We start from the raw sequence: 241,512 nt of genomic DNA on the forward strand, positions 1-241,512 counted from the left end.
GCCACAGTAAATGTTCTGCTGCGGAAACGCCGCTATTATGCCCGTGGCCTAAAAAGACTGATAACCAACAGAGCATGAGTGAACACACAACACAAGCTAATGCACACAGAACACGACCTAATGTCGTTCTGCCCATAAATCTACTTTAAGAGTTGTTGGGTGAACTTAACGACAGCCGTAATTATTTGGATAGGAATTTGGAAAAGTATAAATATCTTATGACAGTCATAACTCCTCATATAATAAGACAAACATTTGTACAAGGTAAGCAGTTTCTCGACATGAGCTGCTGATAGTTACGTTAATACTTCTGGCAACAGGAAGGAGTTGCAATTACCTAAAATTTTCTGCTGCAATTTCGAAACAAGCGCTGAGTGAAATCATACCCCAACACACGCAAAGCTATTTATGCTGCCCTGAAAGATGATTTAGAAAGTAACGTAATGTACCTCAATTCTGTAAGTTACAGATGTTATTTTTATACTTTTAGACGTTTCTGAAAAACAGTACATTTTTAGAAATTGTATATGTGGCGTATGAGCTCCAGTTTAGTGTCTTTTTGAGTTGGGATTTTTCAGTTCCTACCTGGAGTCTATGAGCACCATGTTGAAGAGTTTCGCGCCAGAAACTCTACATAGGGATTCATAATCTATCTGGAATATTTAATTCCTAGTGTTGTGGTAGTGAATTCTGCAGTTAATCTCTAAATCAATCTTGTTATGAACCGTATGTTATATTAAGAAACGCAGTAAAACACGAGTAATAATCTCTGTGTCCCTCTAGGCGTTGCTGCAAGGTATTCCATTATCAGCTTAACATAATATTCTGACTGCACTCTTCTGTGGAACAAGTAGGACATTTTTTTCCACATTGTCACATAAGGTTGTGGCATAGTACTACGTGGAAGTACTCTAGCCAGCGCCAGATCGAACAGGCTGTTACTTTCCTTAGCTCCTTGCAGTAAACAGCGACGAATTTATTTATTTCTGTTATAATTTTCCTGTTTTCCACTGTGTCAACCACTCGTAGTTTCTCTATTAAAGAATTATAAGTTGCTGACTTTTCTTCACCTCTATCGCTGTATCCCTCCTTTTAATTTCCCACAAACATGTGTGACTCCTATACATTCCGATAAATCGGCACTGGACTCTCTAGCGAACTGAGTGTTTCTGCCGTTTTAAAATTCATTGTGTACACAGAGATGAGAAACATTAGACTGAACCATCAGCTTAAAAAACGCTTTGCATGGCAGCGATCTCCTATCTACGTTCTCCAACTTGTCCGCGCAGATGTGACAGGAACTCGTAAAATTGTGCAGTTTCGCAACTTTGCGCACATCTTGTATCTGCGCAAATCTTTTTGTGCACTTTACATTTGCAAGAAAAATATGTTGCATGTGGACATATTTGCGCAGGTATAAAATGTACGCAGACTTGGAAGTTTGAGAGAAACGGTTCAAATCTATGAGTTCATATCACATCTACGTAGACAAGTTGAAGAGTGTTGGAAGGTGTTAGGTGCAAATGCGTTTTTCTCAAACCTTCAACATTAATGTTTGCGCAAATGTCATATTCACGTGCAGATTTGTCTGCGCAGATATAATGTGCGCAGACTTATCGTTAAGTGTGTACGCGTCGTACTAACTGTGGTATCACAATACCGGCAATTTTGATGAGTGGTATATCTGTGTCTTTCATAATATATGATGTCAAAACACATGATATTTGTTTGTAAATAAATATTGCGTTGTCATATTTGTACTAGCGTGATTAGGACCGAAGTTCATATGTAATAGAACAGTCTGGTAGAATGCATCTCCGCAGAAAACTGACTTTAATACTTTCATGTTATGTGCTTTCCGCAACAGTTTCGGCTTATAAGCCGTTAGTTATCATGCATGGAATATTAACCGGAAGGAAAAGTATGGTTTCAATGGCTGAGCACATACAAGAGGTAAGTGAAATTGCGATTTTTTTTGTCTCTGTCTTCTGAACAAGTTATTTGCCCGCTTTTGGTGCATTATGACGTAACATCTCCCGTAATTTGCCGGTGACTTCATTATTTCACTTCTATAGATATACCTCAGATTTATAAAAGTTGGGAAATTCTTGAATATTCCACATTTAAACCTAGAGTACGACAAGTGACAGTGTTTTTTCAAAGGTTGTAGTGATACCAGAAACCCTTTTGTGTAAGCAATAGTGAAGAGAAAAAATTGTCGGCTTTGAAAAGGCCAGTTATACCACTCTGTGATATAGTATGACCTAACAGTTGTAGAGCCGAGGCTTCCGAGTTTCTGTGACTGTTGTAGTCCAGGCCGTTATTGAACTGTGTTTTAGGCTTAGAACTGCCTGTTTACTCCGACAGACATACTCAGTACCATGTTATGCACCAAGGAGGTGTTTTAAGTTCAATTTTTTATGCAGTAATCAGTGACAGTATACAATCAGTATTCTATACCATTTTATCGTGGTGAAACATATGCATGAGAATTCAGATATATGTATGTTTTGACAATTTTAGTTACGTATTTCATGTTGGCTAAAGTTACATATCAAACCTCCCTGAAATATTGGTTGTGGTGACAGACTGATTCACACAATCAAAAGCCTTTGAGACATCACAAAATGTCCCAATTGGGGAAGTTCGGTTATTCAATGCATTTAATATTTGATATTCTTCCACAATAACCATACATCACCCATTGGGATATTTTGTGATCTCTCACAGGCTTTTGATTGTGTGAATCATGAAATTATTCTAGATAAGCTTAAGTATTGTGGTATGAGTGGGACAATGCACAAATGGTTTAGTTCATACTTAAGTGGAAGAATGCAGAAGGTTGAAATTAAAAGTGCAGGTAGTCTGCTAAAACCAGCAGAGTCCTCCAACTGAGGAGGTATCAAGAATTGTGTCCCACAGGGTTCAGTCGGGGGTCCCCTATTGTTCTTAATATATATTAACGACTTGCCACTCTATAGTCATGAAGATGCGAAGCTAGTTCTTTTTGCTGATGCTACAAGTATAGTAATCACACCCAACAAGCAAGAATCTGCAGAGGAAATTGCAAATTATGTCTTTCAGAAAATTATTAAGTGTTTCTCTGCAAAATTTCGAGAAAATACAGTTTATACAGTACTGTATAGTAAATGGCATAACACCATTGATAAATATAGACAATGAACAGAAGTCTGCTGCTAAGGCAGAATACTCAAAATTTCTGGGTGTGTGCATAGATGAGAAATTGAATTGGAAGAAACACATCGATGATCTACTGAAACGGTTAGGTTCAGCTACTTATGCTATTAGGATTATTTGCAAATTTTTGTGATTAACATATCAGCAAATTAGCCTATTATGCATATTTTCCTTCACTGCTTTCATATGGCATCATATTTTGGGGCAATTCGTCATTAAGAGAGAAAGTATTCATTGAACAAAAGTGTGTAATCAGAATAATAGCTGGAGCCTACCCAAGATCACCTTGCAGACATTTATTTAAGGAACTCAGGATATTCACAGTACCTTGGCAATACATACATTTGCTTATGAAATTTGTCATTAGTAACCGATCCCAATTCAAAAATGTGAAATGCCTAGCTACAGCACTAGAAGGAAGGATGATCTCACTATTCTGGATTAAATCTCACTTTGGCACAGAAATGGGTGAATTATGCTGCCACAAAAATCTTTGGTCATTTGCTAAATAGTATTAAAATTGACAGATAGCCAACCAAAATTTAAAATCAAATTAAAAGAATTTCTGAATGATAACTCCTTCTACTCAATAGATGAATTCTTAGATATGAAGTTGTAACTGTAAAAAAAATTATTTTGTGTAAAGAAAACTTATGTTAAAGTGACACGTTCCACATCATTACGAAATGTTGTACTCATGATCTATGGAACAAGGACTAATGTGTGTATATGTAGTGCAGCCAGATGTCTAGGTTAGGTTGGAAGATAACAGTTTAGTTCCAAGTGGGCAAAGCCAATGAATCTGAATGCAGAAAATCTGGTGTAGTAAAAGGTTGGTCGGTAGTACAGCACAACTTTATTTTCTGTTTTAAAGTAACACAAAATACCCATGTTTCTTCTCAGTGAGAAACTCTGCTAGTTGTTGAATTTGAAAGAACCCAAAGAAAAGAGCTCTAAATATGTTGAACTCATTATTATTATTATTATTATTATTATTATTATTAACTTTTTTGTAAACCCTGTGTGTGGTCCCAACTTGGTTACAAATGTACTGTGTAATTCTGCACAATTGTACATAACATTTGGGACTCTATCCACTATGATGGTATTAGACTAGTAACTGAAACCTTGAAAAACAAGTCCATACTTACCCTTTGTGCTGAGGCTAGAGAACTTTGTTTAACCACATAGCAGAATTTCCACATTGTACAACAAGCATATAATATCTAATTGACCCCACGGTCTGCATCTGTGGCTCTGCTGTTTAACTATCAACCGAACAAGTTTCTAAACTGCAGGGGAGCATCAAGATCATTTGGAATCACATCACAGTTTGAGTGTGATACAAACCTGAATAATTTAATAAAGGTGTCAGTCCTCCCTGCTTATAGCGTGACAAAAGCTGTTTTTGAATTGGACAAAGACAAAAGAATTATTCTGCCCCAAGCATGATTCTTAATCATGAATTTTAGGTGTGCTTGGATTTGCATTAGCTCTTACATAATTTTACAGTTATTTACACTGATGGGTCTGAGAAAGTTATAGCAGTTTTTAGTGGACTCACTTGAGTTATGGAAGCAACTTTGGTGACACCACTCAATTTAGTTGCATGTCAGAATCAAGCTATACTGGGAAACTCTGATGAGCGGAACATTGAGCCCTTCATAATGAATGCTGGCCCCAAGTTGTTGGCTTTTAAATAAACTGCAATAGTTGGCTGCTCAGAAGATTTTTTTTTGATAATGTGTTTAGTATTTGGCATTCACAATAGTTTACAATATTTGACAAAGAGCTATAAGAACTCTCAACACACTACAGCATATAATATTTAAGGGGGAGTAAAATGAAAACCGAACACCTGCCACAGTGAGATCATGAAATGGTTCCTTTCAAAAGTAATCACCACAGATGTTGAGATATTTATCCCATTGGGAGACAAGGTCTTCAATTTCCGTTTCATGGAACACAGTTGCCCGCTGATGGATCCATAACCCAACCCACCCAACCCACTCTTGCACTACTTCATCTGACTGAAATCAATGTCGACGAATGTCTATCTTCAGGTTACCAACAATGTGAAAATGCATGGTGAATGATCTATGTTGTACGGGGGATGTTGCAGTGTTTCCCAACCAAATCTCTGAAGTGTCTGATTGCAAGTGTGGGGACTGGCATTATCATGCAACAACCTGATTCCATCTGACAGCATTCCTGGGTGTTTTGACTTTATGGCCCATCGGATTTCTGCAAAGTCTCTTCATAGCGATGCGCATTGATTGTGGTCCCACACTCAAGGAACTCCATGAGCAGAGGGCCCCCTGTAGTCAAACTTACACGATAACTTGCCGCCTCCTCTCCCCCCTTGCTGCTAACTGGCTAAAAGGATGCACTTCAGTGATTTGGTCTGGAAACACTGCAACATCCTCTGTACAGCCCATATCATTCACTTTGTGATTTTAATATCGTTGGTGACCTCTAGAAAGACATGCATGGGCTTTGGTTTCAGTCAGATTAGGAAGTGCAAGGGTGGGTGCAGTTGTGGATCCGTCAGTGGCTGATGGCATTCTTGAAACAGGAATTTGACTGTCTCACCTCCCAGTGGGAAAAATGTCTTAATGCATGTGGTGATTATTTTCAGTGGAAGCATTCCATGGTGGTGTTGTGGCGGGTGTTTGGTTTTCATTTGACTGCCCCTTATAGATGTGCTGGATGCAAGGATTCCTTATATGTGCTTTAACCGTTTTGGAAAAAGCTCGGTCATTCTATACGGGATGCAGTATGGAGGGGCATGGGGTGTGCACACTGCACTCCCAGCCTTTGTTAACATTCCGACCTTGGAGCTGCTACCTCTCAGTCAGGTTGCTTCTCAGTTGGCATCACGAGGTGTATTGCATCCTGGTCCAACCAGCCCTCCCACTAAAGAAAAATTCCTGGCAGTTCTGGGAACTGAACAACTTGGGTCCCTGCATGAGTGTCTGTCTCATTGAGCACTCTCTCTCTCTCTCTCTCTCTCTCTCTCTCTCTCTCTCTCCCCTCTTTACTCAACTCTGGATGCCAGGAACCTCATGTCAGTCACATAGGAATTGAATGGAATAATCAAATTCACATGGCAGGCAAGGATACTGGCAACAACAATACAATATTTTCTACCCTTACTATGGACAAGAAGGATAATGTGTTAGTGGAAGAATGAGAGATTGTAGTTAAAAATAAATGACAACAAATTAAGCTACTTGTTCTATTGTGTGTGTATGTTCCTCTCAGCAGCAGCTTTAATACAGTTAAGGATAGAATAAGGCACTGTCGTATGAGGCAGAACCACCACCTGTGGTGCTCAGAGTGTGTCATCTTTTAACTCAACATATTTTCTGTTCTACCAAGAGAGCACACTCTGGCACTGAGAGTTGACCTCCAGTTTGGATAATGAAGAGATGAGTGTCGGAAATTTTTAATTATGGAAACTACTATTTCTCAAATATTGAGTGTTTACTGTAACCTGATAGAAGCGCACTGCTTCCAGGATTCTAGGAGGCTCGCTGGCCCCAAATTTAATTTTTACGGCAGATTAACAACAAGGGCAGGCATGTCGGCCAGCCTGAATGTGGTTTTTATCAAACAGTGGGAACTTGAGGTTGTAATATCAATGATATTAGGGAAAAAAATAGATTGCAACTCACTGTAAAGATAACATGTTGAATTGCAGACAGGCACAATGAGAACACTGTTCACATTTAGCTTTTGGCCAAAGCCTTCTTCAGAAAAGGGAACACACACACATTCACACAGCAAGCACACCTTATGCACACATGACTGCTATCTGTGGCAGCTCTGGCCAGAATGCAGCTGTCGTGTTGAGAGAAAACAACAATCTGGAGTGGGCTTGGAGGGGAGAGCAATAGCAGAGTACAGGTGGGGGGAAAGAGGAGAGCTGTCTGGTGGAGCATACAGGGACTAGGTGGCAACATAGCAAGGCTGGCAGGTGCAGTGTCGGGAGGCTGTGGGGCAGGGAAAGGGGGGGGGGGTGGAAAAGAAGAGGAGTAGGGAAAGGGCAAAGATGAGTGGGTGCATTTGCAGAGGGCGGTACGCAATGAGGATTGGGGGATGTGGACAGGACAGAGGGGATGGAAACTATTGGTTGAAGGGTGTAGGGACAGTAAGTTACTGTAGGCAGAGCGGAACATGTATTGTAAGGATCCCATCTGCACAGTTCAGGAAAGCTGGTGGTGGAGGGGAGGATCCAGATGGCCCAGATCATGAAGCAGCCATTGAAATCAAGTGTGTTGCGTTCAGGTGCATGTTGGGCTCTGTTTGAACACGACTCGAACTGTTCGAACAGTTTATATCACAGTTCGGGAAATCTTGGGTTCTGTTTGATCTTTTGACTGGCCTGTGGTCTAGTGACTTTTCTTGGTACTGTCACAATGACAGTGAAATATGGACTGAAACATCACCTAAGGTACAGGTGATGCTTAACAATGGCAACTAATAAATATATAAAAGATTACAGTCATGATTCTGTCCAATTCTCGAGCTTAAGTTATTCTCGCAATAAAAATTACAGTCAGTTTTTACTGTGTACTTAGTTTGATCAGCATTTAATTCTTAATTAATCTTTGCAACTGTTTCGTCTGAATGTTGCAGTCTTGTTTTCAAACCAATTAAAATCTTGTAACATTTTTATCTGTTGTTCTAATATGTGAACAAAGAGTGAATTCCTTACTTGCAACTTTCTCTCATAAACAAGTAAAATACATGGTGTCCCAAAAAGAATGACCCTATTTAACTCGTAATAATATTGAGACAAATGTCACTAGGTACCTGAAGCAGGGCTAGATGTAATCAGCATGATCTCGAATTTCAGAAAAAATCTGCTAGATGTTGCTACGAGTGCTGACCTGGAGCATGCAGCCAGTCTCGTGCAATATGGCATCCGCGCAACAGAAGGCGTATTGTGTTATTGAATTTAGTTGTACTCAATCGGTGATCGTAGTTCAGCAGGCGTTTCATATTCAATTTTGTGCTAAACCACCGTCAACAAAGAACATTCGACGGTGGTATAAACAGTTTGAAGAAACAGGGTGCCTCTGTAAAGGCAAAAGTCCTGGCCGGCCACGCGTTCCTTAACATTGTGTTATTGAATTTAGTTGTACTCAATCGGTGATCGTAGTTCAGCAGGCGTTTCATATTCAATTTTGTGCTAAACCACCGTCAACAAAGAACATTCGACGGTGGTATAAACAGTTTGAAGAAACAGGGTGCCTCTGTAAAGGCAAAAGTCCTGGCCGGCCACGCGTTCCTTAACAAACAGAAGAACAAATCTGACAAGCATTTGAGGAGAGCCCCTGCAAGTGTAAGCGTCATGCTAGCCCATAACTTGAGTTACTGCAAATGACAGTGTGGCATGTGTTACTGCGTCATTTAGCCATCAAACCATACTGATTACAACTGGTACAAGCTCTTCGAGATACTGACAAAGTGAAGCGAGTGGACTTTAGCAATGCTATTCTAGAGGACATGGAAGATGACACTTTTATGTCACGGTTAATATTCAGCGATGAGGCAACTTTCCATATTAGCGGTAAGGTTCGCTGTCATAATGTGCTTATACGGGGGCTCGAAAATCCTCATGAAACAATTGAACATGAACGTGATTCACCAAAAGTGAATGTTTTTTTGTGCTGTTTTGCAAAGCAAGGTTTATGGACCCTACTTTCTTGAGGAAGAAACCGTAACAGGACAATCATATCTTGCAATGCTACGGAACTGGTTATTCCCACAACTTGACTCTGAAAATTTCATCTATCAGCAAGATGGAGCACCACTGCACTGGCACAACAATGTGTGCAGTTTCCTCAATGCCAATGTGCCTCAACGTTGTATAGGGTATACAGGACCGCGAGACCAGGGTTTACACACTTGGCCTCATAGGTCCCCTGACTTAACACCCTGTGATTTCTTCCTGTGAGGATATGTGTTAAACAATGTGTTTACGTTCCTCCCTTACCTCGTGACATTGATGAACTAAAAACCAGAATATCAGCTGCTGTAGCTTCAGTGACAGAAGACACCTTACGCTCAGTTTGGGATGAATTTAGCTATTGGCTAGATGTTATCCATGCAGCCAGTGGGGGACATATTGAACATTTATGGTGGATTTCTTTTCTGAGTAATTTAGTATGCAGTTTGTTGGTGTTAAGCACCCTTCTTCTTAATAAATAATTCTATTTAAAATTGAGTAATTCTTTTTGGGACACCCTGTATTATATTGCGTTCAGTCACATAAAATTTTTTGGACGACATTATTTTCATCTCTGCCTGTTACTTTTATTTAAACTTCAGCATAAATGTTTATACACTGAAGTGCCAAAGAAACTGGTAAAGGCATGCGTATTCAAATACAGAGATATGTAAACAGGCAGAATACGGCACTGTGGTTGGCAATGCCTTTATAAGACAAGTGTCTGGTGCGATTGTTAGAATGGTTACTACTGCTACAATGGCAGGTTATCAAGATTTAAGTGAGTTTGAACATGGTGTTATAGTTAGTGCTTGAGCATTGGGACACAGCATCTGCGAAGTAGCGATGAAGTGGGGATTTTTTTGTACGATCATTTCACGAGTGTACTGTGAATATCAGGAATACAGTAAAACATAAATCTCTGACATTGCTACAACCGGAAAACAATCCTCCAAGAAGAGGGCCAACTACGACTGAAGAGAAACATTCATCATGATGGAAATGCAACCCTTTTGCAAATTGGTGCAGTCAATGCTGAGCCATCAGAAAGTGGCATTATGTGAACCATTCAACAAAACATCATCGATATGGGCTTTCAGAGCTGAAGGCCCACTCGTGTTCTCTTGCTGACAGTACGACTCAAAGCTTTATGCCTTGCCTGGGCCCGTCAACATTGATATTGGACTGTTGACAACCAGAAACATGTTGCCTGGCTGGATGAGTCTCGATTCAAATTGTATCGAGCCAATGGATGTGTACAGGTATGAAGACAACCTGAAGAATCCATGGGCCCTCCAGTCAGCAGGGGACTGTTCAAGCTGGTGGAGGCTATGTAATGGTGTGGGGCGTGTGCAGTTCGAGTGGGACCCCTGATATGTCTAGGTACGACTCCGACAGGTGACACATAAGTGAGCAACCTGTCTGATCACCAGCATCCATTCATGTCCATCATGCATTCTGATGGACTTAGGTAATTCCAGCAGGACAACCCGACTCCCCATACATCCAGAATTGCTACAGAATGGCTCCAGGGACACTTCTGAATTTAAACACTTCTGCTGGCCACCAAACTCCCCATACATGAACACTATTGAGCATATCTGGGAAGTCTTGCAGCGTGCTGTTCAGAAGAGACCTTCACCACCTCGTACTCTTATGGATTTATGGACAGCCCTGCAGGATCCATGGTGTCAGTTCCCTCCCAGCACTACTTCAGACATTAGTCGAGTCCATGCCACATCATATTGCGGCACTTTTGCATGCTAGCGAGGGCCCTACACAAAGTTGGGCAGGTGTATCAGTTTCTTTGGCTCTTCAGTTTATATCCATATATACCAAAACTGTATGAAAACTTGTATTATAAATTTATTCAAACACAATAGGATTTTGTGTGGATTTAATGCTCTTACCTCCAGTGTTTCATGAAATTGCCAGATTTTAAGCAGAGCCATAGCTTATTGTTGTGGGTAGTCTGTAGTTTATTGTGTATCCCTTGCACTTGCACTGTGCAAGTCAAATGTCACGTGACTGTCCAAACAAGCTTGATACTGTATCAAACGCTGCAGTGTATCGGGAAATCTTGAGCTTGCTCGAACACAAATATCATTTCCCCTGTCCTATGTGGCACAGGATGGTCCATCTTGCTCTTGGCCACAGTTTGGCAGTGGCCTTTCATCCTGGTGGACAGCTGGTTGGAAGTCTCACTAATATAAAAACTGGGCAGTGATTGCAGCAGAGTTTGTATATTACATGGCTGCTTTCGCAGGTGGTCCGGCCTCTGATGGGGAATGATAAGCCAGTGACAGGACTGGAATATGAAGTGCTAGGTGGGTAGATTAGGCAGGTCTTGCACCTGGTTATTCCACAGGGATATGATCCCTGTGGCAAGGGATTGGGAGTGGCATAGGGATGGACTAGAATGTTGTGGAAGTTGGGTGGGTGACAGAACACCACTTTAGGAGGGGTTGGAAGGATGTCGGGTAGTATGTCCCTTACTTCGGAGTATGGTGATAGATAATCAAACCTCTGATGAAGGATATGGTTCAGTTGTTCTAGTCTGTGGTGGAACTGGGTGATGAAGGGGGCACTCCATTGTAGCTGGTTCTCGGGGGTTGTGAGATGATTGGAGGTGTGAGGGGAAATGGCACAGGGAATCTGTTTGTGGACTAGGTCTGGGGGATAGTGCCTGTCTGTGAAGGCTTTGGCGAGACCTTCTGCATATTAGGCAGAGGAGTTCTTGTCACTAGAGATACACCGTCCCTTGATGGCCAGGCAGTATGGGAGAGATTTTTTGGTTTGGAAGGGATGGCAGCTACCAAAATGCAGGTACTAATGGTGGCTGGTGGGTTTAATGTGGACAGAGGTGTGGATGGAGCCATTAGAGAGGAGGAAGTCAGAGTCTAGGAAGGGATCATGGTGGATTGAGGACGATCAGTTGAAGCAGGTGGGAGAGAAGGTATTGAGATTCTGAAGGAATGAGGATAAGGTCCAGAGTCCAGATCATGAAGGTATCATCAGTGAACCTGAATCAGACCAGGGGTTTATGGTTTTGGAAGGCTGCAAAAGTTTCCTCAAGATGGCCCCTCAACAATTTGGCATAAGAGGATGCCATGGCTGTGCCATAGGTTGGCTTGTATACCTTTCCTTCAAAGGAAAAGTACTTATATATTAGGATAACATTAGTAAGGTGTATGAGGAATGAGGTAATGGGTTTGGAGATTGAAGGACATTAGGAGAGGTAATGTTCGGTAGTGGCAAGACCGTGGATATGAGGGATGCTGGTGTACAGGAAAGTGGCATCAATGGTGATGAGCAGGATATAGGAGGTAAAGGGGTAGGGATGGTGGAGTGTCAGTGAAGGAAGGGGTTGCTAGCTTTGAAGTGGGAGGCTAGATTTCGAGCTGTTGGTTGGAGCTGTTGGTCAGTGAGGGCTGAAATTCTTCCATCATTGGGAGCACATTTTTTGTAATGTTCTCATGTTTATTAAATGTTTCCATGATAAAACATGCCACTCTTCATTGAATCTTTAAATTTTCTTCTTATTCCCCCCCCCCCCCCCCCCCCCACACACACACACCATCTCCTGTTAATGCAACCTGATAATGGTCCCAGACTGGGATGAATTACATTTGCTTGAGATTCTTCCAATAAATCTCAGTGCAGCATCTGCTTTTCCTACAGCTATTTTATGTAATCACACCACCTTAGGTGGCTCTGGGAAGTTACTCCTAGGTATTTTGTGGCTGTTACTGTTTTAATGATTTATTGCCAGTAGTGTATCCAGTCAGTTGGTGGATACCTTTGTCTACTTATTTGCATTGTGTTACTTTTATATACATCTATGGTTGACTGTTTGGTATTGTCCCCAAACATCCTCCTGGTGTTTCTGACAATATTCACTACATTCATTATTATTATTATTATTATTATTATTATTATTATTTACTGTAAACAGTGATGGCCTGAGAACACTCTCTTCCTGTCCCCGCAAAAATTACCTATACATCTATGTTTTATCCTGTTACAGATGACAATACTCAGTAATCTAGTATTTGGTCACTAAATAAATGTGCGAAACTGTATCAAATGCCTTCCAAAAATTAAGGAACTCGGCATCAATGTGGGCACTGTTGTCTATGGTACTCCGGATTTCATGGATAAACAATCACATGGGCTTTTGCAACATTTCTGTTTATCAAATCCATGTTGATTTTTAAAGAGGGGTTTTTTGTTCTCCAAGGAAGGCACAATTCTTGGCATAAAACATGTTCCATAATTCTACAACAGATCATCAGCAATGTATCCTACAATTAAGTGCATGTATCACATTTTCTCTAAAGAATTCTGCTGCTAAAGTTCCCAAGGCAGGTAATCTATAAAGGTACCAGTTCCATGTTTGACATACCTTTGGTGCTCACTCAGATCATTACACATTCAGAATCTGTAATAACCTGACTAGGTTCTACAGAGTTCCTTACATCAATAAACTGGACCAGATCTGTCTTTGGTAAGAAATCGTTGCTGACAGATGTCAACACATCATTCTTGAAGCAGAGAATGTCCTGTGACTTTTGTCAATCTCTTTGTACCTCCAGGGACCTATACTAAACTGCTGCCAGAAGATATCTATTAATGAACAAATCCAAAAACTCAACAAAATCCAACTAAAAGAAAAATAATCAATCACATAATCTCTGCAGAATCTCAGAGTTATCTCATCAAATTCTGATGCTGTTTCACTGTTGTGCAACTTAGGTGATTTTCTGTTCTGTGGTAACTCATGAATGCTAGTTTACCATTCATGCAGTGACTGAAAGAAGAAATCGTATTATGATCTTTCAAAGGGAAACAGTTTTGGAAAACTAAATTAAGTATTTTTGCCATCTCCCTTTATTTTTCTGTTTTGGTGCCAGTATGTTAGTGATCTACTGAATTCATGATTTCAATCTGTCTATTGATTTTACATCAAGATCAAATGTTTTTAGGATTTTTTATCAGGTCAGCTGCCAAGTTTTACTTTCAAATTCATTGAATGCTTCTCGCATTGCTCTCCTCACCCCTGTATTTATGTTGTTCAGCTTTTGTTTGTCAACAAGGATTTTTATTTTGCTAGAATGTGTAACAAATCTATCTTTGCTTTTGTAGCAACTTTTTAACAGGCCATAACATGACGGCAGGTCTTTCCTGCCCCTCACAGCCTTGCTTGTCCCATAAACCTACAAGTTTAAGTTGTATTGTACAGTGCGTTTGTATGTTCTCTGTTTGTGCTCCATGTCTTCATCCCAAGAGCTGAATGTTTGATGTTAACATCTCAGATACGCTTGTCACTGTCGCTAAGCAAAAAAACTTTTTCCTACACTTCTTACCATCCCATGTAACAATCTGTAATCATGTACGCTTCAATTACTTTATGGTTGCAGATTCCCTCCAGTATTTAACTGTTTTGAAAATTTGGGTCTGTTAGTTACTAGGTCAGTTCTCTAACTGCTCAAATTATTTTTAAGGGGAAGAATGTTCAAGGACAGTCTTCCACAAATTCCTGTCACTAGAACTAGTTTTATTTGCATGACACTCCAAATCTATAGCTGAAAAATAGGAGGAGACTTCATTATAATAGAATGATAAGGAAACTTATTCACAACATACTGCAAGTTTTTCTCTGCTGCTACAAATCTTGAGATAGCGGGTCTGTAAAGGCATTCAGTTACCATGTTTGTCTCGCCTTTAATGTTCACCCAGATATAATGTATTGATAATTTGTAATAACTTCTTTATATATTTTTCAGTTCTTTGCGGCAATAAATCTGGTGCTTTTATTAGAATCTAGTGTATCCTTGTGATATATATCCCAATCTGGTTTTAGAATTTCACTACTTTCTGTTGTTAATACTGTGTAGACATTTTTACACTTAATAAACAAGATTAATTCTAGGGCCTTACTGTGGATGCATAACTGTTATTATTAGTTACAGGAAGGATAGATCATATTTGTGGCAAATGTTCCGAGTTGAATAAGGAAATTTTTACAGGTTCAGATCACTGTCATTTGCATGCATACCATTGCAAGTTCTTATGCAATATTGGAAGAACTGTCATAAAAATGCAACTTTACTTTCAAACAAATTTCTAGTGCATCTCAGAAATTTTATGTATTTGGTTTGGTTATCAAATAGTTTTATAAGCATGCACACCACTAATTACTAAATGAAGTATTGATTATCGAGATTATCCTTGTGGTACTGTATTTGTCAACAGCACTGTAATTCTCAATTTACTCAGATTGTTGATAGCAAATATCAATAGAGAATAGATGTACAGAACAATAGTAGCTAATATATTTAGCAGTTTTCACTAATTGCAATCAAACATTCGCTTCTTAGTGGGTGCTTACACAATAACGTATATAGCTTTAATGAAGTAACTGTGTGATTAAGAGTATACGTAATGACTCACTGAACAGTGCAACCATTAAGTCATCAATAGGCACATGAACAAGACTGGAACTTTCAGAGCTATGGAGTGTGCACAGGTGCTCTCTCTCTCTCTCTCTCTCTCTCTCTCTCTCTCTCTCTCTCTCTCTCTCCCCCGCCCTCCCCCCCATATGACTCCAGCTGATAATGTGAGGGAGAGACAACAGGTGCACCGGTGGGATCACTTACTTCATCAACTGCAGGCAGGAGGGAAGGGGGATGAGTAATGCATGATGGTGTTGATGAGTTGATTGGGAAGGAGAGCTAGAACAGAGGAAGAGGGAGACAGTGGAGAAGAGCGTGTGAGTGCAGTATGAATAGAGTTAGGGTCTTGGGGTAGAGAGTAGAGCTGCAGGTGGGTGTAGAGTAGAGGTTAGTGGTGATTGAATCCAGAACTGTTACAACACCTCCCATCTACATAATTCCAAGAACCTGGTGTTTAGGGGAATGATCCAGATCATGTGGGTTGTGAAGCAGCCATTGAAATTGAACATGCGTGCTCAACAATGTGTTCTGTTGCTTAGTGGTCAACTCTGCTGTTGGCCAGTTTGGCGACGATCATTCATTCAAGTGGACAGTTGGTTGGTTGTTATGCCCACATAAAATTGAAATCGAACGTGCGTGCTCAACAATGTGTTCTGTTGCTTAGTGGTCAACTCTGCTGTTGGCCAGTTTGGCGATGATCATTCATTCAAGTGGACAGTTGGTTGGTTGTTATGCCCACATAAAATGATTTGCAGAAATTAAAGCAGAGCTGTTATATGACATGACAGTTTTCACAGTTGGTTCTCTGATAGAATAGGGTAAGTCCTTGATGGTACTGGAATAAGATGTGCTTTGTGAGTGTCTTGAATAGATCTGGCACCAGGGTTTTCCACTGGGCTATGATCAATGTTCCAGATGGATGGGAATAGGTGTGGTGTAATGATGGACATGAATATTGAATAGATGCAAGTTTTTGTCATCATATCTGGAAATCAGGAACATTCTACTCACAATCCTTTGCACACGTCCCAAAATAGCATTCAGCCACTCACTCAATCCATGCAGTATCTTAGTTCGTCCTCATGCCATACCTGCTCTCATCCCTTTGCCATTCTCCTATGGAAGACCAAGATGCAAGAACTGTCTGGTACACCCGTACAGCACATGCTACACCAGTCCTACCAAGAGTTCATCCTACCCCATCCTACCAGACACAGGACCACATGTGAAAGCAGTCATGTCTTGTACCAACTCTGCCATAATTTCTGTACGACACTTTATGTGTATGGCATGACTGCCAACTGCTGTCCATCCAAATGATGACCACATCCAAATGGTGGCCAGCAGCTGATTTGACCACCCAACAGCAGAACACACCACTGAACACAACAGCATCAATTTCAATGGCTGCTTTGTATCCCTTTTCATCTGGATCCTTTCCCTCAAAACATGTTTCAATTCCATAGTAGTCCTGGCATCAGTCTCCACTAACCCTGCCTCACACACACCTCTGACCCTTCTCCTAACTTCACTTATCCTGCTCTCACAACCTATTCTCCACACTCCCCCTCTTCTCCTGATTATCTCCCCTTCCATTCCACTCCTCTGTGCCATTGTGTTTTATGCACAATTCCACCTCCTTGCTTCTAAAATGAGCTCACTGGTGCCAAATTCCTGTGCATTTCCTGCCTCTCCTTCCCAGCTGTCAGAATCCCGTTCCCAGCACCACTCCCACTCCCCATCAACTTTCTTCCCTCACTTACTTCACCCAACAAAATCCGTCACTCTGTCAAGCTACAGTTCCAGCACAGTGTAGTTAGCTGTCCAACAGTTAAAAAAGTTCCAATCTTGTTTAAGTGTTTGTCGATGACCCAACACCTCCAGTATTCAGTGAGTTGTTACCTCTACTCCTTAAATTAATGTTCCACCAAATACTTTCTTTACCATGTTCCATGTTACCATAACTTTGTGATTGGCAGACTGCAGTGGGAGTGAGAGATGGAGGGAGCAACATTACTGGCAATCATCTAGCAACACTTAACAAGGCTTTGCATGTACAAAATAGGGAACACCTCACGTGTGTGACACTTGAAAAAAAAAAAAAATCAAGACTGGCTAGCTGCTGGAATGTTTTGCTTAACACTCTGAAAATTTTCTCTCTCTCTCTCTCTCTCTCTCTCTCTCTCTCTCTCTCTCTCTCTCTCACACACACACACACACACACACACACACACAGACACAGACACACACACACACGTGCACGAGATAGCGCACATGCAAAATTGTTTGTATACAGACTTGTGTGGGAAGTGGGCCCTATCAAAGAGAGGTGATATGTAACTAGAAACAGTTCATTTTAGTTCTTAGCAGCAAGTTAGTTTACGTACATAATTTGTTGCTCTTTTAGGTTTGTGGTGATTTTCATTAATGTGACAGCTAAAGAAACTAATGGCTCTGTTGACTGTTCTGTTTGAAAGTGCAATCTGATGTGGTATATTCTGTTATGTAAATGACAGTTGATGTATAGTTAGGATGTACAAAAGTATAGTAGGACTGCTTTTTACATATTGCTTTTTCTCCCTTTAAGGCTCACCCTGGAACAGAGATAACAATTATTAACAAATATGCTGCCTGGGAAAGTTTGGCTCCAATGTGGCACCAAGTTGTTGATGTAGGAAGAGAAATAATGAAGATATCAGCAGCTCACCCAGATGGCATTAATCTTATCGGTAGTTGACCACTGTTGTACGTTGAGTTGTCGGAGAATTATAATTGCCATATGGTGATTCAGTGATAATTGTTATGCTGTGGCTAAGTGTGTGTTTTTGTATTTTCAGGTTACTCCCAGGGTGGATTAATAGCTAGAGCAATTTTGCAGCAGTTTCCAAATCATAATGTGAAAACATTTATATCTCTCAGTTCCCCACAGGCAGGGCAGTATGGCAGTAAGTAAGGACATTATTTTATGCTTGGCACACTCAGAAGTAGTACATGTTTAAAAAATGAGATGATATGGGCAGCAATTGCAGTAACTTATTTGTTAGGATCATGCAACTCTGCAGTCATCTATTCTTTACAGATAAAGCTTTCAGACATACTTAAATGCAGTAACTTATTTGTTAGGGTCATACAACTTGGCATTCATCCATTTTTATAGGTATAGCTCTGAGAAATACTTGCATAGAAAGGATATGTTACAGGTATTTACTGTATGTGTTACTATTCTCGATTATGCCACAAAATCTTTTCTACACATTGAAACAGAATGTAAGATGATGATTGGTTTGTATATATACAAATACAGAAAATTCCCTTTGATATTTTAGTCCAGATTTATTTATTTCATTATCAGAATGACAATGCAGAACATTAAAACCATGATAACCATTTTATAATTGAACAGATAAAAAACTACGCACCACACAGTGGTAGGAGAAAACATACATAAAAGTTAGGGAAATGTGAAAGCTTTCAGATATAGTGGCTCCTTCTTCTGGCAGTGGTGTTGATGGGGAAAGAAGAGTGGGGTAGAAAAAGGACTGGCAAAGTTTAGGAAATGGGCAGAGTTATGGGAAAGTCACCCAGCACCCCGGGTCAGGTGCGACTTACTAGAAGTGATAAGAAGGAAATACTGGTTTCCGGGGACTGTGCCATGAGATTTGAAAACCTGAGAGATACGGTAATATGCAAGACAGAGATTACTGAAAAACATTGTCCAAGAGTTAATAAGAGCAGAAAGTTAAGTGCATTATACATAGTAGACAGATGAAGTGAGGGAGGGGAAAAGAGAATAGGTCAGAAAATATAATATGTAGGAAAGTAAAAGGGAGCAAATAAAAGGAACAGACACTTAAAAGAAATACTGGGTCATGAAAACAAAGGACATGTTGTAATGCTAGTTCCCACCTGCGGAGTTCTGAGGTACTGGGGGAAGAACACATACAGCACGTGTGGTGAAACAGGTTCGGAGGTCACGACCGTCATGTTATAGAGCATGCTTTATGACTGGATAATGTGTGTTGTGGGTATACAGCCTCTGACTATCCCTAGTCATCATTACTGATAACTTTATGGTGTCATACCAATGTAGAAGGCCAAACAGTATTTACATAACAGCTGGTATATGTGTGTCATTTCACAGGTGGCTCTCCCTTGGATAGTATATGTTTTGCCAGTTACAGCACTAGTATAGGTGGTGGTAGGAAGGTGCATAGGGAAAGACTTAGAATAAGGACAGACACAGTGTTAGTAGCTACATGGTATGGAAGTTGGTGCAGAAGGAGCATAGGGTCTGACCAGGATATTTCGGAAATTTGGGGGGAGGAGGGGGGGGGGGGGCCAAAAAGCTTTTCTCTGGGCAAAATGTCGGATGGAATGGGTGTCAAGGTAAAGACCTTAAGAAGTCATAGATGTGTCAAAGTACCTGATTAATACATTTAAAGACCTGGACAGGTGTACTCCTAAGTTGTGTTTTGGAGGGATCAGCAGAACTAGGATTGGCTGTGAAGGCTGATGGCCCATGAAATCTGCTTTTGAAGTAGGCAGTTGGTAATTAACGTTCACTGAAGAAGGCTGAGATGAGAATGGTGGTGCATTACTGTAAATATTCTGAATTTGAACAGTAAGCTTGCCTGGAATTCCAGAGGAAAGATTTGACTTTGGAAGAACTGGAACTGTCAAAATGTAAGTACAATTGTTTGTTAGTAGATTTAATGTGAACAGAAGTGTGTAGCAGACCCTTAGTGAGGGTGAGGTCAACATAAAAAAAAAAAAAAAAAAAAAAAAAAAAAAAAATAAAAAAAAAAAAAAAAAAAATAAATAAATAAATAAATAAAAAAAGTAGCATGGGATTCAGAATAGGATCATGTGAAATTTAAATGTGAGACTGTACATAGAAATTCCAAAAACATTTTAACAGGTTAGCCCCACCATGAGCCCATATGGCAAAAATGTCATCAGTGTACTTAAACCAAACCAGGGCTGAAGACTTATGGATCCCATGAAAGCCCCCTCCAAGCGACCCATGAAAATGTTGGCATAGGAAGGAGCCATCCTGGTTCCTGTGTCCATATCCCTGATCTGTTTGTTTGTCTGGTCCCCAAAGGTAAAGTTGATTAAAATGAGCAGGAAGGACATCGTAGGTTTGGGCCCAGGTGGGTGATGGTTGAGATAATATTCAGCAGCAGACAGACCATGTATGTTGGGAATGTTGGTATCGAGAGAGGTGGCATCAATGGTGACAAGCATGATGGGTACAGATTCAGATGATCTAAGAAATCATAGATGAAAGAAGGTTATATAGTGGAAGATATCTGGTGACATTGGAAGATTTCAGATAGATTATTTAATGATAAGAGAGAGATTTAGAAACCAGATATTAAATCGTAAGAAATTTCCAGGGGCAGATGTGGACTCTGACCACAATTTTGTGGTTACGAACTGTAGATTAAAACTGAAGAAACTGCAAAAAGGTAATAATTTAAGGAGATCGGGCCTGGATAAACTGAAAGAACCAAAGGTTAGAGTGTTTCAGAGAGAGCATTAGGGAACAATTGACAAGAACAGGGGAAAGAAATAAGGTAGAAGAAGAATAGACAGCTTTGAGAGATGAAATAGTGAAGGCAGCATAGGAACAAGTTGTTAAAAAGGCGAAGGCTGGTAGAAATCCTTGGGTAACAGAAGAGAGATTGAATTTAATTGATGAAAGGAGAAATATAAAAATGCAGTAAATGAAGCTGGTGAAAAGGAATACAAAAGTATCAAAAATGAGATCAACAGGAAGTGCAAAATGGCTAAGCAGGGATGGCTAGAGGCCAAATGCAAGGATGTAGAGGCATATATCACAAGGGGTTAGATAGATACTGCCTACAGGAAAATTAAAGATACCTTTGGATAAAAAAGAACCACCTGTAGGAATATCAAGAGCTCTGCAAAGAAGGGAAAGCAGAAAGGTGGAAGGTGTATATAGAGGGTCTATACACAGGCGATGTACTGAAGGGCAATATTATGGAAATGGAAGAGGACATAGATGAAATGGGAGATGTGATACTCCATGAAGAATTTGACAGAGCACTGAAAGACCCAAGTCAAAACAATGCCCTGGGACTAAACAACATTCCTTTAGAACTACTGATAGCCTTGGGAGTGATGGCAAAACTCTTCGATCTGGTAAGCAAGATGTATGAGACAGGTGAAATACACTCAGACTTCAAGAAGAATGTAAATATAACTCCAATTCCAAAGAAAGCAGGTGCTGACAAGTGTGAAAATTACCAACCTATCAGATTAATAAGTCACGGTTGCAAAATACTAACATGATTCCTGTACAGAAGAATGGAAAAACTGGTAGATGCTGACCTCAGGGAAGATCAGTTTGGATTGAGGAGAAATGTAGGAACACATGAGGCAATACTGACCCCACACCTTCTCATAGAAGATAAGAAGTCTTTTGTAGACTTAGAGAAAGCTTTTGACAATGTTGACTGGAATATTCCCTTTCAAATTATGAAGGTGGCAGGGGTAAAATACAGGGAGTGGAAGGCTGTTTACAATTTGTGCAGAAACCGGATGGCAGTTATAAGAGTCGAGGGGCATGATAGGGAAGCAGTGGTTGGAAAGGGAGTGAGACAGGGTTGTAGCCTCTCCCCAACATTATTCAATCTGTATATTGAGCAAACAGTAAAGGAAACAAAAGAAAAATTCAGGTTAGGAATTAAAGTCCATGGAGAAGAAATGAAAACTTGGAGGTTTGCCGACAGCCAACTGAACTGAATGGGTAGTGTCTTGAAAGGAGGATATAAGATGAACATCAACAAAAGCAAAATGAGGATAATGGAATGTAGTCAAATTAAATTGTGTGGTGCTGAGGGAATTAGATTAGGAAATGAAACACTTAAAGTAGTAGATGAGTTTTGCTATTTGGGGAGCAAAGTAACTGATTATGGTCGAAGGAGAGAGGATATAATATGTAAACTGGCTAAGGCAAGGAAAGCGTTTCTGCAGAAGAGAAATTTGTTAACATCAAGTATAGATTTAAGTGTCAGGAAGTCTTTTTGTAAAGTATTTGTGTGGAGTGCAGCCATATATGGAAGTGAAACATGGACGATAAATAGTTTAGACAAGGACACAATAGAAGCTTTCGAAATGTGGTGTTACAGAAGAATACTGAAGATTAGATGGGTAGATCACATAACTAATGAGGAGGTGTTAAATAGGATTGAGGAGAAGAGAAGTTTGTGACACAACTCGACTAGAAGGAGGGATCGGTTGGTAGGACATGTTCTGAGACATCAAGGAATCACGAATTTAGTATTGGAGAGCAGTGTGGAGGGTAAAAATCATAGAGGGAGACCAAGAGATGACTACACTAAGCAGATTCAGAAGGATGTAGGTTGCAGTAGTGGCTTGACTTTGTGCCAGTCAACAGAAATTCTTTGTATGGAATCTAGAATTGTCAAGTACTTCCAGAACACCACCAAATCATCCTCATCAACAAGCATTCTCGGTAGACCAGGCTGGTAGTGCCATTTTATCGTCACAATTATGCCTTGGCCCATTGACTATATAATGGCAGTCATGTTATGAGATAAAAACTTAGTTATGATGAGACCATTATCAGATATGAGAATCCTTTCATCATGATCTGAAGGGGCATTATTGAGCAATAGAAAAGCCTTCTGTGGCAATTCTCTCTCTTCTCGAACTTGCCAAACTTGTGGCGCAAAGTGTGTGTGGAACCATTCAGTTTTTCAAAATTTCACTATTCATCCACACCTCTTTCTGGCTGTATAACGCACAGGGAGATTCTTAGTTGTGATATCCTTGAATGCTTGAGGTGTTTTTGAGATTTTCTGATCACTAGTAGTTTCACTTTGTGGTTCCCACAAGTATTAGCGGTGCACAGAATTGTAGTGCATTCTTTAGATGGCATATATCCAGGAGCATGAACTTCACTCTTAAATGCAAAGGTTCTGGTCGGTAGACATTTCCAATACAGACCACTTTCGTCTGCGTTATAAATTTTCTTCTTCCACAAATTTCTGGAACTTGTCACAGGAGGAATCGGCTGCTGCAACATTCGAACTAAGCTGCTCCCTTTGTTCAGTAGGTTCATGAATCCTGTGCATTGTCTGAATCTTGTTAGCCATCCAGATGAGGAATTAAATTCTTCCTCTAACCCTAGAGCTTCACCAAAAACTTTAGGTTTATGGCACACAATGCGTCTGAAACAACTACACTTTTTTTTTTTGGCTAAATCATTGCAAAAGAGCAACATCTAGCTCATAAAATGTAGAGCTCTTCGAGCTTTTTCATGCAAATGGTCCAGAACTAGAAACGCATTTCCTGACGAAACGTTTTATTTTCTACATATTCTTTTTAATGGCCCAAACAGTCTGCATTCCAATACCGTAATTAGCACTTAGTTTTGCATCAGTTTCCCACTTATTGATTCTTTAAATTTATTTCAATTTTTGTTTTAAAGTCAACACGTCTTTCTTTCAATTCTGTGTCATCTCTTTTACAAATTTCTTTTAACTTGCTTTGTTGATGCTTACACACAGATTAACACAAGAGAACTGAGCCATTTTTTATGTACATTGCAGAGACTGGATTATAACAATGGAAATGGTACTCTGCTGTCACATGAAAGTCATTTAAACAATGGAAATGGCATTTATTGTCCTGTGGTGGGTTGTTTATTGCTGTTTTCTAGAAAAATATTGTGCTCACAAATAATCTGCAAACTGGATAATCTGCACACAAATAATTGGGAGTACACTGTACTGTTGTTGGCCTAGTACCACAGCAGTAGAACCCTTGTCCACTGGGAGGATAATGATATAGCCATAAGTTCTTATGATATGAAAATCATAGAGGTCTGCAGAGGACAGATTAGGGTCATGTTGTAGGGACCTACCCCAGTTTCTCAGAACTACGCAGGTGGAAAATGTCATTACAACATGTCTTGGGTTCTCAGCACCCACATGGCTGAAACTTACACTAATTTCTTCAGTCTCAACAAATCTTTTCAGTCACTATTCCCTTTACTTGCTCCCTTTTAATTTTCCGTAGCTCTTATTTTCTGACCAGTCTTTCCCCATTTCCTAAACCTTGCCAATCCTTTTCCTTCATCCCCCGTCCTTCTCCTTCATCCCTTCTGCCAGAAGAAGGAACTACTGGCTCTGAAAGGTTGCACATTTCCATAATTTTTATATGCATTTTCTCCTGCCTCTGACTGCTGAGTAGATTTTTATCCATACAGTTCTATTACATTTTCAAAAATTAATTATTTCAGTGGTGAATAATCATTTTGTCACACATCAAACAATGAAAAATCTTGTTATGGAATGGAATCTTGTATGGAATAATAATAATATGAATCAAGGTAGACTGCTACTCACCGCAGAGAAGAAGGGTTGAGGAACACACAGGTACACTTACGAGTTCATCATTTGATGTTATTAAGCTAGTGGAAAAATCCTTCATCAGAGTTAGAAACACACAAACACACACAGATCCACTGTTGTCTCTGGACATTGAGGCTACAATTATTTGTCCTCGAATTATTAAGTTACTCTTGTGCATATTAGTTTCCATTTGAATCTCACTAGACCTAATGTTCCTGTTTATTATGGTAAACACACCTTGTCAGCTATCTTTCTTGCATATGTTCCATGAGTTGTTGATAATTTCCCTACCCGGATCTCAAAAACAGATACTTAAAATATAGCAATTAACTGCCAAAGCAGAATTTGCTGCAGAATCTCAGACCATGCCTATCTCCTAGAAAGCAGTCAACCATACGTTATAACTGGCACTGAAAGATGGTTGAAATAAGAAGTATACAGTCTGTTCTAGTAATTGTTTCACCTGATGTTGATTTGCGTACTGAGCATGTAATAGCTTTGCCTGTCGTAAAAAAAGCCCATGTTAAGTCCCCACTTACTCTGCCAAATTAATAGCCGATTCTGATGTGTAGTGCACACCTTATCTATTCATACTGACTTTGCCAATCTCCATCTTACACTGCAGATTCAGGAATCTACATCGAACCTCGTAACAGAACCAACAAAGTCTGATATACACCCTCCATTTGTCTGCCCAGTCCTGCAACAATGCAGCAAATCGACAGCTGTGCTGAGACCCCACAAGTCATGCTAGCCATCTTTACCACTTCTACCAATCTCCAGAAACAACCAAGAACACTCTCATATTATCTACCTGATGTGACATTTCCTCCTAGGATACATATCAAGTGCACATTTGAATCATTCCCTTCGCATGATGCTAATACCCCACGAGGTGCAATTATGTGCCTAATATTGGAAATTGCCTACAACTAACAACCCCTTATTACCCTTATGCAGCTGTCCAGACTTCAGAAGAGAGATCACTGTTCAAGGAGGAGAGGGAAGGCTTGCTCATTCTGGTTCATTATCAGTGGATGCAATACCTTAGACCTATTCTGAAGTATTGGACCACTCTTTCACTCATTTATCACATACAGCTTTCCACATGAGACAGATCTTAATTTTGAGATGACCTACTAGTCACCTGAATCCGACTGACAATTGTCAATGCAGCTGCTAGCTGTTTGTGAATAGCAGCCAGAAGACAAAAAATAAGAAGAGCTTACAACCAAACAGAAGCACATAAAAAACTAAATTAAGCACTATGCACAAACTTTAAGTTGCAGCTGCTGCAAGTGCCACTGATATTTCAGGATCAGGAGCACTAGAGGGTGGCAGCAGGAAATAAGTTATTTTTCTTCTAATAGTCAGAGACAGTTTTATGCAAACTTAGCTGGAGAGTTCTTACTTGCGGAGAGTATCAGTTGAGGACACACAAAATTGTTGATGAGTTTTGGATTGAAAATAGATGCAAATATTTCCATTAAAAAGATGTTCCTATGACTTTAAAGGATTAGGAGATTGTTCTCAAGTTTCAGCTGCATCAAATGGTTAGATTTCCATGAGCTTTTGACTAAGGACTTCTTGGCCATAGCCAAGTGGTTATGACTGTTGTGTCTTAATTTAGGTATACCACCAGCTGTGATGTCATTTGTGCTTAGTCAGTTGCCAGATAAGACACTTTTTTTGTCACACATACATCTGCCTTAACTGATTCAGCTCCTCAGTGGGATACGAGTGATTAAACATCACCATGGCTTGATCCAAAACTCATATCACTGAATTAAACACACACACACACACACACACACACACACACAGCAGTCACATGTAGTTGGTCCTCTGTAAAAAAACTACCCAACATTTTAGGTTAGATATTAGACAGCTATAAGTAATTTGTTGTCCAATTACAAAGGTAAAGCACTTTTGCAAAATTGATTTTTGAATGTTTATAGACTTCTCTTGTGAAATGACCCCCTCATCCGCATCTTCATTACCTCCTAAGCTAACTGGTGGGAGCTAACTGCAAATGACTGCCCCCGTCCCCCTCCAACTAGCTTCTGATCTGCTCATCTTCTGTGATTGTACTGGCTATAACTGGAAGGAGCACACTAGTCAAAGTCCAATGTACTTACCAGTAAATTAGATGCCGCCTTGCACTAGTATTAGCATTCTTCTTCTGCTCTATAATGTGTCATCTGGCAGGCAATAATGTAATGGCACTTTAGGAGGGTCACCAGATGCCAAAATTGCAAATGTGCAAGGTTATTTCTCTGTTCATCATCAGTGTCTGTCTGCTTGTTCACAGCAGTTTAATGACAGTTATTACTGCAATTTTAACACCTATTTCACTTGGTTAATGTATCCCTCAAGGTTCTTGTCCATAATAGGATCTTCTGAATGTATGAACCAATTAGAGCTCTGACAAGAATCCAAGTTACTGTACAAGGAAAGTTTATGCCACTTTAAGGAAATATAAGGGCACTCAACTTTAAAAAGGCTGGCATTTTATCTTGGGATCAGTGTGTTCTCATCTTTAAAAATTTGTGATTAGAAAATGTCAGATGGACAGCATGAGAAACCACTTGCTACAAAATGAAAATATGCTTTTGGTGTAAGTATTTTTCATTTCATGTAACGATTAAATCAACAATGGGTGGTCTGTAAAAATTAAAACACCTCTGTATTGAATAGCTATATTCTCTTCTTATAAGCATTTTGTCCCAGTGGTGCCTTTGAAACATTTCTGTGTATCTTGCTTTATTTAATTTTAAATGATAATTTTGCTTACAGCGCAGTTTCTTCATCTGTTCTTCCCGAACCTTGTGCGTGAGACAGCCTATGAACTCTTCTATTCATCATTGGGGCAGCACACCTCTGTTGGCAATTATTGGAATGATCCCTACCACAAGGAGCTATACTACAACTACAGCAAATTCTTGCCGTATGTTAATAATGAGTTGGAATCACCATATAGCTCACAGTATAAGTATGGTCTCACAAAGTTAGACAATCTTGTACTTATTGGTGGTCCTGATGATGGTGTCATTACACCTTGGGAGTCTAGGTTAGTAAATTAAACTGTCTCATCTTTTTACACAAAGAATGGAGGCTGTGGTATGTATACTAAATACATTTTTTCTGTTTCAGTCACTTTGGGTATTATGGTGAAAATGGAAGTGTGATAGATATGAGGAAACAACCTGCATATGTTAATGATACACTTGGTTTACAAACACTTGACTTAAAAGGAAAACTATTACTGATTAAAATTCATGGTGTTAGTCACCTTCAATGGCACAGGAATGCAACTGTTATTGATAAATTTTTGCTGCCATTTTTAGACTGAAATGAGTTTTAGAATAATTGTTTTTCTTGAAATGAACATTTAATTCTAAATAAATAGTGATTTATTATACAAGGAATTCAAAAATTTGTTTTGTATTTTTTAATTTCAACCATAATGTGATGGATGTTAGTCAACTGAGAACGAGCGTTAGGTGTAAGAAGTTTGTGGAAACGATGGTAGTATTGTACTAGCTGTGTAAGTGCCAGCTGCAGCAATGAGGATCCTGTGACGAAGCTTGGGAAGGATGTCAACACTTCCTGGCTTAATTCCTCCAGAGACCGTTTCCAGTTGTTGGAAAATGATTGAACCAGGACGAGAGATTTACCTGAAAGAAATTGAAACATGTGAAACTTGAGTTTCTCCTGGCCTATAAAATGTCAAACAATTTCCAGGAAAGCAGCCAGGCCACATCTTCAACAGGTGCACACCCCCATCATTTTCAAGGCACATATGCAATGAGAGAGCACAGTGCAAATTCTCATTTAAAATTAAACCTTGGGACAGATGAAGAGAGAAAAACACACACACACACACACACACACACACACACACACACACACAGTAAACCAGTAGCCCATCACACGACTGAACGTGACTGTCAGACATTGACAGTGAATATTAATACCAACAGGTCACCTGGTAGCATGAACACTGCCCTCCTGTTGCTTAACCTGGGAGAGAGAAAAATTCCAAACAGAATCCTTTTGTGTCAGTAGCTAATTTAGTCCCAACTATTTCCTTAATAACACTGTCGCAATAGCCCTGATTCAGCCCATGGACCATGTAATTTTAGAGTCAATTAAGCATCATTATCAACATTCCCTTCTTGTCTTCTTGCTGAATGAATGTGAAAACGACTCTACTGAGACCATGTTGAAGGTGTAAAAGCAATAAACTTACATCATGTTGTTTTCCAAACAGCAGAAGCATGAAGAGTCGGAGAAAAGTGTGGCCAGTGGCCATCCATTAATGCAGATTTGCAGTCACTAATGAGTGACAGTGCTGAGCCAGACAATTCAGAATAATTAATAGCTGACACCTTATACACTGACATGCTCCATAAGCTTCCAGGAGGAGGAGAAAGTGATGAAGATGATTTTGCTAAGTGGCAGAATCAGGAGAATGGTGAGATAAACCAAACTTTAAGAGAAGAAGACATAATCAAAAGCATGCAGGAAAGTAGTGATGAAGAAGACATAGAAGGAGAGAGCATGAAGATTTCCCACACTGCTGGTGCTGAAGCTGCAGACATCTTCCTGGAGTACTTTATGCAATGACTAGACATGTGCAGTACTGATGTAATGCTTGTAAAGCTGTTGTGTGATAAAGCATGCTGCTGTTGCATATTATCATTGAGACAACAACAAAATTGGGGCATCTTTCATAGTGAGTGATATCACTCTGTATATGCACTCTCAAGGACTAAGTTTTCTATGAAAATGAACATATTTTTGGATTCGATAAAGTATGGTCGCTATGTGTTTAAAGTAAATTTCAGCCATTCTCAGTAATCTGCTGGATTAGTGAGAGTCTAATGTACCTTCTGAGACATTGATAATTAATATTCACTATAATTAACTTCTGACATTGGTCACCTTTGGTTGTGTTGTGGTGCTAGTTGTTTATGGTATGTGTTTTGTCACTTTGCACATGTCCACATATCAAGGTTTTAAATATTCTAGCACAGCACTCTCTTATTGCATTTGTGCCTTGAAAATGGTGGGGGTGTGCGTCTGCCAAAATATCATTGGTTATTGAAGACGGCACATGGCTGCATTCCCATAACTTATTTTAGAACTGGAACATAATTGTGAACATTAATGAACAAATTCTTATGTGCTAGGAATGTAAAAATAATGTTACTGTGTAGCGCATGAACATTCTTTGAATAGTGGATGAGAGAATCTAAAGAATACTGGAAACATTTTGTTCAAAATTCAGTCAATCCAACCTATGATACTTAATCACACTAACATCTGCAATTTCTGATTGCAATCAACCAAAACACAAGATACAATTTTTCCCAAGAAAATATCATTTGGTTATACTGATAGGCATTTTGTTACACAGTGCACGAGTTAGTATTTGCCCATCATGAAAAGGCATAACAGGTGTATGCAACACACCAAACATACAGCTTTGCATTTTATGTAGAAAGGTGGAAGGGGCAGAAAGAAAAGTGAAGGGACTATTGATATCAGCTGCTTCTGGACTTAATGCAGAATCAGTGGCAGTGAGAGAAAATGCATGCTGGACCGTGATTCAAACCTGGGATCTCCTGCTTACTAGGCAGTTGTGTAAACCACTGCACCACTTGGACACAGTGTTTATCACAATTGCGCAGACTATCTTGGCACGGCCTCTCAATTGATCCATATTCCCACCTAGTGCCACTTATCCACAGTCCCTGTCCGTATCCTCCACAGTTACTACTTTGAGATTCCCGCAGGAGGTTGGACAGAATTGTGCATCGGCACTGAAGGTAGTGGATTCCTTGCCCATTGAGGCAAACAGTTATCTGAATGTATGGTGTCTGTTCTTTTTGACATGTCAGAAGGAATAGATGCCAAGTATTCAAGTAACATAGATATGCATCTCAACATAAAGAGATCAAACAATGGAAAATCCAGGATGGAATGTGACACCCCCCCCCCCCCCCCCCCCCAGTCTCTCCTCTGCCCTCTGTCTAACTTCCCGACTGCCCTACCCTCTCTCCACTTCGTCCTTGGGTGCTCTCCAGCAGCACTTCACTGTCCCCAACCCTGCTATCCCCCCCTGCCCCACTCCAGCCTCCTCCTTACCCCCACCCAGTTGCCACTCCCATTATCCACTGCTGCTGTTCCTCACAGTGTTTCAGCTGCCAGACACTGCAGGTGTGTGTGTGTGTGTGTGTGTGTGTGTGTGTGTGTGTGTGTGCGCGCACGTGCGTGCGCACGCGGTCGGTTTTCAACAAAGGCCTTGTTGGCCGAAAGCTTATATTATGACAGTCTTTTCGTTGTTGATTTGGGTACCTGAGACTTGATTCATACAGAATGTATACATTGAAAGTATCTGATTTTTGGGTTCATATGGGGGAAGCTTAACAAAGAACAATGTGACAATAACATTTTACTTACTTAAGTAACTTTGAAAATAGGCATTAATAGTGTGACTTCCAACATTCTAAGAGATAAACCCAAAAAAATTAATGCAGCAATTTAAAAAAAAAAAAAAAAAAAAAAAAAAAAAAAAACTGGACTCAGATGAGGCCAAGTTACAGCTAATATCAGGATTCATACACTGATAATACAGTCAAACCAAGTTTTGTTTTGAATGTCATCTTGTTCCTACTGTACTGGTTGGTTGATATGGGGGAAGGGACCAAACAGCGAGGTCATCAGTCACATCGGATTAGGGAAGGATGGGGAAATACGTCAATGGTGCCCTTTCAAAGGAACCATCCCGGCATTTGCTTGAAGTGATTTAGGGAAATCATGGAAAACCTAAATCAGGAGGCTGGCTGTGGGTTTGAACTGCCATCCTCTTGAATGCGAGCCCATTGTGCTAACTGCTGCGCAACCTTGCTTAGTACTGCACTGCTGTGATTATAATACACATGTTGGAAGTGTTATTTACAAAACAGATATTTCAGATGAACAGAATGAGTGATTATTTATAAGTTTTATTATATTAATAAAGACCACCAGACAAAGTAAATGCTCTTTAATCTTGTATTTCTCTGCAGGCAGGCCACAGCAATGTTAAGACAGAAACTACTTTAAAATATATATATATATATGGATATATGTTAAATATTTTCCTACTGCTACTTTTGGCCTGATCTTGAAGTTATAACTTTAAACTGGTTGCAGTTATTAAGTAACTTAAGCAAATTAACAAGAATTTGTGAACCTAGCAGTCTCTGAAAATGGTTTCATTGTACAGGAGAGAGAATAAAGGGGTACAGGAAACTTATGCCTCTATCTGAAGATAGGCTTGGATCTCCTACTAGTTATGAATATATAAACATAAACTGTTCATTCAATGTGCTTGTGTCCAGTTGCCATATTATTATATTTCTACACTATTGTACAGTATATTATCACACAGATACACAAAGAGTCACTGTAATGTTTTATCCTCTCCCCATTTTTGCTACACTTTATCATCACAAAATAATTTTCTGTTAGTTTGTATGCATGTGTAGAATGTGGTATTGCTGAAACAGAAATCACAAACAAAATAATAGTAGTTGGTAAGAGTGAGAAAGTGTGAGGTCTTGGTTAGAGTCATAACCATTAGATAAATTTATGTCAGAAACTTTCATATTATGCTGCTTCACATTTTGGCTTGAACTATGTCATCCATTTTTTCATGAAAAGTTATGTGTAATAACAGCAGATCGAAACAAATATTGTATGCCCTGTTATACACAGACATATTTTGAAGTCTGTATATACCTGTGTGTGTGTTTTGGTGGACCAGTTTATATTTTATATTTACATAAAATGGTTCAAATGGCTCTGAGCACTATGGGACTTACTGAGGTCATCAGTCCCCTAGACTGAGAACTACTTAAAGCTAACTAACGTAAGTACATAACACACATCCATGCCCGAGGCAGGACTCAAACCTGCGACCATAGCAGGATCGTGGTTCTGGACTGAAGCATCTAGAACCGCTTGGCCACAACTGCTGGCTTTACATAAAAATTGTGTGAAACTACATCATCCTATGCAAAATAAGCCAGTACAACATGCAGAAAATTCCAGCTAGAAATTATCTACTGTAATGTACCATACAACAATGAAAACAATCAATCTACTCTCCAAGCAGTGGCAGAACACACACATAGAAGGAGGTTGTAATTAGGCAATCTTTCGGAGCACATGGCTCCTTCTTCAGGCAGAAGGGTTGAAGCGGAAGGAAGAGGGATCAAGGGAAAGGACTGGAGAGGTCTAGGAAAAAGGGCAGATTTCAGGAAAGACACCCAGAACCACGAGTCAGGGGAGAATTACCACATGGGATGAAAAGGAAAGTCTTTCCAGGAGGTTAGTTACACTAACTAAGATAAAGACAAACCATTAGAGCACTGCTGTGTCATTGCAGTGTTGTGAATAATACAATAAAATGAATACAAATGGTCTCTTTAACTAATACTGCTAAAAAAAAATATAAAGACACAGAACATCAACACAAGTGATAAAACATATGCTAAGCTCAGAGAGTATAATACTGTGTTAAGACAGGAGAATTTTAATAGAACAGGTTTTGCCACCCTCACAGCTTATGCAGTCTCAGATATTATGCTGCAATAAAGTTGTTTTCACAACTGAAAGAGTATTGTAAATCACACTGCTATATACACAGTGACAACACTGCATGTTTTCATATTATGAAAGTATAAATTCGAATTCCACCAAACACAGGATGTTAGTCTCCAAAGCATTGAAACTGAAATTGTGATGTGCCATTGTAGGCCAATCATAGATCATGTCACATGATCTCGCCAGCTAATGACAGCAGATATTCAGAGCCTAGGCCACATAATGTAGTCAGTCAATAGCAACATCACTGTTAAGTAGTGCAAACACAAACAGTAAATGTTTATGGTTTAAATTAATATTCATGATCTACATATAATATACAGATAATATTGGTCTTTTTTTTGCATGTGTTACACTTTACGATACATCACACAAATGTGCCAGTAAAATTTTATAAGGAATAAATGTCTGGTCTTCTGGGCTTGAAATTCTTTTAAGTGGCTGGTTCTCAAAGTGTTAGGTATTAAATGAGAGTAGAGCTCTCTATGACTTAAGAAGTTCATCCAACATTTTCACAGTAACATAATTCATCTTGTGTAAAAGTAAATTTATGTTGAAACTAATGCTACTCAAACCACCATTCATAATGTTTTTCCGCGACCTTTAGAAACAGGTTCATTTCAGCAGCTGCAAGAGAGCATCAGAAAGTAGGCGTTATTGCACATGTGCAGCTACAATGACCTAGAAAGCCTGTGTGTTCGTACGAATTTACATCACATCATAAAAGAAACAGGCCATCAGAGGCTATTCCAAGAGCATCTGAATTTGGTAAACCATACTAAAATGCATAATTCGGCTTAAAGTGCACATTCGTATGTCCAGATTCACAATGAAGCAGGTCCCACCCTGATATTAAGTTTTTCAGTGTGGTTTTCAGGATGTAAATTTTCTTGGAATACCTCTATTGTATTATCTCATGTTAGGTTCTTTATTATGGTATAATGCCATACGTGTCAGAAGATGAAAATGTGCACTGGAAATTCAGTGAACAGTTGAAACTATAACAGTTTGGCCTGAAACAGTTAGTTTTAAATAAATTGACTGCCTCTGTGGAAAAGATTAATAAAACTCCAATTTCTTTAGCAAACTGACAAAAATAACTTCATTATTCTGCAAGGTGCTTAATGCTTGACAGCCAAAAACTTGGAAATAAAGTAATATCAGAAAACAAACTAATAACAATTTTAGCCTTCCATAATTATGTGAAGGTATTTTAATCTGCTTGATAGCTCCCAGCCACAGAAATCTGTTTTATTTTCATTTGATGTGAGAGCTTGAAATGAAGAGGAAACAGCAAAATCGCTAGGAGTGACACTTCAAGTACCCAGAAGTGGGAGAAAGTACTGGTCATACCCGACTCAACTACGCATGCGTGTGAGCTCACTGGAACATAATGCAAACAGTTGTGACGTCACCCTCATCGCAAGCAGTTTGTTGTTATGAAGTACTGCACAGTCTTCGTCCTAAAGCCTTTGACACATTTTGCTGTTGACAGCCATTAGAGTATCATTTCTTACCAGCCAAAATTACAAAAAGTTAACTAAAAACTAGAACACTGAAAAATTACCGGCTTTTTGCTGGTTTCCTCCCAGACGAAAAAATTCCCAGATTTTTCCCGGGTGTCCTGGGGTGTATACAACCTTTGTGATGAAGGTAATTGGAGAAACAAAGATAAGGCAAAACTCTGACAGAAGTGACAATATGGCTTAATGTTTGTCCACTTTTTCTTTGCAGACTATGACAAAACATGTTATCTTTAATCTTCGTTGATCCATTATGGATCGTGGGACGACGGCTGGCATGAACTTCTTGATGCAATAATTTACCAACAGCCATATGTATTGTAGAAATTTATTTTATTTTATGAACTTCTATGTGCTACTAGTTTCGGCATTACATTGATGCCATCTTCAGGCCCCACTCGTGACACAGACTCAGTCTTTGTCGCCTGGCCACCAAGAGCTGTTGCAGGACGATTTGATTCACAGATCCAGTTATATGGCTCCTTCCGTGTATAGCGATTTTACGAGTATGATGAGTGGGGCCTGAAGATGGCATCAACGTAATGCCGGAACTAGTAGCACATAGAAGTTCACAAAATAAAATAAATTTCTACAATACATTCGGCTTTTGGTAAATTATTGCATCAAGATGTTATTTTTAAGTTCAAAATCAGATTATTAAATGGCAAAATACTGATGACTGGTATTTTCTGTGACTTTTCAAAAGCATTTGATTAGCAACAATGTTTTCTTAGATAAGCAAAATTTTACCTACATCTACATATATACTCTGCAAACCACCATGTGGTGCATGGTGGAGGGTACTTTGTACCACTACTAGTAATTTCCTTTCCTGTTCCACGTGCACATAAAGCAGAGAAAAAAGAAATTATAAACAGCCAACCAGTTGCAATGGATAAAGAAACTGGTCGGCTGTTTATTATTTTATTACGTGGAACCATTGCTGTTGTGCAGCTATGTTTAAAATATCAGAGAAAAATGGTTGTCTAAATGCCTCTACATGATCCCTAATTTATCTTATTTTGTCAGTGCTGTGCTTACACAAAATGTATGTTGGTAGCAGTAGAATCATTCTGCAGACAGCTGCAATCCTGGTTCTCTAAATTTTCACAACTGTGTTTTGTGAAAAGAATGTTGTCTTCCCTCCAGAGGTTCCCATTTGAGATCACGAAGCATCTCTGTAATACTAATGTGTTGACTGAACCTACCAATAACAAATCAAGCAGCACACCTCTGCATTTTTCCTTTTATCTGACCTGACCTCGTAATATTTGAAATCAAATACTCGAGCTGTACTCAAGAATGGGTTGCACTACTGTTCTATGTGGTGTCTCCTTTATAGATGAGCTACACTTACTTAAAATTCTCCCAATAAACTGAACTTGACCATTTGACTTTGCAGTGTTATGTCTAGATATTTAATCCTTTGCACTCTGTAATACAGACACAGGGTGTCTCTGAGCTCTCTTATTTAAATTGCCAATGCCTGGGTGGCAAGTGCACCACAGAGAATTGCACGAATCTCTCTGTGGAAACAATGAGGCCACCAACCAACAATTATCGTACACACTAAAACAAAAAGTGCACTTTCATTAAAATATATTTACATTACAATACAAAGCTTTTCACTTTGTGATGTCTTTGAAACTCTTCAGGATGGACTGTTTCCATCAACATTTCACTCAAATTGTTTAGCAATGAATCATCAAAATCATCATCACTAAAATTGTTGTCACCCTCACTTTTACTTACACATTCCTCTAAAAGCTCTACAGTCTCCTCCTCAGAAAGAACTGTGCATGAAGAACTAGCCGTTTCTCACCTAACAACTTGAATGTTCTAATTACAACCTCTCTCTCTCGACACAACTACTATAGTTCGACACTGAGTTAATACAGGTTTCCCTCGACCATAGTACTATGCAGCATTGATGGCAAGTACAGTCAGATTCAAGAACGGAGAAAGTGAGAGCTACTAAAAATCATGTCAAAAGACGCTCAACAATGGAGTGGAAAACAAAATTTGCAATGTCGATCATCACTCACCACTGGATGGGAAAAGATTAATCAACATGACTGTGTCAAGCAGCACACCACCAATACTGTATTTGAACATTATAGGATTATTTTTCCTACTAATCTGCATTAAATTGCATTTTCTACATTTAGAGCTAGCTGCCATTCATGACACCAAACAGAGATTCTGACTAAGTCAAGCTGAAGCTTTTCTGTTTCAAGAAAATTTGTTATTGTAGAGTATGTTTAACAATTGTGCAACATACCCATGTTGAGGCTAAGCGTCTGTAATTTTCCAAGTCCATTCTTTCACTCTTCTTACGTAAAGGAGTCACCTGCAGTTTTTCCAGCGAACTAGGACTTTGCACTGGGCGAGAGATTCACGACAAATGCAAGCTAATTAAGGGGCCAATGCTGTACAGCACTCTCTGTAAAACAAAATTGGGATATCATCCAGACCCATCTACTTCAATTCTTTGACTAGCACTTCTATGCCCAGGAAGCCTATTACTATGTCCTCCATATGGGAGTCTGTGTAATGGTCAAACAACAGTATGTCTGCTATACTCCTCTGTGAATGATTCTTAAACGCTTTCCTTTTGCTATCTTCCATTGCCAAATCAAACACGTCGACAAGTGACTGGATAGAAACCTTCAATCTGCTTAGTTTCTTCTGGTTTGAACAGAAAGTGTAATAATCTTTGCTCCCTCAGCATTTTCTGAATTTTGCTATCAAGCCACTGTGGGTCTTTTCTATCCTTAATCCACATATTTGGCAAATACTTCTTCAGAGTGCAATTTTGAATCAGTTTAAAATTTTTCCCGTAATTCCTTATGTCGAATACTACCAAAGAGCTTGCTGGTCACTGATTTTCATCCTGTCAAAGTAAAATGCTGTGAACTGTTGCATTACTTTGCTCAGGGAGTGTACACAATGAAACATCACTTTCAGAATGGAGAATAATTACTACAAATGTACCATAGAGGCCAATATCGGGTCTTGTCTTGTTCTGATATGTAAATGATCTCCCACCATATATGTCAAAAAAAAAGTTTTGCATCACCTCGGTTCCTAGAGTTCCGGAACCTGTACAGAAAATTGGAATAGAGATCAACATAACATCATTTCCGTCTCTTTATTGCTCATGAAAACCACACATTGCATGTTGTACCACCATACAGCGAGACCTTCAGAGGTGGTGGTCCAGATTGCTGTACACACTGGTACCTCTAATACCCAGTAGCACATCCTCTTGCATTGATGCATACCTGTATTTGTCGTGGCATATTATCCACAAGTTCATCAAGGCACTGTTGGTCCAGATTGTCCCACTCCTCAACTGCAATTAGGCATAGATCCCTCATAATGGTTGGTGGGTCGTCGTCCATAAACAGCCCTTTTCAATGTATCCCAGGCACGTTCGATAGGGCTCATGTCTAGAGAACATACTGGCCACTCTAGTCAAGTGATATCGTTATCCTGAAGAAAGTCTTTTGGTTGCACAATCAGTTGGAGAATGGCATTCACATATCGTACAGCCGTTACGGTGCCTTCCATGACTGGCAGTGGCATATGGCGGCCCCAGATAATGCCACCCCAAAACAGCAGGGAACCTCCACCTTGCTGGAAATTGTCTGGTTGAAGGCATATGCGACACTCATCGGTGAAGAGAACACGATGCCAATCGTGAGTGGTCCATTCGGCATGTTGTTGGGCCCATCTGTACCGCGCTGCATGGTGTCGTGGTAGCAAAAATTGACCTCACCATAGACGTCGGGAGTGGTGTAGCGCATCATGCAGCCTATTGTGCACAGTTTGAGTTGTAACATGACGTCCTGTGGCTGCACGAAAAACATTATTCAACACGGTGGTGTTGCTGTCAGGATTCTCCCAAGCCCTAATCTGTAGGTGGCAGTCATCCTCTGCAGTAGTAGCCCTTGGGCAGCCTGAGCGAAGCATATAATCAACAGTTCCTGTCTCTTTGTATCTCCTCCATGTCTGAACAACATTGCTTTGGTTCATTCTGAGACACCTGGACACTTTCCTTGTTGAGAGCCCTTCCTGGTACAAAGTAACAATGTGGATGCGATCCAACTGTGGTATTGACCGTCTAGGTATGGTTGAATTACAGACAACGCAAGCCGTGTACTTCCTTCCTGGTGGAATGACTGGAACTATCGGCTATTGGACCCCCTCTGTCTAATAGGCGCTGCTCACGCGTGGTTGTTTACGTCTTTGGGCCAGTTTAGTGACATCTCTGAACAGACAAATGGACTGTGTCTGTGATCCAATATCCAAAGTCAACGTCTACCTTCAGGAGTTTTGGGAACCAGGGTGATGCAAAACGATTTTTGATGTGTGTATGTATGAAGCAGAAATAGTTTTCCTTGCTTACAGTCTAAGTATTATAATCAAAAGGAATACTTTCAGCATTCAAAAATGTAAATAATGTTTTCTCAAAAATATCTAACTGGTGCTGTGCAAATGGACTGTCACTGACTTCAGACAAAGCACAGAACATGCAATTCAGTACTGCATAAGGCCCACATATGTCATTATAAAAAATACTTGGAAGGGTAACTCAACAAAGGAAACAGAATGTTCTAAATCTTTAGCTGTTAACAGTGATAAGAACTTTTTACTGGAAGTCATATCAAATGCCTAAACTCTGCTACTTTTGTGTTACAGGTAATGACAAATTTTGGATAAAAATACCAGAAAGTTTGCTCACTTTTCCTATTTCCATTCACTAATATCATTTCTTCCTACTCTTGGATAATTTGTCATTGAGAAATGAAGTGTCTGTTGTTCAGAAGTGTGTAGTATGGATATACTTGGTGTCCACTCTAGAACCTCTTGTAAACAGACCTTTGCTCAGTTAGGCCTTACAGCACATTTACTCCCTTATGGATTTTGTTTTCAGCAATCAATCACTGTTCGAAAACAACAGCAATATTCCTCAATGTAATACTAGGAGGAGAAAAGATTAAGACTACCCACCACTCACAGAAAGGAATGAAGGATTCCGCCATAAAATACCTTTAACGAGCTACCCAGTGACAGAGAGAATTTAATGGATATTAAAAGTAACTCTAAACACAAGCTAAAATCATATGGGCTTTATAATACCACCTGCTCTATAGAAGAATTTATGGGGTGTGTAATAGTATTTTGTGTGTGTGTGTGTGTGTGTTTTAAAGGGAGGGAAGGGATTGGGGGGGGGGGGAGAGGGGAGGAGGGAGGGAGAGAAAGAGGGTGGGAGGGGAAAGGGAGAGGGAAGTAGGGGGGGGAGAGAGAGAGAGAGAGAGAGAGAGAGAGAGAGAGAGAGAGAGAGAGAGAGAGAGAATATAATTTAAATCACTGCATGCTTGAGAAATCATTTACATGTCAACATGTTGTCACAGTTTCCATTAGGAAAGTGGACTGTAATTATAAAACTGTCTTGTGCCATGTCATAACTAGAGGATACAATTATGATATACATAATATGTAAATAACTAACTGCTAACATACTTTCTTGTTTCTTCAAATCCTCTGCTTGTCCCTTTTCTAGAAGCACTTCTCCTTCTTTCACAAATTGAATTATTCCTCCAAAATGTGGTGACAGTATTTCTTCCACGTATTCAGCACTTCTGGTATTTAGCTGTTCTCGAAAGGTTTCTGCTTCCTTAGAATTATCCTTTGTTCTCTCCTAAAATAACACATCACATTAATCTTTCAAAGTAACAAGTTCATTATTTAGCGATAGTCATGATAATTTACAGATTCTGATAAAACTCTTAAAAACACACACAAGTCTGTTAAAAAAAACTTAAATGAAGAAATTAACAGTTGTGACACTATCATATAGGACCAAAAATAATGCACATATAACAATGCTGGTGGATTCCTTCCAGCTATTATGCTTCCCTTCCCTTCAATTATTTGCTGGAGTAATTGCTGGAATATAGAATATTTTATAATGAAATTGGTCTTTCATATACTAAATGAATTTTATTTCACCTCTGTCATGTATTTTTTATATCACAATTAGTATTAATGCAACCAAAATTTGAGATTAAGTAAAAACTGTCATGGAAGCTTTTCAATTATAAAACTCGGAAGTGGTTCAGATCTGAAGACTTTATTTGCAGTTCAATTAAATGAAAATTATATTCTTTAATAAAATGCAAATATTATACAAATATTTTGAGGTGTTCGCAGTTATGAATAAGTTCATTCAGTCATTATTTCCACACTCTTGGAATATGGACTACAATGTTATTCGCAACTGGCAGGTGTTGTCTATTAGGACCAGCTGTGCTGTAAACTTGACCATTCTTATTGTGGACAACTTATTTTTTTCACTGTTGTTCAGAGATTCTGCAGACTCATCAGTTTCACCACCGTCCATAACTGCTGCAGGGGCATCGCCTCAGAATCACTTTCATCACAAAAGTCACTTACATCACTTTCATGATTTGAGTTCTTCTAGGAATGCTCCCCATATAGCCTCTTCCTTTAGTGAAATGTACCACTTTTACACAAATGTACTTCACACTCAGTGACAGAACAGTTACACAGGTCAAGACCATTCAAAAAATATTTCTGTCAAATAAATTAAACAACAATGCCTCACAACTTCGAATGTCCATCCTCTACGGAGTCTCACTCAATGCTCAATTTATAAAGATGGCAATGGACTGGGAATGTGCATTGGAACATGCACAGTAACAAAGAAAAAACTCTAGGGTCAGAGTGACCTGGGTGTACACTTCCAGGGTTAACACTTAGCGATATCACAAAGGAAACTGTTAATTATTATGGATATTAAATGAGTTGCAAATCTGAGCAAATTAGTGACTGTGAACAATCGTGTCGGAGAAACTACCAACGGAAACTGAAATTCACTTTACAAATTACGATCATGTTGTGCCATATTATCCGTTTACCAATGTGCTGTCAACCAAGGTTCTGTGTTGGCCGTGTTCCACATATGCTGTCTCTTATGTAGCAGAAAGAGTACATCTACTGCAGCTGATCATGTGTTGCTTCCTAGTTCAGGTGGATTATACAATGTGAAGTGCAGTGTTAATGACAACTTTTATTTTTCTACTGTCATGAACTGTAATTTTATAATCCCATCTATGACTGTTTTCCTTAATTAAAACTATTATTTTGTATTTGTCTTATGAATTGATTACTTTTGTCACTGTTTCAAATAATAGTCTTTTATTATTGTGCTTATTTGACATTTTATTGTTATAAGTTTTTTTACAATCTTTCTACTTAGTTTAACTGAACTTAACTCTCCTGCTGTTGTGATTATATAAATCTGAACCAAAGAAAGCAGTCTTCAGATGATTCTAAATGGGTTATTATTTGTTTATAAGATGCATTAATGCAATAAGAAGTGTCAATTTTGCAGTTGTGTCATTTTATTCTTTTGTTAGTTAAATCTATTAAATCTCACATGTCATGTCATTCTGGTTATGCTCAGCAACATTTAATCAAGTAGTTGACTTGGTGCCTTCCACACATTAATATATTTTTAGTTTTGTAACTTTTCCTTGGCCAGTTAAATAGTTGCAAAGTACTTGGAGGATGTAATTGGTGGCGCTCAAAATCTTTAAATAAATTTTATTTACAATGCTTCATTGCTCCCTGACTACAATTAAGACAAATTGTTTTGTTTCAAAATTCTGATCTATTATCATCAGGCTGGCAACCAAATGGCACCACCCTAGTGGTTATCCAGTCACTTAAGGGCATTGGACACTGCATGCTCATGTCATCTTAAAAAGACCAACTGCAATATGACAAGGAGGCCTTTCCAACATCACGCAGTCCCTACTCTTTTACAAATCACACCAGGTCTGTTATCTCTTCTAATAGTTCTAAAAGTCAATCATTCTTTTTTCTCTTAATCTTAAAAAAGCTGACCTGTAGACATATATTGATTACTTTCCAGTTATGATCTAATCCTTGTTGTCCAAGTATTTCGGATGCTTGTGCTCCTTGACGTTGTCTCCGAAATCAGCTTCATTCAGTTACCTTCAAAATGCCACTGTGGTTACAGTCCTATGTTGCCAACTATTGTCACTTAAGAGTGAAGTAACAACTGTACTCACATACCAAGATTTCAATTGTTAAATGAAATTAAAATATTGTTACTCTTAGATTAATGCTTCCTGAGGGTGCCAAATTAATCTATGGTGAATCCTTGCAGGGAGAGGGGAGGAGATGTACAAGGTGCCCCTAGCCCGCGAACATGAGAAATTTTAATTATTAAATTTTACAAAGAGGCTGCCTCTCCATTCATCAACTTTCTGTTGATGCAACAACAAATAACCTGTTCACACTGGAATAGGCTGAAACGTCATCGTCCCACCTACCCTGCAATCAAATCATGCCACAGGATCACCTGATTTGTGACACTGAGGGCTTTTAGAGCTGCAGGCAAAAAATCTCTCTCTCTTCTGTTCCAAGCTGCTGACAGAGCAGACACTAAGTGGTTTATTAATCTTCTTTACCTCTGCATTTTCCTTCTCCTTGAAGGAGGGTCTGGGGCTACTGGAGCTACTTTCTCTTGTTCTCTGGCAATCCTCACTTTGTAATCCCCACAAGCAAACACACCAATATGGTTTCTTTTCCTGAACATGAGTACCTTAAATGCAAGCTCAAAGAACTTTGAAATTATGACTAAACCCCCAAGTGGGTGTACAGGGCTCGGGGCTCGTAAGAGGGGGGGAGGAGTGAGGGATGCAGAAGCATCAGTGGCAGGTGGCCATACAGCAATGAGCTAAGAGTGAATGGTGAACAAGAGGCTGCTGCATCAAGCCAAGCAGAAGGTAAGCAAATGCCTCTGTCCAAATCCAAATGAAGTACCATGTCTTTTACAGGGTTTTTAAACAAAAGGTAAAAAAAAATTCCTTGCATTAACAAATAAATTCTCTCAATTTTCCTTGAATGTATTGGCAATTTTACAAAGAAAACAGTTGGACTTCCATAACAGCAGAGGCTCATTTACAATGCACTGCTATTAACCAGGTAGGTCTATGATGAAGAGTGCTACTTGCCACGAAGGAAACAGGAATTTTCAATCCTTTTATCAGATAATCATTAGAAGGAACTGTAATCCCAACATAAAATACAACAATGATGACTCACAAAATGAATAAAAAATTGATAATTTACTATTACAAAAATTTATTCTTATGTAAGACTGTTTGTATACCAGAAAAAAAGTAAAAAATCTATGAAAAAGGGACTGTTTTATTTATATTAAACAAAAGTTGTTCAAGCAATCAAAAAATTCTTTAAACATTAGTGCAGTTTAGAGAGGAATCAAATAAACAGGTAGCTAACAATGCAAAATGAATTTCCAGAGGTAATTCCAGGTAACAAATATAAAACCATTTTAGGAATGACTAAAGGGAAAGCACCTAGTGATGTAGGTATTGTGGCAGAAATGGTTAAACTGGAAGGAAAGTCATACAAAAGGACTTGCAAACTTATTAATGGAACGTTTGCAGAGAAAGATAATTTCCAAAGTTATTCTATTTCAAAAGGAAGACAGACAAGGCATACGTAATCTACAGACCTTTAGCACTCTTCTTGCGTTAATCTCTATCATAGTTCTAACTCTTGGTAAAAATTATCGTATCCTTTGTTTTTACATGGCTATGGCATTATACATTTTGTACATTTGTAATCACCAATTATCCACACTAAACCATACACTTTCTCCATGTTTTCATCTGCAGTTTGTTTTGGGACATCCTTCACATGGAGCATCTACATGAGGAGTCTATACCTGAAATTAACTGCAAATTTCTTATCTGATGAAAATGAAATGGTGGACCATTTATACCTTCACCAAATTTGAGTGAATTTCTGTTTGTTACGATGTGGTCAAAATAAAGAATTTTATGTGGGGTATAGTGTTTTACTTTATCAATTTGAGCAACATGCACACCTAGTTTAAAATGATGTACAAAGAAAAGTATTCCACAGATCAAACTGACAGATAACTTGTACCAATTTCATATAATCGAAAGTTCACTGTTATCAATATTATGTCTGTGTTAAACAGAGAACTTTGCACTGTTTTTCATAATTATAACCATTGCAGTAATCTGCTGAGATTTAAAGGAAAACTGTTACACCTGACAAGAGGGTGAAGTAGCAGTACCTAGGAAATTTTTCAGTCTTTTACGGACTTAATTCTATGTGAGGAATATGGCCATGAGGAGTTTGTTGAGTCAGTAAGTTCAATTTCTGCAAGGAAAAAATAAGTACATTACAAAAGAAATAAAAAGACTGAGTGTGGTGGTGAAATGACAGCTGTGTAGTGCTGGAATGGAAACGTGGAGGGGGCTGGATGGGTGAGGACAGTGACTAACGAAGATTGAGGCCAGGAGGGTTACGGGAACGTATGCTGTATTGCAGGTGAAGTTCCCACCTGCAAAATTCAGAAAAGCTGGTGTTGGTGGGAAGGATACATATGGCACAGGCTATGTAGCAGTCATTGAAATGAAGGACAGTTTGTCGGTGGTCATTCATGTGGACAGACAGATTGTTGGTTGTCATGCCTACACAGAATGCAGCACAGTGGTTGCAGCTTAGCTTGTAAATCACATGTTTGGTTTCACAGGTAGCCCTGCCTTTGATGGGATAAGTGATGTTAGTGGCCGGACTGGAGTAGGTGGTGGTATGAGGATGTATGGGACAGGTCTTGCATCTAGGTCTATTACAGGGGTAAGAGCCATGAGGTAAGGGATTGGGAGCAGGGGTTGTGTAAGGCTGGACGATTTGAGTAGGTTTGGTGGACAGAGGAATACCACAGTAGGAGGGGTGGGAAGGATAGTGGGCAGGACATTTCTCATTTCAGGACTACGACAAGAGGCAATCGAAATCCTGGCGGAGAGTGCAATTCAGTTGCTCCAGTCCTGGGTGATGATATACTGAGTTGTGAGGGAAATGCTCCTCTGTGGCCAGACGGTGGCGGGAGACTGGAAAGATAAGGCACAGGAGATTTGTTTTTGTATAAGGTTGGGAGGATGATTACGGTCAGGAAAAGCTTCAGTGAGACCCTCAGTATATTCCAAGAGACATTGCTTGTCACTGCAGATGCGATGACCATGGGCGGCTAGGATGTACAGAAGAGACTTCTTGGTATGGAAAGGGTGGCAGCTGTTGAAGTGGAGGTATTGCTGGTGGTTAATAGGTTTGATACAGACGGAGGTAGTGATGTAGTCATCTTTGAGGTGGAGGTCAACATATAGGAAGATGGCTTGTTGGGTTGAGTAGGACCAGGTGAAGCAAATGGGAGAGAAGTTGTTGAGGTTGTGGAGCAATGTGGATAGGGTGTCCTCACCTTCGATCCAGATAGCAAAGGTGTCATCAATGAATGTGAACCAGGTGAGGGGTTTAGAATTCTGGGTTTTTAGGTAGGATTCCTCTAAATGGCCCATGAATAGGTTGGTATAGGATGGTGCCATGCAGGTGCCCGTAGCCAGACCCCAGATTAGTTTGTAGGTAATGCCTTCAAAGGAGAAGTAATTGTGGGTGAGGATATAGTTTGTCATGGTGACTAGGAAGGAGATGGTTGGTTTGGAATCCATAGGGCACTGGGAAAGGTAGTGTTCAATAGCAGTAAGGCCATGGGCATTAGGAATGTTAGTGTACAGGGAGGTGGCATCAACAGTGACGACCAGGGCACCGTGTGGTAAAGGGACAGGAACAGCGGAGAGTCGGTGGAGGAAATGGTTGGTATCTTTTATGTAGGATGGTAGGCTCCGGGTAATAGGTTGAAGGTGTTGGTCTATGAGAGCAGAGATTCTCTCAGTGGGGGCATGCAGAAGGTAGGAGTGCAGGGAGTGGTAGGGGTGAGCAGAGAAATGGACTCTGGGGAGAGGTTCTGGGATGGGCCTAAGGATTTGAGTAGTGACAGCAGATCCTGCTGGATTATTGGAATGGGGTCACTGTTGCAAGGTTTGTAGGTGGAAGTATCAGATACTTCCTAAAAACCTGTAATCCTAAACCCCTAACCTGGTTCAGATTCATTGATGACATCTTTGCTATCTAGATCAAAGGTGAGGGCATCCTATCCACATTCCTCCACAACCTCAACAACTTCTCCCCATTTGCTTCACCTGGTCCTACTCAACCCAACAAGCCACCTTCTTATATGTTGACCTCCACTTCAAAGATGGCTACATCACTACCTCCATCCATATCAAACCTACTAACCTCCAGAAATACCTCCACTTCGACAGCCGACACCCATTCTATACCAAGAAGTCCCTTCCATACAGGCTAGCCACCTGTGGTCATCGCATCTGCAGTGACGAGCAGTCCCTCTCAGAATATACTGAGGGTCTCACTGATTGTAACAATCTTCCCAATCTTGTACATAAACAAATCTCCCGTGCCTTATCTTTCCAGTCTCCCACCACCTCCCAAAGTCCCACCGTCCGGCCACAGAGGAGCATTCCCCTAGCAACTAAGTATCGCTCAGGACTGGAGCAACTGAATTACACTCTCTGCCAGGGTTTCAATTACCTCTTGTCGTTGCCCTGAAATAAGAAATGTCCTGCTCACTGTCCTTCCCACCCCTCCTACAGTGGTATTCTGCAGTCCACCAAACCTACACAATATATTCGTCCAGCCTTACACAACCCCTACTCCCAATCCTTTACCTCATGGCTCATACCTCTGTAATACACCTAGATGCAAGACCTGTCCGATACATCCTCATACCACCACCTACTTCAGTCCGGTCACTAACATCGCTTATCCCATCAAAGGCAGGGCTACCTGTGAAACCAGTCGTGTGATTTACAAGCTAACCTGCAACCACTGTGCTGCATTCTATGTAGGCACGACAACCAACAAGCTGTCTGTCCACATGAATGGCCAACGAGAAACTGTGGCCAAGAAACAAGTGGACCACCCTGCTGCTGAACGGGCTGCCAAACATGATATCCTTCATTTCAATGACCGTTTCACAGCCTGTGCCATATGGATCCTTCCCACCAACACCAGCTTTTCTGAATTTCGCAGGTGGGAACTTTACCTGCAATACATCCTACGTTCCCATAACCCTCCTGGCGTCAACCTTCGTTATTCACTGTCCTCACCCATCCGGCACCCTCCCTGTATCCATTCCAGCACTACACAGCCATCATTTCACCACCGCATCCAGTCTTTTTATTTCTCTCCTTTCCCACTACCCCCCCCCCCCACCCCCTTTCTCTCCCCAGTCCTCTGTCCAAACTGCAGCACTTCACTGTCTGCCAACCCCACACCATACTATCCCTGCCCCTCCTCCCCCCCAGTTTCTCCTACCCCCACCCAGCCGCCACTCCCATCATGCACTGGTGCTGCTGCTCGCAGTGTGGTTTCAGTTGCCTGTAACTGCATAACTGCAGTCGTGTGTGTGAGTTTCGTGTGTGTGTGTGTTTATTATTAACAAAGACCTTAACATCCAAAAGCTATAATTGTGAGAATCTTTTTGTTGTGCCTATCTGCAACTCAGCATCTCTGCTGTATGGCGAGTAGCAACTTTCCTTCTCTAATACTGTTACATTCCTTCCTGGATTTTCCATAGTTTGATTTTTGTACATTACAAAAATTATATCTCTTTGCACAGTAACCAAATTACTACATTTTTTAAGTCAAGAACTTCAACACCACACAAGTGTAAACAGGAGAAAACTATGTAAGGTTGTAACCACAAATCTGTTGGTCCACCTCTACATATTCACCAACAACAATGCATGACTTGGCAGAGACCTTGATTGCAGTGGTCTGACTTTTTGATAGTTGAGGAAATATTCCACATTTAATCTCCTTGCTACCGTTCTGTAAATGCCTGCCATGCTATGGTTTCTTCATCTAATGAAAGATGAACAAGTAATTGGGTGTGATGTTGTGATAATAAGGCGGCGAGGCAAAATTTCATAATCCAAAGAAGCAGCATGTGAAACCATGTGTTGTGCACAATGATCCGGGTCACTGTCATGCAACACAAACATCCCCTCGGATAGCTTCCTATGATACTTCTGGTTGACAGCCTCTGTAGCCTCATCAGGAGATTCCGGTAGTATGTTTCTGTGACAGTTTGTCCCCTTACAAGCACAATATGTTAGCACCACACCATGGCATTCCAGAAAACATTCAGTGTTGCCTTGCCCAATGATGTTTGGATCTTTGCCTATGCTGGCCATGGTGAATCCAATCTTCAAATAGCTCTAACTAACCTAAGGATATCACACACATCGATGCCCGAGGCAGGATTTGAACCTGCGACCGTAGCGGTCACGTGGTTCCAGACTGAAGTGCCTAGAACCACTCGGCTACAACGGCCGATTCCGTATCTTCACTGCTTGCTTTGCTCCTTTGTCTTGAGGTCACAGTGATTACATAGCACTCATCCATGGTGGTTATCCTTGCTTTGCTCCTTTGTCTTGAGGTCACAGTGATTACATAGCACTCATCCATGGTGGTTATGCACCGACTGGCACAAGACAGCTGCAACACTTCTGCTGCTGCCTAAGTTCAGCAAGCTTTTTGAATGAGCATGAGCTGCAGTGGAACCCAGAGAGTGGCAGTCTTTGTCTCATTCAAAATGCCTTGTATGATGTTCAAAACTCACCTGTATCTGACTTTTACTTTTTCCACTATTGCCTCAATTATGATATGCTGGTTTTTGAGCACCTTGGCCTCAATTCTATTGCAATACCCGGTTCTTGACAGAGATGTGATCTATACTACTACATTCTTCGCCCTTCAGACTTGTTTGTCCACAACGAAAGCATCTGTGCCATTTAACCAGTGTGTCAGATGAGAAGCTGCATTATACCCATACATTTCTATCAACTTGGCATGGAGTGTCACAGTGTTGTTCCCCCTCTAATGCAGAAAACAAATGATCACACAATATTACACTTTATCAATAAAAATTATAACAATCTCTCTTAATGTATGAAATCTGAGAAAGACACAGAAATCAGAAAACACACTTCTGCATACTGCCTGGACTATAGTGTACACACACTGCCCCTTTTAAACTGCAAACTAGCGGTGACTTTTGTCCTTTTATATGCTGATACAGCTTTCTATCTGAGCTTTTCCTTAATCTGAGCCTACATAGATCATGAGATCACTCTAGGCTGTTGTTGTTGTTGTTGTTGTTGTCTTCAGTAAAGACTGGTTTGATGTAGTTCTCAACATTAGTCTCTCCTGTGTAAATCTCTTCATCTCTATATAACTACTGCAGCCTACAGCCACCTGTACCTGTTTACTATAGTCAAACACTGGTCTCAATTTTTACAACTCCCCCCCACCTACCTCTCTCACCAAATTAAAATACCTTGATGCCTCAGGGCATGTGCCATCAACCTAACCCTTTCTTTTCCCCATGACCTGATTCATATCCTCTAAATTATCTACCCATCCGATCTTCAGAATTCTTCTGTGATTCCACATTTCAGAAACTTCTATCCTCTTCTTGTTTGTAGTGTTTATCACCCACATTTCACTTCCATGTAAGGCTGCACTCTACACAAAAAAATTTAGAAAAGCCAGTAGCATATTTGTCTTTCTCTAGGAAAAAACTTTTTTTGTTGTTGCCAGTCTGCATTTTACACCCCCTCTACTTCTGCCACCATCTTATAGAAAAACTCTAGTATTAACATTAAGAGTCTAATTTCCTATTCTAACTACCTTAACACCATCTGATTTAATTCAACTGCATTCCATTACCATTGTATTACTTTGGGTGATAATCTTATAAGATGTTTTCAAGATATTATCCATTCCATTCAGCTGATCTTCCAAGTCCTTTCTCGTCTCTGACAGAATTACAACCTCAATGGAAAACCTCAAAGTTTTTATTTCTTCTCCCTGAACTTAAATTTCAAATTTCTCCTTGTGTTCCTTTACTGTTTGCTCAATGCACAGACTGAGTAACATGCAGGATAGGCTACAAATGTGTCTCACTTCCTTCCTAGCTACTACCTTTCTTTCATGTCCTTTGACTTTTAGAACTGCAGTCTAGTTTCTGTAAAAGTTGTACGTAACCTTCCACGCACTCATCAGATCAAGGTTAAATAGGGTGATTTTTTCCACCGTCTATAAGCTCTAGGGACTGATCAATGAGAGGATAAGGAACAAAAAAGGTCTAATGAAGTTATGGTCAGTAATGCATGGTTTTCATGCTAGAGACCATTTATTCAACATACATTGTTACAGAGACTTTGGTCTAATACACGAGCGCGCGTGCGTGCGCGCGCGCGCACACACACACACACACACACACACACACACACACACACACACACACACACACACACACACACACACACCTGCCAGTCATGTGTACACGAGTTTTGTGTGTGTCATACTATTGTTACATTCCACACTGGATTTTCCATTGATTGTAGCATGTTCTGCCTCACACGTTCACATTGGCCAGGCTGCACTTTTACAGTGTCAAAGGCAGCACGAATGCACTGCTCCAATGTCTCCACATCTGGAATGGGCTCTGTATACACAATACTTTCGAGATGGCCCCATAACCAGATATCACACGGGTTGAGATTTGGTGAACGAGCAGACCTTGGAACTGGGCCTCTCGTCCAATCCATTGACCAGGCAAGACACAACTGACATGTTTCTTGATGTTAACAGCGAAGTGGGCTGGAGCACCATTGTGTAGCAGCCACATAAACCTTCAAATTATCAATGGCACTTCTAGCAGGGTAGGTAAAGTCACCTGCAAGAAATGTCGACAGTTCCTTCCTGTCGTTGAAGGAAGACTGGTCCCAAAATATGGTCACCAATCATCCCGGCCCACATGTTTTAACTGCACCGATGCTGATGATTCACTGTCACTATACCATGGGGGTTCTGCACACTATCACACAGATGACTGTTATGAAAGTTGAAGATACCACTCCATGTAAAGGTGACCTCATCTGTGAATAGGGGGGATGACACAAATCCCAGAATCATGATTGCCTAGTGAAGAAACTGCTCCTGATGTGGAAAGTCTATCACTAGTAAGCCCTGCACATGCTGTAAGTGATAAGGGTAGTAACAGTTGTCATGGAGAACATTCCACACAGTAGTCTGGCTCAGCCTGTACTGGCATGCCAAATGCCTGGTACTGACACAGTGGTCGGCTTCCACAGTGTTGGTCACATTTTCCTCCAAGTCTGGTGTCCGAACATTTTGGATATGTCCTTCATGATTTCCTGCTTCCTGAAACAACCCTGTCTCAGACGAATGGTGAAACACTTGCAAACAATGAATGGCGTGCAGAATGAGATGTTCACTCTGCAGCAGAGTGTGCGCTGATACGAAACTTCCTGGCAGATTAAAACTGTGTGCTGGACCGAGACTCGAACTCAGGACCTTTGCCTTTCATGGGCAAGTGCTCTACCATCTGAGCAACCCAAGCACGACTCACGTCCCACCCTCACAGCTTTACTTCCATCAGTACCTCGTCTCCTACCTTCCAAACTTTACAGAAGCTCTCCTGCGAAGTTTGGAAGGTAGGAGATGAGGTACTGGCAGAAGTAAAGCTGTGGGGACGGGGCGTGAGACGTGCTTGGGTAGCTCAGATGGTAGAACACTTGCCCGCAAAAGGCAAAGGTCCCGAGTTCGAGTCTCGGTCTGGCATACAATTTTAATGTGCCAGGAAGTTTCACTGAATGGTGCGGTTGTTATTGGTGGGGATAAGTGTCCTGGCACAGCCTTGCTGCCCATTACCATCTGCCTTTTACCATGTCGGCAAGCTCTCGATTCGAATATGAAATCACCGTGTAGAATACTGTATCACATCCACTACAATATCAGTCAGCAAGAGAAGTGTATCGGACACAAAATGACCAATTACTATGGCAAAATTAGGCTAGGGCATGATGTATGAGGAACAGAAGCACCCTCTCGGCAGAAACCACGCATATTATAACTGTGGCTGCACGTTACAGTGTATATTAGATTGTAGTCTCTATAATGAAGTGTGATTGAATTAATGGTCTCTAGCATGGAAACCACGCTTTTCCGGACATATGTTCATTAGACCTTTCCTGTTCCGTATCCTCTCATAGGTCAATCCCTACGGTTTGTACATGGTGAAAAAAAAAATCATTCTGTATACTTCCATTGGCCTCTCACTTTCTCATTTCCAGCTAAAAATGATTTTCTGATTTTATATTTAGAAATTAACAAGTAATAAAATGAAGCAGATTTTAAATTATGACAGTATAACATGGAGAATTCAATTTAGGAAATTGTTAAAATCACAAATAGACAAAAGGCTGACCAGTCATTACCTTCAAAAGGCACAACTTGTAGAATAATTGATACGAACACTTTTGTCTTCAGTCTTTCTCCTGACAGACAAAACCCTCTTCGCCAAGTGGCTGAATGACTTGCATCCTTTTCTCAGACTTCACCAACAAATTAGTCTTTCCTTAATGAGGAAGGATCCTTATATTCCAAAAGTTAAGGGTGTTGTGTTCTAGTTTAAGATTTTTGTCATAAGTATTGGGAATTCTAACTCTTGATAGTGATTACTGACCAGCATTCCTCTCCTTTTAAGTTGTATAAAGCTATTCTTTCATCATAAATCATCATAGCATTCTACTAAAGATTTATTGCAGTACATTACAGTTCATGTATTTATACTATAATAAATTAAAATTATAATTACCATCAGAACTTGAAGCACCATGTCATAGTTGTTTATAAGAAAAATTAACTGTTCTTTCCGTTGAGGAAAAATTGCTGCCATGCGTAAAATAAAACATTCTACTTGCTCCTGCAATTCTGCTAGCAGCCGGTTTACAAGTTCACTTGGATAGGTCTCACTCAAGCCAACAATTGCTGCACTGAATTCAGCATATCGCCTTGTTATCTGCAAGGAGAAAATGCGATTTACAAGTTGGAAATTTCCATTGACAACATATCAAAAGCCATTACACTATCATACCATTGCACTGTCGCACCAGCTCCATGAAAATGAAATATTGCTTCTGGCATTCTAAACTGAATAGTGGCAATTCAATAAGTATATCAAGAAATATACAACCAAAAATTTGAAACTTTGTATCATAAAAGTATGGGGGTGCGTGTAGGTTACAGAAGTTCCAGTGTTGTTTCCAGTGCATTATCACCTGTTGGAAAACTTTGTAGCTGTTTTATACCGTTAACACACTGTGGAATATTAATGTCCATTCCTGTATATTTAATATGGAATTCTACACTAAACAACTGTTATATGTGTTTATATAATTTAAGAACAAGGGCACGAGTTTGTACTGGGTACCTATATTTGGAAAAAAAGAATACATGGAAAATAAAAAGTTTTCTTTTCATAACTGCTTATTTGTTTCAGCCACTGGTGTAAGAACACAAGTGATCATGAATGACCTGGCTGATTAGAGGCCGTCTTCAGATTTAGAGGACGTAAAAAAATGAACCATAAGTAGAAAGAGCCTTCTACTTAATGATTAGATACACAATTGTTTATGTGTGTGTGTGTGTGTGTGTGTGTGTGTGTGTGTGTGTGTGTGTGTGTGTGTGTGTTTTTCTCTCCATATCCTGACCCTTGTTTCTCAAGGTATCATAACAGAATTTGTTGAAACTGAGACAGAAACTTTTTCAAAATCTGTTAATCCAACATAAACAGTAACACTGATTTAAATTTACCCAAGTTAAAGAATAGTAAAATCAATTACTTAAATCATCATGAATTCATTTTGTGGGATGACAATGCTATATGTTGGTTTGATTCCACATGTAGCTGAACATGACTGTCCATTAACCATCAAATGGGTGCACATATGCATAACGTGCGCCAAACACAAATAATAATGTATTGTACTGTTCCAGTGTTGCTTCACAGCTGCATGCCCATAGCTATTTCTACACGACTGCTTCAGTTAACTCACTGCTGAGTTGTGCTGTCATACAGCCATGTAAGCAGCAGTAATATAAAATAAACAGCAAGCTGGATGACAAAAAAAATTATGATTTGTGCAAGAAAATGTCCAAGATTCAAGCTAGCTGCACAATCCCACAATGAAGCAGTTATCTACAAGATAATTAGTAATCACATAAGCATTTGGCTGGCATCTGATGCAATTGCACTGGTTAATTCTTTGAGAGGGTCATACTGTGGAGTAACACTTGCACACAGCAAGAGAGTGATTTAGCTCATATAATGTAAGTTTATTTTATTGTTGTTTAGTTAAACTAAGATTAAACTGTGTTTTTGCTCATAATGATTTCCATGGTAGCTTAGAGAAAGCTCTTTTTTCACCTGTGTACGAAGTACACTGCATACCTACTTGTGTTATGAAAATCAGCACACCTGCTCAAGGGTTAAGAAACGGTAAGCAAATTGAGAGATAAAATCTGGTTATAAGTAGGTCAACATAAAAATAAATAACAAGAGTACCGTAAAAGTTAGAAACAGCGTACATGCTATGTAATTCACAACTATTAATTTCTCCTATTTGAATCATGTACAGTTCTCTATAATTGCTCTTTGCTCCATTCCATCTGCACATGGCCTTTGTGTCCATTGGTCTCCTACTATACCCAATCTACCTCCACCTGTTGTGCTACACCACTAAGCTGTTCTGTGTTTTATTCCTGTCCTCTTCCTCTATTTTCTACTTTCCACTGTAGCTGAAAAAGCATTTAAGTTGCTAAACTCACTTGATCAATGTTCAGATATTCTGTCAAGCACTGCCCATTTTTATCTCTGTTCTTCTTCAGAGTGCATAAGATTTTGATCTTTATTTATAAAATATGATCAAATGGGACATTGTAGAATACTTACATAATGTGGACCCATTTCTTTGGCACTGAATTTCATTGGGTCACAGTCCTGAACACTGTTGATATTCAACCGGAATATGTACTCAAACCTGCAAATATTAATTTACATATGTGTTAACTGCAATATATTCAAATAAAATACCTTGTTGTGATGTAACTACTTTCTACAATGTAATCTCTAAGTAGGCTCTGTGCTGATGCAAGTTCACAAATGAAAATATCAAACAAAACTTCTGTATCTGAATCATAATATCATAATTTCGATCATAATATATAACAGTTTATAAAGCAACTGGAAATGTTAAAGAAATATCATTAACGTCAGCCATTACTTCAGTATCCAAGCCATTTGGTTCCATTGTAGAACTGCGTTCTTGATTATGCCTTACAGTCTGGAATATTTGCCTAGCCTGTGCCATCAGAATAGGTGTTACAACAATTTACGCTTCAAATACCTCAGCTTTTGCAAATACAAATCGTCTGATTAATGATTTTTTTCTGTCTAGGCCTATTCTTATTTTTAGTATTCACACATTAGTCTACCCTCTTCAATACGAAGAATCTCTTTTACAGCTCAGAAAATTCTGACCATTATTTTGGCAGATGATTCTTGATATTCTGGAGAATAGATATAATATATCTGAGTTGATACCACACATTCTATCAAAACAAAACTGGGAGAGTCTACTGGCTATAGGAATACTTTAAATGCTTGCAGCATTTGTGGATTAGTTCTATGTCGTTGAAACACTGTACAATGGTACTGGCCAAAGAGAGAGCAAAAATGACAGACATCTGCAAGATATCCACATGCTGCAGTGTACACCACATTAATAACAGTTGGTGTGGGGTATATGCGGGAATGAGCCCCTGCTGCTCTTGTTCTTGCCCGACATTTATGCTCTGCGGTAAAAAATTCACCTGTTCTGTTACATCCTGCACTATCTCTCCCTTCTGAGGCTTCTTCTCCATCCTGTCTGGCCTCCTGGCTCAATTCTTCCCTAGTCCTTCCCATCTGGACCCATTACCTTTTCAGTTGCCTCTGACAGCTTTGTTGCCAGTCCCAGCACTGGCCCAGGCATCCCCTACTCCTGTGAATGGATGTGGCCGTTCTGGGTTCTGACACCTGCCACTGGCTCTTGTGTCCCAGCTCTAGTGTCCCCCACCCGTCCGCCACCAGCTTGCCCTGTGCCAGCGGTCATGACACTGTTGCATCACTCTCTCTAGTAACACCACCTCAGCTGGCTCTGGCACCACGAGTATGCCCAACATCAGTGTTGGCACCACCTCCTCCAGTGGCGCCTGCCACCAAGCGCCAGCCCACTGGACATCGCTCTCTCTGGCCACGAGCCTGATACAGCTCCTGTCCTCCAACGCCCTTGCCTCGCGGATGCACTCATGGCTGGCCTCCCTCACAGGGATGGTACTCAATGTCATTCTGCATCCAGTTTGTCTTTTGTTCAGCCCTTACTTTCTTCTTCCTGATTCCCTTCTACTCAATCAATTTCATTGATAATTACTTGTTGCAAATAGCAAAATTGTGCCTTTAAAGAGACGTTAAGTCCTCTGTAGGATGCATGGATGCACTAAACAAGTGGAGACTTTTGAGCAGCTAAAACAAGGATTACTGTAAAGGTATAAGAAGCAGAATAGTATGTGGTTTTTCTGTGAGTAGCCAAAAGGTCTAATGAAGCCATAGAGGATTTTTCAGGCAGGATTAGGAAAACTGATATGCATACGTATGAATTAATGCAGAATGATGAGCCGCACAAGGTGTCACAACAGGAAGTGGAGCAAAGGGCACTCAATGATTTCCTGAGGGGTTTAGCACTGGAAATGCCTAGGAGGGTGTGCACTGGTGTATCTAGGGATCTCCATGCAGCAGTGAGGATAGGAATGTAATTTGAAGAAAATGACATTGCAATAGGGTTAAGAGAAAGACGAGTGTGTTTACAATGAATGTAATACATTTTAATTATCAATGTATAGGGCATGTGCAGCAGAGGCAGATTGTGGTACAGTAGGTGGAAAAATATATAGGTACCTGTTGGTGTCAAGGGTCTCCAGAGATTTATTGGGTATAAGGCGATGGGACCCATCAAGTTATAATTTGCAGAGTGGAAGATAACAATATGCGGCCTTTGATGATGTGTGGTGGAACTAGTGTGAATACTTTCCAGCTAGGGGAAGGTGTTGTCAATTTTGATCTGTCACAAGAAGCATCTGTCATAGTAGGCAACCCAGTTAAACAATGTGAATGAAATTACGGCTTAATTCACATGATTTTGTGTTGAGTGACACCAAAATCATTGTGGGTGAATGTGGAGCTTGACTTACCAGTTGGTATCTTGTGTATAATAGAATCGCTGGAAGGTAGCAATTTATTGGATAAAGCATGTTGTTTAGTGAGATTAAGTGTTATACGTGGACAGGAAAAGGATGGAGGCAAGGACAATTTTTGGGCTGTGGAGGTTAAATTCTTGAAAGTATTGCTTGTGGCAACATTAGAAATTCTGGAAGGGGAAGAATGCTGCACAGAAAATGTAAGCTATGAACAGGCACAGGATGCTGCTAAGATTGCACTGCACGAGGAGGTAAAGCATTTCAGAGGAGCAGAGAGAGTGCATATGGAGAACTGTTGCTAGAGTTTCAAGATTTGTTCTTACCATGGGGGCCATTGCCTGCAGTGTACTTGACACAACACGGGATTCCTATGGGAAACAAAGTGCCACTGTACCAGAAGCCATATAGTACACCACAATCCCTGCTGCTGATTTAGAATAATTTATGAATCACCAGCTAGCCGATGGCATAATAGAAGAGAGTAGGGGCCCATGAGGAGCAGGAATTTTAATTGCACCCAAAAAGAGTCAATTTCACTGTGACTACCACTGTTTTAATAACAGGACGACAACAGATGCTTACCCTATACCACACATCATGGAAAAAAATGATTATCTCTGGCAGTGCCAATATTTCTCAAAAATGGATCTGAGAAGTGGGTAGCATCAATTGGAGGTGATTCCGAAGACAGACCAAAGACCGCAATTTCATGACCTTGGAGACATTATCAGCACAGAAGAAAGCCACTTGGTTTGAAAATGCACCAGCAGCATTTCAGCATTTGTCAGATAGTGTTTTGAAGGGATTAAAGTCTCATCAATGTTTAGTATCTTTAGACTGCATAACTTTTTCTTTTTTTTCCCCCAAGAACATAGGCAATGACAGAAGTATTCAGGAGGTTACAGGCTGCACATATAATGCTGAGTACCAAAATGCATCATTTTGCATCAGAAAATGTGCATATCTTGGGACATGTAGATAGTAAAGATGGTGTGAGGACTGATCTGAGATTGATACAGGTGGTACAATATCTTCCAGTACCAGGGACAAGCAAATAATTACAGTCTTTTCTGGGCCTCATGAATTATTATTGAAAATTCATGTGAGGGTTCGTAGATAAAGTGTGATCACTTACACAATTGTTGCGAAAGGGTACTGCATTTGTGTGGTCTGTGGAGTGTCATAAAGCATTTGATGTGTTAAACGAAGTCTTAACGCCGAGTCCAGAGTTTGTGTTCCCAGATTTTCAGAAGGAATTTATATTGTCAAACAATGCATCAAACCATACTGTTGGGTGTGTTTTGAGCCAGGAGATCAGTGGAGAACACCCTACTGCTTTTGTGTTGAGACAACCAAAAGTACACAGTATCATACTTCTGGTGTTATGTCTACGAGTGAAAGTTTAAAGTAGTAGTGACCGATCATGCTGCTTTGAAGTGGTTACAAAGTCTGAAGGACCTATCCAGTAGGCTGACAAGAACAAGATAGGCATTAAAACTCGGTGAATTTAAATACAAAGTAATCCACAAACTGGGGTTGAATCAAGGAAATGCAGACTCACTAAGGAGGAAAGTGAGACAAGCACTAGATCAAAATCTAGCTATGTAGCAACAAGTGCACAGTGCTGATGAAGAATGTAAGCAGTAAAGTAAGCAGCAGCAATGCAGCATGTACGAGGTATTGTTATGTAAAGAGACAAGATTGGGACCAAGAGTGGTAGTACCAGTGAAGCAAAGGGAAGAGGTGCTTAGAGAGATACACAACCACATTTTGTCTGCCATGGAAGGTGCAGATCAATGAATCGGAGGGTGGCAGAGAAGTACTGGTGGAAAGGAAGAAAAGGTGATGTTGATCAGTACATCAAAAATTGTATGCACTGTGTGCAACATGCAACTCTGAGTCGAAATGAGTACTGTTGCTGAGACTGCCAGAAGCAACAGGGGCGTTTCAGTTTACTGGAGTAGATGTGTTAGGAGCATTTACCTGAACCCCAGCAGGGAATTGTTTTGTGTTGACTATAATAGACCATTTTTCTCGCTATACTGAGATGGTGCTGATGCTGAACCACCAGGCAGTCGCAATTGTGCAGTATTGGTAAATAGATGGGTGGTGAAGCTTGGGGTGCCACAGACAATAATAATGGATCAAGGGTCAAGCTTCATTTCGGACCTGATGAAGAAGTTGTGTCAATTGTTTAAAGAGAAAAAGTGAAGAATTTGTCCACTTCATCCCCAGGAAGAAGGACGGAGCAGGTTGATCAAATAATCAGGAGGATATTTAGGTATTATGACGACTCCCACCATACCGACTGGGATATGAATATATCTTTTGTGGTGAATGTGTATCATTCAAAAGTACACAAAGTACACACCATCACAAGGCTGTCGCCATTCGAGGTGGTATGCTGTAAGAAGATGCTGCCACCACTTGACATGATTAATCAGGATTGGAGTCAGTGTGAGAGTTTGCAAGAATTGTGACACAAGTTTAAAAGAGGGTCCAAAAAGCAAACACCAAGGTACTGTGAAGACAAGAAGAGGCAGTGAAGCGCAAGGGAACTTTATCTCAATAGAAGATGGACTAGTGGGTGATGCTGTCAAGTCCATATACTCTGAAAGGAAAAACAAAGAAGTTCATGACAGGATAGCAGGGACCTTATCATGCGATTGAAACCATGGCAGCTGTAAATGTGAAGCTACAATTGCCAATGAGGTCAACAATTGTACAAAGCCATAAAAGATCCCAGGAGGAACGTTGTTGGACCCAAAGACGAGAGCAAAAAATGGGGGGGGGGGGGGGTGATAATGTTCCCTATCCTCAGGTTGCTGCTATTAAGGGCAAGGAAGAAAGGATACGCAAAACAACATTTGACAGCAGATGCAAATTATGTGCGTGAGCTAAATAGGACTGCAAAAGCTGTGAGAGAATTGGCAGAAGAGAAGAGAGTGACTGTAGAGTGGCATTCCACAAAAATTCAGAGTTTGGAGAGTAGAGTACTGAACAACTAACATGTGCTTCAACAACTAGTTTTGGAAGTAATGGGTTATGCCAGAGCAGCAGCTAGCACTCTAAACTGGGGGGCAGTTCAAGTGCAAGTGGAAGTATTGGGTATGAGAATAATGCTAACAAGACTTTTACAATCACTAGGAATAGTGTCTGGCATGTAAGAATGGACTTAACAAGCTTGCAGGAAGCCATTCATCAGCAATTGAATCCAGTCCTATTTTCACCCACGCAATATCTGAAGATATTGACAAAGGTGTGGAAAGAACTACTGCCAGAACTACAGTTAACAGCAGAGCCTAACAGTCAAAATCTGCCTTTCTACTATCATGGAGTAACTGTGGAAATGAGAATAGATAACAAACACATGCTTGTACGTGTCAGTGAAGGTACCAGTGGGTTACTGATAGTGGAAGATGGGGATTGGCTTGTGGTAATGACCTGGGGGAGAACTACAGCAATGCCAAAGCAATATGGTCAGCAGATGTCATACCGCGTGAGATCTCCCGCAGGAGAGCTTCTGTAAAGTTTGGAAGGTAGGAGATGAGGTACTGGCAGAAGTAAAGCTTTGAGGATGGGGCATGAGTAGTGATGGGTAGCTCAGTTGGTAGAGCACTTGCCCGCGATAGGCAAAGGTCCCGAGTTCGAGTCTCGGTCCGGTACACAGTTTTAATCTGCCAGGAAGTTTCAAATCAGTGCACACTCCGCTGCAGAGTGAAAATCTCATTCTGGAATCTGATTTTAGTTTGCATAGCTTTTATGTATGTGAGATGGTGAGCCATTCAGTAACTCAATTCTTGGGTAGTCCAAGTTCCAATAGACTGGTTCACCCAAGCATGAGATGGAGAGTATTTTCATAACAGATTAATTTGTTGCACTTAAGGAACATTAAAAGCATGGAGGAAGCCATAATATAAAATGTATAGTGTTTAAGATTGCTGCCCTAATATAATCTTGGTATTTTGGTACTTATTTTGTAAATCAATGGTAAAAGTAGCCACTCGGTGGGAAATCAGTCACAAACAAGACCAGAGGAGCTGGGTCACCTGCGTGTAGGGGGGCAATGTACAGTCAGGACCTAGTCTTGGGCAAATCTTGTAAAACTTTGTAAGAAACCTCCACAGAGCAATGTATTAGGTACTGATGGCCAGTAAACACAGTGTGGCAACATGCAGGTTATAGTGACATGCAAGCAGAAGGATTACCTGCCAGGCTAGTCATGTTCTGCTTATCCTGCACTGCACAACGGCAATAGCCAGAGCAGGCAGGATGGTGCCACCACACCAGGGCAAGAACCATTTTACAAGTTACGTGATTGTGTCATGAGTAACAATGCAAGAGATTCATCCCACAGCAACAAAAATAACTAACACAAAGCTAGGGTTAGCTAGAGGACAAGATGAGTGGTTACTGCGAGCTGCTGGCATGGGTGCAATACTAGACTGGGGCAGCTGCCTCTCACACTAAGCTCACCCAGTGAGACTTGGTGCCACAGTGCCGTAGACCTGCCTCCTGCACCTGTCACTGCCAGACCCCTGCCCGGAGGTAGTGGGTCCTGTCCTGTGTGCAGCAGTCTTCTCTCATCATTGTGGAAAATGGAAGCCATGCCTAGGTCACTGGGGCTCGGGTGTTCAACAGCAGAAGGAAGATGCAACAAGAAGAAGAAGTAAGCCACAGACATCAGTGCCTTGGCCTACCAATGGATCACCAACTTGCTGCCTGGCCTGATGTCAGCATCGCAGGGCACCAATTTGAGTAGCATCCCACTGGGGCTGAGGACAGCCATCCACAGACCATCACCTGCCTGCCACATCGGAGTGGGGCATGTTTGTCTCCCACTGATGGTGCAGAAATGTGTAAGTGATGAGTAATGAAGTGTTTTTCTCGACCACCAGTCTATCACTGTGTAATGGATCTGGGAGATGTGTTATTTTCTACCGGATTTGTAGATACCAAATTGTAAATGTTTTCTTATATTTTTGTCAGAATTTTTTTATTGTAATTTGCCTTATTATATGCTAATTTACTTATATTTTTGAGAGTGACAGCATATTGATTACTATTAGTAAATGTGAGGAAGAATATCAAAGAGACTGATAACAAGTGGAAGCTTGTGTGTTGTGTAAAATGTCTTTGACGCTGGAGTCGTCTTTGACTGTAGTCAGTCGGCAGTGAACTCGTGGTGTGTGTTGACGGTAAAACAATGTGCAGGTCGCCGTCATAAATAATTTGGAAGTGAACAGAAAAAAATGAATTATGTTACTACTTTTTTTATATAAACTTTAAGAAGAAACCACATTCGAAGAAATGGTATTTGAAGCACCAAAAAATGAGGCAAACGCATTGAATCAGGTCATTTCTGCAGCCGACGAAACTGCATTGTGGAATGATACTTTCACTAGACAACTGAAGCCAAGACAAATATCGCCTTGTAAACATTTCACGGAAAAGGTACTGTCATAAAATATGCCAAATTTAAGTAAATAAAAAATAGTGAACATATTTCAACTGGTCGACCGACCTGCCACTCAAACCCACCCTCAGCCATATGGGCCACTTCAAAGTGATCCTGCTCCTTCCGAGGGCTACCAGAGGGTGCCACACTATAGCATAAGGTACTTATAAAGCTCTTATAGGTCTCTATTTAATGAGCTAGGGCTTCTTAGGATGTTGTATTCTGAAATAAATACTTTTAACAGATTCTGAAATCTAAGAGGACAGCCTTTTTTCCATGTTAGTTAGTTCGTTTCATGTTCTATAGATCCATTGCATTGATAATTCATAATGGTGTGGAACAAGTAATTTTATATTCCGATCATAAATTATTTTGTAAATATGGATACATGCAATTTTTTTCAGTATTCTTAACTGTGTTAGAGCAATGCACTTTTAATTCTTTGAAATAAAGCAGTAGACAATAAGGTGGAAATGAATGGGCTGTTATAACAAAGTCGACAAAATAAATTGGCTAACTCAAAAAATTGCCCATGTAAAGAGGATGAAGACTTGTGTATCCGGCCCCATTGCCCTGAGTTGAGTAATCCAGTTTCTCCAAATTATTTCTAGCAATGGCAAGGACAGTTCATACTAAAAAACCTTGGCAGAGACCTTAGCCTTCCTCTGCTCAGTATTAAAATTTGTTACATGAAATAAATTCTCATTTTGTATGATTATTTTCGTTCTTCAATTCCATAAATAAATGTTTTATTATTCTGTTTTTACTCATTTTAGTAAGTTTTAGTAATATAACAACATATTTATGGTCCAGTGTCATTAACACAGAGATCAAACAGAACAAAAAGAAAATAACATGTCCTTGATTAAGAATCCAACTACAGACTAGTACAACGTGATTTAGCACTAGTACAATGTGATTTCTGGAAATAGTAACACAAAACAAGAGTATACAGCAAAATCATTTTGTGATGGTTCTGTTCTATATGCTGTGAAGTTAAGACAACAATACAAATTTTCACACAACTAAAGAAGTAAAGACTATTACAGTTCCCCAGATTAAAATGTTAAGTTACGCATGTTTAAAATTATAATATGGAATTCATTTGTAAAAAATATTCTTGGATTTCTTGCTGTATTAAATCTGGGTAAAACCTGAAGCTTTCAATAATTACCACAACTATCTTCATCAACAGCAACTAACTGTCATAGCTGCTGCTGTGGTGGCCTTATGTAGCCCATGGACGGCTCCTGACTGATGGACGACCAACAACAACATTACACATCATGCTGCCACAGATGGCATCAGTGCCTGCACTGTTAATGTCGCCACCTATGTAAGAGCATAAACAATTTGATGAATTTCTGTGCTTTTTCTCGCCTCCATACGCCACTAACGTCATATCTGAGTCCCAGTTGAAGCTGTTTTCACATATTCTAAATTCTACTGTCGTTTTAATAACATAATCCCAGTGTGGTAGAAGCCTGGGACAATCCATTTTTGTTTTATTAAACAGCATTTGGGGTCTACTTGTAAGGCTGTGCCCAGAAACTGCTGATTTATCAAGTTGCCACCTTTTAAGTACCATTAATGTTCTGCACAGCAATCAGAAATGGTACAGATGGACTGTATGGTGTCTTTCACTACAAACACCATGCCAGGCATGTCAACTGATAGTCCCGATGTTGGCGCAAGACACTTCTAATACTGCTCCTACAGGCAGCCAGATGGCAATCGGTGGCCGCAAACCAATGTCTGCGACACCAACACACCCTCCATGGCCAGTGCAGGCAGGCACTCTCACAGTGTACAAAAACCACGATAAGCTACCATGAGCCCCCTTGTGTATAACAGCGACTTCAGTGTAATGGAATAGATACGAACTGGGACTCTGGGATTGTACTTTGGATCTGACTGCATTGCATTTGGAAATACACTAAACTGAATAAATACCTTTTATTTAAGTGTTGTCATCTCTCTCACTTCTGCTTTCTACCTTTAGAAACCATTCATCACTACAGGATATAACAACATTGGCACCGAGGCTGGTCCTTCATGTGCCTATTTTTGGAGGATTCCTGTCTTGATGAGAAAGCAACACTATGGTAATGAAGATAGTGTTTCTTGCAGATTCTCAGGCAAACACTGTGCTTGCCCACTGCACTGCCTGTGTACTGACTTCTGCTCTGTTTCGGAACACTCCAATCTGCAGCCCACTATTTTCATTGTTTCCTGTTACAGTGGCTACCCCTCCCCCATTATTATCTGTAATTTCTAATTGGGATATTCTTTATGGCTCCAGTGCTTACCCATTGTTTCTATCGATGTCTACTGTGTTTTGAATAATGGCCAATGTGCTGCAGGCACCACCACTAAGTCAAGCTGTTCAGTTTCAGGTACAGCAAATCCAACTACTCATCGCAGGAATGACACAACTGATGTAATTTCAAACAACCTATCGGCATCACCTGGAGGATCCCAAGCAGTGCCCTATGAGGACTTGATCACAGCATTAGACAAATACTTTGACAAAAAAGTGAAAGTGGCTGCTGCTCGTTACAACTTGTTCAGATTATGTAGGCAACACCATCAAACTAACAGTGGGTAGTTGATTTACAGAGCCTGAAAAACCATTTCAAGTTTCCGTGTGATTGTGTTAGATACTACAGTGATGCTGTGATTCAAGAAGCTATCACCAAAATGTGTCTGACCAAAATCAAAGAACAAGTACTTAAGTATCCATATCCAAGTTTGAAGCAACTGTTAGAACTGCTCGAGTCACAGGACTCATGACAGTGCTGCAGTAGACTTTTGACTTTACATCTACACGATTACTCTGCAATTCACATTTAAGTGCTTGGCAGAGGGTTCATCGAACCACAATCATACTATCTCCCTACCATTCTACTCCTGAACAGCGCACAGGAAAAACGAACACCTAAACCTTTCTGTTCGAGCTCTGATTTCTCTTATTTTATTTTGATGATCATCCCTACCTATGTAGGTTGGGCTCAACAAAATATTTTCGCATTCGGAAGAGAAAGTTGGTGACTGAAATTTCGTAAATAGATCTCGCCGCGATGAAAAATGTCTTTGCTTTAATGACTTCCATCCCAACTCGCGTATCATATCTGCCACACTCTCCCCCCTACTACGTGATAATACAAAACGAGCTGGCCTTTTTTGCACCCTTTCGATGTCCTCCGTCAATCCCACCTGGTAAGGATCCCACACCGCGCAGCAATATTCTAACAGAGGACGAACGAGTGTAATGTAAGCTGTCTCTTTAGTGGACTTGTTGCATCTTCTAAGTGTCCTGCCAATGAAACGCAACCTTTGGCTCGCCTCCCCCACAATATTATCTATGTGGTCTTTCCAACTGAAGTTGTTCATAATTTTTACACCCAGGTACTTAGTTGAATTGACAGCCTTGAGTATTGTACTATTTATCGAGTAATCGATATTTCTGTAGCACAAAGTAAGGTTGATAGAAAACAAGTCATGTGCCGAGTTCACGCGTCACGTCATTCCAAATCGCAGCCCGGGCAGTGCTGTAGACAACAATAGCAGCATGCTTGGCCAATGCCGTGGGTTGTTAAATCGTGCCCTCAGTGCTTCACATCACACAAACGGCAGGTATGCCCCCACCATCATGCAATGTGTTTCCATTGCGGCAAGCATAAACATGTACAATCAGAGCGTTTGCAATAGTGAAAGTCACACAAGCAGTTCCTTCCTTATCCCAAATGACAATCTATAAATGTCAATATTGTCACGTAGAAGAAGATGTAATTAGATGAATGACTAACACGAACTACACTTAATGAAGGTTTATTCAGCACTTGCACATACAAGAGTGCGGAGCAAACTGCCTCCGGCCAGAACCATATGGTATATATACAGTTACAGAACATTTGTGGCACAACTTGACTAGAAGAAGGGATCGGTTGGTAGGACATGTTCTGAGGCATCAAGGGATCACCAATTTAGTACTAGAGGGCAGCGTGGAGGGTAAAAATCGTAGAGGGAGACCAAGAGATGAATACACTAACCAGATTCAGAAGGATGTAGGCTGGAGTAGGTACTGGGAGATGAAGAAGCTTGCACAGGATAGAGTAGCATGGAGAGCTGCATCAAACCAGTCTCAGGACTGAAGACCACAACAACAACAACAAAAACAACAACAACAGAACATTCCAGTACAATGATTCCTGACATTTGTGGATACTTCTAGAATGTACTTGAACCACATATAGAAATTAAAATTTTAAAGTTCAGGTGAGTTTTGGACTCACAAGCCTCCGTGCAACAGTCTAGTATCATAACCACTACACTATGGTGAATGTGCTGCTCAGCTTCTTCTGCAACATTGTTACCTCCTTAAGAGAACAGCGTCTCGGTGTTACATCCTCCTAGTTCGGGAACGAATCATCGGTCCTGCATACTCCCACTCCCGATGAATGATGTTCGCCCTGGGCATGATCTTCTTAGAACTTCCCTTGATGATATGTTCTTTGTCACCTTTCTGCTCATTGCCCGTCGCTGGAGCTTCAAAATTACCCTGGGCTGCAGGATCCTTACAGGGCTTCATTCAAAGGATGTGGCCTCTACCTCTGATCTTCCATTGTCTTGTATCAGGGTCGAAATCTCCAACTTCATAAGTAACATCACACAACTGCTTTACAACCTTATAAGGTCCAAAGTAGTGCCTGAGGAGCTTCTCAGAGACACCAACCTTCCGAACAGGAATGGAGATCCAGATGAGGTCACCAGACTGGTACAAAACAGGAAGGGTTGCTCGCATCATACCCTCAGCGATCGTTTTCTTGAGACGGCAGCATGTGGAGTCGAGCTAACTGCCAAACTTCCTCAGCCCTGGTTAACACCTGGCCAATGTAGTCATCGTCCACGTCATCAGGATGTAATGGATACACAGTGTCCATCATCATTGTCACCTCACGCCCACGCACCATGACAAATGGTGTAAATCCTGTGGTGTCTTGTTTGGCGGTGTTGTAGGCAAACGTCATGAAAGGTAGCACCTCATCCCAACTGCTCTACTCAACATTGACGAACACAGATAACATGTTGGCCAAGGTCTTATTAAGTTGTTCAGTAAGCCCATTAGTCTGCGAATGGTAGGCAGTCATGTAATGAGTAATGTTGCACCGACAGTTTATCTCTGTCACAACATTTGATTGAAAAACTTTTCCTCAATCTGTAATTAATGACCCTGGGGCATCGTATTTTAATACAATGTCTTCTACGATGAATTTGGCTACCTCAAATGCTTCAGCTGTTTTCACGGCTTTTGCAATGGTACAGCGGGTCAGATAATCAGTGCAAACAATAATCCATCTACTGCCACTAGCAACTGGAAATTGTCCAAGGAGGTCAATCCCAACACGTTGGAAAGGCGTTTTGGCTGGTGTAATTGGTACAATTTGGCCAGGTGGTTTCTGAGGAACTGCCTTTCTCCCCTGGCACTCTTGACAGTGCAACACATAGTGACTGACACTCCCAAAAAAACCTGGCCTGAAAAATCTCTTGCAGATCCTATCATATGTCTTAATAAATCCTAAATGTCTGGCCTCAGCTGTATCATGGAATTTCTGTAGAATATCTAAATGCATGTGTTTAGGAATCACTGGTAGCCACCTCTTTCCAAATTGATCAACGTTTTTCTCGCAAAGTAATCCATTAACTACCTTAAACTGTCCTTTCACATACTCTGACCGATTTAAGGCAAGCACAATTTGAGATATCTTGGCGTCCTCCTCCTGCTCAGCAGAGAGATCCTGGAGTACAGAGAGACAGTCACTATCTCCATCAAAGTCTTGATGGTCTTGCACAGGGTGTCTTGAGAGACAGTCGGCATCTTGGTGTTTTCTTCCACTTTTGTACACTATGGTAATATCATACTCTTGAAGACGTAGTGTCGTAGTGCCCACCTGGTGAGTTGTTCTGTTGGATCCCTTAAGACCTGTCAGCCAACAAAGTGAATGATGATCTGTAACAACTGTGAATGGCCTTCCATAGAGATACTGTCAAAATTTGCACATGGCCCAGATCATAGCAAGACATTCTCTTTCTGTAGCTGAGTAGTTTCTGCCGGCTTTTGTAAGTGTCCTAGAAGCATAGGCTATAACCTTCTCTTTTCCATCCAAAATTTGTACCAGAACAGCACCGATTCCATACCCACTGGCATCTGTGTTTAGTTCTGTAGGTGCTCTCTCATCATACAGACCAAGTACAGGGTCAGTCATCAGAGCTTTTCGCAACACATCTAAAGAATCTTGTTGAGCACCATCTCAGATAAATTTAGCATCGGCTTTTAACACCACTTGGAGTGGCCTGGCCTTGATACAAAAGTCTTTGATAAAACGACAGTAATAAGAACATAATGTGAGGAAGCTTCTCACATCTCTAATACTTTCAGGTATAGGAAATTCCATTACAGATATCACCTTTTCTGGGTCTGGCCGCACACCTTCGACTGACACGAGCTGTCCAAGTATTTTTATTTCTTTTGCTCCAAAGAGACACTTCCTTGATTAAGTTTCAGTCTGTCTTGTTGCAGGCACTTAAGAACAGTCCTCAGTCTTTTTACGTGTTCATCAAATGTATCTGAGAACACTATAACATCATCTAAATAACAAAGACACATTGTCCACTTCAAGTGACATACAAGATTATCCATCATCCGTTCAAAAGTTGCTGGTGCATTACACAAACCAAATGGCATTACCTTAAACTCATTCAGGCCCTCAGGAGTGATGAAGGCAGTCTTCTCATGATCAGCCTTGCACTTCTGTCATTGTGTATCACCGAAATACTTGCGCAGTTCCACCTGGAATACTTCCCAGCTTGTGAACTTCTCCTCGTTGTTCTCATACCATTTCTTGGCAGTGCCCTCCAAGTAGAAAAATACGTTAGCCAAACACATGGTGCCATCCCATTTTGTTAAATTTGGCTATACACTCATCCACCTTCAGCCACTAGTGTGGATCTTGGCCATCGTCACCAGAGAACCCGGAAGGACGACTCGTGTGGTGGCACACAGGTGCTGTCATCGTAACATCCTCCTCCTCCTCTTCTTCTTCTTCTTCTTCTTCTTCTTCTTCTTCTTCTGTCTCCGATAGGTTGCAATCTCTTGAATATGGCTCAAATTTGGGTCTCTCGCCATGTAAATGGCGGCCCTGTCGCGGCTGGATGGGAGCCACTGTGTCGTTGATAATGTGCACTATCACAAGTTCCAATACCCAGTGTCTCCACCAGAATAATGTCACGTAGAAGAAGGTGTAATTTGATGAATGACGAACACTAACTTCACTTAACGAAGGTTTATTCAGCACTTGCACATACAAGAATGCGGAGCGAACTGCCTCCGGCCAGAACACATACAGTATATACGCAGTTACAGAACATTCCAGTACAATGATTCTTGACATTTGTGGATCCTTCTAGAATGTACTTGAACCGCATATAGAAATTAAAATTTTACAGTTCAGGTGAGTTTTGAATTCATGACCCTCCATGCAACAGTCTAGTATCATAACCACTACACTGTGGTGACTGTGCTACTCGACTTTTTCTGCGACAATATCAAAAACTGTGACAAACTAGTCACAGAACACTTCTCCTATTCAGTGTCAAGCAAAAAAACTTGTCACTGTGCACGTTGTTAATCGTAATGTGCACATTCAGTTACACACGACAGCTTTAGTGACAATTTTGAACAGATGCACGTATGAAAGTTAGAAAAGCCCAAATTGTACAAATCGCAGAAAACTCTCTCGGCTTGTAAGAGCCGCATCTCGGTTCCTGGCATTTTTAACCTGCCTGCCATTTTCTGTAATGTTACAGACAGGGTTACTCAAGATTTTTCGCTTGCCCTTTAACAGTGCTTCAGTGTCTGTAATTTTTCTGTGCTATCTTGAACAGCTGACTGCAATGAGCCTTCAAGCATGAACTATTTGGATGATATTATGGTTTTAAGTTGTACTGTGGGACATATTTCTAGTCTCAGAAGTTTATTTCAAGTTCTCTCTGCTATTGGTCTCAAGTGCAACAAAGAAAAATGTTCTTTCTTTCAAACTGAGATCAGCTACTGGGGCCCTGTCATCAACACCCAGGGCATCCATTGTTTGCAGTTTCCTTTAACTGCTATTTGCGACCTCCCAGCACCTCACAATGTAAGTGAACTTCAAGCAGCACTAGGAAATCTAGCTCACTATATTCAGTTTATTCCAAATGCAGCACAAATTGTGACATCGTTGCACAGATTACACAGAAAAAATGTTTCTTTTGAATGGTCCCCGGAGTGTCAAAGTAATTCTCAGCAATTGAAGGACACTTTATTGAGTGATAGTTGTTTAATGCATTTTGATCTCACTCAGCTAGTCGTGCTACTGGACGATGATTTCTCATAAGGGATTGGTGCTGTGCATTCACACGAAGTTGGATTTATAGGCAGACCAACTGCCTTTGCATCCTAACTCTTGACCAAGGCTCAGTACAATTATTCTCAGCTAGAGGAAAAAGCTTTGACCATTATCTATGGTACAATAAAATGCCACCACTGTCTTTACAGAAGCAAGTTTTACCTAGTGACAGATCACAAGCTACTGATGGCATTGTTCAGCCCTTCAAAGCAAATACCACCACGCACAGCATGAAAGCTGCATCACTGGTCTTTGATACTGTCCAATTACCAGCATGTTATCATGTAAGATCAACAGCCAATCATTCCAATGCAGAGAACCTCTCACCTACCAGTTGGCAATGATACAGTGTTCAATGCATCTGAAGACCCTTGTTTTCTTCTTGATGTGCAGGACTATAAAACTCTTGATCGATTCCACATAGATCATTGTCGGATTGCTCAGGCAATCGCTGTGGATGCCAATCTACAAGCTTTGCTGCAATACATCCGTACTGGCTGGCCACATTCTGTCAAAGCTGCTCACAATCCAGTGGTTCACCGATACTCTGCACTTTGGCAAGGATTGTCTGTACAACAGGGTGCCATTCTGCTTCACTGAAATAGTGATTAATCACTTGCAAAAGTTTCACAGTCTCTCCAAAAGGAAGTTATTTGTCTTCTGCATCAAGACCACTGAGGCATAGTGTGTAAAAAGCAGCTTGCTCAATGAAACTGTACATGGAAGGGGATCTCTAATTGTCAGGCACATGCAGAGTATCAGAATGCTTCACCTCAAAGGTTCTGTTGGCTGTGTATCCTGCTGCAGACTTCTCAGTTTCAGTGGCTAGCTCCCTTTGCTTCCCTTGGGTCCCGCACTGTCAGCGCCCTACAGGGAGGCTGTAGACGTCAATGTGGTGCTACTGACATCACTGCAGAGTCAGCTGTCCATGTCGTGGAGATCTGATCCTATCTGGCCTGCTGCTTTTCTTCATGCTCACGAAGATCCACCAGTAATTGCTATGTCATCGCCACTTCCAGAAGATGCTTGTCCCTAAAGATGGGTGTCCACCCTATGACTAGTTTATCGGCCAGTGTTCCCTGTCATTCACAAGGTGAATGTTGGAGTGCAAGCAGGAGCTTGACATGGGCCACATTTTCAGGTACTGCCTCCTCAGTGACACCTGCATCCAGACCCCATATCCTCCACCTCCCACCCCAACCCTCACTGTTGTTACCAACAAATCCAATACACCATGATGATGACGTTGTTGGGGTGGGGGCAGTGGGGGGTGGAGAAATATGGTGGTGTTCACTAGCAACACCATGCCAGGCATGTCAATTCATAGTTCCAAGGTTAGCACCACACTCAATATCACCACTAGAGGCAGCCACACGGCAACCGGTGGCCACCAACTTATGGTCGTGGCATTGACACACCCTCCATGACTGGCACAAGCAGTGCCGCTCTCATAACATGTAAAAGGCCACGACTAGCTCCTGTGAGCCCAATATTGCATTGTAATCACTGCCTGTGAATACACAGTCTCTCTCTCTCTCTCTCTGTGTGCCAGGATCTACAGTATAACGGCCTCAGCTATGAACTAGGACTCTAGAATTGTACTTTGGATCTGACTGCATTGTATTCAGCAAAATACTGAGTTAAGTAAACACCTTTTATATAACTGTTCTTGTGAGTAATTTCTGCTTTCGGCCTTTAGAACCCATGCATTGCCATAGGGCTGACCACTGTAGCTGCTTCCACGTGCACAGGGAATATCACAAATTCAAGGGGCCCTGAGGCTGAGATCATTCTTAACCAGATGGAATACCTACTTTATCTTCATAGGTGGTCAGAAAATAGGTCTTAGTCCTCATTTTCTCAATACTCTTGTCTATTTTGCTAGTTGTGGCACCACAGAAAGGAAAAAGCACACAGATGATTTTCTAATATTTTCATGTTTTTGTTTCTTAGAGAGCATCACCTTTATATTACATGCCTCATAACAATTCTTTTGGAACACACACTTCTGGTGATTGATTTTGAAATCCAAGTGGTCATCAACAGGAAAAACTGTGGTTCTGCACATTACTGGAATGGATGGTGGAAATTCTGTGTGCTGAAATGTAAATCAGTATGAATTGGCTTACAGTGCACAGAATGTTTGAGCTATCCATCAGACTTCTGTTGTACTACAACATCCAAAATGGCAACTTTGCTTCACCCCCTCTGTCGCAATAGTGAACTGGATGTTAGGTGCAGGCTATTCATGGGCTGAAGGAACTGCTTAAGAGCTTTGACACCAAGTGGCAAAATCATAAACATATTGTCAACATATCAATACAATTTAATGATATCAATATAATGGAAGGAAACATTCCACGTGGGAAAAATTATATATAAAAAAATTATATATAAAAACAAAGATGAGGTGACTTACCGAACAAAAGCGCTGGCAGGTCGATAGACACACAAACAAACACAAACATACACACAAAATTCAAGCTTTCGCAACAAACTGTTGCCTCATCAGGAAAGAGGGAAGGAGAGGGGAAGACGAAAGGAAGTGGGTTTTAAGGGAGAGGGTAAGGAGTCATTCCAATCCCGGGAGCGGAAAAACTTACCTTAGGGGGAAAAGGACAGGTATACACTCGCACACACGCACATATCCATCCACACATACAGACACAAGCAGACATATTTAAAGACAAAGAGTTTGGGCAGAGATGTCAGTCGAGGCAGAAGTGTAGAGGCAAAGAAGTTGTTGAAAGACAGGTGAGGTATGAGTGGCGGCAACTTGAAATTAGCGGAGATTGAGGCCTGGCGGATGACGAGAAGAGAGGATATACTGAAGGGCAAGTTCCCATCTCCGGAGTTCGGATAGGTTGGTGTTGGTGGGAAGTATCCAGATAACCCGGACGGTGTAACACTGTGCCAAGATGTGCTGGCTGTGCACCAAGGCATGTTTAGCCACAGGGTGATCCTCATTACCAACAAACACTGTCTGCCTGTGTCCATTCATGCGAATGGACAATTTGTTGCTGGTCATTCCCACATAGAATGCATCACAGTGTAGGCAGGTCAGTTGGTAAATCACGTGGGTGCTTTCACACGTGGCTCTGCCTCTGATCGTGTACACCTTCCGGGTTACAGGACTGGAGTAGGTGGTGGTGGGAGGGTGCATGGGACAGGTTTTGCATCGGGGGAGGTTACAAGGATAGGAGCCAGAGGGTAGGGAAGGTGGTTTGGGGATTTCATAGGGATGAACTAACAGGTTACGAAGGTTAGGTGGACGGCGGAAAGACACTCTTGGCGGAGTGGGGAGGATTTCATGAAGGATGGATCTCATTTCAGGGCAGGATTTGAGGAAGTCGTATCCCTGCTGGAGAGCCACATTCAGAGTCTGGTCCAGTCCCAGAAAGTATCCTGTCACAAGTGGGGCACTTTTGTGGTTTTACTGTGGGGGATTCTGGGTTTGAGGGGACGAGGAAGTGGCTCTGGTTATTTGCTTCTGTACCAGGTCGGGAGGGTAGTTGCGGGATGCGAAAGCTGTTTTCAGGTTGTTGGTGTAATGATTCAGGGATTCCGGACTGGAGCAGATTCGTTTGCCACGAAGACCTAGGCTGTAGGGAAGGGACCGTTTGATGTGGAATGGGTGGCAGCTGTCATAATGGAGGTACTGTTGCTTGTTGGTGGGTTTGATGTGGACGGACGTGTGAAGTTGGCCATTGGACAGATGGAGGTCAACGTCAAGGAAAGTGGCATGGGATTTGGAGTAGGACCAGGTGAAACTGATGGAACCAAAGGAGTTGAGGTTGGAGAGGAAATTCTGGAGTTCTTCTTCACTGTGAGTCCAGATCATGAAGATGTCATCAATAAATCTGTACCAAACTTTGAGTTGGCAGACTTGGGTAACCAAGAAGGCTTCCTCTAAGCGACCCATGAATAGGTTGGCGTACGAGGGGGCCATCCTGGTGCCCATGGCTGTTCCCTTTAATTGTTGGTATGTCTGGCCCTCAAAAGTGAAGAAGTTGTGGGTCAGGATGAAGCTGGCTAAGGTGATGAGGAAAGAGGTTTTAGGTAGGGTGGCAGGTGATCGGCGTGAAAGGAAATGCTCCATCGCAGCGAGGCCCTGGACGTGCGGAATATTTGTGTATAAGGACGTGGCATCAATGGTTACAAGGATGGTTTCCGGGGGTAACAGATTGGGTAAGGATTCCAGGCGTTCAAGGAAGTGGTTGGTGTCCTTGATGAAGGATGGGAGACTGCATGTAATGGGTTGAAGGTGTTGATCTACGTAGGCAGAGATACGTTCTGTGGGGGCTTGGTAACCAGCTACAATGGGGCGGCCGGGATGATTGGGTTTGTGGATTTTAGGAAGAAGGTAGAAGGTAGGGGTGCGGGGTGTCAGTGGGCTTGTCTCAGGCTTGTCTGACATTTGGCATTACCCCCAAAGGCCTCACACTCAAAGTTCCCATCTCTGGCTGCAACCCTTCCTTCCATCAGTCCCTATACCAGTTCCAAACTGAACAATCCATTGCCCTCACCCACCTAATCCTTCACCTACACATCAACTCAGCCAATGAACACACCCGTCAACTCCTATCCTTAATAAAAGTCCTTAATCTTTCCTCTCCCACATCCACACCGGCTGTTCAGAGCATCCTCCTACAGGCCAACCGTAAATTAGAACAGCATGCCACCCTCCACCTCAAAAAACTATCCAATCTCCTGGTTTCCCACCTCCGGAAAGGCAACTCACTCACCCTTCACAACCTTTCCAGCAAACCTCAACCTCCTCTCATTGCACACAAACCCAGTCCCTCCCATCTACTCAATCTCCCACTTCCAGCTCCACTCCCTCCAAAACCTCAAAATTCCGATCAACACAATCTGGAACCACAACACCCTAATTCAGTAGTTAACCTTTCCTCCAAACCTCTCTCCCAATCCGAAACCTCTGTCCTATCCAAAGGCCTCACCTTCAGCCCCACTCCCAGATTCAACCAAACAGCCCTCGTCAAAGATTTACTGTCCTAAACTCGTACTCTCTGCTGGAAGTATCACTTTGCCACGAAGAAAAATGATCCTAATCCTACTCCTAATGATCCGACTCCTCAAGAATTGAACCCTGCCTGGAACAGTTCCATCCTCCGTCACAGCGGGACCCACCTCCTCTTCCTCAAAATCACCCTCTCCAAACCTTCCAGGAATTTCTGACTTCCAGCCTTGCATCTCAATCCTTCTTAAAAAACCTTAATCCTACACCCAACATCACCACTGCTGAAGCCCAGGCTATCCGTGATCTGAAGGCTGACCGATCCATCGTCATTCTTCCGGCGGACAAGGGTTCCACGACTGTGGTACTTGATCGTCGGGAGTATGTGGCTGAGGGACTGCGTCAGCTTTCAGACAACACCACATACAAAGTTTGCCAAGGTAACCCCATTCCCGATGTCCAGGCGGAGCTTCAAGGAATCCTCAGAACCTTAGGCCCCCTGCAAAACCTTTCACCTGACTCCATCAACCTCCTGACCCCACCGACACCCCGCACCCCTACCTTCTACCTTCTTCCTAAAATCCACAAACCCAATCATCCCGGCCGCCCCATTGTAGCTGGTTACCAAGCCCCCACAGAACGTATCTCTGCCTACGTAGATCAACACCTTCAACCCATTACATGCAGTCTCCCATCCTTCATCAAGGACACCAACCACTTCCTTGAACGCCTGGAATCCTTACCCAATCTGTTACCCCCAGAAACCATCCTTGTAACCATTGATGCCACGTCCTTATACACAAATATTCCGCACGTCCAGGGCCTCGCTGCGATGGAGCATTTCCTTTCACGCCGATCACCTGCCACCCTACCTAAAACCTCTTTCCTCATCACCTTAGCCAGCTTCATCCTGACCCACAACTTCTTCACTTTTGAGGGCCAGACATACCAACAATTAAAGGGAACAGCCATGGGCACCAGGATGGCCCCCTCGTACGCCAACCTATTCATGGGTCGCTTAGAGGAAGCCTTCTTGGTTACCCAAGTCTGCCAACTCAAAGTTTGGTACAGATTTATTGATGACATCTTCATGATCTGGACTCACAGTGAAGAAGAACTCCAGAATTTCCTCTCCAACCTCAACTACTTTGGTTCCATCAGTTTCACCTGGTCCTACTCCAAATCCCATGCCACTTTCCTTGACGTTGACCTCCACCTGTCCAATGGCCAACTTCACACGTCCGTCCACATCAAACCCACCAACAAGCAACAGTACCTCCATTATGACAGCTGCCACCCATTCCACATCAAACGGTCCCTTCCCTACAGCCTAGGTCTTCGTGGCAAACGAATCTGCTCCAGTCCGGAATCCCTGAATCATTACACCAACAACCTGAAAACAGCTTTCGCATCCCGCAACTACCCTCCCGACCTGGTACAGAAGCAAATAACCAGAGCCACTTCCTCGTCCCCTCAAACCCAGAATCCCCCACAGAAGAACCACAAAAGTGCCCCACTTGTGACAGGATACTTTCCGGGACTGGACCAGACTCTGAATGTGGCTCTTCAGCAGGGATACGACTTCCTCAGATCCTGCCCTGAAATGAGATCCATCCTTCATGAAATCCTCCCCACTCCGCCAAGAGTGTCTTTCCGCCGTCCACCTAACCTTCGTAACCTGTTAGTTCATCCCTATGAAATCCCCAAACCACCTTCCCTACCCTCTGGCTCCTATCCTTGTAACCGCCCCCGATGCAAAACCTGTCCCATGCACCCTCCCACCACCACCTACTCCAGTCCTGTAACCCGGAAGGTGTACACGATCAGAGGCAGAGCCACGTGTGAAAGCACCCACGTGATTTACCAACTGACCTGCCTACACTGTGATGCATTCTATGTGGGAATGACCAGCAACAAACTGTCCATTCGCATGAATGGACACAGGCAGACAGTGTTTGTTGGTAATGAGGATCACCCTGTGGCTAAACATGCCTTGGTGCACAGCCAGCACATCTTGGCACAGTGTTACACCGTCCGGGTTATCTGGATACTTCCCACCAACACCAACCTATCCGAACTCCGGAGATGGGAACTTGCCCTTCAGTATATCCTCTCTTCTCGTCATCCGCCAGGCCTCAATCTCCGCTAATTTCAAGTTGCCGCCACTCATACCTCACCTGTCTTTCAACAACTTCTTTGCCTCTACACTTCTGCCTCGACTGACATCTCTGCCCAAACTCTTTGTCTTTAAATATGTCTGCTTGTGTCTGTATGTGTGGATGGATATGTGCGTGTGTGCGAGTGTATACCTGTCCTTTTCCCCCTAAGGTAAGTTTTTCCGCTCCCGGGATTGGAATGACTCCTTACCCTCTCCCTTAAAACCCACTTCCTTTCGTCTTCCCCTCTCCTTCCCTCTTTCCTGATGAGGCAACAGTTTGTTGCGAAAGCTTGAATTTTGTGTGTATGTTTGTGTTTGTTTGTGTGTCTATCGACCTGCCAGCGCTTTTGTTCGGTAAGTCACCTCATCTTTGTTTTTATATATAACAATACAATTTGGAAGAGTTAAATGGAGTCAAATTTAATGCCCATTCTTTAAACTGTTCCATACAGAAATTGGCCATTTCCTGGAGACAATGGAGAGCCTACAGCAACACTCTTGGTCATTTCATAAAAATTGGAAGCTTAGTTTTGTAAGCCCTGTGTAGTTTCATTAAGTGCTCCAGGCAATTTTAACTCTGACTTGCTGTCCTTCAGTCATCTTACGTGACGTAAATACAATGATTCATCAGCCAGTTATATTTCTTCATTATTAATTTATGCCATTTTCTTTTTGACGTATTGGTTACACACTCTTTTAGTCTAATTGTAAGTAACATTTAAACATAATTTCAAGCATCTGTTTTGGCAATTATATCTTCTGAAAAATAAGTAATGCTCTTTATGTTAATTTAATGTTTGTGTACCAGCTGTCATTGATTCATACATAAAAAAAGAATGATAAATACCTTGGCCATATTGCACTCTGAAGAGCTTCCCAATACTGATCTAAAGCTGGCACAGCACGTTTGTGACACATGATCTGGTATCTCAGGATGAGATGTGCGCACAAAAATAGAGCTATTGCATCATAACAGCTCTGCACAAAGGTCTCCAAGTTTTTCTGAAAGATTTTACATATTACTTCTCAACTGAGTTGTTTTTAAATAATAACAAACACCAAATGTTACCATAATAGCATTAAATTTCCATACAAAATTCACTTACAAAAAAAATCATCTAATGTACAATGATTAAAACAAGTGAACATTGAACTAAAGATATTTATTGTCAGAATAAATCTGTTAATGTAAAATTAAGCAATTAAAGACCAAGTAAAATTTTTGGCTGTCAAGGTAAGTATTTTAATGAACTGATTCATGAGATTTCAGTTATCTTTTGATTTACATAGTTTTACTGGTTATCAGTCAAACTGCATGTATGTATCAGAAGTTGTAATTTAGGGTTTCATAAAAGGAAATTAAGAAATTATGACAAAAAGGAAGACTGTGGGGAAGATATTAGGCAACACAATCACAAAAGCATTATGCTGAAAGACACAAATACATAGAAAAAAAACACAAGCTATAATAAGAACATTAATATTTCACTGAGACATTTGAAGGATGAAACTTAGCAGATTCACAAGAAAAACAGCACTAACCTTGAATAATTAAAACGGAATGCTAACTGGCTTGGGGGTGTGTATGAAGATGTGCAAGAAACTGAGATAAATAATAACGACATTGAAGTGAGAATAAAATACAGTAGCAAAATTAAAAAGTGGAGAGGTTTCCAAAAGAAAATAAAACCAAGAGTGCAAGGAAGAAAAGAAAAGTGGAAAAAAATGGGCAGATGAACGAGTATTAAGAAAAGGTAAATGATTTAGCTGCTTGAGTGTGGTAGTTCACTTCCAACACAAAAGTGGAAAAAACAACATGTAAGAGAACAGAGAATATTGAATGGCTTAAGTTAAACAATTTACATGAGTAGTATCCTGTCTGTTGATAGATGAAAATCTCTTCAACACTGCAGAGTTGGAAAGAACATTAAAATACTGTCAAGATCTAAATGACTGACCACTTTTGAGAGAGAGAGAGAGAGAGAGAGAGAGAGAGAGAGAGAGAGAGATTTGAGATGTAGGAATTAAAATTGAAAGATGTTGACCATTCCATTAAGAACAAAAACCCGGCACTATTCAGATAAGATTTTGTTTTCTACTTTGTGGCTATAGAAAGCAGGAACTTTGAACTAATTTCAGAGTCCTAACATAAAAGAAATGTCTTCCATCTGCACATCCAGAGGGGTAACTAAAGTACTGGTCATTACTTCCCCAATAATTTCCTATGTGCTGTCCCTGTCTTAATCTCAGAATGGAGACATTTATTCTTACCTTTGGCACTAAACTCTCTCTCTCTGTTCTCCATAATTTTGTAACAAAGGAGCTTAAAAGAAGAAGAAATCTGCAATAAGTAAAGTTCCACCAATGTTTTAAATTTATGTAGTAATCAGCCCTGAAGCAATTGTTCCTGTTTTGGGAATTTCCAAGTGGATAAACTTCTTATATTATTTGTATCTCTTACATTATTTTAACTTTTCAGAATTATTATTGTGCTGATGCATAAGTTGACAGCACTTTACTTGTGGTGAGAAAAGTTTCTATATGAGATTAAGGGTACACAGAAATCATCAATCATATATTCTCCTCTCTCTGTGTGTGTGTGTGTGTGTGTGTGTGTGTGTGTGTGTGTGTGTGGTGCCTCCCAGAAGAAGGCCTTCTGGCAGAAGGCTTACATATTTACAAGTATTTTTGTTGTGCCTGTCTGCAACTCAACATCTTCACTATATAGTGGGTAGTAATCAGTCCTTTACTAATATTGTGATATATTCTTTTATGCCATAAATGACTCCCTCTCTCTCAGTGCTGACACAATTTATTGGTTCCATATTTCGGATATAGTCTAGAGACAAAGTTGTGGAATAGCCCTGGGTATGCACATGACAACCCATCTATGCCAATGCTAACTTGTCATGGGTCACCTAGAGGAATACTTCCTATCCATTTAGCACCTCTTGTCTGTTTTAAATTCACTTATGACATCTTCATGATCTGGATCCATAACAAGGACAGCCTATGCTCTTTCCTCCAGAGTCTTAAAATCTACTCCCAAATCTGCTTCACCTGGTCCTTCAAAGCTCAAAAGCTACCTTTCTAGATATTGATTTACACCTCTCAAATGATTCCATAAAAATCTTGATTTATATCAATGCACCAAACACCAACGGTATTCCATTTTGAGAGCTGTCCTGTTCCACATTAAAAAGTCCCTCTACTACAACCTTAGCACTTATGGACATTGCAGCTGCACTGGAAGATATGGGTTAGCCAAAATATGCTGATAACCTTGCCATAGTATTTATAGACAGACACTATCCTGTTGCACTAGTCTAGAAACATACATCCTGTGACACCTACAGACAACAAAAATCCTGGTCCATCCTTATACATCATCTAATTCGAGATGCTTACCCCATAGGCCATATGCCTGTGGAGGACCCAGTGCCAAGATGCAGATACAAAACCTGCTTTATATGCACCCACACAGCACATCCTATTCCAATCCCACCACACACATATCCTACCCCATCAGAGGCACAGGCATCGACAGTGTCATCATTTCATATAACAGTTCTGCTGGAACATCTGCATAGCCTTTTATGTGGGCATGACAATGAGTCAGCTGTGCCCAAATGAATGGCCAGTGCCAAGTGTCGTCAAGAGCAAAGTTGACCACCAAGTTACACAACACTCAATATGGAACATGTAAATGGGTTTACAAATGTAATTCACTCTCTCAGTAGCTACAAGTTGACTTCATATGACTGCCTCATACATTAATCTTAATCAGTATATATAACAAATGTAAGTGGAGTTTGTCTGTGTAGCGCACCCCCGCATCTCCATGTGGATTATATGGTATGGTGGACCTCCATCCCTCATCTAAGAAGAAGGTTCCGGTTTGGAACTGTAGGGATTGGGTTAGAAGAGGGAGTCAAAAGGGGGTATCACACCTATGGACTTCTTATGGGAAGTCCATGAAGCAAATGAGAATCGGACGCCAAATTGGCCGAGACTGACCAGAAAGTTCCTTCTCGAATGATCAAGAATGTTCTAAAAAAGAAATGACTAAGGAAGTGATATAGTACTTTTTCAAAATTAGGTTATTGTCGGATACTTAAGCAGTTTTAAGGGCACTTAAAATTATTTTTGAGAATTCAAGAGTATTTTTGAGCCTGTAATACTAACATTTCTTTTTTTTCATTTATATGATGTTCTCAAATGTTCAAGTGATCTGGAACGTTGCCAGAGAACAAATGAAAATTAAGACCAGGTGAAGTGGGTCTTTTTCAGCTGTATCCATTCAATTAATAAATGGGTAAAGAAATCTACCTCTCATTCTATATTTTTTAAAGTATCCTCTACTGTGAGATCCATATACAACTTCAGAAATGGAGCCTGAACAAAGATGAACAATTAACACTTTCTTCTTGTATTCTGTGAGCTCACTATGACCTTTGACTGTGTGGAACAACTATATCTGGGTTACAGAAATGAGACTCGGGTGCCACTTCGAAAGGGTTACCATCGCAACAAAATGAATCGTTCACAAGAACAGAATCATCATCATCAACATCATCATAATCACTTGAAAACACTGCCACTTTACACTTCTTTACAGGTTTAATGGTATCACTGTTACTGGAATCGTCCTCAGAACCACAAAAACATTCATTCACACAGTCATCTGGATCTTCATTTTCAGTAGAAACAACTGAATAATGATCATCCAAAAACCTCCAAAAGTTATTCAGTTTCATTTATTTCCTTCCATTTTCTGACTAGGGCCATCTATAAAAGCAGGAGGAACTTCAAGACAAAAACAGTTACTATTTGAGATATCAAAACTGAATCAAAATGCTAAACAAGCAAAAAGTAATTAAGGAAATACATTGATTGTTGTGTAAATACCTAAATAGAAAAAGCAGTTAAAATATATCACAGCAGATGACGTCAACAGACACAAGTTATCTTGAGATGTGTCCATAGCAAAATTCCAGATTCATCCAAAATGTGTAAACAGTATTGCTCTTGCATGGATAAAGTCTTACTTTAACAACAGAAAACAGGGGCTTGTACTGAAACACAGGATCTAATTGCATTGGGACGAAGACTAGTATGCTTCCTTATACTACATACCTTCCTTTCTTTTTGTCTTATGAAATTATCTTTTGGTGCAATGGTGCAAAATTATATGAATTACTTAGTCTACAAAAGCATATTAAGAATATTTACGTGAAAGTAGATGACTAAGAATCTTGAAGCAGCCTCTGCAATGACTTTGACATCCTTACACTTACTTTCTGATACATTCATGCCTTGGTAATTTAATAACAAAAATAAATTTAAGCTGCATTGTGATTTATGCAGCCACAAAACATGTCAGAACCAATGTGAATGCAAACTTTATCTCTTTTCTACAATTCAGTGTGTGGTTTAGTACTCTGATGCAATTTTCTTCAACATGTATACATACAGCAAAAATTTGGGAATTCCTACAAAAACAAAACACAATTGAAAACCTAACTTACTGACCACTGCTTGTATAAATCATCTCATTATCTAGGTTGCAAATAATTATTAGCTGAATGACTAACTGCAATGTTTATTGTAAATAGTCACCTATTTTTGGTGTAGCACGAGAGTGTTGTTATGTGGTCTTTATTATGACGCTTGCACCACCAAGAAAGAGAACAAGATGTTACAGGTGTATATTTCCTGCAATATGCATTTGGAGTTCTTGGTGCTATATGCTTCTACATATGCATGCTACAGCCCATGTGCAGCCAGGAGAAATGCTGTACAGCCAGCTCAAACAAAATGAATGACACACAATGTATTTTGCCTATATTAACTAATAGCGGATGTAAAAGAGAGAGAAAAAAATGGACTTTCTTAATATTTGGTCTATCAGCTTGGCCAAGATTAACAGTTATGAAATTTTTAGTTCAATACCTACAGTTATGAAATTTTGAATTTAACTGTTAAAACTCAACTGAGATAACAGTCTTGTTCTATGTAGCCAAGAAATCTATGCGACTTTTCACAGTTTTATCCAAATGCTGTACATTAAATAATAGAAATGTTTGAAATACAGTAAATACTTTTCAAGGAAAGTTGGAGAAACTATTTTAACACAGATGTATCAAGCTGGTGTCTAGTTAAGTGAATATTCCACGCCCAGATACTTTTAGGGACTTTTTTAGACCACTCCTGTTTTAAATTTGGTACAGGTCAGTTTTGTAACATGATGACACACTCACACACTCTCTCTCTCTCCAGATTTATTGGAAAGTACTTATCTAGTCAGAAGAAATTACTATATATCATTAGATTAACTGGAGTGCTGTATATCATTTACAGAAGCTTCAAGTATAGGCTTTACATTAAACAAGAAAGTTAAAGACAATATTAACGACATTGGAGATATCTCAACTCGGGAATAACAAGACATTTCCAAAAGAAGACAATCCACTGAAGTGATTCAGGCCTAGGTACCAACAAGCTTTCTAATGAGGAAATGCAATAACTTTTCACAGAGGTACAGAAACTGATAAATGACAGAGAATTCTGTTGCAGGTACAATATGATATTGAGGTATTTTAATGTGAAAGTAGGGCAAAAACCAAAGAATTATTTTTCAGTGTGAAACTATATCTCACGCTAGAAATGACAGACATCATAATATGTTAGTAGAAAATACCAAGAAGTATGCCATATTTGTCCTAACACATTCTTCCATGACATAAATTTACTTGACAATCCTCATAGGGAATTAAAAGTGAAACTGGCTACATTTCTGGACATTCTGCCGAGTTGTTGTTTCCATTTTGTGCATAGTATTTTTATTACTGACCCAGTCATCTTCTCTTCTTCAGGTGCTGTCAGTTATGCTGTTATGTGTACTCGCTACCTGGACTGCAACCAGACTATGACCTGTTGTTGGGCTTGCACCACCATTTACAGATGATAGTGAGTTAAGACTTCTGACATCCACTAAGCCCTTCAATGGTTCCTTGCCTCTCTTTTTTTTTTTGCCTGCACTGATATTCTGTGGATCACATATTCTCTCATCATTTCCCAGCTCTGGTGAATGTGATGGATGACAGGAACTTAGTAAATTGAGGGCACGACCACAAGTCTTGTGTAAATTGTAACCTTGATCCCTGTTTATTAAAGTCTCCCAGCATCTTTATTTTGACAGGGTCCTTAATTATGATGTACCCAAAACTTGGTGCTTGCACCACAGTACTAATCTCATCATATTTCACTTCATGATTATATCTGAGGTACTGCTCGGTGACGGTTGATGTACTTGGTTGTCTTAGATGTGCTGTTGATGTTCCCTGCATCTCTCCTCGACTGTTGTAATAGTCTGTCCCAAGTAAGAAAAGCCACATTTGCAAAGAAAGTGGTACATTCTCCACTTCTGGAGTCCTAGATAATTTTTACCATTACAAAGAGGACCTTTTATTTTCACTGACAGGAGAAAAATACACTAGATGCCTTGTGTCCATAGGAGTATACTGGCCTTTCTGGATATTGGGCCGGTATCAAGCAGATAAGTGATTCTTGGTTTCTCTTTTTCTTAGACATTCTTGATTTTGACTGCAATGTCCACTGAAAATTAATGATCAGAGCACCCATTTCTTTGGAAACCTATTTGTAGCTGTTATAATTCTTTGGTAAGGCTCTCCTTGTCTTAAACTGTTTGATCTATGGACCAGAGTCTTTAGCACTGAATTTCTCTGTGATCCCCGAACCAAACAAAAATCTTAACCTATGCATCTAACTACTGGCATTATGTTATCAGATAATCTGTTGAAGTCGAAATGTGCAACAACAGTTTTAAGTGGGACAGTGGCTATTCTCTTAGTGGAGTATGGAAATGAGCCTTTCATGCTGAAAAGCTACAGAAAGTAAGTTGAGTTATCCAGCAGCTACAAAATCAGCTTTGCTACAAATGTTCTACCATCACAGACATCAAAAAAATCTCTGGTGCCACACGTAAGTTCTGAGACTCTGTAGTGTCTCCATGACATAATTCAGCTAACTACTCATAAATAAAGTACCACAGTGCTTACACATAAGCATGTACTGAAGAATGTTGCCACAAAAAACTATTTTCTTAAATTAGTCAATGCTTGACCTCAATAGCAACTTTTGCTTTAGTCTTAGTTTCCTGACTGGTTTGATGTGGCATGCCACAAATTCTTCTCCTGTACCAACCTCTCCATCTCAAAGTAGCACTTCCACCCTTCACCCTCAATTATTTGCAGGATGTATTCCAATATCAGTCTTCCATGACAGCTTTTACCCTCTACAGGACCCTCTACAATCGTGGAAGTTATTCTCATACCGTAACACATGACGTATTATCCTGTCCCTTCTTTTCAGCAGTGTTTTCAATATGTTACTTTCTTTGCTCATTCTGCAGAGAACCTTCCCATTCCTTATCTTTTTTATCAGTCAACCTAATTTTCAATATCCTTCTATAACATCACATCTCAACCACTTCAGTTCTCCTTTTCTGGTTTCTCCTCAGTATATGATTCACTACAATGCAATGCTTTGCTCAGACATTCTTTCTCAGAAATTTCTTCATCAAATAAAAATGACTTGGATATTAGTAGACTTGGCGTGGCTGGTAATACCATCTCTCCCTGTGCTAGTCTGCTTTTTATGTCTTTCTAGCTTCATCCACCATGTGTTATTTTCCTTGCAAGGTAGCAGAATTCACTAATTTTGATGTTAAGTTTATACCTAATATTATTTCTGTTACTCCTCATTACTTTCACTTTTCTTTGGTTTACTCTCAATCCACAGTTTGTGCTCACTGGAGTGTTTACTTCATTCAACAGTTCCTGTGATTCTTTCACCGAGAATTGCAATGTCACCAGCGAATCTTATCACTGATATCATTAGCAACTATCCACCCTACAGAAGATTTCTTGTATTATAAGTAACACACACTATTTAATCGGATTAGTAAAACATGACAACTGTATAGAGTTTTTCTCCTTTACTTGGAAATTACCTGAAATTTTCAATTTGACACCACTGCACCTAGGCTAAACAGCATTTTGTGCTTGTCTCTTTTTATATGAAGAACATGTAACAAAATACCTTTTTCCAGCCATCAGATTTATAGACACTGCCTCATTACAAAACAAACCAGACCTTTTGCATTACTAAGGAACTATTTTTCTTGGCATATTAGTGTGTAACTGTATCTTGACTTTTAACTGTGCTCTTACACTATAGCAAGTTTCCTAAAAATCAATTAACTCAGTACCAGTGGATGAACAGTTTTACATCATATACGTTCTTGCATGGAGTCAAAAAGTAAAAACGGCACAGCTCCTATATAGCCTTATGGAAAATGGCATTCAGAAATGTTTTAAGCAGTTGACAGAATTAAGGTAGTATTATGTGGACTCAAAAGGATTTTACTTCACAGGGTATCACCATCAGCTGAATATATTCTCTGACATAGCACAAGCACATGTCTGTAATAAATTGCTTGTCCACTCCCACTTAGTTCACAGATTTTTATGAATCTTGCCGCAGCATGGGGTATAATTTAAGATAAAAATGCAGCCATGCATTAACACGAGACTAGAAACATTTCCTTTGCAATGTGAGCAATCTCGTTTCTGTTGTGTACATAATAGTCCCAAATATTTACTTTCTTCAAACACAAAAGAGCACAACTTTATAAACCAGTACAATTAAGTGTAAAAATAAGAAATAAAAGGGATCTATGTCCTGATACCTACAACAAGCAGATTAAGTGTTTTTGCCATAATCTGATCAAAGAGGTCTAAGGCATGGCTTCCTTTTACCATGAAGAATTCTGTCAAGAATAAATATTCCCGGCATGCATTGTCAACTAGACAATACTGTTCACTACGAAAGAGGGCCTCAAATGGATACTGAAACAAATGAGAGGTGAATTAACAACCACTCCTTGCCAATATTGTGTCAGCATTATATCACACACTACTCTTACCTTATTTTCGTTTTTTTGAGCTGCATGTGGTACAATAATAGGAGCTTCCAAATGAGAGGTCAGCACATCACCACGATTTCCAATGGTGAATACAGTACCTTTATTTTTCAGTGACGTTTTATAAAATAAACCTTTTGGTCCTGTATCTTCAATGCCCATAAGGTCATCTTTAGTAGCACATTCATCATACTGAAGTTTCATTATACGTGATGAATATGATTTGAAATATGAATAATATATCTTGCTCATTGTATCAACGTATTCACTACGTACTTCCTGTGCAACAGTTCTTTCATTTGACAGAAGAAACTCGTAGTAAAACCTAGACAGAAATTTGTGTTTTATGAAACAACAAAAACTATTTATTTAAATTTATCCATGTTATATGGATGTTTGTGGTCTGCAACTGTATTAAAAGGTTATGTGGAATAATTTTATACTGCTGCAGTCACTTTTTACCAATATTTTATTAGCCCATTGCCTTTACACCACACAACAAACTGAAACACACACTGAGACACAATATACACACACAGACTGATAAACACTCACAATCAGGCATCTATAAAATAGTATGTAATACCTGCAGATCCCATTATATAAGCCATACTGGGAGAGACTTCCAAACAAGATATAATGAACACATAAATGCTTACCACACTAACAATTACAATAGCCCAGCAACAGCTATTCACATAAAAGACACAGGCCACCAATTCCATGATACTGTGAATGATCTTCATATATTACATAAAAAGGATAAGGGACACCAAATGGACTTATATGAAGAACTGGGAATCTTCATTCATTGCACAACACATGGAGATGTATTATTAAATGATAAGCTTGAAAGTAATAATTTTAACTTCTTCAAAAACTTCTCCAACATTAAATGTTTATTTCACTGACAGAATAGTTTTCATTAAGTATCCCTGAAACATCCTCCATATTACCAATACATGTAAATAAACGTTTTCATCTTCACTACAGGTATATATTACTGTCTTTGAAACTGTAAGTAGTTTAGCTTAGCTTTTATAACTCTCTTGAAAGTTGTAAACAGTCTTTGAAATTGTAAGTAGTTTATTTTAGATTTTAAAACTCTTTGGAGAGTTGTAAACAGATGTTTGTGAAAATACTAAGTTGTGATTTACCTGTTACTGTGCTGTGTGTGCCAGAAAATGAAATCGCCAACAAAGATGTAAGTAAACATATTAATATATATTACCCAATCATGCTATTCACATAATGTACACACTGTAACAGATTTATCCTTCCACACAGGTTTATTTTTCGATTCTTAACCGCACTGGCACACACAGCTAAGGTACATAACCTATCAGCTGATGTATAAGTAACTGTATAATGCACCTGATGATGGCAGCATACTGCCGAAATGCATTGTACTAATAATTTATTAGTAAAAAGTGACTGCAGCAGTTTAAAATTATTCCACATAACAAAAAACAGGTTAGAACCAAGACACCTCTTTGTCCTAGAAAATGAAGTCAAACTAATCGTATATCAAAATTGCTACTATTCTAACTATCGTTCAGTTTATTAGATTTTGAATCACTGCACACCTTACACTTTTCTCTCATACCAGGCAATGGTCTACAGGATAACTAAGTACAGATAAGTTAATGAAATCTCATAAGATGCATATATGAGATACCAAAGTCTGTCATAAATGCAGCTTTAACAAGAAGTGATAACATTTTAATAAATAAACGAGTATGACAAAAGTGTCCAACATCACCCAATCTTTTTAATATCTGTATCAACGACACTCTGAAACACTGGGAACAATGTACACACAAATACAGGGTTATTACAAATGATTGAAGCGATTTCACAGCTCTACAATAACTTTATTATTTGAGATATTTTCACAATGCTTTGCACACACATACAAAAAACTCAAAAAGTTTTTTTAGGCATTCACAAATGTTCGATATGTGCCCCTTTAGTGATTCAGCAGACATCAAGCCGATAATCAAGTTCCTCCCACGCTCAGCGCAGCATGTCCCCATCAATGAGTTCGAAAGCATCGTTGATGCGAGCTCGCAGTTCTGGCACGTTTCTTGGTAGAGGAGGTTTAAACACTGAATCTTTCACATAACCCCACAGAAAGAAATCGCATGGGGTTAAGTCGGGAGAGTGTGGAGGCCATGACATGAATTGCTGATCATGATCTCCACCACGACCGATCCATCGGTTTTCCAATCTCCTGTTTAAGAAATGCCGAACATCATGATGGAAGTGCGGTGGAGCACCATCCTGTTGAAAGATGAAGTCGGCACTGTCGGTCTCCAGTTGTGGCATGAGCCAATTTTCCAGCATGTCCAGATACACGTGTCCTGTAACGTTTTTTTCGCAGAAGAAAAAGGGGCCGTTAACTTTAAACCGTGAGATTGCACAAAACACGTTAACTTTTGGTGAATTGCGAATTTACTGCACGAATGCGCGAGGATTCTCTACCGCCCAGATTCGCACATTGTGCCTGTTCACTTCACCATTAAGAAAAAAACGTTGCTTCATCACTGAAAACAAGTTTCGCACTGAACGCATCCTCTTCCATGAGCTGTTGCAACCGCGCCGAAAATTCAAAGTGTTTGACTTTGTCATCGGGTGTCAGGGCTTGCAGCAATTGTAAACGGTAAGATTTTCCAAACCGTCGGCTGTGGTACATTTAGCTCCCTGCTTGCTTTATTCGTCGACTTCGGCGGGCTATGCGTGAAACTTGCCCGCACGCGTTCAACCGTTTCTTCGCTCACTGCAGGCCGACCCGTTGATTTCCCCTTACAGAGGCATCCAGAAGCTTTAAACTGTGCATACCATCACCGAATGGAGTTAGCAGTTGGTGGATCTTTGTTGAACTTCGTCCTGAAGTGTCGTTGCACTGTTATGACTGACTGATGTGAGTGCATTTCAAGTACGACATATGCTTTCTCGGCTCCTGTCGCCCTTTTGTCTCACTGCGCTCTCGAGCGCTCTGGCGGCAGAAACCTGAAGTGCGGCTTCAGCCGAACAAAACTTTATGAGTTTTTCTACGTATCTGTAGTGTGTCGTGACCATATGTCAATGAATGGAGCTACAGTGAATTTATGAAATCGCTTCAATCATTTGTAATAGCCCTGTATATCAAAATATCAACAGACTGTGTTTTAAAAATACAGATAATGCAAAATATTGCATAAAAAAGATGATGATCTGAACTGTGCACTTCATCACCTGAAACAGGTCTGTAAATAATTTAATGTTAATATCTCTAAACTAAGATCAAAGTCATATCTTTCTGGGGCAAGCATCCAATACCTAACAGTGTCACTGCGGGAAACATGTTTGGAACAAGTTTCATCCTTTGCATTAGCTGAAATAATAAGAAGTGCTAGATGTGAAAATATATGTAGTACAAGAGAAAGGCAAGCCACTCACCTCTAGTGGACTTGGAGCACAGACAAACTTACCAGAAAATCATATTCACACTAGCTTTCAAACTCTTGCTCTTTCTCTAATAAAAGTACACACATTCACACAAACAAGCACACCGACTCCCAAACTTACACTCCCATGGCCATGGCAAGTGTACTTTTGGTGTCTATGTGCATACGTCCACTAGAGAAAGAGCTGTTTTGCTCACGTTTCTATGTTCCACAGATCACTCCACAATAGGTGAGTGGTCGCTTTTCTCTTATTTTACGTATTGTTCCGTCCAGAAACTTCCATTATTCTTGCAGATGTAAGACTAGCTAGATTTGGAAGTTTTTGTGGCACTGTGTATGACATGTTAAGAAATAAAACAAGGCAATAAACAAGACCAGTTTTATATCATCTATGTTTCTCGCTTTAATGCTTTGTTTCTTTCAACACTTTTTCATATCAGTAAAGACTCGGTAGAAGACATCAGAATTAGAGCATGTAAGAGTCTAATGTTGAAGGTTGCATACATCATAAATCAAGGTGCCACTGTTACATCAGCGCTTCCTTCCTACCCACAGCAGTTCTGCAAGTATGACTAGTCTGAGAATGGTGGTGCTGCGATTACTTCCTACTCATCAAATCATTCACTCTTACTGAAATGTGCAGGAATGTAAGACTAGTTGTGACTTAGTACAGAAGTTGAATGCACAATCTTGCTGTTGTAATGTAGCACCGACAGAGTGAAATGAATGACTGTCAAGATGTGGTGGCCTCTTATGAAGCCGTGTGAGACTGTGGAGGGTGTACGACAAAAATGAAGTGATGCAGTGCACACAACTGCAAATATGCTCCATTACAGGAAGAGAGATGTCTACAAAAGGCCCAATGCTACAGTACACGTCTCAGATGAGAAACCTAAAAATTTTGTCCATTGCAAACAAAATCATTATATTCTTGTGTACTTCAACTTCACCATGAGAAAACACATTTGCTCCATCAAATGAAAAGTGGGCACAGAACAATGCTACTGTTACGACCCGCTGACCAAAAAGCACAATTTATGGATATTCTTCGGTCATGGCAACTTGCGCTTTTGGTCTAGTAGAGAGCTGTGTAGCTTATGATTCATTTTTGTAAAATTTTCGAAAACTGTTGTACATTAATTTTACTAATTAATTGCCATTTAGAGAATTCACTTCACCCCCATGTCATGTTTCCTTGTACTGTTGCCACGGACTCAGTCCATGCTGAAAGAGTGTGATGTGAACGTAACTACCAAGGCATTCTCTGAATAGAAATTAAATATTCGTAAAGACACTATATAAAAATAAAAACTGATCATTCATTTTATCAATATGACCAACAGTTGCATCTGTAATGGCAATTACACAAGTCCTTGGCTATACTTGCGAACTCATGTACTTGCTCACCTTTCTACACTGGTACAACCTGTCTGTACATGACAAAAGGCTCTAGCAGATTCAACCAATGAGTTTTCAGTTCAGTGGGCAGTGGCAGAGACCCATGAGTCGAGTCTCTGAGTATACAGAGATGGCGAATTTCACCAACAAAAGCAGTTACTATATCTGGGAAAGCAGAAAAGAAAGATACTCTATTCACACATGAATATTTTATTCGAGATGTAAGAGATAAGCATTAATGATGCAAAATATTAAGACCTAGCAACAATCTTTTATCAATCAACAGTAATACTGGAGAGATTGTGAACAAGTAGAAATAATTGCACTACAAAATATATATATATATGTCTGCTTGTGTCTGTATGTGTGGATGGATATGTGCGTGTGTGCTAGTGTATACCTGTCCCTTTTTCCCCCTAAGGTAAGTCTTTCCGCTCCCGGGATTGGAATGACTCCTTACCCTCTCCCTTAAAACCCACTTCCTTTCGTCTTCCCCTCTCCTTCCCTCTTTCCTGATGAGGCAACAGTTTGTTGCGAAAGCTTGAATTTTGTGTGTATGTTTGTGTTTGTTTGTGTATCTATCGACCTGCCAGCACTTTTGTTCGGTAAGTCACCTCATCTTATATATATATACACACACACACACACACACACACACACACACACACATGAGGATCACCAGCTGTGTTAATATGTTTTAAAATAAACAAAATTAAAATGAAATTTTAAAAATCGCAAAAAGAGCTGTTTTCAGTAATAAAAACATTATAAAACATGTACATCCACGAGGAGAACAGAAAGCCAAGCATAGGCACCCAAAGGAGATGCTGAAAGTAATATATTTTAAATATATGGTTCTGAACTCTGCAGTATATTATTTAGTGAAAGTCGCACAATATTTCATCTAGGAAACATTCCAAGACTGTAGATGAGTGGTAACTGTCAGTTTCAACACTTGGGTCTTCTTCGTATGAAGACTGCATCTAGAAATTAAACATGTATGAGGTTTTTGCTGAGAACGATACAACACTGAAAGCCATCTGACAAGAACCGAGGCCGCAATATCCAGACACATGAGGATCACCAGCTGTTGCCATGTGTGGCTGTGACTGGAGCACAAACCAAAACTGGTTGCTATGTGGGCACTCCATTGTGTTGTGCACTGTCCGTCATCCATCCGACAATTTCCTCATGGATTTGCAATTTCCCATACAGTCTTCAAAAGAAGAGTGTTTCTAGTTTGGATACCGACTGTAGTTCCTAGTCAGCAGATCCCATCAGTGACAATGAGAAGAAGACAGACAGTTGTCTTGATGAAATGTTGTGGAACTTCCTGAATGTGATTCAGTGGCAGATTAAAGAACTACGTATTTTACTGGGAAACCCTAAAGTACCAATGCATATGTTCACTGAAATGTCATTTTCCAGTTTATTCAAGATCTTTTGCTGGAAGAACGACTTCTTACTTTTGTACATTCCCTTAAATCTATTACAATTTACCATAACCATCCCTGCACGATACACATAGCAGTTTGTGAGAGAGTAGGATGTTATTAGAACTGTCTGCAAAGATCTTTTCCTGAAATTTTAGAGCACTTTCTTATGTGCTGTATAACACCATAGAATAAAATAAGCCTTGTGTAAATTGCATGGTTTTTCAGTTCCTTCAGCCAGTCTACAATATGTATCTAAGACAGAGGAGCAATAATCGAGTGACTTTCTTTATTGATGCTCTGCACATCCCCAATACTCTCCCAAGAATCAGTTTGACATTTGTTTTCTCGCTGTTAGGGTCACCTGGTCATCCCACCTTACTTTGGCCTGAATAGTCATTTATTAATACAAAAAAAATATTACATTAACTAGTGATTTAATGGCAATGCTGAACTGAATCACTAGAGATGACCATTTCCCCCTACTTAAGCACATTATTTTGCATTTGCTTATATTAATACAGAGCCCCTCATCTCTGTAGAAAGAATATGTTTCGATGAATCCCGAGCACATACAGACTAATTGTGAAAGACTACACGGGGTTCTTGTGCATTTTATTCTTAAATGCTGTTCATATATATGTGATCCTTTCACAGCATAACGCAAGAGACAGAAAACACAGAGCGACATAATTTAAATTGGACTTATTTATATGGTGTTGAAGTATTCAAAAAATCAACAACAAACCCCTAAAAAGTACTAAGATGGCTGACCAATCTGTTTTCAAGCCATACCACATTTTTTTTTCAAATTATCATCATCATCATCATCATCATCATCATCAACAACAACAACAACAGCAGCAGCAGCAGGAGCCGCAGAGATTGAACAACCACTGCTGGACAAAGATCACCTACAGAGATCTCCACACATGTTTTCAGCTACTTGCACGAATGTAGCTCCTTTTTTTCTAATGTTATCAACCCATCTCTATTATGTGCCCACCTCTGTCTTTTCTTATCTCTTGGGGTCCTTCAATGTGCTTCCTTGGTCCGCTCACCATCCATTCATCTGGCAACATGACCTGTCCACCTCTGTTTAATTTTCACTGCACATAATCAAAATGTAAGGTAGATATAACAAAAAAGACAGAGGTCATGATATAATACAAGGTGAGTAGATGATATTAGCAAACAAGCAGGAGCAACATATATGTGGATAGCTGAAGGCTGTACCATAAGTAGGTAATTTAGTAAAACTGCCTGCTATTAACTTACAGGAGGTAACAAAGGATATATTACAGACTAATCAAGTGAAATAAATTTTCTGTTGCCAGTATCATTACAAATAAGAGTTGCATCTGATAAGAACATTCCACTTACTTGTGTTTCAACATTGCATTTTGTGGTATTTGGTAATTAGTCATTGGTTTTCGAAATTTGTACACTTGCTCCAACAGATATGCCCGTATTTTTGTTACTGCCTTAATTTTTAATTTTTCGAGTACTTCCTTCACATCTTGACATGATTTCACATCTGGTCCAAAAAAAATAAATGCTTTACTGAGTTACACAACTGACTTTGAATAGCTACAAATTATTTTAAGTGTCTTTACTGTGGGTCTTGATGGAATTTACTAATTATTGCACAACAAAAAACATTTTTTTGTGTATATTTCATAATAGAAAACCTAGGTTCCTGGTAACATTAGAAAATGGGCTTGTAATCTGAAACCTACGTCATGTAAAACAAAACCTCATGAAACATACACAAACAAGTGTAATATCTACAAATTATTATCTGACACACAGAAGATCACACATACCTTCACCTAGGCTTACAAAGTATTTGGAAAAAATATATATATGTAAATAAAAATAGCTGCTGCAGTGTGGCAAAAGTAAATACTAGTACCTTTTATACTTTGCTCCTTCACAAAATTTATTTTGTGATTTAGTACAGTTAACTGGGTTAGAAAATCCTCTTCTGTTACAGGACTATCAAGGATTCCTCTGAAACAATAAAACCAATCTCCATTTTTAAATTGTGTTGGTAAATGATGGAAGCTCTTACAAGAATCTATGTTTGTAAAATGTTTAACAATGAAAACAATCAATTTTTGACAAAACAATGTAATTTGAGAGATAAAAAAAAATCTACTCATCAAATGGTGGCAGAACACACACATAATTACAACTTTCTTTTATGTGTGTGTTCTACCATTGCTTGATGAGTCAGTTTTTTATCTTTGTAAAATATTTGGTTTTTATAAATTGGTCTTCTTCCAAAACACAATTTTTCCTCCTCTCTCACGGCCAACCACACGCATTTCCCCACATGTCAGCACCTATGAGTCATCTTCTATGAGCTTCACTTTAAATTTACTCATTTTTCTTGCCATGACCTTGCTAGCATTATAAAATCTTTAAAAAATATTTAATCTGGGGGGGCTGATATGTAATGCCAAAAAAAAAATAAATACACATAATAAATCAATCATTTGATTAGGGCTGCTTTGCTGACAGGTTGAAATATGTGGAAGTTCAACCTATCCACAAAAAGGGCAGACAAGATGAGATAGGAAATTTCTTCCCAGTATTGATTTTATCAATTATTCCTAAAATATTAGAGTGAAAAGTGTGTAATCAATTAGAAAAATGTAACAAAAACATAACATTATTCTTAATAATCAATATGGATTTAAGTAGGAGTGAAGTACTGCGCATGCTGTTAATGAGCTTGTACAAATGTTTCCTTACCTAACTTGTAAGTCAATTACCAAATAGTAGAGCAAGGTGTGGTAGGCACCACACAAAGAACAATGTTCACTGATGGTTAAGGAACACATCTATTTAATGACTATGCAACTACAAAGAAACACACAAAATAGTCTTGAAATTCATAAGTTCTGGAAAAAGGCATTGACCAGCACGGCTGGCACTGGAAAAGGGCATGATGCAATAGAAAATGTGGATGCTGAGTGAGGTGGCAGTCTTGTCCTCGAGTTTCACCAGCATAACAATATTCTGATGTGAGGCATGGAATTAATAGTCTTTGGCAGAAGGCGCAGCACGAAACACCTTTCATATGCCCAACTGCTTAGCAGGGGTGCGGTGTGGGTGTGTCTAAAAACTTCATGGTATGTGTCGCTATGTGGCATGTCTGTAGCATTGCGGGTGCAAGCTGGAACTGATGCTGATGCCACAGGGATGAAATGGAGACTGGTCAAGGCCAAGTTGGTGTGAGTCTCACCACAGACCAAGCTATTGTTCTCTACCGGTAGCCAGTGACCACAGTATGCAGTTATCTCACCACACAATAGGATCAACAGCTTGGGATGGAAGTAACATGCGAAGGGAGAAACTTGTTGCCTTATCAGATGGCCGTTGCAAGCTAGGGACATACGGAACTGCAAAACCAGCTGTTTAGCGAAAGGCTGCTACACAGTTCCCACAGTACACCCCCCTGCAAGAGCGGAGCTTGGGTGGTGAGTGAAATGGCAACAGCGAACGCTGGCACCAGTAGGAGCATGTCTTGTACCCAGCGTGAGGATGTGAGCAGTGGCATTGACGCTGCAGTTGATAGTCGTCCAACGAGGGCAGACACAGGATTTCTGGGTGCCAAGTGTGAAGTTGGCAGAACGAGCAGCTGTTTGTAGCATTGGTCCACTGCAAGATAGCCAACGGCAGCGCAGTACTGGCAGCCAATGTGAGTGATGAGTAAGTTGCCTGCAGGGGGGATGTCGGGAGCCGGGTCAAATCGCCCTGAGCCTGTGCTTCATGTGCAGTGGTGGTCACGCACTCGGTAGTGTTGTCAGCACAGGGCTGTGGAGGCAAGGGTTCAGCATTACTGCTGGTTGGCTGCAAGGAGAAGGTGACAGTCTGGTGGCCTTGATAGCTGAAGGCGTGTGCGCCACTCACTGTGAGTGTGAATTGCTGGTGCCTATGGTGTGGAGACGGGCAGAGGCAGCTCCAGGGCATGGCTCTGGGAGCTCATGAGCCAATGCTGTTGTGGAAGTGGCAGAGGCTGTGGTGTGGTTCAGTGTGTAGCCAGATGTTGATGGCAGCAGGTGTGAATTCACAGCATCAGTGGCATAGTCGGATGCTGATGGCAGTGGAGGGGAATTTGCAGTGTCTGGCATAGGCGGTACAGAGGCAGGGGCGTGTGCATTCTCTGTCAGGGTGGCTTTCACCTGTGCACGTGGCTGGGCTGAGTGCTGTGGAATCAGACAGCAAATAGGCGGGCTTGAACTTATCAATCAAAACACTTTTGGGGTGACATGGAGTTGTAATGTAAATGTCTTTGAGTACAGTTTGAGAATCTGGTGGGGGCTGGAGTAGTGCAGGCAAAGCGGGGACTGGCGAGTGTTGAAGCAAAGCAAAATGTGTGTGCATGACATGAGGTTGACATGAATTAATTCACTGTGTTTGTTGTACGCTGAGGTGGGGCCACAGATAAGCCATGCAGTCATGCAAGACGGCAACAAACTCAGGGATGACATCATCTGCAGGCAGCTGGGCGGGCTCCAGTAAATCACCTGGGACTTGTCGGTGGCAGACATATCAAGGTTGGCCTTGTGAGCAATGTGGAAGCCAAGGAATACCAGGGGCAGGGTAGCAGTTCATTTGCAATTGTCGCAAGCAAGCGTGGCCTTTATGGTATGGTGGAGGCGTTACACCACGCCATTGGCAGCCGGATGGCAGCTCGATGTCAGGTTGAAGGTAATTGCCACAGAGGTCTATTAATGCACAACAAAGGGCAGATGTAAACTGGTATCGATGATCTGTAGTGGCATGGCATGGACAGTTGAAACAGGCAATCGACGTGGGACAAATTTGGCGGCTACTGTGGCGGTGGTGATAATGAGCATTGGAGTTGCCTCAGGCCCGCATGTGAACCTGTCCACAATAGTGAGGAGGTAGTGGCAGCCTTCACAGGAAGGAAAGAGTGCCAATGAGGTCCACATGAATGTGGGTGAAGCGATGACTGATGCCTGGGAAGGTGGCGACAAAGGCTTGTAATGTGGTGGACAACTTCGGCACGCTGACAGGCGAGGTGAAGGTGCAGGTGCAGCTGAGGCAGTCAGCAACGACATTGACAACTCTAGAGACATGATGTACATCGGTAGTTAATTCAAATATGAATGACAGATGTTGGAACTGGTGTGGGGAGCACTGGTCGCAGTCCTTTGTGAGAGCAAATGTTATGGATTTGTGGTTGATGAAGACCTCGAAGTGACAGATCTCCACTGACATCTAAAAATATTTGATTGCCTCACAGATGGCGAGGAGCTCTCTGTCGTACATGCTCCAGCGTCGTTGAATGGGAGAGAGCTCATTGGAGAAGAAAGCAGGCAGTTGCCAGGGGTCACCAGTGTGCTGCTGCAAGATGCACCAATAACTATCTCACTGGCACTGACCATGATGGCAAGTGAGGCAGTGGATGAGTAGGGTAGCGTCCGCTGAGTCATGCTTAGCAGCAGAGAAGCTGTCTTCAATTTGTGGCATCTGTGGCACCAGCTTGTTCCTCTTTGTTTGGATGCTGTGGAGGGTAGCAGTGAACAGCTCCTACATAGTAGCAGCATTCCTCAGAGGGTAAGAAGTTTAACAAGCTGAGGAAGTGGTGTTGGTCCTTTAATGTCTCTGGGCGCAGGAAAATGAGGATAGCTTGTACCCTTTCGGGCATGGGACATGAGCCGGCAGAGAAGATGGCATGGTCCAAGAATACCAACTCGCTGGCACCAAGAACACACTTTGGTTTGTTGTTGTTGTTGCCTGAAGGCATTCAAAAATACTGCGTAGATGCTCGAGGTGTTCCTTGCGTGTCAAAGAAAACTTGAGTATGTCATTCAAACAGCTGAAATAGTAGGGCAAGCCTCGCAACACGCCATCCAAGAAACTCCGTCACGTTTGGGCGGCATTATGAAGGCCAAAGATCATAATGGTGCTCTCGTAGAGTCCAGATGGCATCCTCAGGTGTGACCGGAATCTGGGTGAAAGCCTTGACGCAGTGACTCGTGGTGAAAATTGTAGTTCCAGCCAGTGCGTTGTTGTCGGTGCATAAGAACGACAGCAGGTATCTGTCAGGGATGGCATGGGTGTTTAGCTTCTGGTAATCACCGCATGGGTGCCAAGAGCCATCCTTCTTCCTGACAAGGTGAAGGGTGGATGCCCGTGGGCTCTTCAAAGGATGCAGCACACCAGCTGTGAGCAGCTCATCAAACTCAGGCTTGGCAATGTTGAGTTTGTGCATGGTAGGCAATGTGGCCAACAGAAGACAGGTGGTATGGAGGGTGGTGTTGATGTAGTGGACAGTTGAATGGCGGACCTCCTGAGGCACGCTGGAAGGGTGTGTGGGAGCAGGAAATTGCGGCACTAGATCAGCACAGGGACTGGAATAGATCACCAGTTTCATGTCGAAAAGAACAGCGAAACAAGTGGTACACTACATTGATCTACTGGTGTTGCAGTCAATGACCTGCAATATCAGGGAGCAAGAGATAAGAGTCTGATGAAGTCTGCTATGATAATGGGGTCAGTGACACTAGCGAAGGTAAAGGTCCAATAAAGATCCTATTGAAGGATGAGGTCGCAGTGGTGTATACCATACATGGTGATGGTGGAGTTGTTTACTGCCATCAGGAGAATAGCTGAGGTGGTGCCAGAGTCTCATACAAGCCACCACGGAAAGATAGACAACTCTGAGCCGATGTCAATCAGGAAAGGCAGACAGAGCATACATCATGGACAAACAAGCACTGGGAGATCTTGCAACAGCCACAGACGCCTAATCCCAGCAGCCATTGGGTTTTGGGTGACAAGAACAGTGGTCCCTGCAGTTCATAGCACCCGAGCTAAAACACTTCTGTTACCAGCACAGGTCGACTATGTTATGAGAGGTATTGGCTGGTTGGCTAGGGCTGCAGCAGTGGTTGCAGGCAGGGAGATTAGTGTCTCGTGAACCTGGTCAGCGAGGCTGATGCTGTCGATGAGGGAGAGGTCAGCATGTGATGCCACAGCTGTCTGTGCCAGGAGGTGAGCCAATCAGATATTGTATTGGAAGCTATCAGAGACCATGTGTGTCTCTGTCAGGCTTTACAAGTGGCACAGAAACTGCTAGGGTATCCAGATCCTGCATTGCTTGAGGGAAAGGAGGATCTGGGCGCACTGCATTTCAGACAACGAGATTTGTGTCACATGGCGGCACCGGAGTGTCTTGTAGCGGTCGGTGGTTGAGGGCGATGAAATGTCATCATGGATCTTCTTCACATATGTCAGCTCAACCTGGCAGATCATCATAGCGACCTTGGTGGCATCTTGGGTTGTGCCAAAGTTGGTGAAGATGGCGTCTACCAGGGAAAACCACAGGCACAGTTCCCTCAGATTGAAAGGCATTAGGTGAGCCGTAGCATGGCTGGACGAAGTGGTGATGGCATGCAGGGCAACAGGCATTGGTGCATTAAAGCAGGGAGGGATGGCAGCAGAGGCGGCAGAAGTAGGGGTCGTTGCAGGTGTTGACATGGAGTCTGGCACCGGTGGCTGGACTGCTGGTAGTCATGTTGCCATTAGTTGCATGTGCAGGTCTGCGTTGCTTTGTACCAGTTCCACAACGCGTTTGGTTAGCTCAGTGATGACACGTCATGTGGCGCTGGAGCAGCAGCCGAGTATGGCGAGGTGTCAGGCGGGGCAGAAGGGGAAGCTATGGCTGCTAGGTTGAACAAAGGACAGCAAAACATGCAAGAAAAATGGCTCGTGATGTGAAACACTAGTGTTTGTGGCACGAAAATGGAAGCTGCTGATGGTGCGGGCAAGAGTCAAAACAAGCACTAATGGAACGAGGCAGCCAACACTATGCCAAAATAGGAAATCAATTCAATTAAGCCTACTGCCGGGTCACCACTGTAGGATGTTTTTTTATCTAATTTATAAGTCGATTACCAAATAGAAGAGCAAAGCATGGTAGGCAACACAAAAGGAAAAGTGTTCACTTGCGGTCAAGGAACACACCCAATTTCCGACTATGCAAATACAAAGAAACACAGAAAATAATCTCGAAATTCATACGTTCTGAACAAAGCCACTTGCCAGTTTGTTTGGCACTGGAAAAAGGTACAGTACAGCAGAAAAGGTGGACACTGTACAAGATGGCAGCCTCATCCCCGAGTTTCACCAGCACAACGATATTCCAACGCGAGGCATGGAATTAATAGCCACTCACAGGAGACGTGGCACGAAACACCATTTACATGCCCAGCTGTATAGCAGGGGAAGAGAGGGCGTGGTGCGGGTGCCTCTCGAAACTTCATGCCACATGCCACCACATAGTGTCTGTAATGATGTAGGCGTGGAGCACGAACTGACGTAGATGGCATGAAGAGGAGCCGGAGACAGGTCGAGGCTAGGTTGATGGAAGTCTCACTATAGTTCTCTACTGGCACCTAGTGATTTTAGTATGCAGGTATCTGATCGCATGGCAAGATCGACAGCTAGAGACGGAAGTAACACCTGAAGTGAGAAACTCACTGCCTTAGTAGATGGCCGTTATGAGCTAGGGACGTACAGAACTGCTATGACAGCTGTGCAGCAAAAGGCCGCCACAAACTGATCACTAATACAAGCAAATGCCATGCAGTGGGTATCTGGTATCATTTACGACCTCACTAAAGCATTTGATACACTAAACGATAAGCTGCTGCTGCTTCACAAAATGGCTGCTTATGGTTCTCATAGAAAATCTTTAAGCTGGTTTTCATTATACTGCAAAAATAGAAAACAGAGGGTAGTCATACAACAAAAAGGAGAAAAACCTTTTCTAGCTGGAAGAAAATACAAACGAGCACATTTGGTCCCCTCAATGATCCTATATTAATGAAAGACACATCATTTAAAGTAATTTCGGACTCGATCCTGTATGCACACAATTCAATAACAGAGGTTGGTTGGTTGGTTGATTGATTTGGGGGAGGGGACCAAACAGTGAGGTCATTGGTCCCATCAGGTTAGGGAAGGATGGGGAAAGAAGATGACCATGCCTTTTCAAAGGAACCAGCCCAGACATGATTTAGGAAAATCACAAACAATCTAAATCAGGATGGCCGTACGTGGGTTTGAACCTTCATCCTCCCGAATGCCCGTCCAGTTTGCTATTCAACATTGAGTGGAGTGCTGTAAAAATAATGAGCTAGCACAGAACCCTAACAAACTCTTTAATGACATGAAATTTAAGTGAATAATAATGCTGTGAAATTGAACCTGACAAAAACACAAACTGCACATTTCAGGACCAAATAAACTGCTGAATATATTTCACAGTTAAATTATGAGGGCAGACAACTGATCACCGCAGACCCTGTTAAATTTCTTAGAGTTGTTATGAACAAAACCTTGCTGTGCACTTGTCACAGGGATTGTTTAGTGAAGTAATTAAAACAGATTTGTTTGTGTAATAACAGATCTAAATAAAGTAACTGACTTAGTCATTAAGAAAACTGTTTATCAAGCACATTTCATATCAGTTATAAGCTGTGGCTTAATTTTTTGAGTGCTGAAAAAGCAAACCACCTCAGAGCGTTCGAGCTTCAAGTTGGAATCCTTAAGCATTTAGTTGAGTTAACGGCCTTCAGATTTGTGCGATTTATTGAGTAACTGAAATTTGGCAGATTCCTTTTCATTTTTATATGGATAAACTCACACTTTCCTTTATTCGGGGACAGTTGCCATTTTAGCACCATACACATATTTTGTCTAAATCTTTTCCTGTACAGTAAATGACAGCATCATCTGCAAAGGACCAAGAGGGCTACTTGGATTGTCTTCTAAATCATTTATATAAATTAGGAACAGCAGACAGCCAATAACATTTCCTTGGGGAACACTGCGTATCACATCTTTTTTACTCCATAATTTTCTGTTCATTATTATATACTGTGACATTTCTGACAGGAAATCATTAATTCAGTCACACAACAGAAGCAATACTCCATTGGCAAGCAATCTGATTAGAAGTCCCTTGTGAGGAATGGTGTCAAAAGCCTTCTGGAAATCAAGAAATATGGATTCAATTTGAGATCCCCTGTCGTAGCACTTATTAATTCACATGAGTAAACAACTAGTTGTGTTCTACAAAAACAATATTTTCTGAATCCTTGCTGACTACATGTCAATAGTCTATTTTCTTCAAGGTAATTTATAATGTTTGAACATAGTACATTTTCCTTAGTCCTACTGCAAATCAATGTCAGTGATATTGGTCTGTAATTCACTGGATTACTCGTACCTCTTTTCCTGAATATTGGTGTGACTTATGCAACATTCCAATCTTTTGGCACAGATTCTTTGTCAAGCGAGCAGTTGTATGTGACTACTAAATATGGAGCTATTGTATCAGCATACTTTAATAGGATCCCAACTGGTGTCTGGACTGGATTGAGTGGTTTAAGCTGCTTCCCTACACTGAGGTTATCTACATCCATGTTACTCATGTTGGCAGCAGATCTTGATTCAAATCTGGAATACTTATTTCATCTTCGTTGGTGAAGGTATTTCGAAAAACTAAGTTTAACAACTCTGCTTTAGTGACACTGTTGGTTGGGTTGGGTAGTTTTGGGGAAGGAGACCAGACAGCGAGGTCATCAGTCTCATCGGATTAGGGAAGGGCGGGGAAGGAAGTCGGCTGTGCCCTTTGAAAGGAACCATCCCAGCATTTGCCTGGAGCGATTTAGGGAAATCACGGAAAACCTAAATCAGGATGGCCGGACACGGGATTGAACCGTCGTCCTCCCGAATGCGAGTCCAGTGTTTAACCACTGCGCCACCTCGCTCGGTACGACACTGTTGGTAATAGTACCATTGGTATCGTGCAGTGAAGGTACTGATCGTGTCTTGCCACTGGTGTACGTTACATGCTACCAGAATCTCTCTGGATTTTCTGTCAGATTTCGAGAGAAAGTTTCATTGCGGAAGCTATTAAAAAGCATCTTGCATTGAAGGCTGCGCTAAATATCGGTAAAACATCACCAATCTGGGATATTTTTGTTCCTTTAAGTTTGGCATGCTTTTTTTTATTGCTTCTACAACAGTGTTGTGACCAGTTTTGTGTAACAAAGGGGATCAGTACCATCTTTTAGTAATTTATTCCATATAAATCTCTCAATTTTCCCAGGTACTATTTCCCTGAATTTAAGCCACATCTGGTCTACACTTACGTAGTTTGGAAGGAGTGTAGACTGCCTCTTAGGAAGGCATCAACTAAATCTATATCTGCTTATATTAAAGAGATATATTTTGCGTTCACTTTTGGCAGATTTGGATGTTGTGGTGGTCAGTTTCACCACAATGACTTTGAGGTCACTAACCCTGTATCCATCATGAAGCTCCCTATTAGTTCAGGATTATTTGTTGCTAAGAGGTCAACTATATTTTCGCAACCCTTTACACTCTGAGTGGGCTCATGAACTGATTTCTCACAATAACTTTCAGAGAAAAGATTTAGTACAGTTTCTAATGATGTTTTAAACCTACTACTGGCTTTGAGCACATATTTCCACCCACATTTCGAGGGTAGATTGAAATCGCCACCAACTAAGATTGTATGAGTGGGGTACTTATTTGAGGCAATACTCAAAGTTTTCTCTGAACTCTTCAGCTTCAGTAAAAAGAAATTAAAATTAATTTATTCTTGTTGTCAAGTATACCCATACTAACTCACATGAACTATCTACTTCAATTTCTCTACAAGGTAAACTACTGTCACACCATTAATCTATCCTTCCAGAATACCATTAGGTTCTCTGTAAAAATTTTGGCTGCATTAATACTGATTTGTTGACTGAACCTATAAGTAATAGGTTTAGCAGCATGCTTCTGAACTGCTTCCATGTCTTCCTTAAATCAAACTTGTTGTGAATCCCAACCAATCAAGCAGCACTCAAGAATGGGTCACATCAGTCTTCTATACTTGGTCTGCTATAGCGGTGAGCTACACTTTCCTGGAATTCCCTAATAAACTGAAATCGATCATTTGCCTTCCTTACAGATGGCCTTATGTGCCAGCTCCATTTCATGTTGCTGTGCAGTGTTACATCTATATAATTATGCAACATAACTGTGTCAAGCAGCACAAAGCTAATACTGTGTATGAACCTTACAGGATTGTTTTTAATATTTATCTGAATTAACTTACATTTCCCCATATTTAGAGCAAGCTGCTATCCACTGCACCACCAAGAAATTCTATTGAAATCCTTCTGTATCCTCCAACAGTCACTCAATGATGACACTTTCCCATAAAATATAGCATTATAAGCAAACAGTTGCAGATTTTTGGTCACCCTATCAATCAGATGGTTCACAGATATAGAGAAAAATAGCAGTCATATCACTCTTCCCTGGGCACTCCTGACATTATGTTTGCCTCTAGGAACACTCACTGTATAGGACTACATACTTCTGCACATCTCGTCTCAGCATGAGCTAGAAATGGCCAAAATGCTAGTCATATAAATATATATTTCAAGAAGTCAGTAGCAATAATTCTTTGTAGTGAAAATTAAATTAATATACTACTTGAAATGTTGATTATGGAAATTTAACTTAAGACATTCAGTCTGTGAACTGAAAATGTTAAACTCATCTCAATATAATTCTTCTATACTTATCATAAACAATAAAACTGTGTGCTGCAGTCACAGTTCAAAGTGTTTAGACAATGTTGAAATCACAAACAACAACAATATTGCAGACAACAAAGTGTATTGAAATATCAGTTCTGCAGAAGAACACTGACAATGATATGAACCAAAAAATATGCTGTTAAGTAACACACGTGGAATTCCCTCATGTTTACATTAATATCACCGACACATGTATGAGTGAAGAGAGAAAAAACAAGATATTATGTCTTGATGAAGGCAGACTCTTCAAAACATACACAATGTTAAATTCTGTGCCTTTCTTGCAGCAATTTGAGGAGTAGGCAACGTAGTTGCACTACTGTTCCTCTTCTCACACTTTTTTTCACTATTCACCATGCCCACTACTGTTCCTCTTCTCACACTTTTTTCGCTATTCACCATTCCAACATTAACAAAGTGTGACAAAACAGTGAAAGAGAACTCATCACAGTCATCCACAAAACACAAGTACACATTATCCTACTGTCAAATTAAGGTAAAGGACAACCCCTGCCACCACTAGAACCTTGCTATAAGTGCTTAGTCAATGACCACTTTGATTCACTAGACTAGAGGGTCATGATATGTGGCACCCATCTAACAAGCTCATGGTAGTAATGAATAAACTATTTTCAAACAAGTAACAAGAATATGAAGAGCTTTAATTCCTTTGGGAACTGAAGTAGAATCTCCTGGAAGTTCTTTCACATTCATTACATTCTATAATTAGAATTGGATTTAAGCTTATTTCTGATGAGACACCTACTTTATTAACGTCTCAGAAACAGCCATCTCATCTATGAACTGACTTAGTGGTGCCCTCACAGCCTGACGATTATGAAGCTGCTGGCTCATTGCAACTGATTTCCTCTGTAGGAACAGTATCTCACTGCTGATGCTTCCCAAATCTGACTGGAAGCTCAACAACATTGACTCCATGCGCTGAAATGAAGAAAATACACCTTTCGAGTTTTGCAATACAATATAAAAACAAAAATTTAGGCTAAAGATAAATACTATGTAATATGCAAAGTAAGTGCCTGGTTGCAACATAATCCAATAGAAAAAAATTAGGAAATCACAGAAACACACATGGGGAAGCAAGCTAAATCTGCTGCTTCTCTCATCAGCAGTTGTTAGAAAATTACAGTTACATAAAAGTAGTAAAATATATGCATAAGTGGTATAGTGATGAAAAAGCAAACTATAGGTGAAGTGAGATATTCATAGTGCATCAGAAGTTCGACATAATACACCAATTACTAAAGGTAATACTTCTAGTAATTGAAATATAACTACAGACACTGTGGCCACCCAAATCAAAAATGCTCCAATGATTGTGAAAAATACTACATCAAGAACGGATATATGTGACAGAAATGATGAGATTAGTGAAAATACATAGACGTCAGGATTACAGAGACATATCTGATATCTGACCTTGAGAATTCAGTATAAAATGAAGTGCCTGAAACACAGTAAGTTGATGCTCTTCCACTTGCTATTGTCCTATACATTTTAGTAACCATTTTTCCCTAGCCCTTCAGTTAATTGTACTTATGCATGTATGGCCTATGCCATATGAACACTCAAAATGATTAATTTCTTATTTACATAGTACTTAATGAGTATGATTAAAATGTTTATTATTTTGGGCAGTACAGGATCAATGAGAAGATTGATCATTTCCACTGTTTCATTATAATCCCTCCAGCTGCAGAACAAATTCACACAATTGACTTCCAGACTGAGTTAGGTATCACCTTACTCACTACTGCTTGCTGTGCAGAACAGGATTATGGATGGTATTTGTAGTACAAGCAACTGAATCCTTGGAGCACCACACAGATTTTATGACATCTATTCTGTTAAAGGAATATGGATTTTTCAGAAAGGATACCAGAAAATACATTTCATTGGATTCAAAATGATTGTTCCTTTTCTGATCAACTTTGCTGCACACCATGCATATTTGATCATTCCTGTGAAAGCGAGTGCACTAAACCGATGCAGGATTAAAGAATGTATTTGTACGGCCTGTTCCCTCATAGTGATGAAATTTAAAAATAAAAGTACACCTTCAGGATTTGTATCCATACCGCCAGCATGGTAACCATTAACATTAGCCGCTGTGCTGCGCCTGCCTGCTTGAAACATACTTATTTTATGGTGTAGAAGTTAGGCGTAAAACTTCTTCAAATTTCTCTGAAACTGTGTGGCATTGCAAGAAAAGCTGCTACCCGGGTAGTCAGGACATGTCCCTTCTACAATGTACCCAGGACTCATCAATATCCATGATTAACAAGTCTGATGGCCCTTGTGTGTATTGACAATGGTGATGGATTGTGTAAATGAGCTGTCATAACATACTTTTTTCTATGTGCCCAAAGTTTGCAATTATTCTTACAGCAAAAGTAGCCAAAACCCAAAGATTTTAGCAGACCTACGATATGGTTTTCCCATTTTAAATTTTCCTCTCAACATGCACACCAAAGAATTATAATTTTCTACACTATTTATTATTTTTTGTTGTTTTATCAAGGTAAAAGAAGGTGGAGTATTTTTTAGAGCAAAAACTGTATGAGATGCATATTTTTAAGCTTAAAAAGCTTGCCCATTTGTACAAAACCTGTCAGTAATTATCACAAAAACTTCATTTTATATTTTCTCTGTTGATACTTCTCTGGTTGGATGCACAACAATGCTGGTATCATCTGTTAATATGCCTCCTGATTCAAATAAAATGGTACATCATCATTAATGTTTAACAGGAACAGCAGTGAGCCAATTATTGAACCCTGTGGGACTCCAACAGTAATTTCTACCCATGCAGATTATGTGGCATTCCTCTTTGTGTGAAACAAACGACCTAGAATAACTTTTTGAATTCTACATAATATCTTGTGCTGCAGCAGATGGCATCAATTGCTACGTGCAGACAGGTCAACAATCACTGCAGTGTTCCAGCATCAATTGAATATTGTGGACAAAAGTTGTATGTTTATTTAAGACATATGAACAAGATGACATTATTCCACAGTGTGGTCTACATAGGCCAGTGCCCACTCTTTGGTATGTATTACACTTTTCTATTTACTGGTTCCACATATGCATTACTGTCATAGCAGCAGAATCCACATGAGTTGAATTGTAATGGTAGCAAAAACCAATCGTTCCACAACATATGAACTTAATTCAGAAATTATTTAACATTTAATGTATACTGGTAGTAGCTTTGTGTTTCCACATCATCTGATAGTTCTTTACTAAGACCGACGTAACAATAACCTTTAGAGAACACGCAAGGCAGTACTGGTGGGTGCCATCTGTCAGCAATCTTAGTCACTTGTTGCTGGTAACCTGTCCTGAGTTTGGATTTATGTGGATCACTCTTTCTGGGTGCTGAAACTTCACAAATGACAATGCAAAATCGTCTGTTACTTCTGATTCCTTTCCTGCATCTTACTTGTAACTGTACATTGATATTTAGACAGTAGACAATACTGTGTTACCAAACAGAGACTTCTGTGTGTTGTTCAGTAAATACATATATGTACAATCACTGCAGTAAGAAAGGTTATAATGTAATACATCAGAAAACATTGTATTTATGGCCGAAGCTAAGTACAGCTCCCAAAAAAATGCTGACAGAATGCTGTTGTCTCTCATTCCATCTTTCATGTTGATACTGATATACAAATGTAGATGATACGCATGACGGTTGCACAAGAAGAGACCTAATCAGTGATGACAATGATGGTGATAATGGCAGTGTCAATAATGGCAAGCCACAAGGAAAACACTACATTATTGCACAAGGTGGAGAACATCCCGCACATCACTGCATTAAGTACATGTACTGGTCTGCCTCCCTAACAGGGCCGACATAAGCACTGAGGTTATGGTGAGGACTGGCATTAGATGCAACTACAGGAAATTAGTTTTTTCTTTGTTCACATATCATATCTATATAATTGCCATAAAATGAATACTACAAAGAATTCTAGAGTAACACATTTTGCACTAGTTGGTATTATTACACCATGCTTACTGGTTTGGACTTTGGGCAGTAATCTTGTCCAAGCATCAAAAGTGCAACACACAACTGATCCGCCACTAACGTATCCAGATTAGTTAAATAGACCCTATTCAGCACTAACATCTCCCAACAACATCATGTAAAAATCCAAGAGTTTCAGTGATTTTTACAGGAGATAACATACTTTATGAGCTGCTCCATCTCGTCCACATGTTAATGATGGGGATATAAGTCATATGTATCTGCACAACAGATCAGCTTCATTTCAGCCTACTAAGAAAACTTGGTCGTAACATTTACTGCCATGGGCAGATGAGTTTCTTTTGTACAAATCATTTCACATAATGTTCAGTCTTCCACATTAAATGCTACATGATATAATAATAATGCTCAGCACTGAGGGTATCATAAATAGAAAGAGGACTGTCAACTCTCTCGAATGATAATCATGCCTGTATATAATACCAGCCAGTTTGCATAAAGGTATAAACATAATGTGGGTCAAACTTAATTCCCACGAGTCTACACATATGAAGAGAAGAAGACCATTCTTTTGTGATACCAAATAGTGGTTTACTACTTACGATAAGGAGACTGAAAATATATTCTGTGTGTCTTGGGGGGGGGGGGGGGGGGGGGGAATCTTTTGGACAATCTCTCTACACACACAATCCAGCTTCGTTCAATTACCAATGAGCCGTATCAACATGATCCATAGGAATCAGTACTATCTCGGAGTTGTACAACAGTTAAATACAGATGGTACCATCAGGTTTCAATTTGTGAAGCATATTTCTCCACTTAACACATCATGACCACTGTCTGGATGCCTCCGCACATTTTCGCTGTTAGTCTTTAACTAGAAACGAAGCTACCCTCCTCCATTCCACATCCTGCAGTCTCAGAAAGTTTGAGGTGCCTTTGCAGCATAATGTATTAAGTACATTCAGCAATTAATAAGATAACTGACTTAGGAAGGCAACTTCTTTGATCTCCTGATAACAAACAGGTAAAAACTTTGCAATTAAGTTAGTGTAGAAGAGGAAATCAGTTACTCTAATGCTGCTGTATTATCAATTACCGAATGGGTTAAAAGGAATGTTAAGAAAGATAGGTAAAGATCTCTGAGCAGTCAGCAACATACAGTTCTCTCTTTCATTGATAATGTGGTGTACCCATGACTAAAATTCCCAAGTGTTGTACAACATGCCAAGCAAGTTTATTAGATACGGGAAAGATCTATTGCAGTTCAATAGCCAAGTTAGAATGCCACAAGTGTAAAATAGGCTACTTCATTACAGATTTAAATGAAGTAAAAATGAACATAAGAAGAGTATCATATGCAAACTTTCATAAATCCAAAAGTGAAATTCTTTTCACTGATCTGGTGATAAGTCTTAAGAAGTCTGCATTTTATGTTAACTCGGTAAACAGGTCAAAGACATCAGTCCAAGAGCTCAGTGATGAAACTACTGCTGAAACAGAGGATGACACAAACAAACAATTAACTGTTTATGATCATAATGGCATTCCTCTTTTTGATCACTGCGTGAACACCAAAGTGACAGATGTTGAGATAAGTGAACACAGAAAAGAAAACCAACGAAGATTGCCCAAAAGACAATAAGTTACTAAATCTGGTGGAACACCTGTTCAATTCTACACAGAGTGCATAAAAAGAATTTGTTTCACCTTGAGAATTACTTTATTGTGGGCTACTGGTGCCACCATGTGTTCTGAGTGAGGTGAGAAAAGGTGCGGGTCATTTCAAGATGGGTCAATAGACACATGTGCATAACTATAGGCTTATACCACTCACAGCTATCTGTCATAGTATTATGAAATACATTTCTTACTACCAAATAACCATTTTTGGTAGCCAATATTCACCCCTAAAGAAATTGTGACAAAGCAAGCTGGGATACTTTTACTTCCCCTCTTGTTTTGCTATCTGCCTCCTTAAAATACATTTTTTTTTTCATTTCTCACTAATTACCATTAACATACATGAGTATAATTTGCATTTTCATAAGAGAAAGATTTGCCCTCAGTTTTAAAGAGTATAATACCAAATCTAATTTTGTGCATAGTTTTAGGTATGTAATTGATTTTATAATTTATTTAGACTATTCCTGGGTGGTATCTTTTGTTACAGGGTGAAATCAGTAATTGTTTTGTAACATAAATTCTATTGTTGACATCTAAAAAAATATAAATTCTGTACTAAATATAAACATTTGGTGGAACAACTAATAGTATTTGTAAAGGATATATTTTGCTCTATTCAAAAACATGTTAGCAAAGCCGGCTCTTAATTAAGTAACTAACAGTTTTGTTGAAAGTATTGTTTGCATACTTATATTTCTTAATTTCATGATTTAAACAAATAATTCGGCCTAACCCTTGTAGCAGAAGAAACTGTTAAAAAGACGGAGTCTTTTCGATTTATTCAGTTAATTTAATGAGTTAAGTCCTCGCATAAACCATGGACCTTGCCATTGGTGGGGAGGGTTGCTTGCCTCAGCGATACATACAGTGTACCATAGGTACAACCACAACGGAGGGGTCTCTGTTGAGAGGCCAGACAAACATGTGGTTCCTGAAGAGGGGCAGCAGCCTTTTCAGCAGTTGCAGGGGAAACAGTGGATGATTGACTGATCTGGCCTTGTAACACTAACCAAACCGGCCTTGCTGTGCTGGTACTGCGGACGGCTGAAAGCAAAGGGAAACTACAGCCGTAATATTTCCCGAGGGCATGCATCTTTACTGTATGGTTAAATGATGATGGCGTCCTCTCGGGTAAAATATTCTGGAGGTAAAATAGTCCCCCATTCGGAACTCTGGGCGGGGACTACTCAGGACGACGTTGTTATCAGGAGAAAGAAAACTGGTGTTCTACGGATCGGAGCGTGGAGTGTCAGATCCCTTTATCGGGCAGGTAGGTTAGAAAATTTAAAAATGGAAATGGCTAGGTTAAAGTTAGATATAGTGGGAATTAGTGAAGTTCTGTGGCAGGAGGAACAAGACTTCTGGTCAGGTGAATACAGGTTTATAAACACAAAATCAAATAGGGGTAATGCAGGAGTAGGTTTAATAATGAATAGGAAAATAGAAAATAGGAATGCAGATAAACTACTACAAACAGCATAGTGAACGCATTATTGTAGCCAAGATAGATACGTAGCCCTCGCCTACCACAGTAGTACAAGTTTATATGCTAACTAGCTCCACAGATGACGATGAGACTGATAATGTACGATGAGATAAAAGAAATTATTCAGATAGTGAAGAAGGGAGACGAAAATTTAAGTCATGGGTGACTGGAACTCGATAGTAGGAAAAGGAAGAGAAGAAAACATAGTAGGTGAATATGGAATGCGAGTAGAATTTCACACAGAGCATAACTTAATCACAGCTAACACTTGGTTCAAGAATCAGAAAAGAAGGTTGTATACATGGAAGACACCTGGAGGTACTGGAAAGTCTCAGATAAATTATATAACGGTAAGACACAGATTCAGGAACCAGGTTTTAAATTGTAAGACATTTCCAGGGGCAGATCTGGACTCTGACCACAATCTATTGGTTATGAACTGTAGATTAAAACTGAAGAAACTGCAAAAAGGTGAGAATTTAAGGAGATGGGACCTGGATAAACTGAAAGAACCAGAGGTTGTACAGAGTTTCAGGGAGAGCATAAGGGAACAATTGACAGGAATGGGGGAAGGAAATACAGTAGAAGAAGAATGGGTAGCTCTGAGAGATGAAATAGTGAAGGTAGCAGAGGACAAGTAGGTAAAAAGACGAGAGCTAATAAAAATCCTTGGGTAACAGAAGAGATATTGCATTTAATTGATGAAAGGAGAAAATATAAAAAGGCAGTAAAGAAAGCAGGCAAAAAGGAATACGAACATCTCAAAAATGAGATCAACAGGAAGTGCAAAATGGCTAAGCAGGGATGGCTAGAGGACAAATGTAAGGATGCAGATGTGCATATCACTAGGGGTAAGATAGATACAGCCTACAGGAAAATCAAAGAGTTCTTTGGAAAAAAAAAAAGAACCACTTGCATGAATATCAAGAGCTCAAATGGAAACCCAGTTCTAAGCAAAGAAGGGAAACCAGAAAGGTGGAAGGAGTATATAGAGGGTCTATACAAGGCGATGTTCTTGAGGACAATATTATAGAAATGGAAGAGAATGTAGATGAAGATGAAATAGGAGATACGATACTGCGTGAAGAGTTTGCCAGAGCACAGAAAGACCTAAGATGAAAAAAGGCCCTGGGAGTAGACAACATTCCATTAGAACTACTGACAGCCTTGGTATTGCCAGTCCTGACAAAACTCTACCATCTGGTGAGCAAGATGTATGAGACAGGCGAAATACCATCAGACTTCAAGAAGAATATAATAATTCCAATCCCAAAGAAAGCAGGTGTTGATAGATGTGAAAATTACCGAATTATCAGTTTAATACGCCACGGCTGCAAAATATTAACATGAATTCTTTACAAACAAATGGAAAAACTGGTAGAAGCTGACCTCGGGGAAGATCAGTTTGAATTCCGTAGAAATGTTGGAACACGTGAGGCAATACTGACCCTATGACTTACCTTAGAAAATAGATTAAGGAAAGGCAAACCTACGTTTCTAGCATTTGTAGACTTAGAGAAAGCTTTTGACAATGTTGACTGGATTACTCTCTTTCAAATTCTGAAGATGGCAGGGGTAAAATACAGGGAGCAAAAGGCTATTTACAATTTGTACAGCAACCAGATGGCGGTTATAAGAGTCGAGGGGCATGAAAGGGAAGCAGTGGTTGGGAAGGGAGTGAGACAGGGTTGTAGCTTATCCCCGGATGTTATTCAACCTGTATATTGAGCAAGCAGTAAAGGAAACAAAAGAAAAATTCAGAGTAGGAATTGAAATCCATGGAGAAGAAATAAAAAGTTCGAGGTTCGCTGATGACATTGTAATTCTGGAAGAGATAGAAAAGGACCTGGAAGAGCAGCTGAACAGAATGGACAGTGTCTTGAAATGAGGATATAAGATGAACATCAACAAAAGCAAAACGAGGATAGTGAAATGTAGTCGAATTAAATCGGTGATGCTACAGGAATTAGATTAGGAAATGATATGCTTAAAGTTGTAAATGAGTTTTGCTATTTGGGGAGCAAAATAACTGATGATGGTTGAAGTAAAGAGGATATAAAATGTAAACTGGCAATGGCAAGGAAAGCGTTTCTGAAGAAGAGAAATTTGTTAACATCGAGTATAGATTTAAGGGTCAGGAAGTCGTTTCTGAAAGTATTTGTATGGTGTGTAGCCATGTATGGGAGTGAAACGTGGACGATAAATAGTTTAGACAAGAAGAGAATAGAAGCTTTCGAAATGTGGTGCTACAGATGAATGCTGAAGATTAGATGGGTAGATCACATAACTAATGAGGAGGTATTGAACAGGATTGGGGAGAAGAGAAATTTGTGGCACAACTTGACTAGAAGAAGGGATCGATTGGTAGGGCATATTCTGAGGCACCAAGGGATCACCAATTTAGTATTGGAGGGCAGTGTGGAGGGTAAAAATCGTAGGAGGAGACCAAGAGATGAATACACTAAACTGATTCAGAAGGCTGTAGGTTGCAGTACATACTGGGAGATGAAGAAGCTTGCACAGGATAGAGTAGCATGGAGAGCTGCATCAAACCAGTCTCTGGACTGAAGACAACAACAACGAGTTAAGTTTTAATTGTAATTTCTGTAAATTAAACTTTGAACAATGTGAAGTTTCAGCATCTACTATTTTGAGGATATATAAGGGCCCGATTTTTTGTCCTGAGACAGTCAGCCCACAGCCAAGTTTCAGACAAGGAACCAGTGCTGGTTAGAACGACAACAATGCATCAAATTAACAGTGAAATAAGTGCTACACAATTAGGCCGTTTGTTTGAACTCTGTGGTTAGGTTTATACGGCTTGTAAATGTTCATCAGTAAACTATTTTAGCAGTATGTGGATGTTCGTCTGCAAACTATTAATGAGGCTTATTGAAAGTTAAACAATAGTGCACTGGCCATTTATAACTGTTGGGGGGTTGTGAACAATGAAAGTAAAAGACTGTGAAACGCAACTGTGCCTCTGTCGGCTACATCATTTACAGTAGACAGTAGTTGCACTTACAACCCCTATTTTTTCAGCCAGTAATTCAACACCGAGAACAACAAACGAAGAAATAAAGAAAGCAGGGAAGTCATCACAAAATCATCAAATGTTCTGTAAAGACGTTGTGCAGAATATCCAGAAAAGAGTAGGTAGAAGCACCCAGCTTGAAGTCATGTTCCTTATTTTATGTAAGGCATTTGATATAGTTGCGCACTTTAGCCTAGTGAACAAAACACAAGCTTACAGAATAATGGGTCAACTCTGTGAATGGATTAATCATCTCCTAGCAAACAGAATTGAAAACATCATTCTTAAATGAGATAAATCATCAAATCTGTAAGCAGCATGCGCCACAAAAGAGTGTTACAGGACTTTCATTGTTCAGCAGACAGTGAAAGATGTTCAACATGAAAATGTTTTACACAATAAATTAGTTAATACAAAATAGTAAGTCTTCTAATTTTTTTTTCTTTTTCAACATGAAACAAAGTTCATTTAACATGAAAAGAGTTTGCTTCTCAGATGAATAGATTAAGAGAAAATTACAACACTAATCACTGGCTTCGACCAGTGATGTAGTGAATGTGACAAACGATATAAACTATGTAGTCACTACGTCATAACATTGGAAGATTTAGAAACACAAATATCACAAACAGTCTTGATTACAAGAATTTACAATGTACAGAAAACAACATTTCAAATTAGTTCTGACGATATATAAATAAGAGAAATATTTCTTTGAAAGATATGAACTAAAAATTTTTTGCTTGAACAGTCCACGGGTGTACTGCCGGTCCATAGTGTCCAACGGGCACAATATTTAGGCAATCAGACATGTCGCCATCGTTAGGTGTGCTAACGAACTGAGCTCCTGAGGGCGGGCAGCTGTCCTAAACCCCTTCCCCCGTTAGGCGTTCTTCCCGCGGTCCGTGCCTGCAGCCGCGCGTCGTCGGTCGCTGAGAGGCTGGCGTTGGCGTCTGTGGTGGAGTCAGTGTAACTGCCTCGTCCGCCCTGGTCACTAGTTCGTTTTCTTTGCTGAGTCTCTTTTCAATTAGACTCAGTGCTGGTTCCCATGCCTTGCTGAGGTTATAGCCACAATCTTTGTTGAGTCTGTTCCTGGTACGAATTTCGATAGCCTCTCTAATGATGCTGTCCCAGAAAACAAACAAGCGACCAGTGCGGACGAGGCACCACAGACGCCGACGCCAGCCTCTCAGCGACCGCCGACGCGCGGCCGCAGACCGCGGAGAGAATGCCTCGCGGGGGAAGGGGATTTAGGACGGCCGCTTGCCCTCAGGAGCTCAGTTTGTCAGCGCACCTGACGATGGCAACGTGTCTGATCGCTGAAATATTGTGCCCGTTGGATACTATGGACCGGCAGTACACCCATGGACTGTTCGAGCAAGAAATACGCCGGGAGAAGTTGAATAATCACATAAAAAATTTTTAAAGTAAATAAGTCATAGCTAGTTTCATAAAATACTTAAGCTATGAAGTAAATTTCAATAGTTACAACAAGAAGAACTTAAACTATTTATTGGAGAGAAAATTAAATTAATATCATAAAAGATGCATTACAGCTGTACTGGGGACCACAAAAAAGTTACGAATTAAACAAAAATAGAAACTTAAATAAAAATGTAAAGAAAAAAGATTGATAAATCAAATAAATAATTGCTCCTGAAACAGGAGAGATAGTGTTTTGTTTATCATACACATGCGAAATGAAGGCAAGCAAAGCTCTGCACTGACTGACTGCAGTGTCATCCTCTGCCAATGGAATCACTGGACATGGCGTGGAGGGGCGTGGGGCCAGTACAGCGTTCTTCCAGCCATTGTTAGCTTTCGTGACCTCGGAGCTGCTAGTTTTCATTTAAGTAACTCCTCAATTGGCCTCAGGAGGCTGAGTGCATCCTTTGCCAGTCCTCTCATTGACAAAAAATACCTGCCAGTAACATGGGAGTGAACACGGGCCCTCTACATAGCAGCCAGATCCACTGACCACTGAGCTGTAGAAGCAGACTCATACAGAGCAAAAATTAAAAAGGTAATGAAATTTGTCTTGAAACCAATGAAAATATCACAACAAATGGTGCTACAAAGAGATGCAATTCAAAATGTACACCAACAAGAGACATCACAGCAGCCAATACCATTAGTACTGCAAATCCCACTTGACCCAAATATACTTGCTTTTCACAGTCGCAACATCATCCAGACTTAATAGTTTCTTTTTTCCATTCACTCTTGTTAAGCGAACAGTGGGTGCCACTGTTGCATGTTAATGCTCATTTTTTGTAATGCAAAATCACGGAATTCACTGTGTATTCCACATTCATCTTGTGAAATGACTGTGATAGTAAAATAGAGAAACTTGTGCTGATGTGGAGGCTTTCTGAATTTCCCCACATGCCATATGCCATTCATGAATGGTACTCTCTGCCATATATGGGAAAGTGGCTCGGACTAATTGTGTAGATGGGCTCAGCACTTCAAAGCCCCATGATCACATCCTTGATGTCGTGTCAGGTGTGGATTTGAGATATTAGCACACAACTTGGGTTTATGCAAGGATCCATCACAACTAACATACTGTACTGACTTAGTCTGGAATGTATAAATATAAGTTGTTCTCATCAAATCCTTTTCAATTGACTACTGCAAGTACATATATTGATAAGTATGTACCGTATCATTATCTCCACTCGAACTATATACTGTATTTTTTGATACTACCTTTGATTTCCTAACAATTAATTTTGTTTCAGTTCACACTGTGTATCATGATTCCCACTACAGCTGTTGAACTTTTTTTACAGTACTTGATTCATATTCTCAATAGTTCTAGTAACACTCAGAATAACAGACATTTCTTCACAGTTATTTGATGAGCTTTTAATAATGAAAGTTACAGGCTTTATGTAAACTACACTGCTGTGCACAACTTAATGACAAAACAACTTTTGGATGATGTGTCAAGGCCAAGTAACATGGATTGATGAAACAGGGACCGTACGTAGAAAGAATTGCTACGGTATAGTACGGAAGGTAAGTGAAATAAACACACACAGAGACAAACAGAAATAAGACTTTCATTCAAAGATAATAATCACACAGAACTCACTGTACTTCACAATGATCTCCTGGCCACTACACAAGAAGTGACATAGTTCTTAATAATATGTGTGATCACCATGGACAGCAATGCATGCTCTGCAGCTTCCAAGCTGGTAACAAAGTTTAGAAGAATTTTGTGTGGAAGGGAGTTCCATTCCCCTACCAGTGTGGTTTATGACTGCTGGGTGGTCGTTAGTGCATGTGGATGGACTTGCTGTAATATGTCTCCCCAAAGCATCTCACACATGCTCTATGGGATTTAAGTTGGGGAGGGGGGGACTGGCAGGCCAACTCATTCGCCAAATATCCTATAGTTCCAAGAGCTTCTCCACATGCGCCATTCAACAAGGTCACACACTGTTACCCCAAAAAAAAGTCAGAGCTGAATGCACCCTTGAAAAGACACACATGGGGAAGGAGTACAGTATCTCAATAGCATCGACCATTAAGAGTCAAGTGTTCAAAGATCTTGAGGCCAGTAAGCCCATGCAACATTATGCCTCACACCACAACACCTGGACCACAAAAGAAATCTCAAGTTTGACAACATTCCTGGATCCACCTCTTGCCACACAAATGTGTATCCAGAATCGCTACTCAGAGTTAGTCTGCTTTCATCTGAGAAACACAAGTGACCCCACATCTCATAGGCCTGGCCCCTATGCTCTTGGCACTGTCGTAAATAGTGTGACCAACTGTGCAGGTGTCAACAGAACACAACATTGCAGATGTCCAGCAAAGAGACGACCCCCTTGCAGTTGCTTTGCTACTGTGAAGCACGAGATTGTGTGCATTGCAGTCCTGTTAACTGCACCCACCGTTTCATGTGGGTCCCTTTATACCTGGGTTGAGCAATGTAGTGGCCATCTGCTCCTGTAGTTGACCCTGATCGACTACCTCCTCTTCTTCGGGGAGCAGTGCCTGAAGTTCTGAATGCTCCCCACATGTGTAACAATGCTCTTGGGCTACAGTCATCACACTTCGTCCTTTTTCCATTTTCCTGTTGATCCTTCCTCACATGAAGATATCCAAATGTTGCCTCCAAGTTATGTTGTAAAGAACACCACCATAGTGCATTGTAACTGCTCACTGACACACATTGTCTTTTCCCATTTCTTCAACAGCCTTGTGTTGTGGGAGCAGTCCCATCTGGTGCTATAGTCACACTACCTTCACACCAAGTGATGCCTGGTTTTCCATGCCTAACTGGGATATCTCTGGCAACATATTCCTGCACTTTCAATCTTTTCCATTGAGTTGTTAATATGTTTTATTACTTTATCTATCTTGTCCTTTCATTCATTTCTACTGAGTTGTTAATATGTTATATTATTTTATCTATCACATCGTTAAGGTTTGCAGAGCAGTGTATTAACTCATGATATACTCAAACGAATTAAAGTCTATGAATTCTGTACGTCAAAACATTAAGAGTTTTCAAATTTATAACTAATTTTCAAGAGGAGTACCAAAAACTAACTGAGGCAATATGTGTTACGATTTTCATACTAGGTGAGCATTTTGAGCTTTTTTCATGGGATAAATGTTTGAATAGAAACACTTTCTACAAAATTATCTTCCCAACCCAGTCTTTCAGTCAGTTATTGCAAGCACTGAGTCATAATGCCCTTTCTATGTAACAGTGAACAACTTTATTTTATGGACAACCTCGCACTACTCCAATTGTTACTTATTGTCTGCAAACATTTTAAATAAATATGTCATGTGGGTTTCTCTATAATTTGCGCAGTTTGAATGAAATTCATTGTAACAACATAGATATTCCACTATATTATGTTGCCTCAGGTTTCTTAACATTATAGTTTCACTGTGACTGCCCCATACAAACATGACTGGGTCAAGAGGAATATCTGATACGAGTCATCAACTTTGTTAATGGCTGTTGTGACGTCAAGTGGTTGACTGGTCTGTAGCTTAGACCACTTGGGAGGGGGGGAATAAAAATAAAAAATCACCACTGATATCACATTACAATTGCCATGCTGTTTATGGCATTTGTCACGTTTCCTATGTCACTGGTCAAAGCCGACAAACAACTCATACTGAATATTCCTTTTTATCCATATGACTAAACGTAACTTAACTCTTGTCAGCATGTCACAACATTCATGTATTTTTGTAGTATTAGTTGCACGATACAGCAAAGTGGACTTACCTCTAATATATTATCACATGCTGATATTTGATTATGAAGACTAGCAATGTTCTGACTCTCTTTTATATAATCCTGAATTGATTTGTTTTCAGCGTCTTTCAACTTCCTTTCAATCTGTTTTGAATACTGCCGGAGGTCAGTTCCAGTTTTGAGCACTTCTTGAACAACATCTGCCTGGAGATTTTGTTCAAGATGGTCATCCAAATTATCTTCAAACATCAGTCCAGCTTCAACCATCTTGATCAAACTCTAAAAACAAAATTTAAACCTATTAACTAATTATGAAATCATCAGCCCTTCTCTTGGTTCAGATGACTACAGTAAAATCCAACAACATATAACCAAAAACGATAGGTATAAATCACAGACTAGATGAATGTCCAATGACATTTTCAGTGTGGTGTTTGTCTGTGATCAGTACCGATACCCAAAAATGACAAAAGCCTCAAGCTCTCAATATAATATATAATCAACATGCTGGGAGGAAAGGAGTGCAAATTAGCAATGTAACTATAGAATTAACTAATGAGATTTTGTATTTTAGAATAGTTGAAGACAATTACTGGATGGACAAAAACCAAATAAACTGAAGTGTAAATACGAGAGAAGGAAAGTTGCTACTCACCATATAGCGAAGATGCTAAGTCGTGATAGGCACTATATATATATATATATATATATATATAAAAAAAACAAAGATGAGGTGACTTACCGAACAAAAGCGCTGGCAGGTCGATAGACACACAAACAAACACAAACACACACACAAAATTCAAGCTTTCGCAACAAACTGTTGCCTCATCAGGAAAGAGGGAAGGAGAGGGGAAGACGAAAGGAAGTGGGTTTTAAGGGAGAGGGTAAGGAGTCATTCCAATCCCGGGAGCGGAAAGACTTACCTTAGGGGGAAAAAAGGACAGGTATACACTCGCACACACGACTGCAAGCCTCCAGCAGCTGAAGCCACACTGTGAGCAACAGCAGCAGTGCATGATGAGAGTGGCAATAGAGTGGGGGGCAATGGGGAGGCAGAGGCAGGGAAGTGGAGGGATAGAAGAGTAGAGGTGGGGGACAGTGAAGTACTGCTGAGGAGCGTGCAAGGACGAGGTGGAGAGAGCGTAGGGCAGCTAGGTGCAGTCGGGAGGTTAGATGGAGGGCAGGGGAGAGTTGGGGGGGGGTTAGAAAAGGAGAGAAGTAAAAAGACTGAGTGTGTTGGTGGAATGAGGGCTGTGTAGTGCTGGCATGGGAACAGGAAAGGGGCTGGATGGTTGAGAAAAATGACTAACGGAGATTGAGGCCAGGAGGGTTACGGGAACTTAGGATCTACTGCAGGGAGAGTTCTCACCTGAAGACTTCAGAAAAACTGGTGTTGGTGGGAAGGATCCGCATGGCACAGGCTGTGAAGCAGTCACTGAAATGAAGGATGTCGTTTTGGGCAGCATGCTCAGCAACAGTTTGTCGGTGGCCATTCATGCAGACAGACATCTTGTTGGTTGTCATGTCCACATAGAAAGCAGCACAGTGGTTGCAGCTTAGCTTGTAGATTACATGACTGGTTTCACAGGTAGCCCTGCTTTTGTTGGGATAGGTGATGTTTTGTAACCGGACTGGGGTAGGTGGTGGTGGCGGTGGTGGGAGGATATGTGGGACAGGTCTTGCACCTAGGTCTGCTATATGAGATATGAGGTAAGGGATTGGGAGCAGGGGTTGTGTAGGGATGGACGAATATATTGTGTAGGTTTGGTGGACAGTGGAATACCACTGTGGGAGGGGTGGGAAGGATAGTGGGCAGGACATTTCTCATTTCAGGGCATGACGAGAAGTAGTCGAAACCTTAGTGGAGAATGTAATTCAGTTGCTCCAGTCCTAGCTGGTACTGGGTTACGAGGGGAATGCTCCTTGGTGGCTGCACGGCGAGACTTTGGGAGGTGGTGGAAGACTGGAAAGATAAGGCATGGGAGATTTGCTTTTGTACAAGGTCGGGAGGATAATTACACTCTATGAAGGCCTCCCTGAGACCCTTGGTATATTTCAAGAGGGACCCCTTGTCACTGCAGATGCAATGAAAATGGATGGCTAGACTGTACGGAAGGGACTTCTCGGTATGTAACGTGTGGCAGCTGTTGAAGCCACAGCTCCTTAAGCATCTGACTGCAAATAATGTGCTATCCAAGTCAGAGTTTGGGTTTGTTAAGGGTTCCAATATAGAGAAGGCTATTAACACGTGCAGTGAGAATGTACGTGACTGTGCGAATCACAGCATTCTCTTAAGTAAATTAGAATATTATGATGTCACCAGAAGTGCTGCAAAATGGTTTGAGTCTTACCTATCTTACCTGTAAGAGATTTTGTTCCAGCATGCGTATAATGTACAAAGACATGCAAATAATAAATTCAGTTGGGAAGGGTATACCACAGAAATGCTGAAGCTCCTAAAAAAAGTCCATATTTGCAGTGAGGATTATGTCAGATGTAGGAAATATAAATATAAAAAAACTTGCGTACTTAGCTTATTTTCATTCTATTGTGTCACTTGGGATCATATTCTGAGATAACTCATCAAACCGAGCAAAAGTTTTTAGCTTGCAAAAGCATGTAATAAGACCCATTTGTGGTGTAAATTCAAGATCATCGTGTAGACACCTGTTCCAGGAACTTGGTATTCTAACCACTGGTTCTCAGTATATCCATTCCTTAATGAAATTTGTTGCAAGTAATATGTCTCTATTTCCAGCCAATAGCTCAATATGTAGTATCAATATTAGGAATAAAAACAATCTACATAAAGCTCGAAAATCACTTACCTTGGTCCAAAAAGGGGTCCAACATTCAGGAACACACATTTTCAATAAATTGCTAGCAGCTATTAAAAAATTGGTTTCAGATAAAGCACATTTTAAACAGAGTTTGAAAGACTTTTTCATATGCAACTCTTTCTACCCTGTAGATGAATATCTTAACCGGGGCTGTTAGACCAGCTTAAGTAAAAATATCTATTAGATTTCAGTTTTGACAGTATTTGATCACAAAAGTCAAGATTATGTGTCTGGATATGATAAATTTATTACAAGTGTGTAACTATGTTTCATTCTGACATATTAGCAATTCCAGTTTACTGTATTGTATTCACCTATTTTTACAATCTGAAAAATGATCAGATCAGTGAGTATTATATCCAAATGTTTCATGTTATTGTACTTTCTGATTTGTTCTACACCCACAAGAATCATCTCATTTTTGGATCTATGGAATAGAAACTGAATCTAATATAATCTTGTAGTCAATTTTATAACTCTTGTCCACTGACACACACACCAGTCCCAAAAAATGACTGTATGTAAGGGCATACAGGCTGGTAATCACCAGATGCATACCTACTACATTAGACATTGCATACAAAGAAGAATGCCCTGGACAATTTTCTCTTCTTGATACATACACATGACAGTTTGTAAGACAGTCAGCGAATCACAAACATTTCTGTATCAAGACCAGTAAACTGGGCTCGAAGTAACAGATGCTTTGAGCAGATATTTAGAGAACCAACTCATGAACATAACGTCTTAGAAACCACCCTCCCCCCCCCCCCCAAGCAACAGACAGTCGTGGACTTATCAAAGCAGCTAACACAGAGGAAGGTACTATGATAGTAACTATGATTAAGGGTTTTACACGGAATGTTAAGACACATAGGATGATATTTTTAATTAATAAAGAGTGATAGGATACAATTTGCAGAATATCTGAGTAGTCAGCACCAAACATTCAGTGATCCATGACAAAGATGAGCAGCACAAATGGAAAAAAATTCAAAAGCATTGATCAATATGCCTTAGATAAGTATGTTCCAAGCAAAGTCCTAAGGGAGAGGAAAGACCCATTGTGGTTTAACAGCTGCGTTAGAAAATTGCTCCGTAAACAAAAAGAGCTTCACCTCAGATTCAAGAGAAGTCCAAACTTAGCTGATAAACAAAAGCTGAACAAAGCGAACATGAGCATAAAGAGAAGTGTTCAGTGGCCTCAAAAGTAAAATTTTGTCAACCAATCTGAGTTAAAATGCTAAGAGGGTTGGGTTGGGTTGTTTGGGGGAGGAGGCCAGACAGTGAGGTCATCAGTCTCATTGGATTAGGGAGGGACGGGGAAGGAAGTCGGCCATGCCCTTTCAAAGGAACTATCCCGGCATTTGCATGGAGCGATTTAGGGAAATCACAGAAAACCTAAATCAGGATGGCCAGACACGGGATTGAACAGTCATCCTCCCGAATGCGAGTCCAGTGTGCTAGCCACTGCGCCACCTCACTCGGTAAAAATGCTAAGAGGTTTAGGCCTTAAGTACAATCAGTAAGTGGTTTTAAATCATCTATTCATTAATTCACAGACAATACGGGCGCTGAAACAGAAGATCACACAGAGAAGGGCGAAATACCGAATCCAGTCTTCCGAAACTGTTTCACTACAGAAGATCATAACAGAGTCCCTCCTTTCAATCATCCTACTAATGTGAAAACGGTAGATATTGAGATAAACAATCGTGGAATACAATACCATGTACAAATTTTTCGTAGTGGAAAGGCATAAAGGCCAGATGAGATACCCATAAGAGTATAAAAAGATTATGCAAAAGAAATTGCTCCTCTTCTAGCAGCAGTTTATTGTAGACAGCTCGAGCAGTGAGGGGCACCTTGTGACTGGAAAGAAATGCAGGTCATTCTCGTTTTCAAGAATGGCTGCAGGATAGATGCACACAAATATCGACCTATATTGTTGCTGTCAATCTGTTGTACAATTATGGAACATGTTTTACGCTCAAGAATTATGACAGAGATCTTGCGAAACTCAGCTTCCTCTGTTCCTTCACGAAAACCACAGTGCTGTAGGCAATGGCACTCAGGTTGATGCCATGTTCCTCGACTTCAGGAGGCATCTGACATTGTCCCACACTGTCGTTCAGTGGGGAAAAGAAAGCTCATTGAGTATCGGATCAAATTTGGACTGGATTCAAGACTTCCTTGCTGGCAGAACTCAACATGGAATGAAATTAGAGATGTAAAGGTAATTTCTAGAGTACCACAAGGAAGTGTGATAGGACCATTACTATTTACTTTCTAGAAGAAAGTGTTGGATGCTCTTTAAGACTGTTCAATGAAGATGCAGTTTTCTATAATAAAGTAGCTATGTCAGAAGACAGTATTGATTTTCAGGCTGACCTGCAGAGGATTGATGATGGTGCTGGCTCTGGCAGTTGACACTGAACATAAGTAAATGTAACATATTGTGCATACATGGGAAAAGAAAGTTACTGCTGTAGAACTAAATCATTAGTGGGAAACTGGTGGAAACAGTACCTACCATAAAATATCCAGGAGTAACTATCCAGAGCAATATTAAGTGGAAGGACTACATAAAAATACAGTACGAAAAACAATCACCAGATTGAGATTCACAGGAAGAATCTTACAGAAATGTAACTCATCCATGAAGGAAGTGGCTTATAAGGTGCTTGTTTGGCCAATTCTTGAGTACTGTTCTTCAGTGTGGGGTCCTTACAAGATAGTACTAATGAGAGAGAGAGAGAGAGAGAGAGAGAGAGAGAGAGAGAGAGAGAGAGAAGATCCAGTGGATTTCATCATGTGATAGTTTAGTTGGTGCAAGAGCAGTACTGAGATATCACAGAGTGATTTCCTACTGGAATGTTGAGAGAGCACTTTCCGGGAAGAGTCAGACAACGTATTACAAAGTCTCACAGGCCATTATGTGGCTTGGGGAGTTTGATGTAGAAGTAAATTTAGCTTAAAGACATGATCAGGAAAAAAATGACCAAATCACAATATCCTTCAGGCCTTGTTTAAATGCACCGTTACGTCAAAATGCTCTTCTGAAATGGAAACAAACATCTATTTGAAAGATATAAAAAGCAGAAAAAGGCTTCTAACATTGCAGTTCATCAATTTAAAAATTTCCTAATTCTTGTTAAGAACCAGATTTTAAAACATTTTAATTTCCAATGCACTGTCAGGATGTTCCTTTGTCCAGATCAGAAACAACCAGGTGGTTGTTCTCTAAGCAATGACCATTTGTTCAACTTGATGAACAGTGATGACTGGTGTTGATTGCACTTTGCAAAGCATCGAACCACAAAAAAGAAAAGTTTCTAGCAGAAAGCCTCTGCGCAAAAGCTGGAAATGGTGCTTGCCCTGTAAGCTGCATGTTCCAATCTTTGCTCTTACGGTGACAGTGTCCAGCATCTCCATGCAGCTCTGTCAAACAGACCTGCAAATCACTCAGCCATATCCTAAGTGGGACTAAACAAATGTTTTATTTAAAAAAAAATGCAACTCTTAGAAGCTATCTGCACCCAATGTTTCACCACTGAGGCACTTATGGATTTTTAAGGTTCTTAGTGCTCCTCCCTCAGCTCTTTGAAACATGTGTTTCTCATGCAAATTTTAAAATCTAGAGCAGAAAATCCTATAAACAACTCTGGGAGAAAAACTAAATAACTTAGCAATCAGGTCTTGATGACCATGCACCGTCAACTGACCTCTGTGTTATCCTCTACCTAAGACATAACTGGGCATTGCTATGAACGGGCTTGTGGTTAACACATTGCCCTTATAGTCATTAATGTCAGCTTTTCCCAAACTGGAGCTGCCGTTTATCTTCCAAGCATCTCCTCAACAAACCTCATAAGGTTGAGTGAGTATACACCATTCCAACCTTCCCCCAATTTGTGTCAGTATTGGTAATCAAACTTGCTTCCTCTTCACAGCTTTCAGGCATGCAGACCATTCAGCGGGATTACAGAAGCCATTTGCTTTGACCTATGACATCATGAATATGGTGGAAATGGCCATTCTCAGCATCTCCAATATGGTGCCTATGATGTCACTACATACATATGGCAACAAACACGAATATACATAGAAAATAAAACAAAAATGTCTCCCTCCAAAAATACAATCAAACTAATGTGACAACCACGGGAAATTTAGGGTTTTAGGGTGGGGACAAGCTAAATATAACAGTAAAAAAAACACACCACAATCCCAAAACACAGAAAATGATAAAAAATACAACATTCTACTTAAAAAAAAAAATAAAATAAATAAAATAATCCACAGGAATCAGACACTTCCCTTGACCTATACAGCTCAATTACCACTGTCGATATCACAAAAACAACACCTACAACTATGATAATTGGAATTGGACACTTCAATGGAAGCATCCGATTCCACCCGTGACATAAATGCAATGTGTTGTATTCCGTTCATTTGAGCTTTGGTATTGGATGTGTGAAATCATTGGCAGTGTTTTTAGTTCAGGACATAAGAATTGTAAGTTTTTTCAGTGAGCTTTGCTGTTTGTGGTATGGTAACACATTTGACTTATTGTGTGGCTTCTGCTGTTCGGTATGAACATGACAATGAAATATAACACTGTTATGTTTTTGATTTTTGTAGTGGGTGGTTTGGGAGTTTGTGTTTTTTTCGGGTTTGTGTGTGTGTGTGTGTGTGTGTGTGTGTGTGTGTGTGTGTGTGTGTGTGTGTGTGTGTGTGTGTGCGTGCGTGTTTGGGGTGGCCCACCTAGTTTGCAGCACCAGAATTCGCTGGTGGTAAATAATTGTTTTTTGGGTCTATTTGTTTCTGAGGTGTTGTGGTTTTGATTTTATTTTTCGTAGTTGTAGGTGTTGGTGTTTTGGTGTCGTCAGCTGTGGTTGACCTATATACACTCCTGGAAATTGAAATAAGAACACCGTGAATTCATTGTCCCAGGAAGGGGAAACTTTATTGACACATTCCTGGGGTCAGATACATCACATGATCACACTGACAGAACCACAGGCACATAGACACAGGCAACAGAGCATGCACAATGTCGGCACTAGTACAGTGTATATCCACCTTTCGCAGCAATGCAGGCTGCTATTCTCCCATGGAGACGATCGTAGAGATGCTGGATGTAGTCCTGTGGAACGGCTTGCCATGCCATTTCCACCTGGCGCCTCAGTTGGACCAGCATTCGTGCTGGACGTGCAGACCGCATGAGACGACGCTTCATCCAGTCCCAAACATGCTCAATGGGGGACAGATCCGGAGATCTTGCTGGCCAGGGTAGTTGACTTACACCTTCTAGAGCACGTTGGGTGGCACGGGATACATGCGGACGTGCATTGTCCTGTTGGAACAGCAAGTTCCCTTGCCGGTCTAGGAATGGTAGAACGATGGGTTCGATGACGGTTTGGATGTACCGTGCACTATTCAGTGTCCCCTCGACGATCACCAGTGGTGTACGGCCAGTGTAGGAGATCGCTCCCCACACCATGATGCCGGGTGTTGGCCCTGTGTGCCTCGGTCGTATGCAGTCCTGATTGTGGCGCTCACCTGCACGGCGCCAAACACGCATACGACCATCATTGGCACCAAGGCAGAAGCGACTCTCATCGCTGAAGACGACACGTCTCCATTCGTCCCTCCATTCACGCCTGTCGCGACACCACTGGAGGCGGGCTGCACGATGTTGGGGCGTGAGCGGAAGACGGCCTAACGGTGTGCGGGACCGTAGCCCAGCTTCATGGAGACGGTTGCGAATGGTCCTCGCCGATACCCCAGGAGCAACAGTGTCCCTAATTTGCTGGGAAGTGGCGGTGCGGTCCCCTACGGCACTGCGTATGATCCTACGGTCTTGGCGTGCATCCGTGCGTCGCTGTGGTCCGGTCCCAGGTCGACGGGCACGTGCACCTTCCGCCGACCACTGGCGACAACATCGATGTACTGTGGAGACCTCACGCCCCACGTGTTGAGCAATTCGGCGGTACGTCCACCCGGCCTCCCGCATGCCCACTATACGCCCTCGCTCAAAGTCCGTCAACTGCACATACGGTTCACGTCCACGCTGTCGCAGCATGCTACCAGTGTTAAAGACTGCGATGGAGCTCCGTACGCCACGGCAAACTGGCTGACACTGACGGCGGCGGTGCACAAATGCTGCGCAGCTAGCGCCATTCGACGGCCAACACCGCAGTTCCTGGTGTGTCCGCTGTGCCGTGCGTGTGATCATTGCTTGTACAGCCCTCTCGCAGTGTCCGGAGCAAGTATGGTGGGTCTGACACACCGGTGTCAATGTGTTCTTTTTTCCATTTCCAGGAGTGTAGATAAAAGGAAATGTCTGATTCAGCTAAGAAGGCAGGGGCAGGGTGTGATAAGTTGCAATGCTGACAATAATGGTTAATACTTATGTATAATATTTCCTTTATGAAGAAAAACTAAAACTTGTATTTTTTTACCCACTTCTCCTATCTCTAAAATGGCAGTTACTGCTGTTGATCGGTACAGGTCAAACTCGAGTACACATAAAATGTAGAAAAATTATTTACAAATAGTGATTTACGGGGTCTTCATTGTAGAAATCACAGTCTTTATTAAAATAAGAGTTACACTTACAATATTTCCCTGAGGAACGCCATTCTCTTTAATATATTTATCTGAAAGAAAATTCCTTATCTACAACAGAAGAATCACTTAGAATGGATATATTTTTAAAATGCTAGTTCAGTTTTACACATACAGCTTACATGTAAAGCTGACTCAGGACGTCCTCTCTCCAAGCTATATAATAAGCTTTTTCAGTTGAAGAAAACGCCTGGGTCATTCCATGTCAGTTCAACCGGGGCTCCAGCTCATAGTCTCAGATTTGACTGAAATTCATTACACTAATTCTACCATGTGTGGAACACTCATGTACAAAGTATTAGTGTCCCCTGCCAATTAGTTCCAGAATTATGACTTGTGAAAGAAGGTGGCATGACCCAGAAATTTGAACCCGCATCTGGCAATCTATCTTCAGACCCAACTTCAGGTCTTATAACTTAGGAACTATTCCACACAGTCCAGTGAAATTTTTACAACCCAGTAACATCCATTTAGAGAACACACCCCATGAATAAAAAAACCAACAACATATTTCCGAGGCAAAATAAAAAATTCCAAAATGTGATTAAAAAAATGTAATACGTTAAAAGGTACATATTGCAGGTGCCCTCTATGCCAAATATAATTCACTCATAAAGGGTATAAATTTTTTTGTGGTAAGCTTAATGTGGCCTAAATACACACACAACTCATCATGCCCATATCAGTCACAAAAACTGAGTTACATGCACACGAAAATACAAAAATTTGAAAAATTACCTGAAAAACATGGATTTTCGAAGTGTGGTAGCACAAAAGGGACAAGTGGTATCCAAGCCAAATTCACACACTGCATAAGTAGACCATAATGATATATATCTCAAAATTTCAGCACGTTATTGCAAAACATTTGTGTACAATGGAAGTTGACAGATGTATTTGGTGATGTGGCCATTGTTCCACAACACAATTTTGTAAAAACATATTGTAAACTGTTCTGCCTCTTCTTATCCTCTCCCACAGCTGTTTAATCACTAAGCAACAACATATAGACAGATTAACACAACTTATCATTGATGTTTACTGCACCTTAGCTGCTAAAAACCAGTCGATTGTGCTTCAAACAGAAGTTCTCCCACACTTTAGCTACTGTACTCTGTACAATGAGTGGCAAATTGTACTGTCTTCCTGACACTGTGGTAGGAACTGGAACCGTCATAAGAATATGTTCAAAAGGAATCCAACACCTGTCTGTCAAACATGGCCAATGAAATGATCTTGCTGGTCCTGCTGGTGCCATGAAGTTCACAAATACATCAGCTTCTGCTTCACAGCACTCTGCAACACATCCTAAGTACCATTTGTCATCATAAACAGCAATAACACAGCAACCTGGTTGTATGTTGCTGCTTCTGCTTCTGAATCCAGAGTCAGACACACTGTGGAGACACATGTTGCGCATGAACCTATAGTTATAACCGGACAGTCTGCTCAACTGCACATTGTCTGAGTCCACTGGAGAGAAGTGATGATGGCTCCTTGTGCCTGCAACAGTTTTATAACATGTTCTAGTCTGCTTTTTAGCAACTCTTCGACTGATTTCACCTCATCTTTTGGAACATAGAATGACTGTATGCCAGAGATATTTTTCTGTACCCAGGTAAATAATCGAAGAGGTGTTAGAATGTGACCTTCTGTAGGGTGCTGCAGACTGGCTCGTGATGCCATGTGCTTAATGGTAGCACCTATACCATCACATATATTTTTACCATGACTTGTTGCAAAAAAATTCCAACCTGCGTGAAGCTGAAAATCATGGTAATGCATGCATATAGTTTTGAGATTTTTACAGTTTTTGTACTGACTAGCTGCCCCATCACCGAAGTATTCGGCAACATGTATGTGAGGCAACTTGTTTTTCACCTATGCGATGACAGTGTGAATGTGGGCATGAACTGCAATGGCATCATGAATTAAACAGTCACTAAAAACACACAGGTTCATTGCAGACACATCACCTGATTCACCTCTATAGTAAATTGCAAATGGCTGGAGAGTTGCTTGGCTGTTGTCCTAATGATATCCTTGGATGGCATCTTGAACTATAAATGCATAATTTTCATAAAAGTGTAGTATTACTATAATTTCATCTTGTTTCAAATTATCCTTACAAAACTGGAGATAAGCGGATTGTGCTGTTGCTGTGAAGCTGTGTGTGGTCAGTTTGTCCCTTTTTTGACAACACATTTCAACAAAATCTTCCGCTGTACTTTACTTCGTTTCAGGACTTGTGCAATCCATGTGTGTCCATCGTTTATAAGAAACAAGTTCATCGTCATCCATAAGGAGTTCACAATACAGGTTGTTATTCATGTGTTCTGCAAGATTTGCCTTACCAGGGCACTTTTCACACCTGCGTATCATGCAGTGGTAGGAACTGATGCCACACACTAGCAGCCTTTGTAATCCAGACCAGAATCCTTTATAGCAGCAAACACCAGCTTAGCATTTTGATGGGTCTTACATACACAAACATTGTGTGTGCCCCTTGCACTTACAGGCACAACCCATTTTGGCCGAAGATTGAAAAAAGATGATAAACCAACTTTGGTATTGGGATACTTTCCTTGAATTCTACATGTAGCTCTGATATGTTTGCATAGCAACAGACTTTTTTCCATCTGTACACATACATTTCCCATTTTGACTGTTACATAGTCTTTTTTTCCGGGCATTATTCGACTGTAGTCATTACTTTCATAAAACTCCGACACTAGCACCTTTATTTCTGAACTCAATTGCTTACCCTGAGCCTGCTGAAGTTGTGGAAGCACTCCTTGGGTGCTTTTATTTTCCTAACTTGCTTTACCATATATGTAGAAACATTGAATTCCTTTGCAGTGTAGTCAATAGACCAGCTGGAAGGTGCAAGGATAAGAATAGCTACTTTTTCCTGGCGTGTGGATATGGCACATTTTTCTTTCAAATCATGCACAATTTTGTCCAAATCAGAGCATTTCTGGCATGATTTCTGTTCCTTTGGAGCAGATAGTTCTCCCTCTTCCACCATTAGTGTGTCAGCTATTTTGTGTTTTAATTCCATTTGAGCTTCTTGTAGTTTTCTTCTACCATAGCTGGGCCTGTCTCTTTTTCCCATCTTTGTGTGCCTTCATGGGAGACAAACCAAGAGCAGTCACTGAAGTATTTAATTGCTCATCCGCTGTGGTTGAAGGTGGCTGATACTCTTCGTCACTGTCATGTAAATTATCAGAATATTCTTCATTTTTTAGCAGTGTAACACACCTGGAACATAACTTTTGTCCTGGTTTCATGCTAAGTCACATGCACCGATTCACTTTCAATACTGATTTTATATCAATTTCTCTGAGGCTACACTTCACTGTCTTCTTATGAATCCGAAATGGATCAAAACAACTTCTTTGTAGGAAAGAATACTTATCCAGAAACACTTTCATATGATATAACAAATGCTTAAGTTTCGTGAAACTGTGCTTCTTGTGCCCACAGGGTGCATCCCGGATCTCCATAGCAACAAATCTTGGTCCGATTCACCCAGATCATACAGTACAAAGCGAATGCCACATTTTGTTCCATATGTTGTTTTATGACATTCAGATGCTTGTGCTCTACCAATACTGCAACTTGTTTGCACAAAAGCACCACTAGTACACTCTTCTGGCTCCATACTGACTTTCCACGACAGTACTGACCAGTCTGAACTAGAATCTTAAAAACATGAGTAACCTGTAATTGTTGCTTGTTTCCTTTGTTGTTCCTGCCCAACAATGACTCATTCTGACCCTGAAAACTACCATTGTTTAACTTTCTGTTGCCTAATGGTTTCCAACAAATACTGCAGCTTTAACCGAAACAAGCTGTCTGCATCATCACTATTGCTTGCTAAATCGTGTTAAAAGGAACATAACCAAATACATCTCTGTCAACTTTTAATGTACACAAATGCCTTGCAATAACAAGTTGAAATTTTGCCACATATTATATTATGGTCTACTCATGCAGTGTGTGAATTTGGCTTGGATACCACTTGTCCCTTTTGTGCTACCACACTTCGAAAATCCATGTTTTTCAGGTAATTTTTCAAATTTTTGTAGTTTTGTGTGCATGTAACTGTTTGTGTGACTGATATGGGCATGATGAGTTCTGTGTGTGTTTAGGCCACATTAAGCTTACCACAAAAAAATTTGTACCCTTTTTGAGTGAATTATATTTGGCATAGAGGGCACCTACAATATGTACCTTTTTTAAATCACATTTTGGAATTTTTTATTTTGCCTCAGAAATATGTTGTTGGTGTTTTGATTCATGGAGTGTGTTCTCTAAGTGGATGTTACTGGGTTGTAAAAATTTCACTGGACTTTGCAGAATAGTTCCAAAATTATTAAGACCTTAAGTTGGGTCTGAAGATAGATTGCCAGATGTGGGTTGCAATTTCCGGGTCACGCCACCTTCTTTCACAAGCCATAATTCTGGAACTAATTGGCAGGGGAACTCAAAATTTTGTACATGAGTGTTCCACACTTGGTAGCATTGGTGTGCTAAAATCAGAGACTATCAGCGGGAACATTTTCTCAAATTGGTTGAATTGACATGGAATGACCCACCTGTGATATTTACAGCCTCTGAAATTATACACACTACAATTCACCATTTCATTTCAGAAATGAAGGAATCTTCCACATACCTAGAAAAGGTTTATAATAGCCTCTCATGATGGATCAGGACAATTCCCCTAACGTCATTTTTTTAATAATCAGTAAGAATCTGCCTGGATTTCATTTGTAGATAATTGCAACATACTATACCGAGCAATGTCCAGCCTGGAATTGTTTAATTAGGCTGTAGTACAAAGTTCTAATCCTCTCTTAGAAAATGGACAGCTGTACAATTCTGGACCGATGGAGCTGCATTCCAATCATTCATCCCCAATGTTGCGTTTATATGACACCATAAAATGGGATCTTGTGCACTGTCAGAGGCTGCATGACAAAATATTATCTGGTATTTGCAATGCTGCTTCACCAAGAAAGGTTAAAATTAGTCCTCCTTTGAGTACAACAGCAATCTGCATTGATATGCTGCTGCTATAGACTCTTCTGAACCACTACTCCCAAATGATGTTTTGAGGGAGAGTAGTGGTGGTGGTGGTGGTGGTGGTGGGTGAGGTGGGACCTGACTTAATTCATGAACTGCTGCCATTATCTCCCCTTCATTTTGCTGTAGCTTCATGAAAGGTTGGCAGGTTTTCTGCTGATATTCTACATCTCAACATACAAAAGCCTCTCACAGGCAATGCAACATTCCTTGATACACAAATGGACAATTTCTCTTCTAAGCTGATAACACAGTTTTGGAAATGTTAATTTAATGATTTGGTAAATCATATCAGTAATGCACTTGGGTGGGTCACTGTCCAAGTCTGCTGAATGCAGTTAGATAGTGGGGTGCACTCAGCCCTTGTGAGGCCAATTGAGAGGCTACTTGATAGAGAAGTAGTGGCAATGGTTACAAAAACTGACTACGGCAGAGAGAGCGGTGTGCTGACCATGTACCGTGCCCCCTGTATCCACATTCAGTGACACATAAGGGCTGAGGACAACATGGCAGGCAGTCGGTACGATCGGGCCTTCACGGCCTGTTTGGATGGCATTAATTTCACGTCCGTATTAGGAAGCAATCAATGGATGCAAAACACTACCAAAGTCCCACTGAAATTGATGGCAACATAAGGGCAGAAGAGTAGGCCAAAGACAAAATGGCCCCACTGGAGAACTGGAATGCATTGTTGGCCTACTATTTCAAGAGCTTTGTAATCTGACTTTGAGCACAAGCACTGGCACAGTACTCACGGCACTTTATATGTGCTTAATTCTCCTAGGAGGAAAAGAGATTCAGATTGAAAGTACTTTAGCACAACTGTGTCAGTATATTTAAATCACATCTCCTGGAAACACTAAAATAAGATTACAATCTGCGCAGGAAGCTCCCACTCGTCTGCAGCATATTTTTTAGAATTATCTCATTAGTACAGAATTTTCTTCGGCTGTTTTTTTCCTTGTATTGGAGAATGGCATGTTGCTTCTTATGGGGACATACAACTTCCATTCAATGGAAGCTTCTGGACAGCTGCTTGTTACTTGATATTCCTTTGGTGACAGAATCCAAAATGCACAGGCAGATGCACGTGATGTTTTTAAAGGTATCACATGGAGACTGTGTTACATTCTTCATCTTTGTGACAGTTTTGTTCGGGACTGGAGCTAACGACACAGCAGACAATGAGGGATGCAATACTACAGAAACCTTCAAAACTTCTTAATATTTTTTCCTTCAGTAAAACAAAGCAGAATCTTCATTCCATACTATTGGCTGTCAGAGAAAAATATGGGGAGCTGGACTGAGCCTGACTTGTGTTCAGCTAGTTCGCATTTTCCGATGGCTGCTGTTCCTTAATATGCAACTGCAATCTTTCACAACTTATAACAATTATTAGCGAATGTATGTGATTCACTGTGGTATCATACCTATTAGCAAATAATGCTGCATGAATAGATTCAGGGTAATTAGTGTGTCAAAGGTGAGGATGAAAACCACGGTTTTCTTTCGCCAAGGCTTAATTTTCTTCCCCCTGATATTGTGGCACAAACATTTTAGTTCTGATAATGGACCTTGCCTGCTCACAACCATAAACTTTTATTTTTCTGGAACTGGTGTTAAAATCATGACATTCCGCAACTTCGAACACGGGAGCAATACGATGCATGTAAATAACCAGTCGTCGGCACAATATCAATACGCGGCGGGTTCAGCGATATTAAAAAGGAGGAATGTCCGCTAACATTACAAATATTGCAATTTAATTTTTATAGACTTCAACAATTTATGTTCACTAACACTATTAATTTTGCAATGTAATTTTAAATGCTTTAACAACTTATATTCTACAACAGAAAAAATTGCACAAAATTAATTCAGAACTCACATTGTCAATTAGGTCTATTTCTCAATATACATCATTAATTTCATTTGACAGCTATCTACGTGGACACACGGAACATAAAATAAAAACAGAAAAAATGTCCGTCATTGTTGAAAGATCTTATACTCCAGTTCTTCGTAACCCCACAAGAAATGACGATAAATGTTGGACTCAACTTTACACTGACCGTGCTAATGACATATTTTTGTTTACATTGCCTTTGCTCTCTCTTCTTTTTCTAACAATCGACATCCGCCTATTACTGTCTTGCGTTGTATATGTATATCGATAGGTAGAATTCAGGTCGATTCTTATATGATTCCACAGAACGAAACGTCAAAACATTCCCTAATAAATTCCAAATGGTGATATTCAAAGAGACTGTAAAGGGAAAAACGCAAGGATTCGCGAGAAAAAACGTTCAACGATTATGATTTGAACGCTTAAGACTTATTAGCAGAGCATTATTTGACGATGACATCGCGTTCCTTTCCGTTGACATCCAATTTCAGTTCACACTAGACGTCAACGGAACAGTAGGAAACAACAAGGTCAAATCCCTGTGCATTCATTCTAGACGGACCATCAGCTTAAAGGCCAATTCACGCGGGCCGTCACTGGACCGTCACGTCAAGGTGTATTCACACTGACCGTCACGTCACGACCTTCAAGTCAATTCAAGACCAGTGAGCCCAACTCAAAGGGCTTCCCTCAACTGTTTTTGCGGTAGTTCAGGTCCTCGCAAGATGCTTTCCAACTGTTTCTAAGTGCGAAGTCCACATACACAACATGGTAACTTATACATGTGGATGCTGCAGTGTACGTTTGTAAGAATAGGACACTGATTAGACTCAAATGGTTCGCAGGTTGTATATTACAGAAGGAAAACAGAAGTGTAAAACAATTTAAAAAAGAGTGAGGGCTCGAAAAATATAATTACGTGGTGCAGAAGTATCCTGTTTACTTGGGAATCCCAAAACCGGATTTCGTAAACCAATTTCCCAATTCCACTTTTCATTGGATATGTAAACACTTCGAAACCAATTCAGGAAATATGCTTCTGCAAGGTTGCTGGTTTACCAATTCTGCAATGTATTTTCGCTCCCATAGAAACGCAACTGGCTTTGAAACATTTTGGAGGTGTTATGTTTCGTCTTGTTTTTAAAAATTTACAGCTAATATCGACGGAGTCGCTTTTTGTACAGTGAACAATGAATGGAAATATTAAACTGGAGCTGTTTACACTTCGTCTAATTGAAGAGAAATAGCGATTAGGCTGACTAAATCAGAAAGTATACCAGCGTCCAGCTGTTTTCCAGGCGCCATATTTAACTCGACAAGCAAATCCATTTCAGACATTAACATCCAAAAACATGACAGCAAAGTACAGTTTCCGAGATTCGGTTTTGTTCTTTCGGAATATGTGTCGTATGTAAACGTAGTGAAGTGGAGTTTCACAGGGATGGGACATGTTGTGACGTGACGGTCAATGTGAATTGCCCTTGCCTTCGCGTAGCCCAGTAACAAGGAGCTCGAGGAAGAGGAATCTGCATTTTATATTTTAGAAAGTTGAACTTTGTCACGTTGAATTATACCCAGAATTACTAAAAGAAACCCAGTGTTACGAGGTGCCAGTAGTTTGTTTACAGTTAAGTTTAGTAGCTTGTCCAGTGCAAATTTGTTTGCAGTAGTCACGTTTCCCTCAATACCTTTCCCCTCAAGAACATAAAGGTTTTCTTTACACCTTGTATTTGGTTTTTAATAGTTCAAGCGCCTTATTTGTGCTGTAATTTGCTAGTGGAATCACATAAATATTGGACAATCATTGCTTGGAAAATTGTTTGGCACACGATCCAGAGAGCTACTTAGCAATAAATAAGCCTAGCACAAACACACATTTAAACAAACAACTTCCAGTGTCTGAAGGTTTCAGTTCATTTCTTTATGAAACGCTACAAATGCCTGACAACATTAAAGTCCATCTACTAATCAATCTGACTGCACACACAGAACTTTTTTCACTTGAAGTTGGAGCCATATTGCAATCTATTTCATTGTAAAGTTTAAATAGGGTCCTGGTAAGTACAAAAATCCACTTTATAAATGTAGGCTCATGTTGTGCAATTCAGAGTGCTACCTCACTGCTTCAATTAATCTTTCGTCATATCTTAGAACATTTATTGAAAGAAATAACGAAACAAAACAGTTTATAAGAAATAACGAATATTAACAAATGATACCGACAACGAAAACCATAACGAAAAGAAAAATATGGAGATCTGTGCATAGGAGGAAATAAGCTTGGGGTCACGTGACCAACAACTGATGGATGGCGTCAACCAGTAAAACTTTCTTCTGGAGATACCTTGATGCTGCAATGACATGACGTGATGAGATCGGATGGCCAATGTGGATACCGCCATTTGAAATGCATTGTAGAATGATTATAGACAAAAATGGAAAACAACACTGAAAAGAGTGCAGGTTCGAAAAACATAATCATATGGTACAGAAGGGAAGTTTCACACATTATACAAGAAGCTCGAGGAAGAGTAACAGACATTTTATATTTTGCAAAGTCGAAACGTCAGTTTTTCCTTTGTTACATCACATTGCACCCAGAATTATTAAGAGGGACACAGTGTTATAAGCTGTCATCACATCCTGTGGAAAATTGGTTTGCTCAAGACTAATTTTAGTTGCCAGTCCAGTGTAAGTTTTTGTGTAATAGTCATATCTCCCTCAATACCTTTCCCTTCAAGGTTTATAGGTTTTCTTTACTTGTGAAACCACATAAATATTGGCCACTGATACTTGTAAAACTGTTTCACACACAATCCAGAGAGCTACTTAACAGTAAATAAGAGTGCACAAACACACATTGAAACAAACAACTTACATTATCCTTTCAGTCCATTTCTTTATGAAACACCACAAAAGCCTCACTACATTACAATAAATTCTACATACTAGTCTATCTGATACTACCCAGAGTATTCTTTATTCATTTCAGGTTACAGCCATACTGTGATCCATTTCATTGTTTCACTACTGGCCATTAAAATTGCTAAACCACGAACATGACGTGCTACAGACACGAAATTTAACCTACAGGAAGAAGATGCTGTGATATGCAAATGATTAGCTTTTCAGAGTATTCACACAAGGTTGGCGCCGGTGGCGACACCAACAACGTGCAGACATGAGGAAAGTTTCCAACCGATTTCTCATACACAAACAGCAGTTGACTGACATTGCCTGGTGAAACGTTGTTGTGATGCCTTGTGTAAGGAGGAGAAATGCATACCATCACGTTTCCGACTTTGGTAAAGGTTGGATTGTAGCCTATCGTGATTCTGGTTTACCGTATCGCAACACTGCTGCTCGCGTTGGTCGAGATCCAATGACTGTTAGCAGAATATAGAATCTGTGGGTTCAGGAGGGTAACACGGAACGCCGTGCTGGATCCCAACGGCCTCGTATCACTAGCAGTCGAGATGACAGGCAGCTTATCCGGATGGCTGTAACGGCTCGTGCAGCCACGTCTCCATCCCTGAGTCATCAGATGGGGACGTCTGCAAGACAACAACCATCTGCACGAACAGTTCGACGACGTTTGCAGCATCATGGACTATCAGCTCGGAGACCATAGCTGTGGTTACCCTTGGTGCTGCATCACAGATAGGAGTGCCTGTGATGGTGTACTCAATGACGAACCTGGGTGCACAAATGGCAAAACGTCATTTTTTTCAGATGAATCTAGGTTCTGTTTACAGCATCATGATGGTCGCGTCCGTGTTTGGCGTCATCGCCGTGAATGCGCATTGGAAGCTTGTATTCATCATCGCCATACTGGTGTATCACCCAGCGTGATGGTGTGGGGTGCCATTTGTTACATGTCTCGGTCACCTCTTGTTCGCATTGACGGCACTTTGAACAGTGGACATTACATTTCAGATGCGTTACTACCCGTGGCTCTACCCTTCATTCGATCCCTGCGAAACCCTACATTTCAACAGGATAATGCACAGCCGCATGTTGCAGGTCCCGTACGGGCGTTTCTGGATACAGAAAATGTTCGACTGGTGCCCTGGCCAGGACATTCTCCAGATCTCTCACTAATTGAAAACGTCTGGTCAATGGTGGACGAGCAACTAGCTCATCACAATACGCCAGTCACTACTCTTGATGAACTGTGGTATCGTGTTGAAGCTGCATGGGCAGCTGTATCTGTACACGCCATCCAAGCTCTGTTTGACTCAATGCCCAGGCGTATCAAGGCCGTTATTATGGCCAGAGGTGGTTGTTCTCGGTACTGATTTATCAGGATCTATGCAGCCAAATTGCGTGAAAATGTAATCACATGTCAGTTCTAGTATAATATATTTGTCCAATGAATACCCGTTTATCATCTGCGTTTCTTCTTGGTGTAGCAGTTTTAATGGCCAGTAGTGTAGATATTCAATATGGTACCAGCATGTATAAAAGCCCACTTTATAAATGTATTAGAGGCAAGTAATTTAGTACACCAGGTCGTACAATTCAGACTGCTACCATACTTCTTTCGTCATTTATTATAAATTATAAGAAAACAATTTATAACAAATAACTAACAACAAACAAATGATATTTAGCACAATGAAACAAAATACGGAGATCAGCACATGACTACGTATTGGGAGAAAAAGGGGTTTGGGCATCACTTGATCAACAGTGAACAGTTGACATCAACTGTCAAAAATTTCTTCCCGAGAAATGTTGATGGTGCTGTGATGGGATGGCATGGCCCATGTGGATGCCATCATTTGAAATGCATTGAAGTACATTTTTATGGGATGGGACACGCAGTGACATGACGTGATGGCCAGGGTGAATTTGCCTTAATATATCACTGAAACTGAGTTTTGGTAGTGGTACAATGTTTATGTTGTTTTGAGGAGGCAACGCTGTTTTTCTTTTGGTTTCTGCCAACTTCGATTTTTCAGATTATTTCCTTTAGCCTCAATGTGCATTGTTGTCTGCCACTGAGTATAAGCTATTACATAATTAATTAATCTCTGTACAAACAGTCTTCTTATCCACCTTCATTTTCTGTGCCTGATTACAGATTATGGGGCTAGGTGCATAAGTCTGTCTTCCAGGTAGTGGCATAATTTTTTTATGGTATCAAGAGTAACAGCAGATTTGATGTTACCATGTTACCAGCGTAATGTTGGGGTGGTGCGATCGGACAGTCTACACATCGGTGTTTGAATTTGTCTGGAGTCGACAATTGGACATTGTGGAAGTGATATTTAGAGGAAAAGGCTTTTAGAAATTTTCAGTGGCACAGCTATTATGCCTCCAAAGGAGAAAGGTGCTAGAGAAAGAAACATGGCTAGAAAATGATTCAAAAGCATAGGAACTAATTCTGATGCAGATGGACGTAGTGCCACTCACTCATCTACTTTTGTGCATGATGTCAGCTGGCACGTAGACTAAACTGAATACTATGCATGAGTAAGAGTCTATGCTTATTCATTTACTTCAACAAAAGTCCTTCTCACTCCAATTTGCTGATGACCAGCTGATTACAGTTACATCGAAAATAAAAGAAATCAACACTAAATTGAAACAAATGGATGAAGCACTTTCATAGGAAATAATAATAACCAAGACGTTGATGTCATTGTCAGGGAGATATAAACATTTTCATTCAGCATGAGAGTCGTCCCTTTGGGATCAAACACTTACTGAGTTAACTTCAAGACTGCTCATTGAGGAAGAGAGAAACGATCAGTCTGATAAGTTGGAGGCCAGAACAAGCAAGCAGCAAAAAATTAACTGTTATGCTTGTGGTAGAGAGGGCCATTTTATAAAGGACTGTAAAAATAAAGCAAAGAGAGAAACGAGAAGCTCCAATTACCGTAAGATTATTTGATGTCAGACCGCAGGTTGTTGAAGTCCAAGGAAGGCAAAAAGGCTCAAGATGTAAATGCCTCTACAGGTATGAGTCAAGGAGTTGACATAGAAGGTTACCGGTTCTTGGCTACAGGTGCTAATGAGCAAATATGCAATAAGAGAGAATTATTTACGGAACTGGACAGTGTGCGAAGGTCAGTGAAAGTTACTATAGGCAACAGTAAATTTCTTGATATGATTGGGCGTGGTTCTGTGGAACTGTATGCAGCATGGAATGGGTTTAAATTTATCAAAACAGTACTTAAGGGAGTCCTTTTTGTTCCTGAACTGAAATTCAGTCCTTTTCCATTAGGAACTGTGTAGATATGTATTTAGTGCCAAACAAGGACAATGCTAATTCTTGAACAGTAAAAGGTGAAGTTCGTGCCTTATCGAAATGGGATAACAAAATATATCGTACATTTTTCCCCCTAAATGGAACACAATCAGGGCTGTCAGTGATTACTCTGATGTACACATATAAAAAGCATGCAGTAGTTGACTGTACTGACAGTAGTGACTTTTCATCAGTCAATGTTGATTGTGGTCTGGTATATTTGTCTAAATCTATTGAAAATTTGAATGTACGGCAAAAAATTTTGCCATCAGAGCATTACACGTGTGACTGAGTTCTTGTAGTGCAAAGGAGAGGACTTCATTGATGACTCTGTCACTTGTAAAGACTTTCTGGCCAATAAACAACATCACTTTCCTTTCCCCATCAGTTCGTAAAAAAGCTAATGCCTCGTTTGAAACGGTTCACGCAGGCGAACTGCAGACCTATGGAGGTGCATTGACTTGGAGGAATAAGAGTTTTTTTTTTTTTTGCTTTTGAAGGATGACTACTCGGGTTAGGCAAGGCATTCTTTACTAAACAGAAGGATGAAGTTAAAAGTTTTTTCAGAAATTTTATCGCGAAAATTGAGAGAGAAAGTGGGCTGAAAATTAAAATTCTAAGGAGTGATAATGGACTGGAGTCTATGAATACTGACTTAGGTACATTTTTGAGTAAAAATGGCATAACCTATCGAAGAAACAACATGTACAGACCATAACAAAGCGGAAGAGTTGAAAGGGAAATGTGCACATTGCTTCAAGCTGCCTGTTCAATGATTTAAGGACTGCTCTAAATGCCTGCACATTTGTGCTCTGAAGCAGTTAACACAGTGTCTTATGTACTAAATCGAAGTGGTCCAAATCCTGTGAGAGGTAAAACTCCTTTTGAAGCCTTTCATGACAAGAATTACCTTTAGGAGATTAGAAAATATTTGGTGGTCGTATGTCTGCCCTAGTACCCTTAGTAAAGAGACTGAAACTAGACCCTCAAAAAACAAGATAGGTTTATTTATAAGTTATGGTAATGACATGAAGGCATACAGAATATTTATGCCTTCCACAAGGAACATTCAGGTGCACCAAGATGTAGTTTTCTTGCCATCAGCAGTATCTGAAAAAGAAAAGAAGACTGATGTTCCTGTAATAGAATCAGATACCATTTGAAAATCTCATTCCAGATACCATTTGCTATGATGAAGAGAAGATACATAAAATTTCTGAATTAGAGGGGCAGAAAGAACAAATCAGGACTGCAGTTGAGGAAGAAAATATAAGTCAGAGAGGAGAAGAACGAGAAACCAGTGAAGACAGAGAAAACATAGAAATTTCCTTTAAGGATTCAGAGGAAAATGTAAATGATAAGGATGAGAGGACATACGATCTGAGTTCCAGGAGAAATATTCAACACCCAAGTTACTTAGAGAATTATGGGTTGAACCTGTTGTCAGCAGTGAAGCGATGTCTTACAGTGATTCTGAAAATTGAGAAGATGCTATAACAAGGGCGCTGCAAGACCTGGAAGAAAATAATATATGGAAAGATGTATGTATGGCAAATGACTGTAATGCTATTGACATGGACCGGGTTTTTAGAGGAAAAAGAGAAACATTGTTTCTCATAAAAGCTCGTCTTGTAGCTAAAGATTCCCAACAGAGATTGACTTTTCAGAACTATACAGTCCAGCAGCAAAATTAACTTTAGTGAGATTTTTTTCCATTCTTGTTGTAATGAGAATAACTTACCCATCTGTCAACTGTCCATCAACTATCTCTCTATGGAGAGATTGTTTGAGACCTTTATGTTAAATTATCTACTGAGTCTAGTGATAAAATTAATGATAAAGTTTGTAAGCTTAGAAAGGCTACATATGGGTTAAGGGAGTTATCTAAAATTGGTATGTTAAATTCCACACAGTAATAACTGGCTTAAGATTTGTGAGAAGTGATTTTGAATATCACTTGCATATACAGACAGAAAATAGCCATAAAACATACTTACATATTTACATTGGTGATATGTGGATAACTTCCACTTCCCTTAGTGAAGCTGACAGTTTAAAGGTATTATTAAGCGATAACTTTAAAATGAATGATTGGGGAATGAATATTGCTCAGAATTTATAGTGGGTGGGAGTGTACTACTGCTGTCTGTTAAAGTACCTATCTTCAAAAAGTATTAAAAGTTTTTCATTTGTTTGACTGTTATTCTTCTTCGACTCCCATCAAGGAAAATTTTGGTCACAATGTGTTAAAAAGTAAAAAATCTGAAAATGAAGACATTGAGAAAGGTGTAGAGTATTAACAGAGTCATTGCTGTATACCATTTTAGGTTGCAGACCAGGTATTTGTGTAGCAAGAAGTATTCTAAGCAGTTATCATGTACAAGTCTTGATTTATGGGATTCTTTAAAACATGTGTTGTGTTATTTTATTTAGTAGCGATAAAAATTATACCGATATTGTAACTGGTTATATTGTACCTGTTTGGACTGGTGACAAGAGTAAACAGAAAGTCCACAGTTGTTTATCTTTTCCTAGTTTTGAGTCTTAATGTTTCATGGGCCTCTAAGAAGTAATACATAGTGTGTCGGTCAAGATCAGAGTGTGTAGTCTTAAGTCAGACAAATAGCGAATCCTATGGGCTCAATAATTTGTATTATAGTCATTCTGACAGTTGAAGGAGTATTATACTTTATGAAGGTAATAGACAAGTACTAAGCCTTTGCAAAAAATGTTCAAATGTGTGTGAAACCTTATGGGACTTAACTGCTAAGGTCATCAAACCCTAAGCTTACACAATACTTAACCTAAATTATCGTAAGGACAAACACATGCACCCATGCCCGTGGGTGGACTCGAACCTCCACTGGGACCAGCCGCACAGTCCATGACTGCAGCGCCTTAGACCGCTCGGCTAATCCTGCACGGTTAAGCCTTTGCAAGAACCAACTGCTACAACATAAACTTAAGCATATAGATGTCAACATTTGATTTGCTAGGGAGAAAGTTCTGTTAAAGCACATTAATACAAATGAGCAACAGGCTGATGTTTTGACCAAGGCACTGGGTAAAATAAAATTTTAAAAATTTAGATCCTTGCCAGGCCTTATTCAAAACTTCTAATTTAGTTTTTGTGAGACTCGAGGGAGGGTGTTAGTGGTTCAGTGCTGACGTTGTTGTAGGTGACAACTCTGTGTTTCTTTTGGTTCATGTTAACTTCCGTTTTTCAGATACTTTTGTTTCTTTGTTTATCCTCTGTGTGCATTAGCATCGTCTACCATTAAGTGTAAGCTATTAAAAATTTCAGTAAACTTTGCACATGAATGGGAAACCTCATAGGTGTTATGTCAGGCGATAGAAACTTCCAAGATGTAATGGGTAATAAGATAAGCCCTTAATGAAGCTTAATAATGGCCTTCTACCAGGAAGCAAACTTGTCTAAGACATCAATGAAATTTGGATATGCTGACGACTGGACTCTTTCTGTAACGCACAAAGATCTAGGTGTTACTGAGACTGGTTTGATTAAGGATCTACAAATTATTGGCAAATACTTCCATAACTGGAGATTACAGCAAAGTGCTGTCAAAACAGAAGTCACGAGCTTCCACTTGAACAACCACCTCGCAGATAAAGAAGAAAAAGGTATGTGTTGAAGAGAAGCAGCTGTGCCATAGCAAACATCCACATTGTCTGGAGGTCACTCTTGACAGAAAGCTCAATTTCAAAGAGCACTTGCTGAAAACTGCCATTAGGATGAAATCAAGAAACAACATATTGTAGAAACTCTGCAGCATGACATGGACATCGTCGGCTACAAACTAAAAGCATCTGCTCTTGGACTGGGGTACCCTGTGACAGAATATTACGCTGTAGGCAGGATGAACAGACCATATACCAGACTAATTGATATGCAGCTCAACGAGACTATGCATGTCATCACGATAACAGTCAGAAATACCGCAACTTTCTAGCTGCCTACTCTCAGTTGTATAGCTCCCCATTTTTGTTCAGTGAAGGTGCTCTCAAGTGGGAGTTTACAAAAATAGCTGGTGATCCTTATCTCTGTACACATAAGGACATTCCTGTACTCAGTAGAAACAGAGTTCACTCCCATCACACTCCTCTACAAAGTGCAAATGATTGGTGGACGATGGAGCAACAAGAACAGACAGACAGAAATATGCATCTCGACCAGCATCCAGGGTTTGAAAATCCTCACAAGATGTGACCTACACTCAACAGAACAAGGACAAATAGCGGAATATGTGCTGAGTCAGTGTAATTGGGATTAATAACATTGCACACATGTGACTGTATTGCAGAACAATGAACTGTTTAGCCCAAATAGATCTTTTCCTGGTGATCTGGAGGAATTGCTGTTAGCAACTAAGGCATCAGTTCTGCTTTACAGTGTTTTTTTTTTTCTCATCACGAAGATTTTTGTAACTCATTAACTGAAGTTCAAAAGGAACAATGATGTACCTACATGACTACAATACCAGAATGAAACACGAAATTTATTACACCATATTATAGTTGTCTTTAGCACAGGCAAGTAAGAATTAAAAATTCGCATCTGTGTATTTAATAATAAGAAGAAACAAAAAACAAAAACAAACCTTATAAACGTTCAGTATGTAGCCATATTTACAAACTAACTTGCGATGTGAATGTAAAATGACGCGCTACACATCACTACGATTTATTATGCAATTGATCCATGGAACATGAAACTGCCTAACTAACTGAGTGATAAAAGATTGTGGACAGGAGATTTTTCGAAGAAATGAGATACGTGCCAACTGGGAAGTCGGAGATTTGAGCCAATTGCTCGAGTCTTTGGGCACAAATCACATTTATGCACAAAAATTATAACATATGAACAGGATATCGCCACAATCCTGGTTTACAAAACATGTCTGAGTCAGCTGTTTGCTCAATCTAGCGTTTCTCGTCTATGTGTACACAGTGCAACGTAAAATAGTCGACACATTTCAGTACTTTAGGGAGTTCATTGTTGAACATATTAAAATATATAGGAATTGCAGATGTTTGTGGAAAGTTAAGAACCCAGGATTACAGTAGTCAAGATAGCAGTTGTTTATTATTCGTTAATAGATGAAACAAGAACAGTTGACCATACAAAAACTGGAAAACTGTAATTTTAAAACAATCGTTGTGAACTTAAGCAGAACTGTCATTCACTCAGTTCTGTCATTTGTCATATTCTTTTCTATCACTGTAGATAAAATAAAAAAGTATTTATTCTATAGAGGAGTGCAGTCAAAATATTTTGTTAAGCTGGTAAAGGTATATTTTACAGCATTGTTTTTAGAGACATAGAGATTCTTATATTTGTATGCAATACATTTGCTTGTCAATGGAATATGTAGGTAATCTTACAGTTCACTACCACAATGTTAAAAGCAAAACTTTTCAGTAGACTATGAATCCCTATTTAGAATTCAGAAGAGAATTTTGAATTCTTGTGCAAAAGTTTTATAACAGCTTGTTGGTAAATTTCAGACAAGGAATCAAAAATTCTCATATACTCTGAAATAACGCGAAAAATACCTCACTGTCCGTATCTATAGTTCCTTAGACTACATGAAGTTCAAAAAACGTCACAAATGTAAACAATATTATCTGTAACATGCAATAATCGAGATGCTGCTCTTGTCTTCATGAAGTCCATCTTCAGGTCAGCGTATATATCTTCGCCTGTTTCAGGTATTACTTTGCAGGATCCTTGTTTGAACACTGCTATCGAAAATGCTAAATCTTTGTAACTTCTTTCTGTCGCCAGGAGTTGAAATGTCGCTATCAGCTATCCATGTGGTGAAACTACTCTCGTCATACAAATATTTTGTCATTTTATATGTGGAGTTATAAGCATAAATAGGTATTTTCATCTTTCTATGTACTTTTGCAAAACATTTCTCCAGTCATTGGATTCACCGTGTAACTCATGAAGAAAATAAATATATGTGAAAATGCTCACAGAGACACTCGATCTTATAAACATTTTTAAGGCTAGTTGTGAACACAGACCACAGAAGACTTTCCTACAATATGAGTTAGTGTCCTGAACTGAACTACCCTTTGGCCAAGGATAGTACTTTGCCCCTGGAAGTTTTTCTCTAGACCAAGGGAGGAAGGCCAGCATTAGATGGAAACTGTGTCATGTAAACACATGAGATCTGCAGCGATTTATTGCATGATAATAATAACAATAATAATATACAATCACAGCAATATACAACATCGCACACATAGTGCAATTTAACTGATAATTTAAAAGAAACAACATGCTATTTATTATATTGCATTAATATTACAGCTGATAAATCCCTTTATGTCATAGAATGAGGGGGAAACTAACCTATCATGCAGTGTACATTTGAACACTTGTTTTTGTATATCTTGCATAGTTTGTGGAAGCTTACTAAATAATTTGTGGCCCAAGGGTCCATAACAGTTAAGTGATTTTGATAATCTGTGTTACAGATTTTAAATGCATCTATTGCTTCTTGTGCTTCAAAAATTTACATTTTCTCTATGTTTTGCATCCAATAATTTTTTTATTTGTGAAACTTAAAGCTGATTATACATGTGTTTGTTACAGTTATGATTTTTTTGTTGACAAAACAGTACAACTTATATGAAGCACCAGTAATTACTATAAGAGCTTTCTCCTGCAGTATTAAGACGCAATGCACACAAGTAGAAATTCCTCTTAAAATAATAGTGTAATATGATATTATGCTCTGGGAAAATGAAAAATAGAATGTTCTAACATATATTTCAAGCACACAACCTATAAGTCACTTTAAAAAATAAATTACTCTTGATAACATATCACTAATACATTGTTCACATTGACCCAAAGATTATTTATCAAATACATCTCCAAAAACTTAATATAACATCGGTTACCTGACTGAGAACTGTATGCTGCATTTACTTTTCATTCAGCAAGGATCCATTTGCTTAAAACCAATATGATATTTGGGAAACTGTCTTTGCAAAACACATCGTAAGGCTACTGAAATCATTCCTACTGTGAAGAATAGTTTGTACATGGTAACAGGTAATAATGGTAAAAAAATTTATTTTATTCTACGTCCATGATTTTAAATTAGCCTCAGGCAGTGGTGTGAGCAGTTACATACTGCAGTACTTGTGGCCGTCTCCCATGCTATTATGCTGAGCTAGGGATGTCACCATGGTATTGCTGAGTGAGAGACACCACAAACCCACCAATGGAACGACTGGATGCCATCATGTGAGATACACAAGAGGGTCGGCGATGTAGTGGAGTGCAACAGTGGGCCGCTTTCTTGCCTGCCACCTTCGTTATCCTCTGGACATGTTCACCAGTCCTTCCTTCTGAGGACGAAATGCCCTTTCCGTACCACGTGAGGTTCACTCCACGGCTGTAGCCATTTTCATGAATATTTTATCCCTTAGTGGTAGTTCTTGGGAATAAAACCCATTTTTCCCTGAATCCTGGCATTTCTCATTTTACGTGTCGGAAAAACACCCTGGATGCCCATCTGAGCACCTGATACCATCCTGAGATGTACAAACGAGTGTCCGAGAGTGGGATCCTCCTCACCATTCGGTCTGGGTCAATATTTTCCTGCCAATTTTCTGTACTGGTAACCATAGCGACACCTAGTGGTTTGCTGCCATGGTCCACATAGCTGACTGCGCTAGACGCGACTTCGGGTGCACACGACAACATATTAGGTCGTGACTGTCCAATCAAGCATGGGAGCGCGCTATAAGGCAGTGCGCCCTTCATCGCTTCCCATGCCGGGGCGAGCCGCTGGCAGTAGAAGAGTCGCCGCGGGCCGCGTGCACCGTGCGTTGCTGTTTTGTGTTATATATAACAAGGCAGCTGCCTCTCGCTGCCGCCCCCGACGCCTCCGCCACCATCGCCGCCCCCGACGCCGCCACCTCCGTGTGATGTAAGTGTCGCTGCAATGCATTCTGCTAGTTGACAAATTCAGTGAACTGCCGCCGAGGGATTTTTCCATCACCTAGAATCGAGCGAAACCTTTTTTTTTGTGTACATCTGTTCGGTCTCAGTCGCCGTTTTGTAACCATGCCTGATTTACGTCCTCGCCAACTAGCAAGAGGACCGAATCGGCTCCCGATGCTGCAACTGCCGCCCCGAACGATCCTGATCGCATTACTTTAATGCAACAGCGGGTAAGCACAATGTCACTTGAAAAAATAGAGCTACAGTAATGGCTTAACGCGATAACTCGCGAACGGAAACCAAAGCTGCCGAAAATGCGGCAACTCTTGGTCATTAAAGAGCGCTTAAAGAAAAGTAGTACCAGATACAGCCAGTACGCTTCCAGCCATAACTTTTGTACCTTCTTTTGCTGGAAAGCCAGATGAAAAGCCGGCCGAAGTGGCCGTGCGGTTAAAGGCGCTGCAGTCTGGAACCGCAAGACTGCTACGGTCGCAGGTTCGAATCCTGCCTCGGGCATGGATGTTTGTGATGTCCTTAGGTTAGTTAGGTTTAACTAGTTCTAAGTTCTAGGGGACTAATGACCTCAGCAGTTGAGTCCCATAGTGCTCAGAGCCAGCCAGCCAGATGAAAATATAACAATATTTTTGCAAATAGCCAGACCATTGTTTGTTAAATGCCACCAAGCTGAAGCCTTTGGGCGATATGCGAACTTATGTTGAATTAGCAGACGCATTGTGGCAAGCACAAACTATTGAATTCTTGGCGAAGGGGTTAGCAGAGCGTTACTCTGACAAGCGTGGGATTAGCTATTACCATGATCGGTTATCCATCCTTAGATATAAAAGCGAGAAAGACTTTGAAGCTACTGAAGACAGAATTAGGGCAGTATGCTGTCGCAAATACACCCTAGGAAGGGATAGTACACATAATGAAGTGTAATCGAAGAAGCTGAATCGAGAGCAATCAATGTATTCATACGCAGATGCAGTCCGCATATTGTGAGTGAGGTAAAGGTAGCCTTCCCTACATCCTTGCATGAAGAAGTCACGCTTGCTCCATTATGGGAGGTATCTTCCCCGCGCACGCCTGCGAAGCGCGACGTGTTCATTTATGACACGGATTGCCAGAGGTGCGGGAAGCCCAACCATGCGGCTGAGAGCAGTTGGGCTTCTTGTTGTAAGAAATGCCATACTGACAGACACGAACAGGATCGTTGTCCACAAAATAAGTGGCAAAATTCTTCAACCAAAAACGCGCCAGCAGGCAACAAAAGAAATAATAATCACTCAACCAAGAGTCCTACTCCACAGAAAAACGAGCGTGGGGCAGGTTCTACTACCCATCCTCGCGACTAGAGAATTATATGAATCCTATAAAAAGGGGTAGAGTCCACTGAGGTGACAAATTTAATTTTAGAGGGGAAACTCAGAGAGAAGACTGTCAAAATTCTTGTGGATACAGGAGCTCAGGTTAGTGTTCCTTTTGTTTCTAATAACGACAAGCATGTGTAAAAATCGCCACACTGTAAGCGAATCGGGGAGGGTTGGGTTATATTTACATCTGTGTTTGCTGTTCCTACCCACTCACCTCGTAAATCCAATTGTCATTTGCTTCTTCCCTTGCAGTCTAGAAGCAGTAGCTTGAGTATTGCTGTAATAAATGATAACTAACAAGGGGAATAAAGGAGTTGCAAGTACCGAAATTTAAGTTTCAGCCTAGTATAATCCATTGATGAATTTTTTTTAACATTTGCAATACACAGGGCTGCACTGTTATACGCTTCACAAAGGAACAAATATGTTGATACACTGATACGTACAGTAACACTACACTGCAATAATCATCCCACACTGCAATCTAGATGCGGCGTTCGTGGCAATATATATAATCCAAGTTTAATTTACCGGCGAGGATGAGATGCTCACGGGCATCTAATCATGTTCTCGCGATTGTTATCGTGGTTTTTGATTTCGTGAACTGCGGATTACGTCTCATGAGGTACACGAATGATTACACAGCATCAAACACCTTTATAGTCACAAAATTTGCTTGTTCTATTAGCCTGATTCCTTAACATCTTCACACCAAGCACACGGTTAAGCACCTCCACCTGACTCCCACGCTCGTTCTGGCGCGGAAAAAAAAAGAGGCGACCACAGCGCTGTCATCATAATCGATATCAGCGCTATTCGATACATGCTTACAACACTACATAGAAATTGGACTTAAAGACGAGATGATCATTCCTGCAGGCACCTGTACAACAGACCGGCACACTGAAAGGAAAAAGTATGTCATTCGTATGGAAGTAGTGAGGAAATGCAAACTGGAGTTTGATATCATCCTGGGGAACTATTTCTTAACAAGCTATCAGGCTGTGATTGATTATATCACGTGCACTGTTCATACACACCACTGTCTCGACAGTGAGTGTGCATCTCATTCACGAGGAAACTGTTAAGGTACACAAGCTCCTACTGAACCGAGTAATTGGGGGTTCAAAACTATCACACCTGTAACAATTAGTGGTGGAAGGGGAAAAGTTCTCTGGATTGAAATCAAAGACCGTGTACCGTCGAGATCGGACTTTCTGCTCGATCTGCTCGCCCAGTATCACTTTCTCGGCAGGCTCAACCCCATATTAAGAGAGGTCTAAGTAGACAGGAAGTAAAAATGAACCTGTTTCAAATGCCTGTGTCTGTTGACAATTTTGGTTAATAGGAGGTACAAATCCCATGTGGCACAATACTAGCCAGTGGTGAAGAATGTATGCTAATGGAAGTATCGAACCAGAAACAGTAACAAGAGAAAAGGTGTAAGCAGTTACCTGTGAGGAAGGTTGTCATGTTAGCACCTTCGATCAGAAATCAATTGAAAGAGAAGCTGATACATTTGCCACAGTCAGATAAAATCTTTTCTGTCCAGTTTAAGAGGAATATGCATGGTTTTTCGAGGAAAGGCAATACTTGCCAGCAACTGACCTCATACAACACGAAATTCCCAAGGGAGACGCAGGAACCAATAGCGCACAAGCCATATTGTTTACCTTATCAATTACGATGTGTTGCTGAAGATATGATTAAACTACAATTGGGTGCATGGGTAATTAAACCCTCTGCCAGCTCTTGGGTCTGTCCAATTGTTATCATACAAAAAAAAAATTAATCAGTGAGAAGAAAACCTGTCATCTATTTGTCAATATGAGAGCAGTTAAGAAGGTTACCACACCAGACACTTATCCTCTGCCTCGTATCCTCTGCCACAAGACCTTAGACAGGTTAGGAAATTGCAAATACTTTGTCACCCTGGAGATGTGATCTGGATAACATGAAATTCCGATTGCACCACAAGATAGACCTAAAACTGCTTCTTGTGGTCCCTTGTGAACTGTATGAATTCTTACGCATGTCTTTTGGTCTAACGAATGCACCTGCCAATTTTCAGAAATCTGCCGACTTGTTATTGGTAGTTTGAAGCCTGCTATGTGGCTTGTATAGGTCGACAGTATCATAATTTTTGCAACAACAATGGAAAGGCATGCTGAAAGATTAAGAAATGATTTGTCTAGATTGCAAAGTGCACACTTGAGTTTAAAACTAGAAAAATATTCTTTTGCACAATCACAGGGTCAGCACCTGGGCCGCATCATTAGCTAATATGGAGATCCTAGGTTACCTGAAGCAGTGGATAACTTTCCAATCACAAGAAATGTTAAAGAATTACACACTTTCCCAGGTTTACCCAACTATTATAGGCGTTTTGTGCAGGATTATGCTACAATAGCTAAGTCGTTAACAACATTACTAAAGAAAGATGCAGCGTTTGAATCTGGATATTTTAGTAAAGGTGGACTAGTCAAAACTCCTTTAATTTTCCTCGTTGCTGCTTCACATTCATCTGTCCATTCAAACAATAGCTAAGTCGTTAACAACATTACTAAAGAAAGATGCACCTTTACTAAAATATTCAGATTTCTAAAAGACTTTTTTCTTTGAATGGATGCATCACATCACACTGTGTGAGATGCCTTAGGTCAGGAATATAATGGTGAGGAAAGACCAATTGGTTACGCCTTTAGACAAATGAACTCAGCAGAAACTAATCACAGTGCTACTGAGAAGCAATTGCTAGTCCTTGTGTTTGGAGTAAAGTCCTTTAAGTATTACTTGCAAGGATGTCAGTTCACTGTGGTTATGGCCCACGCTGCTTTAACATAGATGTGAAGATTAAAAGATCCCAGTAGTCGCTTGACTGGATGGGCGTTAAAATTGTCTGAATATGATTCCACAATTCGAAATAAGCTTGGCCATATGTACAGCAATGTCGATGCCCTAAGCAGAAAGGTTAGAGTTGCTCAAACTGATGATATTTCCATAGAAGAATTGAAATGATCGCAAGAGAGAGATGTATAATGCCACCGCTATGCATCACTTTCTGATTTTGTTACAGAAGACAGTATACCATATCGCAAGACCCCATTGGGTAACAGACGAGTAATACATAAAGAATTGCAACAATGAATAATAGGACACTTTCATGACAGTTTACAGGTCTGCTATAGTGGGTGACAAGTCATAAATGCAAGAATAGCATCAAATTATTGATAATGATGGCGAAAAACCGCGTTAGAAGGTATATACAAAACTGTCTGCCTTGTGGACAAAGAGCGCCTCACCAAGGACCAAAGTTCCTTGCCTGAAGCTTCGAAACCATTTCAGATTGTGGCCCTGGACATCTGTGGCCCATTCTCACAAAGCACCAAGAATAATAAACATATATTGTCAATTACTGATCACTTTTCAGGGTACTTAATTTTGATACCAATTGCGGATGTGATCGCTGAAACTGTTGCTATCGGCTATGTAATTGCTGTCCTATTAGTCACTGGTTCACTGCTTTTTTTTTCCTCAGCGAATTCTGTCCTACTCACTTTTATATCTTTAAAGCATTGGCCATGTTATAGCCGTTCTATTGGTCATAGATCAACTGGAAGTTCACTACACTAGAAATAATTTATGAAACCTACAGTTCGTGATAGGATGAGATGGGAGACGAGAAAAAAGTATGGTGCTGACTCCCATGTGAGTGTGACCACAGCCAGCGATCTACATCTACATTTATACTCCGCAAGCCACCCAACGGTGTGTGGCGGAGGGCACTTTACGTGCCCCTGTCATTACCTGTTCCAGTCGCGTATGGTTCGCGGGAAGAACGACTGTCTGAAAGCCTCCATGCGCGTTCTAATCTCTCTAATTTTACATTCGTGATCTCCTTGGGAGGTATAAGTAGGGGAAAGCAATATATTCGATACCTCATCCAGAAACGCACCCGCTCGAAACCTGGCGAGCAAGCTACACCGCGATGCAGAGCGCCTCTCTTGCAGAGTCTGCCACTTGAGTTTGTTAAACATCTCCGTAACGCTATCACGGTTACCAAATAACCCTGTGACGAAACGCGCCGCTGTTCTTTGGATCTTCTCTATCTCCTCCGTCAACCCGATCTGGTACGGGTCCCACATTGATGAGCAATACTCAAGTATAGGTCGAATGAGTGTTTTGTAAGCCACCTCCTTTGTTGATGGACTACATTTTCTAAGGACTCTCCCAATGAATCTCAACCTGGTACCCGCCTTACCAACAATTAATTTTATGTGACCATTCCACTTCAAATCGTTCCGCATGCATACTCCCAGATATTTTACAGAAGTAACTGCTACCAGTGTTTGTTCCGCTATCATATAGTCATGCAATAAAGGATCCTTCTTTCTATGTATTCGCAATACATTACATTTGTCTATGTTAAGGGTCAGTTGCCACTCCCTGCACCAAGTGCCTATCCGCTGCAGATCTTCCTGCATTTCGCTACAATTTTCTAATGCTGCAACTTCTCTGTATACTACAGCATCATCCGCGAAAAGCCGCATGGAACTTCCGACACTATCTACTAGGTCATTTATATATATTGTGAAAAGCAATGGTCCCATAACACTCCCTTGTGGCACGCCAGAGGTTACTTTATCGTCTATAGACGTCTCTCCATTGATAACAACATGCTGTGTTCTGTTTGTTAAAAACTCTTCAGTCCAGCCACACAGCTGGTCTGATATTCCGTAGGCTCTTACTTTGTTTATCAGGCGACAGTGCGGAACTGTATCGAACGCCTTCTGGAAGTCAAGAAAAATAGCATCTACCTGGGAGCCTGTATCTAATATTTTCTGGGTCTCATGAACAAATAAGGCGAGTTGGGTCTCACACGATCGCTGTTTCCGGGATCCATGTTGATTCCTACATAGTAGATTCTGGGTTTCCAAAAACGACATGATATTCGAGCAAAAAACATGTTCTAAAATTCTACAACAGATCGACGTCAGAGATATAGGTCTATAGTTTTGCGCATCTGCTCGACGACCCTTCTTGAAGACTGGGACTACCTGTGCTCTTTTCCAATCATTTGGAACCTTCTGTTCCTCTAGAGACTTGCGGTACACGGCTGTTAGAAGGGGGGCAAGTTCTTTCGCGTACTCTGTGTACAATCGAATTGGTATCCCGTCAGGTCCAGTTGACTTCCCTCTGTTGAGTGATTCCAGTTGCTTTTCTATTCCTTGGACACTTATTTCGATGTCAGCCATTTTTTCGTTTGTGTGAGGATTTAGAGAAGGAAATGCAGTGCGGTCTTCCTCTGTAAAACAGCTTTGGTAGAAGGTGTTTAGTATTTCAGCTTTACGCGTGTCATCCTCTGTTTCAATGCCATCATCATCCCGGAGTGTCTGGATATGCTGTTTCGAGCCACTTACTGATTTAACGTAAGACCAGAACTTCCTAGGATTTTCTGTCAAGTCGGTACATAGAATTTTACTTTGAAATTCACTGAACGCTTCACGCATAGCCCTCCTTACGCTAACTTTGACATCGTTTAGCTTCTGTTTGTCTGAGAGGTTTTGGCTGCGTTTAAACTTGGAGTGAAGCTCTCTTTGCTTTCGCAGTAGTTTCCTAACTTTGTTGTTGTACCACGGTGGGTTTTTCCCGTCCCTCACAGTTTTACTCGGCACTTACCTGTCTAAAACGCATTTTACGATTGCCTTGAACTTTTTCCATAAACACTCAACATTGTCAGTGTCGGAACAGAAATTTTCGTTTTGATCTGTTAGGTAGTCTGAAATCTGCCTTCTATTACTCTTGCTAAACAGATAAACCTTCCTCCCTTTTTTTATATTCCTATTAACTTCCATATTCAGGGATGCTGCAATGGCCTTATGATCACTGATTCCCTGTTCTGCACATACAGAGTCGAAAAGTTCGGGTCTGTTTGTTATCGGTAGGTCCAAGATGTTATCTCCACGAGTCGGTTCTCTGTTTAATTGCTCAAGGTAATTTTCGGATAGTGCACTCAGTATAATGTCACTCGATGCTCTGTCCCTACCACCCGTCCTAAACATCCGAGTGTCCCAGTCTATATCTGGTAAATTGAAATCTCCACCTAAGACTATAACATGCTGAGAAAATTTATGTGAAATGTATTCCAAATTTTCTCTCAGTTGTTCTGCCGCTAATGCTGCTGAGTCGGGAGGTCGGTAAAAGGAGCCAATTATTAACCTAGCTCGGTTGTTGAGTGTAACCTCCACCCATAATAATTCACAGGAACTATCCACTTCTACTTCACTACAGGATAAACTACTACTAACAGCGACGAACACTCCACCACCAGTTGCATGCAATCTATCCTTTCTAAACACCGTCTGTACCTTTGTAAAAATTTCGGCAGAATTTATCTCTGGCTTCAGCCAGCTTTCTGTACCTATAACGATTTCAGCTTCGGTGCTTTCTATCAGCGCTTGAAGTTCCAGTACTTTACCAACGCAGCTTCGACAGTTTACAATTACAATACCGATTGCTGCTTGGTCCTCGCATGTCCTGACTTTGCCCCTCCCCCGTTGAGGCTTTTGCCCTTTCTGTACTTGCCCAAGGCCATCTAACGCAAAAAACCGCCCAGTCTACGCTACACAACCGCTGCTACTCATGTAGCCGCTTGTTGCGTGTAGTGGACTCCTGGCCTATCCAGCGGAACCCGAAACCCCACCACCCTATGGCGCAAGTCGAGGAATCTGCAGCCCACATGGTCGCAGAACCGTCTCAGCCACTGATTCAGACCCTCCACTCGGCTCTGTACCAAAGGTCCGCAGTCAGTCCTGTCGATGATGCTGCTGATGGTGAGCTCTGCTTTCATCCCGCTAGCAAGACTGGCAGTCTTCACCAAATCAGATAGCCGCCGGAAGCCAGAGAGGATTTCCTCCGATCCATAGCGACACACATCATTGGTGCCGACATGAGCGACCACCTGCAGGTGGGTGCACCCTGTACCCTTCATGGGATCTGGAAGGACCCTTTCCACATCTGGAATGACTCCTCCCGGTATGCACACGGAGTGCACACTGGTTTTCTTCCCCTCTCTTGCTGCCATATCCCTAAGGGGCCCCATTACGCGCCTGACGTTGGAGCTCCCTACTACCAGGAAGCCCACCCTCTGCGACCGCCCGGATCTTGCAGACTGAGGGGCAACCTCTGGAACAGGACAAGCAGCCATGTCAGGCCGAAGATCAGTATCAGCCTGAGACAGAGCCTGAAACCGGTTCGTCAGACAAACTGGAGAGGCCTTCCGTTCAGCCCTCCGGAATGTCTTTCGCCCCCTGCCACACCTTGAGACGATCTCCCACTCTACCACAGGTAAGGGATCAGCCTCAATGCGGGCAGTATCCCAGGCAACCACAGTCGTAGTCCGATCGGGGGATATGTGGGACGAGCTGGCCGTCCCCGACAAACCCCCATCCGGACCCCCACAGTGATGCCCATTGGCAACAGCCTCAAGCAGTGTGACCGACACTGCCTGAAGCTGGGCGTGAAGGGATGCCAACTCAGCCTGCATCCGAACACAGCAGCTGGAGTCCCTATCCATGCTAAAAACCGTTGTGCAAAGAACGTCTGAACTAATCTACAGAGAGCGCAAACAAATCGATACAAAATTTAAACGGTTATTAAAATACAAGATTGCCTAATAAAGGCAGTAATGCTGCTACTTGCGCACTTCTGACACACTGCTCGGCGGCGGAAGGAGACTACGCGATTTTACACTATTCAGGTACTAAAACGCGATGCTACAACTCTCAAATACTATAATACGCCCGAAATTTATGAATTAAAATATGCAAGTACCAAAAACACGCAAAGAAATTAAGAATTAAACTATGTAACAAATGTGTGAGCTAGGAGTAAACGACTTGCTGCTGCAGCTGCTTATCCAACGGCGGCAGGCAGCACACTGACTGTGACCAACCGACACTGGCCGTTCAAAACAAAAACAGAAGATAGACGACTACGCGAATTTACACTATTCAGGTACTAAAACGCGATGCTACAACTCTCAAATACTATAATACGCCCGAAATTTATGAATTAAACAATGCAAGTACCAAAAACACACAAAGAAATTAAGAATTAAACTATGTAACAAATGAGTGAGCTAGGAGTATACGACTTGCTGCTGCAGCTGCTTATCCAACGGCGGCAGGGAGACGAGAAGTATGTGTGGTGCTGACGCCCCTGTGAGTGTGGCAACAGCGAGCGATGTGGTGTGTAGCCATTGTTGAGGCTTTGCAGACCGGCTGTCTCGCTCCATTGTGCTCAGCATCTCTCCAGACACCATTCATGGATTACATGTAATAGTTTACACACACATTTAGTCAACAGTTAATACTACTTCAACATAGCTTCCAAGTAACGTCCAATATACATTTTTTCAATTTTTATTTCTTGCTTTTTAGTCAGTTCTGCGCGATCAAGCAATGCAGCTGCGGTTTCCAGATCCTACCTTCTGATCTTTTATTCCTTCATTTCGTGTATGTCTCACAATTATCTAAGACACTTTTATTCTTACATTTCCATAGGAGATCAGTTCCCTTTATCGCCTACTGTTTTTGTTTTCTTATTTGGTTTCTAGTGGTGAATCATCTCATTCTCTCAAATTGCATCAAGATTTTTACCTAGTATGGATTACTTTCTTCTGATCTTACATCGGAGATCAACATTTCATATCCCTCACGTGTGCATATTCCAAGGCTTTTACTCATAATATATAAATCATTATTTCACACGCATGTATAGTTAGGTGAAGCATTGCGAATCTCTGTTCAACTGTTAGTAATTCTAACCTGAATTATTCCGTTATGTTTAATGACCATACTGATAGTGTAAGTGTGCCTATTATTTCTTCTTTACCTCTTCTGCAGCCTACTACTTCTCTCTAACTTATGTCAATACTTGTTATTTTTACTTAAGGTACCTTTCGGGCTACCATTACCCATTCTTGGATGTGGGCACACCTTTGTATGACCCTCATCATACTTCATAATGTATCGTCCTCAGCTGCTCATTAACTTATACCTTTTCTTTCTTTTATTCTTTGGGGGTTGGACTCACTTCCCATGCGTATATAACTTCAATTCTTCACCTTATTCTGCTGGACTTACCTCTTTATCCTTTGGTCATGACTTACCTTGTAAGTTGGCTAACCATACGTTTCGCATTTCGTTACTATTCGATCTCGTTGCTGATCACTTATCTAAGTACAATTGCAGAATAATACACACTTAGATCTATTTTCCATGTTTAAGCTAAGATGTATGCTCACTGTCTCCTCCGTGTCTTTTTAGAATTTGTTAAATTTTTTCCAACAGGATAACATCTTTGTATACTTTGTTTACTCTTATAATACCTTTTTCCTTGTTGGACTGAGTGTCTCTTAGGGTCGTTACATGTTATAATCACATAATTTCAGAATTTGCTAAACATTTTCTAACAGGATAACACATTTTTAGAGATAGCTTTTCCCTTTATGTACCATCTTTTTTTCTCACTTACCTTTGTTACTTGCGATTCCCGTGTTCCTATATTCAAAGATGAAGAATGAATTGATGACAGAATGTACTCGTAGTTCCAAGAGAAAGAAGGGAATATTGCCAATATGACGAAAAATGGAAGTAATATTGCCACTGCCTGAGCACCTAGTGTGTGTCATGCACAGTACATTGCCAAGAAGTAGTATATTCTGAGGTTTGATAGAGAAGAATTAAAGATGATAGTAAATAGTTCTGACTGAAATCAGAGGATGATTAACAATATGAAGAAACTGAAATTATATTGTCAATGAAACTTCCTGGCAGATTAAAACTGTGTGCCCGACCGAGACTCGAACTCGGGACCTTTGCCTTTCGCGGGCAAGTGCTCTACCGTCTGAGCTACCGAAGCACGACTCACGCCCGGTCATCACAGCTTTACTTCTGCCAGTATCTCGTCTCCTACCTTCCAAACTTTACAGAAGCTCTCCCGCGCAGGAGACACATTAATTCCATACTCGTGATATACATTGCCCACGATACGTGGCGTTCACTGATAACTAATCTTCACTTTATGTCTTGTTTAACAGCTGGAATATTTACTCGCGACCGTTCTTTTGGAGCCAATAGGGACACTTCACTCGTCTCCTACGTACATATATCCAAACTTCCAGCCAATGGGCGCTTAGATCGCTGTTGCCAGGAGGATGTGACATCACGTTTGCGGACGTTGTGACGGAAGTTAATCTCGGGACACTGTCTCAGATTGTAAGATCCTACTCCTGAATAGTCGAATCTTATCCCTACTAAGGTTCCACATTATTGCCTCCTACGATTTTATCATTAATGCTCCTTGCTGATCCATAATTGTCAGATGTACATGTAGCCTGGCTGCTACCGAGCATTCCCAATAGCATAAATGTACGTAATACTTGGCCTAATCATGTGAAGGGAATGCACTTACGCATTCCAAAATTGTTATCTGATGTCAATAGAGTCGAAGTGAAAAGGCTAGCCTGCCGTCTCTAGGTCGTATGGAAACAAGTTAAACACAGTAACTCCAAAGTCACACAAAAATAGCTAGAACGCAGCAACAAAGCCACTACACTCCCTCAATATAATCCCAGTGATTTGGCATTGGTCTGGAATCCTGTGACAAAAAAGGAATGAACTAAGAAGTTTACTCCTTGGTATGAGGGCCACTTCCCTCTGTTGCGCATCTCCTCCATAGTGAATGCCGAAACTCAGTTACCTGATTGTACTGGAATAATATACATTGATCGGCCAAAGCTGTATTACGACCCAGCGGTGCTGCCTCAAGCAGCACTGCTGCATCTACCCCTAAAGTCGCTCCAGGGGGTAAAGGTGTCAGGAAGAAGCATGTCCTCGCTATACTTTGAGAAAGAGGCATCCCTATGCCCTGAGGGCCAGGGACTAAATGAGAAGGACATAGCGATATGAATGTGACATAAGCGTAAGAAAGATAAGAATCATTTACTTATTTGTTTGTGTCCGTAAAATGTATTAGCCACACAGAACTGAATGCAAAGGAGATGCCTGCTGTTCTGGTAAAACCAAAAGTATTGCAAGGATTGCTTGTGCTCTTTTATTTTTCTAATTGTGTCATGCTATAAGACGTAGTGTTAACCATCAGCAGTTTGAGTAGAAGAATGAGATAAGATTCAAGTAATGAGATCTAATTGATAAGTGAGTTAGTTAATTAGCACTTTTTCAGTTGCAGCAAATTAGTTCCAGTTACAGGAAAACGTGAAAGTATGAGTAAGTGTGTGATATAGCAGTCACGAGTTACATAAGTTATATGTAGCTTGCCCCTTAGCCTCGTAATGAACAGAAGAGTTAAAGAGTATACAGCGTTACAAATCCACAGTAACGCATTGCTTAACTTTATTAGTTAGTGCAGGCCCAGGAAAACAAAGACCTCCACGAGGCGTATAGGAAACTGAGTCAGTTTGCATAATGTCTCTATAAGTGAAATACCCGCCAAATGTAGAAAATGGCCTGTCATACACTCAATAATAATCAATTTCTCAGAAACACATGTGGACGCATTCTCAGAAACACACGTGGACGCAAATCAATGCAAGTGCTATGCACACGTAAAAACACAAGATATGCTCCACTCGAGTGTCAGTCGGAAACTACTTCTTGCCCATAATTTGAACTATTTGAAAATGCAGAGTACGATAATGCCATGTCACTCAATAGTACCGTTGGATAGCTTGAGGTACAAAACCTCGCACTAGCTAGTAACAGCTGTTAAAGTACACAACTGTTTTATTTCTTCTTACAATGCTTCACGCATAGTGCAGTTCTGGTTCTAAACAAGTACTATGAGATGTTTTGTTAGTCAATTATTTGTATTGCCATGAGCAAATTGCTATGTATGTCTACACAGAGTGTAATACAAATGTAACACTTTACTCATTGCCATAGCTTTTAATGTCAACCAATGAAATAGTTTATTAAAACTGTGCAACACCTGAAACTTACACGATTTGAGTTAGAACCTTACTTTTAAACAAAGCCTGTGCTATTATTTTACGCTCAGATATCGCACACAGAGACAACAGTTCAATCCTATTTGCGTTCAGGATTGTTGATTGCCCGTGAGCTAGAGGTTCGAAAGAGCGCCAGCTCCGCCACCACTTCTAGCGGCAAGTAGCGGCCATCGATCTCACGTGGTACGCTGTTCAGCTGTCTGGCCTCGTGACCGCTTGTTGTTTATGGTTTGCACGCGTGCGCTCCTGTACTAACCGGAGTATACTGGAAAATCACTTCCCTTCATAAAACGCTCACTGTATCCCAATTTGGCAAAGAATTACTAAAATGTAAAGTTAGAACATAAAATTCATTACCAAATAACTCCAGTGTTACACTCCTCGAAGCTCACCTCAAACATTCTGCACAATCTACCATACCAATCATAGCACGCAAGCTAATGCTAATAGCTTTCATTGAATAAAGGAAAATATGTTTAGCTTCTTACGCAACCTGACTCCGTTGTGCGATCGAAGAAGCAGAACCATAATGGACGTAGTTTTCAGAAAAACAAGTATACCGGTCCCATTATGAACTTCAGTTAATGCTTCCTGGCAGATTTGGTTGTCCTATCTGTCATTGTAGCAGGAGTTATTAAAGGAGATTCAGTTTTTAGCAAGGCCCCGCTACGATATGCATTTTCGTGGATATCCTTGCTACTTGCGAGAGAGACAGTATAATATGCCAGCATAGTCAAATCCTGCCCTAGTAAACTTACTCCTAATAGATATTTCAGACTAAGCAGAGATCGCACATTACGATACAAATACCGCGAAGTTTTATTCAGAATACCATGTAAGTATTAACGTGTTCAGTAATGCTTCACTTAAATCAGGGCGAGTACTGCTATTTACTTTGTAACTGTAGTCACAGTATAAGGACCTGAGCATCTAAAAGTGACAATAGGTAATTGGCTCTCCCGGAAGGGGGAAAGAATTGTACATGGTAACGGGTCATAATTATAAAATTTTTTATTGTATTCCGCTTCCATCATTTTGACTTAGCCTCAGGCAGCGGTGTGAGCACTTATGTAACGTACTCCCCACAGTGCTTGTGGCCGGTTGTCACGCTATTATACTGAGCTAGGAATTCCACCCTGGTATTGCTGAGTGAGAGACGCCAACTTTCTGCCACAGGCCCACCAATGGGAGTACCGGGTGCCATCATGCAAGGTACACAGGAGGGTTGGCGAGGTAGTGGCCGCAACAGTGGATCGCTCTCTTTCCTGCCAGCTTCCTTACCCTCTGGATGTGTCCACTAGCCCTACATATGCAAAATGCTCTTTCCATAACACGTGCAGTTCACTCTGTGGCTGTAGCCAGTTTTCTAGCTTAGTAGTTGTTCTTGGGAATAAAACCCATTCTATCCCTGAATCCTCACATATGTCATTTTACATTTAGGAAAAACACCCCTGATGCCCACCTCGGCACCTGATATCATCCTGACATGTATAAGTTCTATCATCTGCATACAGCAGTGTACTGCACTGAACAGATGTCAGGTCATAATCATTATTAGGGACAAGAAAGGGCGCAGTAAATATGCCTGTGGGAAACAAACTTTAGTTTGTTCTATAGTGGACATCCCTTTGTCAACAATAAAAAAAACTTACTTTCAGTCCTGCAGTTATGATTTTAATAGTTCAAGGTTATTATTCCAAATTCCACAGAAGTTTATTATTTCTAAAAGTAATGTGTGACCTACACAGTCATCAGGTATTTGACAACAAAGTCTGTAGCAGCAACAGCTGTCAAATTTTTTCTAAATCCATATTATGATCTTCTAATTATTCTTAGATTTTCAAAATAAACATGTAAGTCTTGATAAATTATACATTGCAATACCTTAAAATAGTTGGGCACTGGAAATTGGCCATGAGTATTTATCTTCATTTTTCATATTCTGAAACTACTCTTGACACTTTAAGCTCATCAGGAAAATATTTCATTCATTCAAGTTCATCCATCTTTAAGCATTTGCGAGCAATCGATGTCATCATGAGTAATGTACAAGAGCTTTTATAAAGTATGATTGATATTTCAAGAGATATAACTGGGGTTCCACACATAACTTTAGTACACATACATAATAAAACAGTACAACTGATACATAAAGATTTCTTCACATGGTTAATAGTTAAATGTGGAACTACAGATTGTTACGTTACTTACTACATTTCACGTGAAAAAAGAGCAGAGGCATAAACAAAAATTTTCTCTGTGGGGTAAATACTAAAATATGATCTGAACATTATTTATTATTTGCATATTCATTACATATGTAGAACAAAGACACAAGAAGAGACAAAAAAGCATGTGGAGAGGTATAAACAAACAGTAGTTTGAGTTGTTTAGTAAATAAGTTTTACTTCTGAAGAGTCTTCAAATTTATAAGAGTGCAAAACGCTATGTCTTTCAGCCATTTTAGAGTCTTATTTTTAAAGATATCAAGAGAGATGCCATGTGCTTGCACAGGCAGTGTTCTGTAAAGCTTATTCCAATGTAGTCTTAACTCTTTTGTGTTTTTTAATTCGAGTTGTAGATATGTCTGTTTGTAATGTTCGATGAGTATTATGATTATGAACAGACTGCTTAAGGTTGTAACTGTAAAAGTTTTCTTTTACTTACAAAAGACACCTGTATTTAAAAAGAGACTGTCTGTCATTATCTATAACTTCTCGAAATAAGGCATATACAATATGTTATTTTTTGTAATCCTAGAACTGCTTCTGATGGCTTTCGTCCATCAAATAAAAATTTCTGTGGACCCTGGAGAATGACCCCATAGAAAAATGCCATAACTTATGTGGCAAGGTAAAACAGGAATTAATCAGTAGTTTTTCAGGAACACAGCTGCATAATTTTTTTAGTCTATAGATGACTCATGAAAGCTTTCGAAATATATGGTCTATGTGACTCTCACACATTAATTTTGTATCTAGGTGTATGCAAACAAGTTTGCTAGAAGTGGATTCAACATCAACATTGGATAAACTCAAAGAAATATTTACAGTCTTTTCATTGTTAACAGCTAACTCATTGGCTTCAAACCACATATTAGATAATCTGACGAACTCTTTATTTTGCTCATTCAGTTAATTACGTTCTTCCATGAATTGATGAAAGTTGTATCATCTGTGTGAAGCACAGATTTGCATATCTTATTGCTTGGCAGGTCATTTATAAATGTTATAAACAGTAGCAGCCCTGGCATTGATCCTTCAAGAAAACCTCTAATGACAATCAGTAATTGTGACTTTAGACTATTGCAGCTTACAATTTGCTTTCTGTTACTAAAATATGATTTAATGAGTTACAGTTTCAGATCCCTAATGCCATAAGACCGTTGTTTTTTCAGCAATATTGTGTGGTTTACTGTCTCAAATGTCTTGCTCAAGTCCACTAAAGCAGCTTCTGCAGATAATTTGGATTCAAAACAAGATTGCACAATACATTTTCAACAGCTTTAATTGTTGATCACTGAGACCTAAAACCGTATTGAGATTTAGTCAATGTATTGTTTCTTGATAAATGCATGTGAAGTTGCTTTTACACACGATATTCAATTATTTTTAGAAAATAAGTATCAGAGATATTGGACGATAATTATCAGTGCAGGATTTATAACCTTTTTGTGTAATGGAATGACTACTGTGTTTTTTCGACATTCAGAAGAATACCACTGACAAATAACCAGTTTATGGGTGAGCAGAGAAATCAAGTCTATTTCTTATAATCACAAAATTTGGAAGGCCATAAATACCTTCTGATTTGGAACCAATTAATTTAACTACTAATTTAATGACATCACATACATCTACTTTTGCCTAATAACAAGTTGGCAGCATAATTTTGTAAGAATTGGTTTATGTAAGTAGATTGTGAACTAGAGTTTGAACTCTTCGAATGAGGAGACCAGGAATTCAGATTTGCAACATCGATAAAAAAAATAGGTTGAATTCATCTGGAGTGAAATTAGCATCATTTACAACTTTTACACAATGATTACCTGTACCTAATTCTGCCTTAAAGTCCCTCCACTCAGCCTTATATTTATTATTGGAGTGTCTGATGAAGTTACCATTTGCTCTACATTTGGCTAATCTAATCTGTGATGTTTAGTGTCTCTTCAGGCTAATGTAAGCTGTTTTGTCAACACTACCATTTTCACCATATCATGGCATATCATGTGGTGTGAACCACTAATGTAGAGTTGTTTGGCCATGTTTAATCGCTTTAGTTTTGTTTAGTTTGGTAACCAATGGACAGAAAGTATTGAAAATCTTATATAGAATACTAACAAATACACTTTTTATAAATACATACCTTCATATAATACATCAAGATTATATATATACTGTCCAATTATTACAACTGTTTTGCTATTCATATGGCGAAACTAGCCAAGACCTCAGAGAAGCTAAACACAGTTTTATTTATTGGTGAGCCAGAAACTTTTTTCGAAAGTACCTCTGATGAACTTAAACCAGAAAATGGTTTTTAAATGTTTTTTAAAATCTGCCTTATGCACAACATTATTTCTTTTTATTCACTCAGATATGTTTTGACATCTATGTGTTATGTTCAATGGGTCAGATTTATTACTATAAAGTAAAACACAAAGTTTACAATAGTTTTTCTATTGTAGGTCTAATAATTATTACATTAGTGTTTCGTTTGGTTTGTTTCGATTTCTCACATGAAAATTACATTGCTAGTAAAAATCAATAAAAAAATAGGAGTGTGGGTAAGCTATTACAAACAGCATAGTGAATGCATTATTGTGGCCAAGATAGACATGAAGCCCACGCCTACTATGGTAGTACAGGTATATATACTAACTAGTTCTGTAGATGATGAAGAAATTGATGAATGTATGATGAGATAAAAGAAATTATTCAGATAATGAAGGGAGACGAAAATTTAATAGTCATGGGTGACTGGAATTCGAGAGTAGGAAAAGGGAGAGAAGAAAACTTAGTAGATGAATATGGATTGGGGGTAAGAAATGAAAGAGGAAGATGTCTGGTAGAATTTTGCACAGAGCATAGCCTGATCATAGCTAACACTTGGTTCAAGAATCATAAAAGAAGGTTGTATACATGGAAGAATCCTGGAGATACTAGAAGGTATCAGATAGATTATATAATGGTAAGACACAGATCCAGGAACCAGGTTTTAAATTGTAAGACATTTCCAGGGGGTGATGTGGACTCTGACCACAATCTATTGGTTATGAACTGTAGATTAAAACTGAAGAAACTGCAAAAAAAGTGGGAATTTAAGGAGATGGGACCTGGATGAACTGACTAAACCGGAAGTTGTACAGTTTCAGGGAGAGCTGAGTGGAACAATTGACAGGAATGGGGGAAAGAAATACAGTAGAATAAGAATGGGTAGCTCTGAGGGATGAAGTAGTGAAGGCAGCAGAGGATCAAGTAGGTAAAAAGACGAGGGCTAGTAGGAATCCTTGGGTAACAGAAGAAATATTGAATTATTTGATGAAAGGAGAAAATATAAAAATGCAGCAAATAAAGCAGGCAAAAAGGAATACAAACGTCTCAAAAAAGAGATCGACAGGAAGTGCAAAATGGCTAAGCAGGGATGGCTAGAGGACAAATGTACGGATGTAGAGGCTTATCTGACTAGGAGTAAGATAAATACTGCCTACAGGAAAATTAAAGAGATCTTTGGAGAAAAGATAACCACTTGTATGAATATCAAGAGCTCAGATGGAAACCCAGTTCTACGCAAAGAAGGGAAAGCAGAAAGGTGGAAGGAATATATAGAGGGTCTATACAAGGGCGATGCACTTGAGGACAATATTATGGAAATGGAAGAGAATGTAGATGAAATGAAATGGGAGATATGATACTGCGTGAAGAGTCTGACAGAGCACTGAAAGACCTGAGTCGAAACAATGCCCCACGAGTAGACAACATTCCATTAGAAATACTGACGGCCTTGGGAGAGCCAATCCTGACAAAACTCTACCATTTGGTGAACAAGATGTATGAGACAGACGAAATACAGTCAGACTTCAAGAAGAATATAATGATTCCAATCCCAAAGAAAGCAGGTGTTGACAGATGTGAAAATTACCGAACTATCAATTTAATAAGTCACAGCTGCAAAATACTAACACGAATTTTTTGCAGACGAATGGAAAAACTGGTAGAAGCGGACCTCGGAGAAGATCAGTTTAGATTCCATAGAAATATTGGAACGCGTGGGGCAATACTGACCTTACGACATATCTTAGAAGAAAGATTAAGGAAAGGCAAACCTACGTTTCTAGCATTTGTAGATTTAGAGAAAGCTTTTGACAATGTTGACTGGAATACTCTCTTTCAAATTCTGAAGGTGGCAGGGTAAAATACAGGGAGCGAAAGGCTATTTGCAATTTGTACAGAAATCAGATGACAGTTATAAGAGTCAAGGGGCTTGAAAGGGAAGCAGTGTTTGGGAAGGGAGTGAGACAGGTTTGTAGCCTCTCCCTGATGTTATTCAATCTTTATATTGAGCAAGTAGTAAAGGAAACAAAAGAAAAATTCGGAGTAGGTATTAAAATCCATGGAGAAGAAATAAAAACTTTGAAGTTCGCCGATGACATTGTAATTTTGTCAGAGACAGCAAAGGACTTGGAAGGGCAGTTGATCGGAATGGACAGTGTCTTGAAAGGAGGATATAAGATGACTATCAACAAAAGCAAAACGAGGATAATGGAATGTAATCGAATTAATTCGGGTGATGCTGAGGGAATTAGAATAGGAAATGAGACACTTAAAGTAGTAAAGGAGTTTTGCTATTTCGGGAGCAAAATAACTGACGATGGCCGAAGTAGAGAAGGTATAAAATGTAGACTGGCAATGGCAAGGAAAGCGTTTCTGAAGAAGAGAAATTTGTTAACATCGAGTATAGATTTAAGTGTCAGGAAGTCGTTTCTGAAAGTATTTGTATGGAGTGTAGCCATGTATGGATGTGAAACATGGACGATAAATAGTTTGGACAAGAAGAGAATAGAAGCTTTCGATATGTGGTGCTACAGAAGAATTCTGAAGATTAGATGGGCAGATCACATAACTAATGAGGAGGTATTGAATAGAACTGGGGAGAAGAGGAGTTTGTGGTACAACTTGACAAGAAGAAGGGACCAGTTGGTAGGACATGTTCTGAGGCATCATGGGATCACAAATTTAGTATTGGAGGGCAGCGTGGAGGGTAAAAATCGTAGAGGGAGACCAAGAGATGAATACACTAAGCAGATTCAGAAGGATGTAGGTTGCAGTAAGTACCGGGAGATCAAGAAGCTTGGACAGGATAAAGTAGCATGGAGGGCTCCATCAAACCTGTCTCTGGACTGAAGAGCACAACAACAACAACAGTAAAAATGTGTTTATACAGATCGGTTTTTGTGCCGTTTAGTCACTTTGTCAGCATCTCATCTTCAAAGCAGTTGACAAAGAAAATTTGTATAATTCTGAAGCTTACACAGCGGCGGGGCACGGTCAACGCCACCTAGAGATAAGGTGGCGTTGGCACGTTGCGGCATGGCCCGCAGCGACTCTTCTACTGTCGGCGGCTTGGCTCGGCGTATGACGCTAAGTAGCGGGGCGCGGCCGTATTGTGGGCACACATGCTTGACTGGACCGTCACGGCCTAACACGGTGTCGTGCACGCCCGAAGACGCATCTAGCACAAATAGCGCAAACAGCTAAGCGGCCCGCGGCGGCAAACCTCTAGGTGTCGCTATGGTTGCCAGCATATAAGACCGGCAGTATAATATTGATTCGGATCGAACGGCGGGAAAGATCCCACTCCCAACACCAGTTTGTACATGTCAAGATGGTATCAGGTGGGCATCTGGAGTCTTTTTCCTACACGTAAATTGAGAAATACCAGGATTAAAGGAAAAAATGGATTTTATTCCCAAGAACTACCACTAAAGGATACAATGTTCATGAAAACTGGCTACCGCCATGGAGTGAATCACACATGGTACGGAAAGAGCATTTCACCCTCCATAGGAAGGACTGGTGGACATGTCCGGAGGGCAAGGAAACTGGCGTGCAAGAGAGAAATCTTATTTATTAAGAGGCCATCTAGCCCGCATCTCGTGGTCGTGCGGTAGCGTTCTCGCTTCCCACGCCCGGGTTCCCGGGTTCGATTCCCGGCGTGGTCAGGGATTTTCTCTGCCTCGTGATGGCTGGGTGTTGTGTGATGTCCTTAGGTTAGTTAGGTTTAAGTAGTTCTAAGTTCTAGGGGACTGATGACCATAGATGTTAAGTCCCATAGTGCTCAGAGCCATTTGAACCAAGAGGCCCTCTAGATTGTGTGTGAAACAGTTTTACATGCGTAAGTGGTAGATATTTATTTGGTTTTACAAGCTAACCCCACTACAAATAATGCACTTGAACAATCAACAGACAAATATGAGATGGAAAGAAAACCCATACATCTCGAAGGGAAAGGTATTGAGGGAGATATGACTATTATACAAGAATTTGTACTAGACTGGAAACTAAACTAAACCTAAAACAGACCAACGTTTTATGAGATGTGATGACACTTCGTGTTCCTTTTAGTATATTTCTGACATAACAAATGAAAAACCTGGTGCTTCGACTTTCTAAAACATAAAATGCAGATTCCTCTTCCTCTAGCTTCTCGTATAGTGTGTGAAATTTCCCTTCTGTACCACGTAATGACATTTCTCGGATCCACACTCTTTTTTGCGTTGATTTGCCCTTCTGTCTCCCTTTTTCTATAGTTCGCATTTTGTGCGACGGCGCCTCAGCGCATGCGGGCGGAGCAGGAAAACAAAGTCAGCGTTGCCTAACTGTGTTGCTTGTAGTCAACAGTCAGGTTCATTTGCCTATTGTATATCGTACATATGTTCAAATCTGTGAGGGGAATAATAAATTTTAAAACCTCTTTCGATCAGTCGTCTACAAGAGAGAAATCTTACTTCCCGCCTCGATGTTTCATCCCCAGCTCCACGGCATTAGTCTACATGAAGTCGGAAGGTAAGAACAGATGACACAGCTTTGTGAAGAGGTCAAGTACAATTTTTATCAAAATGCCGATTGTCTACCGACACGATAATCGGAACTTGTCGACAGTTGTCATTTATTGTCATCTGGATTGTATCATAAGTAAAAATAGACAAGAAAATGAACTTCAAACCCAAATAGAAATCATTATATATATTTGACAACTGTTTCTACTCCATATAATTTTTTTCAGTATGTATAATTTGTGTGTGTGTGTGTGTGTGTGTGTGTGTGTGTGTTTGTGTGTAGGTAACTTTAAGTTACTGCGAGTAAAAAAGAATTACTAGTAGCAAAGACTAGTGCAAAAAGCTGTCTTAAAAACTGTTAGTATGTTCATATTTTTCGCCGAAAATGGGCATTATGAGTGGAAACTAACTCATTTGACAACAGCGAGAGAATGCATTTATGATCCACTGAACAGGCAGACAATTAACCATCTTCTATCTATAACTAGAGGAAATGCTGACCGATAACGTTGAAAACCACCGATAACTCGACAGGTAACCCTGCACGTCATTTTAAGGTATTTTCCAGTTCACGCCTTGAAAACGTTAGAGATGTAGTCGTCGCAATATTGGAGTTTTTGCCGAATGTATCCAGCTGGATTCTTGCTAGTAATAACTTCTGGGGTAATATGTGGAACATTATAGTCTACTTATTTCACGAGATAAAAATTCCTAGTCAATAACGGCTAGGAAGTTCCTGTATACCATGTATGCAACTGATATGTTGACATACAGATTTTTTAAAGCATGGGTCTTCAAAATAGGGAAATAATATCTATTTACTTTGTTCCAAAATCTACATCATAATACAATCCTTACTGCTATCCAAGGGCTCCTCTGAACCATCTAATTGTAAATTTAGAGTAGGTTCAAGGCTTACATCCATCTTCAACTCCCTAGCAAGGTCTTCTTTCTGAAGCTTTCCAGCATACCGCACACACTGTGCCCACCCTGAAGTGGGATGTTGTCTATTGCTTTATTTGCAATACTTTGCAATACTATGCTTTATTTGCATAACTTTCTGTTATGTTGAGCATTTTGTTTTTTCCTCCACATTATCATTTAACTTGTAACCAAACTGATTCTGTCGAATTATACTGACTGTGATATGTGAGTAAACGTAAAACTTTGTGACCACATTCACGTGCATTAAAGTCAAATTTGTACCATCTGTCCAGTGACTTGTATAAATTAACAAGGAGCAGAAGTTCAGCATGAGTCTGGCTTATAATGTACATAATATATTTATTTAAGCCAGAGCACTATGTCTGCTTCCCTGCTGTTTCTACTTAGTGTTTTCTCTGTAAAAGCTGAATGACAACTGGAATGGTAATTACAATGACCGATTTTGAAACAACATATGGCAAGAATTGATCAGTGAACCATTTCTTGCAACTGACAATGTTCAATTCCGAATGATAGTCACTGTTGTTGTTCTTACACCTACATACAAATTTACTCTTCCCATTACAAAACCAAAAGATGAGCCAGCATGGAGAATAATTATCTAAGAACCTATTCCTATGGGAACTGTAAAACCGCCAGTACCATCACTCATTTTCCAACAGGTATTTGTAGAATGATTGTGATTCACCCATGATTCATCAAGATAATACATTTTGAACTATCTCCTTCTCTTGTATAGTGCATCTTTATGAGGCATGTTGCTTGTGCTGCACCTTTGTCACTTCTTTCAATCAAGAATCTCGTCTTAACATATTTGAAATCAACATCTTTTAAAATTATTTGCATTGTCAAAGTGCTACCCCTAAAGCCAATTTTCTCAGGCATAATTATAACAAGTTTTCTTGATATCAGGTATTCACTAGTTATATATATTTGAAACAGAGTGGTTTAAAATATCATTTTCAAAACCATCCATTTGTGTTACAGGTGTCCTGCGATTTCGACGTTTTGCAGGTGACACGAAACTATATTTTCCGGAGGTTTCTACAGCTCTGACACTTTCGTTTACTATTCTCTGTACAGTGCTCTCGCCGACGTGTGCTTCTGCATTTCGTTCTTGTGTCTTCAAAATGTCAAAAATAGGATCAGATCCACGTTTGATAAATTTGTAAATGTGCCTGCTTGTGAATCATTTCGCATATACGGCCATCATTTGGGATATTTGTCACAGTTTAGTTGTAAATCATGGCTAGCAGTTTGCAGAGAGAATGAGTCTTACTGGCTGCTTGCAGTCAATGGAGGGCATGCGCAGAAAGTCTGAAAATTGGGACGCCTTCCTACATGAAGGGAACTGTAATGCACAAGCTATACCTGCAAGCTGCAAACTGTTTGATTCCAATAAATGTCATTTTCATAAAAATGTGGACTACAGCATTCACATATATGTGCTATCGCGTTTTGTATGTGCTCTTTGCTTAAAAAAGCAATTGAAATTCATTTTGAGTAGATCAAAAGTCACGCGAAAAAACAGTTGAGTACAGCCATGTGACGTGAGATCACGTTACTTGAATTGTCTTGATGTGCCATGCCGTGACAGACAGTGTGAATATACCTTGACTTGATGGTTCTGTGACATGATGGTGCTGTGACAGATAGTGTGACCTGGCCTAGATGCTTTTTCCATGAGTGTTAGTCCCACAAGGTATGCAGGAGAATTTTGTGAAGTTAGGAAAGTAAGATATGAGATACCGATGGAAGTAAAGCTGTGAGAGAGGATTGTAGTCAAGATTGGATAGTTCAGTTGGTAATGCACTTGCCCCAGGATCGAGTCCCAATCTCAAGCAGGTCTTCAATCTTTCAGGAAGTTTCGAGATTACTGATGTCAGATCACAACAGACTCCACACATTTATGCCTAAACATTGTTTCTATCTTGCTCAGGTCACATTCACTTTATCTGTCAATGACGTCATTATATGCCCTGTTTCTCCATATTTGTACTCTTAACAAAGTGACCCTCTTACTTCTACTGCCTGATACAGACCAGCACTATGTTAAAAAATAATATGATCCTAGTTCATCCTACAGCAGTTTTCCTACCCTTCTAACACAGGAACCAGCTGTAAACCAGATATATGGGTGTGTACTGAATAAGCTATATTCTCAATTTTGAAATTATTGCTATAAGTTTGTTGAAATTGGACTACATTTGCAGCTATCTAGCAAGATGTAAAACATGTCTGCCATATATATCATAAAGTTGTGGGGTGCAATGTAGACTAGCCTCCCCGTGGTGCACCCTGGGCAACGTGATTTTTTATCACGGCTAAATAGTCTACAAATCTGGCTGCTGGACCTGTGAGGATTTCCCAGCTTTACAGAATCAGCACAGACATGAACGCGAATACCCGAAACAACGGTTCCTCTCAGAACCCGTTGACCAAGGACATTGGAGATGTCCTTAAAATCCTACAACTCAACGTAGAAGGAATGAGTAGAGCCATATCTGACTACCTAATTAAAGTCCTGGACAACAATTCAGTGGATGCTGTCTTGCTCCAGGAAACACATTGCGCCGACGAAAAGCAGTTGAAAAATAGATGCAAACTTCCAGGCTATTCCCTTGCTGCAGCAACTTACCACGCTAACTATGGCACTGCCACCTACTTTAAAAACAACACTGACCAGGTCCACGATATAAAAACACACACTGACCCAAGCGCCTACGTCATAAGAACAAAAATATCTGATATTGAAGTCATCAACCTCTACAAACCCCCAACTCAGTCATGGAATGACTGCTATTTCCAATATACAACATCCTACAGTGATAATGGGCGATTTCAACAGCCACAGTACCCAGTAGGGATATAACAACACCAATGAGGATGGGGAGGGAGTAATGAAATGGGCAGACATAGAAGACGTCTTCTTGATCCGTGATCTAAAGGATAAAGAGACTTTCCACTCGGCTAGATGGAAAAGAGACTACAACCCCGATCTGAGCTTTGTTTCCAGAGACGCCAAAAAGCTACCATTACGCTGCAATAAACAGATCTTGCCTGATTTTCCTCGTAGCCAGAACAGGCCCGTCCTGCTACATGTCGGTATACAGATTCCAATAGTGAGATCTACACCTAAACCTCGATGGAATTTTGGCAAAGCCAACTGGGATGCCTTTACCGCCGAAATGGACCACAACATCCAATGGATCCCACCCGCATCGAAGAACTACAACCGCTTTGTGGGATTACTTCTAGCCATTGCCAAAAAACACATTCCCAGAGGCTACAGGAAAACTTATATTCCCAGCTGGAGCCAAGAATGCATAGACCTATATAATGCATATTCGCAAAACAACGATCCTGAAATTGCGGACGAGCTTCTCCAATGCCTGGACTCAGCAAGACGAGAAAAGTGGCACACTCTCATGAAAAATATGGGCTTCAAGCACTCCAGCGAGAAAGCCTGGTGCCTTCTTAAAAACCTAGGTGAAAGCTCCATTAAAACCTGTATGGGTGGCAACATACACCCCAAAGAGGTAGCAAACAGAATAGTTAACCTTACGAGAAAAACACCACACAGCAACAAGGATAAGACTATGAAAGTAAAGAAAGAACTGAGAACCAAGCTCCGACAATCCACACCTGACAACAATTTCTCAAAAACCTTTACCATCCTAGAGATCACAGAAGCACTAAAAGAAATGAAAATGGGTAAAGCGGTTGGTTTAGATGAGGTCTACCCCGAGTTCTTATGGCACCTAGGACCTTGAGCTCTACTGTGGCTAACTCAGTTTTACAATGACATCCAACGATCGGAAACACTACCACCACTATTTAAACAAACCAAGATCGTCGCCATTCTTAAGCCTGGCAAAGATGGAAAGCTCCCAGAGGACTATAGACCTATAGCTCTTCTAAGTGTATGCTACAAACTGTTGGAGAGACTTATTCTCAACAGAATAAAACCCATTGCTGAGAATTTCATTCCTATTGAACAAGCCGGATTTAGACCCGGTCGGAGCTGCTGTGATCAAGTATTATCTCTTACCACACATATTGAGAGTGGATTTCAAAGGAAGAAAAAGACAGTCACCGTGTTCATAGATCTATCGTCAGCATATGACACAGTGTGGAGGGAGGCAATGATTCTTAAACTCCAACGCATTATTCCTTGCAAGAAAACGGCTACCCTAATCAACAATATGCTTTCAAATAGATTTTTTGAAGTACACCTAGATGGAGAGATAAGCAAGAAATATAGGTTAAATGATGGCCTGCACCAAGGATCCGTGCTAGCTCCATTACTTTTTAATATATATACATCAGACCTACCAGAGACATCTTCTAAGAAGTTCATCTATGCAGACGATATTGCTCTCACATATCAACATCAAGACTTCCACAATTCCGAAAGAATCATTGAGGAAGACCTTATCAAAATGGATGAATATTTCGAAACATGGAGGCTCAGACCTAATACTTCTAAAACCCAAGTCTCCTGTTTCCACCTCAACAACAGACAGGCAAACTATGCACCCCATGTAGAGTTCAGAGGCCAGCTGCTTAACTACAATCCCCTGCCAAAGTATCTGGGAATTCCATTGGACCGATCTCTGACATACAAGGAGCACTTATACAAATGCGCAGCAAAAATCAAAACCAGAAATAATGTCCTACACAAACTCACTGGAAGTAGCTGTGGAGCAAGCGCCACAGTTCTCAGAACATCTGCTCTTGTGCTAGTATATTCGGTGGCTGAATACTGCGCTCCGGTCTGGCTAAACAGCACTCATACAGCAACGGTGGACACCCAGCTAAACAACACAATGAGGCTCATCTCACGCACTATTAAACTGACGCCCCACCAATGGCTCCCGGTACTGGCTAACATAGCCCCACCTCATCTATGGCCAAGATCTGCACTGAAAAGGGAATGGCAAAAGTGTGCTAACAACCGTGACCTACCCTTACACGAAGACTGCAAGAATCCCAGCCACAGGCTCAAGTCCCGTAAACCATCATGGAGATTAGGACAACAGCTGATCGAGGACAATTATGATATCGACGAAGCCTGGCGTCGGGAATGGGATATGTCTAACCCTGATTACCTTAACTTAGTCTTGGACCCAACTGTACGGCCCGAGGGCTTTGGTCTTCCCAGAAAATCTTGGACAACTTTAAATTTTATCCGAACAGGCTATGGTAGATGTAATTACTGGAAGCGCAAATGGGGACAGACTGACTCACCCAACTGCGACTGTGGGAATCCACAAACTCTACATCATATCGCAATGGACTGCCCTACAAGGAGTTTCCCTGGCACAATGCAGGAGCTGCACCTCCTGGAGGGAGATGCTTCTGGCTGGCTGAGGGACTTGGACATACAACCATGAGTCTGGTCTACTCTTCTCCTTCTGAAAAACCTATTACTAGATACTATTACTATAATTTCTATGTATTTTTGTGTATTTTGTGTTTTACTTCCTTTTTTAGATCTAATAATTGTTTGTTGCCTGTAACATTGACCATTCATTGTTTTTATACGTTGTTTGTGTTACTACTTACTTACTGCTGTATTCTATTAGCCATACGAAATATATATATATACATATATATATATATATATATATATATATATATAAAGTTGTCAGAATAAGTCATATGTCTGATATCTCTATTACCTCTTGCCATTTACCACCTCCTTTTCGCCATATCCTTCCTTGATCTGTCAACATCATGTCTAACTTTTTCTGACTCAGGTTGAAGGTTTCCTGTTCCACTATCATCCGGTTTCTACTCCATTTCATAAATAGCCATTGAAAACCCTCATTCATTTTTTGAATGCCAACCCTACTACAGATAGAAATACCAGTTACAATTGCATCAAAACCATGAACAAACAGTCCTATGGAAACTCAAGCCTTCAACTCACTTTTCTCATAACACTTTAACAATAACAATCTAATACTCTACTGAGTAGACAGCAAAAATCATTTACAAATCTCATCGCTATGTTCTTGCAAATGTCATGAAATAGAACAAGAAAAGCTTAAATACTTTCTGCAAAAATTTACTATGTGATAAGGATGTGTGCCTATCTTAGCAATGTTGAAAAGAGAAACAATTGAGAAAAACTAACTCTGCTTGGTGTACAAAAATTTGCCTAGAACTCTCACTACTAATATTATGCTTTTATTTCGAGTGATAAATAAAGGAAAGAGCGGTGCTGAACAGAAGTAATAAAATTAGACGCTACCACACAGATATTTCTATGCAAACTTCAGAAATATATACGTTATTATTAATTAAATAACTTGCATTTGCAAAAGTGCAGAAATACATGTTTCCCCTGTTCATGCAGGGCACCATACATTTTAAGATGTCCTAAGATAGAATGACAAGAAATACTTTTGTGTTGATAAAACACGTGCATTGACAATTTCTGAAAATAAATTGGTCTTTCTGAAAGTGACCTCATTAATGTAGATACTTGAATATCTTAGCTTCCACAACAAAAATTCTAGTATCCAGTGTCTTGTTGCTAACTGGTTTTTACGTCATCTAGCTAAAGGAGTGTCGAGTATCGCACATAGAATATGCATGAGTATCTACAATGAAACTGCAGCTACAAAATGAGAAGTAATAACTACAGATGTATCTCAGGTATAGATACTGGATTCGCTCTTGTTCTTCTTATATATATATATATATATATATATATATATATATATATATATATATATATATATATATGCTGTGACATGCAAATGATGATTAGCTTTTCAGACCATTCAGACAAGGTTGGCGCCAGTGGCGACACCTACAACGTACTGACATTCTTGTAATGCCTCGTGTAAGGAGGAGAAATGCGTACCATCACGTTTCCGACTTTCATGAAGGTTGGATTGTAGCCTACCGCGATTGTGGTTTTTCGTATCGCAACATTGCTGTTCACGTTGGTCGAGATCCAATGACTGTTAGCAGAATTTGGAATCGGTGGGTTCAGGAGGGTAATATGGAACGCCGTGCTGGAACCCAATGGACTCCTATCACTAGCAGTCGAGATGATTGGCATCTTATCCGCATGGGTGTAACGGATCGTGCAGCCACGTCTCCATCCCTGAGTCAACAGATGGGGACATTTGCAAGATAACAACTATCTGCACAAACAGTTCGACGACGTCTCCAGCAGCATGGACTATCAGCTCAGAGACCCTTGACGCTGCATCACAGACAGCAGCCCCTGCGATGGTGTACTCAACGATGAACCTGGGTGCTCGAATGGCAAAACGTCATTTTTTCGGATGAATCCAGTTTCTGTTTACAGCATCATGATGGTCGCATCCATGTTTGGCGACATCGCGGTGAACGCACATTGGAAGCGTGTATTCGTCATCGCCATACTGGCGTATCACCCGGCATGATGGTATGGGGTGCCGTTGATTACACATCTCGGTTACCTCTTGTTAGCATTGACGGCACTTTGAACAATGGACGTTACATTTCAGATGTGTTACGACCTGTGGCTCTACCCTTCATTCGATCCCTGCGAAACCTTACATTTCAGTAGGATAATGCACGACCGCATGTTGCAGGTTCTGTAAGGGCCTTTCTGGATATGGAAAATGTTCGATTGCTGCTCTGTCCAGCACATTCTCCAGATCTCTCACCAATTTAAACGTCTGGTCAATGATGGCCGAGCAAGTGGCTTGTCACAATACACCACTCACTACATTTGATGAACTGTGGTATCGTGTTGAAGCTGCATGGGCAGCTGTACCTGTACACGCCATCCAAGCTCTGTTTGACTCAATGCCCAGGCGTATCAAGGCCGTTATTATGGCCAGAGGTGGTTGTTCTGGGTACTGATTTCTCAGGATCTATGCACCCAAATTGCGTGAAAATGTAATCACATGTCAGTTCTAGTATAATACATTTGTTCAATGAATCATCTGCATTTCTTCTTGGTGTAGCAATTTTAATGGCCAGTAGTGTATGCATATATATATATATATATATATATATATATATATATATATATATATATATATGATCTGCTATCATATATCCAAGAGTTATAAATAGTACACTATGCTGATGAAGCAAGTGTTATAGGCAAGCCTAGTGGAAACCTTTAATACTCGAAAATGTAAATATAAATTTCTTGAAAATTAATATCTGTTTCTTGTAAACGGGCAGTGACCGAGTTTGAATAAAGAACAAAACTTGCAGTTCTGTACTGCACAACACCTGTATACACTACTAGAAGTGATGGATCAGGGTGAATCAATAAATGATATTGAATAACTTAGGTATTTATATTGAACCTGAACTGGAAGTCATATATAAAAGAGCTGCTAAAACATCTAAACACTAGACATTTTATGTTACAAGTAAAAGTTTCTTAAACATCTAAACTCTAGAAATTAGCTGTAACAAATAAAACCAGAATCTGGGATTGAAATTGTCAAAGAGTCGCCTTACTTTTCTTACTATGTTCACTAATGTCTTACGGCATCATTGTCAGAGATAACTTGTCATTGAAGGAGAAAGAGTTTATTGCAGAGAAATGTGTAATAAGGGCCATGTGTGGTGTCATCTTCAGGACTTCTTATGGAGATTTCTTTAAACAACTGGGATACTGACACTCGAATCACAGAATATTTACGCTCTTATAAAGCCTACTGTCTACTGACACAATACTAAAACTACTGTAAACTCCATAAATTTCATTGTAACTCACAATCTCTATCACAATTCTCAGAAATGATTGTGTCCCACTTGTTCTGAACGGAGTGGGAGGTTTAAACCAGAAACTTCAAAGGTTCTGTGACAAGTTGGACACTGACTCCCTAGAATTGTGGCACAGGGCCACTATGCATTAGAGGCTACTTCCCAGGCACCTAACTGTGTAGAGGTCATCCTCAGTTCATACAGGCGGTTGGTGGAGTTGGTGAAGGCGGAAAGCCTCCCTCGCAGGGTGGAATCTGAGCTAACTGTTTGTAGTGTCGTTCCCAGAACCGATCGCGGTCCTTTGGTTTGGAGCCGAGTGGGAGGCTTAAACCAGAGGCTCAGTCGATTCTGCAGAGTTCTGGAGTGCAAATTTCTCGACCTCCGCTATCCGGTGGAGATATGTTGGATCCCCCTGAATAGGTCAGGCGTGCACTACACGCAGGAAGCGGCTACAAGGGTAGCGGAGTACGTGTGGAGTGCACATGTGGGTTTTTTAGGTTGTAGAATTCCCTCCCTAGGCCTGACAAGATGCCTCCTGAGACCCGACAAGGTAGCAGTAGGCAAAAGCAACAGGGAATGACAATATTAATGTGGTAATAGTAAACTGCAGGAATGTCTATAGGAAGGTCCCAGAACTGCTCTCATTAATAAAGTCACAATGCCCACATAGTACTAGGGACGGAAATGCGGCTGAAACCAGATGTAAACAGTAATGAAATCCTAAACTCAGATTGGAATTATACCGCAGAGACAGGCTGGACAGTGAAGGGGGAGGCGTGTTTATAGCGATAAAAAGTGGAATAGCATCGAAAGAAATTGACGGAGATCCGAAATGTGAAATAATTTGGGTGAAGGTCACGGTTAAAGCAGGCTCAAACATGGTAATTCGATGTCTCTATAGGCCCCCTAGCTCAGCAGCTGTTGTGGCAGAACATCTGAAGGAAAATTTGGAAAATATTTCGAGTAGATTTCCCGGCCATGTTATAGTTTTGGATGGAGATTTTAATTTACCAGACATAGACTGGGAGACTCAAACGTTTATAACGGGGTGGCATGAACAAAGCATCCAATGAAAATTTTTTAAGTGCATTATCTGAATACTACCTTGAACAATTAAACAGAGAACCGACTCGTGGTCATAACATATTAGACCTTCTGGTGGCAAACAGGCCCAAACTATTTGAAACAGTTAACGCAGAACAGGGAATCAGCGATCATAAAGCGGTTACAGCATCAGTGATTTCAGCCATAAATAGAAATATTAAAAAAAGGTAGGAAGATTTTTCTGTTTAGCAAAAGTGACAAAAAGCAGATTTCAGAGTACTTCACAGCTCAACACAAAAGTTTTATCTCAAGTACAGATAGTGTTGAGGATCAGTGGACAAAGTTTAAAACCACCGTACAACATGCATTAGATGGATATGTGCCAAGCAAGATCATAAGAGATGGAAAAGAGCCGCCATGGTACCACAACCCAGTTAGAGAACTGCTACGGAAGCAAAGGGAACTTTACAGCAAAGATAAACATAGCCAAAGCCTTGCAGACAAACAAAAATTACACAAAGCGAAATGTAATGTGAGGAGGGCTATACGAGAGCGTTCAACGAATTCGAAAGTAAAGTTCTATGTATTGACTTGGCAGAAAATCCTAAGAAATTTTGGTCCTATGTCAAAGCGTAGGTGGATCAAAACAAAATGTCCAGACACTCTGTGATCAAAATGGTACTGAAACAGAGGATGACAGACTTAAGGCCGAAATACTAAATTTCTTTTTCCAAAGCTGTTTCACAGAGGAAGACTGCACTGTAGTTCCTTCTCTAGATTGTCGCACTGGCGACAAAACGGTACATATAGAAACAGACGACAGAGGGATAGAAAAACAATTAAAATCGCTCAAAAGAGGAAAGGCCGCTGGACGTGATGGGATACCATTTCGATTTTACACAGAGTACGCAAAGGAACTTGCCCCCCCCCCCCTTCTTTCAGCGGTGTACCGTCCCAAAAGATTGGAAAAGGGCACATGTCATCCCCGTTTTCAAGAAGGGACGTCAGACAGATGTGCAGAACTATAGACCTATATCTCTAACGTCGATCAGTTGTAGAATTTTGGAACGCGTGTTATGTTCGAGTATAACGACTTTTCTGGAGACTAGAAATCTACTCTGTAGGAATCAGCATGGGTTTCGTCAAAGACGATCGTGTGAAACCCAGCTCGCGCTATTCGTCCACGAGGCTCAGAGGGCCATAGACACGGGTTCCCACGTAGACGCCGTGTTTCTTGACTTCTGCAAGGCGTTTGATACAGTTCCCCACAGTCGTTTAATGAACGCCGGCTGGTGTGGCCGAGTGGTTCTAGCTGCTTCAGACTGGAACCGCGCGGCCACTACGGTCGCAGGTTCGAATCCTGCCTCAGGTATGGATTTGTGTGATGTTCTTAGGTTAGTTAGGTTTAAGTAGTTCTATGTTCTAGGGGACTGATCACCTCAGCTGTTAAGTCCCATAAGACTCAGAGCCATTTGAACCATTTTGTTTAATGAACAAAGTAAGAGCATATGGACTCTCAGACCAATTGCGTGATTGGATTAAAGAGTTCCTAGATAACAGAACGCTGCATGTCATTCTCAATGGGGAGAAATCTTCCGAAGTAAGAGTGATTTCAGGTGCGCTGCAGGAGAGTGTTGTAGGACCGTTGCTATCCACAATATATATATAAATGAACTTGTGGATAACATCGGAAGTTCACTGATTGTGGATGATGCTGTAGTATATTGAGAGGTTGTAACAATGGAAAATTGTACTGAAATGCAGGAGGATCTGCAACAAATTGACACATGGTGCTGGGAATGGCAATTGATTCACAATGTAGACAACTGTAATGTGCTGCGAATACGTAAAAAGGAAGATCCTTTACATTTAGCTACAATATAGCAGGTCAGCAACTGGAAGCAGTTAATTCCATAAATTATCTAGGAGTAGGTATTAGGAGTGATTTAAAATGGAATGACCATATAAAATTAATCGTCGGTAAAGCAGATGCCAGACTGATATTCATTGGAAGAATCCTAAGGAAATGCAGTCTGAAAAAAAAGGAAGTAGGTTACAGTACACTTGTTCGCCCACTGCTTGAATACTGCTCGCCGGTGTGTATCCGGTCCAAATAGTGTTGATAGAAGAGATAGATACGATCCAACAGAGAGCAGCATGCTCCATTACAGCACCATTTAGTAATCACAAAAGCGTTATGGAGATGATAGATAATCTCCAGTGGAAGACTCTGCAAGAGAGACGCTCAGTAGCTCAGTACAGGCTTTTGTTGAAGTTTTGAGAACATACCTTCAAGGAGGAGTCAAGCAGTATATTGCTCCCTCCCACTTACATCTCGCGAAGAGACCATGAGGATAAAATCAGAGAGATTAGAGCCCACAAAGAGGCATACCGACAATCTTTATTTCCACAAACAACACGAGACTGGAACAGAAGAGAGAACTGATAGAGGTACTCAAGGTACACTCCACCATTCCGTCAGGTGGCTTGCAGAGTACGGATGTAGATGTAGATGTAGATGTAGGGGATGGGAGGTGGGGGAGTTACCAGAGGGGAGGGTTTAATTAATTGACCAATTTAATTAAGTAGTCAATCAAATTAATAAATGTGTCATGGGGCTATTGAAAAAAACTCAGACCTGAAAGTGTACCTGTATCAGCGAGGGGGAGGGCGAGATTTCGTGAGTGAATGGGGGGAGGTGGAGGGGAGAGGGAGGGGTGGGGGAACAATAAGTTAAGGACCTATCAATCAAAGGAGAACAATAGGTTAATGACCTGTCAATGAAAAGAGAACAGTTTTGCACCTGAGTGCATAGTTGTCCCTGATGTAGGCAACCTGCACTAACAAAATGCACTGATGCCACCCTTGACCTACTACTATGGGTACTAAGAACTAATTGAAATAAACTATTTAGACAGTCTTCATTGTAAACATAATATATTTGTCAGTTTTAGTTTATCACAATCTTCATTAATATGATGGAAATGACACAAGTCATTCTTAAGTAAGCAAGTTAGAGATTACAGAACAGTTTTGTTTCATTTAAAACTATTAAATTTATGAATTACCACCGTAAGTTAAATAACACAGGCAATAAATAATTCAAATGTGTGAGTGTTCGAATTTTAATTCCTGAGTATAATTTACAACTGCTATGACATATACGTGGTGAGTCACCTAATGTTACCGCTGGATATTTCTCGTAAACCACATCAAATACTGACAAATCGATTCCACAGACCGAACGTGAGGAGAGGGGCTAGTGTAATTGTTTAATACAAACCATACAAAAATGCAAGGAAGTATGTTTTTTAACACAAACCTACGTTTTTTTAAATGGAACCACGTTAGTTTTGTTAGCATATTTGAACATATAAACAAATACGTAATCAGTGTCGTTTGTTGCATTGTAAAATGTTAATTACATCCGGAGATATTTTAACCTAAAGTTGATGCTTGAAACTTCCGACGTTCAGTTGCGTGTTGTAACAAACACGGGCCACGGTCGGCGAGCAGCATCTGCACGGACATGTTTACGATGACGACCGTGTTTACGAGTGTGGCTGTAGTGCACTGTTGTGGTTTGGTGTAGCTGTCGCAGTGTCCGCACGTAGCGCTTGCTGTTATTTTTATTCTCCATTCGTCTCCGCACGCAGACCAACTGTAGTACACCGTGTTACCAGACGTCTGTGATAGTGTAGTGTTGTAGGAACTGTGACCATGGTGTATTCGAACTCTGAAAAGGCGGAGATGATACTCATCTATGGCGTGTGTCGACGAAATGCAGCTGAAGCCTGCAGGGTGTATGCAGAACGGTACCCGGACAGAGAGCATCCAACGTGCCGCACATTGCAAAACATCTACCGCCAACTGTATGCAACAGGTATGGTCGTAGCACGTAAACGGGCCCGTAACATCCCGTCACAGGAGAAGCCGGTGCAGTTGGTGTGTTAGCTGCTGTTGCCATGAAGCCACACATGAGTACACGGGACATTGCGAGAGCCGGTGGACTGAGTCAAAGTAGTGTCATGCGCATACTGCATCGTCACCGCTTTCACCCATTTCATGTGTCGCTACATCAGAAATTACATGGTGATGACTTTAATCATCGAGTGCAATTCTGTCAATGGGCATTAACAGAGAATGCGTTGCAGTTCTACCTGTTTACCGATGAAGCGGGTTTCACAGACCACGGGGCAGTGAATGTACGGAACATGCATTACTGGTGCGTGGACAATCCTCGCTGGCTCAGACAGGTATAGCGACAGCGACCGTGGGCTGTAAATGTATGCTGTGGAATCATTGGCGACCACCTCGTTGGTCCTCACTTCATTTCAGGGGCCCAAACAGCTGCAACATACATCGTGTTTCTACAGAATGATCTGCCAACATTGCTGGAAAATGTCCCACTGGAAACGTGTCGACGTATGTGTGACACTTGACAGGATGATCGACGGGCGTTTCATAGGACGTGGAGGACGCATAAATTGGTCTGCTCGTTCTCCTGATCTTACACCTCTGGACTTCTTTCAGTGGGGTACGTTAAAGGAGAATGTGTACCGTGATGTGCCTACAACCCCAGAGGATATGAAACAACGTATTGTGGCAGCCTGCGGCTACATTACACCAGATGTACTGCGGCGTGTACGGCAATCATTACGCCAGAGATTGCAATTGTGTGCAGCAAATGATGGCCATCACATTGAACATTTATTGGCCTGACATGTCGGGACACACACTCCGTAATTGAAAACGGAAACCACGTGTGTACGTGTGCCTCACCCCTCATGGTAATGTACATGTGCGTCAGTGAAAAAGACCAATAAAAAGGTGTTAGCATGTGGACTTAATGTGCTGTTCCAGCCTCTTCTGTTCCTAAGGTCCATCACCGTTCCCTTTGGATCCTTACGTAATTCGGTGCTCTCCGCTACACACGATCGAACAGCGGAGGAGTGGTACTCAAGCGTCAACTTTATGTTACAATATCTCCGGATGTAATTAACATTTTTCAATGCAACAAACGGCACTGATTACGTATTTGTTTGTATGTTCAGATGTGCTAACAAAACTAACGGGGTTCCATTTAAAAAACGTAGGTTTGTGCTAAAAAACATACTTCTGTGCATTTTTTTATGGTTTGTATTAACCAATTACACTAGCCCCTCTCCTCACGTTCGGTCTGTGGAATCGGTTTGTCAGTATTTGATGTGGTTTACGAAATATATCCAGCGATAATGTTAGGTGACTCAGCTTGTATAGTTCAGAATTAGTTCATCCAGCAAATGGAGCAGTGCATCAGAAATGACTGAAGTTCATTTTTAGAGGATTTTTTTCAGCATTTTATAGTGTTCCACGTGTTTCTCGTGAAAACTGTCAAATATGCTACTTATTTTGGTTTCATTTAAGATTGTCCTTGATAGACTGAAATCAGTGCACTGCCACCACAAGATCTGTGTTCAGTACCTTTGCTTTGTGATCCCTATTTACTCTCAAGGTCTAGTTGAATTGCCAGAATTTAAGCCTCATGATAACCTCTGCATTAAATAATTAATGCAGATAATATTTGCCATACCACTAATTTCTCTCTCCTTTCTCCTACTCCTCCTGCTTGACACAAGTGAAACAAGATACTTCTGAATTCACAAAAGACAGCTGCTTAAAATGATAAAATTATTGTACTTTACATTCATATTCAATTTTCGTTTCATAGGACCATGTAATATATATTGCATGGTATGACTCTATCTCTCAGTATCTAAGTTCTTGATATTTGCGGCATTTGCAACTTTTAAGTGCATTCTTTGTGTCAGACCAAAGTGGAATATACATTGCTCTGTCTTTGGTGCCTTTCTGCTGCTTAGAGTCAAAGTCACACATAGACTATTAAAATTTTAGTTATTTGGAACAGTGAATGTAATAATTTTATTTATTTTGAAATTGCATTTATCGTGTAAGTGGAAGAACCAACCTATGCATTCATACTAGTTATTACAGAAATATTGATTAAGATGTATATTACACTGCTAGAGACCTTAGCTATGTAAAGTAATTTGATAAGAATGTATTGTTTTGTGGAAGTCAGTGCTGAATGAAAACTTTGTAAGACAAAAGAGGTTGAATGGTAGATTTTAGATTTAAATGTGCTGTTTATATAATATGGTATGTCTCTATTGATGTTGATAATGTTATGTAGCTTGTTAATTTAAATTCTCTTGTTGTATAATGTAGGGTACATGTTATATAATGTGCATTATGTTGAATAATAACACCCATGAAGTCTCTTCACAGTGGCAAGCTCTGTGTTTTTCGCCTTGTGACGGGGGAATGTTGGCAGCACATTCATGATAGTGTATAATACTAGGGACCAGGATTCAATGTTAGTGGCTGCAGTTATGTTCAGCTTCAATATTATTGCAGTTAAAACAATGAAATTAATAAATTATATTAATTTTAATTAAATATACTGAACTCACCAATAGCACAGTAGGTGTTGGAAATGCTTTCCTCTTTCTTGGAGGTATAGTTCATCACATTTACTATATTAATTTTTCTCATATAATCGAATGCATATAATCAATTACCTTTGTCTTCAATTCATCTATTGTCTTTGGGTTATTTTGATACACAAACATTTTAGCTTCACCCCAAAGGAAATAATAGGATGGAGACAGATTTGCACACACAACACTACTACCCCCACACTACCACTACAGGTCCCTGAAAGTGTGATCCCAAAGATTTTCCTGTTGTGTTATAAGATTATGCTCTTCACGGGCATGGTTCAAAATGGTTCAAATGGCTCTGAGCACTATGGGACTTAACATCTGAGGTCATCAGTCCCCTAGAACTTAAACCTAACTAACCTAAGGACATCACACACATCCATGCCCGAGGCAGGATTCGAACCTGCGATCGTAGCAGTCGCGCGGTTCCGGACTGAGCGCCTCAACCGCGAGACCACCGCGGCCGGCTCACGGGCATGCTGCCAGATATGATCGTCTTCAATACGCAATGTTTCGGCGATCCCTCGGGCCGCCATCTTCAGGTGCGAGACACAATCCCGCCGGAACTGACTGAACTTGCCCCCCTTCTAACAGCCGTGTACCGCAAGTCTCTAGAGGAACGGAGGGTTCCAAATGATTGGAAAAGAGCACAGATAGTCCCAGTCTTCAAGAAGGGTCGTCGAGCAGATGCGCAAAACTATAGACCTATATCTCTTACGTCGATCTGTTGTAGAATTTTAGAACATGTTTTTTGCTCGCGTATCATGTCATTTCTGGAAACCCAGAATCTACTATGTAGGAATCAACATGGATTCCGGAAACAGCGATCGTGTGAGACCCAACTCGCCTTATTTGTTCATGAGACCCAGAAAATATTAGATACAGGCTCCCAGGTAGATGCTATTTTTCTTGACTTCCGGAAGGCGTTCGATACAGTTCCGCACTGTCGCCTGATAAACAAAATAAGAGCCTACGGAATATCAGACCAGCTGTGTGGCTGGATTGAAGAGTTTTTAGCAAACAGAACACAGCATGTTGTTATCAATGGAGAGACGTCTACAGACGTTAAAGTAACCTCTGGCGTGCCACAGGGGAGTGTTATGGGACCATTGCTTTTCACAATATATATAAATGACTTAGTAGATAGTGTCGGAAGTTCCATGCGGCTTTTCGCGGATGATGCTGTAGTATACAGAGAAGTTGCAGCATTAGAAAATTGTAGCGAAATGCAGGAAGATCTGCAGCGGATAGGCACTTGGTGCAGGGAGTGGCAACTGATCCTTAACATAGACAAATGTAATGTATTGCGAATACATAGAAAGAAGGATCCTTTATTGTATGATTATATGATAGCGGAATAAACACTGGTAGCAGTTACTTCTGTAAAATATCTGGGAGTATGCATGCGGAACGATTTGAAGTGGAATGATCATATAAAATTAATTGTTGGTAAGGCGGGTACCAGGTTGAGATTCATTGGGAGAGTCCTTAGAAAATGTAGTCCATCAACAAAGGAGGTGGCTTACAAAACACTCGTTCGACCTATACTTGAGTATTGCTCATCAGTGTGGGATCCGTACCAGATCGGTCTGACGGAGGAGATAGAGAAGATCCAAAGAATAGCGGCGCGTTTCGTCACAGGGTTATTTGGTAACCGTGATAGCGTTACGGAGATGTTTAATAAACTCAAGTGGCAGACTCTGCAAGAGAGGCGCTCTGCATCGCGGTGTAGCTTGCTCGCCAGGTTTCGAGCGGGTGCGTTTCTGGATGAGGTATCGAATATATTGCTTCCCCCTACTTATACCTCCCGAGGAGATCACGAATGTGAAATTAGAGAGATTAGAGCGCGCACGGAGGCTTTCAGACAGTCGTTCTTCCCGCGAACCATACGCGACTGGAACAGGAAAGGGAGGTAATGACAGTGGCACGTAAAGTGCCCTCCGCCACACACCGTTGGGTGGCTTGCGGAGTATCAATGTAGATGTAGATGTAGAACATCAGAAGCAGCGGCTCCTTTATACCCCAGGTCCAGACCACTGCTCCTGCATTAGAAGCAGAAAAGCTGCCCCCTGTGAAGTGAAGTATTGCAGCGCTGCCAGCGGTAGAAACTGGCGAAAGTGATAAATCGCAAATTAAATGTGGTAGGTCGAAAACCAGACCGTTGTTGTTTTATGTCAGATAAAATAGGGTTCCTTATCTAGCTTAAAGGAAAACCTCTGTCACTATTAATAGTGCTATCGGATAATCATATTTCCATGGATTCCTTGAGTATGCAATCCCAGTAACGAGGAGCAGCAGATTTTTCAGGCTGGAGCAGACGTATGTGACGCTGATGTTCCACACATTGGTCGTGAACAGTGCAGATAGTCTCTCCAATATAGGTCGTACCAAAATCAAAATGACAGGGAATTTTATCATCTCCAGGGTTCCTCAATCCCAAATCATTTTTAACAGATCCAAACAGGGGTCCAGTCTTGGCCAAAGGCAAAAATACTTTTCATATCATGTTTCCTGAGAATTATAGAAATTTTTGAAGAAATACTTCCAGGAAAGGATAGAAAAGCAACTTATTTACTAGTATCCAGCGCTGTTTCATGTGGTGGTCCAAACTAAAAAGCATGGTTAATTTGGTGATCGGTATATCCATTGTGCTTGAAGACAGCCTTACGTGATCCAGTTACCATGTCAAATTTTCTGAATCAGACGTGGCATAAGCTCTCTTCACCAATGTACATAGAACTCCCATGCGCTGATGTGGTGGATAACAGCTTGTAGAATGAAGATAGAGGTCCATATGTGTGGGTTTATAATATACACCATGTCCCAAGGTGCCACTTTCTTTTTTGTGTACTAAAACGTCCAAAACAGGTAATTTGACAATTTTTTCCAATTTCTGGCGAATATTTGATGTGTGGGTGAAGACAGTTACAATGATCTAAAAACTGATTAAGAGCTTCATTCTATGTTGCCAAACAATGAAAATATCATCTGCAAATCTCCAAAAACAAGTAGGTTGAAGATAGAAAATCTTCCATAAAAAGTTTGGCGACAATACGGGAAAGAGGACTCGCCATAGCCACACTGTCAGTATGTTCAAAAAAATATATCACTAAATAAAAAAATATGTTGATGTCAACACATGACGACACAGCTCAGTAGCCGGCCCCTGTGGCCGAGTGGTTCTAGGCGCTACAGTCTGGATCCGAGCGACCACTATGGTCGCAGGTTCAAATACTGCCTCTGGCATGGATCTGTGTCATGTGTTAGGTTTAAGTAGTTCTAAGTTCTAGGGGACTGATGATCTCAGAATAAGTCCCATAGTGCACAGAGCCATTTGAACAGCTCAGTAGTTTTATCGTTCAAAAGTTGACCAATTAACAGCATAGACTCTACCTTTCGCCAGTTTCTACCGCTGGCGGTGCTGTAATTCTTCAATTCGCAGGAGGCAGTTCTTCCATTTCTTGCGCAGATGCAGTGGCCTGGACCTGGGGTATAAGGGAGCCACCGCTTCTGATGTTCATTCAGTTCTTGCGTGATTGTGTCTCAGTGATCGCACCTAAATATGGGGGCCAGATGGTTGGCTGAAATATCGTGTTTTGAAGACGATCATACCTGGCAGCATATTCGTGAAGTGCATAATCAAGACTTGAAAGTGCTGCCAACCTTAAATGCCCTGCAAGTTGGGACATGTGAGGTTCGTTGCTACAGATAGACTTTATGGTGCAAGGTATACTAGCAGAAAAAGATTTTAAATTTTCTGTAACTGCCTTGACAGACTCTGACATACTGATACTGAAAGTGTACAGACCTCCCACTGCAAATCTCCAGACCTTCAATGACACCCTGGAAACACCAGTAAATCAACTTCATGCCCTCAATAAAATTTTGCTAATGTTTGGGTATCTTAATATCAACTTCCTTAAACCTAGGAAAGAAAAAGATGAATTGCTAAATATTACTGATTCATCAGCTTATCCTCAATCATTGAAAACTTAACTAGAATCTCTAAGACTTTGAAATTGGCTCTTGATCAGGTTTTCATGAATGTTGATATACAATACTGCTCAACTGAAATCATAAATAGAGGTTACAGTGACCATGCATCGCAGATGTTAACAGTGAATTTAAACTGCAAAAAGAAATGTACAATAAAACTGCAATGCACAGATAATTTAATGGTGAAAATATAAGGATTTTTAATTATCTTTTAAGATCAGAGAACTGGACAGAGGTATATGGGGAAAATGATGTTAACAGCATATTTAGTTCCTTGCATAAAACATTTCTCGACAATTTCAGTACTGAATTCCATTAGAGTCAAGGAGAATTTGAAAGAAATGCACAATTTCATGGGTAACAAAAAGGATAAAAATCTCTAGACAAACCTGCTACCTGAAGACCTGTATTAAACACCACAAAGATTATGATAAGTTTAGAACATACCATAGGTCTTAGAGACATAGCTACAAAAAAGTAATTCAATAAGCAAAAAATTATATAACGATAAATTAATGAAAGAGACTAATAATAAAATAGAAGGCATTCGGGAAGCTGTGAAAACTGATATGAACAACAAGCAACATGCTATACACAAAACTTTTAAACTAAGTCTAAATGATGAGTTGATATTAGAACCAGAAAAAATACTAAATGCTTTTAATGACTATTTCATCAAAATAGCTGAAAACCCAGTAATGAAAACTGCCATAAACCCAGTGCTTAAAACCCAACACATGCGGAACCCATAAAAGCATCAACATTTCACCACAAAGCCTTAAACACTGGAGTGGCCACAGCTAAAAAGGGCTATAATGTGAATACTCTAGTGGCAGTGACAAAACACAGGATTTAATATTAAAGAAACATGGGGAATACAGTGTAGAAACACTAACTCATGTAATTAATGCATCATTAAGTAATAGAGATTTCCCTGATTTTCTAAAGGTTGCTAAAGTTACTGCACTCCACAAAAAAGGGACCCAAAAATGATGTAGCCAATAATAGGTCAGTAGCACAACTTACCATATTTTCAAAAATATTAGAGATTTTGTTTTACAACAGACTAGGAAATTTCATTATTATATTTTCTTTAATACCGAAGCATCAGCATGGTCTTAGAAAAGCAGTGATAACAATGACAGCAGTGTATGACTATTTCAATACAATCTTAAAACCACTAGATAACGAAGAAATTACTACTGGTATTTCTTAGAACATCTAAAGCTATTGATGTTATTAACCACACCATAGTCCTTAGTAAGTTAGCTAATGAAAGTGTAAGACGAACTGCAAACCAATGACAAGAATCACATCTGTCCAACAAAGTACAGAAGTTGAAATGGAATTTGAAAAAAAAGGAATACTAGTGTATTCTGGTAACAGGTACAGACAAAGCTGACTGTGAGAAAAGGATTAAACCACTTATGTTATCACTGATTGAATGGTTCAATGAGAACAATCTCATTATGAAAGTACAAAAAGGAACTCAGGTTAGTTTCAGCATCTCATCTCAAAAATAAGAAATCCCTACATGCTCCTAAACAACCAAGAGCTATTGACTGTGAGCTTTGTTAAATAAAGTGTCAAATGTGGCCTATAAAAGCAATCGAAGGGTATTCAGCAAATCAGTCACCAAATTAGTCCTTATACAACTATATTATTCTTACTTTCACTCCATATTACAGTATGGAATCATATTTTGCGGCAATTCATCCTGCAGCAGAGATATCTTCAAAATAAATACATATAATGTACAGTCTGAGATACAATGAATCATGGAGGCAACATTTCAAGAGACTTGACATTATGACACTGCCATCTGTTTATATTAATAAATTACATCATTTGTTAAGACCTATCTACCAAACAAGGACAGTTCATAATATTAAATTAACGCACTGATAGCTAGAAACAAGACAGCAATCTGAGATACACAAGAGTCAATCCAGAACAACTGGTTGCCAGAAAAATGTCCTACAAGTTGTGGTATGGATGCATAATTATTTGTCATATGAAATTAAAAGAATAACAAGAGCTTTCATATAAACATTTTAAAAAAATGTTTGGGGCAAAACTTTTATACAGTACATAATGTTTTTGAAAAAGCTTATCAACTTTAGCTAATTTCTTAACAAAAGATCACTTATGCCTGATAATTATGTATAGCGCATATTTTCGTAAAGTATGTAATGTACTGATCTATATTTATTCCTAAATTGCTCATACCATGTTCTGTGGCATTTCACAGATTTGTAAAAATAAGTTACAGCCCTCCTAACAAACGGAAATGTGCTGTGATGTCTGTTACCTTCATGTAATATTTCACAGACTGTCATGTAACAAATTAAATTAGTAACAAATAAATTGTAAAAAATATGTCAAATATCATATATACAAATTGTACAACACTGTTTTTTCTTGGGCCCATACAATACAATACAATACCATGTATATTTTTGGTTATTTCGTATAGGTTCTTTGAATGTTTATAATTTCTTACTTTTAAACATGTTCCTAATTTTCATGTTAATGATCTTCGATTTCGTGTATGTAAGTAAGAAATTCAGCTTCAAATATTCTGATTCCTTACACTCCTAAATGTCTACATGATATGGCTGAAAAGAGAACATGAAAGTGATAAGTTATAGGTTTCATGAGATACTTATGGCGATATTAAGGCCCAGAACTGCTGAGTGTGCTAACACAACTCTCATTTTGTTAAACATGAGAGTCTTTCACTCATTGGAGATTCAAGCTGGCTGTCATGAGTTACTTGTGCTGACTATATAGGTTTATACTTTACTGTGAAAGACAACACATATTTTCTAAATTTATAGGACTCATAAAGGAGGCGATGATATTCGATAATGATACTCTGGTCAGTTTTTTTGTCCTGTAAAGAAAGAAGCGGCCATACCAGTTGCTTAGTATACCTTTTTCAGCATAAATTTCAGTCATCAGTTGCAATTAAATTTTATGATCTTTACCTTTCTCGATAAATTAATTTGCCATCTTCACAAGCTTAGTTTAGCAGACAGTCAGTATCCTGTTCGTGTAAGGATAATGCCATGATATATTCAGAAATTTAGACATTGTATGTGATTATTTAGAACATGCTTGACAATTTACAAGAGCAGTTTTGACCAATTAATTTCTCATCTTCAGAAGCCTATAAAATTAGGGATATTATAAATCTTTGAGTTGTTGTGTATACATTTATGTGAAGTATAAAAAGGATATTACAGAAACTTCCTTTATTTAGCAGTATATCTAAAATGAATTAATTATACCATTAAATTATGACTAGCAGACTTTATTTTATTGTCAAAAAATAGTTGACATTTCTGTGTACTCCGAGCATTGGCTTTTGTTATTTGCAGAAGTGGAATCTTGTGTATATACACTTTTCTCATGTAGCAATAAGTCCGATTCACTCTTTACAGAGTGGAACAGAACATCTGACTTTCCACAATGCATTGCGAATGGCACTAACAGAATGGAACAGATGGGATGGAACGTGAAGGTCAAGGTTTCTCAGAAAGAAAGTTACTATGTTGATGTTGGAGAGAGGAATGGTGTCATTGACTGCTTGTTCGTTAGAAACAGTCCTTTGAAAATTTTACAAGAGCAACAGTAAAATTATTTTAAGTGGGGTTTTTAATATTGACTTTCTATCAACCAACAATAACCATAGACAACTACAAACATTGGTGTCTTTTTTTAACTTATAACTAATGGTCTTATTCTGACAAAGGGTAGATGACTGCAGCAGAACTATGATCGACAAATTTTCCTGAGCCCCACACAATACTGCAACTTATAAATACAGGCTGTAATAAATGGTCCATATGATCATGGTTGTCAAATATCAACCCTATAACTCAGGAACAGAAAAAACCATTGAAGTGCATACCCAAGATAGGTACGTCAGCATACAGCAAATCCACCAATACGTTTAGAAATACTCTACAACAGAGACTGTGGGAAGAAGTCTACCAAAAAGCACTATGAATACGAAATTTGGCTGTTTTTAAACCTTTTTCTCAAACATTTTTAAGTCAGTTGGACCTGAAGACAAATCAAAACTAAATTAAATATAAATAGGCATAACGAATGGATAACATCTCGGATTAGAATATCATACGCTATAAAAAGGCAACTTCACCTAGAACAGAAGAATAGTAAACTTAAAGCAGTGAAAATACAGGCTTAAGAGATATTATAAAATCTTAAATTGTATAGCTAGCAAGGCAAAAAATGTTCTTTACGCACAGAAAAGTAACAGATCAAACAATAAAACAAAACCATGTGGAAAATCATACAATTGACAACAAACAGGGACAAAATATCAGAAAAATCAGTGGGTAGTATAGTCAATAAAAATGGGACAGATCACAGTAATCTGAAAAGGACAGTTTCAAAATTCCATAAGCTTTTCCTCTCCATAGCCGAAAACCTAGGAAGACGAAACAACTACTTACTATACTCGCAAAGTCGACACTCGGCGTGGCGGCCGACAGGATCCACTTTAAAGGCATTTCCAATTTACAGCCGCTCCTATCAGCCCCATCGCCAATTGTCAACTTAGTTTGTGTGCTTAATCTTGCCCAGCACACATCAACAATGACACTGCACTTCAAATCCATAAACCCATTGAAATAATAAAAATCATCTGTACTAGCTCTTCTAGGAACGATGGAAATTCAGCTAGGGCACTAACATAACATGATGACTTAAAAAGCAACATACTGCTCTTATTATGTAACTAGTCTATGAATACTGTTACATTTCGTAATACATTAAAGTATGCTGCAGTGATACCAATGCACAAAGATCGTGAAAGGCTTGTAATATCTAACTATTGGCCTATTTCGCTGCTACCAGTTCTTTCAAAAATATTTGGAAGGTTAGTGTACAACTGGCTGTATTAACACCTAACATGAAATGACTCACTGTCAGCCTCCCAGTTCGGCTTTCACAGTGGGCTCTCCACAAAGGGGGTAATATACAGTCTCACAAAAGAAATTCTCGATGATCTGAACTGTGAAATGTATCCTGTAGGGATTTTCTGTAATCAAGATGAAGCTTGTGACTGTATGAAACAGACCATATATTAGTCATCGACACCGTTAATGGCCTCTGGCCACACAGCTACAGCTAATGCTGCATTGTCAGCCCAGCTGAAAGTGCACCAGTATTGCCGTAGGCCACTGCGGTATGTTCCTGCACTTTTGCATGCTACTAGACCACTTCGCTAAATCTGTCCCGAATTTGTAGAGCGAGTATGCTTTAAAAACCAGGTCCTTGAAACACTTCGCGCCTTCTCTGTCTTTCAGTCAGTATGAAAAAACCCACAGATCACAAAAATCTGAGTCAAAGGTAGTTTCATGCTCGTGAAACAGGATACAAGGCTAAAGTATGATGGAAGTTTAAACAATATGGAACGCGGAAACCGACTGTGCGCTGATTGGCTAGTTGTACAACTGTCTACACCACATCACCAGCGCAGAATCTATAAACGCTGTCGCAGATTATAGTACAAACATCCCACACTATGGGATCAAAAACCAGCCATTAGCTTGGCTTGAATCCTACGTACATAACTGGAAACAAAGAGTTGTCCTAACAAGTGCAGGTGAAACAATAAAACCAGACTGGGTAACTATTAAGTATGGTGTTCCCCAAAGCTTGATCATTGGACCACTGGTCATCTTAATGTACATTAGTGACCTACCAGAATTAGTCAATATCCATGCAAATATAGTAATGTCTGGTGATGAAAGTAGTATCTTGGTCAAGGGCATGAAATCCTCAATGCAGATTACAACTGAAACAACAGCTTAATGAGTACACAAATGGTACAGAGCAAATAGTCTATCATTAAACCTATCAAAAACCAATATACCTTGGTTTCAGATCGTAACTAACAAGCTTCAAACCCTTGAAATGGATATCAATGGCCAGAAAATAAATGAACCTTCACATACAAGATACCTAGGAATACAAATGGTTAATAAATTAAGATCGTACGAACATATCGATTATCAGCTGAAGAAACTAAGCTCAACATATCTTGCACTAAGAGACATTGTACCCTATGTTGACAGCAAAACTATAATTTTGTCATATTTTGCATATTTCCATTTCTTGTCTTGTATGCTATAATATCCTGGGAAATACCACAAAAATGGAAAAAAAATTAAAAATGCAAAAAAGATCTGTGTGACTGATCTGTGTTGTTTGAAATCGGGCAACCTGTAGGCATTTATATTGTTGCTCAAAAGTCTGTACATCTATTCGTTAATGATATTTATAAACGACAACATAAATCTTTTCCACACTAACTGTGATGGTGACTGTGATAACACAAAGCTGATACAGAGCCTCCATAAAGACTCAGCTACTCTCAATAGAGTACAAGAAACAGCTATCCAGCGTGGATATAATTTAAATGAACCTCTGGAGGTGTTTCTTTTTCCTCCTTTTTTACCTATACAATAATGTACATTACATTACATTTATCGTTTGCCATAGATCCCTTGGAGAGGAATCTCTGGGATGTGCGAAGAGTATTCATTGACTTGTCCTACATTACAATAGCATCTTTTTACGATACGTAATTTTACAGTACCAAATAAAGGCCAGTCAAATCAAATCTCTCTCGTTTTATAGTAGTGGATTCAGCGCATTTGTTACTTCTTAGTTTATATTTTATTATTTTGTTTTATTTTCGAGAGAGAATGCTAAATGGTCCGTGATAAGTTGGATAGTTTTTTCACTGAGTGTTCTTCCACAAGATGAGCTGGAGATCTCAAAGTGGAAAATGATTTAGATTTTACAATACCTGGACAGAGAAAAATCCTACTCTGCTGGTAAATAAAAATATAAATTTGTGAAACAATGTTTGGAAAAAACTTTTTTATACTGAAAAATTCGGCTCAGTTGAAGGAAAAAATACAGTTGCTTTTGATATTATTTGGTATTTTAAAAAACACAGGTTACGTTAAATATCGGTATGCTTTATGTATTCTATTATAAATATTGTTTAATGTGTTCGGATATATTTTCCCTACCAAATAAATATTGATGTTTTGTAATGTGTGGACGACACTTTTCCCGTAATTCCTCGTTTAAACAGTTCCCTACAGATTTTTTTAAGAAGAACATCCGTTGTCAAATTTGCTTCACCCATTAGTAAACTTTGATCTGTCTAATGCCCGGTCCACACCCCACGATCTGTCTGCGCAAACATCGGCGCAGATGTCTGTACATGCAAAAGATCACTGCAAATGTGGTGTGTTCACACGACACAAACCCCAATCTACTACTGGCCCGCCATCGGTCGGTGTAGAAAAGAAATATCAGTGGCAAGTGACTACACTCCCCGTAAACGTCAAAAGTTCAATTCAGTTATTTTGAAATATAGAAATAAAGGAAGTTCTGTTGTGGTCTGTGTTCGCAACTTGAGTTGCAAAAAACATTCAGACCAGAAACAGAGAAAGCGTTCAAAATGGTGTGGGCAGTGGCTGCTAAAGCGAAAGCAGTTTTCTCGCGTAAATTTACTGCGAGAGTTGCAGGGCGAACTTAACGACTGGCGAAATTATTTGCGGATGGATGTCGGAACTTATAATTATCTCTTAAAGCTTGTAACCCCTCATATTATGAGAAAAAATACTTGTATAGAGAAGGGCAATCTCTCCTCATGAACGACTGGCGGTAACATTAAGATTCCTAGCAACAGGAAGGAGCTACAACGATTTGGAATTTTCAACTGCAATATCGAAACAAGAGTTGAGTGAAATAATACCCGCAATTTTTCAATTATAGCATCGTATGCTGCTGTCTTTTTGTCTCGGTCACTATATTATTTACTTTAATCTTCCACAAACATGGGTGGTTTCTATATATTTCAATGAATTCTATTACAAACTCTCGAGAACACTGACGAGTGTCGGCCATTTTAATGCCCTGTGCGCACAAATACAAACACTAGACTGAGCAAACAGCTGTTTCGTGTCAGATTTGCGGCCATCTCCTGTCCACACGCTCCAACTTGTCAGTGCAGATGTGGTTTGAACCCACAGATTTGAGAGGTTTCGCTCAAACCTCCAACTTCCAGGTTTGCACACACCTTAGGTTGGTGCAAATCTTGTGTCGACACGCAACGATCTGTCTGCGCAGATGTCATGTGCGCAGATATTTGCGCAGACAGATCGTTACGTGTGGACGGGCCTTAATGTCGATATACTACCATTTGATGGCGATGACTTCTGTTGTTCCGTTATTTGACGTCTTGTGGAAATAATCAGTTTGCTGTTTTATCGTTGTTCGCTCACCAAATTTTGTTTAAATGCTGTTTGTTGCTATTAGTGTTATAAACTGGCATCATAAACGTTCATGCTGTTTTATCGTTGTTCGCTCACCAAATTTTGTTTAAATGCTGTTTGTTGCTATTAGTGTTATAAACTGGCATCATAAACGTTCATGCAAGGTAGAATTAGAAGTCAATAGATAGATATTTCCTTCTTAACCTTCGAAGTAAATTACCCGAAGTTATTCTATATACGTACATTTCCGTTGTTTATAATATGCTTTTATTGTCACCGTATATAAATCGCTTTCGTTGATTTTATTGTATATTAATTGTAATGTCTGCGACTTTATGGGGTAAGCTATCTTTGCGATTTGATCTAATCGTATTGACGCTGCACCACCATCACATTCACTACTAACTTCTTTGGCGTTCATTTTGTAGCAGGCCACGTTAGGCAGAGGAGAGCGTTTCCGAAATGGTAAGCTAGTAATCTGTTGCAAATTTACCCATCTTCTTTTAGAGTAGTGTTTTCTAGAGATTGTGGAAAAAATATGTATTCCTACAGTGTTTTAATATGGTTATTGTTCTTCTCAGTCTCTCGTGATACCAGAGAAATTCCAACACATTCTTCGTGTCATGGGCACGAATATTGACGGAAAGCGGAAAGTTATGTTCGCAATGACAGCAATTAAAGGAGTCGGTCGACGTTATGCTAATATAGTTTTAAAGAAGGCTAATATTGACTTGGACAAGAGAGCCGGTGAATGCACTGAAGAGGAGGTACGTATGTGAAATGTTTGAGAGATTTAATTCGCCATATGATGAAAAATGGGTAAACTTACGTCGTTTTGCTTCTTTCAGGTGGAGAAGATTGTGACTATTATGAGCAATCCTCGCCAGTATAAAATTCCAGACTGGTTTCTTAATAGGCAGAAGGACATTGTCGATGGAAAATACTCTCAGGTTTGTTATTATAGTTGTTTGACATTGAAAATGGCAAATTGTTTCACATTGATGCGTCTTGCACACTGTACTTGGTGGAATATTAGTTAAATGTGAGCATGATGGTTGAGTAATTGTATCCTTCGAATTTGTTTACTGCGGCCGAGCTTTGACCTCTCGACAGGTTTTACCCCACAGTTCCTTCCATTAGTAAGTTACGTACGATTTAGTTCACCAGGACGAACCCCGCTAATATTTCTGAGCTGGTAATTTTAAAAAGTCTGAACTTTGTTAGATTTTTGAGTTCAGGAAAGTGGTTCTGTACAATTAAATGTTTAAATTAATCTGATGCATTAGTAAGCTCAGTACGTGTTCGACTGCTACACCAGAGAAATTTTATTATAGAGCATATGCCCTTATCCATAATTTACAAAAGACAATATTTTGTAGTCTTAAGATATGGACTTCACAAATGTCATGCAATTAGGTGTTCAAGCGTGGTGTGTAAATTTGCAGCACTGACTTAATCTCCATTACATGCTTCTGCTCTGTCATTAATACTGTGTATTATAACTAGCACTAAAATGTTGACCACATTTATTTTTGGTTTTGAAAGGTTTGACTAGTGTGACCGTACCAAACAGTGTAACAGCAAGTTTTGTTAATACATGAAATTAACTATGGGACCAATGGGTTAGTGAAAGGGTCCAGTTCCACCCATCTGTTTTGACCCTTGATGTAAGAGTTGTTGTATGATGTCATTGAGAGGCAGCATGTTAGAAATTTTTTGCAAAGTGTGAGTTGGAGTAAGTGATGGCGCACTCTAGTGTGTTGCTTGTTTTTAAATTGTTGGAGAGTATTGCAGTATTGACCATAGTGCTGTGTGACGTGTTGTCTGAATTATTCTTCTGCCTTGGCAGTTGATTTCAGTGTCATTATTGGCTACTGATTTATTTTTGGTTTTGAAATTGTTAGCTTGTCAATTTGTTAGTGGTTTGAAAGTTATTTTTTTTGTGTTCAGTACCATCTATGGATGTGAAGTCATTGGTTGGTTGCTATTGTGGGCAACAACATGATCTATATATACTCATTTCCCTTTGAGCTACATAGGCCAAATGAAATGTTAGATTCCAGATTTTTTGTGGTTATTGGTTGAGTTTATTCCTGAGGCTTTTGTGTTCATAATTTTTCGTTATTTGTTTTAGAATGGTGACATTCTGACTATATATTTAGCTTCTCCCTGCCCAAGACCCCCTACTTTCCACCCCATTAATTTTTATTGCTGAAGTGGAATTTTTGCATGGTTTAAATTTTTGTTCATGGGTGTTTCCAGTTACTTTGTGGTTGCCACATTATGTATATTGGAAACAGGGGTGTCCACCATTGTGATGACTTCGTGGACACAAAGCAGATGTGCAGTTACACACATTTATATTGCTGGGCCATCCCATGTCAAGTTGTTTGATTTCACAAAAAATTCGTGGATGACCATAACATATTTTGCTGAAATTTTGTGTGAACATTCTCACATGTTTTCAGTGATCAGTGTCAGTTTCAAGAACATTATTTCAGTCCTTATGGAGATAGTCATTTGTTGGACCCCATAGTGCAGCTGTCATCAGTGGTCCCATGATGTTTTCACCAACTTTTGAGATACATTCTGGAAATATTTTCTTGAAAGAAACATAATTTGGTCATTGAGTATAACTTTTTCTGGCTGGTCTGCATAAAGATGATTTGAAGCAGTTGGCTGAAAATTACTATAAAAAATGCAAAGTTTTGCTTTTTATATCTCCGTAAGTAACTGGGGCAAATGTAAAACTTTGCATGTAACAACTTACTGATACTAGGTCTTAGCATATAAAATTTTACTGCTTTCAGTTGTTAACAAATAGAGGGCAGAGTTTGAATTTCCCTCAAAATGCCAAAAGTGGCTATTTTTGGTCCACTTCTATAAAAGTCGTAATCTGCAAGGTCTTTTAAATCATTTTCATCAAAAAGACTATTCTAAACCACCAAATATAACTAATTTGCTAGTATACAAAGCCACAGAAAAGGTATGTGGAAGTACATTGAAAATGGGCCTTTATTCTGCAGATACTCAAATTAAATCAAACCCCTTATGTTCTACAGTTGGTTAGAATTAGCTATGGCAGACATCAAAAGTCTTGAAGACAGGAAATGAGCTTCGGTGAGAAAAATTGCAAGTAAATCTTTGTTTTTAGACCTCTACTGCAACCAGTTCTGCAGATCCAAACTCTTTATAGAAGTTGGAATAAGGAATACAATATAAAGAATAGTTTTCTTTTTTGTGGCTATAATAATTTTAGGAAGACGCATTTGAAAAGTAATTTTTTGGGCTCTGTTATCAAAATTTTACCACAAGCAATCCCATCAGCAGTATCTGGCTGGCAGTATAGTTGTAAAGATCTACTGCAAGTTAAGGAAACCTGAAAAAAAAATTAAAGTAAATATAAGCTCAAGATCCTGAAAGGTATCTCCTCTAGTGTTGCCCTGACATTTCAAAGTATTATAAGCTGGGACCATGTGTAAAGAAGCCCTTGCTAGATTTCCTAACCTGTGAAGAAACTCGCATGGTGATGAATGCTGGTTTTCTCACTTTAAAATGAAACAGCGGTGAGTAAACTACAAAGGACAACATACCTACACATTTATACAATTTTTCATGTACACGCAAATGTTGCATATTAACAGGAAACTATCGTAACACCACAGTATGCTATACCTTGAACCAGAATTAAACTAGCACATCATTACACAATACATACTAATCATTCTCACTCAGCAATGTGAATCAGTTTTAAGAGTCAGGAAGACTGCTGTGAAGTTCAAAATTTACACAATGTGGCTGTGGTGTAGAACCTGCAGGTTATTTGTACCGTGTCTGCTGCAACTGTTATGCAGTGATTTTACTAATGTGATCTCCAGTGCTTTGGTCTATCAATTATTCTTATGATTTTGAAATGCATTGCTGTTGGTTTTTGAATGATTTCTGAATGAATCATAAGTTGACTTTTGTATGTGTGCATAGTGCCTCTGCCAGGGGAATCCCTGGCACATCGACAAACTTTCTTGCAGACAAAAGGGGACAGAGCTGAACCAAATAAAGGCAAGCTCTTGAATGCAAATCGCTGTTTGTGGGTGGCTGGGTTTGCGAATAATCAGCATTGTTATAATTACTAGTGAAGTCCATAGATTCAGACAACCAGAGTGGAAATAAATGACTAACAGGTAAGAAAGATAAATATGGAACATTTGCGTGTACATGAAAAATTGTATAAATGTGTAGGTATGTTGTCCTTCGTAGTTTACTCACTGCTGTTTCATTTTAAAGTGAGAAAACCAGCATACATCGCCATGCGAGTTTCTTCACAGGTTAGGAAATCTAGCAAGGGCTTCTTTACACATGGTCCCAGCTTATAATACTTCGAAATGTCAGGGCAACACTAGAGGAGATACCTTTCAGGATCTTGAGCTTATATTTACTTCAATTTAATTTTTTTTTTTCAGGTTTCCTTAACTTGCAGTAGATCTTTACAACTATACTGCCAGCCAGATACTGCTGATGGGATTGCTTGTGGTAAAATTTTGATAACAGAGCCCAAAAAATTACTTTTCAAATGCGTCTTCCTAAAATTATTATAGCCACAAAAAAGAAAACTATTCTTTATATTGTATTCCTTATTCCAACTTCTATAAAGAGTTTGGATCTGCAGAACTGGTTGCAGTAGAGGTCTAAAAACAAAGATTTACTTGCAATTTTTCTCACCGAAGCTCATTTCCTGTCTTCAGGACTTTTGATGTCTGCCATAGCGAATTCTAACCAACTGTAGAACATAAGAGGTCTGATTTAATTTGAGTATCTGCAGAATAAAGGCCCATTTTCAATGTACTTCCACATACCTTTTCTGTGGCTTTGTATACTAGCAAATTAGTTATATTTGGTGGTTTAGAATAGTCTTTTTGATGAAAATGATTTAAAAGACCTTGCAGATTACGACTTTTATAGAAGTGGACCAAAAATAGCCACTTTTGGCATTTTGAGGGAAATTCAAACTCTGCCCTCTATTTGTTAACAACTGAAAGCAGTAAAATTTTATATGCTAAGACCTAGTATCAGTAAGTTGTTACATGCAAAGTTTTACATTTGCCCCAGTTACTTACGGAGATATAAAAAGCAAAACTTTGCATTTTTTATAGTAATTTTCAGCCAACTGCTTCAAATCATCTTTATGCAGACCAGCCAGAAAAAGTTATACTCAATGACCAAATTATGTTTCTTTCAAGAAAATATTTCCAGAATGTATCTCAAAAGTTGGTGAAAACATCATGGGACCACTGATGACAGCTGCACTATGGGGTCCAACAAATGACTATCTCCATAAGGATTGAAATAATGTTCGTGAAACTGACACTGATCACTGAAAACATGTGAGAATGTTCACACAAAATTTCAGCAAAATATGTTATGGTGACAAATTTTTGGCTAGATTGCTACACTAGTAAGGGCCGTTTGTACAGACCCTGGCAAGCAGGCCTTTAAGTTCTGTTCTGAAAATGTGCGGAAAATGTGTTGTACGGACATGTAATAATGCCTGACTGTAGAATAAATGCGGGATAACTAAACTGGTGATTGGCAGGGTTAGTGAAGTTAACTGGAGAATAAGTTTTGACACCGGCAGGAATAGCTACAGAATTAGTGGTGACAAGATTGTTAGCACAAGGAAGGAGAAGAAATGGGGACATCACACAGATTGTGGAAAAATGACTATTCCATATTTATGTAAAAATTTCGTATGACTACTTTTCGATCTCATTCTTAAGAAGCTGGAGCATATGAATGAAATGTGAAACTATTTTCTAACATAAAACTTTTTGCTTGTAGTAGGCCTAATAGGCATTTGATATTGGTACTTCGTGAAATATATTCTCTGGTGTTATAAAAATGTCCATTTGTGTGAAAACTCATTTGGTGTGTTACAGTTGCTGCAATATTAGATAGGTCTATTTCATTTTATCTAGCAGTGACAAAACACATGTAATCAGATAGAGAAACCACACCAGTCTTGGGTACTATTTGTATCAACGGTTTTTCAGTATTAGATGATATTTCGTTTTTTCATGAAGCAACTTTGATGAGGTAATAGATTCTTACGCAGGGGGAAAACAGGCCATGAAAGCTGTAGCAAGATTAGAGAGAAAAAATGCCAGGACTTACAGATTAAAGAAATATGTACTGCCTTGCTCGTCTCTTGTCTTAACTGGTTTTATGTATTCTATGTTTAATCTTAAGTCATACAAAACAAGTTACTAGCTAATAGGCAACAGAATGGAAATTTTCTGAAGAGTTCATGTTCTTTGTGGTTCTGTTTCAAACTCCCACCTCCATTGACGTTTCACTTAAACGCCATTATCAAACTTGAAAAACCACTTAACGATATATTTTCATTGCTCGAATGTAGAGTGCTCCAGCCATCTTGTTTTCTCTATACCAAGATGAAAGTACTAACATCTGTTGAGGCAAAGACCATACTGCAACACACTCGTAGCTCAAATCGAATGTCTATATCGATAGCCAGACAAAGAGTATACATTTTTCTGGTGGACTCCATATATTGATGACTTGTTGCTCTGTATTCATGAAGATGCAAAGGTAATTCTTTTTGCTGATAAAATTATAGTAATCACATGCAACAAACAAGAATTAGCCGAGGAAATTGGAAACAGTATCTTTCAGAAAATTAAGTGGTTCTCCACAAATGCACTCACTAAATTACGGGAAAACATAACATACAATTCTGTAGAGTAAATGGCATAACACCATTGATGAATAGACTTTGAACAGAAGTCTGTTGCTAAGGTAGAAAATTCAAAATTTTTGGGTGTGTGTATTGATGAGAAATTGAGTTGGAAGAAACACATTGATATGCTGAAATGGTTAGTTTCAGTGATTTATGTTACAGTTATTGCAAATTGTGATCATAAAATGTCAGTAAATTAGCCTACTATGCTTATTTGCATTCACTGCTTCCATATTGTATCATGTTTTGGGGTAATTCATCATTAAAGAGAGAAAATATTCATTGCATGAAAGCATGTAATCAGAATAATGGCTGGAGCCCACTCAAGATAACCTTGCAGACATTTAAGAAACTTTGGGTATTCACAGTACCTTTGCCATACAGAAGTCCACTTCTGAAATTTGGTAATAACCATCTCAATTCAAAAATAATAGCAATGTGCGTAGCTATGACACTAGAAGAAAGGATGATCTTCACCATTCTGAGTTAAATTGGACTTTGGCACAGAAAGGGGTGAATTATGCTGCCACAATCTCTGGTCATTTGCCAAATATCATTAAAAGTATGACAGATAGCCAACCAGTGTTTATAAATAAATTAAAAATTGTGCCTGAAGGAGGAGCCACTAGCTCCAAAAGCTTGCCTAATTGCAACCCTCTTTTGTGAGTTTTCTGCCACTGCTTGACGAATAGATTTTTATCTATTCAATTAAATTTTGTTAAAGTTTCTGAATAACTTCTTTTCAATAGATGAATTTGTATGCATGAAGTAACTGTGTGTGTGTGTGTGTGTGTGTGTGTGTGTGTGTGTGTGTGTGAGAATGTCGTATTCATGATCCATGGAACAACTATTAATGTAATGTAGATGTCTGTATCCCCTGTACCTGTTTCATTTGGTGTCATGTGTGTTACCCAAGAATTTCTGCAGGGCCTTGTCTTTGTGTGTCTGACCTGCCTTCACTGTTTTATCTGTGAAGGCAACCTGTATACATTCTTTACCCAGTTTGTCATTGCCTAATGCTTTCTTCAAAACTCTAAAAAAATCCTTGTTTTAAATAGTTAGTCCCATCTGTACAATTTTCTGCTTTTCTGGAATTTTTTCAGCTTTAACTTACACTTCATTACCAATAATTTGTCAGTCCACATCTGTCACTGGAAATGTCTTTCAGTTTAAAATGTGTTTTTGAATCTCTTACCATTCTGTAATCAGTCCGTAACTCATCGGTGTCTCCACGTCTCTTCAATGTACACAACTTTTGTCCATGATCTTTAATTACAGCAGTAGTGATTAAATTGCTCGGCAAAATAGTACCAGGCAGCTTTTTTTCCTTTCTCCCATTACTTTATTTTCCTTCTCCTTTTCATACTTTAGAATTTCTCCTATTGCAGTCAAATATTCTTCATCCTTAATTATCTTAAATAATTCCATGTTTATTATGCAGTCTTTAAATTTCTTCATCTATAGTTAGTGTACAAACTTGTGCTAGTGGGTAGGTGTTGGCTTTGTGTGTGTCTAGGCTATTATAATGCATTCATGAAGCTGTTCATTGAAGCTTACCTACAGTCCTATTTTCATATTATATTTAGTCCTGTATTACCTCTATCTGATTTTGTATTTATAACCCTGTATTTATCTTACCAGAAGCCCTGATCTTAGTGCTACCAGATTTCACTAATTCCCAATATATCCAACTTCTACCTGCTGATTTCCATGATTAAATTCTCTTTCAATTTAGGAAGCCAGCATCACCTGCTCCAGCCTGTAGAATAGCAGTTTTTGTTTTTCCTGGAGAAAATTCTCCTGAGTGGTCCCTACTTGTAGATCTGACTAAGCAGTTTTTCCCCAGAATATTGTGTCCAAGAGGGTGCAATCGTTATTAAGCCACATAGCAAATCTAAAAGTGCCCTGTAGTCCTGCCTTGCTTTGTTTCATTGTACAAAACAGCAAGGTAGTGTCAGTTTATTCAGACTGTTGCTCTACCTACTCTGGGCTCTCCAGATACCCCCCCCCCCCCCCCCCCCCCCCCCCCCCCCCCCCCCCCCCCCCCCCCCCCCCCCGTGTATCACTTTTTACAAGACATTTGGCTGCAAACTCACTAGCTTAGCAATGTTTTTGTTGTGCCTGTCTGCAACTTAACATCTCCACTACATGGTGAGTATTGTTTCCATAATGTTCTGATTATTCCATTCTGGATTTCCTGCCTTAGTTAATATGTTCAATTGCAATGTCTAGTAGAAAATCCTAGCAGAAAGGGCTGTTTGACTTGTTGTTGACAACCATCACAGCTAGGGTATATAATATTTTAAGATATATCACAACTCTACTGTCCTGTATAGTGAAAGTTTAATTCTTGAATTTAATAATGGAGGAAAGTGATAAGGGTGAAATTATTCTTGCCATTCATGCAAAACTCATTGGTTTACTTACATTTGCTCTTGCATAAATTAAATCCTCATTCTATAAGATATTGTTAATTGTTGTAGTTAACCTCAAGTTACCTGGACAGCAAGCTCCGAGAAGATCTTGAGAGGCTGAAGAAAATCAGGGCCCATCGTGGAATGAGGCACTACTGGGGGTAAGTTATCCAAATTTCTTAAGGAATGGGGGAAATGAAAATCTCAGAATTTGTTTGTTTTTCTCAGTAACCTATTTCTCTAAAACTAATTATTGAAACAATATTGCCTTGTGAAGTACTTTAATTATAGTAGATCAATGTCATAATTTTCATAATAAAGAACATTGGTAAGTCTAGAGTGGAGCCAGTGGTAGCACTTATTTGTTTGGTGCAGGAATGTTGTCAGGAGTTGCGATGAGGTACAATGGGAAATAGTGTCAGCTGTTAATTGTATGCAGCCAGTGAGGGAGCAGCAGGCATACAGGAAGAAATATGAAATTTTGATGTGATTGTAGCAACACTCCAAAAGTAATAGTTCAAAGTATGAATAAAATTGCTACTAGTTTCACCCACAGAAATATCAAATTGGACAATATCTTAAATTTTCATAAATTTCAGCACTATGAATTCATTGCTTGTTTTCTTGCCTGTCATTGGCCACATGAGAATAATTGGCTACACAAAATTAGACACGTTGCCAACCTGTGAGCAATAGAGAACCACCACCATCAAGGATACCACTGGCACTCATCTAGACTTTAACCAAGAACATGTAATACCATTAATGAGGTTTGTTGTTGTGGCCTTCAGTCCAGAGACTGGTTTGATGCAGCCCTCCATGCTACTCTATCCTGTGCAAGCTTCATCTCCCAGTACCTACTGCAACCTACATCCTTCTGGGTCTGCTTAGTGTATTCATCTCTTGGTCTCCCTCTACGATTTTTACCCTCCACGCTGCCCTCCAATACTAAACTGGTGATCCCTTGATGCCTCAGAACATGTCCTTCCCAACTGATCCCTTCTTCTAGTCAAGTTGGGCCACAAACTTCTCTTCTCCCCAATCCTATTCAATACTTCCTCATTAGTTATGTGATCTACCCATCTAATCTTCAGCATTTTCTGTAGCAACACATTTCAAAAGCTTCTATTCTCTTCTTGTCTAAACTAATTATTGTCCACGTTTCACTTCCATACATGGCTACACTCCATACAAACACTTTCAGAAAAGACTTCCTGACACTATACTCGTAATGAAGATATTCGTTGGGTTGTATGTGTAAGTGTATCTTTCAAAACTAATAGAATTGAAGTGGTTTATTCATAATGACCCATAATAAACTTCAAAAATTAATCAGTTCGTTTGTGAAAGCCTACATTACTGAAAATGTTCACCTATAATTTATAACACTTTGATTTTATTCATAAGGGTCAGATATTACTATGGTTTATATGTGAAATGTATTTGATGTAATTGTTTTTCAGCTTGAGAGTGCGTGGTCAGCACACGAAAACAACTGGCCGCAGAGGAAGGACAGTCGGTGTGTCTAAGAAGAAGTAAACTATTCTTTCATGGTGTTTGTACATTGACTTTCTCAAATAAACAAATTCAAAATATGTTGGTGCGATTATAATTCCATATTGCTTGGTTAAAGGTTTTTGTTGCGAATGTTTATTTTGAAAAAAATCATTTTAATGCAGGTTCTTGTTGTGGTTGGTCAACTCGGATAGAGCTAAGATATTGGATAATATTGCTGCATTTGATGCTGAAATATTCAAGTTTTCTCATTCTTTGAATCATATAACAGTGATCATACCAGCATTGCAAGGACATTGAGACAAGGTGTGGATGCATTTAATGTACGTGCTTTCAGCATTTTGATGGTACATGTTTCTTGTTTTTACACTAGTAAATGAGGACAAATACATTGGTGTACTCTTAAAAGGTAAGCAGTAGTTAAGGGAGTGATGCACAGTTCTAGCATGTTTCAGTCTATATATACATTGAGCAATCAGTGGAGGAAACACCAGAGGATTTCGGAAATGGATTTTAAGGAGAAGTAAATACTTAGGTTTGCTATGTTGTATAGTATCAATCTATCTTTTTATTATATTGACATTCCAATCTGGAGAGAGAATGTCAAATCAAACACCTTTAAGCTGTATAATTCCCAAACTGTCATTTTTTGGCCACCAGTTTTGTTGATATTAGGCAATCTTCAGGCTCCTGGCCAACATGTAGGGAGATTCCAACCTTGGTTTTGGTCAAAATGGGGGCTATACTGTTATCTGCAGATCTCCACTTGATATAGTGATCACTTCAAGCATCATCTGCCAAAACCTGGAGTTTCCATTGTTTGATTTTAACTGGTAGATGGAGAGGATTTAAAATGGAGACTGGAAATAGCAAGAAGTGTTTCTGAAAAAGATAAATTACATTCAACACTAAATTTATTTAAGTGTTAGTTTTTTCTGAAGTTATTAATGCCTTACATGCAAGTGAAAAGTGGACAGTACATATTTTAGACAAGAACTGAAAGAGGCCATTTGAAATGTGGTGCTATAGGAGAAAGTTGAGGAATTAGATGGATGGTACAGTAGTTAGTTTAGGTGTAGTAATCATAGAGAGACCAAAGTTTGTGTGTAGTAAGTGCTGAGTTGCAATAGCTTCAGCAGACTGACTATACAACCAGGGAGAGCTGCATTAAACTAGTCTTTTGTTTGAAGACAGCAGCAGCACTAGGCTGATATTGAAAAGGGTGCATATTTGGTACTAATAGTAAAGAATAGACATTGTTCCTTTAACCAAAGTGTTACTGGAAGTTTATTCACAGATCATGAACATCAGTTGAATGTGTCTAAAGGTTTTCAGGGTATTTTAATAATATTCATACATACGTCATCAGAATGTCAATATTCAATGTAGTTGTGTATTGTTCTTTGGGGGGGGGGGGGGGAGGAAGAAGAAGCAGTGTTTCGTAAGAGCTGATTTGCTCTAAGTATTGTGGAGAGTGAGGGATGTGTTCCATTGCGACTTCTTACTCAGATGAAATGAATGTTAGCTAAGATTGATAGCACAGGACAACAAAAAGCAGGTAACTGCTTGGTAGTTACTGTAACCTTTTTCCACTAAATCCATTATCTGACCCCAGTTCTTGTTAAATATCAGCAAAAACGTGTAACGAGAATGGATCATTTTTCAAAATGAACTAAGGTTGTTGAATTAGACACAGAAACCTCTATCTCATAAGAATTGTTGCCAGCTTATTTCCTTTTTGTTCATTATAAAGCATCTAATACAGGAGAGAAAGAACTCGTCTGTCACTGAACTTGCCCTTTTTTTTTTTTTTTTTTTTTTTCTTCAGGGAAAAATCTAGATAACTTCCAAAAGTGAAGTTTGAGACTAAGCAAACAGCCCAACTTAATTTTTCAGCATGTCTAGAACCTAAGAACATAACTCCTTGAATGATACCTACACATCCCTCTACCAGTGTTAGGTCCAGCAAACATGACAGTTGTTCCTAAGGTAAAGAACCCACCCGTCAAGGGAAGACAGCATGCTAGGGTTTGTTATATATCCTACCTTTTTGACTTCCCCAACCAATCATATTTTCATATCCAAGTAATGAGCTAATAATCATCAGAGCTAGGATGATTTTGTTCTTTAACTTCCTGTGCCTATCAGCAGTACTAAAAATTTCTCCCGCAGAACATAATTACTAGCCAGCTTCATAATTTCAAGTTGATTTATTTTTGGCTTCATTTCTGGCAGATGAAACTTATGGAGATACCAGTATGCAGAAAAATCTCTGCCTTTGAGTAAGACTTTCATAAACCCTTTAAGTGCAACCTAAATTGTGGCGTGGTAATATAAATTTGAGTCCAAAGTTGTTGTGTGAAAGGGAGCCAAAGAGCTCAAACTCAAAGTAATTAAGGGAGATGTATATATACAACACATTGTCTCAAGAGTTAACATTGGATGTGTCGAAACAGAATAAAGGTTGAAGCATATTGACAAAATCTTCATTACTGAAATACACAGTTTAAGAATTTACTTCTTAAAAATGCAATTCGGCACACCTGTGGCACTCATTTAAAAGATGAAAAAAAAAAATTGCAAGATGGCTTTGCATGTAGACACTGGGATGGCCGCCGCTTTGCTGCGGATAATTTCTTTATAAATTGCTCCAGAGAAGTCAGATTGTGTGTGCGCGTGCACGCACGCGCACACACACACACACACACACACACACACACACACACACACACACACACACACACACTCTCTCTCTTACTTTTTAGATTTGGCATATTCCCATATGAGAAACCATTGGGGATAAAATCTGGACTTTGTGGGGGACAATTTGTCGCCGCCCCCCCCCCCCCCCTCCCCCACGGAGATAAATTTGCCAGGGATAATTTCATGACACATAACTGCATGACTGCTATTGTCCTCGAAAAAGTATGGACCTATTATTCCTCAAGCTAATGTCACAGCCTATACAGTAACTTTTGGCGAATGAAGGGGTTCTCATGCTTCTGTTGTAGGATTTGTTGCACTACAGTAGTGGCAGTTTTGCTTATTGATGTGACCTTTCAGGTGAAAATGAGCCTTGCCAGAAAACAACATTAAGTGAAGGGCACTCAGTCACATTAATGAACTGCAGCCCTTGTTTGGCATCCTGAGGGTCTAATTCTTGCACCAATTTGATATTGTAAGGGTACATTTCAAAATCTTTTTGTAGAATTCTGTGCAGTGATCTATTCCTAATTAAAGAACTTGCATGCTTACAAATGAAGAGGTTAGGAACGTTATGAACACAGATTTACACTCTCCACACAGATTCACCTGTTCTTGATGACCATGTTGCCTGTATTTAAGTTGGTCCAGTGTTGAACTGGTCTCCTTAAATGTTTTGATCTATTTCCTGATAGTGAATTTACGTAATGCAATCCACAATGAATGAAAAATTTCTATGCTGTAAAATTAAAATTGTGTGTTGAATGTTATGTTAAATGTATATTGCTTGATATGGATATTGTTGAGGCTTTAACATATTAAAATCTATAAGAATAAGTATTTCATTATAAAACTTTTCATTGTTGGCCTGTTTAATGTAATTATGAAATACACAACTGACAGTTGGGAGTTCACAATATTCGGATCATGATTTGTTGAGATAAGCAGTACTAGAACAGTGCAACCATATGAGTGGCCTGTCTCACAGTGAGGGACAAATGTATAACAAAACCATATAATTCAGTTACACATATTGGATCACATAGTAATGTCCAAATGGGATAGAACTATGTTAATGCAGAGAATTAGTCTATGATGTTCCACCTACTTCGTCCAGTAGAGACAAAACCGGAATTGTCTGAGAAATCCTGTGACAAAACAGTTAACTGCTTTCCCTGTGTTATGTTTTCTTTCCTCATTTTTTCCAAATGTCTTAAATAGTGTTACTTTTATGGCATGTGCACAGTACCAAAAATCTTAAATGTTTACTCAGGGTTTAGCCAACTTGCCTTTGTCATTCATTATATTTTTTAGTTAACTGAAACTCATAAGCAGAATTGTTACCTATGCAATGTTCTAATTTAGAATACCAGTAACATAAAGCTTTGTTATTGTTCCTTTGTAAATGTACCCAATTAACTAAATTTCAGGTGAAGGAGATCAAAAGTATACATAACTGAAGTGTCTAGACAGCTAATGCTGGAAATATGTTGGCAAATTTTGCACTCATTTAGTTTCAGGGTAATTAGCATTCTTATCCAAAACTGGTACTGAGATAGAACCGCATATTTTGCCAAACTAGGCAACATAATCTAATAGCAATTAGTATTTTATTTAAAAATATCCAGTCAAACAAATCTTGCTTCGCTATTAAGTTATTGAGAAATATTGGGTTAGTGTGCTAGTTCATAGCACTTTTCCATAAGTTTAGTAAACGGATTTAAGCCATGAATAATATATTCTCCTACACTATTTACAACGGTCTTCCAGTGCTGGGGTACTTTCCAATTCTGCAGTCATAGCAGTCACTTAGTTTTGAGGTAAAGAACTCGTTCAGCCATATTTGGAGCACAATGTCATTCAGGAAGGAACTTCCTTGAAGGTTGTTTGATAGAGTGAAGAAAGTGAAAATCTGAAGTTGTAAGATCAGGTGTATAAGGTGGTTGCAGAATGAGTTCCCAACCCAACTCCTGTCTAGTGTTTTTTGTCAGTCAGAATGTGCATGAGTGTTACGTTGAGCAGCGTCACTTCATACAGTCTTGTTCTTGGACTGCATCTGCAACTCTTCTCAGTTCTTGACAATAAACTTCATCAGTGATGGTTACATCTCAGGAAGCAATTCACAGTACACCAGGCCATTGCTGTTCCACTACATGCATAAGATCTTTCGTGGATGCACACAGGTCTCCCCCCTGTGGGTCCAGGGGTTAGAATAGGCCCGCAGTATTCCTGCCTGTCGTTAGAGGTGAATAAAAGGAGTTTCACATGTTTCGGCCTTTGTGATGGTCCCCTGTAGGGTTTGACCTCCATTCTTCAAAATTTTCCCGAAGAGCGAGCCAATTGGGGAAGTGCACCTTACAAGATGCATTGTCCTTCGTGGATTGAGATCTTTAGCCCACTTTCTCGTTGCATTGCAGTCCTGCTCATTCTCCATCTCTTGGGCGAGGACACCTTCGTGGGTGCATTTTGCACCATGCACTGTGCAGTGTCGATATCTGCGTCGATAATGACCATGGACTTCTTTGCACCTGATATCCAGCACGATAGCCAGTCTGTTGTGGTGGGGCTGCAATGCACCCTGTTGGTTGTAGCCCCCCTGACCACACAGGCATCGCTCTGCTGATGATGCCTGCGCCGTTAACTCCCCACGTATGCCAAGGGGTAGAAGCCAATCCCCCTGGGGCATCGGGACTCCCGGCAATGGCCATCCTGCCAGGTGGCCTTTGCTGCAGCTGGGTGGCACCTGTGGGGAGGGCCAATGGTCGGAGTGGGTGGCATCAGGGCGGATGACACGCGATAAAGCATAGTCCATCGTCTCTTGCTTGTGTGAAACACAAGTGATCTCCAAGCTATCACAAGCTCAATTGAATGCATAGAAGTATGACCCCAAATCGTTCCACACCATGGGAGGAATGTCAGGCTAAGGATGGCAGCGGATCTTATTCGCTACGGTACCTTGTATGTTCGAGAGCTGATAGAGAATCTTTCATGACGATGAAGCCTCAGTTTTTTGTTGAGCATTTAGAGTACAAGTTAGAGGTGGTGGAGGGCTTGTCCAAAATGAGATCTGGGTCAGTCTTGTCAAAACAGCATCCTCTACCCAGTCACGGGAATTACTCACTTGTGACAAGCTGGAGGATGGTTCTGTAACCATCAAGCCCCATAAGAGCTTAAATATGGTCCAGGGTATAATGTTTCACAGAGGCCTTCTTTTGCAGTCCAACGATGAGCTGCACGCCAATTTAGAGGGGCGAGGTGTATATTTCGTCCGGCGTGTCGAATGGGGTCCGAAGGATATCAGATTGCCTTCATCTTGGCCTTTGAGGGTGATACATTGCCTGAGAAGGTCAAGGTGATGGTCTACCGGTGTGATGTAAAGCCCTTTATCCCTGCCCCGATGTGGTGCTTTAAGTGCTGGAAGTTTGGCCAAATGTCTTCCCGCTGTACTTCTAGCATCACATGCCGAGATTGCGGACGCCCATCGCATGCCAATACTCCATGTGCCCCACCTCCCATCTGTGTCAACAGTGGAGAGCACCATTCGCCTTGCTCGCCTGACTGCAGGATTCTCCAGAAAGAAAGGAAAATAATGGAGTACAAGGCCCTGGACCGACTGACCTACACTGAGGCTCAGAAAATTTAAACGCTTGCTTCCTGTGTGTATGACACTGTCTTACGCCGCCGCTACAACAGTTCTGGCACCATCAGCTCCACAAACCCAGGTCACCTCTCAGAGCCAGAAGACTACACCTGCCCCCTTGATGGTGGGGGGCATTTATCTCCCTGTTGCTCCTGCACCACCTACTTCGTGAGCAACATCCCCCCCCCCAACCATCAGGGACATCCGTCCCCACTTCTAAGGCGGAGAAGCGTATGTCTTTGGCTTCCTTCACTAGGAAGGTGTCCCTTGGGTCATTCCCTTCCCAGGTTTCTTCTAGTGGGAAAGATGACACCCGCCAGTGGCTGAAGAGCCCAAAAGCATCTGGTCGTAGGGCTTCACGCTCATCCTCAGCCCCCCCCCCCCTCCCCCTCTCTGCAAGTGTGGGGTAAGAATAGGCCCAAGCTATTCCTGCCTGTCGAAAGAGGCGACTAAAAGGAGTTTCAACCATTTCAGCCTTCAATGTGATGGTCCCCATTGGGGTTTGACCTCCATTTTTCAAAATTCTACAGAAGTACGAACCTTTTGGGGAAGGACACCTTAGCACTCATCATCGTAACAGCGTCGTAAATGCACCCTCTGTTCATCAATTTGGGCCTAATCACCTGATGGATTGCACAAGTTACGTCTATAGTGCGTCCCCATCTGCACCTACAATCATATGGATTTTCCATGGCACCTGAAATGCAGCACGATAGCCAGCCCGTTGTGGTGGGGTCGTCATGTACCTTCTAGGTTGTAGCCCCCTGACAACACAGGGATCATACTGCCGATACCTGAGCTGCACCCTCCCCACATAAGCCAAGGAGTATAGGCCCGTCTACCTGGGGCATCAGGACTCCCGGCAACGGTCATCCTGCCAGGTGGCCCTTGCTGAGACTGGGTGGCCCCCGTGGGGAGATCCCCTGGTCGGAGTGGGTGGTATCGGGGCGGACGTTTCGCAGATGAAACGTCAACTTGCATCAGGTCGCTCTGCAGCCGCGTCTTCTAAGAGGAAGAGTTCTGTCTCTGGTTCTGGTACTTCTGCCTTTCCCCCTTGGTCACTCCCTGGGAGGAAGGACAGGCCCGCCGGCTTGGGGCGAAATACTTCCCCCGCTATTTAGTCTGTTCTTGGACCAGTGGGGGGATGTTCGCCACCTCCAAGCCCATGTTCTTTGTACAGCATATCGAGGATATCTTAGGGAGAAATTGAGGCTCTTAGTGAAATGCGTTCGGGGTCCATTCTCTTAAAGACCACCTCCGCTACACAGTTGGTGGCGCTCCAGGCATGCGACCGACTAGGGGACATCCCAGTGTCCATTGTCCCACACCTGGCGCTCAATAGGACGCAGGGGATATTTTCCATCGGGACCTCCTGCTGCAAACTGATGAGGAGCTCAGGGCCAACCTGGAACGCCGTGGCATGCATTTCGTCCGGCGAGTCCGGCGCGGCCCCAAAGATCGTCACGTCCACACAGAGGCCTTTGTCCTCGCCTTCGAGGGGGATGGTTTGCACTTCGGGCACATGCCGTCACGGTGTGAAGCTGAGCCCCATTGTGGTGATTGTGGACGTCCTCTTCGTGAGGGTCATACATGCACCCCACCACCTCGGTGCGTTAATTGTCCTGGCCTCCACTCGCCTAGATCTTTAGACTGCCCCGCATATCAGAAGGAGAAGAAGATACAAGAATCGAAAACCTTGGACCGTCTGTCTTACTCTGAGGCCAGGAAGAAATATGACCGCCTCCATCCCATGATGTTGACAACGTTGTTTGCTTCGGCCGTGTCCACTCCTTCCGCAGTATCCTCACCTCTATCCTGTCCCCCCCACAACCTCCTCACCCTATCCGGGGTCTCTGCCTCCGCCTCCCAAATCCCTCCCTTCCAAATCTTCCTCCCTCGCGGCCTCTGCCCCCTCTGCCCCGGGGGCACCCTCCCTCCTCCTCCGCCGCCTGAGAAGCAATCTTCTTCTCAGGTGTCCATCGGGGAAACATTACGGACCCCCGCTTCCGAGGTCCGGTGTTCCAAAAAGGACCCCGAGCGGGAGGACTTTCTTCAGGTCCTCAGTTTCGCCGGGACGCTCTGCTGCCAGGCGCTCAACTGGCCTGTCGTCGGCGGACGATGCTGCCCCTCCTGCGCAATGCAGGAATGTGGCCGCAGCTGGTGACGACTGGATGGAACAGGATCCGCCTCCCGATGGTTGTAGCGATGTTCCCTCGAAACCTGGCCCTCTGCGGCCATCGAGGTGACCAGCTCTTCACCCGTTTCGTTCTCCCTTTCTCTGATTCGCAATGGCTCTGTTACATTGGATCATAAGAGGTATTCGATCTAATCGGGAGGAATTAAAACTGCTCTGCCTGCACTGTCCGCTCATCATTGGTCTCCAGGAAACGAAGTTACCCCCAACTGACTGTATTGCTTTTACCCACTATACCTCCGAGCAATCTGACCTAACCACTGTGGATGGTATTCCAGCTCATGGTGGGGTCATGTTGCTCGTTCGGGACGATGTCTATCACCACCCCATTGAACACCCCACTCCAAGCAGTAGCTATCCGTATTAATCTTTCTGCCTTTACTTTTTCTGTTTGTACTGTCTACACTCCGTCATCCGCAGTTAGTTGGGGTGACATGATGCACCTCATTGCTCAGCTTCCTCCGCCATTTTTATTGTTTGGCGACTTCAATGCCCATCATCCCCTTTGGGGTTCTCCTGCATCCTGTCAGAGAGGCTCCCTCTTGGTGGATGTTTCCAACCATCTCAATCTTGTCTGCCTCAATACTGGTGCCCCGACTTTCGTCTCGGGCTCTACTCGTACCTACTCCCACTTGGACCTCTCGATCTGTTCTACCACTCCTGTCCGTCGATTCCAGTGGTATGTCCTTTAGGACACCTATTCGAGCGACCATTTCCCGTGTGTTGTTCGTCTCCTGCACCACACCCCATCCCCACATCCCTTGAGCTGGCACATACCAATATCTGACTGGGGACTTTACTCCTCCCTGGCGACCTTTCCGGACCAAGATTTTCTCAGCTGTGACAGTCAGGTTGAATACCTCATGGCTGTTATCATCAATGCTGCCAAATGTTCCATTCCTCGTACCACCTCTTCTTCACGTCGCGTTTCAGTCCCCTGGTGCAATGAGGCTTGCAGAAATGCTATCTGTGCTCGACGATGTGCTTTACGCACCTTTCGCCGCCATCCTACACTGGCGAATTGTATTGATTACAAACGACTCCGAGCGCAATGTCGTCGAGTCAACAAAGAGAGCAAAAAAGCTTGTTGGGCCTCTTTCACAAGCTCCTTTAACAGTTTTACTCCCTCTTCTGTCGTCTGGGGTGGTCTGCGCCGGCTGTTGGTCATTAAGGCTCACTCCTCGACACCTGGCCTGTCTTCAGGTAATGAGGTACTTGTGGACCCTGTGGATGTCTCCAACCTCTTCGGCCTCTTTTTCGCGGAGGTTTCAAGCTCCGCCCATTACCACCCTGCCTTCCTTCCCAGGAAAGAGGCAGAAGAGGCTCGGCGACCTTCCTTCCATTCACTGAATCTGGAAGATTATAATGCCCCCTTTACCATGCGGGAACTCGAACGTGCACTTGCACTGTCCCAGTCCACTGCTCCAGGTCCAGATGCCATTCACGTTCAGATGCTGACACACCTTTCTCCGGCAGGCAAATGCTTTCTTCTTCGTACCTATAATCATGTCTGGACCTAAGGTCAGGTCCCCATGCGTTGGCGTGAGGCCGTCGTCGTTCCCATACCCAAAGCTGGGAAGGATAGACACCTTCCTTCTAGTTACCGCCTCATTTCTCTTACAAGCTGTGTCTGTAAGGTGATGGAGCGCATGGTTAACGCTTGGTTGGTTTGGATTCTTGAATCTCGGCGGCTACTTACCAATGTTCAATGTGGCTTTCGTCGACACCACTCCGCTGTTGACCACCTTGTTGACGTTCATCATGAATAACTTTTCACGTAAGCGCCAAACGGTAGCTGTGTTCTTCGATTTGGAGAAGGCTTACGATACCTGTTAGAGAGGAGGTATCCTCCGCACTATGCACAGGTGGGGCCTACGTGGTCGCCTGCCCCTTATTATTGATTCATTTTTAACAGATCGATTGTTAGGGTACGTGTGGGTTCCGTACTGTCTGACGTCTTCCTCCAGGAGAACGCAGTGCCTCAGGGCTCCATTTTGAGCGTAGCCCTTTTTGCCATAGCGATCAATCCAATTATGGATTACATTCCACGTAACGTCTCAGGCTCTCTTTTCGTCGATGACTTCGCGATCTACTGCAGTGCCCAGAGAACAAGCCTCCTGGAGAGCTGCCTTCAGCGTTGTCTTGACAGCCTATACTCCTGGAGTGTGGCTAATGGCTTCCGGTTCTCTGAAGAGAAGACGGTTTGCATAAACTTTTGGCGATATAAAGTATTCCTTCCACCATACTTAAATCTCGGTCCCGTTGTTCTCCCATTAGTGGAGACAACAAGGCTTTTAGGGCTCACACTGAACAGGAAGCTTTGTTGGTCTCCGCACGTCTCTTATTTGGCTGCCCGTTGTACACGTTCCCTTAATGTCCGTGTTCTTAGTGGTTCATCTTGGGGAGCGGATCACACTGTCCTGCTTCGCTTATATCGGTCCATAGTCCGATCAAAGCTGGATTGTGGGAGTCTCGTCTGCCCGGCCATCCCTCTTACGCTGTCTCAACTCCATCCATCATCGGGGGTTACGTCTTGCGACCGGAGCATTTTATACTAGTCCCGTCGAGAGTCTTTATGCTGAAGCTGCTGAATTACCATTGACCTACCGGCGCGACGTACTGCTTTGTTGGTATGCCTCCCGGCTGTTGTCAATGCCCGATCACCCCTCTTATCAGTCCTTCTTCGCCGATTCTCTCGACCGTCAGTATGGGTTGTATGTGTCTGCCCTGCTGCCCCGTGGAGTCCTCTTTCGTCACCTGCTACAACAATTGGCTTTTGCCCTCTCTACCACCTTCAGAGAGGGTGAGAGCCCGACACCTCCTTGGCTCCAGGATCCAGTTCACATTCATCTTGACCTCAGCTCGCTTCCGTAGGAGGGTACTCCGGATGCAGTGTATTGCTCACAGTTTGTCGAACTTCGTGCACGACTTGCCAGTAACACCTTTATTTACACTGATGGCTCCAAAACTGGCGATGGTGTCAGCTGTGCCTTTGTCGTCGGGGACGTCACCTTTAAATACCAGCTCCTCGACCACTGTTCCAGCTTTACGGCCAAGCTTTTTGCTCTCAATCAGGCCATTCAGTATGTCCGCCACCACTGCCATTCTCAGTATGTACTCTGCTCTGTTTCACTCAGCGCTCTTCAGAGCCTTTGAGCTCCATATCCGGTCCATCCCTTGGTGCAATGGATCCAGCAATCCCTCCATTCCTTTGCTGATGATGGCTCTCCTGTTAGCTTTGTGGGTTCCAGGCCATGTAGGAGTGCCTGGGAATGAGGCTGCAGATGCTGCGGCCAAGGCTGCAGTCCTCCAGCCTCAGCCAGCCTCCCTTTGTGTCCCATCGTCTGACATTAGTGGGGTTGTTTGTAAGAGGCTTGTGTCATTGTGGTGGGATACTTGGTCGTCACTTCAAGAAAGTAAGCTCCGGGCCATAAAACTGTTCCCAACAGCTTGGACAACCTCCTCCCGACCATCTCGGTGAGAGGAGGTCCTTTTGGCCAGGTTGCGGATTGGGCATTGCCGGTTTAGGCACCGCTACCTGCTATCCGGTGACCCTGCCCCACAGTGCCCTTGTGGTCATGCATTGACAGTGCGCCTTGTTTTATTGTCGTGTCCCCGTTTTAATCAATCTTGTGTTGTCCTGTCTCTGCCATCTACTTTACAGGAAATTTTAGCTGATGACGCTCGAGCAGCTGCTCGTGTTCTTCGTTTTATTGCTTTGACGGACTTGTCCAAAGACATATAACTCTTTTAATTATTTTATCTGTGTCTTTGTCAGAACTTTTGGTGTTCCCCCCCCCCCCCCCCCCCCCCCCCCCTTCCCATGAGTTTACCAGATTATATGTGCCCTTACATTTGTGACTAAGCGCTAATGACCTCAGTTGTTGAGCGCCCTAAAACCTCACAAAAAAAAAGAAAAAATCCTCAGTCCCCGGAGACTGAGCCAGGGAAACACAAGCAGCAGTAAGAGAAATCCAAAAAGAAAATCCCTAAGACCAAGGAAATTAAGGAAATTGCAGTGGCACCCACACCACTGCTACCAACAATCTTTGCGGCTGAGGATGGGGTGGAGATTTTGGTGTCCGCCAGACACTCACACAGTGGATATAGACTGATCAGGCAATAGATAGTTGGCAGCAGGTGACTGAGGTGTAAACTGTCTCATTGACTGTTCCATGCCTTCCCAGTCTCACAATGTCATCCTCCAGTGGAATTGCGGTGGTTTTCTCCACCGCCTGGCTGAGCTAAGGCAACTGTTAAGCTTTACACCTGCTATCTGCATTGCGCTCCAGGAAACCTGGTTCCTAGCAATGTGGACCCCTGCCCTCCGCAGCTATAAGGGATCTTACAGGAACCGTAGTGACTAGAATAGAGTGTCAGTTGGAGTTTGCGTTCATGTCCTAAACTCGGTCCATAGTGAACATGTGCCCCTTGAAACACCTCTTGAAGATGTATATTTTCCTCCAGTTGGTGCAGCACCCCTGAATGTATTAGCTGCCCTGATTGATCAACTCCCTAAACTTTTCCTACTTCTGGGAGATTTTAATGCCCATAACTCATTGGGGGGTGGTACCGTGCTTATTGGCTGACGCAGAGATGTCGAAACTTAACTGTCTCAATTCAACCTCTCCCTCTTAATACTGAGGCCGCCACACATTTCGGTGTGGCTCATGGTAGTTACTCGGCCATTGGTTTATCAATTTACAGCCCAGGACTTCTCCCATCTATCCACTGGGGAGCACATGATGACCTATGTTGTAGTGACCACTTCCCCATCTTCCTGTCACTGACCCAGCGTAAGGCACATGATGCCTGCCCAGTTGGTTTTTGTGGTCTTCAGTCCTGAGACTGCTTTGATGCAGCTCTCCATGCTACTCTGTCCTGTGCAAACTTCATCATCTCCCAGTACCTATTGCAGCCTACATCCTTCCGAATCTGCTTAGTGTATTTATCTCTTGGTCTCCCTCTACAATTTTTACCCTCCACGCTGCCCTCCAGTACTAAATTGGTGATCCCTTGATGCCTCAGAACATGTCCTACCAACCGATCCCTTCTTCTAGTCAAGTTGTGCCACAAACTCCTCTTCTCCCCAATTCTATTCAATACCTCCTCATTAGTTATGTGATCTACCCACCTAATCTTCAGCAGTCTTCTGTAGCACCACATTTCGAAAACTTCTATTCTCTTCTTGTCCAAACTATTTATCGTCCATGTTTCACTTCTGTACATGGCTACACTCCATACAAATACTTCCAGAAATGACTTCCTGACATTTAAATCTATACTTGATGTTAACAAATTTCTCTTCTTCAGAAACTCTTTCCTTGCCATTGCCAGTCTACATTTCATATCCTCTCTACTTAGACTATCATCAGTTATTTTGCTCCCCAAATAGCAAAACTCCTTTACTACTTTAAGTGTCTCATTTCCTAATCTAATACCCTCAGCATCACCCGACTTAATTCGACTACATTCCATTATCCTCATTTTGCTTTTGTTGATGTTCATCTTATATCCTCCTTTCAGGATACTATTCGGTCCGTTCAACTGCTCTTCCAAGTCCTTTGCTGTCTCTGACAGAATTACAATGCCATCGGCGAACCTCAGTTTTTATTTCTTCTCCATGGATTTTAATACCTAGTCTGAACTTTTCTTTCGTTTCCTTTACTGCTTGCTCAATACACAGATTGAATAGCATTGGGGAGAGGCTACAACCCTGTCTCACTCCCTTCCCAACCACTGCCTCCCTTTCGTGCCCCTCGACTCCTATAACTGCCATCTGGTTTCTGTACAAATTGTAAATAGCCTTTCGCTCCCTGTATTTGACCCCTGCCACCTTCAGAATTTGGAAGAGAGTATTTCAGTCAACATTGTCAAAAGCTTTCTCTAAGTCTACAAATGCTGGAAACGTAGGTTTGCCTTTCCTTAATCTTTCTTCTAAGATAAGTCGTAGGGTCAGTATTGCCTCACGTGTTCCAACATTTCTGACCAGATGGGCTTTGAACAAGGTGTACTAGGTAACTTTCACCTCTGCTGTCACCGCTGAATCTCCCCCACACGGTAACACCGATGTGATGGTTGAACCGGTGACTAGCACAATTGTTTCTGCGGCAAAAAACACGATCCCTCGCTCTTTAGGGTGTTTGAGGTGTAAGGCAGTCTCTTGGTGGTCGCCGGAAGTCGCTGAAGCAATTGAGGAGTGTCAGCAAGCTCTACAGTGGCACCCTTACCTGGAGCACATCATAGCCTTTAAACGGCTCCGTGCCCGTTTTCGCTACCTTATTAAACAACGGGAGGAATAATATTGCGAGAGATGTCTGCACCATTGGGTGCCACACATCACCTTCCCAAGTCTGGGCAAAGATCAAATGTCTTTTCAGGTACCAGGCTCCAACAGTTGTCCCCGGTGTTACCATAAATGGAGAAATAGAGTTATTGATCATTGAAGTTCATTATGCTGAGGATTTAGGATGATGTCTGGGATTCGTAGAAAATGCAGTTTACTGTAACAATTTGCACTATACTCTAAAAAAGATAAAGCTTAAAGTTTCAGACTAAAGTTTACCCAAGCAATGTTACTGTCAGAGCTGTTAAGTCTATTGGACAGATCCTATTATGCCTAGATAATGAAACTGTTCAATAATTGTTATCAATGTAAATGTTCAAAATGAATGTTCATCCCAATTTGATGTTAATACTCACCAAACGCCACGCTAGTGGTGATAGAATGTCTGTCCTGCGGCGACATGTAAAAATACGACATACGCAAACTGAGAATAAATCACTGAGGTCATTTTGCAGTACCGAGTTCCGTAATATGGCATCCAAGGCTGTCCCTTGAAACTGCACAGATGCAATGTGGCTTCCGACACGGAGTGCACTCTGATACGAATCTAAAATAGAACTGGGGCCGGGTTCTAGCTCGCAGTGCTCTTATTTCCATAGCCGTGGTGCGGACCGCTGAAAGTGCAGCCGACAAAATTTGCCTTCCCGACTAGCTGCTGGGGCTAGAAGAGCACCACTTCAAGTTACTAAATAACTAATTGCTTCATTTGCTGAAGGTCGATGTAGCTCTCAATATAATTGTGCAATCAGCACAAGGTAAGTATCTACAATAAAATTCTGATGTTGCTAGGTTCAATACTTTAGGTGAGAGAATTATTTTAGTTTCACTGCACGCAATAGATGAGCTCTCAACTTGCCCTTTGGAGAGACGCTACATCTGTTGTTTTATAGCTTCCTTTTGGAAACTTCTCACATCTTTGTTATTATAGCGTATCTCCATTCTACCTAAATCTGAACATCCTACCTTTATCTAATCACTTACTTAATCTACCTTGCTTCCGTGCTTTTAGGACGCAAAAACAATCATGAATTTCAACCATAATATTACTTTGTGAGATCCAGCATGCTGTTTCATTGAATTTCAATGAAATCGGAATCTGAATATAAATTTTGAAGTTTCTAGCCCCTTCCTGTTGGGCCGATGATTTTTGCGTAAAACGTCCAAATTTCGAAAACTGTTAGTTACTAAACTCAAGCTTAACACAGTATCATTTTAGCATTACTCCTGACATGCTATTAACTTTTCAGATTATTTAACTTACTTTTAAGGTATTGCACAACATTTGTGATGTAATAGCTAGTTACAGTGGACTAGGCTGGCATACAATGGAAAGCATATGAATTCTAAATGGTGTGAGTAGGCTTTTTCCCTACAGTCTGGAGAGTGACTCTCGTTGGATCCGCATCTGGGGGGGCACGTGGAACATGACTTCGGTAGCCAAAAATTGTGGAAAGAGAGCAATATAGGGGAGGATCCATAATGTTATGGGCAGCGATTATGCTGACCACTCAAAACTTTTCATGAAATTGTACGGGTGCATCAGCAAGATTTAACTGTGATGAGATCTTGGGATCTCACATGTGGCTGTTGCGAGGTGCTGTGAGCCCAGACTTTGTATTGATGAACGATAATGCTCGACCTCATAAAGCATGGGTGGTTGATTTCTTGGAAACGGAAGATACTGCATGCCTGGCCTGCTAGCTCTCCTGATTTGAATCCCACAGAGCATGTCCGGGATGCAGTAGAGAGACGGATTGCATCATGTCGGCATGCACCAACCATTCTCCAAGACATTTGAGGAGCTCTGCAGAAAGAATTGGCAGTATTGCCTTAACATGAGATTGACATCATTCACAAAATGTCCCATTGTTGCCAGGCCTGTGTTGGTGCCAGAGGTGGCCACTCCCTATAAAGAGCCCATTAACCAGTTGTCTGAATGTGTATGCAAATCCGTTAAGTTACAAAAAAAAAATGAAGCACCTTTTTTCTACTGTTATGTAAGTTGTAGTTGATTACATTCTGTGTTCTTTACATTGTTTATATTTTACGATCACCTGTTTATACTGTTTTATGGCAAAATAAAGGCAACCTTGAAAAATTTCCATTTGTAGCTTTAATTTTGGACACCAGAGTATCATGGAATCTGACATAATGGTCAGTGTTGATGTGTTTACCAATATACTACTGAAAGACTTACTGGAACCAGCTGCAGAAAAATCTGACTATGCTCTGGTGGACCTGCTTAGGTGTGTACTCGCTTTAATATATTTTTGTATAGTGACCAATATTACAAGGAGATAGGCCTCTGTCTCCAGTGGTTGCCAATCTCCTTGTGCAGAAATTTCAGAAGGAAGCATTAGAGGTGGCTAGACAAACTTGTGTGTTACTTCAGGTATGTGGATGATGCCTCCGTGATCAGCCCACTGAGTTTTTGGAACATCTTAACTCACACTACTCAAGTATAAAGTTCGCAGTGGAACTGGAGACTGATGGTCAGCTGCCATTTTCAGTTTGCTGGTCAAAAGAAGAGCGGATAGACTATTTCGTCACTGTATTGCAAACCAAAACACACCAATTTATACCTGCAAGCTAGGAACTGTCATCAACCAGCACTGAAGAATGGAGTTCAAAAGAAGTTGATCAACTCTTCTGCAAAAATAGGTACATGGTTAAACAGTGAGAAGGTCTTTCAGCCAGGCCTTCTGCCACATCACAGAGAAGGCCAAGATGCTCAGACTGTGGTTTGCCTGCTCTATGCATGATCTACCATATATCTCTGAATCCAAGACGACTGCGCAATGTTCAACAAGGGATTACAGAAAAATATGTATACACATATTATGTTTATTTTGATAACTTACAAAGTGCTACCTTATTATAGACAACTGAAGGAGACAATAAAAGTAACAGCACATAGAAAATAAAATCAGATACAGATGCCACTTAGCCCTCCTCATTGGAATGGTCCACAATCATGGTTGGCTTGCATTTCTTCCCATAGTAGATCGTCTTCACTCCCATCTAATCCCTGTGTTACACAACACTGCTTAAAGCCATTTGCAACTGATGCACTGGGCATGTGTGTCCAAGCAGTCTGGATCTGTTCTGCAATTAAAGGTACTGCCGGCCTTATGAGCCTCCCAGTAAGAGTCAGGGCTTGACCACCTCAAAGTGAGCAATTGCTGTACAACTGTTTCAGATGGTCTTTAAATGGCTTATTCAACACAACGTCTTAACACATGTAGTTACAAAGTCATACCTCCTGGAATGACAAGATGATCTGTTTAATTTTAGGATATATGTTTTTACTGCTGGTGTCAGATTCCCCTCGAAAGCATCAAGGATCAACCTCTCCTGGTTCTTTAGAAGAGCACCTGGCCCCCTGCTCCAGACTGTATTCAGCCAATCTATAACCAACTCATCGGTCATCCATTGTTTTCTCTTGCAATGAAATATGACACCAAGCAGCAGCTTTTTCTTTGGCATCGTTTTATGATTGACAATGACGTTGGGTCCCATCGGCAAGCGCACACATCACCATGGTGTTTAGTGATTTCTCATTGTTGTAGTTTGAACCAATACACTTTTGGTGCTTTTCTCTTCAACTGCTGTACTGGATGGCACGTCGAATTATCAGGAGCCTTGTTAGTCTTTCTGACTTGCCCTAAAAGGCAAGCACATTCCTTTCCCCCTTGTGAGTCCGGGGGTTAGAATAGGCCCAAGGTATTCTTGCCTGTCGTAAGAGGCGACTAAAAGGAGCCTCACGCGTTTCGGCCTTTATGTGATGGTCCCCTGTCGGGTTTGACCTCCACCTTTCTAAATTTTCCCAAAGAACGAGCCAATTGGGGAAGGGTGCCTTACATGGTGCATCATGTCCTTCGTGCGTAGAGACCTTCAACCCACTTTCTCGTCGTCACATTACAGTCCCGCTCATTCTCCATCTCCTGGGTGAGGACACCTTCCTGGATGCGTTTTCCACCATGTAATATGCATTGTCATTTTCTGCGCTGACGATGTCCATAGACTTCTTAGCACTTCATATCCAGCATGGTAGCCAGTCCGTTGTGGTGGGGCCGCCATGTACCCTGTTGGTTGTAGCCCCCTGACAACACAGGGACTGTTCTGCTGATGCCTGCGCTGTTAACTCCCCACATATGTCATGGAGTAGAGGAGTAGATGCCCATCTCCCTGGGGCATCGGGACCCCCAGCAATGGCCATCCTGCCAGGTGACCCTTGCTGAGGCTGGGTGGCATCTGTGGGAAGGGCCCTTGGTCAGAGTAGGCGGCATCAAGGTGGATGACATCACATGAAGCGTAGAACGTCGTCTCTTGCTGGTGGTCCACCGCCAGCAGTCTCTAAGCGGGCAAAGTCTAGCTTCAATGCTAAGAAATATGAAATGATAATTAAATCGACACCCTAGATGCAAACAGGTGTCGATATAAATCATTGGAGACATGTTGAAAATGTGTGCCCCAACTGGGACTCGAACCTGGGATCTCCTGCTTACATGGCAGACGCTTATCCATCTGAGCCACCGAGGGCACAGAAGATAGTGTGCCTGCAGTGACTTATCCCTTGCACGCTCCCTGTGAGACCCACATTCCCAATGTGTCCACACCACTACATTCATAGTGCACCTAATACATAGTTAAAATATGGCTACCCAGCCATTGACCTTCTTGTGTGTGAACGCACACGCTATGCCCCAAATCGTACAGGACTTGGTAGATTAATCTGCCAGGAGTAATGAGTGTGATGGGCAAACATCTGTTAGGTGCAGTACGAATGTAGCTGTGTGGACATGTTGGGAATGTGGGTCTCACGGGGAGCGTGCTGGGGATAAGACACTGCAGGTGCACTATCCTTTGTGCCCTCGGTGGTTCAGATGGATAGAGCGTCTGCCATGTAAACAGGAGAACCTGAGTTTGAGTCCCGGTCGGGGCACACATTTTCAACATGTCCCGAATGATGTATATCAAATGTATATCGATGCCTGTTTGCATCTAGGGTGTTGATTTAATTATCATTTCATTCTAGAGAAGCTGCACGGTCACCAATGATATCCGTGCTTTCGGGAACAGATACTATCTTCATATATAAGAAATATGACCCAAAATCATTCCCCCCTCTGGCCACACCAAGGGAGGAATGCTAGGCTAAGAATGGCAGCAAACCTTATTCAGCCTGGTGCCTCTTATGTACGAGAACAGATGGGGACTCCTTTGTTTCGATGAAGCCACGGTTTTTTGTAGATCATTTAGAGGGCAAGTTTTGGGAGGTGGAGGGCTTGCGCAAAATGTGATCTGGGTCAGTCTCAATAAAAACAGCATTCTCTGCCCAGTCACCGACTTTACTTGCTTGTAACAAGTTGGGGGATGTTTCTGTTACCATCACACCACGTAAGAACTTAAATAAGGTCCAGGGTATTATCTTCCACAGTGACCTCCTTTTGCAGTCTGACGATGAGCTGCGCACCAATTTAGAGCGGTGAGGTATTCATTTCATCCATTGGGGTTTGAGGGATAGTGAGGTTGCCACCAACAAGGTCAAGGTGATAGTCTACTACTGTGATGCCAAGCCATATATCCCTCCCCTGATTCGGTGCTTTAAGTGCTGGAAGTTCGGCCATATGTCTTCCCTCTGTGATTCCAGTGTCACATGTCGAGATTGTGGACGTTCATCACACCCGAATAATCCATGTGCACCGCCTCCCATCTGTGTCAAAGCAGAGAGCATCATTCACCTTGCTCACCAGACTGCAGGATTTTACAGAAAGAAAGGAAAATCATGGAATACAAGACCCTGGACCGCCTGACCTACAATGAGGCTAAGAGAAAATATGAGTGCCTACATCCTGTGGCTATGACCACCTCATATGCCGCCACTATGAGAACAGTTGTAGCCCCATCAGTTCCATTAATTCCAGTCGGCTCTCAGAGCCAGGAGACTAAATCTGTTCCCTTGATGGTGGGGGGCACTTCCCCTCCTGTTGCTGCCGCCCACTTACCTCGGGAGCATTGCCCCTCGAACCATCGGGGACACCAGTCCCCACTTCTCAGATGGAGAAGCAGAAGTCTTCTTTGGCTCCTCCACCATTGGGTGGCTTGCGGAGTATAAATGTAGATGTAGAAGGGGTCCCTTGGGTCACTCCCTTCCCAGGTTTCCGCTAATGGAAAGATGACGGCCGCCAGTGGCTGAAGTGCCAAAAAGCAGCTGGTCGTAGGGCTTCACGATCACCCTCAGTCCCAGAGACTGAATCAGTGAAGCCCTCCCAGCCAGAGAAACCCAAGGAGCAGCAAGAAAAGTCCAAAAAGAAGACTCCTAAGACCAAGGAAATTGTGGTGGCACCCTCTATGTCTGGGGATAAGGTAGAGATTCTGGCATCTGCTTAGGACGTAAATCTCGCCGGACCCTCAGACACAAAGAATATAGACTGCTCAGGCAATAAGTCGGTGGCAGCAGGTGACCCTGAAACGTAAACTGCCTCATTGAATGTTCCATGCCTTCTCAGTCTCATGATGATGTCATCCTCCAGTGGAATTGCGGCAGGTTTTTCCACTGCGTGGCTGAACTGTGGCAACTGTTAAGCTTTACACCCGCTTTCTGCATTGCCCTCCAGGAAACCCAGTTCCCGGAAATGCGGACCTCTACCCTCCACGGCTATAAGGTATATTACAGGAACCGTAGCGACTATAATCAAGTGTCAAGTGGAGTTTGCGTTTATGTCGTAAACTCAAGTCTGTAATGACGCTGCCCCTTCAAACCCCCTCTTGAAGCTGTGGCTGTCTGCAATGTATATTTTCTTCCAGTTGATGCAGCACCCATGAATGTATTAGCTGCACTGATTGATCAACTCCCTAAACATTTCCTACTTTTGGGAGATTTTTTAACGCCCATAACCGCTTGTGCGGTGGCACCGTGCTTACTGGCCGAGGCAGAGATGTCAAAAGTTTACTGTCTCAGTTTGACCTCTGCCTCTTAAATACTGGGGCCGTCACACATTTCAGTGTTGCTCGTGGAAGTTACTCGGCCATTGATTTATCCATTTGCAGCCCAGGACTTGTCCCATCTATCCACTGGAGAGCACATGACGACCTGTGTGGTAGTGAGCACTTCCCCATCTTCCTGTCACTGCCCCAGCTTCAGGCACATTGACACCTGTCCAGATGGGCTTTAAACAAGGGGAAACTTTCACCACTGTGGTCACCATTGACTCTTCCCCCAGATGGTAACATTCATGTGATGGTTGAGCAGGTGACTACAACAATCGTTACTGCGGCAGAAAATGCGATTCCTCGCTCTTTAGGGTGCCACCTTGTGAAAGGCGGTCCCTTGGTGGTCGCCGGAAGTCGCTGAGGCAATTAAGGAGCATCAGCGAGCTCTACAGTGTCATAAGCGGCACCCTTCCCTGGAGCGCCTCATAGTCTTTAAAAGGCTCCATGCCCGCGTTCAACAGCTTAACAAAAGACGTAAGAAGGAGTGTTGGGAGAGAAACATCTCAATCATTGGGTGCCTTATGTCTGGACAAAGATCAGATGTCTTTTTGGGTACTAGACCCCAACAGGTGTCCCTAGAAACTTCCTGGCAGATTAAAACTGTGTGCCCGACCGAGACTCGAACTCGGGACCTTTGCCTTTCGCGGGCAAGTGCTCTACCATCTGAGCTACCGAAGCACGACTCACGGCCGGTACTCACAGCTTTACTTCTGCCAGTACCTCGTCTCCTACCTTGCAAACTTTACAGAAGCCCTCCTGCGAACCTTGCAGAACTAGCACTCCTGAAAGAAAGGATATTGCGGAGACATGACTTAGCCACAGCCTGGGGGATGTTTCCAGAATGAGATTTTCACTCTGCAGCGGAGTGTGCACTGATATGAAAGCTGTGAGTACCGGCCGTGAGTCGTGCTTCGGTAGCTCAGATGGTAGAGCACTTGCCCGCGAAAGGCAAAGGTCCCGAGTTCGAGTCTCTGTCGGGCACACAGTTTTAATCTGCCAGGAAGTTTCATATCAGTGCACACTCCGCTGCAGAGTGAAAATCTCATTCAGGTGTCCCTAGCATTAACATCAATGGCATGTTATCTACTGATGCAAACACGATTGGTGAGCACTTTGCTGAGCACTATGCTCGAGCCTCTGCATCGGAGAACTAATCCTCAGCCTTTAGGGAACCCTATAACGCCCCATTTACAGAGCAGGAGCTCCTCAGTGCCCTTGCACATTGCCCCGACACAGCTCCTGGGCCAGATCGGATCCACAGTCAGATGATTAAACATCTCTCATCTGACTACAAGCGACATCTTCTCTTCATCTTCAACTCTACGTTGCTGCAGCTCTACAGAGCCCTTGTTCAACCCTGCCTTGATTACGAGAGTCTGGTTTATGGTTCGGTAGCACCCTCAGTGCTACATTTACTTAACCCAGTGCAACAGGAGCTTTTAAGATGAGTCCGGTGACCAGCACACTGGTGGAGGCTGGAATCCCTCCATTGCACCTTAGGCATGCGCAATTGCTCTCCAGTTACATTGCAGATGTTTGTAGTTCTCCTGCGCATCCGAATTACTGTCTCCTTTTCCCACCGACGGTGGTTCATCTCCCTCTTCGGCGGCCCAGGTCAATGCTTACCAATTGCAGTTTGTGTCCGATCCCTACTTTCCAAACTGAAGTCCTTGCCGTTACCACCTATACTTGAGGTTCATTCACAAACACCTCCTTGGTATACACCTAGGCCGCAGCTTCGCCTGAACCTTTCACATGGTCCTAAGGAGACAGTTAACCCTGCGACTCTCCGCTGTCACTTCCTCTCGATTCTTGACATGTACCAGGGCTATGAAGTGGTTTACACCAATGACTCGATGGCTGATGGTCATGTTGGTTTTGCCTATGTTCATGGAGGACATATAGAACAGCACTCCTTACCAGATAACTGCAGGGTTTTCACTGCAGAGCTGGCAATCATATCTTGTGCTCTTGAGCACATCCACTCATGCCCAGGTGAGTAATTTCTCCTGTGTGCTGACTCCTTGACCAGCCTACAAGCTATCAACCCCAGGGACAACGAACTTGCTGGCAGGCTGGCCAAACAGGCTATGCGGAAACCGCTTATGCAGATTGGATTCTCTGAAACTGACCTGTGTTCATTATTATGCTGCAAGGTTTTGCGGCTTTGGGAGACGGAATGGCATAACCTCAGCATGCACAACAAGATATGTGCTATTATGGAAACTATGAATGTGTGGAAGACCTCCATGTGCACTTCTCACAGGGACACTGTGGTTCTCTGTTGGCTCCGCATTGGCCATATGTGACTGACGCATGGTTACCTCCTCCACCACGAGGACCCACCTCGGTACTGCTGTGGCTCACGAATGATGGTTGTCCAATTCTCGCTGGACTGCCCACTTTTAGCCGCTCTGTGGTGGACTTCAAAATTTTTCCAGCATCCTACCTTTGGTGTTGGGCAGCAATGCCTCAACACCCTAGTGCTTTCAGGGTGGAGGTTTTAATATGTTGCAGAGTGGCTGGCTTTTCTTTTTTATCTTCATGGTCAGCCAGCCATGGTAACCTGCTTTATTGTTT

At 40.7% G+C, this 241,512-nt stretch overlaps 3 protein-coding genes across 3 annotated transcripts; 2 read left to right on the forward strand and 1 right to left on the reverse strand.

Moving 5' to 3' along the window:
* The first annotated feature begins 1,686 nt into the window (after positions 1 to 1,686).
* LOC124615676 (lysosomal thioesterase PPT2 homolog) lies at positions 1,687 to 28,218 on the forward strand. Its single transcript, XM_047143704.1, has 5 exons — positions 1,687 to 1,953; positions 17,978 to 18,119; positions 18,228 to 18,335; positions 27,594 to 27,867; positions 27,951 to 28,218. The coding sequence occupies exons 1-5, from the start codon at positions 1,810 to 1,812 to the stop codon at positions 28,147 to 28,149; spliced, it is 867 nt and encodes a 288-aa protein (XP_046999660.1). The 5' UTR covers positions 1,687 to 1,809; the 3' UTR covers positions 28,150 to 28,218.
* Positions 28,193 to 140,342, reverse strand: LOC124615675 (vacuolar protein sorting-associated protein 52 homolog). The gene is made up of 12 exons (XM_047143703.1): positions 140,097 to 140,342; positions 123,669 to 123,917; positions 108,939 to 109,114; positions 97,417 to 97,514; positions 96,885 to 97,038; positions 89,225 to 89,546; positions 88,992 to 89,147; positions 80,063 to 80,217; positions 55,836 to 55,923; positions 53,700 to 53,903; positions 40,508 to 40,685; positions 28,193 to 28,474 (listed from the first exon to the last, which is right to left on the reverse strand). Exons 2-12 carry the CDS (start codon positions 123,903 to 123,905, stop codon positions 28,227 to 28,229), a joined length of 2,016 nt encoding a protein of 671 aa, XP_046999659.1. The 5' UTR covers positions 123,906 to 123,917; positions 140,097 to 140,342; the 3' UTR covers positions 28,193 to 28,226.
* A 66,373-nt stretch (positions 140,343 to 206,715) lies between these two features.
* LOC124616169 (40S ribosomal protein S18) lies at positions 206,716 to 217,133 on the forward strand. Its single transcript, XM_047144451.1, has 5 exons — positions 206,716 to 206,838; positions 206,955 to 207,140; positions 207,222 to 207,323; positions 215,608 to 215,699; positions 217,002 to 217,133. The coding sequence occupies exons 1-5, from the start codon at positions 206,836 to 206,838 to the stop codon at positions 217,075 to 217,077; spliced, it is 459 nt and encodes a 152-aa protein (XP_047000407.1). The 5' UTR covers positions 206,716 to 206,835; the 3' UTR covers positions 217,078 to 217,133.
* The last annotated feature ends 24,379 nt before the right edge of the window (positions 217,134 to 241,512 follow it).

The sequence above is a fragment of the Schistocerca americana genome, chromosome 5 (assembly GCF_021461395.2).
Source record: "Schistocerca americana isolate TAMUIC-IGC-003095 chromosome 5, iqSchAmer2.1, whole genome shotgun sequence".
Taxonomy (NCBI): Eukaryota; Metazoa; Arthropoda; class Insecta; order Orthoptera; family Acrididae; genus Schistocerca; species Schistocerca americana.

Excerpts from the sequence above, each read along its gene's own strand:
- LOC124615675 (XM_047143703.1), bottom strand. The coding sequence starts at position 123,905 with ATGGTTGAAGCTGGACTGATGTTTGAAGATAATTTGGATGACCATCTT. Across the intron at positions 89,547-96,884 it reads AATGCAATGTTGAAACACAA|GTTTTACTACGAGTTTCTTC; the intron begins GTAAGTGGAATG and ends ATTTCTGTCTAG. Across the intron at positions 53,904-55,835 it reads AAGAAATGGGTCCACATTAT|ATAACAAGGCGATATGCTGA; the intron begins GTAAGTATTCTA and ends TTCTCCTTGCAG.
- LOC124616169 (XM_047144451.1), top strand. Across the intron at positions 207,324-215,607 it reads TCGATGGAAAATACTCTCAG|TTAACCTCAAGTTACCTGGA; the intron begins GTTTGTTATTAT and ends TAATTGTTGTAG. Across the intron at positions 215,700-217,001 it reads GGAATGAGGCACTACTGGGG|CTTGAGAGTGCGTGGTCAGC; the intron begins GTAAGTTATCCA and ends ATTGTTTTTCAG.
- LOC124615676 (XM_047143704.1), top strand. The coding sequence starts at position 1,810 with ATGCATCTCCGCAGAAAACTGACTTTAATACTTTCATGTTATGTGCTT. Across the intron at positions 1,954-17,977 it reads TGGCTGAGCACATACAAGAG|GCTCACCCTGGAACAGAGAT; the intron begins GTAAGTGAAATT and ends TCTCCCTTTAAG. Across the intron at positions 18,120-18,227 it reads AGATGGCATTAATCTTATCG|GTTACTCCCAGGGTGGATTA; the intron begins GTAGTTGACCAC and ends TTGTATTTTCAG.